The following is a 278,360-nucleotide window of genomic DNA, read 5'->3' as shown; positions in this document are numbered from 1 at the left end:
GCTTGTGCCAATGGTGGCTACTCCTAATGAGGTGGTCCACGCCTCGATGGCGAACATGTGATTTCCAATCCTCATTCTATTGTGTGCCTGCACCACAATGGGCAATTTGAGCGTAAACAGTGCCCATTTTCTAAATATTACTTATAATCTTTATGAGTACCTGAATTCTGGGGGCCCATGCATTATGTGTATTTCAGTTACTCTTTGCTTCTAGTTATTTCTCTATTGGTCCAGTTATTTCATTGTTGAATCTGTGCCACGTATTGTGCCATAGCTGGCTCAATCATCACTTGGTTCGCCTCTATTGTTGTTGGCATTTGAGATACTTGCTACGTCGGATTCATTTAGACATTTGGATTATACCAACGCACTTTTGTTGAATACAAATTCTACATGCCATCTTAGACACAACTTGCTCACTCCAAAACTTTTCAATTTCTCTTCCAGCAACTTTCCATCTTGTTGGTCATCTTTTTCATTTTCATTGTCTCCTTCTTGGATCTTTTTCACTTTTCTTAGTCAATTTACTTTTAATGCTTCCTCTTTCTGTTGGATTTACTGTCTTCATCATCCAAATCGCATCACTAATAGATTCCATATTTTTATTCGTGTCACTACTAGATTCCTCTGTATCCAAATTTAAACTGCTATTAGAATCATCTTTCTTGGTGAATGATCTGCATCATCTTTCTGCTCTTTTCGCAACATCTATCAAGTCATTGAAACCATTTTGACTAGGGATTTCCAATCCACTTGCAACACTCCGAATTTCTTTCCACAAGCCCTTACAAAAATACTTTGCAAACATCTTGGTCGTGGGTCTTTCATCCATGTCTAATCGAGCACTAAGATTATTAAACTTTTGCGTGTAATCTTCCAGCAGCTTTTTCTGGCACAACTCCTGTAACTTCTTGCAAATGTCATTATGAGTCCTTTGCTTCCAAAATCGGTGCAGGAATGTTGTCCTTAGTTCCACACAATCAATGAGCTGAGCCAGGCCATACGGGCTAAACAAGCTCATGGCCTTACCACTCAAGGTACCCACAAATTGCTACAGTTTTAAAGCATCCCCAAACTTGGCATCAAGCCACTCTCCTCCATCACATTTCAAACTGCACAACATGGCTATCTGAATCATCCTTCTTGCAACCCTTAAACTCATGGAGGATGATTCGGTCTTTGGCAGATGAATCATCCTTTCGACATGGAGCGAGTTCTAAGTTTACAAACAAGACAAATTTAGGCCTTTGGTAGAGAAGTGAGTTTCAGGTACTGGTAGAAGGATTCAAATTGGTCATGAAGGGAGAGTCGAGTCCAATGAGTCTGCCCATTGATCGAGCCATGAGCATGGACCCCCAAGTAGAAGACAACAATCTAGTAAAGAGATAGGAAATGTCTCAAACTGAGGACACCAAGGAAGATCTGCCCGTGGACAAGGAATTTCCAAAGGGCCTCCCACATGCGAGCAAACAATGCAAGTATGTGCCTCACTCCAATATAAGGGATGTCATGTTCATGCCATAACACATGCAAGTTCTAAAGTCTCTCAAGTCTCTATGAGTAAGAGTCTCAATCTTGTGACTTACTTGAACTTAGGATCCACCTACCCTAGATTAGTTTAGGCACGCTTCATCATTGTATATACACTTAGGATCGACCTACCCTAGATTAATTTAGGCACTCATTAGATCATGAGGTACTTATGTTTTCACAAGTGGTAACTAGACTTGTCTTTCTTATCCTAGTATAACTATGTTCTGGCAATGGTAGGATCCACTACAAGGTTGCCATATGGTCTAGGATTAGACCCATATTCATATGCCCATTTGTCTTGCAAAAAAAGTATGGCCTCCATTAGATCTTTTCTTTTATCATAGTTAGACTTTTCTATCTTATCAGATGCTACAAGATTGAGGTTGCTAGATGTAGACATGATGCACGTGCCTATAAAAATGTTACCTTTTTAAACAATAATCTACTGATAGTGGTGAAGATAGAAACTACAATCTAATCCAAACATATTATGAGGATTTATATGGAAAAAGATGCCAATAGTTGCAAAGCTAAAAATATTTACAATATGATAAAAAAATAGCCAATAAGGCTTTATAATGAAGGTTTGTGAGTGCAAGATGAACAAGGTACAATCTACTCGCTAATACAATGCCAAACCCTCTGTCTACCACCCTGAACTCTACTCATAGTTCCATAGGTGCTCAAGTTTCATAATATGTGCTGAGTGTGAAACTGCATGTGAGTAAGAGGAGTGACTTTGATAGGAACCTTTTAAGTGAATTTGGGGCAAGGGCTCAATTGGCCTAGTGGAGTTTGATCTCCTCTAGAGATAGACTAATTCATGCTAGATAATCCATTACAACAATGGAAAGAAATGAATAGCTTATTCTCTTGATTCTTGTTAAAGTGTTGGGGTTAGGATTCAATATGCAAATGAAGTGGATCTGATGCAGAAGCTCACATGAATGAGGTGCATGTATCAAAGCGTGTATGTGATGTGACGACCATGTAGAGCTCAAAGTATCTACCACTTTTTCTTTTTTGGATCATTTGAAAATTATTCCAAGTGCACATGCAAAGTGTTTGAGTTGTGCCTATGAAGCAAAGGTGTGTTATAGCAGTAGAGTGCATATACAAAATGAAAAAGTGAGCTTAACATGGGGCTATAATGTGATGATATGCAATGCAAAAATGGCAGTGTACAATGTGGACTATGAGGTAAATGTACCTCGTGGACTAAGTTGATGTGGTCGTGTTGATGAGGCACTACAATGTGTCAATGTTGAGGTGCCCTTATCCTACCACGTGTTAAATTTCTAGGCACCCCATTTTCTTTCCATGTATGAATATGTAGGGCACCCTATTTGGCATTTGCCAAGTGTCTAGATGCCACATGCTTATCTTCTCCTCCTGTGGATCTCTATAATTTATTTTTTCATCTAGAGGGCTATTAAGCTACCACATCATTCAAAGTCATATTGAGCTAACATGTCATACAAAAGTCAAATCGACATCCAAAAGGCTATTGAGAAGCCATATCATTTGGAGGCCCATCAATCTGCCATGTCATTCAAAGAGCTATTGAGCTCGAGATGAGGTAGGGAGACCTGATCATAGCCTCCTTTGACATTGACATATATTCTATGCCAAAGAGGAAAATGTAATAGCAGATGAGTTGAGATGAAAACCCCCATCTTTTGTCCATTCAACATTTGCCAAATGCAATGTTTCTACAGGATATAAGGCTAGATATGCTGAGTATAGTTAGCATAGTAGTTCTGACACAACCAATAGCTCATCAAGTGCATATGGAGGTCATAAATGGACTATTCTTGGTCAAGCAAAAAAGAGTGTATGTCCCCCACTATTGATGGATTGCATAGGCAAATCCTCTCTGAGCATCATGAATTTGCATGGGAAGGACCCGAGTCAAGATAAGTTAATCGACCCTACTCCCTTAGTACTTTTGTTGGTCCCTTGTTGAATATCTAAAAGGACAAGAAATATAATGGTTGCATATGTGCACGTTTGTTAGCTTTTCCTTCTAGACAAAGCTGACAAATTCTAGCAAGAATGTTGCATTTATTATAGATTCTTTGACTATTTGTAGGAGCATCTCATAGATTTCATCACCACCATGCTCTTGAGTAATGGAAACTTTGACTATTTGTAGGAGAATCTCATTATAGATTCTTTGACTAAATGTAGGAGCATCTCATGGATTCCATCATCACCTTGCTCTTGAGTAACAGAAACTTGGTTGTGTTTGTGGTAGTCAATCACCTCACAAGTATGCCCATTTCATTGACTATTCTTTGAAATTGTTTATCAAGCATCATGTCTTACCATGGGACATAGTTTCTAATTAGGTTGGATGGAGATATTTTCCAATTATCTTGACTATTCTTTAGCATTGTTATCAAGTATCATGGCTCACCTTGGAAGATAATTTCTAATTAGGATGGATGGTTCATGGAGACCTTTTGGTGGCGGAATATTTTCTCCATGGCTAGCACTCACCTAGCATTTAGTAGTAGCTACCATTTGAGTCCAAAAGATAGATTGGATGCCAATTGGTCATGACACTAGATGTCACAAAGTTTTTCTACAATGGTTCACAACACTTGTCTATAGGATTCACTCCCTTTGAGCTCTCATGCAATTTTCAGCCACTCACTCTAGATAACCTAGCATCCATGGCAATGAGTGCCACTATCAAACCTATAGTAGGTGCATTCTATAGATAGCATTCATGCGAGAGGAAAAGGTGCAAATGATGCATGAAGAAATATGTAGACTAGAAGAGGCATCTAGTAAAGTACAAGGCCTACATTATAGGAACTCCCAAATCAAAGGAACCTCCCATGTGGGGGCCTTTGCATTACATCATCACTTATGTCATGGTCTAGACACCTCATAGCACTAGGTGTGCTTCTACTACACACACACACACACACACATGTGAGTCCCCTAGATGCATACATCCACCTTAGAGAAAGCCCTTGATCACATTTATCCCAACATACCCCCCCTCAAGGGTTTGCCTCTTGCTATGTCAAGGATACATCTAGTCACATAGTTTCTCATGCCATCTCATGGTGGTCAAGGATAAATCTATGGCTAGGATCTCATGCTAGCAAAAGTGCCCAAGGGTCAAGGTTTACAAAAATGGAATAGATCAAACACATATCACATGGCCTACATTATATGGTGACCAAAGGTGATTTACAAAAGACAAATTACATAACATTCTTTTTGGATTACTACTCCAGGTAGAGAACCTCAAAATTGACCAAGTGATGATAAATAAAATTTCAAAAGACAAAGTGCTCAAAAGGCATAGTCTTTGTCTTTTACCACAAAGTTTGATTCTTCATTTGTTGATGGAGTTCTCTCTTCAACCAGATTTGTCATGTTTTTCTTCTTCTCATTGCAAAACTTCTCTGAATGATTGTTCTTGCCACAATAGGTGCAAGGGTTGATTTTATAACAATCCTTCTCAAGATGATTGTTTTTCCCACAATGCTTGCATGCCTTGTACTTGCTCTTTGATGAAAACTTTACTACAAGTGCTTCTGTGTGCACTTTACCCATTCTTGAAGTGTTCTTTCTCTACTCCTCTTGTAAAGCACTGATGATGCCCTCCAGTGTGGATTGGGGAAGATTCTTCAAGGTAGTCACAACATAATCATAGTCTTGAGGCATACTCTTCAAGAGCACAGCCATAGCATCATCTTCAGTAACAGGAGAGTTTATTGAGGCCAATTGTGTCATAAGACTCCTCAAAGTATTAACACGAGCTGCAACATTGTCTCCATCCATCTTAAGTTCAAGCCATCCCCCACCATGTGAAGCCTTCGGAGGCCATGCGGCAAGGCTTGCAAACAAAAGAATATTGGTTTTCGCAGACATACTCGAAAGCGTCTTGAGAAGAAGATTACTTTTCTCAGACATACTTGAATAGCTTATGCCATGCCTCAAAAGGGGATTCCAAATCTGAAATATGATGCACATAATCATCTCCCAAACCTAATGCAATTATTACGTAAGCTTTCTCTATCCTTTTAACATCTGCTGGTGTAGTTGAAGAAGAGTCACTTGTCTTCCCTTTACCTTTGGTTGTGGTTGATTCACCTTGAGATGATTGATTCCCTGACTTGACAAAGTCCCACAAATTCTCTTTCATAAGCACAAATTTGATTTTCATTTGCCAAGTGTGAAAATCTTGGCCATTGAACTTGTCAATCTTAAAGGTAGCCACCATGAGAGGGTCTTACCTTTATCAAGCAGTGTCTACTCTCTTACAAAATGACTAATCTTGCTTAATAAAGAAATCTCCATCACCATATAAATGTAGATTGCTAGAGAGAAACTCAGAAAAGCCTAGTTGTTTAGCATAAGTATACCCAATTGGCTTCTCCCAAAGCTTCTTAGTCGGGGTCTTCTTTACCTTGTACTTTGTCCTTCTTGTAGTCTTCTTCAAGTGCTTTTAACATTGGAAGAGCATTGAGAACTTGGCATTTTCGACAAGATATCAATGCCAACTGAACTTCAAAGTGAAAGAGCATTTTCTAAACTGTAGTTTAGCACCACTTCATACCTCAAGCATCAACTTTAGCATTTACTTTAGCATCAAACTTCAAGAACTATCAAAAATGCTTGCCAAAAATAGAGCAACCTTGGGGGCTTGATATCTCACTCCACAACTTCAAATTTGGGGCTTTGTGAGCTGGAATGAAGTCCCTATATCAGAGAATAAGCACAGTAGAGGAGGGGCACAAAATTGTGCCACGTTGCCCGTGAGAGTCACGCCAATGTAGACTGGTCTTTTGCTAAATTCTCAGCAACCACTGGACCAAATGGGCTTAGATTTCACCGAGAGCAAGCTCTTAGCATTGCCTAACTCGTGCTTGAAGGGCACGTTGTCATTTGTACTTTAGAGGTGGAAGTTTGCTAACAGTCTCACAGGGGACAGAGAGTGTTGGTACACGCAACAGAGATGATATGTCGAGGAATGCTTTGAGCCAGAGGTGCGCCCCAAGGGGAAGAAACTTTGGTTCAGAGGGTTTGGCAAAAGGCACAATGGATGAGGAGAATGGAGCTTAGCAAAATATGAAGAGAAAGGAAGAGGGAGCTTCAAAAATGGAGGTGGTGGAGAAGATGATAAGGTGGCACTTTCAAAGTGGATTCTCTAGAACCTATAAGCTCTGATACCAAATGAAGAGATGAGTGGGATAGAAGAGGTGCATAATGACACAAAGGAAGAGGAAAAATGAAGGCAAAATCAAGTGTATTGAAATGAAGGGAGAACCTCCCTTATATAGAATGGAGAGGAAGGTGTCCTAGATCATAGGCACCTCCCCTACACGAGTGGCAATCAGCCCCTACATCATAGGAACTCCCAAATCATAGGAACCTCCCATGTGGGGGCCTTTGCATTACATCATCACTTATGTCATGGTCTAGACACCTCATAGCACTAGGTGTGCTTCTACTACTACACACACACACACGTGACTCCCCTAGATGCACACATGCACCTTAGAGCAAGCCCTTGATCACATTTATCCCGACAGGTAGGAGATACAATTTATCTCAAAATTAAACCTAGGCATTTTGTCTTTGCATATGAGATCATAGATTAGTGGTGAGACATTATAATCGATGGACATTTTGGTGCTCGAGTACATCAGATCAGTAGCCTATATATTGACATTAAAATTGATGGACCATTTAGGTAGCCTATAGATTGGCTCTTATGAAACATATGCCTATACATCTAGTCTTTTGTGTTTTAGAGAGACACCAAATGGACCACATGCAGATTATTCCCAATGTGACATAGCCTTGGTGATTGATCAAGGTACTAATATTTGATCTTGAGGAGATTTTGAATCATCAAGACTCGTTGAACTAGTTTGACTCAAACCAAATGTACCTTTGGCAATGGATGTAACCTTCTAGCTACTAGTGAAATTTATTAGGAAAAAAAATTAGCAACTACGTGGAGGTTGAAGAGTAGGTGGTATCTTATAATTAATTAATTATGAGTTCCTAGTCTTTTTGAATCGCTCTTAATCGCTCCTAGCCATTTTTCAATTAATTAATTAACTACTCACGCTCCCCCACCCCCCCTTTAGCTTAGCCTAATGTTAATCTCCCTAGTTGATGCCCTTTCTCAAATTAATCTATGTCTCTCCTGCGCTCCCTCCTCCCTCTATCATAGATTCTCGGTCCAGCTTCATCCCCCTCTCTACATCCTCCCTTAGCCCCCTTCCCTCCCTCCTCCCTCCTCCCCCTCTCTTTCCCTCCATCCCCTTCTCTTTCGCTTGCCTTTGAGAGGCTTTCACAACCCCTTTCAATGCTTGGACTCTACCCTACTTTCCTGCATAACCCATTCATTGCTTTGGTACTTTCTTGCAGACAATCGAATCAAAAGAATTAGGGGTGCGATCAAGGAGGACCCCAAGCTGGAAGACTTGCATTATCATTTTGTGGATATTGGGGGCTGCAAACATGAAAACAAAGTGGAATCTTTGCAATACCATTTGCCTTGCTACCCCTTTATAGCTCACGAAAGGCGGTGACAAAAACAATCGGGAACAATTTGGAATCTGTAGACTTACATGTGGCACGATTCGCAAATTTCGCAAAACCTTATGTTAATCAACCCCTCTCCCCCCCTCGCCCCAAGAAAATTAATTAATTAATGTCCATCTATTAACTGGGGGTCCCTATTAGTACATCCCCATTCACCAACAATATTAAATTATGAGGGCGGTGTAATGAGACCTTCTCATTGTCAAGAGCTATCGAGCAATTCATCAAGTGACCCTATAGTTCACTCTCATGTCCCACTTGGTCTTCAATGCCTTGCCACTCATTTCCATAATACTCACAGAAAAGTTTTCCCTTGCTATTGTGGCTCTTTGTCTTCTCTTCATGTTTCACTATGGATGCTAGTTCTCCTCCAAGAATGATTGCGTTAGATCAACATTCTTATCTAAGGAGCATTCAAATGTCATTAAAGACCATGCTTTTTGCACTTATCTAAATTATTGTAATCAAGTCTTAATATCATGGGGCTAGACTAGAAATATGAATTGCCTTGGTGTCATAATCCTCTACTCTTGAACCAAGAGCATGTAGCTGCCTTAAGATGGTTAGCATTCGATTGAAATGTGTGCCCAAGATTTCCCCTTCAGCCAATGTAAACTCTATAATTCTTGCTTCAAAATGACTAGAAAGATTAATTGCCTTGGTGTCTTCATCCTCTATGATTGAATCGAGAGCATGTAACTGATTCAAGATGGCTTGCATTCAATTGAGATGTTTGCCCAAGATTGCCTCTTTTACCACATGTATATCGAATAATCCTTGCTTCAAAACTATCTTATAACTTTTCAAATTTTCTCTAAATAAAGTCTTGAGCATATTCCAAATTTGTGCTTCTATTTTTGTCACATCAACATGATGAAAATGTAGGTGGAGATGCACTCTTATCCATATAAGAGCATGCTGAAGCTGTGCGATAGCCTAAACAAAAAATTTAAAAAATAGTTTTTTTTTTCAAGCGTGGCAATTGGGTATTGCTGAGCATGGAGCGAGCATGCCGACACTCTTGTCATTATACTACTCTTAGTTTGATATATTTGATTATTACTCGGATTATTCTCTGTACAAAAGCCACACCTTAAGGACCTTTCTCAAAGGAGTCACATGGCCAACTTCTCCATCTCAAAAAAAAACCACACTCTAATACCAAGTTGTGGAAATTGAAACAAAATTTGAACAATCAGACTATGTCACTCCTCTCTCCAAATGTAGTTGAATTACAAGCATGCACAATAGATAATTATGAAGCAAATGACTCTATAACATTAAACCAAAGCTGATATCATCCCTACCAGGCTTGTTTCTTGTATACCTATCTTAATGACATTTGCTTTCAAAAAGCTAAACTAAATGCTAAGCAATTGACCACCTACCCAAACCATTGTGGCACATGACTCTCTAGCAACACGACTAACTTAGCTATAATGCGACTCTCATTGAAGGGTACATATAAACCCACAAACATTGTAGAGAAGAAGGATTTCCATGCTCAATACCGATTTCTCCTAAGAATACAAAACCATCTCCATTATATTGGCCTACCATGATATATGCATGCACACACATTGCCATGTTGCACATGCATGGCTAGTCCTAACCTTACTAAGGTCCCTATACAAGGTTTAGGCCCCAAAAAACTCCCATCAAAGATACACACCATTGAAGAAAAATAAAACTCAAGCTCTACTCAAGCCACTAGGACAACCACTTGCTAATGAGCTCACCCTCGTACCAAAAAAACCAAAACCTATGGGAGCTTTACTCAAATAGAGCCTCCTGGGCAGAAGTGAATATGATCAAAGCTGTATGCTTAAGAGAGTAAAGCAAAGTGAGAATTTAATACAAAGGGCTTATGTTTGATAGCCTCAATCTTCATGGGTGCAAGTAGCTATTTTGGAAAGAATGAGATGGCTCGCTCAATCCAATCTTCCTTGTTTGCTCATGGGGTCTTATAGAAGACATCACCCAAGCTCCCAAGGATTGGGAACTCAAAGACCAAAGCACTTGTGGATGTTTCCTTGAATAATGCATGATCATTGAGCTCTCACAACCACTAAAATGAAGGCTGATCTATTTAGAAATATTCAAGGAAGCACGCATGGGTGCTTCCTTGATTAGGGCATGACATTTACAATCTCAAATGGGATGCTTCTACAATCAAGGCTTGAGATATTACGAAGCCTTCAAGGATCCAAGGGAGCCATCTTGATATGCACGAAGAGGTTGCTATGAAGAGATCAGAGGAGAGGAGTGCATGAAGTTTTTCCACAAAGAAAGGGGGAATTGCAAGCATAGTGCACTTAGTGGAGATGAGTGAATACAAGTTACAAAGGGAGAGAGGAAGAAGCCAATGCTCTAGTTAGCCATTGAGAATTACATTGTTTCACTGGCTATCTCCTCTTTGAGTAAGATTGCTATAAAAGCAAGGGCCTTATGGCCTAAAAGCATATGATGTCACATGGTTTCCGTAGGCTAGGCAACACTTGTAGTCTATTTTTGCACTATATCCATCATTCATTACTATGATGCCCATGAATCTGGAGCACTTGTGGGGATATCACATGTCCATCATTCATTACTATGATGCCCATGAATTTACTAGGGTTGCCATGTCATCTGTGGGGATGGCACGTCACCTAATAGTCTAAGAATTCCACATCATCTAAAGGCCTATCAAGCTATTATATCATTCGAAATACGACTGGGCTACCATGTCATCTAGTGGGTTATCAATCTAGCACATTAGTCGGAGTGTTGTTAAGCTGTACCCTCCAGCTAGCACATGGTTATCAAGCTGGCACATTAGTCGAAGGGTTGTTAACCTCCTCTCCCTTAATTTGAAGGCTTGTTAAATTACCATGTCATTCGAAGTGCTATCAAGATACCACATCATCTTGGAGAGGGCTATCAAGATTTAGCTTAGGTACAGAGATCTCCAATCTATTGAGGCCTCATCTAGCCAAAGGTAACTATAAGGGAGGCCATCCTACAATCCATTAGGGCCCTGATCCAGGGCCTTGATCCAACCATACATAACCAAAGGGGGGGACCACACAATCTGTTAGGGCCTTAACCCAACTTTACCACCTACTAAGGGGTCCAAGTGCTCTCACACCAAACCTCAAGCCATGTCATGAGGTGGCCCTTGCAGGTGATGGATCAGAGAAAAATTGGGACCCAAGAGGGTTTGGAAGTGTAGGGTCGGCTAGTGAGTCATTCGCCAAATCATTAACAAAAATAGCTCATCAATGCCCTCCCTCTATTCCCTCCTCTAAGTGGGAAGCAAGAGGGTTTGGAAGTGCAAGGTCGGGGGTGGGTCACTCAATCACCCTTCCCAATGAGAAGGGCTTGTCTCCCCCCCGCTTTCCTTGAACTCTCTATTTCCTCCTCATTTCACTTCTCTCCCCCTACCCCCTCTCTTTCACTCCCCTCTCACCTACACCTTCTCCCCCTCCCCCACTCTCTCCCAAAACCCCTTGTCTACCCCCTCACTTTGACCCCCTTTCTGCCCTGCCCACCTTCGTTCTCCCTATCTCCCTTTCTACTCCTCCACCTATCTCCCAAATTTTATTTCTCCCTATCTTTCCTCCCCTTTGTCTCCCTCCCCTCCCCCCCCTTTGTCTCCCTTTAGCCTTCCTCCCCCCCCCTTCCTTCTCCTCTCTCTCTCTCTCCCCCCTCCCTGCCCCATATGTTTCTCTTCCATGCCCCCCATTCTCACTCTCCTTCTCTTTCCCCTCCCCATTAGGTGATTGTTTATTATATATTTATAAAAGAATAAATATAAATAATTAGAGTGGAGAGAGAGAGAGAGAGAGAGAGAGAGAGATTTGACGTTGGTAGGAGCCCTCATAGGGCTATAAGGCATAATACACATCAAAGGAGAAGCCCTTAGATCTCTAAGTGTCAAAGGGAGTCGAAGAGTACACGAGGCATCTCAGCCCAAATTATTTAGCACACTACTAAATCCTAATACTATTATGAAGCGGCCTTCATTACATCATTTTTAGACCGAGAATATTTGGCTCTAGATTTGAAGTCTCTAATTAGTGTTGTTCCATCTCGATAAACAACCCACTTTCCCTCCTTCTGAGTTTCTTTCACTTTGGCTAATTCTAAGTTCCTTACATTGAGCCGGGTAAGGGTGAGCTCCTTTGAAACCCATGCCTTAGTACCTCTGAACTTGTTGGTTTGTTTGAGAACTTTGCTCCTTGCTAGCTTATCCTGGAAGATTACCCTTACTTGTGTCCCCTTTTTGGAAGACATAATCTATATCTTTTGAGTCCCATTCAATCTAGGGAATTGCCTTATTGAGATTGTCGAGCCTTGTTTTTGTGTTGCCCTCACCTACACTCCATCCCTCTAGTAACCCTCCTATGTGCATAATCCAATCATTAGCACCCCTAGTTTCTTGCTCTTTTACCTCCTTGTAGACATTGCATTTATCAATCTTAAAACTCACTATGTTGTGAGTTGTTGCTTCATGGACTTGAGTTGGGTGGTAACTATTTCCTTATCTTAATCACAAGTTGTGGTGCAGGTGCTATTGTAGTGCATTGTTGCAAAACCTCTTGCTTTCCCTTGTTGTTCATGTCCAGGACTTGCTTCTCCAAGGAAGCAATTTAGATCTTTATGTCTCTAAGTTCCACCTGCAAGAGATAAATATGCTCATTGGGGTCGAGTCTACTCTGATATCGATGGGATGTTTGGGCATAGAGGGGCGCAGGGGTGTCGAGGCTGAAGCAATGGCTGAGTATGAGAGTTCCTTTGTTGCAACAGTCGAAAAAGTGGAGAGAAGGTGTAGGGACAAAGAGGTGCAAGAGATAAAGAAAAGAAAATGGGATCGGGTTAATAATTTTGTAGGAAGAGGGAATGGCCAAAACTCTCATGAATGATAAATTATTAATCATGGCTTGTACATCCTTCAGCGAAACCCCAAGGGTTTTTTGTTCATCATCATGGACAAAATGACAATCAAAATGTTTAGAATTGAGTTTGTATAACTTACACCAACCTAAGGGCTACATGTGGGGAATTGATCAATTGTCCATGCTGCCAATGTACAATGATTGAGCTTCTTTGTTCACTAATTAAAAAAAATTTGATGGCCAGTTTGCAAAGAGACTTTATTAGGATTCAAGGAAAGCTAGAATACCCTCTATAACTAGCATCACTTTGTGTCCTATGTTATTTAGAAGATCCCAAAGTAATTGCCAGCTTCATATGGATTGACATGGTCTGTGAAGTAGAATTGGATTATCATAAGAAATCCATTTTACTTCGAAAATGTGAAAACAAACGTAATAGCTCTAACTTGGAACCATCACTACACTAAAAGAGACAACATGAGGTATTGGTTCCTTTGTGTGCTTGATGTTCGTAAGGGGAATTGAATTAACAATTTCTTCCTTTGATATCTCCTTGATGCTATCCTTTGATTAACATCACATCTAGAGCACGATGACCTTGCCAAGTGCTAGCCATATTCTGTGCAAATTATTATAGCTGAATACCTATAAAAATTATGTAATGGTTCACGGCACAGAAGTGGCAGGACGTTTTTTTTTAATAATAGAAATAAGAAACCGTGTAAATCAAAATTCCAGTTAAGGTAACCACAATCACCCTCCCGAGATCTCTGGCCAAAATCAAAACATTCACAATATTTGAAACCATCAATCAACGACTCATGTTGCAAGAATAGGAAAACGATACAGACTACCAAACGGAGGTACCCCCTTTCAAACAAGATAGATCATAATTTCTACAAGGCACAGATGGGCAATACGATTATTGTTCAGTCCAACATTTAGCTAGCTCCGAAGATCGTATAGTAGTTAGTCTGAACATCTGTAACTGTCCCTGAAGTGGTTTGATTTGTAACGCATCCCTGTATCACTTGATAAAAAAAGTCTAGCATTGCGTCTCGAGGGTACTCTTGTGCATAACCACCGTAGAGCTTCGCTACCACACCACAGCTTCCAACGCTCTGGGTAATTGGAACGTAAGGACGAAGGACATATGAGTCGTCAGTAAAGAAATGAGCGGCGGCATAGCAATCTTGAGCATTTGGGCCGATTCCCCTTTCATCGCAGACAGGATCTGCAGATAAGACTGCCACTACGCAGCAGACGAGAATCAACACAAGGATCTGGAAGGTTGGAGCGGTAAAATTGGCCATCATAGAGAGAAACGCAGTTGAAGTGGGATTGAGAAATATAGGCAGTCTGCAAATTTATAGCGGGCTAGTTTCACACGACGTTAGAGTTTTCTTGTCGCCAAGCTTCTCGCCGTCCGATTCCTCCAAGGAGATTTTTATAAGTAGCGTAGAGTGTCAACGGGTGAGGGGCGGAGCAATCAACAGATGAGACGAGCATTATAACAAGGTGAGAGACGACAATCAACAGATGAGACTAGCTTTAAAACAAGGTGTCAATGACACATAGGCCCTCCATATGAGATGAGACGATTATTAAAAGAAGGTGAGATAGCAGCAATCATCACATGAGACGAGCATTTAAACAAGGTGTCAATTACACATAGGCCCTCCATATGGTGCTTTGTAATGGAGTGGTCTGTTTTCCACTAAGCACATGATGTTCCTAAGTTTGTTTTTGGTCCTACAAGGGTCCTAAGGGATGTCTTGGTTGGTCAATGTGTTTAGGATTTAAGGTTTTTGTTTGCTTTTGGAGATCCTAAATGTCCTTGTCTTTTGTTTGACCTCTTGTACCGATCCTAAATGCTTTTGTCTTTCATTCGATATTTCTCTCTAAAGATGGAGGCTCTCTTTGTCTCTTGGATGACACAGCCTTTATATTACTCTTGCCAAAATAGGCGCGTCCCTTAATGGCCCACCATCCACCACACACACACAAACCTCTTTTCTCTCCTCTCTTCCATCATAGACCTTTTGCCATGTTCCTTCACCTCACCTTCACTTGTTTTTTCTCTTTTCCTTTCCTTCCAATTTACACCTATCATTTCCCTTTTACAAATTATTGGAAATATCTATCAAGCTACTTTACACTTAGACTTATAATGAGACACTCCAAAAGGCAGGGCCTTAGTGGGATCCCCACCTTGTTTCAATGTATCTCATCTAAAGTACTGCCGTATATTGTAGTTGATACTTGAATATGCATTTTGAAATTGTATTTTTGCATAATGTTTGTAATCTTCTGGATGATGTTGTTGTCATGTTCATGTCGATATTAAAGTCACCCACTACTATTTTATATAGTATATTGTACATGTTACGCTCTAGTATATCTTCCAACATGTTAAGAAATGTGGTTATTATTGGGGTTGGTGGTTTGTAAATTGCTACAATCAAGTAGTCTTGGTTTGATTTGTTAATAAGAGCTTCTATGATTTCTATTCCCTTGTTTGGTGTTTGATTTGTTGTTTCAAATGAGTGGTGTTGTTTAATAGGATGCACAATCCGCATGATGAGAAGACATGTATTGATTTGAATGTGTTGAATATTAGTGTCTCAAATTAATGTGTTCTAGTTTCTTGTAAGCATAGGACGTCACATTGCATAAGTTATTGCGTGTTTTCGATGTCAAGTTTGTATTTTTGGAATGATCTTGTATTTAAAGATTGGATGTTTATAATTGTGGTTTGTTTTCTTCTTTTAGTGTGTGCCATCTTTTTGTTGTATTAAGTCTTTCCATCTCTTCTAGAACATCTTTGTCCACGTGAAAGTTTTCATGTTTAAGTGGTTTTAGCAAGTAAAGGTTTTCAAAAATTTTAACCCTTGAAATTGTAGTGTAAGCTAACCCGTGTCCTCTAACTTTCTGAGGGGAGAAAGCCACACGATCCATTGTAGGTTGTATTAGGAATTGCTCTCTTGTTAGAATGCTTATTTTTTATGGACCTATTTGCACTTCCTTTGCAATTTGATGTATTGGTGTGCAACAAGGATCTATGTCGATAGCACTTGTAAGCTTCTTTGTTGTTGATTCTTGCTTTCTTTCCCACATTGTCATTTTCAAACTTTATCCAGACTATGTCTTTTCTATTTATTGTGGTGACTCCCTGGAAGACTCCATTTGCTCTATTCACAAGGCCATCATGCTGGTCTAGGTTGCCTGAACATAGTTCTACAAGCATTCCTTTCTTGATGCGTATAATTGTTCTGCGACCATCAGTTGCCTTAGGATCATCCATAATTTTGTTGGTTTTGCAAACTGATTCACTGAAATGATCGATTGTTAATAGGGTGTATGTTGTGCCATTTACAATTTGGAGTCTACAACATCGTGGGCAGGATCCAGGTACTCACTTCTCTTTGTGCATGATTTCAGTAGAATGACCTGGGTATATTGTTTGGCTAAAAAGTCTCAGGCTTTCAAGAAGTTCAAAAACTGGAAGGCCAAAGTTGAAAAGGAGACAGGGGAGGATGTCAAGACATTCCACACAGACAGGGGGGGAAAATTCACCTCAACTGAGTTCAACACATTTTGTCGCAAGCATGGGATCAAGCAACAACTCACCACCACACATACTTCTCAGCAAAACGGGGTAGCCGAGAGGAAGCATAGAACCACCACAGAGACAGGGCTTGCTATGCTCCGAGGGAGAAGCCTTTCTAAAGCCTATTGGAGTGAAGCTATCAATACAGCCGTACACATTCTCAACCCGACCAAGACGAAGGCCGTCAAGGACAAGACTCCATATGAGGCATTTTATGGTAAGAAGCCCTCTATCACTCATCTTCGCACTTTTGGTTCTAATGCATGGGTGCATGTGCACAAGGAAGACAGGACCAAGCTTGATTCTCGGAGCAGAAAATGTATCTTTGTTGGGTATAGCGAAGAATCCAGAAGATAGGGCTTAGTTGGAGTCCTTCTGAGGCAAATCTTTACTTGTTCATTGAGAAGGGATTGCGACTGGTACTCATCCTCTATGTTGATGATCTTATCTTGACAGGTGATCATGTCAAGAAGATTTCATAGGTCAAGGAGCTACTCATGTCTGAGTTTGAGATGACTGACCTTGGGTTATTACATTACTTCCTTGGGATTGAAGTAAAGCAGGCCAAAGACAGGATCTTCATTTCACAGGAGAAATATTGCAAAGAACTTTTGAAGAGATTTCAGATGGAGGATTGCAGGACAGCATTAACTCCCATCGAGGTCGGGCTCAAGCTAAGTGTTCACGACACATCTCAGCCGGTTGATACTCCCTTGTACCGATGATTGATAGGAAGTTTGTTTTACCTTACTAATACTCGACCTGATATTTGTTATGCAATTGGGCTATTATCAATATAGCCGTACACATTCTCAACCCGACCAAGACAAAGGCAGTCAAGGACAAGACTCCATATGAGGCATTTTATGGTAAGAAGCCCTCTATCACTCATCTTCGCATTTTTGGTTCTAACGCATGGGTGCATGTGCACAAGGAAGACAGGACCAAGCTTGATTCCCGGAGTAGAAAATGTATCTTCTTTGGGTATAGCGAAGAATCCAAGGCCTACCGCCTCTTCGACCCAGTAAAGAAGCAAATCCTTATCAGTCGGGATGTTGTCTTCGAGGAAAAGGAACTTGAACCCCAGGAGGAGCCTCAGATTGAGGAGGAGGAGATTGTTCAACCCCCGAACCTACCCCATCCCAGGTTGACCATCCAAGAGGTGGCAAAATCAGAAGCTGATAATCCACAAGCTACTCAGGAAGAGCAGGATGTTTCAGAAGAAGTTCCCATTCCTCCTCCCACAGAGAAGCAGAAAAGGTTGCCCCAATGGTACCTACGGACATTGAAAGAGTCTCGGGTCACCGATTCGGCGGTCTCAACGTCTTCAAAAGACCCCATCCGTGAATTTTGCATTGGTAGCTCAGATTGATGAGCCAAGGACCTTCGAGGAGGTGAAGGACAATCCAGAATGGTAGGCTGCCATGAAGGCAGAGATGGATGCTATCCTGAAGAACAATACATGGGACTTAGTGGCCAAGCCCCTGCGACGGAAAGTCATCGGCACTAAGTGGGTATACAAACTTAAATACAAATCAGGCGACAGCTTATAAAGCAAGGTTAGTGGTGAAAGGTTTTGCTCAAACTGAAGGCATGGATTTTGATGAAACTTTTGCTCCCACAGCCCGCATGGTTACTATCCGGAAAGTGATTACCCTTGCTGCCCAATTCCAGTGGCCTATTTTTCAAATGGATGTGAAGTCCGCATTCCTTAATGGAACCCTAGAGGAGGAGGTATACCTGGAGCAGCCAATGGGCTTTCAAGATCCAGGGTCCCCATTAAAGGTCTGCAGGTTGAAGAAGGCATTATACGGGCTGAAACAGGCCCCCAGAGCTTGGTACCAAAGGATTGATATATTCTTTCAGAAGATAGGGCTTAGTCGGAGTCCTTCTGAGGCAAACCTTTACTTGTTCATTGAGAAGGGATTGCGACTGGTACTCATTCTCTATGTTGATGATCTTATCTTGACAGGTGATCATGTCAAGAAGATTTCATAGGTCAAGGAGCTACTCATGTCTGAGTTTGAGATGACTGACCTTGGGTTATTACATTACTTCCTTGGGATTGAAGTAAAGCAGGCCAAAGACAGGATCTTCATTTCACAGGAGAAATATTGCAGAGAACTTCTGAAGAGATTTCAGATGGAGGATTGCAGGACAGCATTAACTTCCATGGAGGTTGGGCTCAAGCTAAGTGTTCACGACACATCTCAGCCGGTTGATACTCCCTTGTACCGACGATTGGTAGGAAGTTTGTTTTACCTTACCAATACTTGACCTGATATTTGTTATGCAGTTGGGCTATTATGCCAGTTCTCTACTTCTCCCAGGAAGACTCATTGGGATGTAGGTTTACGGGTGCTGAGGTATCTGAAGGGTTCTTGCACCTATGGGATCACCTACACCAAAGGCATCGAATTAGGCGGGTTCTGTGACAGTGATTGGGTGGGTGATGCTGACACCAAAAGATCGACAACAGGGTATTGTTTCTTACTTGCATCTGGTGCCATCTCTTGGCTAAGTAAGAAGCAACCCACAGTGGCCCTTTCATCTACAGAGGCAGAGTACAGAGCCATGTGTACAACAGCTTGTGAGACACTGTGGTTAAGGTGGATTCTGGAAGGACATGGACGTGTGTCAGGAGGATGCAACAATGCTAATGTGCGACAATCAGAGTTGCATAGCTATTGCCAAGAATCCAGTGTACCATGTGCCGACAAAGCACATTGAAGTTCATTACCACTTCGTTTGAGAGCTCATCATCGACGACGTGATCGAGCTTATCTACTGCCCGACGGTCGACAACTTGTCCGACCTCTTCACGAAGGCACTCTCTCCAAACCAGATGGAGCACCTCATCAAACGCATGGGGATTGGCCCATAGTTGTGACATTGAGGGAGGGTGCTAGAGACTCACTATGCCCACCTGTGAGCCCCCGATTTGAGGGGACAAGGGGCAGTGAGAGGTAGGAGGGCTGGGAAAGAGAGACCCAGGCTGGCATCATGGGCAACCAGCACACGGGCTGGTTGCTACCTACAACAGCAGAGAAATAGGGGAGCCCTGTGCCTCCCTTAGAGGCTTCTACAGTGCCGGACTGGCTGAATAGGGCACCCTTTTATAGAGGCCTGTGGTAGGGCCAGTCGGCCCGACCAGGGCCAACCCTGGTCAAATTTCCAGGGCAGTCTGGTCGGCCACCAGACAGGGTACCAACCCTACTGATCGGCCAATCCAGAGGGCCTGGGCAGTGCCTATAAAAGGCCCACTCCTTCCTTCATTCAAGCATCCAATGCAGGACAGAAAGCCTCCTTCCTAGGCTGTGCTTTGCACTCAGAGCTGGTTCAGTTTGACAGAGAGAGTTGCATCAGCTCTCCTCAGCACTTGGCTAAGTTTTGTATTGCTCCCTTGGGGAAAGTTTCTGCCCACCATCTGGTGGATGAATACACTCTTTCTCTCTCTCCATTTAAGTTATCTCTAAGTGAGTGTTTATTGCATCTATGATCAGTTATCTAAGTTGAGTGTCTTGAAAGAGTGGGAGAGATCTTGGGTGGAGGTTTGAGTGATTCATTCCCTCCTATTTTCTAATAGAAGGAGCAGAGGAGCAGATTTTGAGCAGGATGGGGTAGATCTGGAGGAGAAGATGGAGCAACGAGGAGGCAGGAAGGAGAGGCAGAGAGAAGGTAGAGAGGAAGAGGAGAGGTAGATGGAGCAGGCGGGGCTGCAGCAAAGGATGGCGAAGATGAGGAGCAGCTACAGTTCTTATCTTGTCAGGAGGAGTGTGGGGGGCTTGTGCCTTTATAGGCCAGACCTAGCTGGTCGGCCACAACTCTGGTCGGCCAGACAAGCTGGTCTTTCTGGCCACTTGTTTGGTTGAGGTGGCTGGCCTTTTGGCTAGCCTGTAAGCTGTATTGGCTGGCCTGTAAGCTGGTAGATTGCCCCAGAAATTCGGGATTGTTAGTTGCTTAACAGATAGGATCCACTTGGCCATTCTGTTTTTAATCCTCAGAGCCAGAGCTTTAGCAAAGATTTTATAGCTACAATTAATGCCTTTGGATTTAGCCTATGGGTTAAGTGCACTTCTCTGATGGTGTTCTATGCTTCTCTTTTATACTCACTCCAAGAATTGCAAAGGTAAAGTACAAGCTAGAAGCTTTTAAAAAATTAGTTGCGATGACTTTAGCATGACATTGCTTCTTTTATGTTCATTTTAGTTGCAATCACTTTAGCATGGCATTGCTTCTTCATTGTTCATTTTCTTGACTTAGATGGTGCAAAGAAAGAGGGTTGCAGACTTGAATCCCTTTAGACAGAGACCCATTGAATTGTACTTTTTGCCAGCTTGTGCCTTATTCGAGCCACAATTTTCGAGGGCAAGGCTCTCCATAGTCAAGGCAGTCATATTGATAGCTGCTATTCATGACTTGCTGTTCTCACCTTTGAGATCTTCTGAAGAGCTAGAAACATACTTGGAAGCCATTGAGAGGTATGCCTCTCTACCTCCTTGAGCGAATACCTGAATATAAGTATGGATCAACTAACGACTCACCTAGATGCATGTGTCTTGTGCATGTAAAGGTAATTCCTTGGGCTGTTTGTAATATATACAGCTGGGATCCAAGCATCGTAAACTCTCTCTCACAAGAGGCAAGGATTGTGTTCAAGACGCTTAATGACACATACCTAAGATAATAATATAAAATATGAAACTTAGTATTTTCTCATTCTTTACTTGAACACGAAGATCATCTAGAAGGTTTCACTCAATTATCGGAAATATCTCCATAGGACAATCACATATACAAATGAATACTTCTAAAATTCACACTAACCATCACTCTAGTGAGTAACACTACATCTACATCATGATTAATCTTGATACTTCTGATTGACTCTGGCCACAAAACTGCAGCCCTTGTGTGACTCCTCTTTCTAAAAAGTTTCAACTAATATGTGTTTCAAAAGTTCAGTAGACAGCAACCAAACTTTAACTTACAAGTGTTTCTAAAGATGAAGCTCTGCAGTAGACAGTAGTCCCAGCGCGTTTGGTTGCCCGCTTGTGGTTAATGCTGACATTCTTTCCCCATCGAACTACATTCCTAGTACAATGAGCCACAAGTGTTTGAAGGGAAACAAGTCCTTGCAAAATTCTGTTGGCAGAAAATGAAAGCGCTTGCCATTAAGTGGAGAATCAAACCTTTCCTCTTCCGAAAGGAAATTGTCTTTTAATAATCTCTTAAGAAACGCATCCTGCATAGTAAGCCATGTTGATCAGTGAGCGCAAGCCTAAATATTATACTTGATTGAACATAAGATTTCCTTCATGTGAAATATGAATTTGATATAGTCGGGGACGAAACATAAGCCACAACTTCAATCACTTACCTGTGCTTCACAGCAAACTAGACCCATTACTAAGGTATTATACTTGTCAATACTCTGAGGTGGGTTTAGAAAATGGCACCGCATGTATAGCTGCATACCTTTATAGACGACATCAACAAAGATGAGAAGATGTTTACTCTAGTCAAACTTCAATAGACTCGAGGACATATTTTCCAATGCAACAGTACAATTTCGTGTAATTCTTTCTCCGTCGACTGGGGAGAAGACAAAGAAGCACCTCATAAATGCAATCCCCGAGATACACCAACGATGCTGCATTATACGATGCTCTTGGTCTAGGCACATGTGGAGTAAATGAGCTGAGCCAGGCCATACGGGCTAAACAAGCTCATGGCCTTACCACTCAAGGTACCCACAAATTGCTACAGTTTTAAAGCATCCCCAAACTTGGCATCAAGCCACTCTCCTCCATCACATTTCAAACTGCGTGACATTGCTATCTCAAGTTTCATAATATGTGCGCAGTGTGAAACTGCATGATGTGAGCAAGAGGAGTGACTTTGATAGGAACCTTTTAAGTGAATTTGGGGCAAGGGCTCAATTGGCCTAGTGGAGTTTGATCTCCTCTAGAGATAGACTAATTCATGCTAGATAATCCATTACAACAATGGAAAGAAACGAATAGCTTATTCTCTTGATTCTTGTTAAAGTGTTGGGGTCAAGATTCAATATGCAAATGAAGTGGATCTGATGTAGAAGCTCACATGAATGAGGCGCATGTATCAAAGCTTGTATGTGATGTGACGACCATGTAGAGCTCAAAGTATCTACCACTTTTTCTTTTTTGGATCATTTGAAAATTATTCCAAGTGCACATGCAAAGTGTGTGAGTTGTGCCTATGAAGCAAAGGTGTGTTATAGCAGCAGAGTGCATATACAAAATGAAAAAGTGAGCTTAACATGGGGCTATAATGTGATGATATGCAATGCAAAAATGGCAGTGTACAATGTGGACTATGAGGTGAATGTGCCTCGTGGACTAAGTTGATGTGGTGGTGTTGATGAGGCACTGTAATATGTCAATGTTGCGGTGCCCTTATCCTACCACGTGTTAAATTTCTAGGCACCCCATTTTCTTTCCATGTATGAATATGTAGGGCACCCTATTTGGCATTTGCCAAGTGTCTAGATGCCACATGCTTATCTTCTCCTCCTGTGGATCTCTATAATTTATTTTTTCATCTAGAGGGCTATTAAGCTGCCACATCATTCAAAGTGATATTGTGCTAACATGTCACACAAAAGTCAAATCGACATCCAAAAGGCTATTGAGAAGCCATATCATTTGGAGGCCCATCAATCTGCCATGTCATTCAAAGAGCTATTGAGCTCGAGATGAGGTAGGGAGACCTGATCATAGCCTCCTTTGACATTGACATATATTCTATGCCAAAGAGGAAAATGTAATAGCAGATGAGTTGAGATGGAAACCCCCACCTTTTGTCCATTCAACATTTGCCAAATGCAATGTTTCTACAGGATATAAGGCTAGATATGCTGAGTATAGTTAGCATAGTAGTTCTGACACAACCAATAGCTCATCAAGTGCATATGGAGGTCATAAATGGACTATTCTTGGTCAAGCAAAAAAGAGTGTATGTCCCCCACTATTGATGGATTGCATAGGCAAATCCTCTCTGAGCATCATGAATTTGCATGGGAAGGACCCGAGTCAAGATAAGTTAATCGACCCTACTCCCTTAGTACTTTTGTTGGTCCCTTGTTGAATATCTAAAAGGACAAGAAATATAATGGTTGCATATGTGCACGTTTGTTAGCTTTTCCTTCTGGACAAAGCTGACAAATTCTAGCAAGAATGTTGCATTTATTATAGATTCTTTGACTATTTGTAGGAGCATCTCATAGATTGCATCACCACCATGCTCTTGAGTAATGGAAACTTTGACTATTTGTAGGAGGATCTCATTATAGATTCTTTGACTAAATGTAGGAGCATCTCATGGATATTATCATCACCTTGCTCTTGAGTAACAGAAACTTGGTTGTGTTTGTGGTAGTCAATCACCTCACAAGTATGCCCATTTCGTTGACTATTCTTTGAAATTGTTTATCAAGCATCATGTCTTACCATGGGACATAGTTTCTAATTAGGTTGGATGGAGATATTTTCCAATTATCTTGACTATTCTTTAGCATTGTTATCAAGTATCATGGCTCACCTTGGAAGATAATTTCTAATTAGGATGGATGGTTCATGGAGACCTTTTGGTGGTGGAATATTTCCTCCATGGCTAGCACTCACCTAGCATTTAGTAGTAGCTACCATTTGAGTCCAAAAGATAGATTGGATGCCAATTGGTCATGAAACTAGATGTCACAAAGTTTTTCTACAATGGTTCACAACACTTGTCTATAGGATTCACTCCCTTTGAGCTCTCATGCAATTTTCAGCCACTCACTCTAGATAACCTAGCATCCATGGCAATGAGTGCCACTATCAAACCTATAGTAGGTGCATTCTATAGATAGCATTCATGCGAGAGGAAAAGGTGCAAATGATGCATGAAGAAATATGTAGACTAGAAGAGGCATCTAGTAAAGTACAAGGTAGTGAAGAGATGAGTGGGATAGAAGAGGTGCATAATGACACAAAGGAAGAGCACAAGTGAAGGCAAAATCAAGTGTATTGAAATGAAGGGAGAACCTCCCTTATATAGAATGGAGAGGAAGGTGTCCTAGGTCATAGGCACCTCCCCTACATCAGTGGCAATCCGCCCCTACATCATAGGAACTCCCAAATCAAAGGAACCTCCCATGTGGGGGCCTTTGCATTACATCATCACTTATGTCGTGGTCTAGACGCCTCATAGCACTAGGTGTGCTTCTACTACACACACACACACACATGTGAGTCCCCTAGGTGCACACATCCACCTTAGAGAAAGCCCTTGATGACATTTATCCCAACGTACCCCCCTTCAAGGGTTTGGCTCTTGCTATGTCAAGGATACATCTAGTCACATAGTTTCTCATGCCATCTCATGGTGGTCAAGGATAAATCTATGGCTAGGATCTCATGCTAGCAAAAGTGCCCAAGGGTCAAGGTTTACAAAAATGGAATAGATCAAACACATATCACATGCCCTACATTATATGGTGACCAAAGGTGATTTGCAAAAGACAAATTACATAACATTCTTTTTGGAGTACTACTCCAGGCAGAGAACCTCAAAATTGACCAAGTGATGATAAATAAAATTTCAAAAGACAAAGTGCTCAAAAGGCATAGTCTTTGTCTTTTACCACAAAGTTTGATTGTTCATTTGTTGATGGAGTTCTCTCTTCAACCAGATTTGTCATGTTTTTCTTCTTCTCATTGCAAAACTTCTTTGAATGATTGTTCTTGCCACAATAGGTGCAAGGGTTGATTTTATAACAATCCTTCTCAAGATGATTGTTTTTCCCACAATGCTTGCATGCCTTGTACTTGCTCTTTGATGAAAACTTTACTACAAGTGCTTATGTGTGCACTTTACCCATTCTTGAAGTGTTCTTTCTCTACTCCTCTTGTAAAGCACTGATGATGCCCTCCAGTGTGGGTCGGGGAAGATTCTTCAAGGTAGTCATAACATAATCATAGTCTTGAGGCATACTCTTCAAGAGCATAGCCATAGCATCATCTTTAGTAACAGGAGAGTTGATTGAGGCCAATTGTGTCATAAGACTCCTCAAAGTATTAGCACGAGCTACAACATTGTCTCCATCCATCTTAAGTTCAAGCCATCCCCCACCATGTGAAGCCTTCGGAGGCCGTGCGGTAAGGCTTGCAAACAAAAGAATATTGGTTTCCGCAGACATACTCGAAAGCGTCTTGAGAAGAAGATTACTTTTCTCAGACATACTTGAACAGCTTATGCCATGCCTCAAAAGGGGATTCCAAATCTGAAATATGATGCACATAATCATCTCCCAAACCTAATGCAATTATTGCATAAGCTTTCTCTATCCTTTTAACATCTGCTGGTGTAGTTGAAGAAGAGTCACTTGTCTTCCCTTTACCTTTGGTTGTGGTTGATTCACCTTGAGATGATTGATTCCCTGACTTGACCAAGTCCCACAAATTCTCTTTCATAAGCACAAATTTGATTTTCATTTGCCAAGTGTGAAAATCTTGGCCATTGAACTTGTCAATCTTAAAGGTAGCCACCATGAGAGGGTCTTACCTTTATCAAGCAATGTCTACTCTCTTACAAAATGACTAATCTTGCTTAATAAAGAAATCTCCGTCACCATATAAATGTAGATTGCTAGAGAGAAACTCAGAAAAGCCTAATTGTTTAGCATAAGTATACCCAATTGGCTTCTCCTAAAGCTTCTTAGTCGGGGTCTTCTTTACCTTTTGTACTTTGTCCTTCTTGTAGTCTTCTTCAAGTGCTTAACATTGGAAGAGCATTGAGAACTTGGCATTTTTGACAAGATATCAATGCCAACTAAACTTCAAAGTGAAAGAGCATTTTCTAAACTGTAGTTTAGCACCACTTCATACCTCAAGCATCAACTTTAGCATTTACTTTAGCATCAAACTTCAAGAACTATAAAAAATGCTTGCAAAAAATAGAGCAACCTTGGGGGCTTGATATCTCACTCCACAACTTCAAATTTGGGGCTTTGTGAGCTGGAATGAAGTCCCTATATCAAAGAATAAGCACAGTAGAGGAGGGGCATAAAATTGTGCCACGTTGCCCGTAAGAGTCACACCAATGCAGACTGGTCTTTTGCTAAATTCTCAGCAACCACTGGACCAAATGGGCTCAGATTTCACGGAGAGCAAGCTCTTAGCATTGCCTAACTCGTGCTTGAAGGGCAGGTTGTCATTTGTTCTATAGAGGTGGAAGTTTGCTAACAGTCTCACAGAGGACAGAGAGTGTTGGTACACGCAACAGAGACGATATGTTAGGGAATGCTTTGAGCCAGAGGTGCGCCCCAAGGGGAAGAAACTTTGGTTCACAGGGTTTGGCAAAAGGCGCAATGGATGAGGAGAATGGAGCTTAGCAAAATATGAAGAGAAAGGAAGAGGGAGCTTCAAAAATGGAGGTGATGGAGAAGATGATAAGGTGGCACTTTCAAAGTGGATTCTCTAGAACCTATAAGCTCTGATACCAAATGAAGAGATGAGTGGGATAGAAGAGGTGCATAATGACACAAAGGAAGAGCAAAAGTGAACGCAAAATCAAGTGTATTGAAATGAAGGGAGGACCTCCCTTATATAGAATGGAGAGGAAGGTGTCCTAGATCATAGGCACCTCCCCTACACGAGTGGCAATCAACACCTACATCATAGGAACTCCCAAATCATAGGAACCTCCCATGTGGGGGCCTTTGCTTTACATCATTACTTATGCCATGGTCTAGACACCTCATAGCACTAGGTGTGCTTCTACTACTATACACACACACATGTGACTCCCCTAGATGCACACATGCACCTTAGAGTAAGGCCTTGATCACATTTATCCCGACAGGTAGGAGATACAATTTATCTCAAAATTAAACCTAGGAATTTTGTCTTTGCATATGAGATCATAGATTAGTGGTGAGACATTATAATCGATGGACATTTTGGTGCTTGAGTACATCAGATCAGTAGCCTATATATTGACATTAAAATTGATGGACCATTTAGGTAGCCTATAGATTGGCTCTTATGAAACATATGCCTATACATCTAGTCTTCTGTGTTTTAGAGAGACACCAAATGAACCACATGCAGATTATTCCCAATGTGACATAGCCTTGGTGATTGATCAAGGTACTAATATTTGATCTTGAGGAGATTTTGAATCATCAAGACTCATTGAACTAGTTTGACTCAAACCAAATGTACCTTTGGCAATGGATGTAACCTTCTAGCTACTAGTGAAATTTCTTAGCAAAAAAAATTAGCAACTACGTGGAGGTTGAAGAGTAGGTGGCATCTTATAATTAATTAATTATGAGTTCTTAGTCTTTTTGAATCGCTCTTAATCACTCCTAGCCATTTTTCAATTAATTAATTAACTACTCACGCTCCCCCACCCTCCCTTTAGCTTAGCCTAATGTTAATCTCCCTAGTTGATGCCCTTTCTCAAATTAATCTATGTCTCTCCTGCGCTCCCTCCTCCCTCTATCATAGATTCTAGGTCTAGCTTCATTCCCCTCTCTACATCCTCCCTCAGCCCCCTTCCCTCCCTCCTCCCTCCTCCCCCTCTCACTCCCTCCTCCCTCCATCCCCTTCTCTTCTTGCTTGCCTTTGAGAGGCTTTCACAACCAGGCTGATATCATCCCTACCAGGCTTGTTTCTTGTATACCTATCTTAATGACATTTGCTTTCAACAAAGCTAAACTAAATGCTAAGCAATTGACCACCTACCCAAACCATTGTGGCACATGACTCTCTAGCAACACGACTAACTTAGCTATAATGCGACTCTCATTGAAGGGTACATATAAACCCACAAACATTGTAGAGAAGAAGGATTTCCATGCTCAATACCGATTTCTCCTAAGAATACAAAACCATCTCCATTATATTGGCCTACCATGATATATGCATGCACACACATTGCCATGTTGCACATGCATGGCTAGTCCTAACCTTACTAAGGTCCTTATACAAGGTTTAGGCCCCAAAAAACTCCCATCAAAGATACACACCATTGAAGAAAAATAAAACTCAAGCTCTACTCAAGCCACTAGGACAACCACTTGCTAATGAGCTCACCCTCGTACCAAAAAAACCAAAACCTATGGGAGCTTTACTCAAATAGAGCCTCTTGGGCAGAAGTGAATATGATCAAAGCTGTATGCTTAAGAGAGTAAAGCAAAGTGAGAATTTGATACAAAGGGCTTATGTTTGATAGCCTCAATCTTCATGGGTTCAAGTAGCTATTTTGGAAAGAATGAGATGGCTCGCTCAATCCAATCTTCCTTGTTTGCACATGGGGTCTTATAGAAGACATCACCCAAGCTCCCAAGGATTGGGAACTCAAAGACCGAAGCACTTGTGGATGTGTCCTTGAATAATGCATGATCATTGAGCTCTCACAACCACTAAAATGAAGGCTGATCTATTTCGAAATATTCAAAGAAGCACGCATGGGTGCTTCCTTGATTAAGGCATGACATTTACAATCTCAAATGGGATGCTTCTACAATCAAGGCTTGAGATATTACCAAGCCTTCAAGGATCCAAGGGAGCCATCTTTATATGCACGAAGTGGTTGCTATGAAGAGATCAGAGGAGAGGAGTGCATGAAGTTTTTCCACAAAGAAAGGGGGAATTGCAAGCATAGTGCACTTAGTGGAGGTGAGTGAATACAAGTTACAAAGGGAGAGAGGAAGGAGCCAATGCTCTAGTCAGCCATTGAGAATTACATTGTTTCACTGGCTATCTCCTCTTTGAGTAAGATTGCTATAAAAGCCAGGGCCTTATGGCCTAAAAGCATATGATGTCACATGGTTTCCGTAGGCTAGGCAACACTTGTAGTCTATTTTTTCACTATATCCATCATTCATTACTATGATGCCCATGAATCTGGAGCACCTGTGGGGATATCACATGTCCATCATTCATTACTATGATGCCCATGAATTTACTAGGGTTGCCATGTCATCTGTGGGGATGGCACCTCACCTAATAGTCTAAGAGTTTCCACATCATCTGAAGGCCTATCAAGCTATCATATGATTTGAAATACGACTAGGCTACCTTGTCATCTAGTGGGTTATCAATCTAGCACATTAGTCAGAGTGTTGTTAAGCTATACCCTCCAGCTAGCACATGGTTATCAAGCTGGCACATTAGTCAAAGGGTTGTTCACCTCCTCTCCCTTAATTTGAAGGCTTGTTAAATTACCATGTCATTCGAAGTGCTATCAAGATACCACATCATCTTGGAGAGGGCTATCAAGCTTTAGCTTAGGTACAGAGATCTCCAATCTATTAAGGCCTCATCTAGCCAAAGGTAACTATAAGGGAGGCCATCCTACAATCCATTAGGGCCTTGATCCAGGGCCTTGATCCAACCATACATAACCAAAGGGTGGGACCACACAATCTGTTAGGGCCTTAACCCAACTTTACCACCTACTAAGGGGTCCAAGTGCTCTCACACCAAACCTCAAGCCATGTCATGAGGTGGCCCTTGCGGGTGATGGATCAGAGAACAATTGGGACCCAAGAGGGTTTGGAAGTGTAGGGTCGGCTAGTAAGTCATTCGCCAAATCATTAACAAAAATAGCTCATCAATGCCCTCCCTCTATTACCTCCTCTAAGCGGGAAGCAAGAGGGTTTGGAAGTGCAAGGTCGGGGGTGGGTCACTCAATCACCCTTCCCAATGAGAAGGGCTTGTCTCCCCCCCCCCTTTCCTTGAACTCTCTATTTCCTCCTCATGTCACTTCTCTCCCGCTACCCCCTCTCTTTGACTCTCCTCTCACCTACACCTTCTCCCCCTCCCCCACTCTCTCCCAAAACCCCTTGTCTACCCCCTCACTTTGACCCCCTTGTCTGCCCTGCCCACCTTCCTTCTCCCTGTCTCCCTTTCTACTCCTCCACCTGTCTCCCAAATTTTATTTCTCCCCATCTTCCCTCCCCTTTGTCTCCCTCCCCCCCCCCCTTTGTCTCCCTTTAGCCTCCCCCCCCCCCTTCCTTCTCCTCTCTCTCTCTCTCCCCCCTCCCTGCCCCATATGTTTCTCTTCCATGCCCCCCATTCTCACTCTCCTTCTCTTTCCCCTCCCCATTAGGTGATTGTTTATTATATATTTATAAAAGAATAAATATAAATAATTAGAGTGGAGAGAGAGAGAGAGAGAGAGAGAGAGATTCGACGTCCGTAGGAGCCCTCATAGGGCTATAAGGCATAATACACATCAAAGGAGAAGCCCTTAGATCTCTAAGTGTCAAAGGGAGTCAAAGAGTACACGAGGCATCTCAGCCCAAATTATTTAGCACACTACTAAATCCTAATACTATTATGAAGCGGCCTTCATTACATCATTTTTAGACTGCAAATATTTGGCTATAGATTTGAAGTCTCTAATTAGTGTTGTTCCATCTCAATAAACAACCCACTTTCCCTCCTTCTGAGTTTCTTTCACTTTGGCTAATTCTAAGTTCCTTACATTGAGCCGGGTAAGGGTGAGCTCCTTTGAAACCCATGCCTTAGTACCTCTGAACTTGTTGGTTCGTTTGAGAACTTTGCTCCTTGCTAGCTTATCCTGGAAGATTACCCTTACTTGTGTCCCCTTTTTGGAAGACATAATCTATATCTTTTGAGTCCTATTCAATCTAGGGGATTGCCTTATTGAGATTGTCGAGCCTTGTTTTTGTGTTGCCCTCACCTACACTCCATCCCTCTGGTAACCCTCCTATGTGCACAATCCAATCATTAGCACCCCTAGTTTCTTACACTTTTACCTCCTTGTAGACATTGCATTTATCAATCTTAAAACTCACTATGTTGTGAGTTGTTGCTTCATGGACTTGAGTTGGGTGGTAACTATTTCCTGTATCTTAATCACAAGTTGTGGTGCAGGTGCTACTGTAGTGCATTGTTGCAAAACCTCTTGCTTTCCCTTGTTGTTCATGTCCAGGACTTGCTTCTCCAAGCAAGCAATTTAGATCTTTATGTCTCTAAGTTCCACCTGCAAGAGATAAATATGCTCATTGGGGTCGAGTCTACTCTGATATCGATGGAATGTTTGGGCATAGAGGGGTGTAGGGGTGTCGAGGCTAAAGCAATGGCTGAGTATGAGAGTTCCTTTGTTGCAACAGTCGAAGGAGTGGAGAGAAGGTGTAGGGACAAAGAGGTGCAAGAGATAAAGAAAAGAAAATGGGATCGGGTTAATAATTTTGTAGGAAGAGGGAATGGCCAAAACTCTCATGAATGATAAATTATTAATCATGGCTTGTACATCCTTCAGCGAAACCCCAAGGGTTTTTTGTTCATCATCATGGACAAAATGACAATCAAAATGTTTAGAATTGAGTTTGTATAACTTACGCCAACCTAAGGGCTACATGTGGGGAATTGATCAATTGTCCATGCTGCCAATGTATAATGATTGAGCTTCTTTGTTCACTAATTTAACACAAATTGGTGGCAAGTTTGCAAAGAGACTTTATTAGGATTCAAGGAAAGCTAGAATACCCTCTATAACTAGCATCACTTTGTGTCCTGTGTTATTTAGAAGATCCCAAAGTAATTGCCAGCTTCATATGGATTGACATGGTCTGTGAAGTAGAATTGGATTATCATAAGAAATCCATTTTACTTCGAAAATGTGAAAATAAACGTAATAGCTCTAACTTGGAACCATCACTACACTAAAAGAGACAACATGAGGTATTGGTTCCTTTGTGTGTTTGATGTTCATGAGGGGAATTGAATTAACAATTTCTTCCTTTGATATCTCCTTGATGCTATCCTTTGATTAACATCACATGTAGAGCACGATGACCTTGCCAAGTGCTAGCCATATTCTGTGCAAATTATTATAGCTGAATACCTATAAAAATTATGTAATGGTTCACGGCACAGAAGTGGCAGGACGTTTTTTTTTAATAATAGAAATAAAAAACCGTGTAAATCAAAATTCCAGTTAAGGTAACCACAATCACCCTCCCGAGATCTCTGCCCAAAATCAAAACATTCACAATATTTGAAACCATCAATCAACGACTCATGTTGCAAGAATAAGAAAATGATACAGACTACCAAATGGAGGTACCCCCTTTCAAACAAGATAGATCATAATTTCTACAAGGCACAGATGGGCAATACGATTATTGTTCAGTCCAACATTTAGCTAGCTCCGAAGATCGTATAGTAGTTAGTCTGAACATCTGTAACTGTCCAATGAGCGGCGGCATAGCAATCTTGAGCATTTGGGCCGATTCCCCTTTCATCGCAGACAGGATCTGCAGATAAGACTGCCACTACGCAGCAGACGAGAATCAACACAAGGATCTGGAAGGTTGGAGCGGTAAAATTGGCCATCATAGAGAGAAACGCAGTTGAAGTGGGATTGAGAAATATAGGCAGTCTGCAAATTTATAGCGGGCTAGTTTCACACGACGTTAGAGTTTTCTTGTCGCCAAGCTTCTCGCCGTCCGATTCCTCCAAGGAGATTTTTATAAGTAGCGTAGAGTGTCAATGGGTGAGGGGCGGAGCAATCAACAGATGAGACGAGCATTATAACAAGGTGAGAGACGAGCAATCAACAGATGAGACTAGCTTTAAAACAAGGTGTCAATGACACATAGGCCCTCCATATGAGATGAGACGATTATTAAAAGAAGGTGAGATAGCAGCAATCATCACATGAGATGAGCATTTAAACAAGGTGTCAATTACACATAGGCCCTCCATATGGTGCTTTGTAATGGAGTGGTCTCTTTTCCACTAAGCACATGATGTTCCTGAGTTTGTTTTTGGTCCTACAAGGGTCCTAAGGGATGTCTTGGTTGGTTAATGTGTTTAGGATTTACGGTTTTTGTTTGCTTGTGGAGATCCTAAATGTCCTTGTCTTTTGTTTGACCTCTTGTACCGATCCTAAATGCTTTTGTCTTTCATTCGATATTTCTCTCTAAAGATGGAGGCTCTCTTTGTCTCTTGGATGACACAGCCTTTATATTACTCTTGCCAAAATAGGCGCGTCCCTTAATGGCCCACCATCCACCACACACACACATACCTCTTTTCTCTCCTCTCTTCCACTCATAGACCTTTTGCCATGTTCCTTCACCTCACCTTCACTTGTTTTTTCTCTTTTCCTTTCCTTCCAATTTACACCTATCATTTCCCTTTTACAAATTATTGGAAATATCTATCAAGCTACTTTACACTTAGACTTATAATGAGACACTCCAAAAGGCAGGGCCTTAGTGGGATCCCCACCTTGTTTCAATTTATCTCATCTAAAGTACTGCCGTATATTGTAGTTGATACTTGAATATGCATTTTGAAATTGTATTTTTGCATAATGTTTTGTAATCTTGTGGATGATGTTGTTGTCATGTTCATGTCGATATTAAAGTCACCCACTACTATTTTATATAGTATATTGTACATGTTACGCTCTAGTATATCTTCCAACATGTTAAGAAATGTGGTTATTATTGGGGTTGGTGGTTTGTAAATTGCTACAATCAAGTAGTCTTGGTTGGATTTATTAATAAGAGCTTCTATGATTTCTATTCCCTTGTTTGGTGTTTGATTTGTTGTTTCAAATGAGTGGTGTTGTTTAATAGGATGCACAATCCGCATGATGAGAAGACATGTATTGATTTGAATGTGTTGAATGTTAGTGTCTCAAATTAATGTGTTCTAGTTTCTTGTAAGCATAGGACGTCACATTGCATAAGTTATTGCGTGTTTTCGATGTCAAGTTTGTATTTTTGGAGTGATCTTGTATTTAAAGATTGGATGTTTATGTTGAAATCAAATTGTGGTTTGTTTTCTTCTTTTAGTGTGTGCCATCTTTTTGTTGTATTAAGTCTTTCCATCTCTTCTAGAACATCTTTCTCCACGTGAAAGTTTTCATGTTTAAGTGGTTTTAGCAAGTAAAGGTTTTCAATTTTTTTAACCCTTGAAATTGCAGTGTAAGCTAACCCGTGTCCTCTAACTTTTCGAGGGGAGAAAGCCACACGATCCATTGTAGGTTGTATTAGGAATTGCTTTCTTGTTAGAATGCTTATTTTTTATGGACCTATTTGCACTTCCTTTGCAATTTGATGTATTGGTGTGCAACTAGGATCTATGTCTATAGCACTTGTAAGCTTCTTTGTTGTTGATTCTTGCTTTCTTTCCCACATTGTCATTTTCAAACTTTATCCAGATTATGTCTTTTGTATTTATTGTGGTGACTCCCTGGAAGACTCCATTTGCTCCATTCACAAGGCCGTCATGCTGGTCTAGGTTGCCTGAACATAGTTCTACAAGCATTCCTTTCTTGATGCGTATAATTGTTCTGAGACCATCAGTTGCCTTAGGATCATCCATAATTTTGTTGGTTTTGCAAAGTGATTCACTAAAATGATCAATTGTTAATAGGGTGTATGTTGTGCCATTTACAATTTGGAGTATCGAATCATTGTGTGCATTCACTTGTTAGTTTGTATAGAAAAGGTGTGGGAATGTGTGGTCTTGCGGTGGTTGTCGAAAACATTTTTCATTTATATAGTCTATCTGATGTTGAGTGTGGGTGCACTTTCTAAAAGAGTTTAAAGTTTGTATAAAATCATTGTCGCTTTGCCTTATTGTTTTTTTCAATTCATAACAATGTATTTTGGTTGTCCAGTGTGTGTGAGCCAAGCTCTCCAAGGTGTCTTTATTATCCTTGAAAACCCATGCGTCCTTCACAGGCTTAGCTTGGTAAAAGTCTCCACATGTAATGATGTCAAGATCTTCGAAATAGTCCTCGTAATTATGCTTCAATGCTCACATTCAAAGATCTGCAAAGTTCATTGTGCGTCTGCCCATGAGGGATATTTCATCAAAGACGAGAAGCTGTACTTGTTTGTAAAGGCTTGATAATAAGTCTAGTTTCTCTCTAGAGAGAGATATGAGTTCTTTGCTATGGACTAGAAGGTGTAAGGCTGAGTGTATCATTATACCATTGATGTGTTGGGCTGCCAAGTTGCCGGAGTTCGCAAGTAATAGTGCTTTGGGTAAATTGATGCCGTTTAATATAATGATTTGATTGTAGTGCCTAAGCAATCCTTGAACTAGAAGCAACAGAAGATATGTTTTCCCGATACTAGCTCCTCTTATAAGAAACAAGTTTATTTTTTCTTGAGGATGGACTCACTTTCGTAGAAGGATGTCATCAAATATATCTCTTTGCTCTTTGTTAAGGCTTCTAATACACATGTAGTATTCCTCATTTGGGAGAACAATGATTTGTTTTGTGGGTATTATGAAGTTATCTACACGTGGTTTTTTTTAAAGTGGTGGCATATCTAAGCCAATATCATAGGTGTTGTATACATTCTCTACTTCTTGATTGCTTGCACTTTTTTCTAAGATGTCCACCCTTCTTAGATCTTCAATGATGATTCCCTCTTCTAGGAGATTGTTGTAGTTGAAGTTGAACTTGTTGCAATTTATCACTATAGTGTCTTCGTTAGCTTTATATACAGCTTGCCATGAACCGTATGTGTGGAGAGGACTTAACTCATCATAAATGTAAATGGAGAATAAAGTAGTACATGCTCTTTGTAGTAGTTAATCGGATCTTTTACCTTGTTGAATTTGACAAACCTTATGATTTTAGGGTTTTTCCTCATCTTAGAATATGAGGTGGAGTGGTTGTATTTAGAAGCAAATGATGCCCATACCTTGGCACTTGGTGTACTTTTCTATGATTGACAAACAAGCAATCTTTTTTGAGCTTTCATCTAGCTTATCAAATTGATGCTTTCTCTTTAATATCAAAGCTCTATTGTTAGGTTCATTTGTGTAAATAAATTGAAATTCTTGTGAAGATTTGTGCAATGGTAAGGACAATGAAATGAAAGAAGCTAGTTGTGCACTCATCTGTTGTGCATGTAAAAAAGCATTTCCTAATTTTCTCAATCGACTTTGAGTGTCCGTGCCATCTTGCAAGCATTCCTTCATGGTATCTTGCAAGTTTTTTGTTATGGTGTTGTCAACTTTTGTGATGTAAGATGTGCAATAAGATGCTACTCCATACAGATCCATAATAAATTGTATATCGATATTTGATTACCACAAGTAAGAGATTTTTTTATTGAAAGCATTTGTGAAGATATCTTTGGGATGTCTTTTTAAAAACAATGTTGGCTTTGTCAATTGTGATCTAATTAATAATATGTATGTGTCTAAATCCATTCCTTGTTCTTGCATCCATTCTTTTATTGATGTTGTGATGGTGGAGGACATGATGTTAAAACTATTGTGCACCTTGCAATATGTGTTTCTATGTGTTGATGTAATAGGGCCTTCCAAGGGCAATAGTAACATGGTTTGTTATAAGGGTGGTTTTGGGTATTTAAAATAGCATTGTGTGTTGCTTTTTTTGGAGCAAGTTAATGTGTGTTTGTGTCTTTGAATGTCTTTCATGTTGTTGTTGATAAGGTCTTTATCACAAGATATGTACTTATCGATGAAAATGCAAGGAGTCTCAGCATTACTGTGTTTAAAAATTGGAGCATCATCAAGCCAAAGCAAACCGTGCTCATGCTGGCTTCCTCTGCTTTGAAACTCTGTTATGAAGAATTAATCTTTAACATTTCCTTATATTACTTTGTCTTTCTTGATTGTGTTGATCGTTTGTTGAAGCTTATGGTTATAGTACCTTGCACAAACTATTGCGTTCTCTCTGATTAAGCGACGCACATTTGCTTTGTCTGTTTGCTCGCAATGATGTTGTAAGTTTGTGTTGTAGTTGGTTTTCAAGCAACTCACAAGGGGTTCCCACAAGCGTTCAGCACAAGAGAAAATTATGAAAAATTTTGGTGGCCCTAATGGATGCATCATTGCAAATGCCTCCTTTCAAAGCTTCTCTTTGTAATCTGGGGATGTTCTTAGTGACTCAAAGTCTCGGTACCCTATGTTAGATTTAAGAATCCTTTCAATGTTAGCGTTCCCTCTAACATCCCTGGCTATGAGACTTTGGCTGTGTAGGGTTCCTTTGCACAAGCGAACCCAGATGGATTGGATCACTTGTTGAATAAGTACTTGGATTGACTTAAAGAAGAGATTGGGGGATGTTTTGGCTATACTTCAAGGACTTGTGTGTAAGTTCCCATTTGACAATGTCCATGTATGTCAATTTCTTATTTCCATTCTCCCTTGGAAAATCATAGTGTTGGGAAGTTAAGCTCTTCACTATGCTTACCTTGGAATAGTCTTAGTGGTCTCTGATTCTCACATGGCGTGACAGAGTGAATTGTGGTTTGATAATCCAATACTTGCTCAAAGGAGATAACATTGTGAATTAAAGAGTCTGTTTCTATGTCATTTTCCGTACCATTTTGTCTTTCTTCATACTCCCTTTGATCTTCATAAGCTTGTTGTTCTTTTAGCATGCTCAAGTGATTGTACCATTCACTATTCAATACAATGTTGTTGTTTTTGTATAATGAAGTGTCAATTAATTTGTACATTGCACTCATCAAAACATTTGGTCGGACATGTCCAATCATAGATGATGACTTGTATCCCATTTTCTTTTTAATTTCAATTAACATGTTTGCGTCCTCATCCATGAAGCACGGCAATATGTTTTGTATTTTTGTAGTGTCTACCATAACATTTACTATACTACCTTTTACTCCTAATTGACCATCAAAAGATAGTTCCCTTATTTGTGTGAATGCTATACGTGGGGATACCAACCTTTCTTCAATATCATTCAAAATAGACACTTCTAGTATTTGTTTATTAACTTGAATTTGTGTAGGTGTGTTATATTTTGGGCGTTTGTTGTTTGCAATAGAGTAGCGACACTCCTTGCAAACGTGGAAAATTTCTTTTAAAATAGCACCTCACCATCTTGCCGATTCTCTTCTATCCACTTGAAGATATCTTTCTTCAAAAAGATAGTTTGTTTTCTAAAAAGCATTTGTTTACATGAGAAGCACTGGAAGGATGGAATATCTTTTATTGCCTCTAAGAATGACTAGCAAGATTGAAAAGGTAATAAACAATCGAAGAATTTCAAATAATCAAAGGATAGAAAGTACATTCTTTCATAACTTGTACCCGGGTATCAACATAGTGGAAGATTACTTGCAACTACTTCAAGAAAATACAATCTTGGTTTCTCCTTTGGACCCAATGCTATACAAATCTATTGTGAAAATTTTCAACTTCAAAATTGAGATTTACCACAACAACAACAACAAGACAAATTATCAAAAGTACACGAGTAAATCTAATGCAAAGCTAAATGTACTTCAACTTGTCATTCACTATCCACAAATGTTTGTATTTCCATGCATATTCTGAAAGGAATTTAACAAAAAAAAAAAAGGAGAGCTGAATTGGAGTCTTCATTAACCAATACAATTATGGCCGATCCAAAACATAGTACAAGGAAAACAAGTGTGGATGTTTCACATACAAAGTTAAGGGTCTTTGTCTTCTTATCCACACTGCATGACTTATCAGGGGAGACCTCTTCACAGACTACCTATAGGTGGGAGGACCTCTCACCGAAGGACGAGGGGATGCAACCAAAAGAGATGTGACACCATGCAATACAGAGGAGCTAGTATTGTGACTTGTTGCAATAGGGGAGGAGTAATTGTTCAACAAAGGTGTTGCTTTCTCCTCAACTGAAATATGATGTGCTAGGAAAATAGTGTACAATTTTAGAAACTATTTCAATCAAAATATAAAATTTGTATATCCGTTTGACTAACACTTAATATTAAGTTTTTTCTTACAAGTAAAATTGCATGTTTCATTCTTTGCTAAGTACGTTGACATCAACAAATATTTCATAACACAATATGCACAAAGTAGCTTTAGAATACGAAATGGAAACTTTAAATAAAAATACATATCTATTATATAATTTTAGAAACTACTAGTATTGCAAGATTAATCTATCAACAAACTATTACAACAAAAAGAGATGCCAGTATTGCTAGTATAAATAGTCTACTCTCTTCTTACATTAACATGCCAATTATGCGAGTTTACACTGTCCTCAGTGGCTATAAAATCAGTGTCCTCTTCTTTTACTCTAAAATTCTAAAATGTTCACATTTCAGATTTTGAGCCCATTCGATATGCATTCTTTATGATCTCTAAAAGGACTATATTCTAATAACTTCATCAAACATAGCCACCTTAGTAAGTCATACAATTATTTTGGAAGTGCTTAAAATCATTGTTTCAACACTATAAAATAAACAGGAGTAGCCAATCTATTTTGATATGAAAGAGCACCTATCAAATGACCACCTATCAAAGCTGTATTAAAATGAGCTCATAAACATGTCAAGTGAAGCTTGATTTTCTACGTAAGCAAAAAATAAGCTGAAACCAAAAAGAGATCTTTCCACACAAAATTCACCACTTAATCAATTGGAGAAGAAGAACACAAATCACACCACGAAAGCAACAATAGACTGGGTACAATCTCCCCCCCTTCGATGAGTGGGCTCATGCTTCCTCATCTAGAGTATTTATTATATTTCATAAAAGCACCAGTAGCCAAAATTATCCCTCTCTTCCAAAATGAGGGATTTGCTTTAAATAGCCATCTTTGGGACCAAATTTGAATTATGTCCACTCCAAAATATATTGCTCAAACTTGCAATAATTAAGAAATACAAAATTGGCCCATGGCCATAAATGATGCACTGTGCGAGACCTCGATCGGTACCCTCACACTAACTCCAATCCTCGCTATGAGTTCCATCACCTATACTCAAGCTGCCAATTACATTAGTTATTAACAATTGATTAAACAAATCACCAAATCAACCGATCCCAACATAACCACGCTCAAAGCACAATAATCAAGCACAACACCAATAACACTAGTGACATCAGTATTAACATGGATTCACCCACAATACCGACCATCTAGCATGGCAAAACACAAGCTAGTCAGGTGTCCCCAACTAACCACACAAAGTATTTAGTAGGACCCCTGCTGTGTCTGATGCGCTCCTATGGAGTACTTTGTCATAGTCACACTTAACTAAAATAATAATGTCCAAAGCAAGATATACCATAAATATAATTGCCATAACATCCCTCTTTCTTGGATTGCAACTGACCTTAGTTGCGTGTTTGATTATAGGAACTGATAAGGTGTGGAAAAGTTCAAAGGTATCGCTCAAGCATCCACTAAGCATCATCTCTCGGATGATTCCTAAATTTGAGCAAGTATTTAGTGTAGGCATTTCCTTTTCGGGTTGAGGTCTGTTGATGATCAATAATGCATTCAAGTTCTAGTATTCCTTCTTCATAAATAGGATGTATAGGTAAAGGTCCTTTGAAGGGAGGCTAATATGAAAAGCATTATGTATTTTCCAATTATCAGGTAATTCAAGCCTATAAGCTAGATCATTGATTTTCTAAATCACCTTGAAAGGCCCATAAAAATGAGAGGACATCTTGATTACTGGCCATTTCTCAACACTCTTCAATCTTCTTTTCTCAATCTAAAGAAGTACATAATCACCTTCTTTAAAAAGCATGTGTTTCCATTTCTTATTAGCTTGTTTTGTTTACTTCTCTTGAGCGAGTGCAATGGCTTATAGAACCTCTTTGAGAATATTTTGATAGTCATGGGTAAATGCATCTGCTACCTCCACTCTATGGGTCAATCGTGTGATAGGAATAGGTAAAACTTTCCCATAGATGATCTCAAAGGGTGCTCTTCCAGTTGCAGAATGAGGAGTATTATTATAAGCAAACTGTAAGAGGTGTAGATATTTGTCCCAAGTCTTTGGTTGACTTCCCACATAAGCTCTTAACATGTCTAGAATAGTACTATTTGTGACTTTAGTTTGTCCATTCGATTCTAGATGAAAAGCTGATGAAAAATCTAACTTAGTGCCTAGATTATGAAATAATGCAGTCCAGAAATTACTACAAAACTTCGAATATCTCGATCAGACACTATAATCTTTGGCAAGCCATGATGAATAAAGATATGCTTGATGAATATGTGTGCAGCTTGCTGAGCTATTAAAGTCTTCTTGCATGGTATGAAATAAGCTTGCTTACTAAAGCGGTCTACTATCGTCTAAATCATATCATTTTGATTCGTTGTAGTAGGAAAACCTGTTATGAAATCCATGGATATTTGTTCCCAAGGTTGCATAGGAATAGATAAAGGCATTAACAACCCAGAGGCCTTTCCTTTGTAACTCTTGATCTTCGACAAAGTGATGCATTTAGCTACAAACTTAGCCACATCTTTTCTTATAGTAGACCAATGAAATTCTCTTGTTATCAAGTGTAAAGTGGCAATCACTCCCCTATGTCCCATATATAATGGTTGGTGCATTTCTTCCATTACAATTTGTCTAAAAGATCATCAATCCTAGGGATTGGTTATTTGTTCTTCATTGTGATTTTGTTTAGTGCACGGTAGTCTATACACATTCGATAGGTTCCATTCTTCTTTTTGACTAATAAGATAGGTGCTCCATAAGGAGAACTACTGGGTCTTATCAATCCTCTCTCTATTAGTTCCTCCACTTGCTTTTGAATTTCCTTTTGCTCTAGCTAGTTAATTCTATAAGGAGCTTTGCAAGGTAGAGTATTACTCGGTAGGATTTCTATCCTATGATTTTCAGGCCAAGAACAGGGTAATCCAGGTGGTAAATCCTCTAAGAAACAATCAAAAATTTGAGAAAGAAACTTTTGGTGTGTAGGCTTAGTGTTTGGCTGAGTAGCCGTTACCATATTTAATCAAAATCAGATATGTCTTCTCATGTTTCCTAGTTGCTCTCTTGGCTTGTGTATGGTTGAGTAAAGGACTGATCTCAAGTTTCATCAAACTTTTCGGACATATTTCTTGTTTGTTCTTCTCAATCCACATCTAATGTGAATCATAATCTATCTTAGGATTATATTGATGTCTCCATGGCATTCCTAAGATGATATCAACTCCCTATAGGGGTGCCACTAGAAAGTCTCATCTATCCTTGTAAGGTTTGATTAAAATTTGAAGATTCTTGACTTCTCTAGTGCAATTATACTTTATCTTGGTAAAAGCAACTTTGACTTTATAGTTAGATGGGAGTGACTCTAGGTTCAGCTTTGCTAAGGCTCTTTCCGAAATGAAATCATGTGTACTACCATCGTCATGTAGAATAACAACCTCTTTACCATTAATGAAACCTTTCATTTTTAGAAGAACATGACAATTATACTTACCTCCCTCTTGCTTGGCTGCTTTATTCTCGATCATGTGCACTTTTGCCGCTAGGGTCTTCTTTCTTTCAGGACATTCAGTTGCTATATGTCCCACCTTGTTGCATCTAAAACACCTGATTTCTTTCTTTGGGAAATTTCTACCTTTCACATTCAAAGAAGAATCTGTATTCTATGGAACAAAACCAGTCTTAGATTTAAAAAAGGGCTTTTTATCAAACTCCTTTTCTTATGGAAGGGTACAGGCCGTTTCAAATCTTTCCCTTCCTTTGGGATTCCATTCTTTCTCTCACAATTCATTGCAAGAGAAATTGTAGAGTTTAGTGAGCGAGGATGAAACATGTTAATCTTAGCTCTCAACTTAGATTTTAGACCTACCACATACTTTCTTCGTTGATCTCAGTCACTCACTTTCTCTAAGGACTGTAATTGGATCAACATTTGCCAAAACCTATCAGTGTATGTGGAGATTGTTTCTTTATCAAATTGCCTGAAAGTATCCCACTATTGTCTGGTTTTTGCTTTGAAGTGTGAAGGAAGGAAATCGCTCTTAATGAGCTTTTGAAAAGACTTCCAAGATTTTGGTCGCCTTTTACTGTGCTTATGATGTTCCACCAAAGTGCAGCACTCTCCACTAAATGATTTGCAGCACATTTAATCTTGTCTTTTTCAGAGAGTTTCTCCCTTGGAAAATAATCATCTAGCTAACTGATCCAAGACAAGACAGTGCATGCATCTTTCTTTCCATCGAGATGAGAAAGCTTTTCTACTTATCTTACTCCCCTTCCTCAAATTCTGTCCTCTCAGTGTGGCTTTGACTGTCCCAATAATAGTATCATCTTCGGAATAATCGTTGGATGACTCATTGTCAGATGAATGCCTCTTCCTTTTCTTACCATTGATTTTCTTTTCCAATCTCTCCCTATGCTCACGCTCATCGGCCAACTATGCCTGACGTGCATCTAACTGCTCTTGAAGCATGGGTGGTTGTGGTTGATTCGCCATGATAATGCAATAATTACAAATAAAGGGGAGTCGAGGAAAATAAGGATACTAAGTGTATGAGAAATTAAACGAAAGAAGTGTGATTTTGAGTGTATGGTAAGAAATGGATGGCGGATGATACTAAGTGTATGAAATATAAAGCAAGAGAAATCACGTATCTCACTCTTTGATCGAACATAGAAAAGACTAGAGTGGGAGATATGTGACCAATGATGTCGCTTGTAGTCACCTTTGTGCTCGACCACTCTCCAATTAATTGCACAGAGATTTTATGGTTCCAAATCTCCTTCTTGATTCGAGCGTTCAAATTCGATTGTGGTCTTCACCTTATTGGGCCTCGTAGCTTGCTGAATTTCCTTGGATTTTGTTTGTTTGTTTGTTTGTTTTTTAATTTTACATTTTTCTTTATAAGGCCCTTTTTTTTTTGGGGAACCTTGGGGTTCCTTTACCCTTGCTTTGTATTTAGTCAAAGGAACCTTTGACTTGGCTACGTACGATTTCGAGTCCCCCAATTCTGCTCAATGCTGATGTTTGATCATTCTGAGGGCAATGCGAACTGTGAGGACCTGCGGCCTGATGGTTGCTCCGGAGTCCATGAGTGCATGGCTACACTACGTGCAGGCCGAAATACTGCAAGAAGGCTGAGTGTGTTGACGATGAGACCTGCAGTAATGATTTGGGGATGCTTTGATGAGCAGGTGGATGTAGGTCTGCACTTTGTAGATGGGCGCATGGAGGTACAAGCCCCCAGATGATGTCAGAGGCTGATTCCACAAGGGCAGTGCTATGGAGTCTACTCAGTGATGCACGATAGTTGCTACAGATTGTGTGGACCCTGGAGCACACTGTCAAAAAAATAGGTACATACACGATTGAGGGGAATTGATTTTATTGCACACTGCGCTGCTTGGTGCAAACTTCGAAGCTGAAAACTAAAGAGAGATTTTAGCGTTTTTAGCATAAGGGATGTTTTATAGCTGCAGGGACTTTGAGAACAACGTGGCCTTGAATGAGGTTCCAAAACACATGCATGGGCACATCCCTCAATGCAAACTTTCTCTCCCCACAAGCTCTGATTCTGCACATGAGTTAGGTGGTACTCTCGACTCCAGTCTCCTTCACTAGACTTCTCTCTTCTTCCTCCACAAGAGCGTGAACCAAGCTCTGATACCACTGAAACCAAAAAAAGATATTTCCACACAAAATTCACCACTTAATCAATTGGAGAAGAAGAACACAAATCACACCATGAAAACAATAGTAGACTGGGTACAATCTCCCCCCCTTAGATGAGTGGTTCACGTTTCCTCATCTAGAGTATTTACTATATTTCATAAAAGCACTAGCAGCCAAAATTATCCCTCTCTTCCAAAATGAGGGATTTGCTTTACATAGCCATCTTTGGGCCCAAAATTGAATTATGTCCACTCCAAAATATATTGGTGAAACTTGCAATAATTAAGAAATACAAAATTGGCCCATGGCCATAAATGATGCATTGTGTGACACCTCGATCGGTACCCTCACACTAACTCCAATCCTCACTATGAGTTCCATCACTTGTACTCAAGCTGCCAATTACATTAGTTATTAACAATCAATTGAACAAATCATCGAATCAACTGATCCCAACATAACCTCGCTCAAAGCACAACATCAATAACACTAGCAACACCAGTATTAACATGGAATCACCCATAATACCGACCATCTAGCATGGCAAAACACAAGCTAGTCAGGCATCCCCAACTAACGACACAAAGTATCCACTAGGACCCCCGCCGTGTCTGGTGCGCTCCTATGGAGTACTTTGTCATAGTCACATGACTAAAATAATAATGTCCAAAGCAAGATATACAAGAAATATAATTTCTGTAACATAAGCAAGATAATATGTATAGGTGAAAGGGCGTATGAAAGAGACTCTATTGCATAGAATGAACTTGAAATAGCATGCAAGAAACCGAACCTTCACAATCATCCATTTCAACGTTGATATCCACACAAGAGAAGGACACAGAATCAAACATAAGCTGCAAGTGGAAAAAAATGGAGCATAGTATGAATTTATAGGTCCCTCAGAGGTTTGGACATTATAGCATGCATGTCCATGAGGAGAGAATGTGAGAACACATCGTTTCGAAAGAACAACCATAAGTGATTTAGTTTCCAGACCAAGCAACCCCACTACGGATGGCCAGATCTGGTTAGAGTCTATTAGGAAGAAGAGAAATTGAAATATTTAGCAAGTTGTTAAGGCCAGTCTATCAGATAACTCACGGCCAAAAAGTAGACAAAGATGGTGAAAGACCGAGTTCTCCATGGGAGTTACCTATGAACAGAATATGTGGGTAAGTATTTTGTTACTTTGACTTATTGGATAGAAAAACACAAACTAACATTAACCAAAATAACACACAAACTGAGGGAACATTTTTTCAAAGAATCCCACTGTTAAATCTTACCACAATCATTTTACGCATATAAATGTTCACAAGATGGCATCAAATTCCCCCTTTAGAGTCAGGAGAAATGTCAGCAAAGAAGTTGAAGCTATAAATGAGGTTAAATTTATGCAATGAGAGCTACAAACAAAAGGTAAGAAAATATGCTTCACAGACAAAAATCGAATAGGTGACAGGATTCCCGCGTTCACAACGCCACACATTTGAGTGTTGAAGGGATCTGATATCCTTTCCACTTGTTGGCACTGAGCATGATGCAGGCCCTAGAGACTCTTGTGCCTCCACTATATGCTCTATCCCTTCAAGCAGAGAGCAGAAGCCATCGCGCATGGATACGCCGATCACCACCCACTATTCCATGAACATAACCACGAGCATAATGAACTGATCACTGCAGCTTGATCCCATACAGTTTTAGCGATGGTAGAAGTAGACACACCACCGCAAACAACAAACTTGACTAGAGGGAGTGGAGAAAGTCAGATTGGAGAGGAGAGAAATAGGAAATAGAGAACGTGGGAAGGGAGAGGCCTCAAAGAGGCAGACCCAGCAAGGAAGGTCAGAGGAGAGAAGCCAAAAATGAGAGGAGGTAGAACCATGGATGGTTGATGCCAGTTTATTGGTATTGAAGCGCATAGGTTGAGCACCATCATCAATCGATAGGAGTATAGCTTGAAATTATACATAGACTTGAGGAACTACTCAACTTTTTGTGGCACCTATGAGGGTGTTGGTGTTCAATTGGGGTACCTATGGCCTAGAAGCAATGGTAGGTTCTTGTGGGACTACTTCACATTTAGAAATAGGTTCTTGTGTTATACCACATTCATTGCCAAAGTTGAGGTGAGAGTGGAGGCTGTCTTTAGTAATTGGTATTTGGGAATCTAGCGGTACTTGCATTTTTGTTTTAATACAGTGGGTTCTTGTGTTACTTCCCCATTTTTTGGGGTGGGTTCTTGTGTCATTGCTACGAGGCTACTTGTGAAGCTTTTCCTTGTAACATAAGAACTCAGAGGTAGAAAGGAGTTGCCTATAGTTTCATCCTAGCCATATTTTGCCCTGAGGTCCCAGCAATGGGTTCTTGAGGGGCTCCTCCATTTTTTGGAATAGGTTCTTGTGGTGCTACTGCTATGTTATCCATGAATAACATGAAAGGCTACATGTTGGCATTAGGAGGAGACTTAAAAGGGGGCCGAGTTGTTGTAGATAGGACTTAGGCACCCATATGTATTTGTTAACATCATCTTAGCCTTGTGCCTATAGCAACCACTTTGGTATCCACCTATAATGGTACTTCCATTTTCTACTTGTTGTCTTGCATCATGCAGCTTGTACTCTCGTTGGTGTAGGAGGTGAGTGGGGAAGCAAAGCTGCATGATGACTCTAACCTTCCATAGGCTCAAAGGCTAATGGTGAAGGTGTACCTTTTGGAACCCAGTGGGGTCCCTTTGTGTAAGAGCCATTAGAGGGGTCAGTGAAGCTGTTGTCGATTTGTTGATCCTTCCCTTTAGTGTTGCAAAGGAAGAGTTGTGCAGCAAGATGGCTATACTCTTGGATGATAATATGAAGGATAAGGCACAATCAAAAAATTCACATTCACCTCCATTCGAGGTGTCTCATATAGGCAAGAAATTAGCACAGGTGAGGCCAAGGATGCAACTCTACTAGGTAGAAGCACAAACATAGAGGAAGTAGCTATGGATCTATTGAACTGAGTGGCCCAACAACTCAAGGGTGGGTTGGGACAAGAAGGCCTCAGCAATCCTCACTTGTTTTTGAGACCAGACAATGAATGATGTGGGATATGCATGGGCAACCATCCTACAAATGTGTGCCCCTGCCTTCAAGCTAAGCTAGGGCTTTACTGTGCTCACTATGCAAGATGGGGAAATCATATAACTTCTCAATGTTGGTACCCCAAGTCTATGCCCTTGCACATGTATCAACAGAGGCAATTCTTGTCCTTGCCTACACTGCCAAATGAACTTAACCCAGAGTAGCTAGCTATACATGGAGCCCTCTCGGCCAACCAAGGGCCACCTAGGTCTCAAAACCTACCATTGCCACCACCTATCATGGGTCTGTAATCCCTAGCACCATGGATTACGCCTATAAATTAGGTTATCATTGATGAAGAGCCATCTAGTGAGAGGAAAATTCTCACTATGTCATTCTAGCACTTGATTCCTCACCTTATGAGAGTCCTATATATCATATTAGCAAGGTGAGCCACCACATTATGCAAGACAAAATAATATTTCGATGTATCAAACTATTCCTACTATGCAATGAGCTAGGGATATGAACACCGTGAGAATCGCAGGCCAGCTATCCAATGTTATACTTGTCAAGACCTGCACTGAGAAAGTGAGTGTCCTTACAAGGTAATAGCCACCAATCATCCCACAGCTTGTTATACTTGATAGAGACCTCACTTCCTTAAGGATTGTCCTTATAAGGATGACTGGCCCTTGCATAGAACATCCTCGTTACTAACCCGAATGCTACGTTATGTCCAGGTTGTGGGGTGGACCATCTATATAAGGACTGTCCCATGAGAAGGGTACCTAGAATGGCCCCTGATCCTAAAACTAGCATCAATTTGCTAAGTATTGAGAGAGGCCGAGTGTCCTTAATATCATTAAATGTGATTACAAGGGCCCAAGCTAGTGCTATGAATAAAGAATTGCATAAACAAGCCAAGAAAGAAAGAGCAGCCACATCTCAATCCAAAGGTAAAGGACGTGCGAGTGCGATCAAATTAGGAAAGGGATTGGATCGAGTCATCATTCAAAGTGGTTCAGATGAGGAGACTACTACGGTCTTCACCGCCACATCTTCAAGACCCCTGTGGTTGACCCTAGATCCTACCATACCATGGCTTGAGGAAAAGGGTATGGTCAGCCAAGCACAACCACGTAGATGGGAGTTAAGTCTAGTCAACCATAATGAATACCCTGACCCTACTACTGAGAAGCAATGCCTTGCAAAGGCACAACTTTAGTCCATGAGTGGGAAGAGATATTTGAGCAAAGGCTTGGGAATAACAAGGGCATGGATACCATCTATCTAGAACATCAAGCCCTAAAAAGAGCTCCCAGAACTTTGCCCACCCTAGAAAATGTGGATGAGATATTCTCAAATAGCACATTGGTGGGACGATTGCTCTTATGCCACAAGATGTTTGAAGAGGATCCAACCTAGCACCAGGCTGCAAATAAGGACCCTATGTCCTCTTATGGGTTTGAAGAACCATAGTCAAAAGGCCAAGAGCTGATCAGCCAACCTTGAGATGTGGCAAAGCTCGCCACATTCTTGTCCACAGAAGTAAAAATTCCTATAGCAACCCTACTAAGGGGGAACCCCATCCTTTAGAGAGATCTCTCTGGTTGGACAAAGGGACAAATGGTTGTCCTTGAGGAAGTGGAGACCGAGGAAGCCCCGTGGAAGAGCCACATCTGCTAAAGATACCGGTCAACAAGCTAGGCCAATACTTTGAGAGCGATGATATGAATGTCGTGCTCCCAATTGCCTAACAAGGCAAGAATGCTATGGCAATATTGGATGGAGGAGTGGGTGGCAGCACTGTCACCAAACAATGCTGGGCCAAATGGGGAAGAACTGAGATGGAAAGCATCAATCTAGTTGTTAAACTACCCGATGGTGACGACAACCCAACTGGTGGGAGTTCTAAATGATAGAAAGCCTACCATGTTTGGTTTGTCGTAATGGACTTCCACAGATAGCCAAATGACTATGATGTCATTCTAGGGAGACCCTCCATGCATGCTATGGTTCTAGTCCATGACTAGGACTTTAATAGAATCTATCTGTGCAAGGCCGAGCACATCATGACCGTCAATCTCCAAACATGGAAAGCCCACCCAATGACTGGCAGCTTATTTGTAGTAGTAGCTGATTTAGACACTACGCAAGGACCGCTTCCATCAATGTGTTCCAAGCATGTAACAATAAGGACATGGGAGAGGAACAGGATGAACACTGGTATGCTACACAACCAAAGACCGATTTGTCATAGAACTAGATGCATGTCCTAGCAACCATAGATGCAGTTGTGATAGGGACAAAAATGGTGGTGGCCAATGATCCCAAGGTGCCAAAGAATATAGTTCCCTTAAACTATCCCACCGGGTTCGTTCCTGAACTCTATCCCACCAGGTTGGTGCCTTAACTCTATCCCATCGAGTCAGTGCTTTAGCTCTATCCTACCAATCAGTGCTATAGCTCTATCCTACCAGATTGGTGCTTTAGCTCTATCCTGCCGGTCGTGCCTTAGCTCTATCCCGCCAAGTCAGTGCCTTAGCTCTATCCCGTCGGATCGTTGCTTTAGCCTATCCCTGCCAGATCAGTGCCTTAGCTCTGTCCTGCCAAGTCGTTGCTTTAGCCTATCTTACCAGATCTGTGCCTTACCTCTATCCTATCAGGTCAATGCTTTAGCTCTACCCTACTAGATTGGTGTTGTAGGCCTCTATCCCCTCGTCTGGAGGGATAGCTATGGGAACACAAAAACTAGAAAAAACTAGGGATATAAGTGTAAGCTAGCATCTGAAAGTTGGGACCTCGAGCATTGGGAAATGATGAAATTTGCATGCAGATTGCATTGAAATTAACCCCATTTTGTTAAAACATCGTTGGGGTGCTGCCCCCGCACCCTGTCGAGATGCTATCCCTGGACCCTGCCGTGCTATGGCATAGGGAAACTCAACCTAGAATTGGGGTCTCAATTGCGCCAATGAACACATGATCTTGAGATCAGAAAGAGTCCTATAAGCTCACCGTGAGCCTGAAGACAGTGCCTCACATACCATCTTGTCAACCTCCATACACATCTTGGCATCCTTGGGGTTGGCAGCAAGCTCAAAAGTCGGTTTTCACTCCTTGCAACAAGAACCACCGCCATGTGAATTATCTAGCTCAGAAGAGTCCATGAGTTAGGATAGTCTAATGTTAGAGCCTAAGTGACCCTAAACTCCATCCTTAATGATGTCTACTCTCCTACCCCATCTACAATAATAGCTAGATTAAGAGAAACCTTTTCCAATATCATAGAAAGGTTTGTACTGACAAACCGAGTAGAATTGCTAAACCCATTTGCTGGGTAGACTAGGGCAATGATAGAGCCTCAAATGCCGGCCCAACCACCGATATCACAAGAAATACTCATGGAACCGAGTCCCATGGTACCTACTGGCAAAATCAACCCTCATTGTACCAATTCTTTGATGATAGACAGTCTTATGGGGTGGATTTGGACCCAGATTCTCACAAGGGACCCAAATGCTAGAGCAAAGGAAGCAGAGGGATAACCTCAAAGGCCCACAATTAAGGCCATCCACCTTGAAAGCCCCTATGATTCCTCCTTGGCAACAAAACATGAGAGATATTCCCTACCCAACAACTACCCCTTATAGGCCTATGCATGCAAGGAACATACCACTCCCTAGAGGATCTCCAATCTAGCCTGCTAGGCCCAACCCGACCCAAGTCATGATACAAATGCCTAGTGGGCCTGGATCCTCCCATCCCAACCTTGTGCCATCAACCCTTCATTAGGACTATCAGTGTATGGAATAGGGCCCATCGTTCCACAACCTCCTCATGTATCGCCAACGGTCCTTGCAAATGAAGCTATGAGAATCCTAGTGAAAGCTCTAGGAAGGGAGGCCGCAACACCACCTCTAGTTGTTCTAGGAAGGGATACCAACTCCTCAAGGAGCAATCCTGTCACAATCTCCAAGCTAATCACCAAGTTTGTAGGAGAAGGAGACCCAGTCTCCCATGTTGAGAGATTTGAACAAATCTATGAGACGTTTGGTGATATAGGAGATATAGACAAGACCAATGCTTTTGGGCTTGAGTCTTGATGCGAAGGCTCGACAATGGTTCAGAGCCTTAAACCCTAAGGAGAAAATAAATTAGGACACATTGCGTAAATCTTTCATTGTGGGGTTAGCCCCCAGTGGTCCCAAGTGGAGCTTGATTAACCAGCTTTATGAGGTGAAGTAGAGTGAGACTGAATCCTTATATGGCAGGATTAAACATATGAACTTGCAATGTGAACCCCACAAGAGTATGAGTGATGCACAACTTCTGCCATGCTTCCTCATAGAGCTAGGGGATGCTAAGCTGCATGATCATCTATTTGCTATGAATCCCACATCGTTTGAGCTATGTAGCAAGATGGTGATATGCCTAGGGGATAACATGAGGGAGAAGCCCCAAAAGGATAAATCCTTAGCTTCCTCTAGGAGCCAAAATCAATCGAATTGGAGCCAACCATGGGGCCACAAGACATTGCTGGTGTAGCCTCTTTTTTATCCACAGAGGTGAAGATGACTATTGCAACATTCCTTCAAGGCGACCCAACCATTTGGAGAGACCTTTGTGATTGGATGAACGGGCAAATAGTGACACCCCAACCCACTGATCATGAGAATGTTGAATCTCCTGATCAAAAAGCTCAAGACGTTCCACGGGTGCCAGTCAACAAACTAGGCCAATTGTTTAGTGAAGACTCTTGGTGTGCTCCTATACCAGAGTTAGAAGACTCATTAAATTGGATTCATACATTGGCAATAATAGATCTGCCAATTATGAAGAAAACTCAATTTATGCACCTTGAAAATGATAAACCTATTACCATTACACCTTTTTACACCATAAGAGTGGTACTACCTAATCAAGTTGAACTTGTGATTGATAATGTTATTGATCCTTACAAGATATATATAACTCCATCTCAACTTTGGGTAGAGCTGACATTAGCAAGTGCAATGTGCCAAATACAAGCCATGGCAAATTGGTGAGCAACAAGCCACAACCTCATCTCTTGGGAGACATTAAAGCATCTTGTCCAGGTACAACTTGAAGTATGTGATTCTGAAATTCAATCCATAGGAGGTACCTCAATTAAGGTTATTGGTTCTTTAATGTTGAATGTTTCCTTAGACAATTATGTTGTGCCTTGCAACTTTTTTGTAACTTCTGCAGGTACCTTAATGGAAGCCGTGAAAATCTGGATGCAAGACACTTACAAACGGTTATTTGGTGGTGGTTCAACCCAACAAGAGGTGCAAAGAACTACCAACCAGCCCAACCTCATTCGAGAACCCACCTCAACATCCACTTCCACTTCTCAACCTCGGCAAGCTCCTCACCAACAAAGTAAACAAAGAAGAAGAGAAACCAGGCAAGTGTGGGTATGAAAGGATTACTAGAGGCCCAAGGGTACTTTGAAGGCGAATTATATATTTAGGTTCCAACAAAACCTCGACATCAAAAGCCACCCCAGTATGTAAAGAACAAACCCCAACATTGAAGAACCAAATGATGCCACGTAAAAAGGAAGGTACAATACCATTGGGTTACTAGAAGCGTACTAGAGGCTCAGAGATATTACCTTGGAAAGACTTATATTTCGGTACCCGAGGTACTTAGTGCAACAAGAGTAGCTCCATTGTCTTCAAGTAGCAATGACAATGTGCTAAATAAAGAGCAAAATAATGAACAGAGGCTAAAGCCTCAAAAATTGGCATCACCAACATATGAAAGGAAAAAATCAACTTCAAGCCTATGAATTATGAAAAATGAAGGCAAATATTGGAGAATTGAACCGCAAGAATCTACCTTGAAAAAGGTAGAACCACAAGAAACGGCTCACAAGGACAAAGGAAAAGCACCAATATAAGAGGATCACACACAAAGATCATCCTCTACCTCCTATTGGGTAGTTACACAAGAACCTGCCTCAAAAAAAGGGACATTAGTACTAGAAGCTACTCGATCACTAGTCCATCGAAAAGCCATCGAATTCACTACATCATTTTCAAGGCAAATGGTAGTTACACAAGAATGTGTCTCCAAAAAAGAGATAGTAACACAAGAACCTGCCATAAAATTAAGGGAATCTATTTGGGAGCTACACAAGAACCTTCCTTAGTACCAAATTTGGCATCAAGCTTTGTGACAGCTACATGTATCACACCAACTATGCCAAACACAATGAGAATGATGAATTATTTTCACTGGTAACTTTCTCAGAAGCAACATGGGCTCAATAGAAAGAGAGGATCCTTGAGACACTACGGTCATACTCGCATTTTCTCCAGATTACATACATCACTTTATTAGGGTGAGACAAAGGAAGTTGAATAGGCTAGCGGATGTAATTGACAAAGACACCAGAAAGATGGGATCAAGAAGGACTACTACAAGTGCAAAGATCATACGATGGCAATGTGGATCCCTAAGCATCATCGACATGGAAGCCCACCTTCTCGTGCTTGTATATGAAGCATTCACTAGTAGTAGCTACATAAGAATCTGCTCTTAAAAAGGGAGTAGTAACACAAGAATCTACTGCAAGGTCCACAAAGAGTAAGGCAATGCTAGTTCAAGGCCTCCATCAATTTTCACTTAAAGAAATACAAATCCACTCCTTCAGTATGACATTCGGTCAACACCATAGCAGTACACCCACAAGAACCTACTCATAAAAATGGGGTAGATCCACAAGAACCTACTGTGAGAAAAGATACTGGAGCCCTTCACAACACATTGCTACCATGGAAGAAGCTCCTCACCAACAAAGGTCTGGGGTTAGTCAGAGACACATAACCCCCCATATCCCAAGTCACTCCTCCATATACAAAACAACAAGTGATCCTATACACACATCTCTATAAGATGAGTTTGATTGCAGGGTGACTCTGATGACAAAAACAAGAAGTCTAGATGAGTTTCTTGTGATCCTCAAAGATTTGTTTTCACTTTCATTTACTAACCCCATCCTTTATTAGCGAACTCTAACTCTCCCACCTCTTTTTATTTGTCCCTATTCTTCTTCTTTTTTATGCTTAACCCTAGTACCCACTTAACCATTTGAGCCTTCCAATGTCATATCAGTTTTAACTTAGAGGACTTACCTAGAACCCAAAATACAATAAACCTCTTCAGCCATAGTCCTCATTTTAGGGGTTTGTATAGTGTTGTATTATCAGGGTCCTGTCAATTTGATGACTCAGACAAAGCCCTCAATGAAATATAATCCATAAAATGTATTTTGAAAGAACTTCAAAGCAGACAAGCAAGGAAAAATGGCATGCAAAACTTCAAACTTACAAGCATGGGAGGTTAAAGACATAGTCTGGTAAGAATCCAACAAAAGGTCCACTCAAATAAAATATGGACTTAAGGAGGAGAATGAGAATACAATGCACTTACTTTGCTAACCCTAACACCACTAGGATCTTACATCAATCCCTACTAACACCTTAGATTTTTCTCTTTCTTCCTCTTTCTTTGAAAGGAAGTACTCATCTATAATCTATCCACCCATCGTCTAACCATTGCAATCAATCAAGCCATGCCATGCCAATTACAATGGAATCCAATGCTACTAGATGCAATATTTATATTTCCAGCAACAATTTCGCCACAGAGGGTCCAATGAACACCTATGAAGCACTACAAATGGCAAAAATTCACATGGGTACTCACCAGGAATGATCTTCATTAACAACGAACCAACAACCATGACCGTTGCACGCGATCCAGAGGACTGGATCGAGATCATGAAGGGGGGCATGTTAACCGATTTGTTAACAATATGCCACCACTGGTTAGTGATGTCATTTGATGGATAGTGGGAAGTTCGTAGAGCAAGGATTGTGCCTTGGATCTAAATAGGCCCAAGATGGTTGTAAAAGAATAGTGGTATAAGGGGATAGGGTTGGCTCTCCCTTCAAAATGTGGCATGTATAAAAGGCCAAGTGGTTGACTTTGCTCTTCATTGTTGGATATACAAGTTTGAAATACAAGCTCCCTCTTCTCTTCCAAGAGTATTTTTGGGTGTTCTCTTGTTTCCTTTGCAGTGCCTTTGTGTTTGCCACTCCATACCCATTCATTCTCCTCTTCTCTCTCTCTTCTCCCCTCTCCCCTTTCCCTCCTCCTCTTGTGGAAACACATTGCAACAATCCGGGAGCCTCTTGAGTGACACTTGCAGATGGCTCATGCCATATGTGACAACATGAGGACCTAGAGATGCTCCACCTGAGCCCACCCTTAATCTGTAAGATCCGGCCCCCACAACTAGGGCTGCCATACATCCCAACAGGTTGGACTAAGGAGTCGAACAAGAGGGTATTGGTTCGCGGATCTTGAAAGTGTGCATGAAAGCACTGCCTCTCTAGTTTGGCCCAAATAATCTCCATGTTATAACCCAGATCATGCACTGTCTGATAAGGCGCTCCCTCGGTAACATGTCAAAGGCTTTGCGAAAATCCATAAAGCAAGAATAAACCTTCGACTTTCATGCCTTGGCCTCCTTGATGATACATCTAAGTGTGAGTATGTGGTCCATGGTCCTGTGGTTCTCTCAGAATCTAGCTTTCTGCCCCTCTGCTCTGAGCCCCTGCATCTCTACAATGCGACTGACCTCAGTATCAAGTACAGACACAACATGACATGTCCAATCATGATGGTCCTGTAATTCCCCGGGTCCATGGGATCTCCTGCCTTGTGAATATGTGAAATGGTGTCAAGGGTCTAGGTATGCGGAAGCCAAGGCAAACAACTTCATCACGACTGGGGATAGGATGTTAATCCCATATGTGAGGAATTCAGTGCATAAATCCTCAAGCTATTTCGCTCGTCCGTATGAAGCTTCATCATGGCATCCTTAACGCCACCCTTAGTGAAGAGGATGCAGGACGTGGGATGGGGTGTGTGTGAAAGGTCAGGGCTAGGTGATGTGGGATATCATATAAGGTGTGTGCATAAGCATATACCTAGAGGAATCCAGGAACATTCCCAAACTCATCCTCTAAAAACACAACATAGTGCAATTTCAATCTCACGAGAGTCACTCATAAGATTGAGAACCATAAACTCCATAGCAGGGACTAGCTACTATGACATCCCCACTGACGTCATTAGTGCCCAACAGTGGGTGTAGACCATAGTATAAAAGTATGCTCTCACACATACAAATCCACACATCCACACATACTTGAGCATCCATTTATACTTGTGCATAAGCGTGCCAAACTTGGGTATCTGTGAGAGGTGAAGGGGACCATCGCTCGAGGAATTCCTAAAAAAATCCCTAGAGTTGTTACCAAACAGTGTGTTCAGTATCTCCTCCTCATTCTGGCAGATAAAAGCCTGTTTCTTCCGACGAACAAGTCGGCGATACTAGTTCAGTCGGAAGGTTTTGTTTGGTCTCGAATTTGAGTTGACGGAGTAGAGCCTTACACTCATCATCATATCAACCATTATAGGGAACGGTCCCTAGAGGTCGTGGGTGTGTGGAGCAAGTAGTGTATTGGAATGCGTGAATTGTAGACTCATGAAGTGAGTGAGTGATCAAAGCTGTTCGATCCTCTAAAATGGGTATGAAATCAATGTATGTCAGCAGTGTATAGAGTTGGGCAGAGTAGGAAGGGAAAGATTGCGATCGAAGTGTATGTCATGATAAGCGGTATGAGTGATCGTTGGTGTGTGTGGCATAGCAAAACAGGGGGTGGAGATACTGAAGAAAAGGTATGTGTGGTCCACTCTCGGAGGAGGTGGTGCAACAATGAAATCAAAGATATGAGAGACGAATGCAGGAGATCCCATGATGTAGTCGACCATGTTTGAGCCTCCCCATGACCATTATAGATAATGAGATCATGCATCTTGGATGGAGAGAGAGAGAGAGAGAGAGAGAGAGAGAGAGAGAGAGAGGGGGGGGGGGGGGGGGGGACTTGAAATTGGCTTTTAAAAAAAGAAAAATGTATGTGGGAAATCACTCAAAGAGACTTCTAAGAAGTTGGTAGCACTACCCTCTACCAAGAGAGTGCTATTATATAAAGGAGGTAGATTACAGATGTTGAGGGTTGGGATGGCTGACATTGAGAACAGAGGGTAGCATGATTTTTTGAGTGCTTTGCGTTCAAAGGGAGAGAAACCCGCTCACTTTCTCAAGAGAAGTATGCGTGCTGCTCTAGACAAGCCTACATTGAAGAGAGATGAGGGTGGGTAAGGAGATCAGCAAGCTGCAAGCCTTGTGGGTGAGTTGGGGATTTTCACCCTGCTAAGGGGTCTAAGGGCTATGCCCAAGTTTTCATTTTACAAGAAAGTCAAGGCCCCAATTTGAGTGGATAACACTTAAGTACTACCCCGGCCTTTTTTCACTTACTCCCTAATTGGGGTGTTTATTGGACATCACTTACTGCCAAGAGCTTTTTAGACCCTCCACCGTGGCCAGTAGGAGTTCCCCCTACCCTCGCTTCTCAAAAGCCCTAGCTGGGGTCAAACCACCTTGTCTAAAAAACGAAAAGAAAGACCCAATTGGATACTTATCTTCTTGACAAATTGTGCACTAGTGGTTAATACTTAATTTATCATGCTCAATTTTGTCATTTTTAGATGAGCTAGTGGGTCTTTTTAAATTTCGACATGAGTCAAGCTCAGCTAGGGCAGCTTGGGCAGGGAGCAAAACTAGCAAGTTATTGGCCAAGAGAGGAGGGCGACCGATGGTTTTGGGCTATGGCGGAATCCGGGGTAACCTCTCTCTAGTCTCTCTCTAGAAAGGTCTCCTCAGAAGGAGGCAGAATGCATACATGTCATTCGATCGACAAGCTAGTAGTTTTTGGGGAGCTTTTCGATCTGTGACGCAGATTTTGTTGTTGCCACTCATCGCTCAGCTCATTTCCCTCAAGAGCATAATGCATACATGCCATTCGATCGACAAGCTTGTAGTTTTCGGCGAGCTCTTCCATCTTTGACGCAGAATTTGCTTTTGCCACTCATCGCTCAGCTCATTCCATCCTCCCCTCGTCCCTTTCGGAATCTCTGACCCCTTCACCTTTCCTTTTTCACCCCAAAATTCCCCTTTTTCGCTCGATTTGTCGTATATCCCCTGCTCCTGAATAACCCAAGCAGCACTTCCCGATCACAATCAGAGCTTTGCATTATGACCACATCCTTGGGCGGTGCGGGAGAAGACGCCAAAGTCCTCGCCGTGGACCTCTCCGACCTTGAACGAGAAGGATCCAAATCCAAACTCTCCATGGAAATCGATCCCCCTATGCTCACGGGCGGTGCGACAGCAGAAGATTGGAGAAATGCGATTAAAAAAGTCGTCCCAGCTGTTGTTGTAATCAGGACTACAGTTACGCGTGCTTTTGATACAGAAACGGCGGGGGCAGGCTCTGCAACAGGTTTCATTGTAGACAAAAGGCTCGGGATCATATTGACGAATCGGCACGTTGTCAAGCCTGGTAACTCTCATTGTCCGCCCACGTGTGATTCCTCCGAAATATGGATTTGCCTATTTAAAATTTTACTTTTGGGTTTTCAAAGTAACGACATAAAGTCCATTAGCAACGATTGGTTGAAGAAAACAAACCCCGAGCTCAAGGCGCCACTGTATCACCATTATGGTTGCTCTTTTACATTATCTTCAGCAGCAAATTGTTCTTAGCACAGCGGTGGAGAGGAGGAGCAAGCTGCCTCCCTCCATCTCCCTCACAGGAAGAACTGTCTTTACTCCATTTGAAGGAGCAGTCTGCCTTCACGGTCTCCTAAGCAATCTGCCTTTTTGTTCACGTCTCCCCCAAATTAGGGATAGGCATGTGGGGCTATTACTTCTGAAATAACAAGAACACAATTAAGACACACTGCAAAGCCCAAAGGAACATGTACACCTGTCTTTAGTCTCCTTGAGGGACACCTTGCAATCACTTAGTCACAAGAGTTAGACAGCTGGTTCTGATACCATGTTTGGAAACAGAAGCTATGGAATTTCTACCTCAACCACAGTGGACAGTCTAGAAAACTCTCTTAGACTCCTGCAGAAAAGATGCACAGACATTGATCCTCATGCACATTTACATGAAGAAGAGATGAAAGAATACGCATGATGTGGAGACTGTATTCGTTGTTTGATTGTGATGCTAAGTTGGGCTTGTCATCAATTTGATATCGGCTTTGATGTTTCAGGGCCAATTGTTGCTGAAGCCATGTTTCTAAATCGGGAAGAAATCCCTATTTATCCACTATATCGAGATCCTGTGAGTAAATTTTTTGACAAGGCTTATTGTCTTTCTTATTCTGCTGCACTCTGTTAGTATTCCATCTGTTTGGTCTACGCTAGTGTGATATGGCAACTTCTATATACCTTGGATGAAGACTGGGGCTGCTATTCCATGCATGCACACGAACTTACCATTTCTTATTAGAAGGGTGAACTTGCAAATTCGAAAGAGAATGGAGAGTGGAGGGAGAACAATTTGCAACACTTGCTGGGTAAACGAAACTGCATGAAAGTGAAATTGGCCATGCTTATGTTCTCAAAATGAAAGGCAATACCAATCAATTTGGACAATTGGATAAACCATGAAATATAGGTGCTAGCAAGCAAGCACATGATAGAAACGGAAAAGACGTTTAAATAGTAAATCAATCCAGATGTGGTATTGACATAGCTGCCTCGAACAAATGACTTTACCATGGCTTCAATGGAGGAAGGCTAATTCCGAAGCTGCAGGGCTGAACCCCCGAGGGATCAGCTACTCCCTGATTCTTCTCTTTGCCTGCTCTTGAGCTCTGCAAGCACAGGATAGAAATGGAAAAGACGTTTAAACAGTATATCAATCCAGATGTGGTATTGACATAGCTGCCCCGAACAAATGACTTTACCATGGCTTCAATGGAGGAAGGCTGATTCCGAAGCTGCAGGGCTGAACCCCCAAGTGCATCAGCTACTCCCTGATTCTTCTCTTTGCCTGCTCTTGAGCTCCTATATGTTGCTTCAAGTCTTTTGTGGTAGAATAATCTTGAGCCCCTGCTTATATAGCTGCATCCCCTTCTGGAATGGGCTGTAAGGGGCCCGGCCAGCTTGCTGCTCTCCTATTCGCTCTCGGGCTTTCTGATGGTGCCACATTAAGTCCACCTAATTAAGTCTAGAAATTTTGAAGTCCGTTATTCTTTCCTTGTTCATTAGTAGTTTATTAAAAAAAAAGCCTTTGGCTTCATGCTTACGAAGGCCTGCTCTTGTGTCGTTCCATTTAGAGTCTTAGGGCTCTCTGATTGAGGAGATATACATGGTTGAAGACGACTTTTCTTTAATTGTTCCTCAAGAGAGATTGAACTAGTTCTGAAACATAGCCACAACTTACCTAGAGGTACGATGCTATCATGCTACCTATAATGAACATCTGAGGTTAGAACACAAACATAGGGACACACATGGTGTAGGCTAGTGTGTCACTACCCAACTGTAGATCCTTGCAACATGATGTGGGCTAGCGTGTCCTTACCCAATTGTAGATCCTCGCAAGGATTATACCCTAGCTAGAGGTCAAGCAACCCTGGACTAGTGAACTCCTAAGTAATACTGCATCCCATACCACGCAGCCCCCAGACATGGGCCGACGGGCTCCTTCCTTGCTGGGTATCCACAGGAGGCCCCCAGTCTGTATAATGGCTAAATGAGCTGAGGCTCTGTCCTAACTGCCCCAAGGTTAGGTTACATAATCCTGGCGTTAGAAAAATTTAGCCTTTGGGGCTAGTTTCTCCGTGCACCGGAGTTCAAACCTTTTGACTATGTATCCACAAGATAGAACTCTCAAAATCAAGGGAGATGGACAATGGTAGAGTACTTCACAAATGCCTCAGAATATATTGCAGAAATCTGAGTCAACAAGCATCACCTAGATATCCCAAAACCCGCAGCAATCCGTGGGCCTGGATGCTCTGTGGTGAGCACAAAATTTGCTCCTACTTTTGTCCTTGCACTCTTTTGGTTGTCTGCTCCTCACCAAGCTTCAGTGACCTCGTGTTGGTGCTGGTTCCTTGGACAGCGCCCTCCCGGAGACTTGTGTTACCCTACTGGCCATACGTATGCACCATGAGCTGCTCCCAAAGGTAAGGACTGCTTCTAGTCTGTACTCGTGATCCTCCGGTGTCCATTCTTGCTGCAGCAGATTGCTGTGTATGTTGAACTCCTTGCTACTCTTCTGGACAGCCTGTTGTGAGGCTCAACTCCTGGAATGAATGGATGCAATAACCCCCAAGCCTGAGGGCTATTTCTAGAGGGTTTTAGACCCTCCAAACTGGCCGACACAATCTGTTACTGATCAGACTGCCCTAGGCCTATACAAGGCCCTGTCTTCTTCTTCCGACTTACTCCTCCAGGGACTGCCTTGGTCCTTTTTCTGTGCGCAGGCTGTTGACTCCTGCTCCAACCCTGCTGCAGCCCTTTTAGCCCTACGCAAGCATCTGCTGCTGCTCGACTCGCCTGTCCTGTCTGCAGTGCCTTGCAGTTGCTGACCGACCTGCTTGTGCAGACCTTACCTGCTTCAAAACAGGCGCCAATCAGCTGCATGGCAGTCTTGTTTTCCCCATCTGTCTGCTGCATGGTTGCAGCTTGTCCTGACTTGCAAAAGGCCTCAAAACAGTGGATGTTTTCTTCCACCTTGATCTGCCCATGTGGTGAGCATATGTAATGCACACACAACAGTCTCTCAAAACCCCCAATCTTATCTTGGTATCATGTCCCCATGCTCTTGTCATGTGGGGGCTTATAGGTGGGAAAATGGACCCTAATTTCCAACACCCCCTGTCATTGCTACAATCAATGTCCCAATGACATACATACTCCCTGAGAAATGTCTTAAATCAATTTGCGATACCAACATAGTGTTTACCTCAATGTACACCTCCTTGCCAGTCAAGAACTAAGCTGATACATAGGACCATAGCACGATCCTCCAATGGCACTATCATATGTGGTCACTGGTCATGATCATGCTTGGCACAACATCGAACTCAAGTACAATCTCTTGGTACACCTAGTTGTCCCCTTCTGAATTTGGGAACCAACCAGACCCTGAAAAGCACCAAGTCTCATGGGTCTGTTTCAACCTGTTATGAAACGTGCATCCCAAAATGACTCCAGGATGTCTCCAGACACGAGCTCTGATTGCTCTCATCTCAGTTGAGACCACCAAGATACTGCAATACTCGTCTGTAAATGCCTCTGGTCCTAAGTCTTCATTGTCAGTGTCACCTGTAAGTACCATCTCCGTAGAGCTACCAACTAGGTCCACCAAGCAATAGAAGGCTCCAAGTGCTTCTGTCTGAAAGGTTTTTACCCTCATACATAATAAAAACCCTAACTAGCCCAAGGGGGGGATTGGATAAAGTGCTCCTTGGGTGAGGTGCTCACACTAACTTACTACTAACATCTTCCAAATCCCCCTTGTAGTGATAGTGGGAACATGTGCAAGGTGATAGATAAATTGCGAAATGGACTTAGGAAAGCCTAAAGCTTTGCGGAAAGCTTCAAACTTTCGTTGGATAAAGCGTTGGTGAAAAGATCTACAACATTCTGATGTATAGGACAATAGATCAAGCTGATCTCTCTTGCATGCAATTTCTCTTTGACATAGTGATAATGTATCTCAGTTTCACATGATGAAGTAGCCACAATGGATTCTTTCTCGCTTAATCAAGAAATGCATGAACTGCCAATTAGAAACAATTGCCACTGTTGCAATGTCTGGTGTCATAATGGCAAGCCCAATCTGAATCACTAAAAGGATGTAACACAAAAGCGCGTCCCCCCCCCACGGCGCCGTCTAGAAGCCTATCAGAGTGCTATACCATCCGTTGGTTAGGAGTTTGCAGTAGTACCATGGTGGGAGAATTGGCCATAGCAGTTCGGCTTTCAGGCAGTCGGTCTCACTAACTTATTGAAGTGCCAGCATTTCGTCGGTGGGTCCTGAAAGTGTGCCAGGAAGCACTGTCTCTCCAATTGGGCTAGAACACCTTGCCCCTGTGTGAGTTTTGCATGGACTTCATGTGTCATAGTGAAGAGGGGTCCTGTGAAGACTGCTCCTAGATAGGTGTAGGACTGCACTATTTCCATTGGCTCGTCTCGGTAAGTGAAGTTGAGTCGACATAGCACTGCATGTGAGGTGTTGAAGACCATAACCTTGGTCTTCCCATGGTTGACTGTCAAGTCTCTCTCTCTGCAGAACACCTCTAGGGCCTCCAAATGTCTATGCAGTCCCTGAGGATGAGATAAGGACTATTTCATCTCCATATAGCAATGTTTGTATCATGAGATCGGTCAGTAATGATCCTTCGCCTCCCAGGCGGTCTATGAAGGAAGTGATCTCATCAATGTAAAGCCCAAAGAGGGTTGGTGAGAGGGGGCAGCCCTGCTTCACTCCGAGAGAGAGAGAGAGAGAGAGAGAGAGAGAGAGAGAGAGATTAATGTCCACGAGAGGCCTCATGGGCCTATGGGACAAAGTGCATAAAAAAAGTACTCATATAAGCCTCAGTGGGCTGGAGCAAAGGGCGCTAGGGCCCTTGCTGAGTACTAATCTATTCTAGCAAAATCATAACCAGTCAAGCACAAGCTGAATAAAGTCAATCTCGGAGTTGGGACTCAGAAACAGAAGCCCGGCATTGTGATGGCTCTCTGGTGAGCTGTAAAAATGTCTCGTATTTGTGTCTATCGAGCTGTCTCACGCTGTTGCGGGGGGTGCGATCTCCTCGATCTGATTGTATTAGAGTCCTCTTCAGGATCTTTGGGACTGGCGATCACTATCAAAAACTAGTAATGTTTTACATCCGTTGAAAGAAAATAAATACTATAGACTTGCTATGTGGTTAGTAGTTGTTGGGCTAGCTTGTGTGCTAGCCCCAGTACCTTGTTGCGGTGTTCCAAAACTTCCTTTAGATAACTTTCTAACTTTGTAGCTGACTTCAATAGATTCACTAGGTGGGGGGTAAAGGATGCCGATGAAACTTCATAATGGCCGAGCGAAGGATCATGAGGGACTATGCATTGAGTTCATTGCATATGGGATTAACCTCCTAGCCCCGACCTTAGCAAAGCCATTTAATGAAGCTGTTTGCTTGGGGTTTCCATGCACCTGGACCATTAACACTATCTCACCCATTCACAAGGCAGGGGATCCCATGAGCCCGGAGAACTACAGGACCATTATGATTGGACATGTCATGTCCAAGATTTATGCATCAGTACTTGATTCTGGTCAGCAGATTTGCGTAGTATCGAGGACTTAGCACAGCAAGACAGGCCGGTTTCAGGCGGGATCATGGGACCATGGACCACATTCTCGTGCTTAGATGTATCATCGAGGAGGCGAGGGCATGGAAGCAGAGGGTTTACTGTTGCTTTGTGGATTCCCGCAAGGCATTTGACACGGTTCAGAGAGCTTGCGTCATACGACGTCTACAGGATTTGGGTTACGACCAGGAGATCATTTGGGCTGTCATGGCACTTTATGAGCGAGTTTTAGGCAGAGTCCGGACAGGCGAGATCATGAGCACTATCGGGGTCAAACAAGGGTGTCTATTACCACCTACCTTGTTTGGCCTCTACAGTGACGAGCTCGAGACAGTGATGCAGACACAGGGGGGTAGGTTGCTCTCTTGCGGACACGCTGATCCGGATATTGCTTTACGTAGATGATGTGGCTCTCTTGTCTTCCTCAGTAGAGGGGCTTAAGAGACACCTTGACGCACTACAGTCCTTTTGTGAGTCTCATGACGCACTACAGTCCTTTTGTGAGTCTCATGATTTGAAGGTCAACTTGGGTAAAACCAAGGTTATGATCTTCAATACATCTCGAGCCGTCATACGCCAGGAGCAGTTCGCATTTGATGGGTCCCTTGTTGAGGTAGTTTCATCATACACTTATCTTGGGGTCGTCTTTTCTGGACCCATCTTCACTATGAGACCCGCGATGCATGCACGCGTGAGCAGAGGATATGCTTCATTGGCTAGACTAGAGAGACAGTGCTTCCGCTCTCACTTTCAGGATCCACGGACCAAAGGGTTTCTTTTTGACTCCTTGGTTCGCCTAGCAGGGATGTATGGCAGTTCATGCGGGGGGATAGACTTGTCGGATACAGAGTGGGCCAGGGTGGAGTGGCTACAGGTTCTCATGTTATCACGGATGATCCGTGGTAAGCCATCTGTTCCTCACCAGATCATTCGGGCGGAGTTTGGATCACCCCCATTACAACTAGATGCTGCATTTCAGGTCATTACATATTTGTACCGAGTTAGTGAGTATGGGGATTACACCTCCGGGCGTAGCAGGATACCATGGCTAGCACTATCCTCTTCTATGGCACTTGTAGTAGGGAGAGACTAGAGGTGCTGGTATGCACGCACAGAGAGGTGGTTTGCGGGACTAGGGCTGCACATGGATAGACTACCTCCATTCCAGTACAGCATGGATGCTCCGTTCTCTCCCCTCCTATCACACGAGGTCAACCAGGTTATCTGTGAGGATCTACTACAGCTACACACATTCCGGACTTGCCCGAGTGATCTTCCAGTGAAGCTGGGCTTCTACAGAGATCACTTCTTACATATCACAGTGGGGGGTTTCATTGATCCACTAGGATACACGCAGATTCACCTATCCCACCCGCTGAGGATCTCTCTTGGGCAGTTCCGGGTCTCTTCACACAAACTTTGTATCGAGAGCGGCAGAGCAGAGCGGTTACCCAGGGAGAGGCGCATATGCACACTGTGTGACATGCAGGAGGTTGAGACAGAGGAGCATTTCATCTTCAGGTGTCCTGTTTAATATGAGATCCAAGGGCGTTTCTACTGCCTCTTCAGAGATAGTTATGGGGTTTTGGCCTGTTTCCTCTCCTACCCAGACCATCGGTGTTTGGCTGGTTTCATTCATGAGATGCTTAGACACCGCGAGAGGATACTCCGAGCACGGAGACAGGAGCAGACTTCTTCCTCGACTGATACCTCTCAGAGCTCTATCACGGAGTTCTTTCAGCCAGATCACATAGACCCCCACTGTTGGGGTAAAGGCACATTGCCACCCCTTTATTAAAAATATGACACCTATGACTGTCTTAAGACAGTCATAAGGGGAAAAACCTAATCCTAATAAAACCTATGAGTTTGTGGTGTGGCTCATCACTTCACACCCGCATCTTGAGTGTCACTCTCTCTCTCTCTCTCTCACCTTCTCTCGGTTGTTCTTCTCCCTCTGACCTTCCCTTTCAACTGGTATCAGAGCCAGCCTCTCTTCCCCCACTACCCCTCTGCCTACCATACCCTCTACCTCCCTCGGGACTTGTGCCCCCCTTGACATAGAGCAAGCAGCTAGGGCTGCAGTGCGGGACAGCTACGCGGGGCGACAAGGCAGCAGCGCAGGGCAGCGCAGGCAGCAGCACGGGCAGCGTGCAGGCAGCGCACGCGTGGGCAGAATCTGGGCATCGCGCGGACTCGCGCCGTACAGTCGTACGGACGTCCGTACAGCCATACGGACACCGTACTATCGACTGTACCGTACGGACCGCCGTACGGACTGCGACAGGGAGGGGCGTTTTTTCGATTGGGAGTAGCTTCAGGAACTCCTTCGTCAGGGATCTGCGTCAAGAAAGTTTTTTTTTTTCGAAACCTTTCTTTTTTATCTGTACCCTGCAGAGGTACAGCAGGTACACAGGTACTCTGCACAAGTACACTGGTACAAAAGTACAGCAGGTACATCAGTTTTTTTTTTTGGGAGAAAAAGAGAAGGAGAAAGAGCACTCTGCTCTCTCATTCAGGATCATTTTTTCAGTTCTCAAAACTGTTTTTTTTGAAAGTACAGCAAGTACCTTCGTCTCCCTCGTGCTTGATGTCATGTGCACGGATTGGTATCTGACGTGTACTAGGTACACAGAACTAGCTCAGGTTAGCCTGGGGAGGCTTAGAGCTAGGCAGGCTTGATTCTCGGGTTGAGTGGCAAGGGTACGAACTATTTATAGGTCTTCGCTATTTTTGGCGCCGGGGCCCAAGTCTATAAAAGAGGCCCAGGGGGTTCAGTTCTCAGTGCGCAGTTGGGAGCAAGTCTCGTTCCCAGGTGCTAGGTCTGATCCTGGATTGTGTCGCGGACGCGCGCCTGCATCTTAGCGTAGCCCAAGGCCCAGTGACAGATCCAGGGCTTCACAGCGCCACCTGGTGGTATGGGACACCAGGCTGGTTTGGATTTGATTGGGAGTTCGTGCCAGTAGCTCAGCTCGTGGCTCGGAGGGGACATCTTCTGATTCGGGATCACATCCCGTAGATGTCACGGTTGGGTGGTGAGCAGCCTGCTCAGTTCTGATGTTGTGTGTGGTTATTTTGCAGATCAGGAGTTTCAGGAGTGCTGGGATGTGTCAGTTGGTATCAGAGCCAACTCCTGAGGTAGGAACTTCTGAGGCGAGAATTTTGACGGATTTCTCTTCCAGGTATGCCCTAAAATTCGAAAATTCTTGCTGCGTTTTTGCTGACTACCTGGGGTAGAAGGGGTGGAGAAAGATCTGGAAAAGAAAGAAGAATAGGAGTGAGAGAGAATCGAAATCTCTGAAGGCCACGGAGAGAAGTTTAGAGGGAGGAGAAAGAGAGCAGAAAAGAAGGAGCGATGTGCAGGAAAAAGACAGCAAGGGAGGAAGGGATGCGGAGCCTAGGAAGGGGCGCAGTAGACGAGGCAGTAGAGGCGGGACAGCCTGTGTAATAGGCTGTCCACAGCCAGCGCAATAGGCTGTCCACAGCCTGCGCAACAGGCTGCGAACAGCCTGCGCCTAGGGCTGCGTGCAGCCTGCGCAGGAGGAAGGTGCTTTTTTCGAAAAAGCACCCCTCCAAAGCTGGAGGGGCTCAGGTGCTTTTTTCGAAAAAGCACCCCTCCAAAGCTGGAGGGGCTCAGCCTTTTTTGGAAGCCTAGCTTCCAAATAAGGCAGCCCTGCACCCTATATAGGTGGGGGCTGGGTGCTAGGCTACCCACAAGCAGCCTTGAGTATCGAGATCTCACCTCGAGTTTCGTGCCCAGCCAGCCTCGTCCGTACAGCCTGCGCCCTGTTTCGATCAGCTCCCCTGCATCTGCCCTTGCTTGCGTCAGCCCTGCACAGCTCCCGAAGCTTCTGTAACAGTCCGTACAGCTTCAGCGACAGCCGTACAGCCTGTACGGACTGTTCCGCCTGCTCCTATACCTGCTGCTGCTCCGAACAGAGGCTGCGCCAGTACCTGCAGCCACCGTACGGCCTGCGTCAGCAGCCGTACAGGCCACGTCAGCAGTCCGTACAGTTTCTACTGCAGCCTGCGCATCCGGTTTGCGGGTTCGGGGAGGCTCCGTGACTCTGGGTCTTCCGATTCGCCAGATTTCAGCATCTCCTTCCGTCAGCTTCTTACGGGACGGTTTTCTTCTGCTCCATCTTCCTCTGTGCTTCGTTTCAGTCAGTTATTTCTCTCCGTTTGTAATCAAAACAGATTTCAGCCATGTCTGATGCTCAAAATCCCGAGCTCACCATGGGAGAGCAGGACTTGGATTATACTCCAGTGGGACAGGACGATCAGGGTCTCTATGACGACCTGATCACTAAGAAAGCCTTCAGTGAGTTCACGACTGCTCTAGATGGTAAATTTGAGCAGGTCAACGCTAATCAGTCGGGGTTGACACAGCAACTCCAAGGGATACAAGCTACCTTGACTCTTCTGGCTAGCACGGTTCAGGCACTCACGCATGTGGATGCCATGGCTTCCGTGCTAGGCCCGAATATCACTCCGGATCCCTTTCCAGGTGACCAAAAATCAAGAACAAAGGAGGTGGTTGACACTTGGTTGCACAAGTGGCAAGTACACTTCCAATTCCACCCCTATCCAGATGAGAAAAAAAATCAGCTTGCAGCAGGGTTTATGTCAGGTAAAGCCTTGCTTTGGTGGAAAGAACTCCAGCCTAAGCCTGATACTTGGACAGAATTTGAGGGTATCTTCAGGAAGGAGTTCCTGAAGAAGGAAGATGACTACGATATCGTTGGCAAGCTCAAGGCCCTCGATATGTCAAAATTGAATTTAACTTTTGAAGTTTATCTTCAAAGATTTAGGGATCTGCAAACCAGGGCCACTAAAATGGATCCTGTAACCTTGTTAGGTTTTTTCGTGGATGGTTTGCCAGACTCCTATAAGTTACAGTTTAAGAACAACAAGTGCACAACATTGCAGGAGGCCATGACATATGCGCGCATATATGATGATACCATGGCCGGTACCAAGGCAACCACAGTTACCGAGACGAGCGGAAAGAACAAACGCAAGTTCTTTCAGCATGCAACTGGTATTGGGGAGACGAAGTCTACGGACAACGCCTCCAGGAAAAGCTTAACTCCTGCGAAGAATGGTAAGGCCCGTTTCCTTCGCACTCTCAGGCTCAAGAAAGAAGGCCGGTGGGCCACACAAAGAATGAGTGTCCTAAGCGGAAGAACCAAAAGTTGGTGCTAGGACCGAAACTCCAGGCGGGTCCACGTATCGCAGCCAAGGGAGCCAACCAAGTCACGATGACAGGTATTTCAGTGAATGTCGTTACCTGCCCCCTTTCTTGTAATTGTACCTTTAATACTTCGTTGTTTGGTTCCCATGATCTTTTCCGAGTTTATAGAGAAGTTAGGGACCAACAGGTTTACATTCTCTTTGATCCGGGCAGCTCTCACAATTTTGTTAATTACAAATTTGTGCAGAAGATGGGGCTGTCCACAGTACCTAGCGACCACACCTACGAGGTGCAGCTTCCAGCTAGGAAGCAGTTTTGGGATCGCAAGGTTGAAGCGCTTCCCATCCGGATTCAAGCCTACACAGGAGCTCTCACATGTTATGTTATGCATCTAGAGCATGTAGACTTGCTGATCGGGATAGAGTGGTTTAAAACCCACAATATTCAGATCGGATGGACGGAGCATACGCTTTCTTTTGTAGATAAGGACACCCAATTTTGTATTCAGTGTGATAAGATTCCCCCTTCTCAGGGGCTTATTGTATCTGCGATGCAGCTTCGGAATATATTAAACAATTCTCATTATGATGTCTATCAGTGTGTTTTGATTCCACTTTCTTCATTTGTTGTTTCGGTAGTTAACAAGAATGAATTAAGTGTGTTTGAACACCGAGAATTGAGAATGTTGTTAGATAATTTTAAAGATGTATTCCCAGCTCAACTGCCGGAAGGTTTACCTCCAGAACGGGTAGTAGATCATCGCATAGACTTAGTCCCAGGGGCTCAACCTATCAGTGTGCCACCTTATAGGATGAGCCAGGTAGAGGAGGATGAGTTAGCTATCCAGCTTCAGGATTACCTGAATATGGGCTATATCCGCCCAAGTAAATCACCTTGGGGTGCACCTGTCCTCTTAAGAAAGAAGAAGGATTCTTCCTGGAGAATGTGTATAGATTATAAACGATTAAATAAAGTTACAATTAAGAACCGCTATCCTTTAGCTCGTTCTGATGATTTGATAGACTGTTTGGCCGGAGCGAAGTATTTCACTAAGATTGATTTGCGCACGGGTTATCATCAAATCCGTATCTATGCTAAACACATAGATAGGACCGCATTCCGGACTAGGTATGGTCATTACGAGTTCCTCGTATTACCTTTTGGTTTGACCAATGCTCCTGCTACTTTTCAGCAGATGATGAACGATTTGTTCAGAGATTATCTGGGCAAATTTGTTGTAGTGTTCTTAGATGATATCTTGGTATATAGTAAAACGCATGAGGATCATATAGGACACCTTCGGGTTGTCTTACTTGTTCTAAGACAGCATAAGCTTTATGCCAAGATGAGTAAATGTGACTTCTTTATGAAGGAGATCATTTACTTAGGACACAAGATTTCTTCTGAAGGTATTAGCATTGATCTGGATCGTATCCTGAAGGTTTTAGAATGGCCTATCCCTCAGACTGTGAAACAACTTCGTTCTTTCCTAGGATTTACGGTATTTCTTCGGAAATCAGTGCGTGATTATTCACATATCACGGCACCCTTGACCAACATATTGAAAGGTCGTGGACGCAAGTCTACCCAGCCGATCTCTTGGAATGATGCAATGAACAAGGCTTTTGAAACCTTGAAGTTATCTATCAAGGAAGCACCCGTTCTTGCATTACCCGATCCTACCCGGCCTTATGTTTTAGAGGCCGATGCGAGTGATTATGCGATTGGGGCAGCTCTATTCCAAGAGGGCAGACCTGTAGCTTTTGAGAGTAAGAAGCTAGACGACACTCACTATCGTTGGCCCACACTTGAGAAGGAACTTCATGCTGTAGTGTATGCTCTTAAAGTTTGGAGACACTACTTGTATGGTTCAAAGTTCCTTGTATTGATTGATCATCAGTCAATTAAGTATGTGTGTGATGGTTCAGAATTGAGAGGAAGGAAAGCTAGATGGGCAGAGCTAATGCAGGATTTTGATTTCGAAATACGTTATCGTAAGGGTTCGTTGAATAGTGTGGCGGATGCCTTAAGTCGAGTTAAGTTTGTAAATGCTTTGTCATTTACGGAAATATCCTCAGACCTATTTCAATCCTTGAGAGGGCTATACGCAACTGATAGTCATTTCAGTTCTTATTGGCAGAGAGTCCAGGATGGGAGCTCCATGGTTGACCAGGACTCAGGGATTGTGCCACCTAGGATACAGGCGGCGGTAGGTCAGTGGATGATTAGGAACGGCTTGCTGTTCCGGAATGAAAAGATTTGTGTGCCTGATGTTCTGGACCTTAAATCCAAGATTCTCTGAGAGTGTCATGATGCTCCTAGTGCGGGACATCCAGGTATACATAGGACTTTGTCTCTTGTGAAGCATACCTTTTATTGGCCTAAGATGCGTGCATTTATAGAGAACTATGTAGTAGGTTGCCGGGTTTGTTAGGTTACTAAGGCTGAACGCCTTAGAAGCACGGGCTTATTACAGCCTTTACAGATTCCAGGTAATAAATGGGAAAGTATTTCCATGTATTTTATTACTGGTTTGCCTCGAACGCGCAAGGGTCATGACTCTATTTGGGTCATAGTTGACCGTTTGACAAAAATGGCTAGATTCTTACCTACAAGAACAACTATTTCAGCTGTTCAGTTGGCTCACGAGTTTGTGGACCACTTGTTCAAGCTGTATGGTTTGCCATCTGACATAGTCAGTGACAGGGACTCAAAGTTTACAAGTAACTTTTGGACACTTGTGTTTGAGAAGTTAGAAACTACTCTAAGTATGAGTTCCTCGGATCATGCACAATCTGATGGCAGTACAGAAAAGGTCAACCAGTTGGTTGAAGACATGCTTCGGGCATATGTATCTAAGAGACAGTCTTCATGGGAAGATTATCTACCCATGATTGAATTTGCTTACAACAGTGCAAAGCATTCTAGTACAGGTTATAGTCCTTTTATGCTTATGTACGGGTTTCAACCTAAGTCACCAGTTATGGTTGGATTGAAAGGGATTCAAAATGATGCTGCTAAGAACTTCTTGCAAGACATGCAGGAAATGTTGCAGTTTGCCAAGGAGTCTATTAGAAGTGCCCAAGATCGGGACCGATTTTATGCTAATAGACATCGTTCACCCAGAGAGTTCTTTGAAGGAACGATGATATATTTGAGAATTCCTAAGGAATCCAAGAGCCTAAGTACTGGTTTGGTTCCGAAATTATCCCCCAGATACTGTGGCCCATTCAAGGTCATTAAAAGAATTGGACCAATTGTATATCGACTAGAATTGCCTCCTGATGTTAAAGTACATCCAGTCTTTCATGTCAGTAGACTGAAAGAAGTATTGGGTGCAGATGATCAACTTGTTTCTCCTCATGAGATTATAGAAGTTACAGATTTGACTTTTATTCCTCACGAACCTGAATCTATTCTTGAATTTCGTGAAAGACAGATTCGAAATCGTACTATCACGGAATACAAGATTAAGTGGAAGGATCGTGTTGAGGAGGATGCAACATGGGAGACATTACAAAACCTCCAAAGAACATTTCCGGATTTCTTAGCAAACTCAGGAGTGAGTTCTTAGAGGAGGGGGAGTATGTCATGTGCACGGATTGGTATCTGAGGGGGTTCAGTTCTCAGTGCGCAGTTGGGAGCAAGTCTCGTTCCCAGGTGCTAGGTCTGATCCTGGATTGTGTCGCGGACGCGCGCCTGCATCTTAGCGTAGCCCAAGGCCCAGTGACAGATCCAGGGCTTCACAGCGCCACCTGGTGGTATGGGACACCAGGCTGGTTTGGATTTGATTGGGAGTTCGTGCCAGTAGCTCAGCTCGTGGCTCGGAGGGGACATCTTCTGATTCGGGATCACATCCCGTAGATGTCACGGTTGGGTGGTGAGCAGCCTGCTCAGTTCTGATGTTGTGTGTGGTTATTTTGCAGATCAGGAGTTTCAGGAGTGCTGGGATGTGTCACTTGAGGTGACCAGTACCACAGTGTGTGGTTGATTGCACAGTTATCTTGTTTTGGGAAGGTAATGCCGTGATTTTGCAGAGGACTTTTATGCCTTTGCTGAGTGCAAATCTCAGCTTGTGGGTGACATTTTCAAAGGGCTTTTGCCTGGAAGCTTATGCAGTGTATGCCTTGAGGCAGTGTGGAGCCAGGGAGCCCACATTAGTCTTGTTTCCGCAGTGTACTCAGTGACATTTCTTGCAGGTCACATTTTGTGTACGACACCTTTTGAAAATCTCGGTTGAGCCACGCTTGGCCAGGGCGCATCGAGTTTACTCGGTCCCTAACTGTCCATCGTTGACAGTGCTCAAAAGATTTTCTCTTCAGTGTCTGTACGTTGGGATCTGTGTTGTTATTGTGTACATAGGGCTGTTTATGCATTGCATTGTCAGGTGAAAGTGCCAGGAGAGCGCTACATTTTGTATGCTACCTCAGTGTTGAGGTGTTCTTCACTTGGTTCAGGTGTCAAATCAAGGGGCTTTTGCCCATATTTTGCTTGAGAGCACTTGGGTTACTGTCAGAGACCTTCAGATGCCTTTTATCCCCTTGGCAGAAGGGTGATTGCTTGGGATTTGTCCCATTTTCTGTTGCAGGTTTGTGACAGGCTGAAGAGTCTGGAGCTTCTTTTTTCAGTGAACAAAACAGTGTATGACAAGTGGTTTATGCATATAAAATCAGTGCAATACCTCATCTGAGGTGGGAGAAGTGATCAGGACAGCAGTGTTTTGTGCTTTGTCAGTTGATGATGCACTGTTAAAGCACTTGTGGAACAGCTGCAGCATTCTGAAATTACTGTTTTATGCCTATTTGAGCATAGTACAGTGTGTCAGAAGGTACAGTAACTGGAGGGAAATTTACTGTTTTGCTGCAGATTCTTTTGACAGTAAAAAACAGCACTATTGTGAGTGCTTCTGGCTCTTGATAGAGCAGGTTTTTCTGAGAAAACAGAATTTTATTCAGTCTTTTTTGACTTACAGGGAGTCAGGTACTTTCCTTATCTGATATGGCATCAGGGGGAAGTGAATCATCAATTCTGAACATAAAGAAGTTGGAAGGGGCACACAATTATGCATTATGGGCAGAACAGTGTTTGAATGTACTTCTGCTTAAGAAGATTTCTAAGCCCATAAGGGTGAAGGGTGTCAAGCCATCTGGGATGTCAGATGATGAGTGGGAGGAGCTAGATCTGTCCGCGAGGGCTGCTATCATGCTTACTCTCAGTGATTCTCTTGTGTACAATGTTCAGGCTGAAAAGACCTCTTATGGTGTATGGCAGAGGCTAGCAGAGTTGTATGCCCAAAAGAGTTCAGCCAGTAAGGTGTATTGGTTGAAGAAGCTGGTTGATCTTCGCATGAAGGAAGGTACAGCTATGACCTCACACTTGAGTGAGTTCAATGCCATCTTTACACAGCTGATTGCACAGGGGTTGAACCTTGATGAGGAGTTCAAGGCTACTTTCTTGTTGTGTACTCTTCCTGAGAGTTGGGACACTTTCAAGACCACCTTGTCTAATTCGAATGTCACTCTTATATATGCTGATGTAGAAAGCTCTCTCCTCATGGAGGAGATGAGCAGGAAAAATAATGCGGACAGCAAGTCTTCAAATGCTTTGCAGGTACAGGAAAGAGGCAGGACTCAGCAGAAGGGGAGATCTGCTAGTAAGTCCAAATCCCGCAGTCAGTCCCGTGGTAAAAAGGATATTGAATGCTTTTATTGTGGCAAGAAGGGACATGTGAAGTCTAAGTGCTTCAAGTTTATACGGGATCAGAAAGCCAAGAAGGCTGAAGCAAAGGATGCAGGCAGTGGAAGCAAAGGCAAAGGCAAGGCCAAGGTAGATGACTTGGATGCAGTGAATGTTGCAGCAGAGGACAGTGACAGTGACAGACATGAGGTATTATGTTCTTCTGCTGTAATTGCACACACATTGGTTATTGATGGCCATGACATGCACACCTGGCTCTTGGATTCAGGTGCTTCTTTTCATGTTACTCCTCATAAGGAGTGGTTTACTTCTTACACAGGTACTCATGGAGTTGTTCACCTTGGGAACAACTATGCATGTCAGATTGCAGGGATTGGCAGTATACAGATAGTATTCCCTGATGGACGGTCATTTATGCTTGATGGTGTTCGCCATGTGCCGCAAATCAAGAAAAATCTGATTAGCACTGGCTTGTTGGATGACAGTGGTTACCACACCACATTTGGGGATTCCAAATGGGTGATTACTGATGGCCAGGTTGCAGTGGCTGAGGGTTATAAGAGTGATACCTTGTATCCTCTTTATGTTTCCAGTGTGGGTAATCATGTTGTTGCCATAACCAAGCTGCCAAAGGTTTCATTGTGGCATAGCCGGTTGGGACACATGTCTGTTAAAGGAATGCAAGAACTGTCACGTTTGGGTTATCTGCCGTCTCTTTCTTTTTCAGATTTGCCTACTTGGGGAGGTGTGGTCTGGCAAGCCACCCTCATATAAGCACTTACGTGTGTTTGGCTGCGAGTGCTTTGCTCATGTACGCAAAGAACTGCGCACCAAACTGGAGCCAAAGTCTTTCAGATGCATCTTCATGGGTTATGGTGACGAAGGTGAAATGGGGTACAGGTTATGGGATCCCGTTAAACGGAAGATTATACGCAGCAATGATGTCATCTTTAAAGAGGATAGTGTACACAAGGAACCCGTGCAACCTGTGGAATACAGGAGGGTTATTTATGATGATGTTGGACAGCAAAGAATGCCCTTTTATATGCAGCAGCAGGCTGCTGCAGATAACCCTGTTCAAGAGGGTATACAGGTACTGGACGACAAGCGACTTGAGCTTGTGAAGGTGCATACTGATGATAATCCTGCAGCTATACTCACTAAGAGCTTGCCTACAGAGCGGTTTGCACATTGCCGCCACATCATGGGATTAGGATGAGACCACTCTTATTTTATGGTCTTGTATACAGTAACTGTATATTGCTGTAATTTTTATTCTTTTCTCCCCTTAGGCATATTGGCCTTTAGGTGGGAGGTTGTTGGGGTAAAGGCACATTGCCACCCCTTTATTAAAAATATGACACCTATGACTGTCTTAAGACAGTCATAAGGGGAAAAACCTAATCCTAATAAAACCTATGAGTTTGTGGTGTGGCTCATCACTTCACACCCGCATCTTGAGTGTCACTCTCTCTCTCTCTCTCACCTTCTCTCGGTTGTTCTTCTCCCTCTGACCTTCCCTTTCACCCCACGAGACGAGACCTCGACATGACCGTGACCCGGAGCCTGTGACCCGACAGCTCAGACAAAGGGTTGACACACAGATCATACTTGGGGACATCCCCTCCGTGTTTAGGGTCGGAGCCCGACTGACGGGGGTCACAGTGGCCCTAGTTAGATGCAGAGCTACGACCAGGAGACGTACTAGGACTGCACCCTTGAGGGGCCGACAACGCTCTATTGCTGACCTCATGCCTTCATTGCCTGATCCATCCTGATGTCTTGCTGCTGCTGCTGATGATGATGATGTCGATGATGATGCTGAGATTGATATATAGTCGACTATCGACATGACTATGTTGTACTATGTTGTACTTAGGACTTAGTACTGCCATTTTGCATTTTTTGCATTCTGCATTGGTGTGGATGCTCGTTTAGTAGCTGCACTACCACAGCTCATTGTATCAGGTTTTTCACAGTCTCATAGACCCATCGGTCTTCTGAAGACTTTAATAAACTTTGTTTCTTTCTTTCTTTCTTTCTGATGTGCGTGTAGGCCCGACATTTAGGAGTACATGCTGCTCATTTTCCGCCTTCCCTGTGGGGCATATTTTACATATTCTTTCTGTGTGTGTGTGTGTGTGTGTGTGAGAGAGAGAGAGAGAGAGAGAGAGAGAGAGAGAGAGAGAGAGAGAGAATGATGGTCAGGATTTGCAGGTGCACGATTTTGGATTTTTCCATTTTGATCCTGAAGCCGTTCAGTTTATGGAGTATGAGGAAATCCCACTTGCACCAGAAGCTGCTGCAGTGGGCTTGGAAATCCGAGTTGTGGGCAATGATAGTGGGGAAAAGGTTTTCTCTTTCATAATTCATGTCAAATGTCGTGTTTGGTTGTATAAATTACGAATAACACATTGCTTTGCAGGATATAGGATGTGTTTGGGTATGGTCCTGGGATTATCTAGGCTTAAGTTTGACTGTAAACAGAACAGGCAAACTGACAACATGTTTGAGCAATCAAGATTTTGAATGCAAAATATGGTAGATGCTTAATTGAGGTCTGAGTTATCGTCATGAAGTTTTTGATTGTTTGTCTATTATCACTGTCTGGTCTTGCCTTGCAATACACCAAGTAGTTTAACATGGAGTAGTCTTTTCTTGTCAGTGGGTCTGCCCCAACATTTGTGATGCTATTCATAAAGGTTTGCCATTTCAAAGCATAATTGTGGTAGATGCTTAATTGAGGTCTGAGTTATGTTATCGTCATGAAGTTTTTGATTGTTTGTCTATGTATCACTGTCTGGGCTTGCCTTGGGATATACCAAGTAGTTTAACATGGAGCAGTCTTTTCTTGTCAGTGAGTCTGCCCCGACATTTGTGATGCTATTCATAAAGGTTTGCCTTTTCAAAGCACGATTGGATGAGTCAGAATGAAAGGACTGCATGTGATAAACCCTGATATTTAGTGCTAGGCCCAACCGCACATGAATAGTTTGCATGCTTGCCCCTGAATCAGGGAAAAGTATGAGCACTATGATGGGGGACCTCATGATATAAACCTTGAGTTGACTTTTTGAGATCCGAGAAGAAACATATTGTTTGAATTTGTAATTCTAAGCTTGAAACAATCTCAGTTCTTTTATTTTTACACGATGAAATAATATCCTTTAGGAGGCGGGAGTTTTTCCCTCTATGAAAACACACATATTTTTTATTCTAGAAAGCGCATGCTAAGGTTTCAACCTGAGAATGAGGAATCGTAAGATACAATTGAGGATTGTGGTGTTGAGCTAGTGAATTGCAGGACATATAGTATGGAAGGTGTTTTTTTAAAATTCGGTGCAGAATCGTGTTCTCAATCTTTTAAGGGCAGTCAAAGGTTGAAGGAGGGAGAGGCTCACATCCAAAAACTGTACATCCGTCTTTCTTTCCTTTCAAGAAGAAAAAAAGTCCGCCTGAATTCTCCTTTTAGTTCATTTGTCTGCATGTAAAGACTACCCAAAGCATAGCCCACAACCGAGGGCATAAATCTGCATCAAAAGCCCCTTCTTTGCTTTCACCCATTGCAACATCCAGCTTCCCAGAGAAGTGTGCAGGTGGTTAATGCATTGACTATGCAAGGATTTTTTATTTTTTATTTTGATGTGCAACTGTACAACAGCCTGTCTGTTTCAGACAATGCTTATGATGCACGTTTGGACATCGATGTGCATCGTCAAGGAAATGCCACATTGTCTCCGGTGTCGCTGAGCTGCCTCCAGGCTCCCACACCTTCATCCCCTCACTCCGTCCGTTTCCAACCACCACAAATAGAACTCTCCCCAACAATTTGCCACCAGTTGGAGCCCTAAGGCGCACACAGCAAAACCACATGTCGGACACATTTAAACGTTGGCGCGATTGGGATGAACAGGCTGGGTGAAAACAATGGCTAGGCACGATGAATAGGAGGAGAAGGAAGCCATGCTGTCTGTTGATGTGGTTCATCGCAGACGGGTTGAGCTCAAATCATTGAACTATCGATCCAGTAGATCTCAAGTACTGAGTTATCTCACCTCAAATACTCAGCTACCTCAGTTTGCACCAGTTTGCCTCTGTTCAACTCCCCGACCAACCTGGAAGCTACTGTAAACTCAAAGGAGGTTTTATCAATGAGCTCTACCCTCAATCCTCTCAAGGCCTGCCTCGCTTTAGAGATATCGGTGACAGAGTAATTCTATGATCTCACCGGACCCCTTCTAAAGTTGAATTGAGGCCTTCTCACTGGTGTGAACCTAGGGCCTTCTCACTGGTGTGAACCTAGGGTAACTCACAGAAAAAGCCTTCCATGGGTGTCTTCTAAGCAAAGTCTTGCTCATTCAAGTGTCTCTCTCTTTAACCCGCTGCCTCCATGCCCACCGTACCAAATATGTCGAATGTTTTTTTTCTTCAAAATTCAGAGCAGAATTGTGTTCTCAATCTGTTAAAAGCAGGCAGGGGCGGAGGAGGGAGAGGCTCACATCCAAAAACCGTACATCCATCTTCCTTTCCTTTTAAAAAAGTTCCCCTGAATTTTTTCAGTGTCCCTTCTTTTGGCTTTTTCCTCCCTCTCTCGTAGTGTTCCCCATCACCTATCCACTTCATCCTCCGTTTTTCCCTTATTTGCACACACCTTAGGTTTTTTAAACCTCCTAACCACTCTACCTCCTATGAGAGCATGACCACCCCAACACACATTTACTTACACAACTCCTTTTGAACACCTCCAGTGTTTCAGGATCTTGATTGCATTCCAAAGCTTATGAGGTTTCCCATCTTCCTTTTGGATACCATAGCGAAGAGGGGTTACAACTTCTGACTCTAGAACTACACCGTTTTGCATAAACTAAATTTACTGTAACGGTTGTTAGAATTATAGCAGTGACCAATGTAATATAATAAGCTAGTTAGGGGCACTTTTCCCTCTTTAAGAGGTTATACACAGTGATGTCTGTGGTCCCATGAGGACTCCATCGTTGGGTGGTCATCTCTACTTTGTTACATTTATTGATGACTACTCCAATTTTACTTGGGTTTATGGGCTGAAAAAGAAATCTGAAGTGTTCACGGTGTTTAAACACTTTTCAGCCATGGTTGAAAATGAAACCGGACTCAGGATACAGACATTGCGCACGGATAGAGGTGGGGAATACCTATCTGTAGAATTTGATGCTTTTCTCAAGGGCAAGGGTATTGTGCATCAGCTCACAATCAGGCTGACCCCTCAGCAAAATGGCAAAGCTGAGAGGAAAAATAGAACCCTCATGGAGATGGACAGATGTATGCTGAAAAGCAAACACATGCCTCATAAATTCTGGCTAGAGGGTTTGATGTGTGCCAATTACATTTTGAAGAGGGCTCCCACTAAGGCTTTAAAAACAAAAACTCCTTTTGAGGTCTGGAATGACAGGAAGCCTTCAGTGGATCACTTCCGAGTCTTTGGATGCCTTGCCTATGCACATGTGCCAGTTGAATTTAGGCACAAATTGTCAGATAAAGCCATCAAATGCATATTTGTTGGATATAGTGCATAAAGCAAGGGGTACCGTCTCTACAATCCTGCTACACGCAAAATCATAGTAAGTAGAGATGTGATATTTTCTGAAAATTCAGCTCACACTCAGGCTGAATTTCAAATGCCTTCGTCTTCAGAGGATGTCTTTGAGGGGTTGCTACCCATTGCTTTGGGTTCCCCTGCTGATCTTTCTGATCCAAATCAGAATTTATAGCAACCTCCAGATGCTTTAGTTCCGCCACAGGATGTCTTGCCCCCTCCACAGGCAGTGGAACAGGTGGTGCAGCAAGAAATTGCAGACATACATGCAGCAAAAACACAGTCCCAAACTGGCTGTTACAGACTCTCAGGGAGAGTAAACTTGATGCTCCGTTACCTGGCAGGACTCGCAGTGCAGCAAGGCACATGGAAGGTGCTAATTCAGTGGAATCAACATATGCAGGTACTCTCCTTGATGAGGAGGAGCCTGCCACATTTGAAGAGGCAAAGGATAATGTGCATTGGATGAATGCCATGCATGATGAGTTGCAGTCCATTGCAAAAAATCAGACTTGGGATGTTGTGGACTTGCCACAGGGTAAACATGCCATTGGCACACGATGGGTATTCAAAGTCAAACGGAAGCCAGATCGCTCCATTGACAGATATAAGGCGAGGGTGGTTGCTAAGGGCTATGCTCAGAAAAAGGGCATAGATTATGAGGAGACATTCGCTCCTACATCCCGGATGACCACCACCATCCGATCAGTAATTGCAATGGCTGCACATTTTGAGTGGAATGTTCATCAGTTGGACATAAAAATAGCCTTCTTAAATGGGGACTTGTTGGAAGAGGTGTATGTCAAACCACCTCCGGGCTTTGAAATTACAGCAAATGCACTTCAAGTATGCAAGCTCAATAAAGCTTTATATGGGCTGAAACAGGCCCCTCGTGCATGGTATGCCAAGATACATGCCTTTTTGACCAACAAGGGGCTGCACAATAGTCCTACTGAGAGCACCCTCTACATCAAGATGGATGGGGGGGAAATATTAGTCATCCTTCTTTATGTCGATGACTTACTGCTCACAGGGTCCAATGAAGAAAAAATTGCAGATTTCAAAGCTGATTTGCAGACCAACTTTGACATGTCAGATTTGGGGCTGCTTCACTTTTATTTGGGGATCCAGTTCTCTCATAAGAGACGTGGCACTGTTATGTCTCAGTCCAAGTATGTTCAGAAACTCTTGGACAGATTTAACATGCAAGAGTGTAAGCCCATAGCCACTTCTATGGAGCCGGGGCTGAAACTCACAATGCATGATGCAGGAGAATCAGTTGATGCCACACTTTACAGTCAGGCTGTTGGATGCCTCATATATCTCTGCAACACTAGATTTGATATTCAGTTTGCAGTATCTTAGGTGAGCAGGTACGTGCACAGCCCAAAAACTATGCTTTGGCAGGCATTTAAGTGCATCTTCCGTTATTTGCAGGGCACAAAGTCTTTTGGCTTACTATTTCCCAGGGGGGGTGACTTGCAGATGCATGCCTACAGTGATTCAGATTGGGCTGGTGATTATGACACTAGGCAGTCCACTAGTGGCAATTGTTTCTTTTTGGGCAAATCTTGCATTTCATGGCTGAGCAAGAAACAATCTACAGTGGCTACCTCATCATGTGAAGCTGAGTACAGGGCAGCTTTCACAGCAATAGTTGAATGTGTCTGGCTGCGACGTCTATTTGCTGATCTTCATCTGTCTTTGGAGGGTCCCTCTCCAATTCTCACTGATAGTCAGAGTGCCATTGCAGTGGCAAAGAATCCAGTGTTTCATGCTCGCACGAAACACATCGAGATTCACTATCACTACGTCAGAGAGAAGTTGCATGCATGAGAGATCAGTATGATCTTTGTGTCCACACATGACAACGTTGCAGATATTTTCACCAAAGCACTACCACGTGAAAAGTTTGAGGCATTTCGCAGTGCCCTGAACTTATATCCATTTGGTGATTGATCAGCCTTGTACATGACATTGGCACTGCAGGGGGGTGTTGGAATTATAGATATAATTCAAGAGTGACCAATGTAATATAATAAGCTAGTTAGGGGCACTTTTCCCTCTTTAAGAGGTTTTCCCCCCTAACCGCAGTTAGTTCACTAACTATGGTTAGTGACTACTAAGGTTTTGTCACTAGGACAAAACCTTATCTTTTCCTTCAGTGTGTTGTACTCTCACTCTCTTCTATTGCAACTAAGCTTTCAGCTTCCAAGCTTCCAGCTCTCACACTCTCTCTTGCTCTCTCTCACTCACTCTATACTCACAACGGTAAATTTTGTACAGCAAAGTTTTTTTGATGCTTATGAGATATTTGGATTTGTTCATAAGTTTTTTCTCATTTTTTATATTTCATGAAATTTGAACAGGAATGTCGCAAGCATGATATGTTTTTGAGTTATGCATTGGGTACTCTCACATCTTTGATACTTCTGCCCCCCCCCCCCCCCCCCCCGCCCCCCCCGCAAACGACTTCAGTTTAGTATGAAAGAAACTCAGAGAGCAAGGCTCATGGGATGTGTTATTTTAAACCTAGCTCCTTTTGAAGGGGGATCCTTTTATTTGACGTTCGTATTCAAATTGGTGAGATATAGAAAGCACAAGAATCTAAAGATAAACCCTTTGATGCATGTCTGCTTGGCCAGGGCCTCTTTAGCTGTTGGTTCTGACAAATCATATGAAATGATGCAACTGGGAGTTTCTGTGTCTTTTGTCAGATTAGCAGTTAGAGCTTGGTGTTTACCTTGATATATATCTATTTCTATCCAGGGACATGCCTAAACTATAGTGTAGAATCAAAACACAGTGCATTTTTTTCCGCTAGGTTTGGTCAGTGAACAGTTCCGATTTTAGGCCATGGAATACATTCAGCTGGTAAATAGCATGCGTTGGATAGTTAGGTAATTCATTGCAAGGCATAGGTGGCTCAGCTGACCTTTAGTATCTGCCAATTCATCTGGTCTTCAACTCAGGGTTTCCCAACCTTATCTAAGGTCCTAATTTACAAGTTGGTAAAGTGTTTGCTTATTGAGTTTCAGCCTTCCCTTTACGTGTATCCTCTGCCAGATTGATGTGTTTCTTCAAAAACATGCTAGAAGTTCAAATAGCTCAGTTCAAGGTTTGTCGAGCATTTGCAAGTTAAGGAGATTCGTTTTTTGATTCTCATGTCAAGTGTGCTTGTCTATGGTTATGCTCACTTCAGCACTTTATGATATTTGCAGTTCTTTGACTCCTTCCTAATGCTGTATCAGTTTAAACAAGGATGACAATTGGGTCTTGGAACTAAGAGCTGAGTTTTTTATTTTTTATGCATCTTGCTGTAGTTTGGAAGTGGAAAAAGATGCGTTTTTTGATTCTCATGTCAACTGTGCTTTTCTATGGTTATGTGCACTTCACCAATCTACAATATTTGCAGTTCTTTGGCTCCTTTCTAGTGCTGTATCAGTTTAAACAAGGATGACAATTGGGTCTTGGAACATAGAACTGAAATTTTTTATTTGTTATGCATCTTGCTGTAGTTTGGAAGTGGAAAACTGAACTATGTCACTTTCTGAATGTGCAGATCTCTATTTTGGCTGGAACCTTGGCACGGTTAGACCGTGATGCACCTCATTACAAGAAGTAAGAAGTCTTTTTTGTTTGTCAGCCACTTGACAAAGGCTTACTAGCTGCGGATGATTGTTTTTTGTTTGAAGGGTTTGGTCTAGAGAAAGGTTTCCACTTGTAGGGTGCTACCCCTACCAAGAATAATTTTGTTATTGAGCAGTTTTTTTTTTCCTATTTCCGTACTTTCTTGGGTAGCTTGATTTCTTTGTATGGTGCGCGCGCGTGCACGCACACACACACCCCTACACACACACTTTTTTTTGGGGTGAAAACTATGAGTGATTATATTATAGAGAAGCTAACCCGAAAAAGGGCAGCACAATTACATCATGAGAAAATCTCACTATATGATAAGTACACCTCATAGTCAATATAGCGCGATTGCAAGCAATCACACTATATAGTGTGTGGGTCACACACACACTTTTTTTAATATATAAATAGTGAAATCATATATTTCTGTGGGGGAAACCTCAAAAGAGGTGAAAACCCACTATTAAGTTCTTAAGTAAAAAGATTACAAGTGAAACTCCTTGGAGAAAAACTTCCCAGAGATCAGTAGAAAGTAAAAATACACACACACACACACACACATTTTTTAAAAAGTGAAAACTTTGAATGCTTTATATTACAAGATAGCTATTCCAGAAAACTGGTAAGTTGAAAGATTACATCAAGAGAAAATCTGAGTGTAGGACAAATATACATCATGATGTATGTAGTGACTTTGCAGACAATTGAAGAGCGATTGTTGCAAAGCACAACGGAAGAAAACAAAAGTGGAAAAAACTGGATCACCAAAGACTCTGTGGTTTCTATCTTTTCAGAGAGTCCAGAGTACCTAGTAGCGAACCCAGGTAAAGAACAATTCAAAATCCAGCGGCGATCCTCAGTACCTGTGAGACTTCTCTGTCCTTGAGATACTGGTGTCTGATGATGAATCCCTCCTCTGAGACTCTTAGGAAATGGTCACGGTGGAATTGGGTCTTGGTGGGGAGCTCCTGATCTCCCCCCCAAGTCCAAGATGTGTGGAGCTGGAGGAGGTCTAACCGTATGATATGGTTAATCTCATCTCGTGGGATCGACTCAAGGGGTGCGGCGACGATCCTCAGTACATGTGAGACTTCTCTGTCCTTGAGATACTGGTGTCTGATGATGAATCCCTCCTCTAAGACTCTCAGGAAATGGTCACGGTGGAATTGGGTCTTGGTGGGGAGCTCCTGATCTCCCCCCCAAGTCCAAGATGTGTGGAGCTGGAGGAGGTCTAACCGTATGATATGGTTAATCTCATCTCGTGGGATCGACTCAAGGGGTGCATCCATACTATACTGAAAGAGAGGGAGTCTGTCCATTTGAATCCCTTGTCTGGCAAACCATGCAGATATACGTGCATACCATGTGTACGTCCTGCTCTCATCTAGTCGTCTGGATGATTGTAGAGCCAGCCTAGGTAGTCTCCATTGGACTCTGTGAATGTATGTCACTGTCAGATGTGTGGAAGAGGGCGTCAATCTGTAGTCGTGTCATGGCGAACTCTGCCTGTACTATCTCATGTGGGACTGAGGGCTTGCTTTGAATCATCCTAGACTCCATAGTCACTTGTAGCCGCTCAAATCTCCTCCACTCTGCTATCGGTAGGTCACATCCCTAGAAGGATGCTGCATACATGGCAGTAGGTCGCACTAGCATTTCGAAGAGCCAACACTTTGTCATTGGATCCTGAAAGTGTGCCCGGAAGCACTGTCTCTCCAACTGGGCTAGAGCACCTTGCCCCCGCATGTGCAGAATACATCTAGGGCCTCCAAATGTCTTTGCAATCCCTTCGCTAAGGATGAGATAAGGACTATGTCATCAGTGTACAACAATATCTGTATCATGAGATCGGCTAGTAGATCCTTCGCCTCCTAGGTGGTATATGAAAGAAGTGATCTCATCAATGTAAAGCCCAAAGAGGGTCGGTGAGAGGGGGCAGCCTTGTTTCTCTCCGATCGTACTCTCGACCCAATCTGGTGGGTCACTTGGGGCACGCACTCTGCCTATGGCCAATCATGAGGGTACGGTAGTTCCTCATCTCCATAGGGTCTCTTGCTTTGTGTATCAAGAGAGAGCTGAAAGCTGAGACTCAGAAGCTGAAACCCGGCACTATGGTCGCTCGTCGATAGGCTGCGACAAATCCCGGTTTATTCAGCTATTGAGCTATCTCGTGCTTTCGTGGAGGGCTGAGATAGGCGAGACCTCGATTGTGTGTGCTCTGGCCACTCTAGGTGTCTTGTGTGGTCCTTGCGTACCTCGCTCGATAGCATCGTGTCTGCTCTCTCTGCTAATCCATGCAGCTCTCATATCGGCTAGCTCCTCCTCCACTCCTCAAATGCATAAAAATCTGTGACATGCCTCTGCGCTCGGGGTCTGCCTCAATGACCTGTGGTGTTGCCACCTCTTGTTGCTCTCTGATGTCTCGTAATAATGTCTCTCTGTGTAGTTGCATCTCAAATCAGGTAGAGTCCAATGGAGACCTGGTCGTGGAAGTGGATCAGCTATGAGAGTGGACCAAAGCCGTGCCTCTCCTGAAAGAGGTAGTCGTATCGTCCCCGGATCTCATAGTAGGCTGGGCAGATACATGGAAAGTGCTCCTCTGTCTCGACCTCCCCCAATGTGCATAACTTGCAGATCCGTTGCTCTTTGGGTATACCTACAGCTCTCCCTGCCTCAATCCTCAACTGATGGGACGAGGCCTGCATGTGTCCAATGGCAATCCTTAGTGCATGTGAGACTCTTGTGTCCTGGAGGTACTAGGGTTTGATGATGAGCCCATCCTCCGATACTCTCAAGAAGTGGTCGCGGTAGAATTGGATCTTGGTGGGGAACTTCTGGTCACCACTCCAGTCTGAGACGTATGGAGCTGGAGGAGATCTAACGATATGATATGGTTAATTTCGTCTCTAGAGAGAGAGAGAGAGAGAGAGAGAGAGAGAGAGACTAATGTCTTTAGGAGGCCTCCTGGTTCAAAATAATTGGCTCTTATGGGTATCTAGAATCAAAGGGGCCAGATGAAAAGAGGTTGGAGGTAATTTTGTAGTAAGCTGTCTTTGCGTCGTGTATAGCCCCAGTTTATCATGTTCGTAGCCATTGTGATCAATATTGTCATGGCATGGCTATGGTCTTACAGTTTTAACAGCCCTAGGCAGATTGAGCATGCCTTTTGGCCTTGATAAATCCTCTATCCCTAAAGATGCAAATGAATTTGTAGAGTTTGACTGTTGAGTATGACATTCGTGTATTTATATATCCAGCATGTCTTCTTTAACTCCTTGGCTCCATGCAGAAGTTCCTTTTTTTTCTTGAAATGGCCTTGACCATTTTTGACTTTTCTTTCTCCCTCTCTTTGAGCACTTTGAAATTTCTCCTGTTTAAGCCTTCATTTGGAAGGTGTGATTGATGCGCAAATCTGGTAGTTTGGTAGGTTTTCTTATTGAAATATTTTGTAGATTGAGAATCGACTATAATTTTTTCTCCACTTAATGAAAGCAAATCTTCTTATCCTTTCGAGTGGTACACCTTCCCATATACGATGAATTTAATCTGTTTGTTCTCCACAGGGATGGCTATAACGATTTCAACACATTCTACTTGCAGGTATGAAGTTTTGTGTCCGTATGCTTTTTGGCTTCAGCTGAAACTTGTGTTTTACGTTTCTAAAGGAATCTTCTGTCATTTGTTTTCTATGCTTGTGAAATTCAGGCTGCTTCTGGGACCAAAGGAGGCTCAAGTGGGTCTCCTGTCATTGATTGCCATGGTCGTGCTGTGGCATTAAATGCTGCGAGCAGAACTACTAGTGCCTCTGCGTTTTTCCTTCCGCTAGAGCGTGTAAGAATTTCCTTTACTTTAGGTATTTAGGCTATAGATTTTTGGGGCTTAAGGTAATAGCAGATGGCACTTCTGGCTTTTCGATGAAAGGTTCAAGTCATCGTCCCTTTCATAGCATTGGTTCTAGAATGTTGTTTTCAGGAACTAGTGTGGCTATGTTTTACAACAGCATAATTTGCTCATGCTTTTTCCTCAAGTAGTGTGCTGTTGCCTTAATTTTGTTGAAAGCTGGTAATTGTCTGTGTTCGAAAAAGACAGATGTTAAAGTAGCATTTGTTGGAGAGGAAGCTCAGATCACATCTTTTTCTATCCTGCCATGCAATTTTTGAGCAAAACTACCCTCTTTTGATGAGCTTCCTGTTTGCTACCTGTGGGTATAATCTGGTTGTAGGTGAAAAACATGTGTCTGGAGAAGTGATAGTGGTTAGTCCTAGTCACATTCTGGTCATAGGGTCTCTTGTTCAGTTGCATTGTTAGAATTGAAAGCCGTGGATCTTAGAATCAATAGGGCAGTTACTTCTTTTTTTCTAGTTGAGGACTTAGAGATCAAGATGTCAGATGTCCTCTCAGGGCCTCAAATATAGAGACTTTGCACAGTTTCATGATGCATGGTGTTTGCTGACTGAACATCCAGTTGGTAGAATTCTTCAAGGGTTGTGATATGTGAATGAAATATTTACAGGTTGTCAGAGCGCTGACATATCTACAAGAATGCAAGGATGAACCTAGCAAGAAATGGCAGCCTATCAAAATTCCTCGTGGTACTTTACAGGTAATAAATTCTTGATGGCTGTCTTCATTGGGATTTCAATCTGTAAACATTCAGATGCAGAGACATTTGGTTGGTATTTTATCTTGACTTTTACTGCTAGGATGTGGTTTTGTGAACCGAGCAGTGTTTAATTTTTAACAGTTACTTTTTCTTTGCTGCTTGCATAGACTACTGCTAAATAGATTGAATTCCCCGAATTTGGTTGAAGAAGTAAATTGTCTCAACTTATGCATCATATGCTGAAGTTCCTTGCGCTCATATTAGTGACACACATTGTAAGGCATAGTAATTTGGCTCTTATCTACATGATAGGAATCATAAGTCATTGGGACTTTTACATTTGTCACTGCATTTAAATTTGTGCTCATCTTGGTGATTGGCATTGTGAGGCAAATGCCACCACCTTAGAGCCCCTTAACAGCTTTCGCCTCAGTTCAGTTAGAACGCATGGTTTACCCCCCATGGGATCGACCCGTTAGTCTGCGCATATGCATGAACGAAACGATGGCGGGTTGAAACGATCCTCTCTGTTGCATGGATAGGAACAACGAATGCACTGGTGATGGCACCTAGGCCAGAGGTGCCTCATACCTTAACACGTATTATGGGCCATGCAGAGACCCTCACCACGAGCCCATGGGAGAGTGCACCTCACGGACTAGGAGCGCAAACTCTCCCCCATAGTGCAAGGCGCTACGATAACACAGCTCAGATGGCGAGAACACGATCTGACCCAAGCTTGACCCACTATCTTGTACATAAGGCTTCGAAGATTCATGTGCACTTGAAAAAACATGACATCCAAAGCCAGATCGTCCGGATGGGAATTGCAAGGCATTGGGGCTTTTAAGTTTGTCAATGGTTTGTGCTTCATTGTGTTTGTGAATCATCACATCTTTTGTGTGCTCAATTTTGCTGCCTCTTGTGTCCCATTGTTGTCTTTCCTCATAAGCCTCTCTTTCCTTGTTATGTTTCTGTTTGATCTGCCTTGCTGTTTTGTCTGAATGACTAGCCTGGATATGTTCTTGCTTTTCTGCTTTAAATGATTGTGCTTGTCTCGTGAAAACGTCTAATGAAGTCCCTATATTGTAACAGCTTCTCGACTTTCATATAATGCCTCTGAAAGTAGTGTGTATTGGTCAGTGGAAGGAGCTGTCTGCTGGCTTTGTGTCAATCTGAAAATATCTATTTGTGCCTTCTACAAACGATTGCATGGATAGAGTGGCCAAAGTTTACAGTGTACTAACTCGTCCTTCATCGCTCAAAACTTTTGAAGATGACGTTGGTGCACAAAGGATTTGACGAAACTCGGCGTCTTGGTCTGAAGCATGAAACTGAACAGGTGGATTTCCTGGTTTGGAGTTTAGATGCATTTAGTTTTGTGTAATAAAGCTGTCTAATTTTAGTGCTTGAAACTTGAAGTCTTTAAGTTCAAAAAGGAAACTAAATGATATCAATGTTCTGTGCCAAACTTGTAATTGCAGGTGGTTAGACAAGATTCTCCTGTGGGGGAGACGGGAATGCTTGTGGTAGAGTCCGTGGTAAGCTCTGAAAATGTACTCGTCTTCATAGTTGACTGGGTGAGCCATTGTAGTTTTTAAACAGCATGTCTTACGTAATCCATTTTTATGCTTTCCCATTTCATATAGGTACCAGGAGGACCCGTTCACAAACATCTAGAACCTGGAGACGTACTTGTGCAGGTTAATAACGAGGTACTGTCATAGTAAATGCCCTGGTGTCGTGATGGATAAATTCGGAGGATTAATTCAAGCTTTTTCACAACCATCCCTCTCTCATGAAATGACAATGAAGATGAAAAGATTCTGAGTAAAGTGCACGACACAGTAAAGACACAAAAGAAAATCTATTCAACTATGGCGCAGCCCGACCACTGACCAGGCTTGTTGCCATTACAAGATTGCCGTGAGCCCCTTCGAAGGCACTATAAAGCTATTGGTAAGCCACGTTTGATTGCATGGCCATGTAGTGTCTCATGCAGAGGATGAGCCACGTTGCGGTGCATGGCCATCTAACCTCAAACCTTAGAGCACTACACATTAACCCCTACAAGGATTAACCAACATACCCCCCTTAATCTGAGGAGGGGATCCAGTACACTCCCATAACATTGAAAAAATGAAATTTCCTAATGATTAGTTGTGGGGAAAAGAAGAGGGGTGAAAAGCAAGATTGCAAGGCCATGATTAAACTAGGGATAAAGGGGGGAGGGAAGGAGTTTCAATTAAAGAATAATGGAGTCAGGAGGCATTAAAGAAGGAGCCACGTGAGTTGAGATTGCGGAGGGGGGGAGGACCACTTATGAAAGAGGAAGGGACATGGAGGGGAATGAGGGACCATTTAAATATTATATTTATCTTTAGGGATGCTATACAACTCTATAGCTTAGTGGTAGAGTTCAAGTGTGTGAAATAAAAGATCATGGGTTTGAATCCCCTCTTGATATAATGTGCACCCCTCTTAGACATAAGCTTAAAGATTAACCAATGCATAAAATATATTAAACAAAGGACACACATAAGTTAATTAGCCTTCAATGCTTGGACCTTCATCTACTAATGCTAACCTTGCAAATTCTTCCGTTGGTGGAGAATCTTCGATCAAGCAATTCTTTTCTCCTTTACACTGAATGTTGTACTCACATACAAGTTTCTCTTTGCTGTGGTACCTGACCACCCACACAGGGAAATACCCAAAAACAAATTGTCTGTTGATTTCAGAATGTTCAGTCATCTTCAAGACTTGGACCTTCGTCTGCTACTGTTAACCCTGCAAATTCTTCTGTTAATGGAGAATCTTCGACCCAGCATGCCTTCTCTCCTCTATGCCGAATGTAATGGAAAGCCTTTCTGTTACAAACCTTTGTCACATGTTCCATTTTGCCACAATACTCACATACGAGTTTCTCTTTGCTGTTGGTTTTCCCCTTTTTTCCTTCTTGCTTGTTTTCCTTCTTTACAGTATATGCAACTTCTCTTTTGGTATTAATTCCTTTGTTCTACACTCTTCTCTTAATAACATTGAATCAGCTTCATGGAAATCTGTACTACCAAAATTGACTTTTAGTATTGTCATCAACTCAGCATACCTGGAGGGAGACTCGAAAGTAGAATGACTTTTGTGCTGTCGTTGTCAACTCTTGCTCCCAAGGCTTGCAGCTGCTTCATGATTGATTGCATGTTATTGAGGTGTGAATCTAGGTTATCTCCTTCTCCCATATGCAAGCCGAAAAGCTCCTGCTTCAAGACAGGTTTAGAGTTCTTCATTTTCTGCACCAAACAACGTTTCAATCATGCTCTAGCTATATGTTGCCATCTTGGATGCATCCACGTGGTGAAAATAGTCAGCACCGAATGTCCCAACACTTTCTTATTCTTCAACTCCCATGCTTGTATTTTTTATGAGCCTTGATTGTTGCTAGGCTTCTTCTCAAAACAGACACAACACCCCCAAGCCCTTCTCCATGAAGAAAATGAGAACTGACAAGTGCCAAGAAGGGAAGTCCTTCCCATTTATTTACGACATGGAAGGTTCTACTGCGATGGCTTGTCAAGTTTAGACGATGTATCGATTGCCCTCTCAACAGGACAACTCACCAAATTTGACCCTTTCAAAACTTTGACCTAGGCCTCAACTCTGATGAGAACTTGGCAACTCTGATACCACTGATGGATAAGTTGGAGGATTAATTCAAGCTTTTACACAATCATTCCCTCTCTCATGAAATCACAAGGAAGATGAAGAGATTCTGAGTAAAGTGCACGTCAAAGTAAATCTTTACTCAACTATGGTGCAACCTGACCATGCTTGTTGCCATTTACAAGACTCAAGACACACTACAGGACCGCTTTGACATTGGCTAGACACCTTAAGAGCTAGACCAGAAAGCCAGAAAAACGTCTTGCATGAGCTTGACTCTCATCGGATATGAACACTGAACATCTGCTCAGAGAAGCGGCATGAAAAAGGATATGGGCACTGCCATGAGTCCCTTAAATTTTGAAGTTGCTTCAAATCTTTTCATCAGCCACGTTTGATTGCATGGCCACGTAGTATTTCATGCAAAGGAAGAGCCACGTTGTGGTGCATGGCCACCCCCCCTCAAACCTTAGAGCACCATACATTAACCCCTACGAGGATTACCCAACAGTCTGCTTGCAGCTTGGCTGATGTTTTGCATGTGTGGTAATATCTCCAGTCATGGATGTTTGTGTGTTACACTTTATGTGCTAGGTACCCTTGAGGTACTGTGCCACATTGCATGCCCTGGTATCCGCTTGCGGCTTAGCTAACATTGAGGTACTGTGCCACATTGCATGCCCTGGTATCCACTTGCGGCTTAGCTAATATTTTACATATGTGATGATATCTCCAAGGCGTGGATGTTTATGTGTTATACTTATGTGTTAGGTAACTTTGCTTGCATGAATCTGCCTCATTATGTATGACATGGTGTCTCTTGCATGTTTCGGTGCTTGTGCATGTATGTTGGCCTTTGCTGATCCAACCAGCTTTAAAATTCTTTATTGTCTTTGGCATGCTCTGGTAAAAAATAGTGTGTGATGATTAAGTCAGCAGATTATATGAATTTTTTGGTCAAGTACTCAAAAGGGAGGACTCTTATCTGTCCTCAAACTTGTAGTAGCAGGCACAAACACAACACTTTGAGGTCTCACGAACATTTTGCACGGGTTTAGGGAAATTGTGATGGTCCTATGCCATAGGGAATTGCCATGGTCCTTTGTAATAGCCACAAGTCTAGGAAATTGCCATGGTCCTATGCATAAGAAAGTTGGGTTGTATGGACCCAAGTCCTTTGAAAGCACTCTGCTTCATAGGCACTAGCATATAACAATGGCTACTATCTCATAATGTATACCCTGGTTGTAGACCAAGAATCATTCCTGATATCTGTCATCATCCTCAATAACATGTACGTACAAGCCATCGAGGATCAGCTTACAGATCGTATCCTTTTATGAAGATGGTTTGATTTTGTTCATTTATCATTCGTAAAATGAATATTAATTATACTTTATTTTTCTCTTATGTTGTTTTCAGTGTCATATTGGTTCCTAAGTGCCCATAGCATTACTTAATAAATAGGGTAACACCATAAAACAAGGGGCCCCTAATTTAAAAAACGTTAGTTCAAGATAAGCGTGGAGGAGTAAATCCCCTTGAAAGGGATTGCTTGGATTCGACTCCCTCAAATCATGGTCTTCGTGTTGGAACATGTCAAACATTGCAAGAAACCCACAAATATGTGAAAGAAGGCCTATTCAATGAGATAATTATATTCTTTTAGGACAAAAAACGATGGGAATCTCCTTCGATTGTGTCATTTGTGAAACTATGGGGCATCTGGTCCCCTTCAATTGCATCTATTGGCTTTTGGGTTTAGGCCCAATATGAATCAGGCACAAGTTCACAAGTTGGAAGCCTAGGAACATTAAAGCTGGTACAAAGTGGCCAATGCGTCTGAAAGCTGGGGATAAATTAAGCATTAGAAAACAAAAGTTAGGTAAGAGCTTTTGTATGAGAAGCAACAGATTGGCCAAAAGGAATTAAGAGCTAAATAAAATTTGAAGAACTTTAAAGTGCATGTATGATGGAGTATTTGTCATCTTTGAGATTGTCTATTGGCGGTTTACTTTTCCATGGGGTTACGACCCTTGATGGTCACTTCGGCTTTATTAACTAAGCCCATGGCATCCCCTTTTGTAGTACATGTACTATTGTTATTGCCAAGTCTTGCTCTCAAGTTGGCACCACTTCTCTCACTCACTTTTGGCCATCTCTTCTCCTTTGGCCAAGTTAGTTCTTTGTGCCACCTGCATGTATCAATTACATAGATGGGGATGCCTTACGTAGATGGAGCATATGTCTATACTGTTAGAATTATTGCCATAAGTCTAGGCAGTGACCAATGTAATCCATAAGTGAGTTAGGGGCACTTTTCCCTCTCTAGAAGTTTTTTCCCCTAACCACAGTTAGTGGGTTAGTGTGGTTTTGTCACTTAGACAAAACCACCTCCACACTACTTTTGTATCAATCTTATCTATTGCAACTTTTATGTTTTGGCTCTCCAGCTCTTGCTCCCTTGCATCTTGCTTGCTCCTTTCTTACATTTGGTATCAGAGCAACAGCCCTTGGACTTGCCTCTGCTTCTACTCATCCATTGCCCCAGACCGGACTTCCCACAAGCAGCTCACCATACACTCTGCTCATCGTACATCTCGCCGTTCATCCGTACCGTCTGCTTGCCGTTCATCCGCACAGTCCGTTCGACTGTACGGAACTGTCGTATGTCTGTCCTTCCGTACAACCATCACCCGTCAGACCGTACATTCTTGCGCTACCCGTCCGTACAATAGTACAGTCAACCGTACTGTTTTCCACCGTTTTGTACATCTTTTGCGCCATTCGTCCATACAGTAGCAGGCCTTCCGAGTGGAGACGTCCATACACAGCTCGAGGTGTCTGTACTATAGTACGGACTGTCAGTCTATACTTTGGATCAGCCATCATTCCGTTGACTCTGCACTTTGCTGTACAACTGTGTCAGCGCCGTACCTGCGCGTGCTCAGCCGTACAGTCTGTACTATACGGACTGATTCGTCCATATTTGCTATAGCAGTGCTACTGGAAGCATATATTCTGTACAGGTGGTTTTTTGCAGGGTATCCTTGCAGGGTCCCTTTGTAGGTGGGGGGATTTGGTCACATTTTGTGAATCTGGCTTTTTTGTCAAATTTGGGGCTTTTCTTGGATTTGCCCCAATTTCAACTCAATTTCACCCCAAAATTTGGGGCTTTCGGTTTTGCGCTGTAATTTCTTGCATAATTGGGTCTTTCAGTTAATTTGCCATCGTTTGGATGCAATTTCCCTGAAGAAATTGGGGCTTTTGGCATTTGGATGCAATTTGGCAGTGTACAAATAGTTTAGGACTGTTGCAGGGCAGTTTTGGAGAGTTTCGACATAAGTTGTCAGAGAAGGCACTAAAGTGTATCTTTGTTGGGTATAGTACACAAGATTTTCGTGAGTAGAGATGTAAAATTTTCAGAGAATTCAGCTCACACACATGCTGAATTCACTATTGCTTTTGGTTCCAACTGATACTCATGCTGACGATCAACATTTACAGCAGCCTCCTCTTGATCCGCATGCCCCGATCCAACCACCTGCTGATTTTGTTCATCCACAGGCAGTGGATGATGTTGTCAAGCAAGAGATTCAAGAGATACATGCAGCAAAAACAGTTCCGAACTGGTTGTTGCTATAGACTCTCGGGGAGGAAGAAAGAAAGAAAGAAATTTTATTAGAGTTTTCGGAAGACCGATGGGTCTATGAGACTGAAAAAAACCCTGATACAAATCACAGTAAGGGTGGAGCTACTGAAACGAGCATCATCACCTGTCAAACACTATTGGCTAATCTCTACTTCATATCACGGGAGCAGCACCACGAATCACCTCCCAGCCAAATCTTGCTGAGGCTAACGAGGAGACAGAGATATTCAATTCGAAAATCAACGTGAATAATTTCCTTCTCTTCTCTCTCTAGCCTCAACAAGCCCCAATTCCCTAGATAGATCTAGATGCCACATGTCATCCATATAGGGCCTTCCTAATGCACCATTTCACCCCTCTTGGGATGCATTAAATCCTTTGCCCCTAGGCACAATCTTTGCACTAGGCCCTTGACCTTAGATCTACCTAGTTTGGTGCTATCAGCCCCCACCTAGGACCTTGACATTAATTCCCTCCCGATCATTTACTTGAAGCGCAAACAAATATATTACAAAGATAGATCCTTTAAGGGAAATATCGACTGATTCTTCCGAGGTCATGCTACCTCGGCTAGAGCGTAACATTCCTTCCCTCTTCAGACATCAGCGTCCTCGATGATAAAATCTGGGAACACTCCCTGCAACTGATATACGGATTCCCAGGTAGCTTCGGATAGAGGCTGACCATGCCATGCAACCAACACCGTGGGTATCTTCCGATTTCATATTTGCATTGTTCCTCGGTCCAGGATTCTTGTTGGTTTGCGCCTTGCAATATCCTCTATCTCCTGAAACAAAACCACACCTTCGATTAGTGAGTCACCTGTATGTAAAAATTTCTTTAAGCGCGAAATATGAAAAACCGGGTACACCTTACACCCCTGTGGCAATTCTAATTTATAGGCTACACTGCCTATTCTCTTTAGAATTAACCACGGCCCACAGTATCGAGGTAATAACTTAGCACACTCTCCTGAAGTCAACGACTTTGAGTGCGAAGGAACTCTGAGAAAAACTTTTTCTCCTTCCTTAAATACTCTTATAGACCGATTTTCATCCGCATACACCTTGGCTCTATCCATAGCCTGGCGGATATTAGCTCTCGCAAGTGCTAGCATCTCCCGCATCTGAACTACAAAGTTCGCGGCACTAGGCACTTTCTGAGGTACTCCAACTATAGTTGGATTGGCTGGTCTATAACCATTCAGCTCAAACGGACTGAATCCGGTAGAGGAATGTTTCCTATCATTGTAGGCAAACTCCAACAATGGCAACCACTTGTCCCACGTATGTTGCCTCAATGACACATATGCCCTCAACATATCCTCTAAAGTCTGGTTGACTCTCTCCGTTTGACCATCCGTCTCAGGATGATCCCCACTACTCATTCCCAACTGAGTCCTTAGTGTCTCAAATACCGCTGTCCAAAAATGACCGGTAAATCTGACATCTCTGTCTGACACTATGGATCTAGGTAATCTATGCAGACTAAATATATGTCTAATAAACAAATCCGCTACTTGCGGGGCACTAACAGACTGTCTAGTCGGAATGAAGTGAGCCATCTTGGTTAGACGATCGACCACCACAAGGATAGAATCATACCCTCCTTGTGTCGTAGGCAACCCTACAATAAATTCCATGGAAATGCTCTCCCACTTACTTAGTGGTATCTCCAAGGGCTGTAAAAGTCCGGGTGGCTTCACCCGCTCGGCCTTACTTACCTGACACGAGAAACACCGTGTCACATATTCATGAATATGCTTTTTCATCTTTGGCCAAAAGAAATCTCGCTTCACGAGATCATATGTCTTCTCGACCCCTGGATGTCCCGCACACGGGCTATCATGGCACTGTCGAATGACTCTCTGCCTGAGATCATTCTGACTAGGTACTACAACCTTGCCATTTCTAACTAGCATACCATCCCTTATGGTATATCTTGCATAAGTTTGGCCTTTCCTGGATGCCAGGTCATCCTTTTCATTTTCCCCGGGTTTTAAGTTTTAACACATGAGCCTTAGGCCATAAGCTCTGGATAAACTCGTCCACTTTTTGAGTTTCTCTGGTCTCGGTCATTAGAGCACTCTCTAATACCGTGAAACTCAGGTTGTGCATAATGCGAGACAACGCATTAACAACCTTATTGTCTTTTCCTCTTCGGTACCGAATCGTTAAATTAAACTCCTGCATGAGCTCTGCCCACCTAGCTTGGCGGCCCCTCAAGTCAGGCTGTTTACAAAAATGTTTCAGAGTATCATGATCCACATCCACATAAAACTCTGAGCCATACAAATAATGCCTCCATATTTTCAAAGCATGGATAACAGCATACAACTCCAATTCATGCGTTGGCCAATTCCTTTGAGAGGGAGAAAGCTTCTTGCTTTCAAAGGCTACTGGCCTTCCCTCTTGAAGGAGGACTGCTCCTACCGCAATGCCACTTGCATCGGTTTCTAGGAACAACGGTTTCGGGGATCAACTATTTTTAACACCGATCCTGAGACCACAGCTTGTTTTATGGTGTTAAAACTTTCTTGTTGATTCTGTCCCCAAGTAAAAGGTACTTTATCTGAGGTCAGATCAGTCAATGGCGATACTATTCCGGAATATCCTTTGATATGCCTTCTATAAAACTGTACAAATCCCAAGAATGATCGCAACGCGGTCAGACTCTGAGGGATTGGTTAAGTTAGTATCGCAGCCACTTTCTTTGGATCCATTTCTACCCCCTGTGGAGTAATTATGAACCCTAAATATTCAAGCCTAACCATACACAGTATAGTTTTCTTTTTATTTACATAAAGACTGGCTTTCCTCAAAGTACTGATCACTACTCTTAAGTGTTCACGATGCTCAGTAATACTTTTACTGAATATCAGGATATCGTCAATAAAATGTACTACAAACTTTCCGATATACGGACGTAATAAATCGTTCATAAGCATGACGAAGGTCGCTGGAGCATTGGTAAGTCCGAAGGGCATTACCAAAAACTCATAATGACCAAACCTGCTTCTGAAAGTGGTTTTATGCACATCCTCGGCTCTAATCCGGATTTGATGGTAGCCACACTTAAGATCTATTTTGCTGAAAATCACGGCTCCATGTAATGCATCTAGCAAATCATCAATCCGAGCCATCGGATACCTGTGCTTAACAATGATATTATTCAATGCTCTGTAATCTATACAGAGGCGAAACGTATCATCCTTTTTCTTCTTTAATATCACTGGCGAAGCAAAAGGTGAGAAACTTGGTTGAATCTGCCCCAACTTGAGGTATTCTTCCAGTTGTCTACGCACCTCCGCCTCTTCAGTAAAACTCATTCTATAGGGAGGTCTATTTACAGGTTCTGTCCCCGGGATCAGTTCAATCTTATGTTGAACTTTCCGCTCTGGAGGTAACCCATAAGGTAGTTCATCCCTAAAACATTCAGAGAACTCCTCTGTTATAAGATTAGCCAGCTTGGCCATCTCACCACTTTGCGTAACATCAGTGCTAGCCGAAGAATCATCAACCGGCTCTACCGATGCTGTGCAAAGGAATAAAAACTCTACTTGAGCTTTTCGGATTTCCATCACGGAAACCAACGGTCCCTGAGGTATATCTTTTTCACTTCGCAAGACATAAAGCACATCATTCATCCTGAATAGATATACGTGCTTTTTCCAATCAATGGCTGGATTCTTCTTAGAATGCCACGCCATACCCAGGGCTATATCTGCATGAGCAAGCTTGGTCATTTCAAAATCAAGCTTCTCAGCAGGCATTTAACACAGGCATATATCTCAGATGGCGCTTTTCCCTATACTAGGAAAATTCATGCAAACTGACTCTGACTGAAGCACACAGGCATATGCACAGGCATAATCTGTCCCTGCTACAACATTAAAGCCTCATGCAGGCTGATCATTCACGAGATCCTGTCTATGAAAGTAGAGCACCACCCGACTAAATCAAGAAGGAAAAAAAACAACAACACGAAACTAATGGAGGTCAAAGAAAGCTCCCTGGTCATGAACGGTTTCGTCACAGTCTTTCTGATTCCATGCAGACCCCGCCAACAGTCTGCAGTCACAGTTCCCACACTTGCTGGCCAATTTCGGACTATGTGGGACAGTTGTCCGTTGACTAGCGCTCCACGCTATCTGCGTTGCCTCTGCGCCCCAGGTCATAGCTTACATGCACCAATCCCGACTAGACCACTGCTATTTTGCATCACCTTCGCCGAATTATCGAAGGCCTCATCCTTTGTCTGTCGGGCTATTCGTGCCACATAATCTCCCTGCTCACGAGCTGCTGCTGTCCGTTCCAGCACCTCCCCTTGGGCTTTCCGTTAATCTGCATCAGCCACTAACATCAACATCGAAGGGCCTTACAGGATGATTATCAACAATCTCGTCGATCCCTTCCTTTCCTGCGCTCTGCGACAGCTTGCGTAGACCAGCGCCGATCGATGCATGGTGCTACGCGCTCAGGTCTATCGACGATCCAGCTCTATCCTTCCAGCTACGCCCCCCTTCCGTTGTAGTTACGGGAGCGCCATCGATCACGAGCCTCGTCAGCAGCTTCGTTGCAGTCAGGCCGTTGCCTCGCCCCTCTGCTCGAGGCCTATATTGTCCGTCGTCACGGCAGCTCCACTCTCTACGTCGAAGACCTTCTATCTCGCTATACTAACTTGTGTAGGCCCGTTCGTAGGCCATCGTCAGAGGATCACCGTGTTGTTCGTCAATCCCATCCTAATCGTAGCCTTGGGCTCTGATACCAATTGTCAAACACTATTGGCTAATTTCTACTTCATATCACGGGAGCAGCACCATGAATCACCTCCCAGCCAAATCTTGCTGAGGCTAACGAGCAGACAGAGATATTCCATTCGAAAATCAACGTGAATAATTTCCTTCTCTTCTCTCTCTAGCCTCAACAAGCCCCAATTCCCTAGATAGATCTAGATGCCACATGTCATCCATATAGGGCCTTCCTAATGCACCATTTCACCCCTCTCTTGGAATGCATTAAATCCTTTGCCCCTAGGCACAATCTTTGCACTAGGCCCTTGACCTTAGATCTACCTAGTCTGGTGCTATCAGCCCTCACCTAGGACCTTGACATTAATTTCCTCCCGATCATTTACATGAAGCGCAAACAAATATATTACAAAGATAGATCCTTTAAGGGAAACGTCGATTGATTCTTCCGAGGTCATGCTACCTCGGCTAGAGCGTAACATTCACCCGTGCTGAATCCTAAGTATGATCATACATAATCAAATGGGTCCTTTGCTTGGTAGGACTCGTAGTGCAGCAAGGCACGCAGGGGGGGCTCTTTCTGTTGAATCAGCTTATGCATGTACTCTTCTTGATGAAGAAGAACCTGATACTTTCGAAGAAGCCAAGGATAATGTGCACTGGATGAATGTGATGCACAATAAATTGCAGTCCATTTAGAAAAATCAGACTTGGGATGTTGTGGATTCACCACTAGGAAAACATGCCATTGGTACCAAATGGGTTTTCAAAGTGAAAAGGAAGCCAAATGGGTCCATTGATAGTTACAAGGCACGGTTGGTTGCCAAAGGATATGCTCAAAAAAAGGGCATAGATTATGAGGAGACTTTTGCTTCTACATCTCGAATGACAACTATCAGATTAGTTATTGCCATGGCTGCAACTTTTGTTTGGAATGTTCATCAGTTGGACATAAAAACAGCTTTCCTTAATGGGGACTTGCAGGAAGATGTTTATGTCAAACGACCTCCTAGCTTTGAACTTTTGGGCAATGCACTTCAAGTTTGCAAGCTGAATAAAGCTTTATATGGGCTGAAACAAGCCTCACGTGCATGGTATGCCAAGATTGATGCCTTCTTGGCAAGCAAGAGGCTACATAATAGTCCTACTGAAAGCACCCTCTACATCAAGAAGGATGGGGGGGGTATTTTGGTCATCATTCTTTCTGAAGATGACATGCTGCTCATAGCGTCAGATGAGGAAATAATTCCATATTTCAAGGCTGAATTGAAAGCTGAATTTGACATGACAGATTTGGGCATGTTAAATTTCTATTTGGGGATCCAGTTCATACAAGACAAGCGTGGCATTGTTATGTCTCAATCCAAGTATGTGCAAAAGCTCTTGGATGGATTTAACATGCAAGATTGTAAGCCTACAACCACTCCCATGGAGCCAGGGCTGAAGCTTACTATGTATGATGCAGGTGAATCAGTGGATGCCACACTTTACAGCCAGGTTGTTGGATGCCTCATTTATTTGTGCAATACACGGTCCGATATTCAGTATGCAGTATCTCAGGTGAGCAGGTATATGCACAGGTCAAAGACAACACATTGGCAGGCTGTAAAATGCATCTTTCGTTACTTGCAAGGCACAAAGTTTTATGGCTTGATGTTTCCCAGGGGGGTTACTTGCAGATGCATGGTTACAATGACTCAGATTGGGTTGGAGACTATGACACTAGGCAGTCCAAAAGTGGTAATTGTTTCTTTTTGGGCAAAGCTTGCATTTCTTGGGTGAGCAAGAAACAATCTATTGTGGCTACTTCCTCATGTGAAGCTGAGTACAGGGTAGCTTTCACAGCGACAATTGAATGTATTTGGCTGTGCCGTTTGTTTGCTGATCTTTATCCCTCTTTGGAGGGTCCTTCTCCGATTCTCATTGATAGTCAGAGTGCTATAGCAATGGCAAAGAATCCGGTGTTTCATGCTAGCACGAAGCACATTGAGGTTCATTATCATTATGTCAGAGAGAAGTTGCATGGAGGGGAGATGAGTATGATCTATGTGTCAACACATGACAATGTTGCAGACATCTTCACCAAAGCACTTCCACATGAGTAGTTTGAGGCATTTCGCAGTGCCTTGAACTCATCTCCTTTTGGTGATTGATCACTTCCTTGTACATCATCACATTGGCACTGCAGGGGGGTGTTAGAATTATTGCCATAACTCTAGGCAGTGACCAATGTAATCCATAAGTGAGTTAGGGGCACTTTTCCCTCTCTAGAGGTTTTGCGCCCTAACCACAGTTAGTGGGTTAGTGTGGTTTTGTCACTTAGACAAAACCACCTTTACACTACTTTCGTATCAATCTTATCTATTGCAGCTTTCACGTTTTGGCTCTCCAGCTCTTGCTCCCTTGCATCCTACTTGCTCCTTTCTTACATATACTATGGTCTACACCCACTGTTGGGCGCTGATGACGTCAGTGGGGATGTCATAGTAGCTAGTCCCTGCTATGCGTGATGGAGTTTATGGTTTTCAACCTTATGAGTGACTATCATGGGATTGAAACTGCACAATATATTGTGTTTTTAGAGGATGAGTTTTGGCATGTTCTTGGACTCATGTAGGTACATGCTTCAATTGTATTACCGGACATGCAAACTTTACCTTGTGAAGTTTTCTACCATGTTGCGACCTGCTGGTTTGCGACAATTTTTTCTATGCGTTGCCCTATCAACTAGATTTAGATGCTCGTTTAGGAGAGACTAAAATGAAATCATTTAGTCTTCACAAGCAGTTGTAGCTTGAATGAAGAGATTTTGAAATACCTTTTGAGTAGCTTTCTCCTTTAGTGCTAGCCTTCGTCATGGCTGAGTTTGCCTTTCACCTCTGGAGTGCTGACAGAAACTCAGTACGAAGTCTTTGTTTAAATGGATGCTCAAGTATGTGTGGGTGTGTGGATTTGTATGTGTGAGAGCATGTGTCTATACTATGGTCTACACCCTCTGTTGGGCACTGATGATGTGAGTGGGGTTGTGTTTTTAGAGGATGAGTTTGGGAATGTTCTTGGATTCATCTAGGTATATGTTATAGTAGCTAGTCCCTACTATGCATGATGGAGTTTATGGTTTTCAATCTTATGACTATCATGATATTGAAACTGCACTATATTATGTTTTTAGAGGATGAGTTTTGGCATGTTCCTGGACTCATCTAGGTATATGCCTTGCAAAGCAATTTGATATCTAGCAAGGTGTTCATTGTTGAGCTCAAGAGGATTATGCAAGTGGGACCTAATTATTGGATGTGCCGAAGTGAGTTTGATTGAATTATGTATCTTAGTTGTTACTTGGATTGCCAAAACTCTTCATTGTTATATAGTTTCATGTGAATGTGCTTAAAACAAGAAGTGTTTTTTTGCTTTCAATCATGTTTATCATGAAAATTGCCTAGTTCATAGAAACATATGCTTTTAATTAGTCAGTGCTAAGTGCTTTTTGTACATGGCATTGTTATGTTCTTAATTATATGTAACAGCGTTAACTAGGTTTGCTTTTTTCATGAAATTCTGTTGAGTTTGCAATCTGCTGCTGTGTATATGTTCGAAGGAGTAGGGGTTTATTGTATCACATGGGGCACATTAGTCACTCATATAGGACAATGCCAGCTTCTTATTTTTGCAATCCAATTTCTGCTTAATGGGTATAGTATTGATTGAAGTTTTTACAGTACATTGTTTTTCCACACACACTTGAGCATGGCTATTTAAATGTTTTGTAACATGACTTTTCACGTAGGGCACATTAGTCATGTAGGTCAATGCCAGCTGCTTCTTATCTGTGCACTAAAATCCAATTTATACTTCAAGGGTATTGTATTGATTTGGAGTTTTTATAGTATGTTGTTTTTCCACACACTTGAGCTGACAATTTTAATGTTGACATTTTGCAATATGATTTGCTTACAGGTTGTGACACAGTTCTTAAGGCTAGAGACATTGCTTGATGATAATGTGGGAAAGTTGATCACTTTGGAGGTAGAAAGAGGTGGCCTGACTGTGCATACCACTCTACTGGTATGTCTGGCATATATGTTGCATGTAATCATTTGTGCTGTTGAGTTTTGACATGTTAGCTTTGTTAAATTGTGATTTTATGTCCATGTGGAGCAACAGGTGCAAGATCTACATTCGATTACCCCAAGTTTCTTCCTTGAGATAAGTGGGGGAGTGATTCATCCCCTTTCGTATCAACAGGTAGTAGTCCTCTTCCCTCTTTTGTTCGCCCATGTGTTGATGCAGTATCAAGGTTCTATATACTCAAAAATTGTAAGAGGAGAATAGCAACTATGTCACAAAGGTTGTGGTGCTTTGCTTATAAAAGACACCAAAGAGTACGGTTGGTAGTGCTTTGGAACGTTGAACTTTGTGCTTGAATGCATGTGATCCTCACATCAATTCTAACCTTGAGTAAGGTTACTAGATTCATTTTCATAATCATTGTGGTTCGAGAATATATATTTGCATCATAGCGAGCATATGAAATCTATCATATCATCGCTCTTTTTCAATGTATTGAGTGCCTTGCTCTCCATTCTTGGGCATTTGGTTTCTTTATTCATTGTTTGAAGGCATCTCTGAAATTAAGTAAATGGTTGTTTGAATGCCAATGCAGGTACAATGGTATTCCCTGTCTGTTCATAGGTAACCTAGGTGACATTGTCAATGCCTATTCCTGACTTCTCTCTATCACAAGACATCTAGAATCACCATAACAAGAGATGTGAAGCAGCATCCTTAGATTGAGATGTCTGAGGATGAACTTGGTGATAGGACCTTGCCATAGGAAAAAGCTGAATGACAAAGCATCCAAATTTAACTCCTTAACAAACAATTTCGTTACCTTGGGCAGTAGATTTCTTTAAAGTAGTGCAAACATATCATGTGCAATAATGTAATCCCTCACGCTCTTTGAAAGACAGCAGAGACACTCTCATTTGCTCTCCCTCTCTCCCTCTCTCAACAGAGACACTAGGGCCCAGGACAACATGTCGGGCTGGACCCCCCCGAAGGTATTTTATTACTTGAAGAGAATCTGTTACAAAAGTTCAGCGTAGAGCTGTCTGATACTCCCTAATTCAAAACGTGAAAATCCCTTCATTACAAGAGCTTCAAGCTCATTTCAAATTGGCAACATGCCACTTGTCTAAAATCTAGACTAAGTCCTATTACATGCCACTAAGGGCCACTCTGGAGTCTTCAAAGCACTTGGTCCCACAAACCGTCTCCTAGATGCTTGTCAGGCTCCCGTAGCGCTTAGGAAAAATAACTCTTCCTAGTACCTGCAACAATTAATTAAAGCGCACCACCATGGCACCACTGTGGACTAATTCTAGTCATGGTGGGCGTCCCCACTGAACACATGTGCACATCTAAACAAATATAAATATATATATTTATTTTCTGGTTGACCGGAGTCAACACTCTTGATTATAATTAAGGAGCTTTGACCAAGGGTCGAGGCGCCTTAATTATAGCCAAGTCTCTCCAACCGAAGTTGGCACATCTTGGTTAACCGGGGTTAACCCTCTTGGCGCATGCCAAGTCTTGTTGACCAAAGTCAACACTCTCTGACCGTAGTCAGCTCTGTAGTTCTCTGGTTAACCGCAGTTAACCCTCTTGGTAATAAACCAAGTCTCCTTGACCGAAGTCAGGTTTACTTGACTAGAGTCAAGTATCTTTGACCATAGTCAATCCCTTGACCATTAAAAGAACTCTTTGACCATAATTAACACATATAAAACACTTTAATTATGATCAAATAAATGGTCAACTGTACTTTGACTTAGGATATTTACATTGTGGTGACATCCCCTCGGCTTCTATTGAGTTGACCTCAACTGAAAAGCTTCCTTGTAAACATCCAAAAGCTGTGGATGGTCGGATAACATGTCTTCGTCCATCCACTTGGCATCTAATGCCGTATAATTTTTGAATTTTACAAGATACCTGTAAAACTCCTTACCCTGAGGGCCTTTGCGCACAGCATGGTACACAATTTGCTTTGGTTGAAGGACCTCCTCCAGCTCATCCACTTCTGGTGGATCCTCTGATACTGGTTCTGTAGGCTCTGGTCCCTGGAATTTCTTTAGAAGACTCACATGGAATGCATTGTGAATCCTCCAATGCTCTGGCAATGCTAATCTGTATGCAACCTCATTTATTCTTTCTGTAACCCTGAAAGGGCCATAGTATCTGGGAGATAACTTTGCATACACTTTCTGTTTGCCTTTAAACTTGCGGAGCCTAGCTTTTTCAAACTTCAAAAGTACCCAATCCCCTTCCTTGAGATCTAACTGTCTCCTACGCTTATCTGCAGCTCTTTTATGTTTCTCTTGAGACCTTTCAATTGCTGTCCGGACTTGGCTGTAAGCTGTCTGGAGGTCTCTCACAAACTGATCAGCTGCAAATATTTCTTCTTTGGTCCTCAATATAGGTGGCAAAATCACTTTCCCATATATGACCTCAAAAGGGGCTTTCCCTGTAGAGCTATATACTGTATTATTGTAAGCAAACTCTACCAACGGTAGGTACTTTTCCGAGTCTGAACTTTGGTCACCCACGTAGCATTTCAGCATATCCAAAACTGTAGAATTTGCTACTTCACTTTGACCATCTGTCTGGGGATGGAAAGAAGAAGAAAAATTCAAATTCGTCCCCATGTTATCAAATAAAGCTCTCCAGAATAGACTGGTCATTCTGGGATCTCGATCACTAACAATGGACTTAGGCATACCATGATGTTTAAAAATCTGTACCATGAAAAGCTTAGCCATATGATCTGCCTTTATGGTTTTGTGAACCGGAATGAAATGAGCTTGCTTGCTGAATCTATCAATGATAGTCCAAATCCCATCATTCCTTGACTTTGATCTTGGCAAATACTTCACTTTCTGACACGTAAGGCATTCAGTAACAAACTGATGTATATCTTTCCGCATCCCTGGCCAAAAGAAATACCTCTCTAGTGCTAGAGTTGTTGCTGTAATTCCTCTGTGTCCAGCATAGGGAGGTGCATGGCATTCCTCCAAAATCTTTTTCCTCATCTCCTGGGTGATGCATAGGCAATCATCTTTCATTAAATACCCATCTTTCAGGGAATAGTGACTGGTGGATTGCCCCTCTTGCATTTGCTGTAAAATTTCACCAAAATCTGAATCACGAGCATATTGCTCCCTCATGCCTTCTAGGTCCTGATGATAAGCAATAGTCACATTATTGACCTGGGGTCTTCGGGACAAGGCATCTGCCACTCTGTTCGGAATTCTTGGGGTATGGACAATCTGGAAATGATACATTAACAGCATGTTTGCCCATTTCATATGCTTCTCGGAAAGCTTGGTCTGAGTCAAAAAATATCTCAGACTTTGGTGATCTGTCTTAACAGTAAAATCTGCACCCAAAAGGTAGTGCTTCCATGTATGGATGGCATGAATTACAGCCAATAACTCTTTCTCATAGATTCCTAGATATCTTTCTGCATCCCGAAGTCTCCTGGTTTCATAGGCTACTACATGACCATTCTGATGCAATGCAGCCCCAACACATTCTCCACAAGCATCGCAATCAACATCAAAAGATTGATAAAGATCCGGGACTACAAGAATAGGCTCTGTAGTCAACTTCTCCTTGAGTGTATTGAATGCTTTCTTTTGTGATATTCCCCATGTGAAGGCTGCATTTTTCTTAGTAAGGTCATGTAATGGAGCTGCGATATCAGCAAAATGTCTGATAAACCTTCTGTAGTAAGAACACAGGCCTAGGAAACTTCGAACTTCATGCACAGTTTTCAGCTCTGGCCATTCCTGAATGGCACAGATCTTTGCTGGATCCATTTTTATCCCATTCTTGGATATTATATGCCCCAGATAATGGATTTCTTCCAAGAAGAATTCACTTTTCTTGCTGTTTGCGTAGAGCTGATGATTTCTCAGCTCTTGAAACACTATAGCAAGATGTTCCCTGTGCTCTTCTTTTGTCTTAGAGAAGACTAAGATATCATCAAAGAAAGTACCCGTGAAATGCCTGTACTTTCGGAAGATGCGATCCATCATTCTATTGAATGTGGCTGGAGCATTTGTCAACCCAAAAGCCATCACTAAGTATTCATACAACCCAAATGTAGTGCGGAATGCTGTATTGTGCACATCCTGAGGCTGTATCCTCACTTGGTGATAGCCACTCTTTAAGTCTATCCTGCTGAAAACTGAAGCTCCATTTAACTGATCCAGCACATCATCAATGCGCGGAATAGGGAATCTATTCTTGATGGTCATTTTGTTCAGTGCGCGATAATCGACGCACATACGGAATGAACCATCTTTCTTTTGTACTAGCAGTACAGGGGAACAAAAAGGAGACGAGCTGGGCTGAATCAATCCTTTGGACAGCAAGTCCTGTACCTGAGCCATAATCTCCTCTCTCTGAGTCGCACTGACTCTATAAGGTGGTCTGTTTGGGGGCTCACTACCAGGCATTAACTCTATCTGATGATCTTCTGGTCTCTCTGGGGGTAACTCCCCTGGCAAAGCATCGGAAAAGCAATTTTTAAAGTTTACAAGAAACTGAAACTTATCTTTGTCTGCATCATTCATTTGAACATGCATATCATTCTCTTTTTCTTTTACAAAAGCCATGTACGCAGAAATTGCAGACTTTATTGCTTTACCACATGCAACATCAGATACAATGGGGATAGTCTCCCCTTTATTCCTGGCAATTAAACGCTGATTTTTCCCCCTATGCACAAACTCTAGCACTCTTTCAGGAAGAGTCAACTTCACTGTCTTGCGATGAAACCAAGGCATTCCCAAGACTACATCATGATGTTTCAGTGGAGAAATGAAGAAGTCTTCCTGATCCACATAACTCTGAACATGAAGACGGAGCTTCCCTATCAAGGGAGTGACTGGCACAGGATTCCCACAGAACATCTGATCGGCATCCAAAGCCCTGCCCAACTCCTCCGTCTTTATTCCCAGCCTCAGGGCTAGATCCTCTGATATGAAATTATCAGTGGCCCCTGGATCAAATAAAATTAGCGCTTGCTGGTCCCTGACTTTGCCCCATGATAGCAGCAATTCTCGTTCTTCTGGGTTTGAAACATGACCCAGTATGTCAGGAATCCCTCCTGCCATTGGCATTTGCGGTCCTCGTGGCTTCTCTGCCTCTTTTCCCTTCGAAGTTGAAGGCTTTTCTGGGCACTGGGCAGCCACATGCCCCTCTTTGCCGCACTTGAAGCATTTCCCATCTCTACGGAATTCAGCTATCTGTTCAGGGGTGAATAGAGATTTGCCTTTATAAGCCTTTGAAAACTGAGTACCCCTCGGCTTCTGAGGCTGAAACCCTTTCTTTTCAACCTTGGGGCACTTCTTTCTTTTCTGATTTTGAAAAATCAGTTTTCTTTCTATCAGCACGTCCTGCATGCAAGGATAGCACTGTAGATGGATCTTCTAACGGCACAAGACTAGCTACTGAAGCTGAATGCAGAAGGTCTTGAATGTTCTTTGCCCCCAAAGCATTCACTACTGCCTGAATTCTTGGAGTGAGACCTGCTCTGTACTTTCTCATTTGGGTCCCTTTGGAGATCTTTTTGAAAGGTGCAACCTGCAAATAAGCATCCCAAAACTTTTGGTTGTACACATCCACTGTATCTCCTGCATCCATATGCAAACTGTCCCAATCTTGAAGAACATGGTCTCTAAACTGTTTAGGCATAAACTGCTGGTAGAAGGCTTTCTTGAAGTCCTTCCACTTCCTTGGGGCTGACCCATCTGTGGTCTGTGCACTCCACCATGCACTAGCTGTTGCTGTCAAGTGCAAACTGACCATTCTTAACTTGGAGGATTCTGAAAACTTTTCTGTGCCGAATGTAGCATCAAACTGCCTGATGAACTGCAATGCTTTGTCTGTATGACCATACTTTCCATTGTAGGTCATAAACTTGACAGATTTACCTCCCTCTTTAAATTCCTTGGTCTCTCTGGAAGACTTTCTCTTCCTAGACTTCTTGTGTTTCCTTCTTTTTCTGGATGGTTTATCTGATAAGGAAGAAGAAGATACAGAAGTCGAACTCGAGGTAGACGGTGATGGACTAGGAGATCGGTGATGATGCCTCGATCTCTTCCTGCTATGAGACCGTCCCCTATGAGATCTCTCTTTTTCGGGCTGTACACGAGAGTGTGCCTCTGGCATTGGCACGTCATATACTGCATTAGGCATAGCTTCTGCTTGAAACAAATGCCGAGCCCTTGGTTCCTTTCTGAGATTTTCCATCTCTTGTATACGAGCACGTACCATCTGTTCAAATTCTTGTTGAGTTTGCTGCACACTTCTCTCTTTTGGATGTACATCCCTATCTTGTGAATCCCACTGGATAGGTGATTGATCCATATTCTGAGATCTGCAAATTTCTCACACACCGTGTAGGTAACTGATGCACAACTACCTTTGCTTTTCCGACAGAAAAATTACCTCAACAAGAGCTGTCTTGCATTCACAACTTGTGCCAGTAATCGGGCTATCAATTCAAAGCATAAACCCACAAAATTGCTAAAGCATCAACAATTGTATTGCCCCTTTTCTGGCTACTGCAAATGACTTCAAAATGCATCTGTTTTTCTCTCTTTTCTCTGCTCAAAGGCATGCATATTCTTTTTCTGCAAATCTCTGATTTCTCTGCTTTTCTCTGCTTTTTTTGCTGCTTTTCTGATAGTAAAAGTTTGCTTTCTCTTTTTTTCTCTGCTTTTCTGCTACTTTTCTTACAGTAAAAGTCTGACAGGCAGGTGAAATCTGCTAGCAGAAACAGTCTCTGCAACTGTCTTTTTTTTTTTTGAAAGAACAGTAACCAGATGGAGTAACTGGCTACTCTAACAAGACTGACTGGTTCTGGTCTGGTTAGTCTGCAACTAGACTAACTGGACTGGTCACAATCTAGTTACAGTGACCAGACTGGTCTGGTTGAGTCAACTAACTGGACCTCTAACCAGTCCACTAACCAAGGTTAGGCTAGATAAACCCAGGGTCTGCCACATCAGCTACCTGATCTGGATGCCACATGTACTGCCACGTCAGCTGGTGCCTTGCCTGCCATGTCACCTTGGTTGCCACGTTGGCTTCCACATCAGCCTAAGGTTGAACCTTGGTAGAGAAAATACGCGCAGATGACGGAATTCTCCATAGTTTCACACATCGCGCCTTCACGTCCGACGGGAAAAGAAAGATCAAAGCTTCCGTCAGCACTCAACGTAACCAGCGCAATTAATCTCCATTATGAAACTTATGTCAAGCCACGGGCCTGCTCCATATATGCCTTCATGGAAGCCTCGCCAATCGTTGCGCAATATATAACGGGATCACCCACGCAATGAAACCATCTGCTCAACAATTCGCCATAGCATAGCCTCCTCGAGCGCTATCGCCTTCACCAGGGTATGCAAAATGACACAGGAAGCCAAAAATCACTTATAGCGTTCACGCGATACCCAGCAGCTACTTCGCTCGTTGGCAATTTGATCGCTTCATCCGCTTTGACTCTCCGTTAGAGGCGTCCTTACGCCGTCATAGGCATGAGGCCCCAGGCCTACTAGCCAGCACCCCTTGTGCCCACGCCATCACCAGCGTATCTTGCCTCGGGTCACCGTACGCTTTGCCTTCATTCACACTTGCGTATAGTCTAGCTTCAGCATACAATCCCGAACTGAACACCTTGCGCTATCTCTGCCCGTTAGCCACTATTGCCTTCTCACTAGATCGTCACAGCCTAGGAAGGCCATGAGCCTTGGCTCTGATACCAATGCAATAATGTAATCCCTCACGCTCTTTGAAAGACAGCAGAGACACTCTCATTTGCTCTCCCTCTCTCCCTCTCTCAACAGAGACACTAGGGCCCAGGACAACATGTCGGGCTGGACCCCCCCGAAGGTATTTTATTACTTGAAGAGAATCTGTTACAAAAGTTTAGCGTAGAGCTGTCTGATACTCCCTAATTCAAAACGTGAAAATCCCTTCATTACAAGAGCTTCAAGCTCATTTCAAATTGGCAACATGCCACTTGTCTAAAATCTAGACTAAGTCCTATTACATACCACTAAGGGCCACTCTGGAGTCTTCAAAGCACTTGGTCACACGAATCGCCTCCTAGATGCTTGTCAGGCTCCCGTAGCGCTTAGGAAAAATAACTCTTCCTAGTACCTGCAACAATTAATTAAAGTGCACCACCATGGCACCCATTAATTGTTAGCGCTTTGCTGCAAAATAACACACTGTGGACTAATTCTAGTCACGGTGGGCGTCCCCACTGAACACATGTGCACATCTAAACAAATATAAATATATATATTTATTCTCTGGTTGACCGGAGTCAACACTCTTGATTATAATTAAGGAGCTTTGACCAAGGGTCGAGGCGCCTTAATTATAGCCAAGTCTCTCCAACCGAAGTTGGCACATCTTGGTTAACCGGGGTTAACCCTCTTGGCGCATGCCAAGTCTTGTTGATCAAAGTCAACACTCTCTGACCGTAGTCAGCTCTGTAGTTCCCTGGTTAACCGCAGTTAACCCTCTTGGTAATAAACCAAGTCTCCTTGACCGAAATCAGGTTTACTTGACTAGAGTCAAGTATCTTTGACCATAGTCAATCCCTTGACCATTAAAAGAACTCTTTGACCATAATTAACACATATAAAACACTTTAATTATGATCAAATAAATGGTCATCTGTACTTTGACTTAGGATATTTACATTGTGGTGACATCATGGCAAGGTTAGAAATTTCTATAATCTGTGAGACAACTTCCATTCTAGTCTGAAATGTAATTGAAAGCTTTTCCTTTCATTTCTTTAAGGGATAGAGGGAAAAAGCTAAGCCAAATAAATCCATTCCAACAGTAAATTTAATAAAAGCATTGCATCGCTCCTATGTTGCAAATGGTGGATTCTTATAAACTTGTGGCAAATGCCACAGATTGTGCTTTTCAAGCACACTCACTTCAGGATAAAAGGCTGCCTAGAGTGCTGAAAGGCAAAGGTTGGTGGATGACGAGTGGAGAAGTGGTCATATCAACAGTGTGTCCTCAAGGCCTTTGTACACACTTTGTGGTCACCTGCATGAGTGTTATACTCACGCAAGGGGCCCTTGTACTAGGATCTAAGGGGAAGGGATGGGCTGAGGGAGCAGCATGCACACATAAACAAGAGACGGAAGGAAAGAAAGAAATCTCTATTAATGTTTGTAGCAGGCCAGAACATCATATGAGACCAAAAAGTTGAGTTGAGAGTACACCCCTTGTAGGGGGAACCAGAGGTGTCTATCACACATCTAATGAACTACTAATGAATCTAGGAGGACTGGAAAGGAAACTCCATGTTTGAAGAGCTGTTCCTGCCATATCATGTGACATGTGTGAGTCATGAGTAGCCTATGCTTCTTGTGGGTGCGATGGGGGTCCCATTGGAAGTCTTGATGTCTTCGAAGCATATCCAAGCTCTGTTGCTGGTTTCCTTGATTCCTTGTTGAGCTTGGTAGCCCTAGCGTGAGGCAACGTGGTGTCGAAATGTGGCAATGATGATACCTCGAATGGGACGGGCGTTTGCAGGTCCTATGTCTAGTCTGTTGCTGACCTTGCATGTCTGGAACTCCAGGTCATGACTCCGGTGCTGCACAATCACTTCTTTTCTTGTGAAGTCAATGATCTCCTGTTGTCAGCTACCACGACTTATGGTGGGGCTCGCACTTTGCATGTGACTTGCTCTTACAAAACCATGACAGCCTAGATACATCATGTGGAAATACCTAGGGATGAGTCGTGTGATGAGGCGAGCCCATGATACTGAATCAAAGCTCTTTCGAAAATCCACAATGGAGCCAATATACTCTCTGTTTCTGGTGTCTGGCTTCCTCTAGGAGGACTTGAGAGTGAATATGTGGTGCAGTGTAGACCGATCTCTTGTAAAATCTGCTTATGCAGTTGCTTGCATGCCTGTGCTCTTGGTACACTCACTGATGTATCTCAAGATCTGATCTTTAAACCTTGGCCATCAAGTGGCCCACCATGATAGTCCGATGGTTATCTTCATCCATGGAATCCCATGCGTCATGCTAGGGCTGCCTACTCACCCCCTTCCTCTTTCTCTTTGCGCTGAGCTATTTCCTTTGGTCGCATGTAGTCCTCTCGATGGATTAGAGCTGGAACTAGCAGATGACACAAACCTATTTGTGGAGGGTGCCATTGAGAGCATTGGGAGGGTGTGCCTTCCACTGGAGGTGTACTGTTTGGCATAAACACCTATGGTCAACTAGAATAAATCATGGACTTTCTCATAGGGACTGAGAAGATCTAGGATTGGGGTGGACTTAGGTTTCTATTAGGTTCCCCATGGATAGACCACGAGATTCTTGGGATTTTAAGTGTATCTAGACATCTCAACAAAGCAATAAATATCCTAAGTTGCAAGAGAGTTTTTGCTGTAAGCTTCTATACTAGAGCTTTGCTAAACTATCCTTGGTAGGAAGAGCTCTCTTGGTGAACCAAATCTTTTTGGCTAGGGCTGTGTACTTCTCCTCTTGTTGGTGCTTTTGTTGGGGTTGCGGTACACAACTTCCCTTGAGCATAGCCCTTTTGTGTAAGCTCTTGCCCTAGGTTATGAGCCTTGGAAACTCTTGTTTGGCGGCGGGCGCTTCTAAGAAAAACACCTTACACACGGGGGGCAAGTTGTAGCTAAGTCTCACTTATGAATATATTCAGAGGTCCCTCTCACAAGGAAGGGTCGCTAGTCAAGAGAAGTTTGGTGAGAGTGTGGTGGCACTCTTTAGGCCAACCTTTTAGTGCAAAGAGGATTTGTAGTGGCAGCCCTTGATCTGGGACTCGAAGGTATGTGATCAGGAGGGTCATATGTTTGAGTAGTGCCACACACATCAGTTTGGCATTGTGGGATAGCGGTCCTGCTAGATCCTTGGTTATGGATCGAGTTCCCTTACTAGTCCCAGGAGCAGGTGCATGCATCAGCACATTTGAGAGGGGGAGTGCCCCTCTAACCCTTGTTCATGCAATATTTCCGAGAGGCAGACGGTGGTTGGTGCAAGTATATGCTTCGTCTCGAGTAGAGATCACTGGTTGTGGCATGGAGAAGGTCATGGGTTGGAATTCCTAGAGTCGTAGAGGATCAGATTAGTGGGATGGTTGGGGAGGAGATGGGGTATTGATCCCCACTTGTGCATGTATGAGCTCCTTTAGTGGAGGTTGTGGCTCTGGGAGGACCGCCGTTTGAGGGAGTTGCAGGGGATCATAGAGATTGGTGCTGGCCATCCAAGGTGGGGTTGATGAAGAGGATTGAGTTATCCATGAGGATCTATTACAGCTACACACATTTCGGACCTGGTTGGGACCGAGTGAACTCCCGATGAAGCTTAGCTTCTACAAAGATCACTTCTTACATATCACAGAGGAGGGTTTCATTGACCCACCAGGATACACGCAGATTCACCTACCCCACTTGTTGAGGATCTCTCTTGGGTAGTTCCGGGTCTTTTCACACAGACTTCGCATCGAGAGCGGCAAAGCAGAGTGACTACCTAGGGAGAGGTGCATATGTACACTGTGTGACATGCAAGAGGTTGAGACAGAGGAGCATTTCATCTTCAGGTGTCCTGTTTACTATGAGATCCGAGGGTATTTCTACTACCTCTTCAGAGATAGCTATGGGATTTTGGCCCGTTTCCTCTCCTACTCAGACCAGCCACCTTGGTAGGTTTCATTCTGTAGGCCATCTTCTCCCGGTCGTATTGATGCCCTCTGGGCCCTGGTATGTGCCATGTAGCTTTAGTTATTGGCACTTAGGTCACCTAGTACTTTTAGTGTCTTATGACACCTAGTACTAGTGGTATCACTAGGACACTAGGTCCTAGGGTTCTCTTTTATAGTACTTAGTACTTTCATTTTCATTACACTACTTCTTGCTCCACTCTTGTGCATCCTTTTGCTTCCGTGAGCCTACAGTGGTATCAGAGTAGTTCCTTCCCGGACCTGCTCCCTACTCCTAGCTTCTTGCTTCCAGCTGTAGCTCCGGCACAGCTCCGACGCGACCCCCCGACCTACTGTCTGTACGATTTCTGTACGTCACGTCAATTGTCGAATATTTTTCTCTATCCATACGATTGCATATGGCCGTCTGTACAGTTGTATGGATTTTCGTACCGTCCGTACAGTTGTACAGATTTTCGTATAGTTTTTGATTTTCGTACTTCAGCGTCCGCACAGTTCCGTATCGGCCGTCCTATTCTGTACATTCCATACCGTCTAGAGCAAACATTGCAGCATATCTGTAATTTTTTGCTGACATTTGGGGCTTTTGCATTCAGGCTTCGATTTTGTAGTTTTGGGGCTTTTGCAAGACATTGGAGCTTTGGGGTTTGGATTGCAATTTCTTGTTCAGATTGCAGGACATTGGGTCACATTTGCAAGACATTGGGTCAGATTGCAAGACATTGGGTCACATTTGCAAAATCTCAACAAAATTTGGGGCTTTTCTGTATTTGCCCTCTTTTTGGCTTTTTTGCCCTCATTACATTTGGGCCTTTTGCCCGATTTGCTGACTTTTGCAGTGGTCATTGCCTGACACAGTCACATTTGGGTTAAATTTGCATTTGCCCTTTGATTTGGGCTGGAAATTTGCAGGACATTCACTTGTAGACATTTGCTGTCATTTTTGGACAGCTAGCTCTTTGCAGTGATAGCCTTGAGGCTTTTGTGTTTTCCGGTCTTTTGTTTTCGGGATATCCCATTTGCAATGGCTGGCAACAATCATGATTTATTTGGCATTCTTCGTGAAGATGATAAGTTGGAGGGCACCAACTATCCGATGTGGTCTTATCTCATGAAACATATTCTTGTTGCAAGGCATTTTTGAAACATTGTTTCTGGAGTTGATCTGAGGCCAGCCAATGCTACAGTGGCTGCTCCTACTACTGGTCCCTCTGCAGAGGGTACTCCTCCTGATGCTTTATCCTCTAGCACCCCTGCTGCTGCTCCTCCAACTCATGAACAAACTCGATGGGATGCAAGAGATGCAAATGCACATTCCTGTATTGCTTTATCACGCAAGAGAATCATTATTCCACACATCCGGTCATGCAGGACAACAAAGGATGCTTGGGACAAATTGGCTTCTCTTTATCAGATTCGCAATGAGGCATGTGTTGCATATTTAAGAAGGCAATTGCAGGAAGTCAGCATGAATGAAGGTGACTCTATGGATGCTTACTTGACAAAGGTCAAGGACCTCATGGAACAACTTGCCAATATTGATGAGGTGGTGCCAAATTCTCAACTTGTCAGTATCACATTGAATGGGCTGCCAGATACATATCAAGGGTTTGCTATAACCCTTCGACTAGTGGCCATGGGTAATCCAAACCACTACTCCTTTGATCAGTTAGTCACTTTGCTTTTGCAGGAAGAGCAAAGTCGTGCTAATAGGCAAGCTACTATTCCTGATCATGCATTTGCTTCACAGCAGACAGGAAAAGGCAAGGCTTCCAAGCCTATGGGCAAGCCTAAATATGTGCCTAACGGTGGCAATTTCTCCAATGCATCTCAAAATACAGCAGATAAGTCAAAGAAGAAAAGATGCAACTACTATCGCAAGCCAGGGCATGAAATTCCAGAATGCAGAAGTGCATTGCTTCGGAGAAAAAGAAAGTAGGATTGACAGTCAATGCCTCACATGCAATTGAATCCCACGAGCCAGCAGATGCTTCACATGCACATGCTGTCCAGGATGATTGGGCATGGGCTGTCCATTGCTCCTTTGATCCCTCCAAAGTTGATGCATTCTTTACAGCTAATGATGCTCAGTCTTGGTATTTTGATAGTGGTGCTTCCAAGCACGTCACATCTTGCAGACAGTTGTTTCATTCCTTGGCTAATGCACCTCGAGGAGGGACTATCACATGTGCTAATAATGCTTCCTATGCTGTAAAAGGAATTGGAGATGTGCAGCTCACATCCATTTCAAGCCATCCTGTCACTTTGACAAATGTTCTTTTTGTGCCTGGAATTGAAGTCAACTTGATTTCAATTTCAGCAATTGCCACTTCAGGTTTCAGAGTGATTTTCGATGGATATAGATGCCTAATATTAATTTTTGTGATTTTTGTGCCAGAGTGATTTTCGATGGGAAGATTATTGTCAGCAGAGATGTAATCTTTGCTGAACATTCGGCTTCTCTTGTGGACTACAAAGCTAAGCCAGAAGTTGACATGTTTGATGCCTTTGACTCGTGGTTACCTTTGCTTCCCTCAGAGGGGGACTTTGACCAGCAACATGAGCCTCCTGCAAGCCCTCCAACAAGCAATGATCAGCCAGCACCCCATGCTGATTTGCAGGTTCCTCTTCCAGCACAAAATGATCCCACTATTCATGATGCAGTGATTGAAGAAAGAGCTGTCAATAGACAGCAAAGGCAAGTTCCCAGATGGCTTCTTGACACATTGAGGGACAGCAAACAAGATCAACCTCTTGCTGCCCGGACAAGATCAGGGAATAGACATATGCATGGTCACTTTCTTGGGTTTGCACTCCTTGCTATAGCTTGCAATGAAGAGCCTTTGTGCCATAAGGATGCTTTTGACAGCAAAGAGTGGATGGAGGCAATTAGAGCTGAACTACAATCCATTGCCAAAAATGACACATGGGAATTAGTAGATCTCCCTCCCGGCAAGCATGCCATTGGTACCCGGTGGGTCTACAAATTAAAAAGGAAATCTGATGGCAGCGTAGATCGACACAAAGCTCGTCTTGTTGCAAGGGTATGCCCAACAACAAGGCATTGACTTTGAGGAGAGCTTTGCTCCCATTTCCAGGATTACCACTATTAGATGTGTCATTGCCATTGCAGCCCATCACCATTGGCAAGTGCACCAGCTTGACATCAAGACTGCCTTTCTTCATGGGGATCTGTAGGAAGAAGTTTATGTGACACAAACTCCTGGCTTTGAGTTTGTTGGCTTTGAAAACAAGGTATGCCGGCTGAGAACAGCCCTTTATGGTTTGAAGCAGGCACCTAGGGCATGGTATGCTAAAATTCATGCACACTTATTGTCCCTTGGTTTTCAAAATAGCCCCACAGAGCCTACTCTTTATGTCCGTGGGAGTGGATCTGATTTTTTAGTGCTGATTTTATATGTGGATGACATGCTGATCACGGGCCCTGATACTCAGCATATTGCAGCTTTCAAGGCTGATTTGCAGCTAGCTTTTGAAATGTCAGACATGGGACAGCTGCACTATTATTTGGGCTGGGCATTCAGTTTGCTCATGTTGAGGGGGGTATCATGATGTCACAGTCCAAGTATATTGGACAGCTCCACGCTCACGCTCACGCTCACGCTCACGCTCAGCCCCTCGCTCACGCTCACGCTCCCTCGCTCAGACCCTCGCTCACGCTCACGCTCAGCCCCCTCGCTCACGCTCCCTCGCTGCCTCTCTGCTCAGGCTCTCTCGCTCAGGCTCTCTCGCTCACGCCCCGTTGCCCTCTCCCTCGCAGCTCTCAGCCCCTCGCTCCCCGCTAACCGCTCACTCCCCTCAACCACCCCTCCCTCCGCGCTAGCTCGCTCCCTCCCTCCTTGCTCAGCTCCCTCGCTCTCCCGCTCCCCGCTCCCTCGCTCCTTGCTCCCGCGCTCCCCTGCTCCCCCGCTCCCCGCTCAGCCACCCTTGCTCCCCGCTCAGCCCTGCCCCCCGCTCAGCCCCTCGCTCCCCTCAGCCACCCCTCGCTCCCCGCTACTCCCTCACTCAGCCACCTCCCTCCCTCCTTTTCCGCTCATCCACCGCCCCCCCCTTCTCTGCTCCCCTCGCCACCTTCACTCCCTTTTTTTTCTTTTTTTGGGAACTTCCAAAAAAAGAAAGAAAGAAAGAAAGAAACCACAACCACCTTTAAAAAATAAAAAATAAAAAAAATCCTCGCCATCTTGCCATCTTAGCCTCTCCTCCTTCTCCATCTCTTGGCTGCCTCTCCACTTCAGGCTTCCGCCCTACCTCTCCACCACCTCGCACTGGACGTGCCTCCCATTATGGGGGGGCGACCGGTGCTCCCGCTCCCGGCTGAACACTAAATCTAAGATCTGCACCCGCACCCCAAGAGAAATGGGGGACAAAGCCAAGAAAAACGACAATAACAACAACAACAAAAAAAAGCAAACGACACAACTGAATTTGGAGGATGTGAACACACGTTACAACCGAAGTGGACTCGGGGTAGACAACAAGGCAAAGGTAGGACCCGCCTCAGCTTCTTCAGCCTCTATCTGTACCTCAACCTGAACCTGAACCTCAACCTCAACTCCCGCTACAGTGTCAGTTTCGTTTTCAGCTACAAGCTCAGCTCCCTCTATCTTTATCTCTACTTCGACTTTAGTCCCCGCTTCAGGCCCAGCTCTAGTTCCAGTCTCAGCTCCATCTACGTCTACGATCAGTGACATACTCATGCCCATGGCGCTGGTTGTTGTTCCCTTTCCCTCTTCTCTTGTTATAGCTCTCGCACAGCTTATGACCCCTACTTCGGAGGTGTCATACTCTGTGCCGCATTACGCTTCACTCTCCCCTCTCCCTCTCAGTCAGCCCACCCTCCCACACCCTGTTGGGACCGCCTCATCCATTCCACTGTCATCTCTGTTCCTCACTCAATCACCGTCCAGTTTTCGGACTCAGTCCCACTCTTTTATGCCACAGTCACCACAGTTTCAGCATGGACATGGGTGGACTGATACACTAGAGGCCCGTGAGACCCTGCTCACGGAGATACATAGTTTCCATGAGCGTGAGATAGAGTTGGCTCGCTTCGCACAGGAGCAGGTCCGCTGGAACCAGGAGCATAGCCGCATCATACAGCAGCAAGCTAGGGCCATTCGGGAGTAGGCGGGTCTTATTCAGGGACTCAGACAGGATATCATGCAGCTTCGACAGGAGGTCACATCCATACACATTGCCCCAGGGAGTACCCCGGTGGTCGAGGCACAGATTGCGAGCATGCAATCTGCTATTTAGGAGACTTCCAGATGGGTTGACGTGGCCAAACGGGAACCTGCAAGGGTCACCGTTTCGGCTACCCTCATGGAGGAGCAGCAGAGAGCTAGTAAGGCTCTCAACATCAGAGTACGCGGGATCCCACGCACTGAGCCTACACCGATGGTAGATGCGACTGCGTTCGTGACCGCTACCCTAGGTGTGGCTGAGCACAGGATAGAGAGGGCATGGTGGGTGGGGAGAGATCCCAACCGAGAGCAACCCCTGATCATACGATTTCATGACACTGAGGCACGACTTTCAGCTCTACGACGCAGGTCAGTCCTTCGAGATCAGCCAGCGATCTCTATGGATGAGGACCTCACACCTCTACAGGTTGAGGAGAGGCGCTCTTTGCTGCAGCAGCGGGATCATGCCCGGAAGGAGGGGAAGTGGGCAGTGGTACGGGAGGGACGACTTCTTACAGGCCCCCGTAGGACACCTATCCCCTGCCCTACATAGGGAAGCGGGGTCTATGAGACTCAGATATCCGAGACCCTGTCCTGCACCATTTGGAACTGTAATGGTACCTTATGGTCAGAACCAGGGAACTTCTCAAAATCCTATACAGGCCACGACATAGTCTTCTATACAGAGACACATGAGAGTCCATAGCGCCCTCTTCCAATAGTCAGCGGATATATATGGGAGTCTACCTACAGAGATGAGACGAGGGGTACGGGAGGAGTTCGAGGTATAGGTGGAGTTGCGTGCTCAGTTGCAGGGAAGGTCTCCCAGATGCAACTTATAATCATTTCACTGTGAAATATAAAGAAATACCGAAAGGGGCGCCACGGTGTTTGGGGCCAATCGGGTGCACTTGTCTATGTTTGTTGAGCAGGGGCATTATAGCCTCCATCCCTTTTTCAGTGGTTTTGTTTGTGAACAAATGGGTAAATGCCAAATGGTGATCATGCAATGGTAAATGGTTGTGATATATGCTTTGTGAGCTGTAAATAAGTGCTGAAGTGATTAAAGGTTTAGTTCCACTACCCTCTGAGTGATTAGAGGCCGGTTTCATTGGTTCCATTGCCGGGATACCACACACTCTTTCTCAAGAGGTGGGCCTCGGTAGTTTGGTGGAAGGATATCTTTGCTGCACTTTTTGACAGCTGAATATTACAACCATAAACATGGTGAGTACCCATGAGCAAGAGAGCTCCACAACTCCCCAAAGGAGAAGGTAGGAAAGCCTTAATGATCTAGCTAGTGTACAGCTGCAGGGAGCACAACAAATGTCTTTTGAGTAGGCCACACATGAAGCTAAACTGAGCTCAACGGTGATACTAGTTCTAGCAGTGAGTCAGATGATGCTACTATGTTGAATGCGCAGCTTGCAAGTGCAGTGACTGCTTTGACTCAGCTGGCTCAATTTTTGGCTGAGATTGTGCAAACAAATGCCAAGAAGAAGAAGAAATCAAGAAAGCACAAGCACGGAAAGAGTGAGTACACACATGCATCAGCTTCTCATGGCGGACCGCACACTCATGCATCAATTTCCCATGAGGGACAGCCATAAAAAATGACTCAGAAAGTGACTTCCAAGAGAGAGGAATCACCCAAAAGAGCACTTGAGAAAGAGGTACAAAAAGTACAGCCAGTGCAATAGTATGAGCAGCCAGCACAAGGCATTGGTTTGGGCATTTCTACTCCTCAAAATAATAATGTGCAGTCCATAAATGTGGCTCAACCACCTCAGCCATATTTGAGGCAGCAACCTGAATATTTTGGTACAGATTCTATCTTTGGTGCTATGTTGATTTCACCGCCAATTGGGCATAGAAAGCAAGCCATGTATGACAATGTGGGAATGCAGCCAGGCATGCAAGCCACAGCATATGCTCCCATGTCTAATGTTCAGCCAAGCATGGCTCTCCCTAGTGAAGGGAATGCTGCAAATATACAGCCATCTTTGGGACAGCCAATATCAAAGGTATATAAAGAATTTAAGGATGGTGGTTCTCGTGTCAAGTTTGAGACATATAATGGAGTACAGGACAGGTACAAAGCCCTCACATTCCTTCAACAGTTTGATGCTGCATTTCTTGGGGGTTTGTTTACAGAAGCATCCGAGATGAGGAAGGTTGCCACATTTTTGAAAGGCAATGCACTTAAGTGGTACACCAACCTTATGCTTCATGGAGATGCACCTGCTACTTGGATGGAATTTAAGCAAGTGTTCTCTTCTACTTGGCTTACTCCAACTTTTGAAGTTGAAGTACTTTCACACTGGCATGACTTGTCATACAAACTTTGCAAGAATCTTGATGATTACACCAAGAGGTTTTGGGATGTTTTGCTGCCATTGAGCTCTTACAGGCATGTTTCTTTGAAATAGCAAATAGAGAGGTATTGTTGTGGATTGCCTAGTGAGCTATGTGATTATTGCATCAAAACCAAGGTGGGTTCTATGACTCAATTAATTGAGAATCCAAGGACAGCATATGCATGGATGCAGGAGAAGAATTTGGGCTTTATCGACAGCAAGAAAGAAGACAACAAATGCGCTGTCAAACACCAGGATAAGGACATCAAATCTGAAAATAAAAATTATGGCAAACGACCGTTCCAAAAGGGAGGAAAAGCCCAATTCAAAGCTGGTCAAAGGTGTGGACAGCCTAATAAACAGCCCCGTACCAAGTTATCTGATGAAGAGAAAAGTCACTCATGGAGCAAAACAAATGTTTTATATGCAAAGGAGAGGGACACTGCTCTTATGATTGCCCATTCAAGAAAAGAGACAGGTTAGATGATGATAAGAATGGTGATAAATAGGCTGATCGGAAGGGCAAAAGGCCTAAACCTTCCGCAGGACTTCTTCGAAATGTGATTGGGAGTTTGCCACATGCACATGATGAAAAAGACTGAGATGCGCAGAGCATGGGGAAAAATCAGAAATCAGAATTGTTTGTTTTTCTTTGATTCTGGGGCAAAGGCGAATTTCATAACTCTTGATATGGCAGGAAGGCTTGGCATCAAGCCTGAGGAAATGGGGCCATCCGGCATGTGTGATATGGCCAACCCTGAACTCAACACACCTGTCACTCCTATCATTGGCAAGTTGAGGATGCATATCCAGGGATATCAGGATGCAGAGGACTTCTACATTATGCCTTTGCCAGAGTGTGATGCTTTGCTTGGGATGCCTTGGATGTACAGGGTGGGGGCTGATGTGCAGATGAGAAACAAGAAGAATTCTTTAACTCATAGAGGCAAAAATCATGTACTTGATGTAAAGTTGAAAGGGGAGTCCATCCCTGTAGTTTCAGCTTCTTGTATTTCCAATGTAATAAAGCGTCATATTTTAGCGTACTTGATTTTTGTCAAAGAGGACAACCAACCAGTTCAGGAAGGCTCTACTCTTTCTGCTTTAGATAGAGAAAGGGCTGCTTTTATTTCAGATTTTCAGGATTGTTTCTCAGATGCACTTCCTCAAGAATTACCTCCCAAGAGGCCCGAGGATCATCAAATTGATATAATTCCAGGAAGCTCACCGCCTAATATACCTCCCTATCGTGTCAGTAAGGCACAACAGGAAGAGATAATGTCACAAGCGAAGGAGCTCTTGGAAAAGGAATTAATACAGCGACGTAATTCTCCTTACTGTTCCCTTGTGTTGCTTGTGCAAAAGAAGGATAGTAGTTGGAGAATGTGTATTGATTATAGGGCTTTGAATAAAGTCACAATTAAGAACCGTTTTCCAATTCCACACATTGATGATATATTGGATCGGTTGGAAGGTTCCTCAATGTTCAGTCGTATTGACCTTAAAAGTGGATACCATCAGATAAGGATACGGCCTGAAAATGTCTACAAGACTGCCTTCCGCACTTCATTTGGCTTATATGAGTTCCTTTTGATGCCTTTTGGTTTGACTAATGTACGTGCCACTTTCAATAGAATGATGGACAGAATTTTTAGAGCACACAGAAAGTTTATGGGCACTTTCTTCGATGACATCATTGTGTTCTCTAAAAATGAGCAGGAGCACAGGAAACACCTCACTATTGTGTTTTAAGAGTTGAAAAGACACAAGCTATTAATAAACACCAAGAAAAGTGAGTTCTTTATGCATAAGATTCATTTTCTCGGTCATATAGTGTCAAAGAATGGAGTCAAGATGGATCCTGCAAAAGTTGAGGCCATAAGGAGTTGGCCAATTTTGAAAAATCTGCATGAAGTCAGAAGCTTCCTTGGGTTGTGTTCATACTATCGGTTTATAAAGTACTTTGCAGAAATTGCTTCTCCCTTGCATGCTTTACAAAAGAAAGCTGTACCGTTTCGGTGGGGACCAAAGGAAAATGCAGCTTTTGAAGAGCTGAAGCAAAAGTTGTGTTCTAAACCCGTTATTATCTTGCTAGATCTTGCAAAACCCTTTGCTGTAACTTGTGATGCATGTGGGAACAGCATAGGAGGCACTTTGATGCAGGATGGCAGAGTGGTTGCATATGAGAGTAGAGTTCTCAAAGATGCTGAATTGTACTTGCAGACATACGAGAAGGAAATGTTAGCAGTGATACATGCTTTAACCACATGGAAACATTACCTTCTTGGAGCTGATTTTTATGTGCAGACAGATCATCAGTCACTTAAATATTTTCTCACGCAGAGAAAATTATCTGAAAAGCACATGAGATGGGCTAACTTCCTCTCAATGTTTCATTTTTAAATTGTACATGTGCCGGGTAATAATGGAAAGTCATAATAAAGTCATGCTCCTCCATATGCAGGACATAGGGGAATTACAACAACAATTACAGCAGTGGAGCAATACTTTTATTGGCCATCTTTGAGGAAAGATGTGGAAGAATATGTGAGAACATGCATGGTTTGTCAGAAAGTAAAGTTTGACAGGCAGAAGGCACCTGGGTTGTTACACCCTTTGCCAATTCCGGACAGACATGGCAAAAGCATAGCTATGGATTTTGTGTTTGATCTTCCACGTACTCGGACATGATGGATTGTGGACAATAATTTGCAGGTTTAGCAAACAAGCCCACTTTGTGCCAGTAAGAAAGAAAATTACAGCAAATCAAATGGCCAAATTGTTTCTGCAGCATGTCTTCAAGTATCATGGGATGCCTGAATCCATAATCAGTGATAGAGATCCGAGGATGACCAGCCTCTTTTTCGTCATCTTTTCACCCTCAGTCTGATGGACAATCGGAGCAGGAAAACTCTACCATCTTGGATATGTTTAAATGCTATGTCTCAGACCACAAAAGCAAATGGGAGCATTATTTGCCTTTGCTGGAATATGCTTACAATAATACGGTGCACACATCCACAGGTAAAGCACCTTTTGAAATAGTGGAAGGTGCCAGGAAGATACCTCCCATTTTGCATACAAAAGAGAAAATCTTCGAAGCTGATCGTTTTGTGGAAAGCCTTGAAGAGGCTTACAAGAAGATCAAATATGCCTTGCAAAGAAGTCAGGACAAGCAGAAAAGAGCAGCAGATAAGCACCGCAGGGAATTGGTATTCACAGAAGGTGATTGGGTTTTGCTGTGTTTTCAGAAGGCAAGGCTGAAAAATAAGAAAGGCAAGGAAAGGTTGTACACAAAGCTGAACATGCGTTACTATGGTCCTTTTCAGGTTTCTGAAAAGATAAACGAGGTAGCTTACAGGCTGAAGTTGCCTCCGCATTGGAAGATACATAATGTCTTTTATGTGAGCTTGTTAAAGCAATATCATGGAGATATTCCGGAGGATTTACCTGATGAGGTGCAGCCTGAAGTGGAAGAACAGGATGAACTTCTGGTCCCAGAGCAGATTCTGGCACACAGAGATAGAAAGCTACAGAGATCCTGGGCCTCTCCTCTTGCAAAGCTACAGCGTTCTGTTGAATTTCGAGTGGTCCCACGCGCTGGTTGACTGTTTTTTCTCAGTTTTGGAGGACTTTCCGGCGATGAAACTTCTCCAAAACCTTCTCAATGCATTCCTCTCTGAAGCACGCTTCTTTTGAGCCCAAGAACTCCCATTTCTTTGCGACAGAAGTGCTTCTTTTTGCATTTTTCAGTGGAATTCTTGCTGGTCGGCTCTTGTAAATGCTCTTTCTTCATGCCTTTGCACTCCTCTTTGGCTGAGAATGCAATTGGGCATTGGCTACTATGTCCTCTTGGCGATTGAGGACTTGCCTCGTGTGTCACCTCTTTCTTGGCTCACAGGTGCCCAGGCAGTGCTACATGAGTCATTCTTTGGTTGGGTACTTTGCTGATTTTATTTTGGAGCTTTGAAAAGCTTTGTGAATGCCATCTGGAAACCACTCAAAGAGAGTGCAGCGGGGGTGCAGTGTGATTGCATCTGGACAGCCAATGGAATTGCACTTGGAAAAGAGAATGCCTTTGGATTGAGCCTATGGGTTAAGTGCACTTATGTGATGTTCTATGCTTGAAAGCCCTGTGAAGGCTTTGTGAATTGGGGTTGCGTGCTCAGTTGTAGGGAAGGGCCAGATGCAACTTGTAATCATTTCACTGTGAAATATAAAGAAATACCGAAAGGGGCGCCACGGTGTTTGGGGCCAATCGGGTGCACTTGTCTATGTTTGTTAAGCAGGGGCATTCTAGCCTCCATCCCTTTTTCAGTGGTTTTGTTTGTGAACAAATGGGTAAATGCCAAATGGTGATCATGCAATGGTTAATGGTTGTGATATATGCTTTGTGAGCTGTAAATAAGTGCTGAAGTGATTAAAGGTTTAGTTCTACTTTCCTCTGAGTGATTAGAGGCCGGTTTCAATATCATCAAACGTGGTAGTGGCAAGATGAAAGATCTCAAGAGTGTGCTCGAAGCGAGAAATTCCATGCATACTCTTAATAAGGACGGCCATCTTATCTTCATCATCAGAGACACTTTTCAAACTTAAGAGTTGTTGAACAAGAGATTGAAACCGGGCTAGATGATCACTCAACCCATCACTCTCTTCCATTTTCAGATCATAAAATTTGAGCTTCAAAAAAACTTTAGAGTTGGTGATTTTATTACCAAAAAAAGTCCAGAGGTGACTCCAAATCTGCTTAGCTGTTGACTTGAAATCCACATGATGGGTGAGAGAGTCAGCTAAGCAAAGACCAATGAGGGCAGTGGCCTTAGCATTCTGCTGCTTCCAATCCTTTGGTGTTGTTGATCAAGTAACTCAACTTGGTCATCATCAACATCCTAAACTCCTTCACGCATAAGGAGAAGCTGCATTTTGGTTTTCCATGTGGGAAAACCTTCCCCTTTAAACTTCTTCACAAGGATAGAATTTGAAGACAGGGAGGTCATGATTTAAAATAGCTTCGTGAGAGTGGACGGCAGCCTGAAATGGATAACCAGCAAATGAGTTGGCTGGTCTAGGTCTTTGTAGATGTTTGCAGCAAGCAATCAATGGCCTGGGGTGCTCCGAAATGTACACAGCAGAACCAAGACAGCAAAGTCGATGCTGTAAATGACTTCAAAGGGCAGCAGCAACCTCGAGATGTGGAACTGAGTGCTGCAACAGGTCCAGACCCCTCAAAACGGCTCACAAGAGCACTTCGAAATGGAAAAAGAAGTTGCCTATGTGAAAGACGGCTAATGTAGATATGCTGGAAGCCAAAAGACTGCTCCAAAATGCCTTCAAAGGCCTCAAAGTACTGCAGATAATGCTGTCAGTGTGGCTTTTTCAATCTTAAGGAAAATCCATTGGCCTTCCTTGATCTCAAAGGCCCTCTGCTTTCTCTAAAAGTTCTTTAACTTGCTTGAACATCTCATCTTGTCGGGTTTGACAGGTGGAAAACATCCAGTGACTAAGTCAATCTTAGGGTCTTCAGGCCTTTTTTGGTGGAAGCTGGGTAGGGAACTCTTGTGAGAAACTATTTGGGAAGTCTTTAAGAAAGTTTAACCTCTTGCCTTCTGGAACGTCTTTCAGCAACATAAATGAGGAAAGAACATATCCCTTTTCTAACATTTTCTGAAGATAGTTAATGGCTTATAATAGGAATATTTTCTTGAAACTCCGGCTGAAATGCTCAAATCTTGACCCTTGTATTAAATGGTCAGGATGTTCTCTGTGTAATCAAATTGAGGATTAACTAGGCATTCCTAAGTATGACATCAGCACTTGGGATCATGGCAATATCTAAAGACAAGTGATCAAGACTTGTGCTTCACCTTTGTCTTCAGTAGCTATGACTTTGTGCTAGCCATATGATATAAATTTGTGTATCATCAAGCAAGAAAAGTGTTGAAAGATCCTCAATCCCAAGTTTTGAGCAAACTATGGGTTGATAGATCCTCATCTATTTGTGGAGGAATCTCCATGTTGTCGAATGCAGGTGCCTTCTTCAAAGTGCACCACCTCTTAGACAAAAAATGGTCCTTGCCCCTCCTATTTGACAATCTAGCGTCAGCATCAAAAGTTCATCCCTCTTCTTAGTTACCATTAGTTTTGACAAGTAAAAAACCACGAGCCTCCTAAACTCTAGCGTTAGCTTAAAAAGTTCACTCCTCTTCTTAGATCCCATTAATTTAACAATTAGTCAAAACCCCTACCACCCCACTCCATGAGCCCCTATCACCCCTTATCCTTAAAGTGGCAAGACAATCCCACGCAAAAAAATAGGCCTCAAAGATGTTCCATTGACGAACTCTAAAGGAATTTCATTGATGTAACCGGAGAGAAATTGACAGAATTCAATTTCCGTCAAGATTTGCATCCTAATCTTTTCCCCATTAAACAAAAAACCAAAAATGTAGCATTCCATCTGTCTTGCTCTTTTATATTTTGGGGAAGCACGATCGGAAGGAGGTAGATGGGGGGGATACATCAAAGCTTTGGAAGAGGCCTTCAAGAAGATGCCTCAAGCTCAACCAGGACACCATCTCCCACATCAGTAAGGGATTGCATTACCAAGAGAAAGAATGCATTATCTTGTGCATTGGGAAGATGGCCACCTTCACGAAAATGCGAGGGTATAGAAAAAGAGAAATGAGACTCTTAAAATGTCTGTAGAAGCCTCTATTCTCAATGTACTTGAGCTAAAAGTGCAAGAGCTTGAAAAGGGAGCTTTGAAAAAAACCCTTGAGGAGGGAAGAATACCCAAGGTAGGTGATAGAAGAATCTAAGAAAATGGAGGCACTTGCCAAGGAATCCTAGACATGATCTCGGGGTAGACACACATAAACCTCAGTAAGTCATTAGGAGACATTCAAGGAAGGAGGAATAAAAAATTCTTAATCTCAAAACGAGATTAAAGATGATGCAACCAGCCCTTTGGAGACAGGCATGGATTTCATGTGAATTTTTTTGACAGAAATCAAGATTGCACGGAGAGTGGGAGAGGATGACACCCGAGAGAACCCCTAAATATCAAGTTCAAGGATGCCAAAATAAGACAGGATATATTAGCGAAAAGGGAAAATTCAAGGGAAGTCCTGGCCTTAGGAAGGTCTGAGGAGATGGTCAGATGCACGTCTGGAATCTCCTTTTGGCTCACGTCTAAGGAGATGGTCAGATGCACAGTTGAGGACACATGTCCAGACCCATGTCACACATTATGACCAATTTTTTCTTGACAGGTGTGCAGTCCATGAGATGGTAGTATACCATGGCTTACAGGGATGGCCAGGAACAGAGTGCTGTACCTGCAGTCCCCATGCAGGTGGCCATAATATCATCAACCTGTCCCATTGAGGATCCTACTCGTTGGAAGGCCTATGAAACCATGTTATATGATGTCCCCAAGCCAGCATGCAGTTGCTATGAAGAGCATTCTCGCTTGGCTACCTCCAACCTCTTCACCACTGTATCGTGAAGGAAGCCGTAAAGAAACTAGTATGACAGAGCCAAGGCTCACGAGGGCTTCAAGCAGAGCTCCTGACCTTAACATCAGTACTCTGATAATGTATTGAGGCAGAACGTACATCAGTAGACCATTCTATCTACAACATAACTCAATGGGGCTCCTCTCTGTTTCTTGCTTTCTAAAGGCTGTTCAATCGTGAGGGAAGATGCCTGAACAATCTTCAATGTTTCCAATCATCAGTGTAATAAAACTTAAATCTCTATTCATGAACATTCTTGTAATAAAATTTCAGAGAATACAGCCCAGCCACAGACTGTATGCAATGAAAGAGCAGCTCTCTGATCTATGTATGTATTTAGAGGCTGAATGGAGAGCTCAGAGAAGGCTTCAGGTAGTGTGTCCTTGTCCTCTTGACTGTCTTATGCTGTATAGCTGGCTGTAAAAGAGAGCATACGACTGTCACAAACTGCACATAGAGGCTTGTCACAGTGGAGCATAAAGAGAGCTGTAACTGAGCAGAGAAGTTTAATAACCACGCATAGGACTGGCTTTACCTGAGCATAGAGGTGTGCATAAAATGGCTTGAACTGAGCATAGAATTGGCTGTAACTAGAGCACAGAACTGGCTATAACTGATGCGAGAACTGCTAGCTGAATTAAGTAGAGCTGCTGGCTGTAGCTGATGAGAGAACTGGCTGTAACTGAGGACATCTGCTGGTTGTAATAGACGAGAGTTGCTGCTAGAAAGACAGAGCGGTTCCTTCTCCAAGAGGGGAAGAGAGAGGTACGCCATGTTTTACTTATATCACATTACTTGTGCCACATTTGAGCTGTTGTACATTTCAAATGACAGGTCCCTTGCTGATTATTCATGTGTTATTTCAATAAACTATGGTTTTCAGCCCTCTAATCTGTCAAAGAATTTAAAATAGTATTTGAGTGATCAATACTATGAAGGTTTGATTTTTGATTTCACCATTGGTTTTCTGATAAGTTAATCTTTCCAATGGTGCTAGTCTAGGACTAGTTCTAGACTAGAAGTTTGGTCGGACTTCTCTCATATCATAGGCCTATTGAGTCTGTCATCTTGTCCTGTATGGTTTTATCTCTTTCATGTCATGGGCCCACTCCCCAAGGATGGCTCGCACGTGGTATGTGCCATCTGGCTTTACCATGCCGTGCGCCACTTTGCATGTGTCACCTACGTTACGTTCAACCTATGCCAATGTCTTTTTCGTGCCAGGTGTCAAATGATACGCCACCTGTTGATTTATGGTACATGTTACTTTAATGCATTATGGCATTCAGCCCTCTAATCTGTCCAAAATATTCATGACTCTAAAACAGTGTTTGAGTGATCAATACAACCCTGATTTGATTTCTGTTTTCACCACTGGTTCTATCCAACGGTGCTACTCTAGGATTAGTCCTAGACTGGAAGTTTGGTTGACCTTCTCTCATGTCCTATAGGCCTCTTGAGTTTGTTGTCTTGTCTTGCCTCTGATCTCTTTCATCACACAAGCCCACACCCCAAGCACTGTAAACATTCTCTATCAAATAGCCGCTGAGTCGATGTACATTCTATGCATTTGATCAGTTCCTGATTCGTGTATTCAGTAGGTGGGGTGTGGTCTTTTGCCCTTGTAGGGGTACTTTCGAACTTGTGGGACACTAATTCCTGTACCCCCTATGCCAAGGGTCAACTCTCAAATGCTAGATCCTAGCAAAACTACTACCGGTCTGAAAAGTTAGAAAAAAATGTGCACATATTTTCCCAACTATGCCAAATCAATGATTAAAATTACAAAATTCAAAGTACGCAATAAGTAATTACCAATTAAGAGGAGTCATTTTACACAGTATGATGCATGACACGGGTTAAGAAATATTGACGTGGGCTGTTCAATGATGCAATAGCTCTCTTTGCAGTAGAAATACTTGCAATGCTTCAGAGCCTTTCTACTTCAATGGCAGTCAGATTTTTGTGACTATGATTTTGAAAATCCACCTAAGCAAGAAATTCATGTCAAAGGCATGCCACTGTTCAACTATTCAACAGCTCTCTTTGCAGTAGAAATACTTGCAATGTGTCAGAACCTTTCTACTTCAATGGCAGTTATTTTTTTGTGACCATGATTTTGAAAAACGACCGGAACAAGGAATTCTTGTCAAAGGCACGCTGTACAGTTTCTTCAGTCATTTGCAACTGAGCATAAACTCTAGTGTAAAAATTGAGTGCCAGAATGCCAGGAAAGCTTGCTGAAGGATGGAGGTATAGAAGTCTTTTAGATTATTTTGAGACACAAAGAACGATGGAGACACATGCCTCATAATATGCTATCTTCTTTGAGGTAGCAACAATCAAATGGACATCTCTTTGAGTATTTGATTGAAACCAGGCTTATTGCCACTGGTAACATAAAACTGCATAAGTATTGTGCCTTTGATTTGCATGATTACCTTGCGACCACCCAAGCCAGCACATGGATTATGGAACTTCTTGCTAATGGCGATCTTTGGGTTTCAGGACACAGGTTGTTATCGTCTTTCTCTGGAAGTCAAATAGTAGCACTTATTCGTAACTTTTGGTTTTGCTTTATTGCTTCTTTACAGGCACGAAATTTTCGATTCACATGTGGTCTGGTGTACGTTGCTGAACCAGGGTATGTTTTCAAATGAAGCTTTTCCCCCTTCTGTTTTGTATGGGAAAAAGGGTCCATCCTCTTTTTTGTCACTTCTAGGAAATTGTAGTAGGTTGTCTAAAGCTTTTTTTTGCTGTTTGGTCATAGAAACCAATTTCAAAAACATTGTTCTAAACACATCATAGTCATTATGATGCTTCGCTTCCACTTCAGTGAGCTGTCTGAAATTGTTCTTTGTAGCGCTGCTTTTGCCATTGTGGAACTAAATCTCGTCATTTCTTGGGAATCTTTGTGTCACAGATAAGCTTTGGATATGTTTCTATGTTGTCTGTTCTGGCCCTGAAACCAGCTTTCTGGGAAAACCCTTTTCTATTTATGTCAAGAAGCTGGTTATTGTGTTTTCAGTGGGCTATCTGATTTTGTTCATTTAAAGGTCTCTTTTCCATCCAAATCAAAGCTAAACGTTGTGGGATTGGATCCAGTTCGTTTATCAATGGTCATGCTTATTTAATTATTGCCATTCCCATTCCAAGTCTAACTTGATTTCATAAATGCATGCATCTGCTCACAAATTTACAATAAGACATGTTAATAAAGGCAAGGCGTGTATACATGAGCTCCCATTTCAGTACTAAGAGGGGCAAATCATGCTTCTGGTTGCAGATCAACTCACAATGCATCAGGTTGCATTGGATTTCGATAAACAAGGTTGAGTTAATATCTCATCGCACTTTTAGTCACAGATTATCAAATTTGGTCATTATGTGTTTACAGTAGTTGGAAATAGGGCAATTTCAGGAACAATTGAACCAAGGGATATTAGCTATTTTAAAGGCCCTTAACTCTCAACAAATTATTTCATACATGTAACTTGACTTAAGGAGAAATGTAATTGAAAACACCTTTATTTTCAACGGATATATTCAATTGATTCTAGGTGAAAATGTGTTGAGCTAGGTTCTAGGGGTTAGCTTCAAAATTTTGTGAATACGGGGGCCTGAACTCAAGGCATCCTCTACCCACCATAGGGTCTTTCCAGGGCGGACCTGTTTGATTGTTATAGGGTTAAGTTTAAGAAATAGCATGTGAACTGAAATTCCAAGCAAATAGGTGAAGCAACATTATGACAAATGACATTACAATTGTCAATACCTCGCCGCCCAGCAACCGCGTGACAAAGTTCATTATTGAGCGTTCAAGAAACTTTCCTATGTATGTATGTATGTGCATACGTATTGGTGTTGAATTTTAATTTATGCAAAAGGTGTCCACATGTGGAAAGATATAACACCATTCGCCATGGAATCCAGAGGAAGATGGGGAATGCTGTAAGCTTCAGGATGCGACAACTTACAAGAATCCTGAGGGTCTGAGATGTCTATTGGGAGATATGGTAATACTTTTTTTGTATTGGGATGTGTTCCCATAGTGGTAGAATGGTGAGTTTCGAAAAGGATAAGGTATGGTTTAAATGAAATAGAGGAGATTCGAGGATAATGAAAGTGGAGAATTCTAAAAAGAGGGTAAGCATGAAGGGGATCTCATCGACTGGATGCGGGAAGGCACATCAGATTATGTGAGACGAGGTGAATTTCATAGTGGGAAGGCTATTTCTCTTGGGAAAAGTGGCTCTCCCCCCTTCATTGTGCTTGTATCACATGTGGGAATGGAATGGCTGGTGTTTTTGGAAAATTCTTACCCTGCTTGTATCCTGTAAAGAAGAACAAAGGTCTGTGCTTAATTGAAATTTAGCTGTCATTTGTGGTGGAGTCGCTGGGTAGGCTTGGGTTACGGATGACATGGTGTGCCTACAAGAGAGGGCTTCAGTATGCCCTGCGGTGCAGCTTGATTGGCTGTGTGCATGAGCAAACTATGGAATTGGGGAGTGGTGATTGGAGCTGCCTGGCTGGGTGGAGGTTCATGGTTCGTGGACTGAATTGCTAATTAAGGAGGTGCCGTTAAGCAAGTTCTCTTGGGTCTAGGTGCGGTTGTGTGTAACTGAGTGTAACCATTGGAAGAAGGTTTTGTGAAGTGGGAGACACATGGGTCAGCTGGCGCCGATGGAGGTGCGTGGAGTTGTCTTGTTTAACACTCGTCATGCTTTGCATTGAGTAGCTTACTTTGGCACTAAGGAAAATGGCATGAATGCTGATGCGAAATTAATGAGTGCATTTCCAGGTTCCTCCTAGGGCACCTCATACCGTCCAAAAGCTGTTAAATATTTTTACAGTAGGCCAGGTTTTAAATTTGTTTTTATCTAGGCCATAGTTGTTTTTTGATCTTGGGGGGTTAATATATCAAAATCACAGTTATGGAAGTTCATTTGGTAGTTTCTATTCTTTGGAAATTATTATTTTTGGTCTAGATCTCAAAAGGCATTCTTCATGGGCTTTTTTTTTTGTTTCAATATATCAACAGGTATATGCTTTCTAGGGCTGGAGTTCCTAGGCATGCAATAATAAAAAAGCTTGCTGGGGAGGAGATCTCTAGTGTGGATGGCTTTCTAAGTGTTTTCTCCAAGCTCTCTCGAGGGGCACGCGTGCCTTTAGAATTCATCAGCTACTCTGACCGACATCGGAGTAAGGTATGGAAATGGTTGCTTAAGTGATTTTAAACAGAGGATGCAAGATTCTCTTATTACATTTGTATTGCATTTTACCAATCCATGCGATTGAGAAAAATGTCATAGACTATAACTGCTGTTAGGCTTTTCAAGAATTTAATAATTGCTAGAAGGAAGGATTTTGCAACATTATATATGCACCACCAAGAAGATCATGCAGTTTAGGTTCTGGATTATGCTTGGTTTTCTAACCACCTATTGCCTATACTAATAGCCCATATCAAGAATAAAACTTTACGGTAAAACTTTGCGTTCTCTGTTAAGTTCTAAGTTTGGAGACTTAAGATGCATTGGCCGATTTAAAAGTTGTTACATTCCTTGAATTCTCATGCACGTACGGAAATGTGGCTCCTAGTTGAAGCATGTCAACCTGATGTTGGGTACATTCACGATGCCAAGAGGTTTCCTTCTAAGATGCATATATTGGATGTGAACTTTGTCCCTGCATATATGGCTTTATATGTTTTTTGTAGTAATTCCTTATTGGAATTCCGAGAAATGTTTTCCTCGAGACTCTTTATTTGCGACATCATAGAACCAAAATACATCAATGGTCATGTAGGATTACTTTCCAATCAACTCTCTATTTTGAACTCTTTGATTTGATTGATTTATCTCCTCCGTTTTCTTCAACAAGTTGTGTGCTGCTTCATGTTGAAAGCTGCTACATAATGGCGGTATACTAATAGTTACTACCAAGTATGTTAAATGGATGAATTGCACACGCTCATTGACGAAGTTAAGTTGCATTCCCACCTTAGAAGGTGTGCGTGGAGATAAATTTCTATGCTAGATGTGGATGCTTGTCTTGCCTGGTAGTAGTACTGGTAGTTCTTCATTCTTATATTCTCCTTGAGCCACATTTTGATCTCCTCCTGTCACGAGGACAACTGACAATGTGAAGTTTAGGTGTGAGTACCTTTATCCTGCATGTGGGCAAGACCTTGGGTTGTTAGAACTTAGGTGAGCAAAGGTCCCCTAGGAATTAAATGTGCCTTGGGGTGAATTAAATGCACATGAAGGCTTTGGACTGGTCCAAAGAGGGGCAAGCGTAAGCTAGATCGTGCATTGCCACATGGCACCTTCTATTCCCAAAGGCCTTACTTCCATGCAAATAACAAGGCAAGGGGTTCTGGAATCGTCTAAGATCACTTCGTGTGGGCACAGCAATGGAAACGAAGGGACTCCTAATGGGCTAACAACGGTGGATGGTGGTTGCAATTCAATCCGTACAGGGCTCACGGCCTCGTTTGGATCGGCATACTAGAGCACAAGTTGACCACCAAGGTAGGGAATGGAGGTCGCAACTCCTACATTAGAGAAAGAAAGAAAGAAATAAAGTTTATTAAAGTCTTCGGAAGACCGATGGGTATATGAGACTGTGAAAGAAAGAAATAAAGTTTATTAAAGTCTTCGGAAGACCGATGGGTATATGAGACTGTGAAAATCGTGATACAACGAGCTGTGGTAGTGGAGCTACTAAATGAGCATCCATACCAATGCAAAATGCAAAATGCAAAAAATGCAAAAATGCAGAATGGCAGTACTAAGTCCTAAGTACAACATAGTCATGTCGATGGTCGACTATATATCAATCTTAGCATCATCATCAATATCATCATCATCCCCAGCAACAGCAAGATATCAGGATGGATGAGGCAGTGGAGGCATGAAGTCGGCAATAGAGTGCTGTCGGCCACTCAGAGGTGCGGTCCTAGCACGTCTCCTAGTCGTAGCTCTGCGTCTAACTAGGGCTACTGTGACCCCCGTCGGTCGGGCTCTGACTCTAAACAAGGAGGGGATGTCTCCAAGTGTGATCTGTGTGTCGACCCTCTGTCTGAGCTGTCGGGTCACGGGCTCCGGGTCACGGTCATGTTGAGGCCTCGTCTCATTGGGGTCTATGTGATCTAGCTGAAAGAACTCCGTGATACAGCTCTGAGAGGGATCAACTGAGGAAGAAGCCTGCGCCTGTCTCCGTGCTCGGAGTATCCTCTCGCGGTGTCTAAGTGCCTCATGAATGAAACCTGCCAAGCACCGCTGGTCTGGGTAGGAGAGGAAACAGGCTAAAATCCCATAACTATCCCTAAAGAGGCAGTGGAAACGTCCTTGGATCTCATAGTACACAGGACACCTGAAGATGAAATGCTCCTCTGTCTCAACCTCTTGTATGTCACATAGTGTGCATATGCGCCGCTCCCTGGGTAGTCGCCCTGCTCTGCCGCTCTGGATGCGAAGTCTGTGTGAAGAGACTCGGAACTGCCCAAGAGAGATCCTCATCGAGTGGGGTAGGTGAATCTGTGTGTATCCTGGTGGGGTCAACGAAACCCTCCGCTGTGATATGTAAGAAGTGATCTCTGTAGAAGCTAAGCTTCACTGGGAGTTCACTCGGTTCCAACCAGGTCCGAAAAGTGTGTAGCTGTAGTAGATCCTCACGGATAACGTGGTTGACCTCGTGTGATAAGAGGGGAGAGAATGGAGCATCCATGCTATACTGGAAGGGATGTAGTCTATCCATGTGGAGCCCCAGTCGCTCAAGCCATCTCTCTGTACGTGCATACTAGCACCTCTGATCTCCTCCTGCTGCAAGTGCCATAGAAGAGGATAGAGCTATCCATAGTAGCCTGCTACGCCCCGAGGTATAATCCCCATATTCCCTAACTCGGTACAGATATGTGATGACTTGAAATGCAGCATCTAGCTGTAAAGGGGGTGAGGAACAGATGACTTACCACGAATCATCCGTGATAGCATGAGAACCTGTAGCCGCTCCACACGGTCCCACTCTGTATCCGACAAGTCTGGCCCCCAACAAGGGCTGCCGTACATCCCCGCTGGGTGAGCCAAGGAGTCAAAAAGCAACCCCTTGGTGCGTGGATCCTGAAAGTGTGAGCGGAAGCACTGCCTCTCTAGCCTGGCCAATGAGGCATACCCTCTACTCAAGCGTGCCTGCATCGCGGGTCTCATAGTGAAGCTCGGTCCGGAGAAGATAACCCCAAGATAAGTGTATGATGAAACTATCTCAACAGATGACCTCGCAAATGTGAACTGCTCCTGACGCATGATGGCTCGAGATGTATTGAAGATCATGACCTTGGTTTTACCTAGGTTGACCTTCAAATCATGAGACTCACAAAAGGACTGTAGTGCGTCTAGGTGTCTCTGAAGCCCCTCTGCTGAGGAAGACAAGAGAGCCACGTCATCTGCATAGAGCAAAATCTGGATTAGCGTGCCTGCAAGAGAGCAACCTACACCCCCCTGTGTCTGCATCATTGTCTCAAGCTCGTCAATGTAGAGGCCAAACAAGGTAGGCGACAAAGGACACCCTTGTTTGACCCCGATGATACTCATGATCTCGTCTGTCCACTCGGATCCTGCCTGAACTCTGCCAGAAACTCTCTCGTAAAGTGCCATGACAGCCCAAATGATCTCCTGGTCATAACCCAAGTCCTGTAGGCGTCGTATGACACGGTCTCTCAGGACCGTGTCAAATGCCTTGTGGAAATCCACAAAGCAACAATAAACCCTCTGCTTCCGTGACCTCGCCTTCTCGATGATACATCTGAGCGTGAGAACGTGGTCCATGGTTCCATGATCACGCCGGAATCCGGCCTGTCCTGTTGCTCTAAGTCGTCGACACTCTGCAAGTCATAAATCCTGGACATGACATGTCCAATCATAGTAGCTCCTCCTCGTTTCGACGAACGAAGTCTAGTTTCTTCCTCCCTACCAGTCTACGGTATTCACGTAGCGTATCTGGTGCCCTCGGAAGACTGTTTTTGGTTTCGAATCTGAGTTGACGGCGTAAGGCCTTACACTCATCATCGTACCAACTATTACAGGGTATGGTTCCACGGGGTGGTGGGCGGGTGGTGTGGGAAAAAGCGTGAATGGCAGCCTCGTGTAGTGAGCGGGTGACAAGGGCAGCACGATCCTCTAAAAGGGGTTTGAAGTCAATATAAGCGAGAAGTATGTACAGGCGGCCAGAGTAAGAAGGTGAGTGATCCTGATCAAAGCGTATATCATGGTAGGTGGAGTAAGCACTGAGTGGGGTGGAAGGTGCTGTGCGAAGGGAGGTGGAGATGCGAAAGAAAAGGTATGTATGATCAGCCCCTGGGGGGAGAGGTGCTACAGTGAAGTCAGTAATGTGAGATGTGAAGATAGGGAATCCCATGATGTAATCAACAACACTGGAGCCCCCCCCATGTGGAAAGCATGTGAAACCACCTAAAGCGGGCCATCTGTCAATACTTGCCTCCTCAAGGTCAACATCTGCCAGTAGAGTGGAATCATCTTTTAAATCAAGAAGTGGTACCTGACGGGCCCTTGTCCTCGCGTTGAAGTCCCCCACTAGAAGGACTTCTCCGCGGCTAGAAAAGTCAACAATGGACTGATAAAGGGCAGCAAATGGGGATGTCTCATCATCACCTCGAATATCTGTGGCAAAGTGGGAGGTCTCCAGGGGGAAGTAGCAAACTGTGACAAACAGATCCTGGCTGTCCATGTGTTGTATCCGGATCCAAAGAAATCTGGAATGTATATCTCTCTGCTCTACTGAAATGATCCCCCGAAGTGTGGATCTGAAAAGGACTGCAACTCCACCTCTGGCTAATCTCGAAGGACTGACCTGCGTCGTAGAGTTGAAAGTCCTGCCTGAGTGTAATGAAATCGTATGATTAGGGGTTGCTCTCGGTTGGGATCTCTCACCACCCGCCATGCCCTCTTTATCCTGTGCTCAGCCACACCTAGGGTAGCGGTCACGAACGCAGTCACATCTACCATCGGTGTAGCCTCAATGCGTGGGATCCCGCGTACTCTGATGTTGAGAGCCTTACTGGCTCTCTGTTGCTGCTCCGTGAGGGTAGCCGAAACGGTGACCCTTGTGGCCATGTCAACCCATCTGGAAGTCTCCTCAATAGCAGATTGCATGCTCGCAATCTGTGCCTCGACCATCGGGGTACTCCCTGGGGCAGTGTGTATGGCTGTGACCTCCTGTCGGAGCTGCATGATATCCTGTTTGTGTCCTTGAATAAGACCCGCTTGCTCCCGAATTGCCCTAGCCTGCTACTGTATGATGCGGCTCCAGTCCACCCATGTCCATGCTGAAACTGTGGTGACTGTGGCATGAAAGAGTGGGACTGAGTCCGAAAATTGGACGGTGACTGAGTGAGGAACGAAGATGACAGTGGAATGGATGAGGCAGTCCCAACGGGGTGTGGGAGGGTGGGCTGACTGAGAGGGAGAGGGGAGAGTGAAGCGTAATGTGGCCCAGTGTATGACACCTCCGAAGTAGGGGTCATAAGCTGTGCGAGAGCTATAACAGGAGAAGAGGGAATGGGAACAACAATTGGCGCCATGGGCATGAGTATGTCACTGATCGTAGATGTAGATGGAGCTGAGACTGGAACTAGAGCTGGGCCTGAAGCAGGGACTGAAGTCGAAATAGAGATAGAGATAGAGGGAGCTGAGGTTGGAGCTGAAAACGAAACTGACTCTGTAGCAGGAGTTGAGGTTGAGGTTGAGGTAGAGATAGAGGCTGAAGAAGCTGAGGCGGGTCCTACCTTTGCCTTGCTGTCTACCCCGAGTCCACTTCGGTTGTAACGTGTGTTCACATCCTCCAAATTGAGTTGTGTCGTTTGGTTTTTTTTATTGTTGTTGTTATTGTCATTTTTCTTGTTCAGCCGGGAGCGGGAGCACCGGTTCCCCCCCCCATAATGGGAGGCACGTCCAGTGCAAGGTGGTGGAGAGGCAGCCAAGAAGTGGAGAAGGAGGAGAGGCTAAGATGGCGAGGATTTAGGGGGGGGGGGGGAAAGGTGGTTGTGGTTTCTTTTTTTTTTTTTTTTTTTTGGTGGGGAAGTTCCCAAAAAAAAAAGAAAAGGGGAGCGAAGGTGGCGAGGGGAGGAGAGAAGGGGGGGGGGCGGTGGATGAGCGGAAAAGGAGGGAGGGAGGTGGCTGAGTGAGGGGGTAGCGGGGAGCGAGGTGTGGCTGAGGAGCGAGGGGCTGAGCGAGGGGCAGGGCTGAGCGGGGAGCAGGGGTGGCTGAGCGGGGAGAAAGGGAGCGCGGGAGCAAGGAGCGAGGGAGCGGGAGAGCGAGGGAGCTGAGCAAGGAGCGAGGGAGCGAGGGGTGGTTGAGGGGAGTGAGGGGTTAGCGGGGAGCGAGGGGCTGAGAGCTGCGAGGGAGAGGGCAGCGGGATGTGAGCGGGAGAGCGTGAGCGTAGAGGCAGCGAGGGAGCGTGAGCGTGAGCGAGGGGCTGAGTGTGAGCGTGAGCGAGAAGAAGAAGGTGGGGGGAGGCGGAATGGCGAGGGTACCGCGTTGGCGGGAGGGCAGAAGAGCTCACGGAGCTGGTAGGGATCGCTTCTTTGGAGCGTGGGCTGAACACATAGGTTTGGAGGCTGCTTGCGTTTTGGATGTGAGAGCCAGGAGGGCTCATGAGTTGGTGACAAATCAGGCGTGGAAGCCAAGTGCATCGCAAAGCCTTGCCCTCTGCCCGCGAATTGATTCGTGAGGGGCTAGTTGGAGGTTGCGAATCGTTTGGATAGCCTGGCGTCATTTGACGTTGATAGGACGATTTCGAGGACCCTAATTTGGAATTGCTAGTGATATGAACTAGGTGAAACTGTGATATTGTTTTTCTTAGGTCATGTTTTGCTTGCTAGAACTAGCAGTTTATTTGCATGAAGATAGGAACTAGTTGTAGATAGGCCAGTGGAGCCATGGAGGAAAAACATGCAATATCAAAAGCTCATAAACTCAAATACACCAAACTAGTGCGAGGAAAACATATCTAGGTGCTATGGTGGCTCTTCTATGGGACACAAAGATGTCTTGTAGCTGAGTCTGTTGAGCTGTCTCTCGCTTTTTGGGGGGGGGGTTCTCCCTGATCTCTATATCAGGTGGGCCATATCAAGAGTAACACCTCGGTTTTGGCGGTCCCCTCTGATAGAGCTGTAAGGGGTTGGACCTCCATCATGCATGCCTGGTCAACCTATGCATCTATGTAGGCCAAGTGTTCAAGGATCACAAATTCATCTCCCCCCATGTCTGAGTACATCGTAATTGTCTTGTAAAGGCCCTACGTTAGTTGACTTCACCTATTCTCCTAACTGTGTTATATGATCACCAAGATTTTACTCATTTGTGGCTTTTGTCTGTTAGGGTGGATTTTTCCAAACTTATCATACTATTTTTCATGTCGTTAACAAGTCATTATTACGATGTTTAGTATTTTTTCAACATTTGCACAATGATCCTGGCAGCCTTGGAGACTAACAATACATTTATGTATATGTTTGTATGTATGTATGCATGAGAGAGAGAAAGCAAGAAAGAAAGAAATTTTATTAAAGTCTTCGGGAGACCGTGAAGGTCTATGAGACTAAAGATAAAAGTTATGAAGGATGGCGTGTCTAGTCCTGGTGCAAAAAATGTGTATCTATCTTCAGATGATACAAAAAATGGCACAAAAAAATGGAGCAGAAGGGGGGAGATACAAATATATATACATGCCTGTGGTGATCGTCAAAGGCCAATCATAGAGAGAGAGAGAGAGAGAGAGAGAGAGAGATTAATGTCCATGGGAGACCTCACGGGCCTATGGGACAAAGTGCACATAAAAGCGAACTCATACAAGCCTCAGTGGGCTGAAGCAAAGGGTACGCTAGGACCCTTGCTGAGTACTAGTCTATGCTAACAGAATCACAATCATAATCATAGACAAAAAAAAGTCAACTACGAGAGAGAGATGTATTAACGTCTGTAGGCGGCCTCGCAGGCCTATGAGACAGTACAAAACCAAAAGTAACTCATACAATCCGCTATGGGCTGAAGCAAAGGGCTCACTTGGCCTTTGCTGGAAGCTAAACGCCAAAGAAGCCTATGAGACCAGAAGGTAGAAACATCATGTGATATATATATATATATATGTACATATATATATATATATATGTACATATACATATGTAGATATATATATATGTATATATGTACATATATATGTGTGTGTGTGTGTGTGTGTGTGTACACACACGCACACACATACATACATACAAAGAGAGAGAGAGAGAGAGAGAGAGAGAGAGAGAGAGTAGTTGATGGCATTTGTTTGGCTTTATTTTTTCCTGCTAGTTCTATGCTTGTCATAAGATTTGTATTCTCACTTCTTTGATACATATATATATATATGTACATATACATATGTAGATATATATATATATGTATATATGTACATATATATGTGTGTGTGTGTGTACACACACACACACACACACACACACATACATACATACAAAGAGAGAGAGAGAGAGAGAGAGTAGTTGATGGCATTTGTTTGGCTTTATTTTTTCCTGCTAGTTCTATGCTTGTCATAAGATTTGTGTTCTCATTTCTTTGATACTTTACTATTCACACTGGCAACATCATTTACCGGATTTGGTGGCATGTGCAGTCTGTTCTAGTGACGGTTGATAGACATGAATGGTACGCTCCTCGTCAGCTGTATGAACGTGATGATACTACTGGGATTTGGCAAACCAGGCTGGCAATGCCATGTCCTACACAGGCTTGTACCATTACTGCTGTTCACTTTGGTACAACCGAGCCAACCACTCAGCCAGCCCTTGCTGTTGTGGGTGAATATGCAGCTATGGATGGACGTGTTGTTTCAAATCCAATTGGAAAAGAAAGAGATTCCGCGGTAGCTTGCATTCTTGATTCAGGGGTAGCATCTGCAATTTCTACATTTGACTGTGAGCAAATGAGTTCTGACACTCTTGGAAGAGTAGAATCCAAAAGGAGACGTGTGCAAGAGCAATTCGTGGAGGATGGGGTCGTCACATCTGATTGTAAGGTAGAACAAAGAGAAGGAGCCACCCATGAAAGTCTTCCTGAGAATCCTGGGGAAGGTATTCAGGGCATTGCAGGTGTAACTAGAATCAATGCTTCAGTTGCTGAAAATGTGCTTGAACCAACGCTTGTCATGTTTGAGGTAAAGGCCTGATGACACTGACTTAGTATGCTTTGCTAATTTATTTTATAGTCTATGTTTGCCCATGTTTTAATAACCACTTAAAAGGAGATACACAGGAATGAGTGCATTCACTCCTTATAACCACCTGGCAGTGCCCCTGTATTGGCAGGTTCATATTCCACTCTCTGCAATGCTGGATGGTGTTTACAGCCAACATTTCTGCGGGACTGGTGTTGTTGTTCACCATTCTGAAAAGTTGGGGCTTGTTGCTGTAGACAAAAACACAGTGGCTATAGCAGTATCTGATGTTATGTTGTCATTTGCTGCCTATCCTATGGAGATCCCTGCTGAGGTGAGATTTCCTGTTGTTGAAACCTAAATTTTTTCTCTAGAGTAGATATGTGAGCTTTCTTTCTAAGAGGAATTATACAGAGCTATAATTTCACAACAAAGCAGCGGTACATCCAGATATACAGTAAATCCTGAAGAGTGTTTTAGCCAAGCCAGCTTGAATATTCTGTGTATAAACTTGTTGACTCTCTCTGCCCTGCCCTGCCCTCCGCTCCTGCTGCCCTGCAGCTCCGCCCTCCACCGTGCTGCCCTGCCCTCCATCCGCGCTGCTCCTGCCCTCCGCTCCTGCTCCCCGCCTGCGCCTCAGCCTGCAGCTCCTGCTGCTGCTCCGCCGCCCCTCCACCCGCGCTGCTCCTCCTCCCTCCTGCGCTGCTCCTTCTCCCTCCCACGCTACTCCCTTCCTCCCACGCTGCGTTGCAGCTGCAGCAGCCCCGTCTGCTGCCGCAGCTCCGCCCTCCACTGCAGCTCCCTCCTCAGCCCGCAGCTCCCCTCTCCGCCCCTTTGCTCCTGCTCCCCCCGCTGCCCCTCCCGCTGCCTGGCTGCTCTGCCCTGCCTCGCAGCTCCACCCGCTAACCTCCCCTCCTGCTCCACAGCTCCACCCTGCTCCGCACCTCAGCTCCCCCTCAGCCCGCAGCTCCTCTCTCCGCCCCTCCGCTCCTGCTCCTCCTGCTGCAGCTCCCTATTCTGCGCCCCCTCCTCCTCTTCCACCCCGCCTCCCCTCTCGACCCCTCAGCTACTCCCTCTACCACTCAGCTACCCCCCCCCTCCCCTTCTAGCCCCCCCGCCTGCTCTCAGTCTCTCAGCCTACCTACAGCCCCCCCACCACCTCCCATCATGCTCCCGCTCCTGCAATAAGACTTGCACTGAACACGGATCAATGAAAACAAAATGGGAAAAGGTGGCAAGGATACAGATAAAGCCGCCAAGAAAAAACAGACACAGCTGAAACTCGAAGATGTGAACACACGATACAACCGCAGTGGACTTGGAGTGGACAACAAAGCAAAGGTGGGGCCCACTTCCGCCTCAGTTTCAGCCACAGCCTCAGCTTCAGCACCAGCTCCAGTCTCAGCTTCGATTTCAGCTACATCATCTACATCCTCATACTCAGCCTCAGCTTCAGCTCCAATTCCAGTTCCAGTTCTAGCTCCACTTTCAGCTCCACTACTGCCCATAGCCTCTATTGTTACAGCTACTGGCTCTGATATACCCCTACCCATGACATCGATTGCCCCATCCTCCCCTAGGATAGAGGGGTTGTCACTGACACCATCTAGGATACAGGACCATCATGATTAGTGTTAGATGGCGTGGTCAGTGCTCGCGCAGAGGTACAGGGGCTCAGGGCATCCGGACAGGCCGGCTTCAGGGCGGATCACTCGACTTACGATCACATTTTTACACTTAGAGGGATCATTGAGGAGGCCAGACACAGGAGACAGAGAGTATATTGTTGCTTTGTGGATTTCCGCAAGGCATTCGACACCGTTCCCCGCGTCCGACTCATCAGACGCCTGCAGGAGTTAGGTTACGACTCGGTGATTATCTGGGCAGTAGTAGCTCTCTATGAGCGGGTGACGGGGCAGGTCAGGATTGGTACCAGCTGGACCCCAGAGATCATGAGCACTATCGGAGTTAAACAAGGATGTCCCCTGTCACCGACTCTATTTGGCCTCTACATCGATGAGCTCGAGACCACCATCAGGACACTCGGAAGTGCAGGCTGCTCTCTTGCGGAGGCTGTCATCCAGATTCTCCTATACGCAGACGATGTAGTACTACTATCCTCTTCCGCTACTGGTCTTCAGCGACACCTGGATGGACTTCAAGTCTTCTGTGATACACATGACTTGAAGGTCAACCTTGGGAAAACCAAGGTGATGATCTTCAACACTTCCAGACCCGCTATGCACCGAGAGCAGTTCCTCTTCGCCGGCGACGCTGTTGAGATAGTTGACTCTTACACATACTTGGGCGTTGTCTTCTCAGTTTTACGATGCGCCCGGCCATGCAGGCCAGAATTAGCTGGGGATACGCTGCTCTTGCCAGGCTTGAGCGACAGTTCTACCACTCCCACTTCCAGGACCCGCGGACCAAGTCTCTCCTTTTTTATTCTTTGGTCCGCCCAGCAGGCATGTACGGTAGCCCGTGGTGGGGAGTCGACCTTTCAGACACAGAATGGGCTTGAGTCGAGCGCCTACAGATACTGATGTTTGCTCGGATGATCCGCAGCAAACCATCGGTACCACACCAGATCATTCTAGGAGAGTTCGGCGCCTCACCCCTACAGCTTGATGCGGCTTTTCAGGCTATCACCTATCTCCACAGAGTCAGGGATTTCAGCTCCTCCGCCGACGGTCGCCTCCGCCTACCTTGGCTAGCCCTATCCTCCTCTATGGCCTTATCCGCTGATGGGGACCAGCGATGCTGGTATAGTCGTCTTTCCAGTTGGTTCACCCGACTGGGCCTCGACTTAGACCGGTTGCCTCCTTTTCAGTACAGCCTCGACGCTCCACCATCTCCCCTCTCTCCCACTGACCAGGAGGTCAACCGGCTCATTCGAGTGGATCTGCCCCAGCTCCACACCTGGCGGACATGGTTTCTTCACTTCGAGCTTCCTGTGAAGCTCGACTTCTACCGCTGACACTGCCTCCAGATCTCACAGGAGGGCTTCATCACACCTCCGGGTTACACACAGCTTCATCTACCACATGCGCTCCGGATTTCCCTCGGTCAGTTTAGGGTCTCGTCACACCGATTACGGATCGAGAGCGGACGTGCAGAGGGTATCCCATGAGAGGACCGCCTTTGCCCACTTTGCGACTTGCAGGAGATCGGGTTGGAGGAGCACTTTGCTTTTAGATGTCCTATCTATTATGCCATTCGAGGCTGGTACCACTGCCTCTTCCGCGACGGATTCGGCTCCCTCCCACACATGCTGTAGTTCCCGGATCAGCGATGCCTAGCCGCCTTCTTACATGAGATGACTCGCCACCGAGATACCTCTCTCCAAGCACGGCGACACGAGCAGCACACACAGTGTGAGGACACCCAGCGGCCTATCACTGATTTCTTCCAGTCATAGGATACCTCTCCTCAGTCTAGCCGACGACGCGGACGTGAGCGAGAGCCAGAGCCACGACAGCTGCGCCAGCGGACAGACTCACACATCCGGGTCCATGACATCTCGTCTCTGCTCTCTGCCCGCCTCACTGGGGTTACCGTTGCCCTCATCCACAGGGCCACCCACCGCCCCCGACGACCGAGCTCGACTAGGTCGCGTGCCGTCAGAGGCCAATCATCTATCGCAGGGTTTTTTCCGGCCTCCCATTTGATGGCCCCTCTATGATTGGTCTCTGACGATCACCACCTGCACATTTTTTTGTAGAAACGGTTGGCTGGCCCGTTTTGAGACCGCCACCGTTATGCTCATTGTATCAGTTATCTTTAGTCTCATAGACCTTCACGGTCTCCCGAAGACTTTAATAAACTTTCTTTCTTTCTTTCTTTCTTCCATCTCTCCCTTCTTCTCCCACTCCAGTTCTCTCCCCGATTATGACACCTACTTTGGAGGGGTCGTACACTGCTCTGCAGTATTCGACCTTTCTCTCCCCTCTGCCTCTTAGTCAGCCCACACTCCCTCACCCTGCTAGGATCGCCTCATCATCCCCATGCTGCAAAATCCTTGTTAAATTGCTCCAAAGAATTCTTGAAGGAAAGAGGAATTATGCATCCGTGTACAGCCCCTTATTTACCTCAGCAAAATGGTGTTGTTGAGAGGTCTCTAATGGAAATAGACAAATGCATGATCAAAGGGAAGAGATTGCCAAACAGATTTTGGTAGGAGGCAATACTGTGTGCAGCACATGTTTTGAACAAATGCCCTATGAAGTCCTTGAAAACTGTTGTACTGTTTGAGGCTTGGTCCAATAGAACACCCCAAGTGGACTACCTCAAGGTGTTTTGTTGTGTAGCCCATGCAAATATACCTAGTCAGTTTAGAAGCAAGCTGGATAATAAGGTAGTTAAATATATTTTTGTTGGCTACAACAATGAGAACAAGGATTACCCTCTCTACAATCTTCAAACAAGAAGGATTTTATCAGTAGAGATTGATTTCCGCAAAAAACCCAAATCAATCCATAACTGATTCAATAGAAGTAGGTTGAAAGGGCGGGGGAGACCGTAGGAAGAGGGGAAGGGGGAATGAAGAGAGCTAAGTGGAGGCGGGCTGATTGGCGGGGGAGGAGGGAGGGAGAGGAAGAAAGGCGGGAGGAGGTGGGCTGAGGGTGCGGGATGAGGTGGCTGGAGGGCGGGGGAGGGGGGCAGGTAGGCGGGCTGAGGGAGGGAGGGGGTAGGCGGAGAGGGAGGAGAAGGGAAGGACTGAGGGAGAGGGAGAGGAGAGGGCTGCGCTGAAGCATAGAGAGGAGGAGGGAGCAGCGTGGAGTGGGGGGAGGAGCAGCAGCAATCGGATTTTTTTGTGTCTTCTATATTCAAATAATGGAAGGCTTCAAATTAATATAGCACTTCAGATGCTCGGACATAACTCATGGGAACCTAGAAGATGTATCAAGATTACAATGATCACTCTCGATGAGGAATCAAGATATATGTTTCAAAATAACAAAAAGTAGCCACCAGCAGTCCCTGGAGGTGTCCAAGTGTCAAAGAGGCTTACAATACTCCAAATGGAACCCAATCTCAGCAAAACACCAAGGCTAATATCAATATGATCATGGTAAGGATACGAATCTGTCTATAAGGCTCTTGAGGCGAGGAGACAAGAAATGCTGCCAACACCATTGATTCAGAGCCCTGTGGCTTTCCCTTCTAAGAAGACTTTAATACTTTGCCAACACGAGGTCTGAAACCTTTCGTCCCCAATCCAAACCATCTTCTCCCATCTCTTTCATCCACGGGTGAATATTCATCCCTCCAACAGCACTCAGCTCGCAGATTTCGGGGAGGACAAATTTGAAATTGCGCTTGATTGGATTTTGGTTAGTGGTATTTGAAGATAATGGCAGAGATGACTTGCTCAATGGTGGCTTAGCTGCAGCCAATATGGCATGCGTATGCAAGACTATGGGTTGGCACATTCACTTTAGGTTGCAGATGGCTGATAGCTTTTGAGGAATGTGCATGTTCCTGCTGTCTTCTTAATACAACAGTAACATGGACAGCTAACCCTTTCCAGCCTAAAGCACATGGAGGTCAAACAGGATCTGACATTTTCCTGTTTCATCGAATGCCCCCTCCTTGTTCTACCAAAACAGGTTCAAACAATGTGTTTGATTATTTTGTTGTCAGGGGGTTAGACTTTGGTGTATCCAGTGACAAGGAAAGATTGTGGGGCCATGCTTACAGGACTTCTAGCAGGCCTGATTTGTCACTCTCAAATTATTTGGCTGTTCTGAGGCTAGGTGCACCATGTTTCAGCAAAGATATTATCTTTGGAAGACATCCGAAAGACGTATGTTACTATCTTGGACCCCTATGTTGTCCCGTATGTGAGAACTCTAGATCCATGGAATGTTGGGGGATTAGAGAAACTTATGGAGCTGTTTGAGTCCAAATACAGCAGCTATAATGAAGATGATTTTCAGTTCTTGACATTCGGCAAGGACAGCATAACAGAGATGCAATGCAAAGACAGCTCATTGAAGCGCTCATGGGAGCTACCATGTGGGGTGTATGGCAAAGCAATCAATGCTTCCTATGTGGAGAAAGTGGGTAGCAAAGTGCAATGGGGTGTGCAGAACCAAAACCATCGGGACATCTGGAAATTATGTGATTATGGAGCTTCGTGACGGTGAGCGTGTGAGGATGGATTTCCACCCACATGACCCTGGAGGTGCCATAACACTAAAGGAAAAGGAATATATTACATTTCCTTGACCCTGGCGGCATGCATGATGGAATATGTCCTTTTTACAGTAGGGGGCCTTGGTGCCTAACCATTACCCACAATTTTGAGGAGGGATGGATTGTAATGAAGGCCAAGTTAGTGAGGGGTAGGGCTAATTTGGCTAGGGGATGTTGTGTGTGTGTGATTTCACCAATAAAATGTTTGTGTGTGTGGACTATATAAGTCCACCTTCTTGTCCTTTGTACATACATTTGATGTGACATCTAATCCTATATTCTATCCTTCTTCCTTCTCATACTTGCTACCTACTCTCTCTCTCTCTCTATATATATATATAGATATATATACATACATACATACATACATACATACATACATACATATATATACAACCGTAGAGCCCAAGACCATGAGGGACTACGGATTGAGAACTTCACACATGGACAAGAAGTCTTGGCCCCGATTCTAGCACAGATGTTCAACCACGCAGTATGTCATGGCTTCCCTCCTGCTTGGAGTACCACACCATTGTGCCAATATGCACAATGTAGGAGATCCCATGGATACTGGGAACTACAATACTCTCATGATTGGTTATACGCTGGCCAAGATCTGTGGGTCGGTACTAGAGACAGAGATCATCTTCCCCCGCCCCCTTCCCCCCTTTCAGTACAGCTTGGATGCTCTTGATCCCCTGGTCCCACGAGATGAGATCAACCGTATTATATGGTTGGACCTACTTCAGATTTTTATGTCACGGACTTGGGGAGGGAACCAGGAGGTCCCCACCAAAAGATCCGGTTCCACAGTGTCCATTTCTTGAGAGTGTTAGAGGATGGAGTGGTCATCAGACCCCGTACTTGGAGAACATACGAGTCTACAATGCCCTCAGGATTGGACAGATGTGGGTCTCATTCCATCAGTTGAGGATTGCGACAAGGAGAACCACAGGTACACCCAGAGAGCAGCGGATTTGCAGATTGTGCAATTTGGGGGAGCTAGAAATGGAGGAGCATTTCCTATGTACCTTTCCGGTCTACTATGAGATCCGAGCACGCTATCTTTGCCTCTTCCAGGAGGGACATGGCTTTGGACCTCTCTTGACTAATTCAATTGCAGGACCAGGTCTGCATTGGGCTCTATTTGATGAAGATGAGACGACATAGAGAGACCCTTTTGTGTCAGATCACAGAGCAAGAGAGAGTAGTGCCGTAGGAGATAGGGGTAGACCACGCCCAGTGACATGTGATAGATGTCTACACATTTCAGTCTGCTCCTAGGCATACCGGGGTAGAGGACGAGGAGATCAACGACATGAGAGCAGCATGGATCAGCGAGAGGAGATGAGGAGGAGGGATGCAGCCAGAGACATAGGAGCCACACATGACACAGTGACGGACCGGAGCATCGACGATAGAGGTTCAGCCCATCACTGCTCTACTCGGTGGAGACCGTCTGACCATAGGTCTCTGAGATCTCTGTATCCTATTGGCCATAGGCAACATGAAATTTCAGAAGGTCAATCTTGAAATCAATTGCTATAAAAAGAAATTATTGTGCACTTACCAGAGACGTTCCTTGCATCAATGGCGATTTGCCTTGCACAGCTAGCTTTTGCAAAGTACAGGCCCCATGCTGGTAGGCAGCTATTCCACTAGTGTAGGCTTCCTTGAAGTTGTGGACTCCTACATATGCAAACACATATCGCAAGTTAGCTAAATTAGCATTTTCAAATTACTGTGGCTACTCTAGAATTTTGGACTATAGAACAATAACAATCTGAATTTGTACGATTGGACATATTCTAGTCTTACAAAGGTATATATTGCGGCTACTCTAGTTTAATCATTTCATTTTTCAGGCTGTGGTCACTTTATGTTTGAGATGATCCACCTTAGCATATCTTTGAGCTAAGGCTCCAAAAGATGGCACATGTGGCATAACTTGAGTTGGAATTATCTACACCCTGAACCATCTGAAGAGACACACGACTTACGCATAATGCTTTAATTTCACCCTATTAAAAGCATTTACAAAACCATATATGTGATTTGCAGATATTAGTGGACAAGAATTTGAAGGAGCAATTCACTATCTTAGTAACTGTGCATTGATGACACAGTTTAACTGAAAATTATGCATTTTGCATGTTATCCTTTCCCTAGACATTCCAGGACTAATGAGTTACTGAATTTGAATTTTGATTTGAGTTTATATAATTTAGCATGTTTTAAAGCATTAAAACAATTGACATTAAGTGTTCTTTATTTCATGAAATGAACAGGTGGTATTTCTTCATCCTGTACACAATTATGCTCTTGTTGCTTATGATCCTGCTGCTTTGGGCTCAGCTGGGATGGCTGCAGTGTGTGCTGCCGTTCTTCTTCCTGGTGAGTTCTCTTATAAAAATTGAGCATCATGTCAGGCTGGTGCGCACCACCTTTGTGGTTTTTAGCTTCTAATTTGTTTGGAGGATGTGGGATGTCCATTACCATCTAATTATTTTGAATAAGAATGACTTGTTTACTGGTGCAATAAGCTCAAGGACTGAAACAAAAATGATTTACATTGTGTCTCAAAAAACTTCATCTATTTCCTGACACCATGAAAAATAGGAAGATCACTTTTCATTACACCCTTAAAGCTTTTGTTTCGCCGTTTGCTTTCTTGTAAGCTTGTTTTATTGTCCCTGGGAGGAAATCACTAGATGCTTTCTTGGTTGCACTTTATAAAACATAGTTGGGAACATAAGGGTTACTTTTAGCTTTGATTTAGTCTATTTTTTCTGATTCGTGTCTCACTTCATAAAATGATGGCCGTTTCTTACGATTCTTGAACAGCTCTGTCAATGAGTAGGAAGATCTTATATTGAAGATTCCTTCTAAACAGTTGGCTCAAATCCAAGTCAGTTTACATGCATTAATGGGATAGGAAGTGTCAATAAACCAGTGACTCAACTTAAAAATTTTGTGGCTGCTTTCAACATTATTGAGCAGGTGTATGACCCTTTAAAAAACTTGAGTTTGTCTTAGAGAGGATGTCCACTTGTGAACAAGATAAAGACATGGGAGCGGGGTAATCAAATGCCAGTGTAGCATAAGTAAAGCTGTTACTGTCTTCTTTATAACCAATGGCAGGGGGTAGTGATTTTAGATACAAATTTAAGCCAAATAAAAATTTGCATGCTGAATGGACAAATTGATATTTTTGCTGTTTTGTGCTTTTCTTGTTTTGTTTAGGTTGCAATGTGTGTTCCAGCAATTCTGTTGTTGTATTGAGTTGTATATCAATCATTGAACTCTTGCCCGATACTCTTCAACTTTTTGTTTGCAGAGCCCCCACTACAACGGGGTGATTCAGTGCACTTGGTTGGGCTGAGTCGAAGTTTACAAGTCACATCAAGAAAATCTATAGTCACAAACCCAGGAGCTGCTCTTAACATTGGCGCTGCTGATTGTCCAAGATACCGGGCAATGAATATGGAGGTCATAGAACTTGACACAGGTTTCTTTTCCCTTAAGTCAAGCATATCTGGGTTAACTGCCAGGTTTTGTGCAAGTATTTGATGTATGTGTGCGTGTTGTCCTGTCTTACAAGGTTCCATGAGATACTATGTTGCAATCTTTGTGCTCTCTTTTTGTTTAAAATGCTAGATATGTAAAATTGGAGTACAGGAGATTTTTTAGACTGTCCAGTGCTATACATTTTTTTAATAGACTTCTACTGAATAGATGAAATCTCTTCACAGATTTTGGTCATGCGTTTTCGGGAGTTCTTGCTGATGAACAGGGTAGAATCCAAGCACTATGGGCAAGCTTTTCAACTCAGGTGAAGGTTGTCTTCCATTTAGCCCTTATCACTTAGTCTTTCCGATGGCTGCATTCCCCTTGTAGTTTAGCATTGTCATTTTGTGCCTCAGGTCAAGTATGGTGACAGCCCTTCTGAAGATCATCAGTTTGTTCGTGGCATTCCCATTTATGCAATATGTGAGGTCCTTGATGGAATAATCAATGGCAATACAGGTCCTCCATTGCTAATAAATGATGTTAAGAGGAATATGCCGGTTGTACGCATTCTTGAGGCAGAATTGTATCCTACTCTCCTTTCAAAGGCTCGCAGTTTTGGTCTAAACGACAATTGGGTTCTTGTATGACTCTTTCCTTCTTCTTTATTTTTGGTGAACTAGCCTGACACGTGTAAATGTTGTCTAATTTATTCCCTTATGTTAATTGTTTTAATTGACTTAGATTGTAAGAAAAGTTTGTCAAGTCGGATATTATTAAGAGTGCGACATTATCCTTTTTTGTGATCAGTTTGCATCGTTTGTGTACTAATAATGCTCGTTTCAAGTAAAAAAGATACCAAGAGCCAGGATCTCAAGAACTATGGTACTGCTAATTAAAAATGGATCAAGCTTTGTTTCAAGAAGACGTATGTTTCCCCCCTGCATGGTCAATACAACAGTGCACTCAGCCATGCAAATCGGTCTTCTTGTTGGGTAGAAAGTTTAATCTGCTTTTATTTAAAAATACAAACCAAATGTTTGTCAGTTAAAATCATCCTGAAGCAATGACCCTCTTCGATGTATTGTTCAAAAAGGGAGGGTCACCTGCTTTGCTTTGTTTGGCTTAAAGGTTTTACTGGATTGTATTCAGGTCTATTTTTATTTACAGAGGATTGGAAGATAAGTCTATGAAACTCTAGTCGTTAGCATTCAAATGCATGAAGAGTGGATTATTAGTGTAAGTGTATATAGCTTGTGCCTCTAGGAGGCACCACATTTGGAGGTTTATCCAAGCGAAGTTGGATGCTTTGTGGCCTGACATAATAAACCTCAAACTATGAATTCAGGATCAAAGGCAACACATACTCACAAGCTCTATGCGCAAGCTTCAGACCTGTAGAAACAAAGCCTCATATTTAGAAACACATTGGTGGAGATAGAATGTTTCCAATAGAATTGAAGTGTCTTAGAGAAGCTTCAGTTCTACAGAGAGTGATCTCATTGCCTCATCCCAGACGGCCATATCATAAGACCAGGATAACGTAGTATTTACACCCTTATGGTTTACCTATGGCCATCGGGAAATTGAGGGTCTCTCCCCACCACCGTCTCAATGAAGTTGGGAGATAACAAGGACCACATGGAGGATGTATACCCAAGGATCAGTGAAGATATGCCTGTTATGCCACGTGAATGAGTTGAATCAGAGACATAATTGATATTCAAATGCACATTATACTACATGATAAGAGGGCATTACTATTGCTTTTCTAGAGAGGCTTAGGACTCCTCAACATGTCTTGTCTGTCACCCTGTAAGTGTGTGCTAGCCGAATTGGGATATCTACCTTTTATAAACATCACTTTATCAGAGTCTAGGGTTGGTGAAGATATTAGAGCCATTCCCATGTTCTTTTGCTTCACACAAGATATGGATTCTTGGTTTTAGATTTTGCACTTGGTGGAAGAAGCTCTTAGGGTCTTCCTTGATTCTTTGACAACCTTATGTACTGCTGCCTGTACACGTAAAAATTCAGTTTTCACTAGACACTCCCTTCTTACTGATATGGCATGAGCGTTGATACCGCCATATGAGGGAGATTGTTCCAAGCAGTGATGTTGGCTAAATGACATCCTGCATTGAAAATCCGGGGAAAGCTGAGACTTCTACAGCGTTGAGATGGCATTTTCAGCCTCAGCCTTGGTTTCTTTCTACCTCATTCCTCTGAGGTGTTTTTTATTATATGCTTAGCATGGTGTATTTCTGCATAGAGCTTGCTCTAGCGGGTTTCTTTCTTACTTAATAGAAGTCTCTTTTTTGGGGGAAAAAAAAAATCCGGGGAAACGTCGGGAAGGAGGTGCCCAAACCAATCTTGGATCTCCTAGCTCGTGATGGTATTCTGCCATCCTTCAAGTAGGCATGGGAGATCATCTCAATGGAAAAGGCATGCTGCCCCATTGTCAGCAAAGTAGACATACCTCAAGTGAAAACCATTACACCGGTCACATCCTCGTAAGGCCAAGTGTGGACATAAATAGACTGGGTGGGACTGCCCTGCAGCCTTTGCGCAAACAGGGGAACAGCACGGGGGGCAGGTGGGAGGAGTTTTAGAGCTAGCCTACAGCTAGCAAGGCGGAGGATGGGATGATGGGAAGGGCAAAGTGAGCAGGGAACTGGAGTAGATGCAAAAAGATTAAGAATACAGAATGTTAGTGAGAGGAGGAAGAGGGACCGGATACAGATGGAGGCGGAAGGAGGGGGTGACAGGGAGAGCTATCCGTCGATGGGGCTCCAGGTTCGGAGTCGGGAATACTTACGTGGATCTTTTGATGGTGTAAATATAATCTGTGCAAGTCTTGGTTTGAGATGAATACATTTTTGATTTCATGTCTTTATCTCTCATCGTCATCGCTCCCCTCCCATTTAGCATGTTTTGCATGACTGGTGATTCATGAAACAATGATGGTTGGATTGTTGGCTTTCTGTGCATTCTTTGCCTCCTTGATTGACCTTAGGGGAGTGAGTTTTTAATCAGTGTTCCAATTATGCAGATTGTTTACATATACTTTTCTGGTTGATGGTCTGTATGAGTGTTCTATATGGTTTGGAGCACATTGCTCCTGTGCCACCCTTTACCCCGCTGTTCTCCCAGTTCTTCTTCCCTACTACACCCTGTCTGGACTTTATTGTAGTGTAGCTTATCTATAAGTGCACATACAAGTTTACTATCCTGTAATTTGAGTAAATTATTAAGCTGAAAGCAATTTGTATGTCCAGTTTGAAATCTTATGCTATATTCTCAAATGTTTTTGTATCTTACTTGAATTGTTTAGAATCTGAGATGACATTTTGCACATTGCCTTATAACTTTTTCAAATTGTCCTTGACAATATGCTTCTTTTGTTGTGCAGGCTTTGGCAAAGAAGGACCCAGTCAGGAGACAGGTTCTAAGGGTGAAAGGTTGTTTAGCAGGATCTAAAGCGGAAAGTGCTTTGGAACAAGGCGATATGCTTTTGGCAATCGATGGGAAGCCAATCACCTGCTTTCGGGATGTGGAAAATGCATGTAATCGTATAAATGACCATGCTGATGTGGAAGGAACACTCAACATCACAGTTTTCCGTCAGGTAACACAATAGTGTGATGTTCCAATGGGAAGAGTGTGCTGTTGTGATTGGACTCTTTTGCATGTAAGACCAAGTGCAGGCTACAAGAGAAGAAATAAATGTACTAGTTGCAGATGTATAGGGATTGTCCTATTATTAGGGAGGGCATGTAGCTAAGGCGATGGCCTTGAAAGTGTCAGTGGTAGTTTAAAAATGCCTTTTGTTTGAGCGCATTCAGATACAAGCCATCCTAGCGATGCTGAAATGAAGTGCTACATGAGACGTTACAGCTGAGAAAACTCTCAACTATAGCTCAGAAGCCCTATTTTTACAGAATGTTTCTGTCTATTATGGAATGTGTGCGCATGTGTAGGCACGCGCACAAAAAGATTCGAATGATCTAAACTTCATTTCGTGAAAGGTCATAGACTTGAAAGTCAATAAGCACCTACAATTGACACGCATTAATTGACACGCATTTTTGTCAGCACGTGTGCATACATTCATGCGCACACATTTTATTAATGTTTATGCAATGTCATCAGAAAGGTTTCTAGTGAAAGGAATGCTTGAAATACAATTATATAGATACATACATACATACAAATATACAAATGTGCGCACGCATGCGTACATATATGTGTTATAAGTTATTTTCTATAGATTAGATTAACATATGTTGTGCATATGTATAAGATATATTCAATAAATAATAGGCTATAGGTTACAGCCTGGGCTCTTTTACCCGAAATATCCTCAAGCCTCTGTCTCTGTCTCTCTCTCTCTCTCACACACACACACACTCTTTTTTTTTAATAGTGAAAATTTTGAAGGCTTTATATTACAAGACGGCTATCCCAGAAAAGCTGGTAACCCAAAAGATAGAACGCATATACATCATGATTTATGTAATGAGGTTGCAGACAATCGAAGAGCGGTTGCTGCAAAGAACGACGGAAGAAAACAAAAGTAGAAAGAACTAGATCACCAAAGACTCTATGATTTCTATCTTTCGAGAGAGTCTAGAGTGCTCAGTAGTGAACCCAGGTAAAGAACAACTCAAAATCCGGCCGTCGAGGATAGATCCCAAACAACCAAAAAAGCTTGCCAAAAGAGGCCTGAGGAAATATCAGTCTCAATCTCAAGCTCCATGTCTCGGGGCAGTGCCAAAAAATATAAGATACAGATTCTCTTGGAGCTAAACACCTACGACAAATAGCCGGAGCAATATGTCTGCGTGATAAAAGCTGTCCAGACGGAACAACCCCCAACAAGACACGCCATTGTTGTCATAGAGGGACCTTGGAGTGCCAAATCTGTTTCAATCATTTTCTCCACCATTTGACCGGACGATGCAAACACCAAAATTTATTAGCTCAGTCCGATGCCCATGGTATTATATGAGATAGCTTCAAAGAACGAATGGACGAGTGTACAGGAAGAAGAGTCCAATCCTGAAGCCTGTTGTCTTGAAGTTCCAAAGGGGGTATTGGCTGAAATGGCGGAAGCATCCGAGTAATGATTTGCCATACAAGACGATAATGCATTCCCAAACCATATTTTCCAGTAGCCAAAGGGAAAGATAAAAGAGTGCCATCATCATGAATGATATCTGCCACAAAGGAAATTCCTTTTGAATCAAGAAAATACAAGCGGTTGGGCTCCTGTAAAGCCAACGGCTGAGAAAAAATCCGGGACCAGTGGATGTTCTCCGCTCGCAAAGAATAACACTGGAAGGAATCCCGACCATGCCAAGCGAGATGTGAGAGAATATGTTTCCAATCCAAAAACATTTGAGTAACTATAGGGCAACCTTTGACCTTGCCTTCAATATTGCCCAACAGAAAATCTCACTGAGAGGGTTGCCAATAGCCAAATGTAGGAGTAGTGAGTTAAAGAAGTAAATAGCGCATCATTGCAGCCCAAGGATGATCTCCTTGTAGAAATTGTAGCATCATTTTCCCTTTATGAGCTAGAATGTGCACATGAATGTTGAGAATATTCAGCCCCCAATGCAATTTTGGCGAACATAATCGCTCTACTAGAAGCAAGCGCAAACTTTTCTTGCCATGCTTCGAACGCCAAAAAATTTCCATGATGGCGGACATAAAGGATGTAATATCTCCTTTATTAAAAAAGATCAATGGCAGATAAAATTGCATCACTAGAACCACCAGGAGATGGCCTACAAACCCCCTCCATGGGATGGGCTGAAGTACTCTGGAAACGTCTTAGAATACCCAGTATTTTCTGGTCATGGTGGCACATGTTCATCCAAAAGGATATAGCCCCTATGAATGTACAAGGGATGTCAGATCATGTAACAAAGGGAACCAAGTGTAAAGCCTATCGGAAGACTTCGAACTTGGGACGAGGAAGTGCCTTTGTAAACATATCTGCTATGTTGTCCTCTGTGGGAAGATAGGACAACTCTATGTCTCCTGCTAACAACCGCTTCCGAACATAATGATAGTGAACTTCAATATGCTTGGTACGCGCATGAAACATTGGGTTACGCGCAATGGCCAAAGCACTCTGGCTGTCAGTGTAGACAATAGTGGAGGATGTCTGGCGAATACCAAGATCTGTAAGTAGCTGTCGAAGCCAAACACACTCTACTGTAGCGGTGAAAGCTGCCCTGTATCCAGCCTCACAGCTAGATGTGGCAACTGTTGGTTGCTTCTTGCTGAGCCAAGAGATACATGAATTGCCAAGCAAAAAACAATTGCCAGTATGTGACACTCTGGTGTCGGAACATCCTGCCTAGTCACTATCCGTGTAAGCATGCATGGTAAGTGAATCCTGATCACCTTAGAAGAGGGCTAAATCCTGAGTGCCTCTGAGATATCTAAAGACTCTCTTCACTGCCTGCCAATGCTGTGAACTGGGCATGTGCATGAATCTACTGAGCTGAGATACTGCATACTGTAATTCAGGTCTGCTGTGACATAAATAAATAAGGCATCCAACAGCTTGGTGATAAAGAGTGATATCACATGGTGGGCTCCCATCATGAGCTGAGAATTTGAAGCCAGGGTCCACTGGAGTAGAGATTGGCTTGCAATCCTCAAACTGAAAACGATCAAGGACCTGTCCAATATACTTGGACTAAGACATCATGATACCCCCCTCAACATGAGCAAACTGAATGCCCAAATAATAATGGAGCTGTCCCATGTCTGACATGTCAAAAATCTGCTGCAAATCAGCCTTGAAAGCTGCAATTTGCTGAGTATTTGGGCCATATCATCCACATATAAAATCAGCACTAAAAAATCAGCCTTGAAAGCTGCAATTTGCTGAGCATATCATCCACATATAAAATCAGCACTAAAAAATCAGATCCACTCCTGCGGACATAAAGAGTGGGTTTTGTGGGGCTATTCTGAAAACCAAGGGATAGTAAGTGTGCATGAATTTTGGCATATCATGCCCTGGGTGCCTGCTTCAAACCATAAAGGGCTTTGCTAAGCCGGCATACCTTATTTTCAGAATTAACAACCTCAAAGCTAGGAGGTTGTGTGACATATACTTCTTCCTACAGATCCCCATGAAGAAAAGCAGTCTTGATGTCAAGTTGGTGCACTTGCCAATGATGATGGGCTGCAATGGCAATGACACATCTAATGGTAGTAATCCTGGATGTGGGAGCAAATCTCCTCAAAGTCAATGCCTTGTTGTTGGGCAGGCATACCCTTTTGCAACAAGACGGGCTTTGTATCGATCTATGCTGCCATCAGATTTCCTTTTTAATTTGTAGACCCACCGGGTTCCAATGGCATGCTTGCCGGGAGGGAGATCTACTAATTCCCATGTGTCATTTTTAGCAATGGAATGTAACTCAGCCCTCATTGCATCCATCCACTCTTTGCTATCAAAAGCATCTTTATGGCACAGAGGCTCTTCATTGCAAGCTGTAGCAAGGAGTGCAAACTCAAGAAAGTGACCATGCTGTCTATTCCTTGATCTTGTCCGGGGAGCAAAAGGCTGTTCTTGTTCGTTGTCCCTCAATGTATCAAGAAGCCATATGGGAACTTGCCCTTGCTGTCTATTGACAGCTCTTTCTTCAATGACTGCATCATGAATAGTGGGATCATTTTGTGCTAGAAGAGAAACCTGCAAATGAGAATGGGGTAGTGGCTGATTATTGCTTGGTGGAGGGCCTGCAGGAGGCTCATGTTGCTGGTCAAAGTCCTCTTCTGAGGAAGGCAGAGGTAACCAAGATTCAAAGGCATCAAACATGTCAACATATGGCTTAGCTTTACAGTCCACAAGAGGAGAAGCGAATGTTCAGCAAAGATTACATCTCTACTGACAATAATCTTCCCAGTATTTGGTTGGTATAACCGATACCCTCTACTCTCCTGGCTGTAACCAATAAATATGCATTTGATTGCCTTGTCATCAAGTTTGTCTCAGCTGAGATGGTACATGAACATATGCAAGAGACCCAAAAACTCTCATTTGTGAAAGTGAAGGCTTCTTGCCTTTCCATGCTTCATAAGGTGTAACAGTCTTCAATGCCCGTGTAGGTGATCTATTCAGCACATAGTTGGCACACATCACTGCATCAAGCCAAAATTTATTGGGCAAAGACTTGGCCTTAAGCATGCATCTGGCCATCTCCATTGTGGACCTGTTTTTCCTTTCAGAAACAGGATTCTGCTGAGGAGTGTAAGGAGTAGTACATGAGTGAATAATGCCCCGTGAAGACAGAAATGCATCAAACTCCTTTGACATATACTCTCCCCCCCTATCTGTGTTGAGGGTGACAAGCTTGCATCCTGATTCATTCTCAACCATATTCAGCCATCTCTGAAAGCATAAGAAAACTTCAGATTTGGCTTTTAAAGGATATATCCAGCAATATCTTGTGAAATCATCAATGAGAGTCATGAAATACTTGTACCCCCCAATGGCATTTGTCCTCATTGGGCCACAGACATCACTGTGCACTAGCTGCAATTTCCTTTGTGAGAGTTTTGGATAATTCTTTTGAAAGGGAAATCGATGCATCTTACCCAAAAGACAACCCTCACACACATGTTTGGAAACTGTGTGAGTTTGAGGTACATCATTTGCCATCTGCTGTGAATGTAGCTTTGCAAGAGCTCTATAATTGAGATGGCCCATTCTCTCATGCCAAAGATGAGTTTCAGCAAGCTGTGAATCTGAAATAGCCAATGCTTCAATAGAAAGTGCAGCTGAGTGATGATCAAGGTGATAAAGCCCTTTTTGCAAAGTGCCAGTGAGAACTATGGCATTGTCATCACGAAGATCATAAACTAGGCATCTGTAGCCATCAAAAATCACTCTGAAACCTGAAGTAGCAATTGCTGAAATTGAGATCAAGTTGACTTCAATTCCAGGCACAAAGAGAACATTTGTCAAAGTGACAGGATGACTTGAAATAGATGTGAGCTGCACATCTCCAATTCCTTTTACAGCATATGAAGCATTATTAGCACATGTGATAGTCCCCCCTCGAGGTGCATCAGCTAAAGAGTGAAACAACTCTCTGCAAGATGTGACATGCTTTGAAGCACCACTATCATGTGAAGCATTATTAGCACATGTGATAGTCCCCCCTCGAGGTGCATCAGCTAAAGAGTGAAACAACTGTCTGCAAGATGTGACATGCTTTGAAGCACCACTATCAAAGTACCAGGACTGAGCATCATTAGCAGTAAAGAGTGCATCAGCTTTGGAGGGATCAAATGAGCAATGGACAGCCCATGCCCAATCATCCTGAAGAGCATGTGCATGTGAAGCATCTTCTGGCTCATGGGATTCAATAGCATGAGAGGCATTAAGTGTCAATCCTACTGCAATGCGCTTTCTGCATTCTGAAATGTCATGTCCAGGCTTGCGACAATAGTTGCATCTTTTCTTCTTTGACTTATCTGCTGTATTTCTAGATGCATGGGAGGAATTGCAGCTACTATGCGCAGATTTTGGCTTGCCCATAGGCTTGGAAGCCTTGCCTCTTCCTATTTGCTGTGAAGCAAATGTATGATCAGGAATAATGGCTTGTCTATTAGCTCTACTTTGCTCTTCCTGCAAAAGCAAAGTAACTAGCTGATCAAAAGAATAGTGGTCTGGATTACCCATGGTCACTAATCGAAGGGTTGTAGCAAACCCTTGATATGTATCTGGCAGTCCATTCAATGTGGTACTGACAAGCTGTAAATTTGGCACCACCTCACTAATGTTGGCAAGTTGTTCCATGAGGTCCTTGACCTTGTCAGGTATGCATCCATAGAGTCACCTTCATTCATGCTGACTTCCTATAATTGCCTTCTCAAATATGCAACACGTGCCTCATTGCAAATCTGATAGAGAGAAGCCAATTTATCCCAAGCATCCTTTGCTGTCCTGCAAGACCGGATGTGTGGAATAATGATTCTCTTGCATGATAAAGCAATACATGAATGTGCATTTGCATCTCTTGCATCCCATCTTGATTGTTCCTGAGTTGGAAGAGTAGCAGTATTCCACAAATGCTTTGCAACAAGAATATGTTTCATGAGATAAGACCACATTGGATAGTTGGTGCCATCCAACCTATCATCTTCGTGAAGAACACCAAATAGATCTTGATTGTTCCCAGCCATAGCAAATGTGATACCCTGAAAGAGACCTGAAAACCCAAAAGCCTCAAGGCTATCACTGCAAAAGCTGGCTGTTCAAAAATGACAGCAAATATCTGCAAATTTCCAACCCAAATCAAAGGGCCCAAATGTGACTGTGGCAGGCAATGTTCACTGCAAAAACAGCAAATCTGGCAAAAGCCTTAAATTTAATGATGGCAAATGGGCCAAAAAGAGGGCAAATGCAGAAAAGCCCCAAATTTTCCTGAGATTTTTGCAAATGTGACCCAATGTATGAAAATCTGACTCAATGTCCTACAGAAAAGACTCAATGTCTGAAAATTTGACTCAATGTCCTGCAAATGTGACTCAATGTTCTCCAATCTGACCCAATGTATTGCAATCAAACAAGAAATTGCAGACCAAATCCCAAAAAAAAAAAAGCCTCAAGGCTTGTAATTGCAAAATTAGGACTTGCTCTCCACAAAGTGACTGCAAAAATGCAACTGTCCCAAATTATAAACCTCAAGAAATAGGCTTTCCAAACTGTTGAAATAGTTTGATAAGACTTCAAACAGTAAAAGGAAGTGAAGGACAACTAAAGTCCTCAAAAGCCCCAAGTTTTGAGAAAGTCCACACGAGCTGTACGGACAACTGTTCTGTACGGAACATGTACGGTGCAATTGTACGAATGTACGGAGCATGTCTAGTGTACGGTGAATATACAATCGTACGGATATGGTACAATATACGGATGCAACGTACGGCTGTACGGTGACATGTACTACGTTGTACGGTGTACGGATCGTAGTACGGAGCAAGTACGAAGAGCAGTACGGAGCCCAGTATGGATTGCAGTACCGGACGGGTACGGAGCCTATTGTACGACGATGTAGATATTGATCTGTATGACTCTACGGTAGCGTAGGTATAACGTAAGTACGGCGATGCAAGTACAACGCAAGTACGATTGTACGGTGATTGTACGAAACGCAAGACGAAGGTACAGAGACGTACGTAGTGCAGTACGAAAATAGGTACGGAGCAGTACGACGTAAGTACAGAGCAAGCACGGATGAAGGAGCAGTGAAGCTCAAGGGAGCTGATGCGAGTCTGGGTGCAGGAGACGAATCTAAACGCAGCTCTGATACCACTGTAGGATCGATGAATAGAAAGAGAGAGAGAGCAAGGTACAAAGAGTCGATAGATAGTGCCGTCACGTCAACTAAGACGGCACTGTCACATAGGACTAAGTGTCCTATGTGGCCTAAAAGGCACTAACACTACAAGTGCCTATATTTATGCCTACAAGGCACATACCATGGCCTATAGGGCATCACTAGAACCACCAGGAGATGGCCTACATAACCAAGATGGCGTACCAACTGTGGGATAATTTCCCCCAGCCATACCAGACTATGCCAATCTTTAGAATGCTAAGGCAACAAGCAACATTTCTGAAAATTGACTTGAACGCCAGCAGCCAGGCCATATAGTGAAAGAGCTTGCATAAGGGAAGAAAAGTCTCTTTCAGAATTATGTGGCACACAAAAGGAATCATCTGCATAGGCCTAAGCAACTAAAGGATGACTTACAAGAATATGCAATCCATGTAACATGTCAGCCGCCACCAAATGGTCAATATATTGAAGCATATGATGCGTGGCTATAGCATATAAAATAACACTAAGAAGAAAGCCCTGGCAAACTAAGCAACGGAGTGTCCAAGCTTCAGAGGTATCCCCCGACAAGATGCATGCAACTTTGCTGTCACTGTAGAGCCAAAAGATGATATGCTGTAATTTTTAACTAAAGCCCAAAGCTCGCATGGTCTGAGCTATAAAATCCCATTGGATGGTGTAAAAAGGCTTTGCAATATCTACTTGCAACAAGAGAACGTCATGTTCAGTATATTTGGCATACTCAATCCCAATGTAGGCATTTGCAATATTGTCAGTTATGTGCTTGCAAGGAATAAAACCATACTGCGCCAAATGAAGGTCCTCATGCAAGTATTCTTTGATACTATCAACCACCGTTTTGGTGATGATCTTATAAATAACAGGCATCAAAGTGAGAGGCCTCCAATCAGCCAATGATTCACAGATTGGCTTCTTGGGCAGAAATTTTACAAGCCCTTTCTTCCAAGAATCCGGCATGTATGATTGTGCCAAGCCCTATTTATCATTTGCAGCAAAGGAGATTTGAGGAGATCCCAATATGCCAAGAAGAATTCAACAGTGAGACCATCCTAGCCAGAAGATTTCCATCTACCACATGATTTAACATCATCACTTAACTCTCTTTTAGTGAAAGGAGCTTCCAAATCCAAGGCCTGTATGGGTGAGACAATGGGAGTGACATGCTGTAATAATTGCTGCCTTGCTAAAATAACCTCCTGTGAAGGAGGATCTACTTTACCAAAAAGAGCAGCAAAATGCTAAACATAAGCTATGGCAAGCTGTGCTTGAGAAGAAGTCTAAATACCATCAGAGAGAAGAACCCTACAAATACTTTGAGATTGTCTTTTATAGTGTAAGCCTTTAAAGAAGGCTTTGGATGAACCTCACACATGCTTTTTTTTTAAAAAAAAGTGAAAGCCATGATTGTTTATATTACAAGAAAAGCCACCTTAAAGCGAGGAGCTATAAATTACATCAACCGAAAATCTCTGTTAAAGCTAAGTATACATCATGATCTATGTAGCGAGTCTGCAAACAATCAAAAAAGGATTGCTGCAGAGAACGCTTGAAGAAAGCGAACAAAGAAAATGTTGGATCACCAAAGACTTTACAATTCCTGTGTATCCTAGCCCCGATCCTAGCAAAGCTGTTCGGTGAAGCAGTGTGCCGCGGTTTCCCACGCACAGCATTTCATGTCCAAGATATATGCCTCAATACATGATATGGAGGTCAGGTGGTATGCAGAGATGCAAGGATCAGGGTAGAGGGGCAGACAGGGTTCCGACGTGACCATGGGACCATGGACCACATACTTACACTCACGAGTTTCATAGAGGAGGCCAGGGCACGGAAGCAAAGACTCTATTGCTGCTTTGTGGAATTTTGCAAAGCCTTTAATACAATACCACGAGCACTCCTCATCAGGCGGTTACAGGAGTTGGGTTATGGCCAAGAGATTGCATGAGCTGTTATGGCATTATACGAGAGGGTTTTCGGTAGAGTTCGACATGCGGTGGATGGATAGATGAGATCATGAGCACCATTGATGTCAAACAAGGTCTATTGTTGCTTTGTGGATCTCTGCAAAGCCTTTAATAGAGTAGGCAGCTATAGGAGGTGGGTTATGGTTGGGAAATTGTATGGGCTGTTATGGCATTATACGAGAGGGTTTTCGGCAGAGTTTGGACGGGCGGTGGGTGGATAGATGAGATCATGAGCACCATTGGGGTGCTTTATGCACTCTATAGGAGACGGCGTGCGTCGGGAGTGGACGGGTGGAGGGCATACTTAAGCAGAGGGTCACATCTACACTTTATCTTATCATTAAGAGATGGAGTTGGAGGAGTATTTTTCTTCTAGATGTCCTGTATACTATGAGATCAGAGGTCACTATCACCATCTCTTGAGGGATTCAGACCCATATCTAGTTTCTTGTCCTATCCAGATCAAAGATGCCTGGCAACTGTCATCCATGAGGTCCTCCGACACGGGGAGAAATTGCTCATATCACATATGCGAGTTTAGGATGTATAGCTAGACTCCACTCCGAGCATGTTCACCAAGTTTTTCTTGCCAGACAGCACTCATGAGTAGAGCTCAGGATAGCGGGAGGATCAGAGCGAGATATGGTAGACTCACTAGCGGGTTGAGGCACAGATCAGACTAGGGGGTCACTGCTTACCAGATCGGGGACACAACCGTCGGAAGTGACATGGGCACCTATTCGTCACAAGGCCATAGCTAGGAGACCAAAGCAAACCACACATACTGACAGCCTCTACGCTCCATCATAGGCTTTATAACACCACAACGTCATACATCACCAACTCCCTGTTAGGATTGACGTCTCAAAATGACCATCACATTGCTGCCAAGCCCCAATCTTCTCCATGAGCTTAGAGATCTATCGATATCGTTATGATTATGGCTCTTTTTGTATTCGTCATGGGTGTTGATGCCCACTTAGAGAATCGAAGCCTTTAGCTCATTGTATCATGTTCTTTCTGTCTCTTAGACCCTTTGGTCTTTCGAAGACTTTGAATAAACTTTCTTTCTTTCTTTCTCTCTCTTTGATACTCAGAGATGTAGTAGCTACTCTTTTTTGTGTGTACTTTGTCTCATAGGCCCATGAGGCCTCTGTATTGTATTGGATCAGGTTGTGTCTCCACATGAGGATGATGATGCCAGGATGCCTGCTTAGGTTTATGGTGGACATGTACTATGATATCACTGACTATGTCTTCACATAGTTTTTTAGCATGGGTTAGGATGCTCACTTAATAGCTCCACCCTTCTGCTCATTGTATCAGGTTTTTCTTCAGTCTCATAGACCCATCGGTCTTTAGCATACTTAAATAAACTCTCTCTCTCTCTCTCTCTCTCTCTCTCTCTCAGCATGATCACCGAGTTTTTCCAACCAGACAGCATCAACTAGTAAGGCTTAAGGAGACAGTAGATCCGAGGACCAGAGCTAAAGAGACATATGAGACTTGCCAGTGCACAGATCAGACTAGGTGACCTTTCCTCCATGCTTACTAGATTGGAGACACAGCTGACAGGCTATGAAGCTACTTGAAAGAACATTGCAACAAAGTACTGGGTCGAGCACACAAGCTAGCGCAACAAGTACTCAGTACATGATGAGTTTGTAATATTTTCTCTCAGCAGATGTAAGGGATTCACTATTAGTTGATAGTGATCGCCAAACCCATAGATCCAAAAGGGTCTCATGTGGAGTTATAATATAATCATATCATATCATCTCTCTCTCTCTCTCTCTCTCTCTCTCTCTCTCTCTCTCTCTCTCTCTAGCCTAGATACACTTAAATTTTTTTTTGGGAATTGCCAAGGATACCCATTGCAAAAAGGAGCGGACCTTGAATCAGGGGGTTAGAGATACATACATTATTTTCCCTTGCAGAGACTTGGGAACATGGTGCATGCAAGCTGCCTTGTTCTGAAGTGTGTGAAGTCTATATGGATGCCTAAGAAAGCTTCCAGCCGGAGAGGAAATGGTGGGGCTGCATGCCTCTTTTGCAAAGCCATTGGCACCCATATGTGTTTCATAAGGTGGATAAGAACAAAAGATACGTATGGCTGCATATTACATTACATAGACATGCCTCTGTCTTTGTGGCTGGATGCTACATACCACACTATGGCTCTGTTTTCTACATGCATGAAGCTCCCACAAAAGATGACCGTTTTAGAGATCTTGAGATAGAAGCTGCAACTTTCATGCAAGAAGTTTATGCTAGGCTTTGGGGGACATGAATGCAAGGCTTGTATCACCAATTGTAAATATTCCAAGTAAAATACATAGTTGACCTCTTATTTGATCATAATTAAAGAGTTTCTCATTCAAATTTTAATTATGGTCCGAGAGTTCTTTTAATTGGTCCAAGCATTGACTTCGGTCAAAGAGGCTTGGCTTTGGTCAAGAAGGCTTGACTTTGGTCAGGAAGACTTAGTTTAGGCCAAGAAGGTTGACCTTAGTCCACCAAGATATTACAACCTCGGTTGGAGAGATTTGGTTATAATTAAGGCACCTTGACTATTTGTCAAAGCCTCTTAACTATGGTCAAAGAGAGTTGGTCTCGGTCAACCAGAGAATCAGGTTTGGTGCACGCTTTGGTTTGCTTGGTAGGGACGCCCACAAAGACTAGTATTAGTCTAGAGATATTTTTGCTTGCAAAAGCTAATAGTTAATGGGTGCCATGGTGGTGTGCCTCTTTAAATGTTGCAGGTACCAAGAGGGGTTAAAATGCCCTACTTCTATGTCACCAAAGGGATTTACCATGGATGTTGGAAGACCCTAGAGAGACCAAGCCCAGGGCATGAATTTGGTTAGTAACTAGGAAGTTGACATGTGGCGAAATTCTGAAGTAATAAAGACCTTTCGGGGGGTCCAGCCTGTTGGTTCTGGGTCCTAGTGTGTGAGAGAGTGAGAGAGATATATTGGATGAAGGAATTCGTCGTGTGATTTCATGGAAGATCATGGTCGAAGGAATTTGTCATTTGGTTTCATGGAAGATTATGTTCGAGGAGTTGCATCTGTGGGATTTTTCTTGAAGACGAGAATGTTCCATGGAACCAGCCTTGTCCCAAGTAAACCTAGAGCCACTAAGAGCAAGCACCTAACCAGATTGTAAGCAGCCCTTTAAATTTTTATTTTTTTATAAAAAGGCTTGAGTGGTCTACTGCCTAATAACAAAGACCCACAAATGACAGGTCTGAGAAGAGGAATGCCAATTAAAAATTTGAGGCTAATGCCTTGAGTAGACAGAAAGTTATTGGCACAAGGGTGGGGAAAACTGTCAAAGCAAGCTCTAGATGCAATATACCTCTTGCTGAGGGATTTTCAAGCTGAACAAGAAAGACTTATCACCATGTGGATTATTCAATCCTGTCACCTCCTTTGTGTGAGGCTTACAAATCTCAAGGTACGAACTGATGGCCTCACAGGAACGTGCTAACTCACCCAATGAGGGGATTGCAGAGCTTGCTGATGCGTACAGAGTGTTGTTAGCACAACTAGCAGAAGCAAGGAAGGACCTGCTGTTTTGCAGGTTGAGAACCTTGGTGGTGAGAAAGAGCATGAAAAGACTCATGTTGAAGAAGGCAGGAAAGAGAGAAGCAGGAAAAGATCTCTAAGTTCAACCCCTTCTACTTCCTCAGATGATGCATCCAGGAAGAATAGAAGCCTCGCCACGAGGGCAAGAAAAAGAGTTGAAGAGATGATGATGAAGAGTGATCTCATTCCAGGAAGAGGAGGACGAGGCACTATCATAGATCCTCAAGTCCTTCCACTTCCACCTCTTCATCTTCATCTTCATCTACTTCTTCTAGGTCATTGGCACCTAAGTCCAGAAAGAAGAGGACATCCAAGCGGAGACATGCAGCAAGTAAGGCAGCAAAGCCTCGGGAATTCAATGAAGGTGGGAAGTCTGTAAACTTCAATGGCCAATATGGTCATACTGAGGAGGCTATGTAGTTTATCAGGCAGTTTGATGCCACATTTGGCACAAAAAACTTTTCTGGGTCTTCCAATTGCGCATGGTCAGCTTGCATTGAGAGGGACAGCTAATGCATGGTGGAGTGCCCAAACTACAGATGGCTCAGCGCCAAAGAAATGGAAGGGCTTCAAGAAATCTTTCTATAAACATTTCATGCCTAAGCAATTCAGAGACCATGTCCTCCTTGGTTGGGAGAGTTTGCGGTCTCGTGTGGAAGGGATATCACTCATCAGATCAAAGGTACGCCGGGGATAACAGGCCGGAATAGATGCCCAAGAAGTGGTCAATGAGGTGATGTCTCACAACAGACCTTTGAGTTCTCTTCAAATTGGAATTCACATGGATGCAAGGATACAGTAGAGGTCTACAATGACAAGTTTTGGGATGCCTATTTGCAGGTTGCTCCTTCTAAAAAGATCTCTAAGGAATCCCAACTCAGGAAGCACAGGCCTGGTTTAATCCAAAGATACAGGCTATGGTTAATACACAGCGTGTAAAAGGCATACATGATATAATGCACTAAGCCTCTGTAGCCAGTCTTATGCACATGCAGGACCCTGCCGATGTGCCATCTTTGCAGGCAGGGACCTACTGAAAGAAAGAAATCTGATTTTTCCAGGTCTGAAAAGAAAGAGTTGCCTAAGGCTGAGAAAAAAGGATTTCAACCTTAGAAGCCGAGGGGCACTCAAATGCCAAAAGCCTATAAGGGCATGTCCGAGATTACTTAAATTGTCTTCTTTTGTTTCCCCTTACATTTCCTTGCTTTAGGGTATCTATCTGTAAAGTCCTGAGATGCTTGGGCCAGGCTGTAGGCCCATCTGTTCTGGGTTCACTGGTTCGGGTTCCCGGCTCACTTGTTTCGGCGGGCTCCAGGTCTATCTGCTCCGGGCTTGTGCCCTTGGTTCATTTGCTCTGTGTTTCTGATCCATTTGTTCTGGGTTCACGGGTTCTGGGTTTTGGGTTCCTGATCCTCGTTTGATTTATGTACTTTGATCTGTTGACATGACATAATATAGAAATCATTATCCTCAGCAAAAAGAGACCCTGAGAAGCTTGGATGAAGCAGGCAAAATGTGGGTTGTGCAACCCAGAGTAAGGAAATGAAAGCAATTTTCCCTTCCTTGCCATAGGAACCTGATGGCAACGATCATGTCTTTTTTGATCTCATATCCCAGCACCTCCCCTTTGTACCCAGCCAAAAAGTTCTTAATCATCACATAGAGAGTGTGACTGGGAATATTTCACGGTGGACCAGAATGATTCTGTTACACATCATGACTATGATTTCAAACTTCAAAACCTGCGTGTAACCTTGTTGAATTACCCTTGTATTTTTTGACTTTCCCTTGTATTTTTTACTCTCGACACTGGTCAAATTGTGTGAATGGATGGGCACATGTAGGTAGGAAAGGCCTGATCAAGCTATACTTGTTGAGGTTTAATGATCTCTCTTTTTCAGGAGGAGCCCTCTGAAATTACAAATGTTTACTTGGTCTTGATGTATCTTTCAGTTAATCTTTTACTCTTATCATGCTCGTAGGGGATGGAGATGGAGGTGGTTGTGGGAACAGACGTGAGACATGGATTTGGGACAACAAGAATGGTTAGCTGGGCTGGAAGCGTTGTTCAAGATCCACATCCAGCTGTGCGTGCTTTGGGTTTTCTACCCGAAGAAGGGCATGGAGTTTATGTTGCCAGGTATGTGCTCAAAATCTCTCTTTCAAATGCCAGAAATGTTATCCTCAAGGTTCAAGTTACAGTCAAGCTTTATGGGATATGTTTCACACTTAATTAGGATGGTGAGCTACCATCTGTAGCTCTTTCATTTTTACTAACACAAAGACAATATGAATCTCTTGCTTGCTTCTGCATGCAGATGGTGTCATGGAAGCCCAGTTCATAGATATGGTCTATATGCATTGCAATGGATTGTGGAAGTCAATGGGAAACCAACACCTAATTTAGAGACATTTGTGCAAGTAACAAAGGTCTCATTTTCTGCAACTTTATAAAGAAAGCCTCTCTCTCTCTCTCTCTCTCTCTCTCTCTCTCTCTCTCTCTCACACACACACACACACACACACACTCACTCACTCACTCACACTTCTGAAGCTTACTAGGGTTTATGTCATGTTGAATCAGGAGCTAGAGCATGGAGCGTTTGTTCGCGTTAAAACGGTCCATTTGAATGGCAAACCTCGTGTACTAACTTTGAAGCAGGACTTGCAATACTGGCCGACTTGGGAATTGTCCTTTGATGCTGCAACAGCAACATGGCGACGGAGAGTAATTAAATCATATGAGCAGTGACATAATAGCATTTAATAATTATCACATGTCATGTATCCTGATTGTTCTCTCTCCAAGAATGATCAGCCGCTCAAAATATTGGGTTATCACAATTGTGTAACCCATTGAAAGCTCGCTTATTGTCAAGATTGTCTGCTCGTATGTAAGCTATTGGTAAAAGAAGCATGTTCACTTCTCCAGTGCCAATGAATTTGTATTTAAGGAATGCCTATTGGCTCTTGATCCTTCAACATTAAGTTTTATATTCTTATAGTCAAAGTTTTATGTACGACTTTTATAAGATTGAAGGTAGACATATATGATGTCAGTTTAGTTCTTAGTTATTTATATGTATAAAGAAGATCTATTTTATGTTGCATGCCTTTGTGTTCATACATTCAGAAATGCCTAGTGGATCTGAACGAAGGTCACGTTTTGGATGCTTTTGTTGAACAAGAGTGTACAGCTTTCAAGTAAAAGTTGAAAGTCAAATTAGATGGTCTGGTTTTGGTGGCCGAAATGGTCATTATTTAGCATCTCAGAAGGCAAGAGAAGTGAAAATAAGGTACCTTAACGCTTAATAGATCTGAAGCGCAACAGTCCAGCCTATCACCTATGTGGAGACAAGGACACCTCTTGAGCTCTTAGGGCAGCACCACCTTACATGTTATTAGATATGAAGCACAATACTCAAGCCCATCATCTATGCGGAGAACAAGGACACCTCTTGAACTCTAAGGGCAGTACAACCTTATGGTGTGCTTCTATAAAAACCAAATTAACTAAAAAATGAGGTACATTACACACTTGAATTGCAACACTAAAACCCATCATCTATGTGGAGACAAGGATACCTCTTGAGCTCTTGGGGGGCAGCACAACCTTTTGGTGTGCTTTTGTAAAACCAAATTAGCTCTTGGTGTGTTTTTGTGATTTCCAAATTTAACATGGAAGAATATGTATTTTCAAGATGGAAAGGAGTATAACATTGTTTGTTTATTGCAAACATGTAGAAATGGCTTGGTAAGCCTAATGAAGGAGAAGATACTGATTCATCTAGAGTGGATGCCAAAACTTTAGTGGGTTACTGGTTCTAGAAGCTGTTTGAGAGGTGAAAAGTGGACTCATGAAGGAACTCCATCTATTATAACTAGGATATAAGCCTGAGATATAATGAAGTTTTTTTTTTGTGTGGGTAAGATTGGATGGTCTTATTAGGTACGTATTTAATCAATATTTCTACATACATTGTATCACAACATGCCCTTCTAAATGCAAAAGGAGGGTAGTCAACTTAACAAGCATCAATGAGTTTTGAGCATTCTTGATGGTGTTGCCACATGTTCTTTAAGCCATATCTAGTGATAATATATTATGTGGTCTTTTATAAATTGGTCTCCAATCTTGATTGTCATCTTTGTTCTTGATCCTTGGCATTGTCATATCCATATAATGTTTCGTCACAAGTTTGTTTTCCTACCGTCTTATTTCTCATGATTCAAAGTTTAAGTTTATAATTTATATTTCTCTTCTTTGAAATATATTTGAAATCTACATGCAAAATGTGCTCCCTCCTTGTTGTAAGCCATTGCACTAAAAGCACAAGCAACAATGTAAATACCTTCACCACCATGCGTGATCCCTTTGAATCATCATTAATAACGTATGACAGGAAGGAGGCAGGGGGATTCTTTCATATGTATACTATATATGGAGATTCTAGGACTCCATATTTACGATAACATTCAAGTCAATATTGATATATAATTTTATGGAACCTTAAAGGTTTTTGCAAAGATAATAGTTTGGGGTAGATATCTAATGCCTACAAAGCATTCCAAACACTAAATAGATTTCACATGCTCTTATAAGATCTCAAAGCTCATGTACATTGCACATGAAGATTTCAAAAAATTCATTGGGTAGCAATCTACATTCTAGAAAATTGTTCTTTCGATTCTTTTATTCTCTTACGTATTGTCCAAAGCTGTAGATTGCCTATCATTATAAAGACAAACTGCTCTATGGAGTGGTCAAAAAGATCAATAAGCCACTCTAGATTCTTGCATTCAATGACACACTTTGGTTTCTATTACATGCAACTTCTTATGCAAAATGATTGTTTGTTATATTTAGATGGCATTACTTCTTTGTCCTATGAACAATTACAAAAAAAACACATTCATGCACATGAATAGAATGCCATTTTTGCATAGAGATTCCAAAAATGCTTCTTGTAGTAGAAATAAATACATCTTCATAGATATAAGGACTTTTAAATGTGACATATATCATAACAATGGCCATGAATACATTCCAATCTTCTTAAATCCTTTCTAGATGTCGAATCGAATGCTGCAACCATCTCACATCATTTGGACAAACTTAATACAAAATGAATAGCTTAAGAGGATCTTCTTGTGATACATCATTGCATTGGGTTCTATGTGGACCCTTTCACAGCTATTGGATCTAGCAATTGATGTGGAAGTGAGTTCTTATGTTAGAAGACTATAGGGAGGAGAAGTTATTGGCTAAGTTAAAAGTTGTGTCAGTGGAGGATTTTTAAACTTGATAAGCACATTTTCACATTCCCTTGCAAATATTTCAATCTAAGAGGGAATAAGATTCAAAAGTAAGGATTTAATTAATGTTAAAGGTAAAGAGGGGTTTTCTCAAATAACAAGAGTTTTGTTCCACCTAACCCACATGGCAAATATTTCAATCTAAGAGGGAACAAGATTCAAAAGTAAGGATTTAATTAGTGTTAAAGGTAAAGAGAGGTTTTCTCAAATAACAAGAGTTTTGTTCCACCTAACCCACATGGCATGTTTATGTCATATACCATATGGTATTTGGGGATGGAAATTGGCCACATGTGGCCTCTTCACACATGGAGCTTGAGTAATTGAGGAGAGGTGGATTTGATTTGTGAATTGCCTTAAACCTAACAACAAATAACCACTCGTATAAGAAAAAATGCTTTATATTATAAAGGATTGTCTTAGTATTAGTTCTGTGGCTACAACCGTTTGTAATTAAATAGACTTTAATACAAGTATGTTTACATTGTTGAGTTGTTGCTGCTTGTATTTTTGTGCATTACTTATATTCTTGATTGAGTGCTTAATCAACCATCTTCAAATAGTTTCCTCCACACAGCACAAACCTCGATTGTTGGTGTTTTTTGTTGATATCTAATTCTACATCCTGAGCGTCGAAAAAAAGCCCAGTAGAGCAACCTCAAGGCTGCAAGTGCCAATGCATTGTATACCATAGGAATACTTTTTAGGAGAATTGAAAGTGCATCCTTTTGTCCTATCTTTGCATCTAAGCCTTTCAATCAGGTCATTATACTCTTTATCTTGTTTACAAATTGTGCCAAGGATTTGTTGAAATTCATTTGGAGTCCATAGTGAGTTGAATTTCTTGATTCTTTTCTTTATCTAAACACAATGTTTGATTCATCCCATGCATCTTTGATATGAATCATGGTTTGCTACAACGATGCAAGCAAAGCACACAAATTGTATGATCATGTCAATCAAAATGTCATTATCTCCAAAAAGGTAGTGTCTGATGAAGAATAACAATGAAAGTCATCAAATACACAAGAGATACTCACATCGACAACTAAATCATATTCAAAGAAGGTTCGTATAGACGAGCCAACGTTGCCAGAAGATTCGCCTAGAGGAAAACACCAATTATGTCCTCATAACTACCATTATTGCTACAAAAGATGTGATTGACAAGCCAAAATGGCAAACTTGCATGGACAAAGAAATGGATGCCTTGCACAAGAAAGAAATGGGATTAATGCGCCTTACTACTAGGAAAGAAGGCGATTGCAAATGTAAGGGGATTTACAAAGTCAAGTACAATCCAAATGGAAGCATTGAGAGATACAAAGCAAGACTTGGTGGACAAGGTTTTGCACAGGAGTACGAACAAGGTTATGATAAGACTGACGCACCACTAGAGCCAAGATGGACTCCATCATATTTTGATAGATGTCCAAAATGATTTCGGCCATAGGGTATGTTGAACATGGAAACAAGAATCAAGTTTATTGACTTAAGAAAGTGTTTATATCTAAAAGTTGGTATAGTAGAATTGACAAGTATTTTGATGATCTAATTTTAATGCAAATCATGGTCTCTTCTACAAAGTTCACGAAAAGACATCACCATTACATTTTTGTATATAGATGATTTGATTGTGATAGGAAGCAATGAATTAAGCTGAAATATAAAATATTTTTTGACATGAAATCTATTAGACTTATGCATCATTGACTTTTGGAGAGACTGAAGCAACCCTTTATGAGGCAATATAAATATGTGGATAGCCTTTTAAATAAGTTTCATATGGGAAGCTACAAGATTCTAGCCACTCCGATGAAGAAAATTTTGAAGCTTACAAAAGATTCAATAAGGCTTACAGTAAATGAGAAGTTCTATCCAAAGCTCATTGGATGTATTATATACTTGATTGTCAAAAGAGAAGGCAGCTTATGGAGGCATGATAGGCATTATCGTATCCAAAAATAGATTTTTAGTTGCAATCCGAGGTGGGTAAGTGGCAATGGTACTATAAACAATTGGTTGAAGTGGTCCAAGCATTCTGTTTCTAGCTCAAAGGTATCCATTGTCCAAGTCCCATCCAATTTTTTAACCTGAGCCATGGATTGTTTTTGTCTAGAAGTATGTAGACTTTTGAAGAAATTGAAGCTTACATTGGTCATTTTGTCTTAAACATGTCCTTGCCTCTAGATACTCAAGCATCTCGGCATCATGTAATGCTCTTACCTGACACATTTCTGAGTAGTCTTGTATTTTTTTTTCCCAATGTGACACGGAGCCTTTGCTCCCCTAAATATTGGTGGCCATACTAAATAACATATTGTATCATTGTGGCAAAAAAGATCCAAGCCATATCCAAATCCTCACGGGCTTGCACTAGCAAAGGCCGATGAGCCTATTGTACCATTTTTGTAAACTGTCTATGTGCCAGATAACTTTTTGCATGGGTAGCCTCAAAGAATGAGTATGCATTCCAAAATAGAGACTCATCCAAAGTGGTGAATGAAAAGAAAGAAAAAGCGAGTGGTCCACCCACATGTCATATGTGAAACCATTGTTCAATTCATTCAATTCACCTTGAATTAAGTACCACCTATCCACTCATGTATAGGTGGTCTATAGGGCAAGGTGTTCATGTCCGTGGACTTTTTGAGGCGGGGGATATTTGATAGACCAAGATATATTGTTCATCCTACAAAATACAATGACTTATGTAGCTGCATTGGTATGGAGGACTCCCAAATTGTGAGGAGTCACTTCCTGAGAGAGCGTGCTTTGGTTCCTCCCACGCACTAGGCAGCTCCTGAATTATCACTTGATTCATATGGGTTATCCAAGGTGATGGGAGTTGAGGACCTGGGATTGGTAGAGGCAACAAAAGGTTTTGAGTCTGATATTGCCCTTGGTTGGTAGGAGGGGCTCCTTCAATGGTCAATTGTCCCTGATTGGATAGGTTTGGTGGTTTGGGCAAAATCATGGGCAGCCTTTGTTGGTACATTGGCTAGGGGATAACCTTTAGGTAGCCACATTGGGAGTTCTCATGGTTCCCAGTCGAGTACAATGGCCATAATAGGGTGTTGGCCTAGCCCGAAGGTGGGGGACACTTTTTGGTGGGATGATTACTCATGTAGATGCCACACCCTCAAAAATAGGTGAGGATTTCTTGGACCGACCTTCGAGTGAGGTCATCTTTGAGTTTTGTAAGAGCTAGCTCGAGCTCCTCGGCTTTCGCATGGTACTCCTCTACTCTTTGTACTGCTACTTGGTTCGTGGCTTGGTGGGCTGCAACCATTACGGATTGGCTGTCATGCACAGAGAGTTGTGCCTGAAGGAGACTAGCTGAGAGTTGTGAGGCTTGTTCATTCCTCCTCTGCAAAATTTTGCGTGCGACCTATGGGAGTTGTGCCATGGCTTCAAAGAGGTGCTGTTCCATCAGGTCCGCACTCGATAATTGCTCGACTGACATGTGGCTATAGCCACGTGGTGCCCTGTATTATGGCGTGCTATAGAACTGTAAGGACTCTGCTAGGCCTGCCCATGGAGAGGAAGAGGTGTCGGTTGCGAAGGATGTGGTCTCCTGGGGGATTGTAGAGACTAAGACGTAGGGCGCAGCGAGAGTGGTCAGCGTGGCTCTGGCTTTTGGATGGATGCCAATGGTGATTGTTTTGTCACCCTGGAAGTCTTTGATGAGGATGGGGTCCTCCTAAACCCATTTGCTTGTTTTGAGAATCTACCTGATGGAGTTGCAGTTGTTGGCACATGAATTCTTGCATATGGCGGTCCTCATATTGTGCGAGTAGATGACTTGGGTCTAGTTGCACATGATTGGCCGGAGTGGCACTAGGCATTGTCCTTGCTCGCTTGGGCTTGACCTCTGTCTCTTCAGGCTCTGTCTGCAATGGCCCTGTGGTGGATTTTTTGGCCAACCCGAAGCCGACTGGTGGATGCTGCTACAACAAGTAGTAGAGAACCATCATGTATAGCATGGGATTGTTGATTACTTCCCCATGTATCTTGAGGTCATCCCTCATTTGATTGCAGAAGTAGTTTGCCCAATTAGTATCCTGGGGCTCCACCAAGCACAGTAGGATATTTGGCACGACGGATTGATGGTGGTCTGTGTGCTTGACTTGCATGAGCCATTGCAAGGCTCTTGTTGGTCTTTCCACCCCGGGCTTGTGAATGGCGGTGAATTGTAGTCGGCCCTTGCTCTTCTGGCGGTCTAGTGGCAGACCACCTTGCTGAGGGTGTCTAGCCTCTTCTTTGTGGAGTACTTCTCGCTGATGACTGACAGGTTGAAGGCTACCTGTACCACATCGTGATTGATTTGGTAGTGGTGGGGATTGCCTACTGCTGCATCTTGCAGGATGCCCGCGTTTGTGTTGTTGTATGCTTGGAGGAATTCTACGAGCAGCTTGATGTCCAAGTGACATGGGAGATGGGCTACTACTCTACTCACTCCAGCAACTCTTCCACCTCTGGCTGCTTCAGTGCTGCATAGGCGGCTGCTGTATGGTAGTGAAGGGTATAGTCATGACCCTCGTATGTAAAGCGCGAGTGCCCGACGCACGCGTCCAATTCTTGGAGCCATGCTTCTCCAAGTGGTGAGTGCGATTGGGAGCGCACGACCTTGTACTCGTCTGCTAATGGCACCAGGGTGCGCTTTCTTGATCTCGAGGGGGGTGTAACAATTGTTGTTGTACCCTCTTGGGTGGCATGCCTGTTGGACACTTCTTCTTCCCCTTGCAAATCTTCTATGGGGATCTCGAAAGGCATGCGAATCATGGCAAACAGAGTGCTTTGGAAATCTGAAGGGCTAGTGGCTTGTGGGATAGGGCAGGGGTGGAGTCCCAAGTCCGTTTCAAACTCAAAGAACTCGTATTCGAGATCCATCAAAAAGAGGGATGGCAGTTGAGTGATGAGGGAGTCGGTGGACGAGGAAGAGCGGGAGGACATAAACAGGCTGTTCTGGATGGCAGTGGAAGAGGGCAGGACGCTATGAGAATTCTGGATAAAATTTGCAAGAGTTTGGGGAAAACTGCTATGGCGATGACCCGATGGGACTCATGCCTGTTTATATAGATTTTGCATCCCCATGGTCGGCGAGATCTTCCGATGGCGACGGTCAGTGGGATACTTCTATAGAAATGACCGACGAGATATTTGATGGCACTGCCCGACGGGATCCAGGATGGTGACAGTCGGCGGGATACTTCTGTGGCCATGACCGACGGGATACTGACTTTGTAGAGAAGTAAAAGAGGGGGGGTCTGAATGTGAGTGGGGGAGGGAGTGCATTAGTGCGGTGTGGGATTGATTGTGAGGCCAGCGTGCAAGATGGTGAACAAATGCAACAATGTACGTACCGACGCTAATTCACTTAGTGCTAACCGTGGATGTGTGTGTGTGTGTGTGTGTTTGGCAGTGACTTGTAAGCTGCGGGTGCATCGGGTGAGATGCCTACCGTACTGACTCACCTAGACTTAGACCTGATGATTATGAGGAATGTGGTGTGGGCAGACGCTGTGCTACCACATAGCGTGTTAAAAGCCACGTAGAGTAAGTGACCAACTTATGTTTTGCCTTAGATGCCAGAGGCACATTAGCATTGGGATTAGTCATTGTGGCATGGTCTGTTTTCTTGGGGGAAGCGGGTTCTTATGAGACCCCCTTTGGTGCAGACCCTTGCTTTTATGAGTAGGTCGGTGCCGTCAGAGGGGTAACATTAGCAATTACTTTCGAGGGTTTGCCTTTAGAGGAAGGTTCTTATGTAACACCTCGTAGGGGAGGGGTCGGCCCTTGCACTGCTCCCTGGCTGACCTTGGTGAGATTTGTGTTGATTCGAACTATGGTAATAGTGCATACTCGGTAATTTGGAGCTAGCCTACTGCGTTCAGTTCATTGCTAGGTTCTTGTGGTGCTGCATCTTGGGGCGACACAAGTTCTTGTGTTTTTGCCTTTCGAACCTTCGCAATTGGTACCCTCGACTTTGGGACCCAAGCGACGACCTTGCTTTGGACGCCTAAGTGTTTGGTGTTGACTGAGTTGTTGGGGGGATGTGGTAGTGGATGAGGTGGATGAGATGGATTGGAGCTTGAGGTTCGAAGCGCAACCTGGTAGTTTGGTCCTGTTCTTGGAATGGATGGTTTCGGAAGAGACGTCCCTGAGGCGACTGGGGTCTTCTGCGTTGCGTGGACTTCCTCTGGGCATTTGGTCCGATTGAAGTGACGTTGGGCACAGAGGATAACCTCTTGTACTTGCCTGTTCACAAATTTCTTGAGTGGAGGACGATAGTGGTGGTGGAGCGGGCAATGGCACCGATTTACCACTACGGCTGGCTTTCTTCTCCAGTTGAGGTGGGACTTTTTTTGGGGTGTTGGAGGTCGCGGGGGCTTCCGGTCCGCCTTCTTGTGTAGCTTCGTTGTCGTGGACTGGCAAGGGTGGCTGGCAAGGGTGGAACTAAAGGAGCAGGACTTGGTCCACATAGCGGGACTACCACCATTCTTCCACCATTTGTGAGTGAAGCAGTCCAGGCACGCCAGTCAATTTGACAGTTCACGGTGTAGCACCAGGTTCTTCCCAATATAATATGTTCTTCAGTTGCTTCTGTGGGGAGAACATAAAATTGTATATCCCCACTGCCTGACGAACAACCGTTAGACTTAAATTCACAAAACCCAAAGTTTGTAGGAGTTGGCCGTTTATAGCTCTTAGTGAAGCGACCGTGAGGGGTGTTAGGGGTACCTGTATCTTTTCCCATACCTTGCGGGAGATGAAGTTGTGGATCACTCCTGGATCCATGAGTGGTTTGATGCACATGCACAGAACCTGCAGTTGAACAAGCAACCTAGCTGGCTCCACTGTTTACTCATCTATTAGTTGCATCTATTCAGTCGTTGCCTTAAGTAGTGTGATTTGCTTACATTGTCAGAGCCTAGCGTTACGGATCTGGCTTCCTCAGCCTTGAGTTCTTTTTCTCTATGCACGACTTGAAGGGTGGAAAGAGTAAGTGAACCATAGTATCTTTTTAATTTGCTCCATTAACATAGCCATCCATTTCTGTCCCATCAAGGGTGGCTATTTAGCATGACCCTTGGGGAGTCATCTCAACCACATGGTAGGGACCCATACCTCGGTACTTTAGCTTGCGTTTAGTATTATGGACGTTGTATAGAAGTGCCAAATCTCCTTCTGCCAGGTCCTTGTTCTTGAGGTTGCAGTCGAACCACTTCTTACATCGGGTCTTTTCTACCCAGAGAGAGTAGGTTGCATGCAACCTTATCTCTTCTAACCTTTCGAGGTAAACTAGCCATTCTGCTAACGCATTCTTTGCAAGTATTTCCTTAATGGTAAGATGAAGGCTAGGCACTACATACTCCATTGGCATCACTGCCTCCACCCCGAAGGCTAGGTTGAAGGGGTAACAGTGCGTGACCACTTTGTAGAAGGTCCTGTAGGCCCATAAAATTGCTATGAGCTTATGCTCCCAATCGGTATGATTGGCTTCTACTGTACATGTAATGATCTTATAGCACATTTTATTGGAGCTCTCGACCAAGCCATTTTCTCTAGGGTAGTATGGCATTGACTTCCTATGTATGATCATAAACTCACTAGTCAGGATTGCTATCATTTCATTGAGGAAGTGAGTTCCTCAGTCATCACTGACTAACTCCAATGGACATCCAAACCATGTGATGACTTGTTCATATAAGAATTTGGCTCTCGCCTCGGTTCCCTTAGCTGTTGGGCTTATGGGTCCAATAAAATCAAACTTGTTAGCCAACAAGGAGTGCCTGAACTTCTTGACTGCATAAACCATGGTGAGACCTTCCCTCTCGGTTGTGGTGTAGTTAACAAAGAAGACAAACTTGTTAGCCAACAAGGAGTGCCTGAACTTCTTGACTGCATAAACCATGGTGAGACCTTCCCTCTCGGTTGTGGTGTAGTTAACTTTGGCCTTGTTTAGTTGGCGGCTCGCAAAGTATACTGGGTAATCTAGATTATGCTCCCCGGGTTGGGCTAATACACACCCGATGGCAAAGTTGGAGGCATCAATATGGACGTGGAATATTAAATTCCAGTCGGGTGACCTCAATACTAGAGCAGTGGCTAGAGCTAGATTGAGGGTTTCGAAGGATGTCTGGCATTCCTCAGTCCACTCAAAGGATACTAGTAGTTTGTACAATGGGTGGGCTATGTTCGCATAGAAAAAGATGAATCTTTTGTAATAGCCCATGTGGCCAGTAAATCGTTGGACTCCCTTGGCATTGGTGGGGGGTGGTAACTCCAAGATGAGCTTGATTTTATACTAGCAGTTTGTACAATGGGTGGGCTATGTTCGCATAGAACAAGATGAATCTTCTATAATAGCCTGTGTGGCCAATAAATCGTTGGACTCCCTTGGCGTTGGTGGGGGGTGGTAACTCCAAGATGAGCTGGATTTTATTATGGTTCGCAGAGATTCCATTCCGTGACACTATGTGGCCCAGAATGACACCATGTTTGACCCAAAATTGATGCTTAAGACGATTGAGGGATATGCGGTATCATTCTGGATGGAAAGTCTATTACGCTGGAGGTGGAGCACGTGGGCTTGAGTCTAGAGATACCAGCAGATAGGAGGCGTACCTTGTGGTAAGATCAGAGGACCACACCATTGATGGGACTCTAGATATATCTCTTTTGTATTGTGTCCATAGCTTTGGATGGAAATAAATTATTTTGGTGGTTTCTCTATCTGGTTGGTTCATTATCTATTGATGAGTCTACACAACTATTTGATGCACATAAGTTGAGAAGTTTGTGATTCCACACCCCACACCACACTATGTGAGCTCTTGGGCAATTCTATCAGTCTTCTGCTGTGCGTACCCTCTGTTGGTTGATTTCTAACAACATAGTGCAGTTTCAATCTCATGATAGTCACTCATAAACTTTATCATGCATAGCAGGGACTAGCTACTACCATCTAGTCTACACGTCAGCTTCTTTTGCAGCATATTCATCCAATTCTATCTGATGCTCAGGCTTTGGAACTTGAACATCCCTTCACTGAAAGGGAATTGTCTAATGCATTGAGATCCTGTGGCGGATGGAAATCTCTAGGATGGGATGGTCTCACTGTTGAATTTTTTCTTGCATTCTGGAATCTTCTTAAATTCACCTTGCTGCAAATGGTAAATACAACATGGCAAAATCAGCAGATGCCTGTGTCAGTGATTGGACGCCAATCACACTCATGCCAGTCATTTACAAGATCATTGCCAAAATGGTGGTTGATCGGATTAAAGATTATTTGCATGATGGGTTGCATCCCTCCAATATGTCTTTGTTCCACGTCGCCATATCATAGATAACATTTCCAATGCTTATATTGGGATTGAATATGCCAAATACACGCAGCAGGATGTTCTACTCTTGCAGGTAGATATTGCAAAAGCCTTTGACACAGTTCAGTGGGATTTCATCTCGCAAACTATGCAAGCTTTGGGGTTTGGCCCAAAAACATAGTGGAGGCAATTATGCCGATGGAGTATGTAGTGTCCAACCTTCACATCATAGTCAAGGAAAGGCTCACCAAAAATGATTTTCCTGAGTGCTTAATCGATCTTGAATGACTAGCTGAGACAAGATTGCATGCATCATATTGCCTTTGAGTGGAGAAGGCAAGGTATACAAAATGGTTCGACCGCAACCTTAAGAACAAGGACCTCGAGAAGGGGGATCTGGCACTCCTCTATAGCATCCACAACACCAAGCACAAACTAAAATATAGGGGCATGGGTCCCTATAACGCAATGGAGATTACTTTGCAAGGTGCATGCCGAATAGCCACCCTAGACGAAGATGGACGACTACCTTAATGGTAGCAAATTGAAAAGATATTATAGTCCACTCACTCTACAGACCCTCTTGGCCATACATAGAGAAAAGAAGCTCAAGGTCGAGGTAGCTTGGATGAAACGCCAGGCCATCGAAGAAGCCAAGATACATAATGCCAAAATCAGACAACAAAAACAAATGGCTTTGTTTAAGGAAATAGTAGAACACCTAGGCCTAACTGATGAACTAACAGTAGATCTAGCTAGGTTGAGTGCCCAATTGCAGGGCCTATGTACAAGAGTCAAAGCACTTGTGGATTTGGGAGCAAGCCATAACTTCATCTCCCACGAGGTATGGGAAGCGCTAAAGGTACCCCTAAACCTTCATGTTGCTTCAGTTCGGGTTATCAACAGTCAAATCTTAAGTACATTGGGGTATACAGACTTGAAACTAATTGTTGTCCATTTTTATGTTCCTCCCACAGAGATGACCAATGAGCTGATTATCCTAGGAAGGACCTGGTGCTATGCCATAAATTGCCAAATTGACTGGAGAGCACGAACCACCACTCTCGCATATAGTTGAAGAACCTCAATAATTTCGCTTTGTAAAGACCATTCCACTCCCCCTACAGTACAACCACCTTCAAGAGGCAAGGAAATTTTTAAGGAAGGAAATCCCAAAGCTCCACCTGGTTCGATCCCCAGAAGGAAATACATCCCAATGCCATTTAAAGTCCTAGCCCTAATCGCAAATTAAGACCATGAGGGACCATCTAGACAAGGCAGAATCAAGCCTTCAAACCACGGAAGAGCGACGGATTGAGGAAATATACACAAGGCACAGGGAGGGATTTGACCAACGAATCCACACGCTTCAGGACCTCCTCACATAGGATTGAACCCTCACCGTCACCTTGCAGACAAAAAATGAGGAGCTTCGCACCTGTGCATGCCTAGAGGAGTCCATGTTAGAGGACAGCGAGCAACAAGAATTTGCCATGTATAGGGAGGTCTCCACACATCTCGCCACCTACACACTATCCCCACGCACAATCCCCCAAACACTTCAGATGCACTTTGATGCACTTCGTGCACAAAATCTTATCTTCCACATTGATCTCAATGCCCCTCTCCCACCCAATACACTCCTGACCATCCTTCATCGAAATCTCACTATCGCTTCGTTCTAGCTGTCCTACTTCTCACTAGATCTTTAGCCCACCAGCCTCTGTCCCTCTTATCTTTAGACCTTAGCCGCCCATTCCATTCTCTTAAAAGTCCAGGCGTGTGTCGAATAATCATAGAGTCCACCAATTATCCATAGGACAATGACGTGATGCAGCTAGCCAAGCCTAAAGAGCTGAGCCCTTGGGCTTGTACTCCTGAAAGTATACAAGCCGACATCGATTGGATGCAGACCTATGGCTGGGCTTTGGGAGTTCAAACTCAAGGACATTTAGGTGCCTCTATCACTCCACGACCTACCACCCCCTCAGCATCATCGTTTTGTTCAATAGGGTGCTACAAGATCTCCACGACTGACACGAGTCCTTCGTGAGCAATTTTGAAACGATTCATGTAGCGTATCTCGAAGTTGTCATCGAGGAGGATGGCTAGGAAGCCATCTCCATCTTCAACGCTACCGCCCCACCCGCAGATATTCCCACACACCCCACAAATCCCGCCCACCCCCCTCAGTAACCCCACAAATCCCCCCCACCCCCCTCAGCAACCCGCCTCCCCTTCCCACACAAACTAGCTCGGGTAATCCTACAATGCCTCCAACACTAGCACCACACAACACGGGACCTCTCAGTCCATATCCTCCAATGCTCCTGTCGACCTACCAAACAAAGCTAGCAATATATTCTTGCGGCGGTCGGCAATTCTAGTCCACCAGCCGATTGACCTTTCAACTGTCATGAATGCAGAGGAGGACCCCATGCCAAATGTGGAAGATGATGTTGCTCCAGCACCCCCCTCCTCACTACTAGAAGATGTACAATGGCGGCTCGACCTCCAATCCTCCCAGAACTTACCCGAGAGCGCTCTCATCATCACTGGAAGGCACAACTCAAAGGCCTTCACCTATATGAAATAATGGAAGTTCGCACTCTCATTATGTTTATCACTAAGTCCTTCAATGGCTAGAGGTGTGATCCAACTCGAAGCGCACACATGGCAGCTACAACTTAGCTCCAAACACAGCCTATTCCCCTCGTCGACATAGATGCATGCCTTCAATCCCCTTGGCGTAGCCCCTTTTTGAAGAAGGAGCAATTTTGGTGCTACTATCGCAGCGCACCCCTCAGCGCACCCCTCAAGCGACGAATCCATCCCCTCTATATGCCCATGGAATGACAATGGTCCTAGGCCCAGTCCTAGGCCCACTTCTGGGAGCTCCAAAATAAAGGTCCCAACATCATATACAACTTCCCTAAGTACAGCTTCCCCAGGAAATGACTCAGGAATGATTTTTCTTTCGCCTTTAGTCAATGATACGTACGGCTCAGTATCGGATCCTGCAGTGGTAGTAGCAGTGCACTTCAATCGCCTTATCCTCATGCTGCTCCAAGATCTCTCCGCCAACAGTCGTCTAATCAACGAAAAACTTCACAATCTCAACAACCAAATTGTCTTCGTTCTCGACATCGGACCCTCCTAATTCCAAGACTTGCGCTTGTACCTTCAGGTCTGAAATCTACATGGCCATCACATTTGCACATTCCAGGACATGCATGCCACCCACTTCTGGAAGTACCGACCTTATTTCACATGGATCACCCCACAACAATTGGACTGCTACGCAATGCAATAGGAAGAGTGACATGTTAATAGACATTGAGCATGCTAACAGATTTGGCCCATCCAAACCCTACGGGTTTTGAGCCACAAATGGCTCAGTTTTGAAGTAGTTGTCGGGATCGCCGAAATTGGCAAAGATAACACAAGAGCCATTTGGATCCGATAACACGAGCCATTTGAAGACAGAGAGAAGGTTGAGAGAATCAGCATATGCCTTGGCACCATAAGGGCCCAAGTAGTTGTAACAAAAGAGAGAGTGTGTGGTACAAGGAATAGGGTTGGCCCTCCCTTCAAACGGTGACATGTATAAAAGGCCAAGTGGTTGAGTTTGGTCTTCATTGTTGTATGCAACCTTTGAGAAATACAAGCTCTCTTCTTGCTCATGTGTTGACATTGAGGTTTGCTTGCTCTCCTTGCTTGCCTTTGCCTTTGGTGTTTGCCACGATCCCCCTTCACCTTCTTCTCCTTTTCCATCCCCTTCCCTTCTTTCCTCCCCCTCCGCTCTCTCTTTCTCACCCCCTTCTTCTTAGTGAAAACCCCATTGCAATGATCCGACAGGCACTCGAGTGACACGTGTGAAGGCTTTACTATGCAATGCTCCCACAAGGAGTAGCACAGGAGTGAGGAGCTCTGTCCGTACACCTCCAGCATCCCCACGACACGTTTATCTCTACCACACAACACGCCAACTATAGTAAGTCACTCTTTTGTTGTTTGCACTTTGTCTCATAAACGCGTGAGGTCTTCTATAGACATTAGTAGACCTTTATTTCTTTCTTCTCCCATTGGGACCCTTGCATGTAACCAGGAGCACCAAGAGGTCTACCATGACCATCAAGTATGAAGTCATTCCACATGATAGGTTGCCTATCAATTTCTTCCTGTGAAGAGGAAGGGTTTCTCTGAAGATTAATCCTAAAGCTTCCCCAAGCTTTCAAGATGGTAGCCCTAAGAGAGCAGGAAGAAAAAATTAAGAGATGCATTGAGGTAAAGATCCACCTGGTACTATCCATCCAAGAGTGTATGCAACAAACGAATAAATATTTCCAAGGAATCTATCCCAGCAAAAGCCCTAAACACGACCTTGCAAAGCAAGGCTCTACACCACAAATCTAGATCAATGATATTGAGGCCCTTTTCTTGTGTGGAGAGAATCAAGGTCTCTCAAGAAGAAACTCCAAACATCTCATCATATAGTAGACACAATCCATGTGAAGGTCCCTTCATGATCTAGTTTAATGCTAGGCTCTACTATAACCACCCCATTTCTTTCTTTCAATCTCCTAATAGTAATCAAGCAATATCTCAAGCCTCATTGCCCGCTTCTTAATAACATCACATTTTAAAAGACCTTGTCTATAGTAATCAAATTTATTCTTCTTCCATGCACAAGCTGTAGTAATACCAGTACTAATTAAGCATGTATGAAACCAATCATTTTTTGTCGAGAAAGTATAGAACACATTGATTAACAATTGTCACTTTTCACACAAATTCACCAACTCACAATGCATATCATTAGATTGATTTGCTAATTGTTTAAGATTTGAGGTTATAATAATAGGGCTTGTCAACTCATACTTCTCATATATAAGAATATATTGTGATGATTTATTTAAAACTATAAAGTATGGATCGTTATTGACATACAAATAGTATTGAAATGCAACTTTAAAACTTGGATATTTGAAAGACTCAAAATCCAGGGATTCTTTTCCACATAGTAGTTATCAATAATTGTCTGATTAGAAAAAAAATGATTGCTTTATTGGAACTTTGTTCTAGAAGAATCTAAAGTGTAGTGCCATTTGCAATGGCTTGCAAGAAATTGATACATGAAAGACAAAAGGGTAACTGCAATGCTTTGCTACTTTTGGAAAAACTTCATGTACCCTCAGTACGCATATAAGAATCCATAATGGCAAATTTTATGGATAGAATAAAGGATTTTTTGGTTTTGATGAATAATGAGACTATTGAATTATGGACAAGTGTAGCATCTTTAAAGCTATCATTTAGAATTAAAATAGTTTAAATGCATTTGTCGATTTCATATATTTCTTAGAACTTTTTCAAGTTTTTTGAATTAAAACGATTTTTTGGTTAAACCTCTGCTTCATGCCTTCATGCAATTTTGACCACAAGGATTCTCTATGGCTAATTTGACATTATCACTTGGCTTCAACTTCAAAATTTTGGTTTCCATGACAACACAAAATGTTGACAAAATATCGAAAAAACAAAGCTATCTCAAGATACTAATTCAAAGGAGCAGCAACGGCTTCCCCCATTATCTCTTAAAGATAGTGCTTCAACCATAGTATGCAAAAAAATTGGTTGCATTGTACTAGCCTAGAGAAAAGGTGCAAAAAATTAGTTTCATTTTATTAGCCTAGAGAAAAGGTGCAAGTGTGTCCTACGTTAAACGAGCTCTTTTTATAAAAAATGGAATGTGTGTTGCAAGAGCAAATATAAACAATTTACGCATGTACAAGACCCAAATTGTACACAACATTTGGTTGGTACATGGTTCCATAGTTTCAATGGACAAGAAATGACGATATCAATGGAAGATTCTATAGTATGACATGTCAATAGAGGAAGATTTTAAGGGATGCAAATGTATGGAATGTAAACTATTGTGTATCTTGGTCTACAAGCAACACGAACCTTGTCTACGAGTCTGGCATATGTTCCCGGCCATAAGTGTCCATTAATCCATACAACTCAAGATGCTCATAGCTTTGGTGCTATAACTAGAGGAATCTTTCAACATGGATTCGTAAAATATGGATCTTGATCTATAAGCAACACTAACCTTACCTACAACAAATGTGGTATATTTGCTTGTCCATCAACGTCCATTACTCCATACGCCTCAAGATGCTCACAGCTTTGGTGCTATAACTAGAGGAATCTTTCAACAAGGATTCATAAAATATGGTGTATCTTGATATACAAGCAACACTAACCTTTCCTACAACAAATGTGGTAAAAATGCTTGTCCATCAATGTCCAATAATCCATAGGTTCAAGATGCACACCTTCGACGCTGTATAAATAAACGAGTGCTACAACATTCTCCTATGGACATGCTTGCACTTGGAAATTTTTCTTCAAGGTCCATTACCCTTAATAAATGGAACCTTCCCACTAAAGGCACCAAGACACCTTCAAGGTACTTTACATCATATTGGGAGTATGAACCTTTATTTGTACTGCCCTGCTAGGGGGACTATAGCGCTGAGAACGATTCCCATCTAAAGCAAGATGACCAACTTTTTAAAAGAAACTTGTAATTTTGGGGGGATAAGGTCGTTATCTTCTTCATTCTTCATTTCTATTTCTGCATTTCATTTGTGAAGTCTCTGCTCGATCTAAGTCTCTTTTCTCAAGAACATCACGTTCATGTTTTGGTTCACGAGATTGTCTTTCTTCGTTTGTTGTTGGACTCTGGCGGTGGATTTCAAGGAGAAATAACACGAATCGAGTCAGAATTGCGACCCAACTTGGTAGCTTCAATCTTTCGTAGCGCCTAGATTTTATGTTCTATGTGAACAGACAGATTCGTTAGCTTTTTTGGAGCATCTCTGTCACTTTTTGCTTCGTTGCTTTATTTCTCTGTCGGGAGAACTCCGTATAACTTCGACGTTCTTGTTATTATTTCGATACCGACTATTGGAAGGTCCTTGCAAAAACTCGACTCACCAAGGGTAAGTTGACCGATTTCACCAAAAGTTCAAAAAAAATGTTACTGAGGATACGTTTGTCTTCACGCCAATTCTGAGGACATGCTTGTCTTCATATCCGAGCGATCGAGAGGTATATGAGCCATGAAATCGTTTGACATGTGCAAGTCTTGGTAGAGTCGTATCATGCTCTCTTTTCCTTGCTTGAAGAAGGTGTAATTAACTTCGCCAGGAAATTCGCAGCGCAATTCAGGCCTTTACCCCGGCATGGATCATTTTCCGCCTTCTCGAATTGTAGGCTAAAGTTTGCTCAATCCTTTTCCTCATGTAAGTTTGTCTCTGCTCAAGAGAATTCACAAGGCTACGTCTGGAAATATTAGGCTTACGCCGAAGGGAATGGTATATTTTGAGTGTCTCCTGCCTTCTTGGAGCTCTTTCTTCCTCTGCAGTTCTAAGGCTTCCTGTTGCTGCTGACAGGATGTGGGCGTTTCAGGATTTTTCTCCAGAAGAGATTCTACGCTAGAGGCCTAGCGGGAAAGAGGGGCTGACACACTTTCAAGTTGAGTCATTCCGATAGAGAAACATGGTGACGCCCCCACTTAAGTTCTGGGAAAATCGCAGATCGTTCGGAAAACATTGCGCATGTTATAGAAAGCGGGGAAGAAGATGCGCAGGTGGACAGGCAGCATATCGAAGTCAACATTTTTTCTGAGAAGCCAAAAACAAGAGAGACTCGGTTAGGGAGGGAAGGCGTGTAAGGTGCGTGCGAGAACTGTGAAGCTTTGTTCAATATCTCCGACTCAAAGAGACGCCTGTGAAGAGACCAATGCTTCATGCGACATTGCTCGCTGCTCTAAGGGCAGTGCTCTCGGCACCCTGTGCCTTTTGTTTATATTGTAGGATACAAAGAATGAAGTTTATGAAATTGGGACTTTTTTGTTATGTAAGTGAGCAAACTCATCTGCAAATTGCATTGTTCATTAAAGTATTTGCTCATTGTTTACTCAAATACCCGCATATTTCGTTGAGCAGTCCCGCATGGAAATTTACAACATGTGTAAACAGAGTCCAACACACCAAAGAATTTGTTTGGCACAAACAATGACTCACAAACATATGTGCACATATCACAAACATATTTACACACATCACAAACATATGTGCACAAACGCATATGCACCTGCACCCACGCAAAAGACACACTTGCGAACTCAAATTTCCCTCTGTCGGAACCATAACATAAATATAATCTTTACTCAAGATGGAAAGAATGGGTTTTAAAAATTCACACTTGATTGATTCATAGTGCTGACAATTAATGGCCCTGACTCGTTCATCTCAATCCCAGAAGTTAACTTTTCATCATCATCAAATTGGTCAATGCTCTCTGCCATTTCTGGCAAAATGTATGTCTCTGTCCTATCTGTCCTTAATGCCAAGTAGACTGTAAAACTAGCATAAGCAAGTAAACTACAAGACCCTGAAATTCCAACAATCCAAACAACTGATGTATGCAATGTGCTGGTGTGAATCCAATGAATGAACTCACTGGAAAGATAGTACATGTTGATAAGGATTATACAGGAACCTATGAACCAGGTTAAACCAGCAACCTGCATAATTTTACCAACAGGAGTAAAGAGTTACACAATATTAAAGTTAGTTTTCGTTAGTAAGACATCTACACTTTGACAGCTATGCACACATTTTATAAGTGGATCCTGGTATTATCTAGCATTGCTCAAATGATTGATTAAACTTTTCCTTGAAGGACATTGAAAGGCCACACTCATCCACATATCACACAAAAGTGCATGAGAAGACCAAGGAACCTCCAATGATTAATTATTAAACAATTCAGTGATCATCTAAGAAGCTCTAAACACCACAGTGAGCATCAAACTGTTTCATATGCCAACGACATTATGGATAAACCTAGCTTCCTGGTTTCTTATTCCTCACATCTTTACTTGACCCTCTGTAAATATAAAAGCCACACAACTAGTAAGAAACATGAACTGAACTAGCTTGACCATACAAAATCTAGAATCTCTTGACATGGAAACTAAGACCTTGGCTCCAACCACGATTCTTCAGATAGCGGTTCATTGCATAATCATCCCAGCTTGTTTTAATTTCCTAACTTGAAGTCAATCCCAGCATCCTATATGATTCAACTCACCCCCACTCTTTTGCTCTCTTACTGGAATTTGCATTCTATAATTACATTATTCACCCATTTAAGCTTTCATCAAACAGGAGAACAACATGACAACAATCTCAAATCAAAGGTCAACCTTCCAGGATGTCAAATATTTTCCCCACAGAGAAAGACTGAGGGACAGTGGAAAGGCATGACGCTCTATTTAAGAACACCATATCATTTGGACTCCCTGAAATCTCAAATACATGGAATGCATTATCTTTCTGTAGAACAAGAGAAGGCATAACCTTCTGATCCCACGCCCCAGCTGTCTTTCAGATAGATACTTTGTTTAGCAATCAGTTTGTGCATAGGACTAGAAGTATCATGAATCCTATGAAACAAATTTAGAATGTTAGCTCGAAACATGCTCACCTGTTTTGAGTTGACATAGCGACCCATCTTCACAGTGTTGCTGGTAAACTTCAAAAGCGGCAAGAGCGCAAATGGGAGTTCAAAAGAAAGTATCATCTGCTCGCAAAAAGTACTATATCAAGTCTTCCCACCACAGAGTGCAAGGGCTTAGCAAAAAACTTGAACTACAAACAGATTAAAACCAGAGATTTATTCCACATGCACTTCATGACGGTCATCCACAAGGTTGAAAACCATAATATCAGGACTAGCTTCTATGACGTTCCCACTCAGCATATCAGCACTTAGCCATGGTTGTAGACCATAGTATAGACACATGCTCTCACACATCCCCGGAGGTGAACGGCAGACTCAGCCAAAACAAGAGCTAGCTAGAAAGGAGAACGCTAATACAAAAGTAGTCCGCATTTTCTTCTCACACTGCAGTTGCTTGTGAAACCCAAAGTATCTCATTTAGTCTCTGCCAAACTTCGTATACGTCTTTTCACATACCCTACCTAGGTCATCGTACTCCACGAAACATGCCACATTCATATAGATTCCCCACTTTGGGATTCATACAATTGCACACAGTAACTGAGTCCACTTGCTTGATAATTATTTAGTACTATTTTGAATTTTGTAATTTCAAGTTTTTAAATCTAGGATGATTGTGCACATGTGTTTCCAGTGCTCCAATAGGTATTAGTTTGCGACGGTATAGCACTTGAGGGAGGACCCTCAGCACAAGAGTTACGGGATTTAGAGCAGAACCTCTATGAGAGAAAAAGACCACACCCCACCCAAGTACTGAATGCAGCACCAATAAAATGAACATAATGTATACGGACCCAGCAACTATAAATGTTCATTTGGATGTAGAGCAATGAAAATGAAAGAGAGAAGAAAAGACAAGACAAGACAAACTCAACAAACCTATAGGATAAGTGAGAGGCCAACCAAACACAAAGTCTACCTTGGGCGTGGATCAATGAACATGAAAGAGTGAAGAAAATATAACACAATATAAACTCAACAAGCGTATAGGATAAGGCCAACCAAACACAAAGTCTAGAACTAGTCCTAGAATAGCATCATCGGATAGAGTTAATAACCAAGAATCTCATGGCGAAAGAAGAGTCATATTGTAGTATTGACCACTGAAATAGAGTTTTATGTTTGGGCAAATGAGGGTGCTGAAAAACCCAATCCTTTAACTTAGTACGTCATCAATTTAGTTCATGACTCCTTGCTCAAATGCAACATGGCATCATGGACAGCCACATGTTAAGGACGACACACAGCATGACATGTGGCAGATATTGACATGACACATTGGACAAGTGGCAAGGCCATCCCCTCATGAGAGGCTATGAAACCAGGCAGCCCTCACAAACGAGACATGAGGCCCTGCATTCCTTTGCAGCTCTACTCCTCATTTCATGGAGCTTCCTTCCTCCCTGGAGCGCCGTTTTGCTGTGAGCAGTCTCCCTCTCCCATGGAGTTTTTGCTGCCCTCTCTGACCTGACTGCAAAGTGCAGCTACTTTTCTCAGCAGTGAGACAGCCAACTGCAGCAAGCCAAAAGACAGCCTCCAAGCTCAGCTGACAGCCAGTTTCAGCGAAGGAACTAGTTTCATGTTCAGCCAACAGCCACTTGCAGCAAGCTAGCAGCCAGCTTATAGCCAGTTGCAGCCACCAAATAGCCATCCTTAATACTCAGCTAAACAGCTCGAAAATAGCCAGTTGCAGCCAGCACATAGCCATCCTTCATGCTTAGCTAAACAGCCTAGAGCCATTTGCTTGCAAATGGCCAGCCTTCTTGCTCAGCTAAGCAGACAGCCTACAACCAGTCATGCCAGCTAAGCAACCAGTCATGCCCTCAAAGCCTTGTTGTAACCTTATTGCCCCATAAAAGTTCAGTCACACAGTGCACAGTCCTTCTTGCTTCACTCAACTCCTAGCTGCATGAGAGAGTTAAGTCAATAACTATATTGAAAATGCTGAATTGAAGCTCACTTTAAGTACAAAATGATGTTGTGAAGAGTATGGCTTCCTTGAAATTTGTTAGTGATGTTTGAAACAATGACTATGTGCAGGCACCTTCCCTCAGAATCAGAGGGCCCTTACAGGCGCCAGCAACAACAGAATAGCCCTCACCTAAAGAGTACCCAAATTATAGTCTGAGTTTTGCACTATTCACAGCCTTATTCTACAGTCCGTCAAGAAGTCAAGTTGACCACGGCTTGGTCTGTATGTTTAAAAAGTATTCAGGGGTGTTTTTTGCTCAGTACTTTGGTTTTGTATGTCCTTCACTTAGTCTCTACCTTTCTACTAATGGTAGCTTGGTAACAAGAATAAAAATGTCCTAGGACATTTTTATGTCCTGTTAATTGCGCATATTCATAGAATTGTTGGGTATTTTCGGAGCTTCTAGTGTGAACAGGATTATACCTTTGTGTCAGTATGAAAGGGGTCGTAGCTTCGTAGGTGTGCCAGTGTTGACAAATTTGGTGTATGTGGTTTGATAGGTGTGTGTATCATTGTTCAGCCTCACCTGTCTGCCATGCTGTGCTCCCTTCCGTTTTCTGGCCAAGCCTGCGATTCCCTTCTTTCTGCCATACCCACTTTTAGGCCACTGCTTGCATGCCCAGGAAAGCAAGACAGGAGGAGCAGCAGGAAGGAGACAAGGGCACACAAGTGACGACATTCTGGCATGGTTGCATTACATTGATCAGACCGTAACCTCACGCACATTTCTCGTAGAGCATTATCTTGCCAGCTACCTTGCCAACTATTCTGACTTTGGGTGCTTGCCTGATTATCTGCAAATACGAGAGCAGCCACCTCTATTCAGCAATGGTGGGTTCCCTTCTTCTCTTTGGACGAATGTTGAGGCATAAGTACTTGTGATGGCTTCTTCCTTTCCTTGACTGAAGCATTAATCCAAATTTAGAATGTCCTCTTTTGCGATAATACTTGTGATGGCTTCTCCCTTTCCTTGACTGAAGCATTGATCCAACTTTAGAGCTACTCTGTAGTATGATTTTCTTCTTAGCATGCCAGTACTTTCCCGCTATGTCTTGGTCATGTATATTGATCATGGTCAAGGAAATTACAAAATGACTTTCTTGAGAAGGATATTTCTCCCATGTCCCGTAATTTCAGTCCTCACTATACCAGCCTCTAGTCATCATGGTGTATTGCCAATAATTTCCCAATACTGTTAGGATAGTGTAGATTAAGCATGGGTTAAGGAAATTATTAGACAATCTTTTGTGAGAGGAATGATTTTTTCCCCAAACCTATGAAAGGACACTTTTATATCCTGTAGTGTTGCAACTTTGAAATTGAAGCAAACAAGATTCCACATTACAAATTAGTATCCCTTTTAAGATAGCACTGAGGTTACAGTAAACATTCCCTTTAAATTGCTTCTCAAAGGCCGAGGCAGCCACCATGAAGGCTAGTACCGAGTCGCAATTGATCATGTGCAATGTCAATCAACCACAACCCTTGTGGGCAGAACTAATTTTTTAACACCATTGTTGTATGCTCACTAACCACAACACCAACAAAGACACGTAGCAAAGGGAGATCCCTGGGAAATGGCACTATCATTGATGCAAACAACACAGATTCCAACCACAATGCTCATAACAATAGATTTGAAAAACACTCAAATAACTTTTGACATGCACAACTCGCAGAATTACGCCTTGCATGTTATGGCGTCCTTACATCTACAGGCCCAGAATTATGCCTTGGTCACTTCTATGCCAACTGTATTATTCTTGCACTCCTACATAAACAGTCTTCATCATTCTACAAAAATTGCTTTACTCAGCCTCCCTTCTCTATGCCACACTACACGTGAAACCCCTAAAGCCCCCATCTCATCCCATCCCATCCCATAAAAGACCAATTGGAAAAAATACGTGTTTGCACTTACCGAAGATGCAATTATGAGCTTGCCAGCACCTCTAGAACCTCCAATCAGTGATACCACCAAGCTTGGCACGATCGCAACACATCTTGTCAACATATTCCTAATCCATGGAGCAAATTTGAGCTCTAAGAAACCCTGTATGAAAACATGCCATACATTACTCATGGTAAAAAATGATTCAACATGATTCCAAAACTTTGAATTGTTGAAATCGTACCTGCATGACATACTGGCCAGCATAGGTCCCAGTTATAGTAGAGCTTTGTCCTGAGGCTAGCAAAGCAAGAGCAAATAGTGTTGAGCTCCACTTTCCCAATGAATTCTGCCCATCTCCAACAAGTAACAAAAGGAATTCACCAGCTTCAGGAAAAATAACAGCCACTTCATAAATACTATGCAATTCCTTTACAAACCATTAATTTCAACCACATCAAGCTCGGTGGAATTAGTTCGCAAAACGCACTATCCTCTTTTTTTACATGAAAGAAGTTAGGATTTTGATGGTAAATTTTAATGTGTTCTTATTCAAACCAACACTAAAAGAGGTCAGTAAATTTTAACATGTTCTTATTCAGACCAACGCTAAAAGAGGTCAATTGTAAGAAAGCATCTCCCCAGTAACTATATGAAAGATGCACACCATACATGGATCGAAGATTTGCTAACTAGAAGGGCATTTGCTGGGGTTCTAGTATCCAAGAGACCACAACTTAAAAATACAAAGTTCAAACAACCCACAATCCCAAGAGCATTGTCTGTGTTTGTGCACGTGTACACTTGGATACAGAGAGGGATGTGGCTTTCCATGTTGGAAGCCTGCCCTCCCACCAAAAGATAAAACAAGAAAAGTGTGTTTCATACCCAGAAGTCCAGGCAGCTTGCCCAGGTATCAAGACATGCACAGGCCTAGTAAAGATGCTCACTATGCAAGGATCAAAGATTTGCTAACTAGAAGGGCATTTACTAGGATTCTAAAGAACAAGTGACCAACTGTTCAAACACCCAGAGTGTAAATGGGGCAGTCTGTGATTGTTCTCATAAATCTGTTCTGGACTACCTCATCCCATCTGCCAAAACACAAAGATATTCTCCAAAACATATTTGCCAGAAGCAGCCGCCGCTGCCTCATATCCACACACACACACACAACTCCAAAGAAGAACAGACTCAAACATGGCAAACGCTAGATCTCAAACCAAAAGGCTAATCCACACGAATTCATAATCTCAAAAAACTGTAGATTTCATCCATTGTGGATTGCGCCGCACCCATTACTCCCTCCCCCAAAAAAAAAACAAAATTTTGTTTCATTGGGTTTTCAAAAAAACATTTGGCACGCATATCTCAATGCATCTACTTTGAACTAGCAAGATGATGAGGCACCCATGATGGGTAGCATTGTGAAAGCCATGGAGGATGCATTTGAAGAAACTATCCACACCCAAAACCCATGTACCATTGAGGGATCTCTCATACGAATGAACAATTGGCGCATGCCATGCACTCTTATCATATTTGTTGATGTTGAACAATCAATCCATCATAGATATCACAACTATTTATGTATTCATGCTTATATGAAACACATTGAAATTCATTATCATTATGTCAAGGAGCGGCCACATAGCATGGGCCGTCACAACAGATGTGGCAGATCTCTTCACCAAAGCATTATCTCGTCCAAAGTTTGAGGCTTTTCACAAAGCTTTAAACTTATATCCGTTTGGTGATTGATGTTTACCTTGTACATTGTAACATTTCACTGCACGGGGGTGTTAGAAATATTTATAATTCCTAGGGCAGTGGCCAATGTTTGTAATTCCCTTTCCATTTCTTTCTTGACCCCCTCTATTGCGGCTCTAAAAGCGATCAGATGGTCTACTGTCAAGTGTTTGGGCCAGAACCCTAGTTGGTTTAGTGCCCTTATTCCTTGTTCCTCTACCCGATTGCTCATTTTCTGCTCAAGGATGGTGCCATACAATTTAGCCAACAAACTTCTTACCATGATTGTTTTGTAGTCTTTTGTAAGTTATTGTCTCCTCTTTTGTGGATCCGCAGTATCCCCAGTTTGTGGGGAATCCCTCTTCCAAAGCTTTATTTATTATCGTGGTCAGCATTTCTTTTGAAGCAGGTAAGGGGGAGGAGGAGGGGGAGGCCAAGGTGAGTGTGGTGAGGTGAGGGTGTATGGTTTCTTTATCTTCTTCTTTAACTCTCATCCTCACACTCTCACCTTGCTTTAACGTTTCCTCTCGCTCTCCTGTTTCAACCCGCCTCATTTCCCCCCAACTAATCACCTGGAATGCAAGGAGGGAATTTCAATTTCTTATTGACATAGGGGACCTATGGCCTTAATATAATGTATTACAGGTAAGTCATAAATCAAAATCCTGGATGATAGATCTCATATAATCCAAACTTGGCAGAGGTATATGAGTTTGACCAAGAAAAAAATTATGTTATCTGGTGCAGACATCTTTGTGGTAGACAGGTGCAAAAAGCCATAATGTTCTTGACATTGAATACTCACTCTCAAAAGAAACGAAGCACGGTTGAGATCTAGGTCATTGCAACTGAGTTTATCCTCAGTAGAAAGTCCTTCCCCATTGCAGACAGCTCCACTTACAGCTACCACTGCCACATTTATGGCAAATGATACCACTAGAGCAAAACTGCATTCAAGGAGATTGTATCTGCAGCCATCCTGCAGGAAAAAGGATCTAAAGTCAAAAATCAGAGTAAAAGAAAGCACCTGTAACAACAGATTCCAATCAGCAAGGAAAGTCAGAACCTTGATTCCTTGAATGGTTCGAGGTGTTTTCCTTGTTAAAACCAAAGCTGAGTGCAAATAGAGATTGTGCCTGCATCACATCCACTTCTTAGAAAAGCTATTCAGGACTTGTTCGATTTCAAATTTCAGTCCGTAGTCGAGATCAAAGCACAATCGCTAACAATAACATGTATGCACATGTCTGCCTGCATCGACCCCACTCAACCATCCCATAACACCTTATTCTCTCAACTGTCTGCTATGTGAGTCCAACCTTCAAAATGAACATTACTACAACCACTAGAATGGTAATCTCCCTTCCTCGCAAGCATCTTTCTTAATTCACTTATTAGCATTGTCATTGTCAATGTTTCAAAACAAGTGTAAAAAACAGTTTTGTAGACAATCCTTTTTTGAAAGTGAAGTTAGACAAGTGAAAACCTGCACTAGGCGAGCATGTGAACACAATAAAGCCTTTATTTCTCAACTCTCTTGTAATTGTGTTTGTTATCCTTAAAGAACGTTCACTATGACCTACCCTTCAATGCTAGTCTCCCTTTCTTGGAGCATGCTTTTAATCCACTTGTTCAATGCAATTGTTAAGTGTTTCAAAACAAGTTAAAACATTCTGTGAACAATCCTTTGAAAAATAGTAAATTTTAAAAAAGTAAAAAAACATATATATGGTGCGTGCACACTGCAGACATCCTTTATGATTTCAAATTTACCTTCATAGCTATTAAAATTGAACCTTGACTTTAAATTTTTAGACAATGAGCCATCGAGGTCCACACGCCATAAAAGCAACTTGCAAGCGACTTTAGGTCAAAACCACTGAGTACTTGTGTCCTGCAGCTAAAGTAATGGAGCAGATTTAAGCAATGCACGTTCAACTTAATCAACGGATGCAGAGACATTTCCAGCTTCATCAGCAAATTCTCCAGATGTCAGATCAGCTTGCTGAGGAGGGGGTTAGGATGCCATGATGGATTCTCTTCTTTCAGTTCACGGATTTATTTTGGAGAGAGAAAGTCTCATTGCTATAACCTTTTTCCCATTGGAGGCAATGGTACCAGAGTGGAAGTTTCCCAGGCTGGATGGACACATGGTCCTTGACATAGCATGCGGTTCTAGGAGGCTTGTCCAAGAGAGGGTGCCACATGTCACAAGGGGAGATGATATTATGAGATCCGTGGGAGATACCACTCTCTTTATGATAGGATTTCACAACATGAGCAGGGTCATTTGACCACCAGGATGACAGTGTGCTGTCCTTTTTGCATCAAAGGTCACAAGCATTAGATATGCGCTCCTGCCACCATAACCTTGCCAAGACAAAGTCAAGAATGGATCACAAAAGAAGAGCCACTAAGTGTGGACGCCATGCAACGCATGATCTCGAGCCTGATGTCACCAAGCTGTAAATATTCCAAAGTCAAAGCATAAGTTGACCATTTATTGATCATAATTAACGAGTTCTTCATTTATTTAATTATATTCAAAGAGCTACTTATTTGGTCAAAGTCTTGACTCCGGTCAAAGATACTTAACCTCGGTTAAGTAAGCCTAACCCGGTTAGGAAGATCTGGCTTCAGCCAAGATGGTTAACCGTGCCAAGCAATTAAAGTGCTGACTTCGGTCAAAGAGTGTTGACTTGGGTCAATGAGACTTGGCTCACGCCAAGAGGGTTAACCTAGTTAACCAAGATGTGCCAACTTCGATTAAAGAGACTTGGCCATAATTAAGGCGCTTTGACTGATGGTCGCACCCCTTAATTACGACCAAAAGGTTTGGCCTTGGTCGACCAGAGAAATTGTTCTATGTTTATGTGTTATGTTTGTTTGGTGGGGACGCCCATAGTGACTAGGATTAGTCCAGAGATTATTATTTCGCATGCGAAGCACTAATAATTAATGAGTGCCATGGTTATGCGCTTTATTTAATTGTTGCAGGTATAAGAAAGCTTCTAGAGTTGGGCATTATGGAGCCTCGCGAGCGATTAGGAGTTATTCACGTGACCAAGTGCTAAGAAGACCCCAGAAGACCTTACCCATGGACATGGGATTAGAATTAGGCTAGGAATTAGACAAGTGGCAACTTGCCAAAAGAATGAGCCTTGAGCTCTTCTGTATTTTGATTCATGTTGGAATTCAGCTTCCACGCTGAAGTCTCTGTACTCAAATCTTTAAAGTAATAAAATATCTTTGGGGGATCCAGCCCGACGAGTTGTCCTGCGCCCTAGTGTGCTGTGAGAGAGAGAGACAGAGAAAGAGAAAGAGAGTGGTTTGCTGTTATGCCATAGTTTGCAAAAGAGAGAGATTGAGAGAATTGACGTAATGGCACAGCAAGCTGATTACATTATAAGAAAGAGAAAGAGAGTGGTTTGCTGTTATGCCATAGTTTGCAGAAGAGAGATTGAGAGAATTGACGTAATGGCACAGCAAGCTGATTACACCCGATCTCCACATAGCCAGACAAATCTGAGGAGAGCGACAGGGCTAGCAAGCAGACACCCCAATTAAGAGACTCTCATTGTAGCATCACATCATCAAACCGCTTCACGGTGCCCGAATTGAGGCCCAGGAGTGAGCCAGAGGACACAATATGAAATCTCCAACATGCTTCAGAGACACTACTTATAGCTACATTTCCAATGGATGCAAGATATGAGTAGCTTTATAAGTTGGCTTCCAAAACTAATCCCAAATGAACTTGAGCTCTTTCTCTTTTTATAAATCCATGCATCTTGTAGGATTTCCACCTACCCTTTGATATGGCAATCCCTCAACCCATACATGTACACACAGGCCCACCCTTCCACATATCACCAATATAATTTCGATCACCCTTAGACCTCATCTTTAACAATCATCTCGCTACTCTCTTAGAGCAAATGGATGATAAAATATCGACGCCAAAGCCATCCTCCTCACCAATTCTTTTCATGTAGCAGCCCAGTAGTCCTTACCCTACCTACATAGTCAAAAACACGAAAGCCCACTCTAAGGGTTTGTTCCCACAGCTCCTCACCTCACACAGGACCCAGGATCCCAACGGCTTAGTGGCAGGTTTGAGAGCGCGCGCCTTGAGCTTCAAGACACGCAGATTCCGCGGGCTGAGTTCTCCTATCACTCCTCCCGAGCCCGCTGGGTACAGCAGGGGGCAGGATGACGAAGCAGTTCTTTCAGACCACTGGGCCCCGATCGGCAAGCACGCAGTTGCAGCCTCTATGGGATCCGCGACGCATCATGCACATTGATCTCCATGAGATTTTAGACTTGACCACAAGTTTTTACAGCCAGCTCTTTCAAACGGAGAGGATGACTCTAGCTTGTCTTGTGGCCCGTGAGGTAGTTTGGGATCACATTCCGATAATAGTCTCGCAGGATTTGTGTAGTAGTCTGGAGGAGCCTTTCACGGATGAGGAGCTTTGGGAAGCCCTCAAGGCTCTCTCGACCCAAAAGTGCCCTGGCAAGGATGGCTTGACTCCGTCCTTCTTCCGAAACTTCTAGGAGATCATCTCCACCCCTTTCCTAGCTTGCCAGCAGATCTTCGACACGCGCTCCCTTCCTCAGTCCCTGAGCAAGGGGTGGATTTGTTTGATCCCGAAAGCGAGAGATAGGTCAAACATCCGACAGTGGAGACCGATCACTTTGCTTGATACTGCATACAAGATCCTCGCCAAGGTCTTGAGTTTGCATTTACGGCCCCATCTTACTCACATCATCCCCGACACACAGACCGGGTTTGTTGAGGAGCGCAGCATCCTGGACAACATCTTCACGTTCTGGGAGGCAGTGGATTGGTCCAGGGAGGAGTCACAGCCGTTGGCCGTTCTCCTCTTGCATTTTGAGAAGACTTGCGACAAGGTGGAGTGGTCTTTCCTGGAGGGTACCATGCGGAGATTCGGTTTCTCAGACAGATTGATCAAAGGGGTTTCTGCCCTTTTATGTGGGGAGCTCTAGTCAGATGCCTATCAGGACACATGGGCGAGGCCTTTCCTCTCTCGCTCGGTCTGCTAGGGCTGCCCCCTCGCTCCCTTCCTCTTCTTCTTTTGGGCTACTACTTAAGATCACAGCTGGCGGGCCTCACAGGGTTGAGGCTCCCAATCAGACAGGAGGAGCAATTGTTAGACTCTGTTTTCACAGATGACACAGCCTTGTACGTAGAGGGCACCACAATGAGTTTGGAGAGAGTCAGGGGAGCCCTGGCTATCTACTGTGAGGCCTCGGGTACGCGGATCAACCGGACAAAATCCATAGGTTTCTTCACACGCTCTGAGGAGACACAGGAGATTCAAGAGTGGGGGAGCGACTTTGGCTTCCGATGGATACCACGGGGCCAGACAGCAAGATACCTCGGATGCCAGATGGGTATTGATATTACAGCAAAGCAGCAGATTGCCCCGGTCCTCAACACTGTTGGACGCAAGCTAGCTCAATCAAATTCTCCCTAGCGGGCTGTGCCTAAGTGGCAAACTAGGTCCTTGCCACGGCCTGGTACATCGCCTCCTGTTGGTGTTTTCACAAAGGGTGCATTCGGCAGCTTTGACGGTTGGTTCGGAACTTCCTTTGGGTAGGATAGGACGGCACGAGGAATACTAGATCCCAGGTCGCTTGGCATACTGCGATCATGCCGCAGGCATTGGGAGGCTTGGGTATCATTGATCCGAAGAGGTAGAGCACAGCCCTCTTGGGCAAGTTGGTTGTTCGCGGCCTCACCCCTAGTGCAGAGCCTTGGACGCTCCTCTTACAACGAGGGCCTCTCAAAAACACCCTGCGCTTGGGGGATAGTGGCAGCACTCACACAAATGGATCTTCTCAAAGGCCCCCCTTACGGGGAAGGGTTCCCCCTTCATGAGGAGCCTCCATAGGGTCTGGCAAAGATTAGCAGGGGGCCTCATTCGTGCTCAGTCTAGATGCAAAGAGAAGTTCGAGCGTCAGCCCCTTGTTTGGCACCCAGAGATCAAAGATCAGGAGGGGCATAAGCTATGGCAACGAACTCACATTGGTTGGGCACAGTGGGACAGTGGACTGGCCGGCTCCTTTGGTAGATGGAGTAGATTACCCATGGAGGTAGAGGCGAGGCTTGGCGCTCTAGTGCATTTGCCAGGGGCAGGGCAGCGGATGATAGAGATCGACCTAGCCATCCCTGAGTTCTAGTAGGAGGGACTTCGCGTATGGATGGTTGGGCCAGTTTTCTCAGGCTGGTGTCCCCTTGAGGATGATGATGCAGCACGTAGCCTGTTTTTTTCGTGTAGGACCTGGAGGCCCACTCCAGGCACTCACTGAGAGAGACCCAGAGATGGACGGGAGTCTAGATGGGATTCATTGGCAGATGATCAGAGTGGTGGGACGTTTGGGGAAGGCATGGCACATTGATCCTCCCAGTATCCCAAAGCAAGATACCCCCAGATGGTGCCTCTAGCTTTGGGAGGATAGGCCCTTGAGGGAGGTCCAGTGGAATCCGGGAGAGTGGTTATGGCCCTCCAGGAGCGGTCTTGTTGAGCAAGTGGACAAGGTGCCCTTCTTTTCCTACAGCACACAGATTGGTAGGAGGCTTCAAATGGACTCTTCGATGTGAAACCCTTCAAGGGAGAGGCATTGGGTGGCCCAGAGAGTGCCCCAGGAGGTCCGTTTCAGGTTTTGGACACGGTTATGGTCCTGTTTGCGGCCGAGGAAAATCTCCTACTTCTTCTGGCTGGTCGCCCACGGAGGCTTGCCCATCGGCCCGTGGTTGGAGCATATGCGGGTGGAGGGGCAGCGTCATTGTTGCTCTGCTGATTTTATGGAAACGATCCCTCACTACCTCTAGAGCTGCTGTAGCGCAGCCATGATTTGGATGGGAGCCCTCAGAATTATGGCCCGTATGCGGAGCCTTCAGAGGGACTACACATGGGGGATGGTAGCCTGGTTGACTCAAGAAGGACACGCGTTCCACATTGATGAGATCTCCCCAGCTTACCGGATACAGGGTTAGAGCATCCAGAGGATAGAGCTCCATGAGACAGTCCCTCCAGATAGCCTCGTTCCTCCTCCTCCTTAGGAGGACAGCGTATGGGAAGTAGTAGCCAGTATTACTGCGTGGAACATTTGGGTTACTCGCTGCAGTCTGGTGATAGGTGAGCATCCGGTTCCACCCTCGGCTACCTTGGTCGCCATCTGGCAGGATATCATCTACACCCTCCGCTCGAGGCGCGCTCGATTCTGCAAGGCTTGGCCTGCAGGAGTTCTCTACATCTTCACTCTGCGAGGGATTCGCTGGTTGTATAGTCCCCCCACCTACCCAGTACTAGAGATCCCCTAGGCAGTGAGTTGGGTTTCTCTGGAACAGGCTTTCAGCCTTTTCCGATTTTTACCATACTCAACACCTTCGGGGCTGCTATTTTGTATGAAGTCTTTCAAGCATTAATAGAAGGTTCTTTTCTTTTTTTTTAAAGAACTCCTAGCCCATGGTTGGGAGGTGCTTGCTCCAATCCTAGTCAAGCTATTCAATGAAACGTTCTCTCTTGCTTTGTGAATGGCTATGATGGTGTTCGTGGTCTAGAAAGTGGGAAAGCCTGCAAATGGCCAAGCCGGGTATACTCTTGAGACATACATCAATGAGTATGTTGACAGAGTAGACATGCGAGTAACTGGGCACGCAGGCTTCAGACAGGACCGATCCACACTACATGTTGGAGAAGTCACCTACGAGGAGTGTGTGGGGGAGGCGCGGACTAAGGGCTAGGGTTGGTTGCCATATGGGCAGCAAACCTAGAGGGAAAAGGATGGAGAGGGGCTGCCAAATGGGTAGCACCTCACAGAAAGAAAACATATAAATATGGGGCTGCCACATGGGCAGCAAACAGGTTGTCATGTGGGCAGCGCAAGGGCAGGAATACCTGGCAGATTGGAGGCACATTGAAGGTGGATCTGTACGGAACAGTGGCAGATGATATCAGCACAGGTACGGATTGCCTGCATTGGCTGTACGGATCTGTGGCATGGAATCTAGAGGCTAGAAAGGCCCGAAACAATCACGGGCATCCTCAGCCCGTGGCATGCTGTACTGCCATGTGGGCTGTCCAGGAAGCACGCAGCAGCCACATGGACTGCCACGCAGGCAGTCACGTCAGCTGGTTGCCACATGGACTGCCACGCAAGCAGCAGCCAGCTCAGCAGACCGTACAGGTGCCACGTCGTGCGCCAGGTGCCATGTCAGCAATGACATCAGCGGCTGCCACGTCAACAGTAGCAGCAAGTCACTGCTCGGTCAGTTTGAGGCCCAAGGGGGCCTATAAAAGCAGCCCCCTTGGTCTTCATTTCTCATCCACTCCTCAGGCCTTCAAGCCTTCAGAGCAGCAGTAGCCAGGCTTCCCTGTAGCAGACCAGCAGGGTGCCTCAGCCGCTACAAGGATCTAGTGAGGATTCACCTCCTCTAGTTAGCTTAGTCTTTTCTAGCTTTGCACTTGAGGGTTTTAGCCCTCCATATAGTTGTATTTCAATTATCTCTCCTCTTGGGAGGCCCACTATATTCTATCCCTTTAATTCTCTCACTCACATCCACAACATCACTTTGTGTATTGAGTGCATCATATTGCAGTTTGCAGTTAGTGTGAGCAGGAGAGAGAGTTAGGATAGTCTATCTGCCGCTACAAGAACAGTGTATGGCCCATGTACGGATCTGTACAGGGTGTTGGCAGAACATGTATGGGGTTGGTGCAGGCCTCAAGGAGCCGGAACACTGCCTGGCAGATGGCAGGGGCGTTGGAGCAGGTGGGCACCTGCTTGGAGATCATCCTGGGCCCAAGACAAGGGCTGGAACATCCTGGGCCAGTGGCTGGTGACCAGGCGGGCCAGCAAGGGGTCAGCAAAGCCCTGCATGCACCAAGAAGTAGCATTGCATTATAGACCCGAGTTAATCAGGTAAGTGGCTTGTATTCTTTAATCTACCACGCTTCAAAAATTCAACTTCTCTTATCTTCTTGCTTCCTTTATCACATAAATTGATCCTATGGTTTCGCCAGTCGAACCCCTGACTTCCAACAACTCTATCAGCTTTTTGTACCATCTTGCACTTCACACACCACACATTCAAGAACTATCCATGAAGAAATCATTATGTTGTACTTGAATCCATCACTTTCAGAATTCTCAAACTGTGTGCACATCATGGAGTACATCAATTAGCAGAAAAACTTACGGCATAACCATGGCACCAAGAAGAGAAATGGCTATCCCAAATGCACCATCCCCTTGCAAGCTTGGAACAACAAGTCCATACATAATCTCTTTGTATGAAGGCTTTGCATACTGTAATTCTACAAAGAAGCAGCTTGCAATTGCTACAACCAAGAAGAAAATGAACACTTCAAGCTTTCTCACCTGCAAAAAGACCATGGAAGAAGTACACTAGAATGAATCATGTTTTTCCTAAAGAAATGCAAACCCATCACTCAGTTACAACTACAACCATTTAATTTAAAAAATGGCAAAGTCGCTAAATATTTGAAAACTCACTCCATACTGCTGGAGTGCCAGGAAGACGAGGGTACTCAAGCCTGTCAGGATGACTCCTAACCAAAGCTCAAGGTGAAACAACATATTGAGAGCATAAGCTGTCCCAATAACTGCAATTAAGAGGGCCCATCAATGCTTTGCTAAAGATGACATCAAATGAATCTTATGGAAGATTAGGCAAGCATTAAAGAGAGACATGTGCCACTGTGCAGATGTCACCTTCTGGTATGTCACTTGCAACTATAGCTAATTCTGCCAAGATCCACAACACAAAGTTTGCTTTTGCTGGATACTCGGCTCTACAGTGCTCTGCCAGATGCTTGCCTGCATGCAAATCAAAGAACCCATGATTTCTTCCCAATCAAGCTTTCACTAATAGCTTATTCCCGAAGTTTAATGCTAGACTACCTAATGCTCTCTTACGTGTTATCCTAATGTTCCCACAAACTGTGTGCGCTGTGAGAAGGATACTGCATTTCCCCAACACATTGTTTACCAAGGTAATTTCCTCTATTATGCCTGCCTCACAAACACAAAGCAGTGCAAGAAAATCTAGACACATTGAAGATATAGACGGAAGTTGGTGAAAGAAATGAAGCTGTTTTAAAAGATTGTCATAAGAAGGAACAACAGCTTGATGTAGTAGTAGCAAGAGGCTATAGTGTTGAAACAGAGTGATTCCAGAAACCAAGCTTCTGTGAGAAAAAGAGATTATTTGCAAATACAAATTTAAATAATAAGTGGATGTCTGACCATGTCTTTTGAACTTACAAAACAAAAGAAAACAATTTAAAAATAACCAGCTTGTATATCATTTTCCATAAATAAAGAAAATATTAAACCAAGAGAGAACAGAATTGAAATCGAGATAATTTGCAAATATAACCTGAATAGATGTCTAACCATGTAAGTTTTAAATGACATACAGTCTCCATAAGCTTACAAATGAAAAGCAAACAGTAACAGTTGTAATTATACTAAATTTCAAATTAAAAGCAGCTTTATAAGTTTCCATGAATTGAGAAACTTTTAAGCCAAAAAGGATACAGGATTGAACATGTGAATAAAGTTCCAATTTCAAAGAAGGCAATCTATGACAAATTTATGAACCTGACCTTTTCATAACAAGCTTAGAGATAGCACATCAACAGAACATCTAACCTCTGAATTGCAATGTTCAAATGATGACAACTTATCTTATACAGAACTGGCCTTTGTGATGCAAGATTTGACTTTAACATGTTAGCGGAACCCACTGATAAAGAATTGTGGAAATAGGGAGAGAGCAAAGTGAGAGAGCAGGAACAGGAGAGAGAGAGAGAGTTGAAAACGATAGTTGCAAATAGATGAGTGTAGTACAACTGAATAGAGTGATAGGTTTTGTCACTTAGACAAAACCTTATCCTTCACTAACCGTAGTTAGTGAACTAACTGTGGTTAGGGGAAAAAACCTCTAAGTGATGGAAAAGTGCCCCTAACCTACTTATTACATTACGCTGGTCACTGCTAAATTATAACAATAATTCTAACACCCCCCTGCAGTGCCAATGTCATGTACAAGGAAATGATCAATCACCAAAAGGAGATAAGTTCAGGGCACTGGGAAATGCCTCAAACTTTTCACGTGGAAGTGCTTTGGTGAAAATGTCTGCAACATTGTCATGTGTTGACACATAGATCATACTGATCTCTCCTGCATGCAACTTCTCTCTGACGTAGTGATAGTGAACCTCAATCTGCTTCGTGCGAGCATGAAACACAGGATTCTTTGCCACTGCAATAGCACTCTGACTATCAGTGAGAATTGGAGAAGGACCCTCCAATGAAAGATGAAGATCAACAAATAAACGACGCAGCCAAACACATTCAATTGTCGCTGTGAAAGCTGCTCTGTACTCAGCTTCACATGAAGAGGTAGCCACTGTAGATTGTTTCTTGCTCAACCAAGAAATACAAGCTTTGCCCAAAAAGAAACAATTGCCACTTGTGTACTGCCTAGTGTCATAGTCTCCAGCCCAATCTGATACTGTGGAATAGACACAAAGCTCATGAACAAAAAATCTCTGTGTAAAAATGAAGAGATTGAAGAATCACTCCCGGTGGGACTCGAACCCACAATCGCCTGATTAGAAGTCAGACGCCTTATCCATTAGGCCACGAGAGCTGTAGGCATGCATCTGCAAGTCACCCCCCCTCGGAAACATCAAGCCAAAAGACTTGGTGCCTTGCAAATAACGGAAGATGCGTTTTACAGCCTGCCAATGCATAGTATTTGGGCTGTGCATATATCTGCTCACCTGAGAAACTGCAAACTGAATATCAGGTCGTGTATTGCAGAGATAAATGAGGCATCCAACAGCTTGACTGTAGAGTGTGACATTAAATGATTCACCTGCTTCATGCATTGTAAGCTTCAGCCCCGGCTCCATGGGAGTAGCTATGGGCTTACAATCCTGCATGTTGAATCTGTCCAAGAGTTTTTGCACATACTTGGATTGAGACATACCGATGCCACTTTTCTCTTGAGTGAACTGGATCCCCAAATAAAAGTGTAGCAGCCCCAAATCTGACATGTCAAAAGTGGTCTGCAATTCAGCTTTAAAATCTGCAATATTATCTTCATTTGACCCTGTGAGCAGTAAGTCATCTACATAAAGAATGATGACTAAAATATCCCTCCCATCCTTCTTGATGTAGAGGGTGCTCTCAGTTGGACTGTTGTGCAGCCCCTTGCTGGTCAGAAAGGCATGAATTTTCGCATACCATGCACGTGGGGCGTGTTTCAGCCCATACAAAGCTTTATTCAGCTTGCATACCTGAAGTGCATTTCCTGAAATTTCAAAGCCTGGAGGTTGTTTGACATAAACCTCTTCCAACAAGTCTCCATTAAGGAAGGCTGTTTTTATGTCCAACTGATGAACATTCCATTGAAAATTTGCAGCCATGGCGATAACTGACCGGATGGTTGTCATTCTGGATGTAGGAGCAAAAGTCTCCTCATAGTCTATGCCCTTTTTCTGAGCATACCCTTTTGCGACCAGCCTTGCCTTGTACCTATCAATGGTGCCATCTGGCTTTCTTTTAACTTTGAAAACCCACCGTGCACCTATGGCATGTTTACTTCGTGGCAAATCGACAACTTCCCATGTCTGATTTTTCTGAATGGACTACAACTCATCGTGCATGGCATTCATCCAATGCACATTATCCTGTGCCTCTTCAAATGTCTCAGGTTCCTCCTCATCAAGAAGAGTACCTGCATAAGCTGATTCAACTGAAAGAGCACCTCCCCCATGCCTTACTGCACTCCGAGTTCTGCCAGGTAATGGAGCATCAATTTTACTCTCCCTGAGAGTTTGTAACAGCCAATTGGGACTGTTTTTGCTGCATGTATATCTGCAATTTCTTGCTGAACAACCTCTTCCACGGCTTGTGGATGTGGTGAGACACCCTGTGGCTGAATCGGAGCATGTGGAGGTATCTGAAAATTCTGATTTGCATCAGATATATCAGCAGGGGAACCCAAGGCAATGGGTAGTAACCCCTCAAAGACATATCATCGGAAGAAGAAGGAAAATCAAATTCAGCTTGAGTGTGAGCTGAATTTTCTGAAAATATAACATCTCTACTGACAATAATCTTGCGTGTGACAGGATTGTAGAGATGGTAGCCCTTGCTCTCTGCACTGTACCCAACAAAAATGCATTTGATTACCTTATCAGATAACTTATGCTGAAACTCAACGGGCACATGAGCATATGCAAGGCATCCAAAGACACGGAAATGATCCACAGAAGGCTTTCTCCCTTGCCAAACTTCATAGGGAGTCTTGGTCTTCAAAGCTTTTGTGGGTGCCCGATTCAAAACATAATTGGCACACATAAGACCTTTTAGCCAAAATTTGTGAGGCAATTTTTTGCTTTTTAGCATACATCTATCCATCTCCATAAGAGTACGATTTTTCCTCTCAGCTTTGCCATTTTGCTGAGGAGTTAGCCTCACTGTAAGCTGATGTACAATGCCCTTGCCTTTCAAAAAAGCATCAAAATCTGCATACAAATACTCCCCTCCTCTATCTGTGCGTAATGTCTGTATCTTGAGTCCGGATTCATTCTCAACCATGGCTGCAAAGTGTTTGAAAACCATAAACACTTCTGATTTGCGTTTCAGCCCATAAACCCAAGTGTAGTTGGAGTAGTCATCTATAAAAGTGACAAAGTAAAGATGACCACCCAATGATGGAGTCCTCATGGGACCACAGACATCACTATGGATAAGCTGTAATTTTCGAACAGCTTTTACTGATCCATCCTTCTTAAAAGGAGATCTGTGCATTTTACCAAAAATGCACCCTTCACAAGCATGTGGAGGAGGTGTTTCAAGAGGAGGCAATGCATCAACCATGGCATGTTTTTGAAGCGTCATTAAGCTGCCATAATGCATGTGTCCATATCTGGCATGCCATAACTCCGCATTCTGCATAGCAGCAGTAGGAGTGGACACTGCAAGAGCATGTGCTGGTCTTTTCTCATACATGTCAAGCTGAAAAAGACCACGTAACAAAGTGCCAGACAATCTCAAGGCATAGTCATGCTCTCTGTCATGGACTGCACACTTGTCATCTTCAAAAATGACCTGAAATCCAGCTCTGTTAAGAGTGGACACTGAAAGTAGATTTTTTGTGATACCAGGCACATACAAGACATCAGAAATTTTGAATGTTGAGCCATCAATGGCTGTAAGTTCAACTTCTCCTGTACCACGAACTGAATAGGAGGAGTTGTTGGCACATGTGACCTTTTTACCAACGGGTGGTGGATGCAAAGATGTGAAAAGACACTTCCTTGAAGTGATATGCTGAGGCACCGCTATCAAAATACCATGTATTTTGTGTCTCATTGACACTGAAAGCTGATGCATCCTTGGAAGAATCATAACTGCATGTCAGAAAAGCATAAGAGTCATCATTACAAGTGGCTGTACTATCCGGAGCAGCCAACTGAGAGTCTGAAATGCAAGACAAGAAGGCATAGTCGTGCTCCACAAAGTTGGCTGTAGCTTGCTCATTGTCAGATGCATGAGGAGCTGAATCTGAAACAGCCATACCAGAGCTATTTTTCTTTTCTTTTGCAAGCCTTTTCTTGCATTCTCCAATGTACTGACCTGGCTTTTTGCAGTAATGACATAGTCCCTTCTTCTTGGGTTTCCTACATCACCCTTAGCCTTTTGAGAGGGCTGTCCTCAACCACTCGAAGGCTGATTTGCTGAAGTCTTTGCCTGTCCCTTTACTTTAGGCTTGAATTTTGAAAGCATGGCTTGTTCACCTGCTCGTGAAGCCATGTTTTTCCTGGTCTGCTCTTCGTGCAGCAGAAGTCCTATCAACTTGTGAAAATTGAGAGGATTTGCACCCCCCCTCAACGACAAATTCAGCGAGGTATGAAAGCTGAGATAAGACTCAGGAAGAGAATTCAGAGTAGTGGTAATCATCTCTAAATCAGGAATGATCTCATCAATATTCAGCAACTGCTCTCGTAAATCCTGTAGCTTTGTGAGGTGCACTGACATGAAGTCACCCTCTTCCATATGCGTATGAGACAATTCTCTTTTCAAAAAAGACACCCTGGCATCATTCCGAGCTGCATACATGCTCTCCAAAATATCCCATGCTGCCTTTGAGGTCTTACACGACCGGATATGCGGAATGATGAATCTTTTCACTGAAAGAACGACAAAGCTAAAGCATCGTGTGAATCACATCTCTTCTGCTCTGGAGTGGTAGGTATAACTGCACCAATAACTTGTGCTGCAGCTATGCCTTGTGCACGACCTCTGCCTCCTCCTTGTTGGGGAGGGGTATTAGGTGCCACATTTGCTGGCCGGAACTCATCCCCATTTACATAGTCCCATAAATTACGGGAAATCAGAATATTCCGTACCATAAAACCCCAGTGGGAGTAGTTGGTACCATCCAGCTTATTCTCTTGTGAGAGACCACTGAAACCGAAATCATTTTGATTTTGTTGGGCCATGTCTGAGAAAGAAAATACAGCAAATGCAAATCTGAATTCCCTTGCTAGGAATGGAGTGCACAAATCCCAAAAAACACAGCCAAACACTGGCTAAAAATGCAACTCAAATCTCTGTAATGTCTCTGTCAGAAATCAACCAGAGCATCCAATCTCTCCCAAAACCTGCCAAAAGTGCTTCAAAACACTCACAGAAAGGCAGTGTGAACTGAAACCTGCAAAATTGCTCTCCCAACACAAAAGCCCCAATTTGTGGCTTGAAATTGCAACCAGAAAGGGACAAATGGTCTAAAAGCCCCAAATGTTGCACAAATTGCTCTGTGTCTGCAAATGCCCCAAATTTCTTCAAGGAAATTGCATCCAAAAGAGGGCAAATTAACTGAAAGCCCCAAATTTGCAATTTGTCTGCCAAAGCTCCAAATGTTGCACAAATTGCTCTGTGTCTGCAAATGCTCCAAATTTCTTCAAGGAAATTGCATCCAAAAGAGAGCAAATTAACAAAAGCCCCAATTTGTGAGCAAATTAACAAAAGCCCCAATTTGTGGCTTGAAATTGCAACCAGAAAGGGACAAATGGTCTGAAAGCCCCAAATGTTGCACAAATTGCTCTGTGTCTGCAAATGCCCCAAATTTCTTCAAGGAAATCGCATCCAAAAGAGGGCAAATTAACTGAAAGCCCCAAATTTGCAATTTGTCTGCCAAAGCTCCAAATGTGCTCCCAAAAATACAGCCAAACAATGGTTGTATGCACAAGAGCCTGACAAAACTCTTTCCAATATCCTCCTGCAAAGAAAATCCTGCAAAAATGCAACTTTCCAAGCCCACCTACAAAGTGACCAAATGTGAATTCAGTTTCACCTTCAAACTGTACGGACTAACAGTACGGAACTGTCAGTCCAGTTGAATGCAGTTGTACGGAACTGTACAGCTCATCTTGTACGGTCGAAATCTGTACACCTGTACGGATGTGCGGATATGTACGACGACCTGACTCCCAGTTTGTACAGACGGTAAGGGAGCTGTACTGCAGTTTGTACGGACGGTACGGAAGCTGTATGGCTGGGGACGAGCTGTACGGCTGTACTGCGACTGTGTATGGAATGTACGGAACAGGCGTTGCATTTGTACGGGCAAATGTACGGACGGCGATGCAGATGGCGTAGGGCAGTTGGGCCTGGTATGTACGTACGGAACAGCCAATTATGGCTGTACGAGATGGTACGAAAAGGTACGGAAGCAGTACGGGCTGGGGCTGTACGGCGACGACGCAGGAGGAGCTTGGGCAAGGAGCTGGGAGCACGTTTAGGAAGGAACACTGCTCTGATACCAAATGTGGGAATAGGGAGAGAGCAAAGTGAGAGAGCAGGAACAGGAGAGAGAGAGAGAGCTGAAAACGATAGTTGCAAATAGATGAGTGTAGTACAACTGAATAGAGTGATAGGTTTTGTCTAAGTGACAAAACCTTATCCTTCACTAACCGTAGTTAGTGAACTAACTAAGGTTAGGGGGGAAAACCTCTAAGTGAGGGAAAAGTGCCCCTAACCTACTTATTACATTACATTGGTCACTGCTAAATTATAACAATAATTCTAACAAGAATATCTTAACTGTCTTGAAGATTCTTTTTGGAAGATCTCAACAATCCCACTGACAAAGGGGAGGTATGGGTTTAGAATCTCAAGCATTCTAAAGCAGTTTTCTTTCTTGTGCACTGACGCATCTGAGCATACATTAATACACACAATAATCAATCTTTTTCACTGTTAGGAGAGCTCATCCCCTCGGTCATTTTGAGTTTACCATTAAGAGAATGGCATTTGATGAATTTACTGGAAGCAATCAAGAATATCCTTCGGCAATCATATCCTGGAAAAATTAAGCATACCTTGCTCCAATCACATATGATGCTATATTCCTACATAGCTCAACCATTCAAGCCCCACCTGTCTTGGACCTCTTCTCTAGAAAGAAGCACACACTTTAGCTGATGCAGTTGCTGGCAAGCAAAATAAAGGAAGGAACGAGCAGTTTACCTGTAACAACACCCAAGTTTGAAGCCAAAGACTGAATGATTCCTCCCGCTATGGTTGCTATAACAAGCACCCAAAGAAGCTGCCAATTCAAATTCAACTCTAGAAACTCAAAATCAAAAAACATCAAATGTAGCTTTCCAGTGGTATCTACAGCCTCTCTCTCTCTCTCTCTCTCTCTCTCTCTCTCTCACACACACACACACGCAGAAAAATGGAATCTGATCATTTTGAAGTTATGATTGTGTGTTCAAGGACATATCTAATACAAAGTATTTCAATGGGATACACAGCTATCAACGTTCTCAATTGTCAACAATGTAATCCACATGAAGCTGTTTTTTAATGTCTCACAAGTCCCATAAGCCTCAATTGGACATAAATCAAACTTTTCATGTCATATCTGTAAGAGATGCTAGTAATCTAGTATCATGAGTGAGCAAAGCAGCAAAAAGATACTGTAATGATATAAACAAAAATCTGTATTTGAGTCAAAATGTCTGAAAATGAGTGATCCATACAACGAGGGCCCCTCTCATACAGAGAGTGGAGAGCACACTTGAAAGGCTGTGCATGGAGAGCAAGAGATCACACTTCTTTTCTCTTTTCTGGAACCATGCAGATTGACAGAGAGAAGCCTACATCCTGACTGAAGGTTCCCAACGAAGACAGCTATGGCATGCCTGCTTGAAACCGGCCTTCAATAATTTAAAGGGCAGTAGAACTAACAAATTACCAGCCAAAGAGGCCCTAAATTTCAGGCTACATAAAGGATACATTCTTTCTTGCATCTGGGGCATTCCACATACCCTGCATAGCCTCTACTATTCACTGTTCTCACCAATCCTGGCAGTAGGTCTCCATCCCTAATCCAAGAAGCTTGCACACAGCCTGGAACTGTCACTAGTAGCCACGCTTGGCCACACAGTTCCCCATCACTGCCACTAGTGCCCAAATAACCACCTATCTGCTCAAAGCAAAAAAGGAAAGAATACAAGAGCTTTCTCCATCATTCCAGGATTTCTCCATCATTCCAGGACTGCCACGACCTATAGTCTCTCACCCTATTGGCAGCATACATCCTGAGGCATCAACCTGTTTCTTCTAGAAGAGAATTTACATCACAACACAGCAAGCACTATGGCAGTCACACCTGTACAATCCCTCTCTGGGTTCCAAGGATACTTTCCATCTCAAGCAAGGATTCCCAACCCTTGCCTATCTAGCAACAAGGCTGCACTAAACATATGCCATGCCTGAAGCCACTGCTTGTATGTGAACTATCTCTTAGGGAAACTAAAAGCATGTTCCCACACGAAACATGATACCTGCCAAAAGGGGTCCACTTGCCTCAAAGTCACTTTCGGTCTTGCTTTAATATTCCACGGGAGTGCTTATCAAGCCTTATCCCCTGCATAATCACTTTGATAGGAACCTTCTTCCAGCTTCCGCTAGAAGGTCCCCCTTTTGTGAGTTCTCCTGCAAACCACAACAGCACCAGCCCGCTCTTCCAAAGCCCAAAAATGCAACGTGAAGCTCGAGGCTTGTGCCCAGCCACCCCTCCAAAGCTCAATCTCTGAGGTCAAGGTGGCCCTAAGTGAGCAGCCAAGCCCTCTCCACCAATTCATGACATCAAAGCAGCTCTTGGTGACCAGCTAAGGGCTCCAAAAACCAAATCGCTACTTGCAGCTAGAACCTTACGACCAGCCAGGCGCTCCCAAATGAAAATGAGAAGTCTGAGCCAAAAATCACCGTCTAGGAACCTCCGTTCACCCTAGACCAATGGTATTGCAACGTCCTGACCCATCTCTGCAATCAGCTCTGTCCAGCTCCTCCCTAGACTGTTAGGAGATCCTCCATGATCAGCCAACGCCATTGCCAGCCCAACTTGAGAAAAGAATCCCCTTTTGCCAGGAGCCCTGCTCAGCTTGAAGTCCTTCCAGCCTCAGCCCATGAGCCATGCCAAGGCACAAGGTTGGAACCCTAATCCTAACTCTGAAGGGGTTTGTGTATATTCATTTTTTCAACAGCTCCAACTGGCCCGCCCGATGTGAGAGAGCCCCCTTCCCATTCTGATATCCTCCGTCCTTTCTCACACAGCTCCTGCGACGTGGCAAAAAATTCCAAATCCTACATTCCATTCTAGAGATCTCTCTCCCTGTCATTTGTTTACCAACCCACGTCCTTTCTTTTTCTTGCTTGCTATTTTGCCCAACATGCACCGGGGGGGGGGGGGGGGGGGGGGGGGGCGGGGGGGGGCGGGGGGGCGGGCATTTGGAAGGTTCCACATGGCACCCTCTTCCATTTGCCCCTAGCTCCCTCTAGTGGGGCTCTTTTTAGAAGCATACCAATGGCCTACCTTCAAAACTAAGGGTACTGTGCCCCCTTCTTGGTCCAAATCACAATTTTTACCCCCAAGGCATTAATTGCTAGGGGTTCTAGCACACCAAGCAACCCATGACCTTGTTTTCCCAGGGTCCTGCCCACATGCAAGCCTATATAGAAATCACACCCTCGTGACATTGCTCCACCTACTCCAAGCTAGCAACCCCCCTCTCCCCTTCCAGCCCTCTTTCTTGCCCTCACCCTTTCTTCCCGCCCGTCCCCTCTTCACTTTTGTTCTCCCATCTATCGTGAACCTGTTAGCAGTCCGTTTCTTGGGCTGACGACCCCTTGTTTGGGGCAATCTATGCTCATGGGCTTCCTACCCTTCCCTGGCAGCCTTAGACTATTGTTTGCACATGTGTGGGGGCAATTCCCCCATGCCTCTGCACTAGCTTTCCAAGCCCTTGCACTGCTCCTAAGAGCTGTTCTAGCCTCAGTGGCTGTTTGCATCCCCCCCCCCCCCCCCCCCCGTGTGGCCTGCAAAGGGCTTATCCTTGCTCAGTGTTTGAGCAGCCATCTTGGCATTGACACTTGCAAACATTTGCTGTCATTTTTGGTATGACATCTGCAAACAACAGTCAGATACTTGGGCAGCCAGCTCTTTGCATTGCAGCCTTGAGGCTGTGACATTTGCAGGGCACTTTTATTTTTATTTTTTTTTGGGATTTTTATTTGCAATGGCAAACCATGAATCTTTTGGGATAATGGCTGTTGAGGACAAGCTTGATGGCACCAATTATCCCATGTGATCGTACTTGGTGTGCACGTCCAAGGAACTTTTGGGGAATTGTATCTAGATTAGAGACTAGACCTATCTCTTCATCACCGGCACATCTTGCCCCTCCCGCAACAACTTCTGCCAAATCTACTACTCCTCAGTGCTTGCCGCCGACCCTCCAACATAAGAACAGATTCATTGGGATCAGCGAGATATACAAGCACAAGCAGTGATTGCCATGAATAACAAGAGAGTTGTTATACCTCGCATTCGGTCTTGCAAAACCATCAAGGCTGTAAGGGACACTCTGGTCAGTCTTTATCAAATACGCAATGAGACCAGAGTTACTTATTTGCCCAGGCAGCTTGACAATGTTAAGATGAGTAAAGGGGGCAGCATGGAAGCCTATTTGACACTGGTCAAGGACTTCCAGAGAGCAGCTCATCAATGTTGATGAGAGTGTACCAGACTCACAGGTTGTGTCCACCACACTCGATGGACTCCCTGACTAGAAATTTGCAACAACACTTACACTATTGGCCATGGGTAACCCCAATCACTATTCTTTTGATCAACTTGTTTCCCTACTCCTGCAGGAAGAGCAGATTCGTCAAAACAAGGCGCTTCTACTCATGCAGATCAAGCCTTTGCTACTAATCATAGGGACAAAGGAAAAGAACAGGAAATTACAGCAAGCCCAAACCTTATCCGGTATGTCATCCTCTTCTTCTCCTGCTGATGGGAAGAAGAAGAACACTGCAATTATTGCAAGAAACCACGTCATGATATCTCTGAGTGCCGGAACCAAGAAGAAGCAGCAGCTAGCCAGCACAGCAAGGTCTTGTTGTCACAAATACTCCAACTGCTAATGTCACAAATACAGAGGCAGCCAATCTTGCTCATGATGAGTGGGCATTTCTTGTGGAGTGTCATTGTAATCCTACTCTGCATGATTCAGCTTTTGCAGCCTCAGATTCCACCTCACACTAGTACTTTGATTGGTGCTTCTAAGCACATCAATTCTTGCAAAAATCTCTTTCACACATTGAGTGGTGTTCCAAAGGGGGGCACTGTCACTTGTGCAAATAATGCAGCATATCCCATGAAAGGGATTGGTCAAGTGCTTGTCACTACAGTGTCAAGTGATACCATTCCACTTGTGGAAGTTTTATATGTTCCAAGTATCAAAAAGAATCTGATTTCTATCTCAACCATCTCCACACATGGCTTCAAAGTTCTTTTTTATGGTTATTGTACTGCCGTTTATTATATCGGTATGATAACTATTGTACTTACTGGAACACTTGATAGAGGGCTATATCATCTTGACATATATGCACAACAGGCTGCTATAAAGCTAATGGCTGAATCTGTAATTTCTGATACATCTCTATGGCATGAGAGATTGGGGCATCTCAACTTCAATAGTTTAGTGAAGATGCCTTCAAATGACATGGTCGTAGATCTTCCACCCATGCATGCACTTTAAAAACATGTATGCGAGGCTGTTTGTTGGGCAAAATGCATAGGTTTCCATTTCCCAAGGACGAGACCCTTGGTGCTGAAGCGAAAGCGAGTGGAGGAGAGTGAGACCAAGACCACAAGTGTGGTGGGTGTGAATCGAGAAGCAAGGGCACACCACAACCCTCAAGAACAAGGGCACACCACAACCCTCAAGAATATATTAGGATAGACACTTGGGTGGAACCAGTTCGGAGTGAACCGTGTTCACATTGTAACCTGTAACAGAAAAGGTGTACATGAGGTGGCACAGGGCCTTAACCCCAACAACCTCCCACTTGAAGGCAATGTGCCTCAAAAAAATCAGAAATTACAGCAAGTACATATAGAATGTACAAGGCCAAAACGTGATATATGGCCTATCCAACACCCATCAGTGCCCTGCAATGTGCAAACCGCTCTGCTGGCAAGATCTTGGTGAAAAGATCCGCAGGGTTATCATCAGTATGGATTTTGACAAGTTCTAACAACTTGTCATGCAATACCTCACGAATAAAGTGGTACTTAACATCAATGTGCTTGGTCTTCTGATGAAAGACCGGATTCTTTGCCAACATAATAGCACTCTGGCTATCACAATGCAAAGAAGGAATATCCCCTGAAAAACCCAAGTCTCCCACCAGACGTGAAAGCCATATGGCCTCCTTGCAAGCCTCAGTGGCTGCGATATACTCTGCCTCCGTGGTAGACAATGCTGTGCATCTCTGTAACCTGGATATCCATGAAATAGCACCACCTGTGAAAGTAAACACGTAGCCCATGGTGGACTTACGATTGTCTGCATGCCCTGCATAATCTGAATCTGTGTATCCATGCAATTCTGCATCTTGCTTGCCAAAACATATGCACACATCTTGAGACCCCTTAAGGTATCTCAATATACCCTTAATTGCCTCCCAATGCCTCTTACCGGGGTTAGCCATATATCTACTGACTACTCCCACTGCAAAAGCAATATCTGGTCTAGTAGCAACCATGGCATACATCAGACTGCCACATGCACAAGCATAAGGAACCTTGGCCATATGAGCCCTTTCATCATTTGACTAAGGGCTGTCCTTTTGGCTGAGTTTCAAATATGGTGGCAAGGGTGTGCTCAAAGCCTTCCCCTTATCCATATTGAACCTCTCCGCATACCAAGAATGTGATTTGCATCACCAAGATCCTTCATGTCGAAGGTTTTGTGCAGTTTTGCTTTCAAAGCATTCATATCAATAGATGACTTCCTAGCAATAAGCACATCATCCACATAAAGAATGAGTATAAGAAGACTACCATCTCTTGTCTTCTTAGTGTAGAGACAATGATCATGATCAGACCGTCTAAATCCTTGTGCTTTCATGAAAGCATCAAACTTGTGATACCACTCTCTGAGTGCCTGCTTGAGCCCATAGAGACTCTTCTACAATTTGCATACAAGCCGTTCTTTTCCCTTGACTTGATATCCCTCTGGTTGCTGCATATAAATATCCTCGTGAAGGTCTCCATGAAGGAAGGCCGTCTTCACGTCCATTTGGACAAGATCCATGTCCTGACAAGCAACCAAAGCTAAAACAGTCCTCAATGTAGTCATCTTGACTACAGGAGAAAAGATTTCATCAAAATCAACTCCCTTTTCCTGCTTGAACCCCTTAGCAACTAATCTTGCTTTGTACTTGGGCTTAGCATCCCCTGGAGTGATCTTCAACCTATAAACCCACTTGCATGGTAGGACTTTCTGGCCTGCAGGCAACTGCACTAGATTCCATGTCTGATTCTTCTCAAGAGATTGCATCTCTGAAACCATGGCTTTCTGCCAATTCTTTGCGTCCTCCCTCTTCATGGCTTCTTTAAAGCACAAGGGCTCACCACAATCTGTCACCATGATGTAATCATCAAGTGCATTCACCCCTGGAACAAACCTATCAGGCATCCGGGACACCCTGGTGCTCCACCTAACCGAACCATCTTGATTAGGTGGCTGATTTGCTTGCTGTTCCTGCATATTTTGGGGCTGTACAGCCTGCTCTGGAAGCACATCTTGCTGAATCTCAGGCTGCATTTGTGGCTCTTCCTGTGGAGGATAATATGGAGCATTAAAAGCCGGAGGTGGCTGCTGATTTTGACCATTTTGGACAGCATTTTGATTGGCATTTTGTGGTTGTGCTGGAGGTCCTTCCTCCTAAAAAATGATTCTTCTCACTCCAATGGTATTGATAGGCTGTTTTTGCATCCTATCTTCTCAAACAATCACATCATTGCTCCTCACAATCTTGTGAGATTCGGGGTCCCACAACCTGTAACCCATCTCTCCATTGTCACCATACCCAAGAAAGATACACTTGCGTGACTTTGGGTCTAATTTGCTGCGTATTTCCCTTCTGATATGCATAAAGGCCTGGCAGCCAAACACCCTGAGATGTTTGTAAGAGGGTGGCTTTCCGGACCACACCTCCTCACGTACCTTCAAATCCAAGGCCCTGTTGGGTGACCTATTGATGAGATGTACTGCTGTCTTAACAGCTTCTGCCCAAAAACCATGGGTCAATCCTGCTTGTGAGAGCATGCTAAGAGTCCTCTCTTGAATGGTCCTATTTGCCCTTTCAGCCACGCCATTTTGTGGAGGATTGTAGGGAGCGGGCGACTCCCTCTTTATCCCCTTCTCATCACAAAATGTAGTAAATTCCCTTGAGAGGTGTTCCCCTCCATTATCAGACCTGAGGCATTTAAGCTTCTTTCCTGTCTGATTCTCAACAAGTGCCAACTAAAGTCTTGAAGACTTTGAACACATCACTCTTATGCTTAATGGAATAGACCCATATCTTCCTGGATGCATCATCAATAAAAGTGACAAAATACTTGGCACCGCCCAAAGAAAGGTTGGGCATTTCACATACATCTGTATGTACCAAAGTTAGGACTTCTTGCTTAACATTTCTAGCCTTTTCATGGGCTGATTGCTTATGTTTGCCATAAATACAATGATCACATGCTGAAAAATCAGAAAAATTAAGTCTCGGCAAGTCACCCAAAGAAGACAATACTTTCATTCCTTTCTGGCTTATATGGCCCAACCGGCTATGCCACAATGAAGTGTGTGGCTGCTCGGTTACATGGATTACATTAGCATCAACACCCTCAACATACAATGGATACAAGGTGCCTGATTTGCAGCCCTTGGCCACAACCATATTTCCCTTAAGCACCTTCCACATAGAATGACCAAATTGGGTGAGATACCCTGCATCATCAAGCTGCCCAGTGGATATCAAGCTCTTCCTGAGCTGTGGCACATGTCTCACATTGTGCAATACAAATTCAGAACCATTTGGGAATTTTAGATGCACATCCCCAATGCCAACAACGTCACAGGCATAATCATTCCCAAGTTTCACGCATCCTTTCTTCCCTGCATCATACGAAGCAAACCACTGCTCATGAGGAGTAACATGATAGGATGCACCTGAGTCTAATAGCCATCATTGGCCACAAGAAAAGAACTATCACCAGAGGAGGCAACAAGTATGACATCGTCATTATCTTCATCACTGCTAATCACTGCATTGAGCTCCTCAAGTTTAGCCTTGCCCTTGGTGTCTTTGGCATCTCTTTTCGCATCTTTGTCCTCTTCTTTTCTTTCCTTATCCTTGCCTTTGTTTTTCAGCTGAAAACAGTCCCTTTTAATATGCCCCTTCTTATGGCAGTAGTGGCATTCAAGGTCCTTCCTAGGATGGGACTGACTGCGAGATTTCCCTTTATTTTGGTTTTCCCCTCTATTTTGCTGCCTACCTCTGCCCACAGCCAATGCACTTGCATTCTTATTTTCACTACTATTCTTACGCCTCACCTCTTCCTGCAGAAGAGCGCTTTCCACATCTTGGCATGACAATCCTGTAAAAGCAGGGGCTGAATTGCTTATGGCTGTAGCAAAAGTATCCCAACTGTCAAGGAGAAAAATGGCCTTCACCTCATCATCAAAGTTCATTTTCTGATTTGTGAGTTGGCTGAATATAGAGTGAAACTCATTGAGGTGAAGTGAGAGGGCTGTCCCCTCTTTCATGCTTAGTTTCATAAGCCTCTTCAACCAAAACACTTTACTGAAAAGGGACTCAAGTTTTTTCCATATGCTGTAAGCGGTGGCTTCATTCTCTACATTGAAGTAGATCTTCTTAGAGATGGTCAAAAGAATGGTACTCTTGGCCTTCTCATTCATGGTTTCCCACTGAAGGTCACTAACTTCATCGGGCTTGATCCCTTTATACTTGATAGGCATATTTTGATCTTTCTGGACCAACACATTATATATTTGCTTCTTCCAATAAGAGAAATTTGCATTCCCCTCCAACTTCTCGATGTTAATGGCCCTGAGAAATGGCCGACCCAGTAAGGGGATGAACCAACCCCCTCTGGCCGACTTGGTTGGCTGGCCCAACCCTAACCAGCCGACCTGCCGGTCGCCTGGTTGGCTGGCTCAACCAGCCCTATATAAGGGCCCTAGCCAGGCCCTTTTGGGCTGCTGCTAGGCTGCCCTTTGCTGCTGCTAGAGACCCTATTGCAGGCCGTACACCTGCCCACAGACCCCCGCCATGCTGCAGCCCTCTGCCGGCATCATGTCCTACCCGTACACGTGCTGTGTGTACCCTTACAAGTCCGTACCATTGCTGACCTCATCGCGCCTTTGTTCCAGGCTGGAGATGCTGCGCAGATCTGCTCTGCTCTGTCCTTGACAGTCCCCATCCTAAGCTAAGGGACACCATCATCTACCACTACTGAAGCCATGGACTCTACGAAAAGTAAGAATGTGTCTATACTCCCATGGGAGCCCCGGGAATCAAAGTATCACTAGAAGTGAGGGACGTGATGTGTTCAATCCATGTCCTCCACAATGAATCCATGGCAACAAGGAAATAGGGATACCAACTGGCAACCAAGGAGAATAGGTCTCTACTCCACAAGTGACAAGGTGGTGGCAGGGGAGCTTAGGTGGAGGAGGAAGGCTCTTCTCCCATAGATAGTGGCCTCCTAAATGTGGTCCCCATCCAGTAGTGCCACCTCTACCCTGTTGGAGTCTCTAAGAAAAAGGGGAAACCCCTCCATTCCCTGAGGAATATAACCCTCATGGCTGAGGCTGCCCGGGAAGAACCTTGCATGCTCGCCCAACTGGCCATCGCCATTCTCTACCAGATCTGCCCTCGAGGCAAGCTTCCTTCTGCCAGGTACTCTCCTCTCTTTGTGTGAGGTGCTGCCCATGTGGCAGCCCCCTCCCTCTCTCTTTTCTTATGCCCACATGGCAGCCATGCTGCTGCTCATGTGTTAGTCTCTCTAGCCCTAGGCTCAACCCCCCCATGCTCTCCTCATATGGGGGCTTACAGATGGGGAGGTGACCATTCCAACATTCCCAACTGCTCCTCTCTGCTGCTAGCATCTCTGAGAAGGAGGCTCCTCCCTGCTTGTCCTCCCCGGACTCCAGACTGTTGAAGTCTCCTCCAATAATCCAAGAGTCAATATCCGGGAGGCACTCTGCCAGATGTCTCCAAAAAGTATGTCCCTGGTATCACTGCGCCGGTGAATACACATTCAGGATCCCGATCCTTGATTCTTTCACGCAGACCCCCATCCAAACTACCCGACCTATGATCAGCTCATCCTGATCGTAGAACTCTGGGGCCACCGCCTGGAGGCTGAAATGCAAACCCCTCCACTCTGACACACTGCAAGAGACCAGACCTATGGGCCCAGTCCTAAGAGGAGGTGGTGACAGCAGCCAATGTCCGCTTCAGAAAACATATGCTCCTGAACCAAAGAAAATCCATTGTTCGTCCTACCATGGCCCTCTGCAACTCCTGACAAAGTATCAGAACTGTGGCTGGCCGCATGCCCGGTCATGGAGCCCGTGCATATTCCAACTCACAAAGGTCCAACTCATGAGTTTAAAGCGTCAGTGAACAGGGCTCTCTTATACGTAGGAGCCTGTATTACAATCTCGGACTTCCGTGCCTTCAGAGGGGGTTTTGAGGGGGAGTAGTCCGTATCTATACGACGGCGTACAAGGGGCGTGACCGCCTCTACTCCCACCATCAAAGCCCACTTCATCAAGAGGGAAACCTCCACATCAAGCTTGGCTGCACAGTGATGGAATGACCAATGTGTGACCCACGCGGATCACTGCCATGCTCAAGCCTACACCAGGTCTCTCCAGAGAGAAGCTAAGCTGGAAAAAGGCTGAGTCACCATGCGAGCCAAATATCTAGCCCCTGGGGGCCCATCCACTTGCCATCATGCGAAAAAAATCATCATGCATTTGACAAGAGTGGAGGTCCATGTCTCCTCGCCTGTAGCAGAGAAGTTGAAGCCCCAGAATGTACGGTTAGCCCACCACACCAATGGAACCCCCTTTGCGGGGCTGCAAGATCATCACTGTCATCTCCAGCGCAAGAGGGTGATCATGGGTTGTTGGCATGCAAGAGAGAGCAAAGAATACTACAGAATGAGCATCAAAATAAACCCAGGAGCTAGAGAATTTACAGTACAATCAAATGTACAAAGACAAGGAGCTTAAGTATACAATCTTCAGGCTGCCTGAAATTATTTACCTGGCTTATGACTCATCATCCGTCCCATAGAACAGTAACTCAGATCACAACTACCCTATTTATAAAATCAAGGTCTTGAAGGCTGTTTAAATAATTTGCATGCCATAAGAAATTTTTAATGTTGTACTAGTGGATGCAGGTTTCCAAGCCACCAGTCTTTTCTTTCGCTTAAATATAATTATTACACCATTATTTCAGAGAGAGAAAAAAGAGAGACACAGAAAACTTCCTTTACCTCAAACTTGAATTGTGCTCCTGCTTGGAGGTCACTTTCGACTGCAGAACCCCAAGATCCGGTCAGTGAAATCATGTTCCTTACTTATCCTCATTACAATTGTCAACCAAGTGGAGACTGTTAATGCAGAGATCCTCACGTATGCACATTGTTTATATGGAATAAAAGTGAAATCAGCTCATTACTCACAGTTCCCAGGATCCATGTACGCAATAGAAACAAGGAATCCTGGCCCAACATATGCAAAGAGCTTCCTCAAACCTCGCTTCTGCATAATTCAAGAAAGAAAGATAGCTGAAAAAGGCCCTATTTGTATATGTTATTATGCCACAATCTCTGGCACAGTCATCACAACCAAACAATCCTAGAATCCAGAACATTTGGCATCAGCCATCCAAAGGATAAAGGCAGCGTGAATATCTCTGTATATGTTTTTCCATATAGAAAAAGAGTTCCACCTATATCTGAAAGGTAAATGCATATGCTCGATCCTTTCTCAAATGAGGAAGGAATTCTCAAGGGCAAGAGTAAATAAACAATGATACTTTTCACCAATGCAAAGCAACCCTTTAAAACATGGAAACATTAAGCCTAGCAGATAAATAGTGAATCATTTAGCAACTCTTATCAATTAGGATTTCTTAACTGAAAAATTGCAAGGGAATTTTGCAGAAAACAGGATACAAAGGCCTTGTACAGAGAGCTTCCTCCCTTTGAGTGAGGATGGACCAAAAAACCTATAGATCCACCTCTCCAATGCAGTACGGAATGCCATGGGTCAACTTAGCACCTTGATTCACAATTGCCAAACTGAAACAAGATGTGAGACTGCAGCCACACGACAGCGCAAAGATCTAAGGCTTTGCACACTCTGAGACAAGCATGAGTTGGAAATAGAGAAGCATGTACCAATGAGGTGACTTAATAACAATAAGATTTGAAGCCAATACCATTGCTTGCTGGCTCATGTTTACATGGATATGAGCTGGGTAATTAACTACCCAGACCAATGCGTCTCACTTTTTGAGCACAAGGTCACCATATTATGATCAGGCTCATGAAGCCAAATACTAGACATGGTCCCGGGCAACCGCAAATCACATACATCTTAATAAGACAAAACCCCATATTGACTAGAGGCCGTCTGTCAAACCTTGACCCACCCTCCAAAGACGCCAGATCAGCGAGTGACTAAACATACACTTGACGAGCTCTCATCCTGTCACGGGGGCGTGAAATTCTAAGTACTTTAATGTACTACAAGACCGTGACAACTTTGGTTTTAAAAGTCCAAGCATGGGCTTAATAATGTGTAATTAAACGCGGCATGGTGCCTAGCACATAAGCGTAATTAATCCCTAGGCCCAAAGGCATTCCAAGGAATTAAGAGAGTGGTTGTTGGAAAATGATGATGTGGCATTTTTAATGGGCCCCCTAGAGGGCCATGTACCTTCAGTGGCCCCCCCTAGAGTTCCAGGTGGCTCTAGTACCTTCTACATGCTCCTTTGCCATTCCTGGACCTTCCTCGGCCTTCTAAACTTCACATGTGTGGTTTTCTCTCTCATCTTCTCCCTTAGTTGAGATTTTGGACTGGTTTTTCAGTCTCCTTCAGCTGAATTCCGTTTTTCTTCATAACTCCTCAGCCGTTTGGATTCCTCGACTTCCGTTTGGCCCAATGGCTTCCCCTCTCCCTCCCCTTCGAAAGCTGGTCAAAGGCGTGGACAGCCTAATAAACAGCCCCGTACCAAGTTATCTGATGAAGAGAAAAAGTCACTCATGGAGCAAAACAAATGTTTTATATGCAAAGGAGAGGGACACTGCTCTTATGATTGCCCATTCAAGAAAAGAGACAAGTCAGATGATGATAAGAATGGCAATAAACAGGCTGATCGGAAGGGCAAAAGGCCTAAACCTACCGCAGGACTTCTACCAGACGTGATTGGGAGTTTGCCACATGCACATGATGAAGAAGAAACGAAAAAGACTAAGATGTGCAGAGCATGGGGAAAAATCAGAAATCAGCATTGTTTGTTTTTCTTTGATTCTGGGGCAAAGGCGAATTTAATAACTCCTGATATGGCAGGAAGGCTTGGCATCAAGCCTGAGGAAATGGGGCCATCCGGCATGTGTGATATGGCCAACCCTTAACTCAACACACCTGTCACTCCTATCATTGGCAAGTTGAGGATGCATATCCAGGGATATCAGGATGCAGAGGACTGCTACATTATGCCTTTGCCAAAGTGTGATGCTTTGCTTGGGATGCCTTGGATGTACAGGGTGGGGGCTGACGTGCAGATGAGAAACAAGAAGATTTCTTTAACTCATAGAGGCAAAAATCATGTACTTGATGTAAAGTTGAAAAGGGAGTCCATCCCTATAGTTTCCGCTTCTTGTATTTCCAATGTAATAAAGTGTCATATTTCAGCGTACTTGATTTTTGTCAAAGAGGACAGCCAACCAATTCAGAAAGGCTCTACTCTTTCTGCTTTAGATAGAGAAAGGGCTTCTTTTATTTCACATTTTCAGAATTGTTTCTCAGATGCACTTCCTCAAAAACAAGAAAGGTTGCAATGCATGCTTTCCAATGCAAGTCTTTCTTGTGGTTTTTGAGCTGAGGCAATGAAGACTGCAGTGCATGTGATCAATAGATAACCTAGTAAGAGTTTGGATGGTGGTATTCCTGAAAAGGCATGGAGTGGCAAGAAGCCCTCTTACTCTCATTTGCGTATATTTGGGTGTGAGGCATATGCACATGTGGCAAAAGAGCTTCGAAAGAATCTAGATCCTAAGTCTAGGAAATGCATCTTTCTGGGTTATGGTGAAAGTGGAGAGATGGGCTATCGTCTCTCGGATCCAAAAGCAAAGAAGATCATATGCAGCCATGATGTAGTCTTCAATAAGAAGAAGATGCATAAGGCACCCATGAGGGATGTGGAAATGAGGAGAATCACTTTCCAGGACGTGAATCCACCTGCATGTGTTGATAGACAGCAAGCTGTCCATGCACCAAATGTGCAAGAAATGGTACCACCAAGTACTCCCACAGGTATACAATCAAGGGTAGATGATGGATCATCTATTGGTGGAAATGATGAGCCAAATGTGGCTGATATGCAGATGGGACAGCAAGCTGAAATGCCCTTGAGAAGATCATCTAGAGTGTCTAGACCGACTGATAGGTTTGTTCCAGGGCTAGACTATGTGATGCTTACTGATTGCGAGGAGCCTTCTTGCTACAGAGAGGCTATGATGCGCCAAGATCAACGCAAGTGGGAGTATGCTATGCAATCAAAGATGAGTTCACTTAGGAAGAATAAGACTTGGGACTTCATTTCTTTGCCACATGGAAAGAAAGCATTGCCATGTAAATGGGTCTACAAGATGAAGGTCACAGGTGATGATGTGCCTAGGTACAACGCCCGTTTGGTCGCTAAAGGGTTCAAGCAAGAGAAGGGTGTGGACTTTGATGAGATATTCTCTCCGATTGTGAAGATGACCACACTTAGATGCATGCTTGGCCTAGTGGCAGCAAAGGATATGGAGCTTATGCAGATGGATGTCAAGACATCTTTCTTGCATGGGGATCTGCATGAGGAAATTTACATGGTGCAACCAGAAGGCTTTGAAGAAAAGGACAAAGAGCATTTAGTTTGCAAGCTGAAGAAGAGTCTCTATGGTCTTAAGCAAGCACCTAGAGAATGGAATCAGAAGTTTGATGCTTTCATTCGGTCCCAGGGTTTTAGAAGGAGTGAAATTGATCACTGCCTCTACACTAAAAGGACTAAGGATAATAGCCTGATACTCCTGGCACTATATGTGGATGATATGCTATTGGCTAGCAAGAATACTTATGAGCTAGATGCTAAAGTCCAAGTTGCATGAGGCCTTCGATATGAAGGATTTGGGACTTGCACGTCATATTCTTGGTATGCGCATCACGCGTGAAAACTCCTTTGGCTTTCACACAAGGAGTATGTTACAAAAGTATTGCAGTGTTTCAATATGGAGGGGAGGAAAGCAGTGAGTACTCCATTGCCTCCATATGTGAAACTGAGTCATACAGATAGTCCCAAATCAGATGAGGAGAGGGCCATGATGGCCAAGGTTCCTTATGCATCAGCGGTTGGAAGTCTTATGTATGCTATGATAGCTACTAGACCAGACATTGCATTTGCAGTGGGAGTTGTTAGCCGGTATATGGCTAATCTAGGAAAGAGGCATTGGAAGGCAGTTAGGTGCATCATGAGATACATGAAGGGTATCAAGGAGATGTGCACCTGCTTTGGTAGAGGAGACATGCGTGTACTTGGGTACACAGATTCAGACTATGCGGGCATGTGGATAGTAGGAGATCCACTTCTGGTTATGTGTTCACCTTTGCAGGTGGTACAGTGTCGTGGATGTCTCGCGCACAGAAGTGCATTGCTTTGTCTACCACAGAGGCTAAGTATGTTATAGCCACAGAGGGTTGCAAGAAAGCTATATGGCTTGATCGGCTAGTGGGAGATTTGGGGATTCATACAGGTGTACCGACATTGCATAGTGATTCCATGAGTGCTATTCAGCTAGCACGGAATCCGGTCTTTCATACAAAGACCAAACACATTGAGGTCAAGTACCATTTCATTAGGAAGGTACTTGAGGACAAGCGCATAGAGCTTGTCAAGGTTCATACAGATGATAATCCTACAGATATGCTGACGAAGAGTCTACCTAGTCAACGGTTTGAGTATTGTCGTGTATTGATGGGCATTGGATAGTATGCTCACTAGTTGTTCTCCCTTAAAGGCACATTGTCCTTTAAGTGGGAGGTTGTGGGGGTTAAAGGTCACTGTGCCTTTACCCGGTTATGTACAATACTCAAACACATATATAAATGAATTAAAAAGAAGATTAGGGTGTTCTGCACCCACCAAAAACTTGTGTGGCTCTCTGTTTCTCTCTCTCCCTCTTCCGTTCCGCTTCCGTTGAGAGCACTCTCACGAATCGCAATCCCTGTAGCAGCCCGGAAATACTTGGAAACAGTACCAAAAAAGGACGCAGTCACCTGGCACAGCCCGGAGGACCTGGAAACTGGATCGCAATCTGTAGCAAACACCCCTGGCAAAAATCGCAATCTGCAACAGGCCTTGGATCTGGTGCGTTTTCCCTCGCAGGTCCTGGATGTGCTGGTATAGACCCTAACTTGGCAAGCTCCTGAAAATCTGCGATTTTTGCTCTACCAACTCCTAGCAGGTCACAACTGATGATCTGACTGCTTCTGAAACTGATTTGGCCAACTGAACTCAAAATAAGAGCCATGGGCCCCTTTTGTAGTCCTGTGCTAAAAATAGCAATTTTTTATTGCACCACTCTTTTGGTCCCCCTGTTGCACACTTTGGCCCCAGGAATTAATTGCCTAGTAACTGGGCGCACATTAACTATTTCCAAGGGTCCACTAGGAATCTTAATTCCCCAAGTCCCACCCCATGGCCGGACCCTTGCGCCCCAGAGGCTCAAGGCAGTCACGTGCAAATTATGGGAGTCGCAAATCAAAAGTCCCATAATTTCACGTCCTCGTGACAACCTTGAAGGTCTACACATGCAGGCGAGTCTTGAAGACTGTGCCGACCTAATACCATGTTAGAAATCGACCAACAGAGGGTACACACAGCGGAAGACTGATAGAATAGCCCAGGAGCTCATATAGTGTGTGTGGGCAGTGGAATCACAAACTTGAACTTGTGTGCATCAAATAGATGTGCAGACTAGTAAATAGACAATGATCCAGCCAGATATAGAAACCACCAAAAGAATATATTTCCGTCCAAAGCTATGGACACAATACAAAAGCGATAGATCCAAAGTCCCACCAAAGCATGGTCCTTTGATCTTACCAAAAGGTAATTCTACTGTCTGCCGGATATCTCTAGAACACCGAGCCCGCATGCTCCACCTTGAGCGTATGTAGACTCCTCGTCCCAATCACAACACCTTGCTGCCCTAGAAGACAGCCAAGGTCCAGCACAGTCTGCAGCACACCTTATACTCTCCTCTACCTCCAGGATGAGGCCCAAGGGAGTGCCTTCAGGCTGCTCCTGTCTTCTCCTTTGTTTGCTGAACTGTTGGATCATTTGTGAGGCCCAGGGCCTCTCCTTTTATAGGCCCAAGGCCTGGTCAAAATAGCCGACTGGCAGCCCCTCAATGGCCGACCAATCTGCTGCACAAAAACCAACCTGGTTGGCTGCCCCTACCAGCCCAACCAGGTCCCTATATAAGGGTCTTTACTTGCCCTTTCCATGCCTTTGATCCAGGGCATAAAGCCCTCCATTTTACTGCAGGGTCCAGCCCCTCCTGTCCTGCCTTGGTTCAGTCCTGGTAGGCTGGCTCTGACCAGCCCTACCAGCCCTTTCTGAAACCGACCAGGCTTGCTGGCTCCCCCTCCACCAGCCATACGCAGGCGCCTGTGCTGCCCTGCTGGTTCTGCCTCTTGCGAGGCTCCTTCCAGCCCCGTGCAGCCACGTGGCATCCCCCGTACTGTTGCTGACATCATCGCCACATCAGTGGCTCCTTTCTTTCTCTGATCTCTGCCCATGGCAGCCATAGTGCTGCCCATGTGGCCTTCAATCAGTTCCCAGGTCCAACCCCCCCATGCTCTCCTCATATGGGGGCTTACAGATGGGGAGGTGACCTTTCCAACACGGAGGTTGCCTAGCCTCTAGCTTGGGGGTGATCCTGAGGGATATACGGATGGGTGATGACACACTAGGCTGTAGCCTTTACCCAAGGTGCCCCTGTGCTTGTATACCGGCGCTTGTTGATCTTGCAAGTTAGCATAGAGATAGAGGAGATCCTAGAACCCCTAGGTTAGTGGCGACTAACTTACTAGGAGCTGTTTCACTTTGCTCTCTATGCTGCCCACATGGCAGCTTGCATGCTGCCTATGTGGCAGCCCTGCACATTCCCTCATATCTGCCCCCATAGCAGCAGCCCATTCCTCTGCCTATGTGGCGTTTCCCTTGTGTTGCTGGTCTACCTCCCCCATGTCCTCATTTGGGGGATCACAGGTGGGCAGGAGACCCTGATAATCCCAATTTCCAACACGCAGCCTGTAAACAACATCCCTGTGTGGAAATCACAGCCAACAAAGCATGCAACAACTTCCACTAGCAAATCCCCCTACCTGAGCATTAAGCCTACTTCGCAAATGCTTGTGTAATCCCACAATGCTAGCATTCACTTCCAAAGGTCATTTCCTACAATTTGTCACCACCTGAGGCAGCTTCGCAGCAAACTGCAATACACTATCACCCTCCTAATGACAATTGACAATCACCAAAGCATCCCAGATTACAAATCGTAGCTTACGCACCTTCAAATCGCAATTGCAGGATGAGCCGTCCTGCAAATTGCAATTGCTAGGCAGCCCAACCTGCTTGCAAATGTGATTTTTTTGCAAGCCTCAACCCCACAATCACTCGGCACTAAGTGATCCTCATGTTTTTAGATTGCTTTCCCAAGGTTGGCTCTAATACCAATGTTAAGTTCCCATCCGCCAAACCAATTCTCATAAAGCATCAAGCTAGAAAAACACAAGATTAGAAAAACAGATGAAAGCTTGCTAGCCAAGCATTAAGCTCACCTCCGAAGCCATAGATCCAGAAATAGACTGGATCAGCCCCGAGCTGAAAGTTTAGAGTTCACTCTCAAGCCCTAGATAGTGATACAAAACCACAACATACCATACCACACTATGATCCACCTCAAGGATAACGTGTCACTACTCGAACCTGCAGGCTATCGATGAGGAGTCTAATCAATCAACAATAATGAGAGCTAAGCCACTTCGCTCTAGACTTCCGCTATGGCACTAGCTAATAGTCCTTCGCCATGAGTATACCTAGATGAATCCAGGAACATTCATCCTCTAAAAACACAACATAGTGCAGTTTCAATCTCATGATAGTCACTCATAAGATTGAAAACCATAAACTCCATCACGCATAGCAAGGACTAGCTACTATGACATCCCCACTGACATCATCAGCGCCCAACAGTGGGTGTAGACCATAGTATAAAAATATGTTGTCACACGTACGCCTACGTAAGTGTAACGAGCAAGGGAGCTCTCTCACTAGCCTCAACAGATCCAGGAGGACTAGCCCCCTAGGGGCTTGATCATCCAACGGGAAAAATGAGAAGAGGCGCAGCCCACCTCTCTCTATGTCCATGCTACAAGAAGGGATAGCCCTTTTTTTCTACAGCCTTTACTTCAGCCTTTTGGCAATAGTTGTATCTCAACCTATTGGGAAAAAGTAATAAACAATAGAAACCCTCTACGGAGGGGGGAAGTTGCAACCCAATCCCGCATTCCCTCACATACTCAAGCACATGAGTTGGTGTACCTTTCAATCCACTCATGGCTGATTTGGTCTCTGTGCCGCTTTCAACATATTGGCCAATGAATGCTCCATTCAAGGCAATTGTATCTGTGGGTGAAAGAAGAAGCGAGTGTGCTTGGCTGCTTTGCTAGAGAAGATGTTCTCTTAACTCTCAGAATCTCCCAAGATGAGGAACTTTTGACCACAATCTAGCCACAGAACTAGAACATGTTGGGAAGCACATGAGGCTCCCCCTTCTTTTGATCATCGATCTCCTCGATGACAACCAAAATTGTCTTTACTGGAGAAGAGATCACTAGGCCAGCTTGTTGGGATAAGTGTGATCAAGGGCTAGCTCTATGGTGCATGTGTGCATCTAGGGGAGTCACATGTGTGTTTGTGTGTGTTGTAAAGGCACATCAAGTGCTATGATGTGTCTAGTGTGTGACCTAAGTGATGATGTAAGCCAAAGGCCCCCACATGGGAGGTTCCTTTGATTTAGGCCAATCCCACTGATGTAGGGACTGATTCCCACTGATGTAGGGGCTGATTGCCACTTATGTAGGGAATGTTGGAAAGGTCACCTCCCCATCTGTAAGCCCCCATATGAGGAGAGCATGGGGGAGGGAGACCTAGGGCAGTACCCAACAGGAAATGAGAGAAAGGGGCTGCCACATAGACAGCATCATGGCTGGCATGTGGGCAGCACATCTAGGACTGTTAAGGGCAGGACACAGGGCCAGGAAAGTACGGAGCAGAAGCAAGATAGTCTGGGACAGATTGCGCAGGATCTAGGACATGGAGGCGCACTGTTTGCAGAGGCGCAGACATGGCAGGGAGTGCAGGCTCAGATCTGCAGCAAGGAATGTGACTGGCAGTGGGGAGGTGGCAGGCCTTTTATAGGCTGCATATTTGCCTTGAATGGAGGGCCAAAAGCCCTGGAAGTTTGGGCCATAAAAGGCCTGAATTGTGAGCCCTTTAAGGGCAGTTTTTCCCAAGCAGTCTGGTCGGTTTTCATACAGACTGGGTCGGTTTTTTTGGCCAGGCCCTTGAGGGCTATATAAGGGGGCCATTCAGGCCTCATTTCATCATCATCTGGAGCAGCAATTCCACCAGCAGAAGGAGCAGCAGCAGGGCTATCTTTGGGCCTACAGTCAGAAGGAGAAAGCAGTACCTTGTGCTGCAGACTTAGCTTGCAGGAAGCTGCCCACCTAGACTGGTTTCCAGACAGCAAGGTGGAGAAGATCATTCTAGACAGAAAGTCTACTCACGCTCGAGGTGGAGCACGCGGACTCTAGTCTAGAGATAGCCAGCAGATAGGAGAAGGACTTTTGTGGTAAGATCAGAGGACCACACCATTGGTGGGACTCTGGATCTGTCTCTTTTGTATTGTGTCCATAGTTGTGGACGGAAATATATTATTTGGTGGTTTCTCTATCTGATTGGTTCATTGTCTATTAATGAGTCTGCACACCTATTGAATGCACATAAGTAAAGAAGTCTGTGATTCTACACCCACACCACACACTGTGTGAGCTCCTGGGCATAACTATAAGTCTTCCGCTACGTGTACCCTCTGTTGGGTATTTTCTAACATGGTATCAGAGCCCAAGTAGGAGGCTCACTGGTGTGGGAGCCTGAAGGCAGGGACCTTGCTGAAGGACGACCCTAATTCAGAAGCTCTAGGGAATCGACTTCCACGACTGGAGGATTGTGCCCTTGCGAGAAGGAGGGTGACTCAGGTTCAGTCAGGTGCGTTCAGAGTTCTGGTTTACTGCATTTGAGTTTGGTTGACTTTGCTGTGCGGTATATACAGCAGAGATGTCGAGAGCCTCTTCAGCCCCTGCTATCCCTTCCTCCTCCTCCAGTTTTCTCTCTTTCACTATCCCTAACTTTGGAGAGTCAACCTGGACGGGACTAATTACCCGATCTGGAAAGTGAAGATCCGGAGTCATTTAGTGGCTCGGAAGTTGTGGAAGCTGACCACGGGAGAGGAGTCGAAGCCGGAAGACATGGTGGACACTAAAGGGAAGGTACTCATGGCAGTAGACAGAGAGGAGCTTGAAGCTTGGGAAGAAAGAGATGCCCATGCCCTGGCAATAATCATAGGGACTACAGCGGACTCTGTTCTTCCGCATATCCAGCTGGCCGAGACGTCAGTAGAGGCGTGGGCCACCCTGAAGGATCTGTACGAGACAGATAATACCTCCCGGATCGTGCTTCTTCAGCATCAACTCTACAATCTTGATATGGAAGAAGGCGATACGGTGCATGATCATCTGACGAAGGTCAAGGTGGCGCGGGATCAGTTAGCAGCGATTGGTCAGAAGACAGACTCATGCCATCTGGCCTTGATGGTACTGAGGAGATTGCCTCGGAGTTTCAAGAGCTTTGTTACAGCTGTGACAGCAGGACAAAGGACCAAACCTCTGACATTTGAGGAGTTGTGTCCCTTACTGCTACAGGAGGAAGCTCGGGAGAAGCTCTACAACGGGAACAAAGACGACAAGGCGATGCTGGTGAAGGATTCCGCAGGTAAGGGAAAGGGCAAGCCTAACACTGGCAAGTCCAATAAAGATGACTCTGATGACGAGGGGACTTCGAAGAGGAAGCACAAGAAGAAATGTTTCTATTGTGATACGCCCAGACATTTTGCAAAGGACTGCAGAAAGAAAAAGGCAGATCTGAAAAACAAACAGGAGTCTGACCCAGATTCAGAGGGAAAGGCCAAAGCTAATGTGGTAATCGAAGAATTGTTCCTGGTGACATCACCGAGTGTTACCGAGGTCAGGTATGTTGATCCCGAAATCACAGTAAGGATGTCTGACATAGAGAGTTGGGTCGACGAGGAGTCAGATGCCTTTGTGAAGGTGAAGGACAGTATGGAGCGCTTGATACCTTCCAGGTGTGTAGCTGTTGACACTGACACGAGAGTGGATTCCATGGAAAGCCCTGGGGTCCCATGGTCAGATGGATGCTGGACTTCAGAAGGGGACAGTACAAGATTACACAGGATTTTGACAGGTGCCTTATTGAAGTACAGGGTTTGCTTTCATAGCGAACATTCAGGCAGTACAATAGTCTGGTATGTATTTGATATTCTGCATTTGAGTCTTTATAGCATGCTGTGGGGAGATTCTGCTCTTCATTTGTCTCAGGTGATAAGAGATTGGAAGGAATTGGCCTTCTTCGAAGGCAGAAGGGGAAGTTTTGGTGCTTCTTCAAATCTCGGACGCAGATTGCTAGAAGGTGGTGGACAAAGAGTACTGAAGCCAAAAGAGTACCTGCTTGAGAACTCAGCGAGAGTTCGTGGTCCAGGTTATCTGGAAATATTCATTGGTTGCAGACCTTGCCAAAGGAAGGACGGGTTGAAATAAACCCTCAGAGCATGGTGCCTGGAAGACTCCAGGTTGTTCACTCATTATGAGGGGGACGACTGGAAGATCGTGACGGCTGGGTTGCTCAAGTTCAGAGGCGGGAATGCGACTGAAGGAGGTGGTACCAAGAGGTGCTACCAGAGATGGACCTGTGTACCAGGATGGTGTGCGGAAGCAGAACCGGACCTAATGGAGCAGGAGCCACTGGATGAAAACCCAGGAAAAGATTACGACACCGAAAGGTTCCAGAGGACTACGACCAGGGAGTTACTGGAGCATCTTCATCGACGTATTGGCATTGGGCTGAGATGTGTCGGTGAGAGGGGGTGTGCCCCCATATGAGGAGAGCATGGGGGAGGGAGCCCTAGGGCAGTACCCAACAGGAAATGAGAGAAAGGGGCTGCCACATAGACAGCATCATGGCTGGCATGTGGGCAGCACATCTAGGACTGTTAAGGGCAGGACACAGGGCCAGGAAAGTACGGAGCAGAAGCAAGACAGTCTGGGACAGATTGCGCAGGATCTAGGACATGGAGGCGCACTGTTTGCAGAGGCGCAGACATGGCAGGGAGTGCAGGCTCAGATCTGCAGCAAGGAATGTGACTGGCAGTGGGGAGGTGGCAGGCCTTTTATAGGCTGCATATTTGCCTTGAATGGAGGGCCAAAAGCCCTGGAAGTTTGGGCCATAAAAGGCCTGAATTGTGAGCCCTTTAAGGGCAGTTTTTCCCAAGCAGTCTGGTCGGTTTTCATACAGACTGGGTCGGTTTTTTTGGCCAGGCCCTTGAGGGCTATATAAGGGGGCCATTCAGGCCTCATTTCATCATCATCTGGAGCAGCAATTCCACCAGCAGAAGGAGCAGCAGCAGGGCTATCTTTGGGCCTACAGTCAGAAGGAGAAAGCAGTACCTTGTGCTGCAGACTTAGCTTGCAGGAAGCTGCCCACCTAGACTGGTTTCTAGACAGCAAGGTGGAGAAGATCATTCTAGACGGAAAGTCTACTCACGCTCGAGGTGGAGCACGCGGACTCTAGTCTAGAGATAGCCAGCAGATAGGAGAAGGACTTTTGTGGTAAGATCAGAGGACCACACCATTGGTGGGACTCTGGATCTGTCTCTTTTGTATTGTGTCCATAGTTGTGGACGGAAATATATTATTTGGTGGTTTCTCTATCTGATTGGTTCATTGTCTATTAATGAGTCTGCACACCTATTGAATGCACATAAGTAAAGAAGTCTGTGATTCTACACCCACACCACACACTGTGTGAGCTCCTGGGCATAACTATAACTCTTCCGCTACGTGTACCCTCTGTTGGGTATTTTCTAACAGGGAAGGTGCTACCTTCTCCCCCTTTCTATAAGAAAGAGTCCTCTCTCTCACAATGCATAATAGAGAACTATATTTTGGTTTCATTGTGCTCTCACACCTCTTTCAAGATGCATCTATTCTATCCTACGGGATTCTAAACTTGGTATCAAAGCACTATGATCCTCCTTGAGCCCATTTATGCCATGTCATCTTCTTCTTCTTCTTCTTCTTCTTATGCCATTTTCCTCTTTCCTTCCAAAATTTTGTGTGAGCTTGTTCTCTACCTACAAGCAACCATTCCCAGAGTCCTTCTGGCTGGAGAGACCCTTCGTATGGGAGTTTGACACCATAGGGTGGTTTGGACTAGGGTGCAGCCACATCGCACATCTCCATTGCATGACCCGCCACACTTCCACGTCAGAGCAATTAGGGAATGGTGCCCACAGACCCGCGCAACAGCCGCCTTCTTCGTGACGCCATTTCGTGCAATACGACTTGCTGGAGCAACCATTTCGAAATTCCTCTGAGCCACGCTTGCACAACATCATGAGCTAGCCCCTGTCCAGATTTGAAGTGAAATGGTCCACCAGGGAGGGAGAAAATGCGAAAAAACCAGTGGACAATCAAGCTCCTGGCTATGGCGACGTGACGTGGCATTTCGCCTTTCCTCTTCAATGGCTCTTCTCTGGTATACCAGCTTTATTTCTACCTAGAAAGCCCTCTTTTCTTTGCCTTGAAGAGTGAGATACAAGCCCTCCAAGACAAGGCCTCTGTTTTGGACAATTTTGACAATGTTGTGAATTTGGTGCTACATTAGATGCTACTTTGGCATTTCTCATACTTTAAAGTGTTGAATAGCATCAGTACAATTGTGGCTACAACTTTCCTTTAGGTTGCTATACCTGGATTTGCTTGGAATACTTTCATTTAGCCACCTCTATGAAGCATGCAAGTTAAAGCATTATTTCCATTATTATTTTTACTATGGAATTTGGTTACAAGTCTTTGCTACACCAAATGCTTGTACTTTGAAGCTTTTCAGCTTTTTCTAGCCTTGTAAGAGAGTAGACACAGCCCATTTTGGGTTAGACCCTCTCATGGCTACCCTCTTGAATATTGATAAGTTCAATGGTAAAGGCTTTCACACATGGCAAATGAAAGTCAAGTTTGCATTGATGAGGGAAAACCTCTGGGGGCTTATCAAACCTGCTTCAACAGCCTCTAATGCTAGAGAATCCTCAGCTCCTACACGCCCGACACGAGATCCCGCTAGAGAGGAGAAAGCCTATGGCATTATTACTCTTGGCTTAGGAAATGACTCTATTCATCACATTTCTGATTTGGAGTCTCCTTCTGAAGCTTGGCAAAAGCTTGATATTCTTTTTGGTGCTAGCTCTCACATCTCAAAATTGTCACTTAAGATTGCTTTCTTTGAATTGAAGATGGCTAGTGGCACTCCCTTGGCTGCCCATATCAATCACATGCGGAGTCTCATGACTCGACTTGCTTCTATCAACTCTCCAATCACTACGGATGATGCAATGGCAGTATTGCTCAAAAGTATGCCTGAAGATTATGATCATGTTGTCACCACATTGAAAAATCTTCCTAATCCTACTCTTGAAAGTCTTATTACTGCCCTTCAAGAAGAAGAAAGGCACAAGGAACTACGGAGAGGTAATGACACAGCCTATGCCATAAAAACTCAAATGGGCAAGTTTCCACCTTGCAAACATTGTGGGAAGACTAATCACCTCTCAAAAGATTGCTTCAAGATCAATCCTTGCAAATATTGTGGCAAAAACAATCACCATGAAAAATTTTGTAAGGCCAAAAAGGAAGCAACTACAAAATCAGAAACTGCCAATTTACTTTCAGTTGATGAGGCCTCCTATGATGATTATGCTTTTTGAACCAACTCCACATATGCTCCAGATCTCTCTTTTATGTTAAGTCAAGGTACTCTGCCTGGATAGTCCTCCAAAATGAATGGAATAAACTATTGTGTTCTTTGTAAACACCTCTGGTCACCATATGATGTAGGCCATGTGTATGTGTTTTGCTCCATGGTACCTCCTACAGACATTGTGTGCATGTACATGCAGGGGAGATAACCATTGGAGGGTCTTATGTATCCCTTTGTTTGACTTCACACCCTTGGGAACCCTTGCTAGCATGAGATCCTAGCCATAGATTTATCCTTGACCACCATGAGATGGCATGAGAAACTATGAGACTAGATGTATCCTTGACACTGCAAGAGACAAACCCTTGAGGGAGGGTATGTTGGGATAAGTGTGATCAAGGGCTTGCTCTATGGTGCATGTCTGCATCTAGGGGAGTCACATGTGTGTTTGTGTGTGTTGTAAAGGCACATCAAGTGCTATGATGTGTCTAGTGTGTGACCTAAATGATGATGTAAGCCAAAGGCCCCCACATGGAAGGTTCCTTTGATTTAGGCCAGTCCCACTGATGTAGGGACTGATTCCCACTGATGTAGGGTCTGATTGCCACTTATGTAGGGAAGGTGCTACCTTCTCCCCCTTTCTATAAGAGAGAGTCCTCTCTCTCATAATCCATAATAGAGAACTACATTTTGGTTTCATTGTGCTCTCACACCTCTTTCAAGATGCATCTATTCTATCCTACGCGATTCTACACAGCTGGTATAGCCATCTACTCACAAAGCTTCTTGAAATGTGGGCTATCCTACTGCTTGTGGCCCTACATATGACAATAATAGCAACGGTCTTCTTTTTGTATTGGCATGTGTCTCAGCATCCAAGAAAGCTCCATAGCCATTGTTGTCTATTATCCAATTCTTCTTATTGCTTTGCTTCCCATTACCAACCTTGTTTCCGTTGTTGGAGCTACAGTCTCCAAAAAAGGTAAAGTCCTGGTACTTCTTGTTGAGGGCCACCTTGCATGCTTGACCCTTGCTCAATTCTAAGACAACTCATAAGCATGTTGCGGTCTTTGGGTCAAAAGCTATGAACGTACCATTGGACGTCTGACCGAGAAACTTTATGGTCTTGTCCTGCTCCTCTTTCTATAAGTATGAATCAGTTGGCGAGACGGTTGACCGATTCATTGGGGCCCTAGGACAGCTCCAAGAACTAGGTCTCCAAGTATTGTGGTGAAAGAAAGTGTCCTAATGTCGTAAAGGAAATTCATTCCACAGTATCTAGCTATTTCTGGCTCAACATCGCAATAATGTGCGTGCCACCGTACCACTAGTGACAGTGTCGCCTGAAGGACTCATTAAAGCCGGTAAGCAGTCATTGTCCATTGTGGGTACCTCTGAGAAATAGCTCTCAAACTGATTAAGACAAGAGATCAAATGCAAAGGATTGGTCTCTTGCCATCATACCTTTGGAGATTGAGCTTGGCGGACTGTCAGTTCACCTACACTATCTCTGGTTTAATTAGGAGCAGCAGGAATTCACAATCCTATTCTTCTTTTGGCCTCTCTGTCTCCCCTTACTTCATGTACCATTCTTTCAATGCTCAGTCCCGCCCTTCTCTCATCTCGTGGATTGTACCATCTGAGTGGAATTTTCTGATTGTTGTTGCTGCATCTGCGCTTATCATTGCTAACATGCTGGCCTTTTTTGGTACTGAGGGCGGAGGTTGACCTAGTGAGGATGTCAACTGATCCTCCATGCCAGCGTTGATAGGTGTCTCTATGCTCATGGTTGATTTGACACAGCGTGTCTCTATCATAAACTAGTGCACGCTCCCTTGCAAAGGATTGGTCTCTTGCCATCATACCTTTGGAGATTGAGCTTGGCGGACTATCAGTTCACCTACACTATCTCTGGTCTAATTAGGAGCAGCAGGAATTCACAATCCTATTCTTCTTTTGGCCTCTCTGTCTTCCCTTACTTCATGTACCACTCTTTCAATGCTCGGTCCCGCCCTTCTCTCATCTCGTGGATTGTACCATCTGAGTGGAATTTTCTGATTGTTGTTGCTGCATCTGCGCTTATCATTGCTAACATGCTGGCCTTTTTTGGTACTGAGGGCAGAGGTCGACCTAGTGCGGATGTCAACTGATCCTCCATGCCAGCGTTGATAGGTGTCTCTATGCTCATGGTTGATTTGACACAGCGTGTCTCTATCATAAACTAGTGCACGCTCCCTAAACTGTCCCTCATAAGTTCAGGAAATAAAAACTGAATCTCTGATGCCGATGGAACAGGCAAGGGAGCTAACTCCTTCTCTCTCTAACCTGTTATGCAAAACCCTTCTTCCATGCGAGCATACTGTGCGAGACAATTAGCCAACTACAAGGAGCACATGACTCTGTGCGTGTGGAAGCGTGTAGTTGCAAGGCAAACCTGTAGAGAGTATTACTGTTTATTTTACTTCTGAACAATTGGCCTAATCCGAAGGTTAATTTTGCTCGAGAATCTCCACATTGATAATAATAGATAGATGGATCAGTGCGAAAGTTTGGTCCGCGTCTCAGTCTGCCTGCTTGCTTTGATGTTAGCTTCTCTCTCGATCGATCGATTGATCGCTCGCTCGACAATTACCATATTTAGCTCTAAAACAAACACCCCTTTCCTAACGAAGTTTCCAATCAGACAGCATCTCGCAAGCGACGAAGTACATCCAATTAGCGATTGAGGTCCGCAGCAAAAAAAATTAGAATTTTGAGGCGTAATCGTGAAGGAAAGCAGCTAAGGGGATAGGTACCTGAGGTACGTCAATCTGGAGGTTCTTGAGTTCATCAAGGGTCTCTAGAACGAGGTTAGTTTTGCGAACATGGCTAGAGTCGTGGGGGACGGGGTTGTAAGCGGATCTGTCGAGGGGGGGGGGAGGAGGAGGAGGAGGAGGAGGAGGAGGAGGATTGTGAAGAGGCTCCATAGGGGATGATGAAGCAAATTGTTTAGGGATCCGAAGGAGCTGGGAGCATAGCCAAGCAGATGGAGTTATGTCTGCATCTGCAGGCGAAACAGAAATTGGTAACACAACAAAAATGAAGACGGCTCGCTTAAAAGTTATTCACACTTGATCTCAACTTCTAATCTGGCGTTAATCCCCACTAACCTCCTCCTCATTAGCACCTTAATCCTTTCTTTCGCCTTCTATTCTGCCGTAATCCCCTTCCTGAGAAAGCCCCAGCATCTTAATCCTCTCTTTCCACACTAATCTCACTCGTCCTTAGCTTATGCACCAACCCCCCTCTTCTCCTCCACACACGCCCCCTTCAAGCCACACCTTTTTCCCTCAATACTTGGCCCACTCCTTAAAATTATCTCATCATGTGTCCCCACCTTCTCCTTTGTCATTTCTCTTGAAAAGAAATCTATCAAGAAAAAAATTCGTCTTACCTCTGAAAAGTAGTCCTCATGTTATTCTAAGCAATCAGTTGCATCTTGCATGGCAAAGTTGTAAGACATTTATTGAGTTGCCCACTTTCAACCGTAAAAGTCATTAGATATTTCCATGAGCTGAGTCTGGCTAGCTTATTGCAAGGCTAGGAGTAGGATATGCGGCAGAGTCTCTTGATACCTTAAACTTTTGCTCTCATTCAATTCTTAGTGTATGGTATGACTCCATTACAAATATTAACAACAGAATTTCCACAGTCCTATATTCCCATTCAAAACATTGGGCACGATTATGAGAACAAGATCCTTATGCAGCCATGTCTCCTCCAATGTCTATAGATTTATTAATAGAAATATGCTTAATGTGGAGCAAGAATGCCCACTTAAATATCTTTCCCACATATTAATATAAATATGCTTAAAGTTGAACAACTTATATCTCTCTCCCATGGATAGGTATATTGACAACTTTTAATTTAGAAACAACAAGATTAAAGTGGTTTCACAACTAACATGGACAACCATCATCGCAAGGTCACTACCCCATAATGATTAATGAATAAAGGCTTTTCATTTGCTAAGTTTGAACTAATGGCATGTAAAAGTGTTGAATCCAGTGGTGCATCTCAATGCCTCATACATCATCATGTCAAGATTTTGAAAAGACGTTGTTATAAGCTAACAAATAATTGAGCTCCAAACAATTGCCATATGTCTCAACTCGAGGCCCATAGTCTCCTTTCAGCAATGTATGCCATAATGGTATTGTAAATTTCTATTTTTAGTGACTCTTTTAATGAATCCAAAATGTGTCACTAGTAGATTAGTCAATGATGTAATTATTATTTTTTACTTCCTCCTACTTTATAAAGCGCAAACTTCCAAAGGCCATATCTGTCAATACAAGAAGAACTTTGTTACATTGTGAAAAGGGACGATGTTTATCTAGATAGCCTCTATAAGCTTGAGGAGACTAAAGTAGCAAGCAACTTTGAGCTCGTGTAGGTTCCATTCAAAAGCCGTCTTTAACAAACTTTCAATGAAATGACATCAACCTTTAAGGTATCATAACTTTTTATAGAAGTTTTAAACAAGGACCCTGTAACAAAGGCAAATAATGAGATCTATTGGAGTGATTCAAAGATTTCCATCCTTTAAGAAGTTTTATTGTTGCTTGACATCACCAAGCTAATTCTCAATATTTGCATGACATTTGGCAAGGAAATTTCCGACTTCCTCCATCAATCTGGCATAGCTTTCATATTGACTTGGTGAGAATTGTTCTATGTATTGAGATGTAGTTAGTCATTACTGACCATCTTTGGCTACTTAATAGTAGATGGGGCAGGTCATACACAAAGCAATCTTAGAAAATGACAAATTTCTATTCTCTTTGATGTATCCAAAAGTGCCCTCGTGGAATTTTTTTTGCTTCATGAATATAAGAGGAAGTATGCTTCATTGATGGTTGGGTCTTTCTAGGTGCTTGAGCCTCTATCATGCTTAATCCCCCAAAATAGCTAGTGCTCAAACAATAGTATCAATGGTGTCATGGATTAGCAAATTGGTATAATGAAGCTTGATTGAAATCCACTTTATCTTTTGTTCCCCATCATAGATTGAACATTATCATATTGTTTTTTAATTTTAAATCATATTGATGGTAGGCCGCGGGTTCATGCCCATTGGAGTTGTCCTTTTTTGTATCAGGGTCTTTTTTAGGAGTGGCATACCTTTTTTTTCTAATACAAGGTAACAGTTGATTTTTTTTTAATTATCATATTAAATTTAAATTTCATAAAAGGATTATTAGTACATTCAATGCTAATTGCCTTTTAATTTGAAATCCTTGAATGCATTGAGAGCATTTAATTTCTATTTCAATAAATATATCCAAATCTTTATGGAATAATCATTAGAGAAGGTGATGAAGTATGATTCTCTACCCATTAAGAAAGTAGAAGAAAAACCACATACGTAAGAGTAAATGATATGGAGAGCATCTAAGATCCTAGACCATGATGTTGTAAATGGTCTCTTGTGCTATTTACCCATGCATGTTTGCCAACGTAGCATAATTCCTTGACATCTTTATGAATAGAAAGTTGTGGAAGACCTTGTACCAAGGCATCTTGATCTTGTTGGTGAGTAAACCAAGTGCTCTCTAACTTGGAACAATTGATGAAATTTTGAATATTCTACCAATCTTTGCACCTTTCACAATGATAGAGTTAGTATTTTCAAGTTTCCTAACTGTCCATCCATATTTGTTGAAAACAATTTCCATATCATTCTTAGTCATTTGACCAACAAGAGGAACATAGAAACAATCGCCATTACTTTCTGTAATAAATGCATCACTATGTAGTACTATATTACCAGTTCCTTCAATTTTATAAGGTGGTTATCACCCATAATCACATTCTCTTTGGCATTTATATTTGGATGTAGTATGGAAAGCCAACCCTTTTCACGAGTCATATGGTTGCTTGGATGTGAATCAAACCACCAAGTTTTTGCAGCTTGATGATTCTAATCAAGTTTATTTCTTGTAACGACATATTAAGAAACGGGGGTGGCCCTTTTCTGAGAAAAAACCTGCGAGTGTCCGAGTGAAGGAAAAAATTTTCACATTCCTACTTCAAAAAAAGGCATATTAGGTCTGCTCCAAAAACCATGTTTCTCATAGAAACTATATGTGTTTATCCATAGATCTTGGCACAAAGATGGAGAACTTCATCTAACAATGACAATGATGTTAGAGACATGGTGGATACTAGGATGAAAAGGATAAAAAAACCCACATGTAGAGTGGGTTTCTCATAGAAAATCCCCTTATAATTCGTATCTGATAGGGGAGTATACTTGAAGAAAACCTCTCATGATCCCTCTTCATGGGGTGTTTCTCCAAAGAAACTCATTTGAATGAAGCAGTTTCATCATGAAACTACCTTAGAGTTTGAAGAAACGCTCTGATTACCCCTTGTCATGAGGGGTTTCTCCAAAGAAAGCCATTTGTAGGAAGCCTTCCAGGGTAGTTCCACCGGCAAAGCTATATTGGACAACATCTTAAAAATGTCATAACTTTTACATCTAATGGCTAAATATAGTCATTTAGCCACTCAAATCGAATGAAGAAGGCCATTTGAACACATCTACAAGGTTATAAATTATAAATTATATCATTTAGAGTCTTAAATTCTGAATTTAATTTTTTATAGATAAAAATGGTTATAATATATATTTAGTCTTAGTAGATTTTCATTTCTTAGTGAAATAATAATTGATTCTTATTGATGAAGCCTCTGATGAGAGCCACAAAAAGTGATAAGAAAACTCTATGGAGAATAATAAGCTATGGTTTGATGGAAGCGCGGTATTTAATTATTGGGTCATTGTTTTTGCCTTGGCTTTTCATGCTTTCTAATTGTGGTTACTTTTAATAGAATAGACAATCTATAAAATTTGTTCTACTAAACACTCCGATGAAAATGAAGAGATAGAAGAAATAGAATGAATTTCCAAGGTGGTTTCTCTACTAAACACTACTTGAGTGTATTGCTAATCTTGAACCGCTCATAAAACCTTGCTCATATAATTTTACTCAAAAATGTGCAACTCCCAAAGAAATGAGAGCTAATGAGGACTTTGTGTTTGAATTGTTCCTCAAAATTGCCTTGATATTGTTCATAAGCATAATTGTAGACTATCTATATTGATTGACTTGATTTTGATATTGATCGCCAACTCTATTGTACTACCACCCCTATCTATATCCCATTGTTTTTTATTGCATTAAGATTCCCAATGGACTAGATTCCACAGTAATGACAAATTCTTGTATCTAGGAGTATTGTTTTGATTACTTCCTCTTCTATAGCTTATGAAGATTGATACTTATTAAAATGTCTATTAGGATTGTTTGAATACTTTCCTCTGCCTCTATTAGGATTTATAGGTTTCACTCTATGAAATCCTCTTCCTTTGTGACAAAAGGCTTGATCACGGCTTTTAATATTAGTGCTTCCATCTCTTCTTAACTATTCTTACATAAGCATGCCTTACATAATCTCAATTGATGGTGAAGCATCTTTGGTGACCATTGCTATCACAAACTAATCATAGTTTTTGCCAAGGTCAATGAGCACAATCTAAACCAATCTTTCAATCTTGGCCTCTTCACCAATTGAAGTCAATTGATTTGATATATAGTTTGCCTAACCAAGTATTCGAGACATGTATTTATTTGCAATTTGGTTGCACTATTGAAGTGATTTTCAAGCATGATGATTTGGACATGTTATTTGCATTGAACCAATTCTATAGATCTTTCCAAAACAAAAGTAACAAAGTCAAGACATCTCAATTAGTTTATAGCATTGGCTTTTGCAGAGCTTGATCTCTGAATCAACGTAGAGGATTTCATAGCTAAACCAGCCACACTGGTCCAATCATGAAGTTAATCTAAAAAATGATCAATTTTAATGCAAAATGCAAATTGTATGAAAATGATGATGTGGATTTTTTGTGCACATAAAAGTATCTACTAGTGGAGGGGTGTTCTTAGCATGCACTATGTGATATGCCAATATAAGGGTTTGGAGGGGTGTTCCTAGCATGTATGTTATATGCCAATGTAAGTGTGTGCATATGCTACAATACTAGTGTGCTTATGTAGCACACTATAATTACGTAGCATAGATGTGCTTGTGTAGCACAATATAATTATGAAGCACGAATGTGATTCGGTGGCACAATGTAATTATGAAGCGTGGATGCGCTTGTGTGGCACAATGTAATTATGAAGCACACACATGACTTGGTGGCACTTTGCCATGTGTTAAGTATGGTGAGGTATTTGTCTACATGGTAGTGCCATGTATTTTATGGATATGGTAGTGCCACGTGCGTTATTGATAAACGATGACACGGTAGCTGATGCCCACATGCCAATCTCCAGTGAATTCCTTATTTGAACATATCAGCCATGTATCAAACATATGGATGTGTTTTAATGAATGCAATATTCACATGTTAGCAAGCCTACTACATGGCTCAAGATTCAAGGACTGTGTTGAGTGGTTAGTTTTTCAACCTCTTGACGCAGTCGCACAACTTCTTGGTGCTCTTATTGGTGCCATGGTACTAGAATCTCATTGCAAACTCTCTAGTTGCACTTGCTAGCACACAAGTTAGGAAATTCCCAACACCTCAGAGCATGGGCTTCAATGGCCATGATCTATAAAGAGGCCAAGAATTAATTCTAAATACTTAGTCTACTTGCTTTTGCTCACTTCCATCAAATCATTATACATGAATTCAGCCCCTTGGGGAGAGAGAAGGATTACCTTGGCATGTGTAGAGTCCTTGGTTCACTTGTAGGCACGATAGATTTTACGGTGCACTTATAAGCACAATCGTGGACATCACACCAAAACAAAGATACAAGAAGAATTGAAGGATATGGATATGTTCAATGCTTGTAGACCGCTTGGGATAAAACAAAATTTCACATGTAAATACACTCCAAAGTAGAATCAAGTTATGCCTCACATAGAAAAAGCTGGCTCTAAACAAAACAAAAATTGAGTAGTAGAAATGAAAAACAAAGTCATTATACAATTAGCATGGATTATGCTTGATGAAAAGAAAATTCTAAGGATGTATTGGGCAAAAGCTTTTGAAACATTGTATATTTAATGAGTAGAAGTCATGCTCCCATTTTGCAAAACATGATACTAAAAGAGACATTCATAGGAATTAAGCCTTGGTTGGTCATTTGATAGGCCCTCTAGCTTATGCACATGTTCCATATGAAGTTGGGAAAAAACTCCATCAAAATGTGTCCATAGGATATTCAAAAGAATCCAATGCTATCGTGGTCATTACTAACGTGCTAGGGAGTTCTAGTGAGAATATCAAAAGATCTTCACGTGAGAGGAAAGGTAAAATAGGTGGTCTTATAGAAATAATTTTGCTTTTTCACCAAAAAGTGAAATAATTTTCCTTGTATGAGAAAATTTTATGGAAATCTATAAATCTGCATATTCGAAAGAAGTAGTGCAAGTATTTGAATATTATAGCACATTTTGCCAGACAACTTTGGCTTGCTTGATCTAAAGGTTTTGGCTGGTGTGGTGCCCTTGGCTATGTGTGATGCTTAGGTCCTGACCCCTTTCTTCTAGTTTGTGGGTAGGTTATTTGCTTGTGGTGTCCACACTTTCATCTCTCCTTTATATGGTATTCCAATCGACCTCTTGAAGCTCTCCTGATGGTTCGCTTGCTTCGTCTTCTGAAGCTCCTCCTACTTCCTTGGGCTTAAGCATTTTGGCTTGGATTGCTCACATTCTCGACAAGGCTGTTTGATATTACACTACCTTCTTAAGTTGCTTCGGGCCTTGTCATACCTCCTTGTATGCATAGATTTGCAATGTTGACTGTTGCATCTTATTGAAGTCGTTGCTCATTCTCAAACTTACAATTGCTCTGTATCCCATAGAGCGATCACCAAATGTTGATGGTGCATCCTCAACTTCATACTTCTCACCCTCTTAATGGGTATTAGGCATTCGATAACCTTGGTCAGCTATCCTATGAAGAGTGAATTATTGTGTTACATTCGATGGTACTCCTCATAAATGCACTATGTTGGTTACAAGTCCTTAGAAGTACTTATGATGCCATATTGGAATACACTTCAAGACTAGGCTTCCCATGCACGTGCTATGAGTGGAAGTTACTTTCTATAGCCACCAACACTCTCACAGTGGACAATGGAGACCGTTAATAAACCATGCACATGAGAGTACAAACAATGAATATGTACTGCTCCAAAAAACGTTATATCAAGGTGTGCCACCATCTACTAGTTAAGCTACTGCCTATGCGGCACCACAAAGGTGTTCTCCTACCACCTCTTGGTACCTTCAAATCTCTGTTAGCTTCTGTTCTCTCCAAGACCATCAGTGGGCTACGTAAATGCTCTCCACATAGACCTCCTTGTTGCTTTCATTTGCAACCATTGGTGAGGTCTTGTTGATGTATTGAACCTTGACCTCCTTGCTCCTCCTGTTTGTTGCAGCCAATGGTGAGGCACAAGACTCCTTGATTCATGGCCCCTTGATTCTGGAACTTTAGCTAAATAGTGAGGCACAAATTGAATGAGAACTGCAGGTAAGTGGTGAGGTAATAATTGAATTAGCATTGAGAAATACCCCTCTAGGGGCCTTTTTATAGGGCTTGAATGACTTAGAAACTAGCCATCTAGTCCATAAACTAGCTGACCAATCCCTTTGTAGTCCCAAACTAGGTCGACCTTCATTGTCCCTCCTTATAAAACATACCTATTGTGAAGCCTATTTAAGGCCCTGGCGCTAGTCGCTTTTTGCTCGATTCTACCCCAACTAGTCTGTAGATTGTTGGACTTGCACTTGACCCCTAAAATCATCTGTACCCACACCAACACACGTGGACCTATAATATTCTACTATACTTCTAGCAAGTATGATCCCAAATTGATCTTGTAGACTGCATGTTGCCCATGTGGTAGCCTTGCTACTCTTTGATCCTGTTATGAAAATTAAAAGTAGACATGATTATAAATTCATGATTTACCAAAACCATAAAAACCAAGAACAAGGAAAAAAAGCAGGGAGAGAAGAGACAGAGAGAGCGACACTGCAAGGGTCCAATCTGCCCCCCTAGATGGTGGGTCTTGCTTCCCATCTAGAGTATTCATGATTGTTATTCCAAAAAGGAAAGGGCCAATAATAGTACATTCAAAAGCATCCCTTGTCCACAATTAGAGGGATTGCTCAACATAGCTCCACGAGCTCAGAATATCACAAAGCTTAATATGCCCTCATCCACAATTAATAAAATAAATTAGCCCACGGCTTAATATTCATTGATTTACTATATAGCACATGGCCTTTGGCAGCATACGACACTTTGATCAATCCAAATCACCTTCACCATATTTGTTTCTCATTGTTATCCAACTCATCATCTGTACTCGAGCTGCCAATTGTGTTAGTTGTTACAATCAATCGATGAATCATCACACCAACTAATCCCAACACAATTGTATGCTTGATATACAAACATCAAAATACACACCTTGTGACCAATTGCAATAACACCAGTAACACTAACGACATTAGTATTAACATGGAATCACCCGCTATACTAACCATCTACCTTGGCAAAACACATGTAGTTAGGTGTCCCCAACTAAACCCCATAAAGCATCCACTAGGACTCTCGTCGCATGCGGTGCACTCCTATGGAATACATTGCCATAGTCACAATTGACTAAAATTAAATAATTCCATAACAAGAAATATTGGAAATACAATTCCGTAACATCCCTCTTGCTTGGATTGCAATTGCTCTCAGTTGTGTATTTGACTTTTCGAGTCAACGAGTAGAGATGTGCAAGTATCATCATGTTAAAAAACAAATTCTTCAAGAGATCTTAAGCTCTCATTAACAAAGAGGTAATGAATTTAGCCAATTCAAAACTTATGAAATATTATTTTTATTCTTATCCTGTACTAAGAGAAAGTACTATACCACATCCATTCATTGCTTATGTTATTTTAGTACAAGTCCAAGCATTATATTTGTCATATTCCTCAATATCTATACCATCCCATACTAGTATGATAATGGAAATAATAACAAATACAAAGCATAATTCTTTTTCCTTATGATGTGAGTAGCAATAAGTGACATATACTATTCTATGATCAGCAGAAGGGTATGTGTACATCATTGTCTAATCACATGTCAAAGTTTCTCATTTAACTTGGTAGCTAGTAATGATCCAATATGTATTTTCTTCAATTGCTAGAAAATACATAAAAAATAATATCTGACATACCAAATATTTTTCATTATCTATAAAAGCACTTTCGTAAAGAAATTGCCAGAGCAAAAAGCCTGCGAAGCGAACAATCATGCTTTCCCTCATGCTTAGCAAAAATGTAATATGCTTTTTCTTCTCTTTAATTTTCTCCAATTTAGTTCACTTTAGCATAACACTTTATCAAAAAATACCATATGTATCACATAATAATAATTTTGTTGCTCTACAATTAAGCTAGGATTGGCATCTACTCAAGCAAGCTATGAGGATGCAATCCCTCTAATTAATTATACTTCTTATTTCATACATACAACATGATATACATCTTCTCATCCTTATCAATGCACATAGCCATGCTTATTTAATCATTAAAAACTCTTAGCTCACCTAGATTATCCTAGATCCTATAAAGGCTATCATATTTTATTCTCCTTTTCATGACATTTTAATATGATCTATCACTCTTCTTCAAATTCAATTATTCCCTTCCGTCATCATACCATTCTTTCTTATCTCTATATAAGTGTCTATGAGAGTAAGAAAATTGAAAATATGGAAAAACAAAAGTATGGGAATAGATACGTATCTCCTTTGTCCTTCCAAATCTTTGCTTGCTCGGTTGAGCCCCAATGAAGTTTCTTTTCCTTCCCATCCAATCATCGGTCTGATAACTTTGTGGTTCAAAAGAGATTCCTTGCAGAGTCTCTGTTTCATAGTGACCTCATCATATGCAACTTAAGAAAAGCGATTAAGTAAAAAAGAAAGATGAAGGATAAAAGATGTATCTAGAGATGCCTTGGTTGTCTCGTCACAACGCTTGTATGCTTGATTGTATTTACTAAGCTGACAAAAGAAAATTTTGATAATTGTTGAAGCAATAACATGCATATAGTGCATCTATTTGTCCTTGTTTCATTTGCAGCTCTTTGTTCTTGATTTAGTCCTATTGCTTTCATCCAAATTAAATAGTTGTGGTCTTTCGCTTAGGAGAGCAACATCCCTATTGCGATTTTCATATGACTTCCATTCTTGAATCACATGATGCTACTATTACATCAAATATCATTAATTATATAAGAATATGAATCTTTTTTGTCCTCATGCCCTAAGATTAAGTCATATTTGGTCGTCGTTGTTCATCTCCTATCCAAGGACTGCTTCTACCAATTCGTTGATAGTAGGTAGTGAAAAGAAACAACCATAAGTTTCTTTCCTCAAGGCAAAATGTAGTAATCCAACCACTCAAAAGAATCGGCGCATACCATTTGAACAAGCCATTTTCGTCAATTGCGATTGTAGCGTCAATTTTTGAAGCATTTTTGATAACCTTTGCATACAAACTCAAAACCTAGTGATCAACTAGTTGAAACAATATGAAAGAACATTCTAAGAATGCATCAGATGTTGCTTTCCTCCCACAGTCAGGCTAGAGCATAGCCAAGCTTTGATACTACTGTTACAAAAATTAAAATTAGACGTGATTACAAATTCATGATTTACCAAAACCATAGAAACCAAGAATAAGGAAAAAAGGCAGGGAGAGAAGAGACAGAGAGAGCAACATTGCAAGGGTCCAATCTGCCCCCCCTACATGGTGGCTCTTGCTTCCCATCTATAGTATTTATAATTGTAATTCAAAAAAGCAAAGAGCCAATAATAGTACATCTAAAAGCATCCCTTGTCCATAATTACAGGGATTGCTCAACATAGCTCCACGAGCTTAGAATATCACAAGGCTTAATATGCCCTCATCCACAATCAATAAAATAAATTAGCCCACGACTTAATATTCATCTCTTTACAATATGGCCCATGGCCTTTGGCAGCCATTCGATACTTCGATTAATCCAAATCACCTTCACCATCTCTGTTCCTCGTTATCCAACTCATCCTCTGTACTCAAGCCACTATTGATTGTGTTAGTTGTTACAATCAATTGATGAATCATCACACCAACTAATCCCAACACAATTGTAAGCTTGATATACAAAACATCAAAATACACACCTTGAGACCAATTGCAATAACACTAGTAACATTAACAACATTACTATTAACATGGAATCACGCACAATACTAACCATCTAGCCTGTCAAAACACAGGTAGTTAGGTGTCCCCAACTAAACCCCATAAAGCATCCACTAGGACCCTTGCCATGTGTCGGTGCACTCCTATTGAATACATTGCCATAGTCACACGACTGAAATACAATAATTTACAGAGCAAGAAATATGGGAAAAACAATTCCGTAACAGATTTGGTTCCTGTGGAGTCTCTCTTTCCCAAAAGATGCTATTGGTACACCTCCCCTATGTCCTCCTCATTTGGGGGTTGATGAGTGGGGACATGACCACAGTAATCCGAACAAGAGAAATGCAATTGTTCCAACCATTTAGCTAGAATCTTTAGGGGCAACATGCAAAAGCCCAAGCATTGTCCATTTGTGTTTTAAGTGGATCATGAAGTTGTTCGTTACCTAATTAATAAAATAGTGATCCTTGAGGTGGATTGGTTAAATGGATGTGTCTGCTTCCACTGTTTAACATACATGAACCAAGGAAAGCATAAGCTCTTGAGGAGGATGTTTTTCCTTTGGGGGGGTGAGAACAAAAAAATTGTATTAAGGAGAAATATGTAGAAACAAAAGATCCAATTTCTTTATAGCAAAAGCAAAGCTTTACACCCACATTTGGCTTAAAGCCTTAAGAGACTCTCTTTGTGACCAAAAAACTTAATTGTTCTTCTACTCTCTTCGATGGCTACTTGAGTTAAGTACCTCCTGTTCCGAGGTCTCATTCCTAAAATTCTACAGCAACATAAGGGCTGTTGCTCTGATTATCTGCAAGGCTTCATAGAAGATATCATTCAGCCTTCTTTTGTCTTCCAACAATGCTATCTTCTATTTAACTTTGATGTGAACTTGGTTATTAGCCAAGTTTTTGATCAATTCTCTCCAGATTTGATGCATAGACGGGCATTCCCAAAAAAGATGCATGTGGATTTCCTTGAATCCATATGGGCAGGTAGGGTTTACTTTGGAATTCCACTTGGCAATTTGAGCCCTCACCAACATTTTGCCCACTGTTACTCTCCAAAGGAAAATATGCATTTTAAAGGATGGAGTTGCCGTTTATATTCTTTTCACCCTAGCTGCCCACACCTCCATCCTATCCAGAGGAGCATGAAAATTACAATGTTTCTTAGCTAAAGCCAAGATTGATGATTCCGAGCCTTGCTCCTTTAAATCCTTTAGACTGACCTGAAAATTGGAAAACCTTTGTCTTGAGAAGGATGTTACTATTGAAGGGGATCAAGACAAGTTGTTTTAGGCATACAATTCTAATCATTTGCAAGCATATCCCATTAGCCAATTATTATTAAGGAAAGGTGAATAAGGATATCCCATTAGCCATTATTAAGGAAAGGTGAATAACCATTCTTTCAATTCAATATCAATATACAAGTTTTAAGAGGAGTCTCAGTGATGCTACAGGGTGTAGGTGAAGGAACAAAAAGATGTAAACTTAGGGGACACCCATGTACTCTTGAAGGACACCAATGTAAACATTATTGACTTAGATAATATCCATCCATGTACTACTTAGAGGACACTCATGTGCTATTGAAGGACGACCATTGTAAGAAATTATAAACTTAGAGGACTCCCATGTGGATGATGGGTAAAAAGAGCATACCAAAAGGGCTATTTATGGTCAACATTGTAGAGATTGCTAGTGAAGTTGCAAAATAGATCCAGGTAGGCAACTATATTGAGAAAGAAGATTACATTATGTTATTTGGTTGTAAGATTTGTACAATGTTATATTCATCATATAGCATTTCACATTCAGCATATAGCACTTTGTGAAATTGAGCTTGAAATTGGATATTGAAAATGAGAGTAGATGTTTGTTAGATTGAGAAAGAAGATAACATTATGTTATTTGGTTGTAAGAATTGTACAATGTTATACTCAGCACATAGCATTTCACATTCAGCATATAGCACTTTGTGAAATTGAGCTTGAAATTGGATATTGAAAATGAGAGTAGATGTTTGTTAGATAATTGGAAAGTACTTTATACTCCTCATTAGCACATAACCACACATTTTGTGGGGGGAGAGATGCTTCCTCTCCAAAAATTATAAGACCAAGGAATGTGCCCTTCGTTGGGTTTATAGCAACTTGCAATTCAACACATAATAATTCACATTCATAGTATATGTATAGCACATCAAAATTCACATTTTGTACATAGCAATTTGCATGTAGCATATAACCCTTGTAGAGATACATGAAACTATGTCATTTTGGGCAAGATGAAAGTCAACAAAATAGATACAATATGGCTTGTCGATATGTTCTACACAAAATCCTGAAAAGCAAGAAACCATATATAAGAAGAGAGACTCAAACCAACATGTTATGAATTTTGACTTAAGGGACGTGATTTGCTGGCACAATGGGGCCTTCTACTAAGCATTTAGAATTATGTAAACCCATGATTTGGAAGGTGGAAAGAAGCTTTCTCGCTAAAAGGAATTTAATAGTGCATCTTCTTTCTCATTGAAAAGAATGAGGCAACAAACCTACATAGATATTGAAGGGATGAGTCTCACAAGGAGAAGTCCTCTCCTACCAAATCGACATATGCCATATCAAATTCCGTCGTCTTTGATTGTTCCTCTTTCAGTTAATCAACCCTCCTCTTCTTGCAATCCTTAGCAAAATGTCACATCAAATTCTGTCGTTTTTTATTGGTCCTCTTTCAATTAATCAACCCTCTTCTTCTTGCAATCCTTAGCAAAATGTCCAAGCTTGTTGTAGTAAAAGCATTTTTTTCCTTTTCGTTTTTTATTTTCCTGTGTAAACAGTCTCATCATATTTTCATGAATCCTTAGCATCCTTTTTTTTCAAAGACTAACCTTTGCCAAGCTCTCTCTTGACCATATAGGCCTTCTCATTACCATCATTCTTGTCATACAACATCATCGAGTGTCTTCCTGAAGCAATGGTAGGCTCAAATCGTTGAACGATATTAGTTCCGATTGTTCACTAAAGGTAAGAGTTGTCAATCTCAATAGCGCATAGGAGGCTTACTGCTTGTAAGCATAGCTAGCTCATTGTTGTCCATCTTGTGTCTGAATGTTGCCAGCCTATCCCTGAGAATCTTTACCTTCACAAATTCCATGTTACCATATCTCGCTTTGGCAATCAACCAAATACCTTTTGTGCATCTTCACGAGATTTGCATTTCGTATACAAAACTGTAAGGGTGCTTCCAACAAACACACCTGAATTAGATCCTCATTCAATCATGTCCTCATGAAGTAGCCTTCCTTGAGGTAGGGCTGCTAGGGTGCTATGCTAGCACAAGATTTGAGACATATTCATTTGGTTTAACCCTTGACTATTTCAGCTTTAGTAATACATCTGGTTTGACTATGCTGGCACAAGATTTGAGACATATTCATTTGGTTTAACCCTTGACTATTTCAGCTTTAGTAATACATTCGAATAGCTATCTCCCCTTGTCCAAGCATTGAATGTGCTGAAATAATTGCACTCCATGCAAAGACACTACAATTAGTTAGTTTGCTGTACACATCCTGTGCTTCCAAAGTAATGCCATCTAATGCATTCCCAAAAGCCCAGTGATCAAAACACCACTAGGAAAAATGTGGATACAGCAATTGAGTAGCATAGACCCATCTTCCTTTCTACTGGCACATTCATAGATGCCTAGTTCAGAACACATAACAACAACAAATAGATATACATTAGTAACTTTCCTTAGTGAATTATTTGCCTCTTGTGTTATTCTCAAACCTTCAAACACAAGCATTGAAACAATTTCTTCACGCTTCTTCTTTTAGACTAATATGGGATCACAGGGGCGTCAATAAACCATAAAAGACAAGAGGAAGAGGTCACTAGTACTTCATCAGAAACACCGTTACCATCATCGTGAGAAAAATCAATCTGATGGTCAAGAAAAGCACATTGTTATTATAACAAACTTAAAAAACATGCTCTTGTACCAATGTTGGATCTCTGTAAACTCGTTCTCAACATCATGGAGTAGAAGAAGATCCTTGAGGCCACAAGTGCAAAGAAGATGCAGAGGACAACCGAAGGGCATAGAGAAGAGGGTGGATTATGAATGAGAGAGAATGCGTATGTGTGTTTGTGTGTGTGTGTGTGTGTGAGAGAGAGAGAGAGAGAGAGAGAGAGAGAGAGAGAGAGAGAGAGAGAGAGAGCGAGGGAGGGAGGGAGGGAGGGAGGTCAAACAATGCTCACTATAGTATGGCTTCAAAGATGGTCATGTACGATGGGGAATGTCCTTGTAAGCCATAGAGTCGAGTAGCTAAACATGGAAGTGTAGCCTTGATTAAGGGCTCTTTAGTTATTTATAGAGCATGACACGTGGCTCAAGGAGAGGCCATATTTTCATTCGCACTATGTTGCCTAGCTAAAGAAGTTGCCATGTAGCTAACTTCTAGTGAGAAGAAACAACCATAGAAGGCACTCCTAAAGAGGAATTTGTGGAAGCCTCACAAGCTACATGTGTCACATTGTAATCAAGCAAAGGTGAATGGAGATATAGTGATGCCAACGACATGGCATAGACAGAGTCGAGAACGTCGCCAAGGAGTTGTAGTATGAGCTCCACAACAAACTATTGTAGGGCCAAGAAGCAAAAAGAGAGAAATAGAGTGAAAAAAATTATGCATTTGTCGAGGAATGGGCCATTTAGCCATGGAAGGTATCATATTGCCAGTAACTCACCCACACAATCGCAACTGTTGCCTCACTTTGCTGGTCTTGTAAGGGACTAAGGGTCTTGTATGGGCCTTACATGATCCCTCGTCCATAGCACACCCATCCACCAAATACAATAGACATGTGGGGCCATCCACACTTGTTTGCCAATAGTGTTTTTTGTATCTACATACCCTGTCCACTCTGTGTGTAACAACTCATAGTCCATCACTTCTCTCCCATGGGCGGTACCGAGTGGTGTGTAACTACCCTAAGAGAGAGAACCATAGGGACTAGGGGTGCCTGAGCATAGCGAGTAACTACCCTAAGAGAGGCAACCATTCGGAGTAGGGGTGCCTGAGCATAGCAAGTAGGGGTGCCTCTGAGGGTGGGTTTAGTACCGAGTGGTGTGTAACTACCCTAAGAGAGAGAACCATAGGGAGTAGGGGTGCTTGAGCATAGCGAGTAACTACCCTAAGAGAGGCAACCATTCGGAGTAGGGGTGCCTGAGCATAGCAAGTAGGGGTGCCTCTGAGGGTGGGTTCAGACCAGTGTTCACATGAGGGCTAGCAGGAGTTGTTGCTAAAGCTTGCCAGAGGATGCGGGACGACCTTTTGTGCTGCCAGACTACACGCGGATGGTCCTTATGGTATCAAGAGCAGGTTCCCGCTTGTTGCTCTACCACGCTCAAGCTACAGTGTTGGGTGTTTGTAGGTGATGGTGAAGGATAGTTCCCACAAACGTTTCCTAGCTCGTCTCTGACAGAAATCTGACAATAAACTTCCCACATAAAACCAAAAAGCTTACAAATTGATTGGAAGCATTGTAGCTAGCTCCGTTAGGAGAGTGAGAGATTCACTCTCCATCTGGGCGGTGGGGTACTGAACTCTGGCCCGGTGTGCAGGTTAGGAACAATCTCAGTAGGGCAAAGGTTTGCCAAAAGATGGCATTTTTGCTCGGCTAGCGCCGTGGGGGAACGTCCTCTAAGGACCAATGACATGAGGTGCTGAAGTAGTTAACCAAGAGCTTAAAATGCTAAGTAGTTAATCTGGAAAAGGGAAGTAATCTAGGGCTGGCCTGCATCACACGCAATAGCTTTTTGCTAAACCCATCGCCAGCGCACCATTTTTGGGGTGACGGAGGTTTCTGTTTCCGGCACAAATTCCATCTGTCCGGTGCTGTTTCCGGCTCACAAATTCCATCCAGGAAGGCAAAGGATCGCACGATTGAAGGATTGAAGCGCACTAAGCTGCATTTTGCTGGCAACGAGTAAGAAAGGAAGGAGCGCGAGCGCCAGAATCATCGAGGTTGCTGTGTGATAGCGAGAGAGAGAGAGAGAGAGAGAGAGAGGGAGGGAGGGAGGGAGGGAGACGTTGGTGGAGCTTCTGCTCAATCGACCTGGAGGGAGGAGATTAGCGCGAAGCGTAGACGGATTTTTTGTGCTAGCTTCCCTGTTCTTTGTGTGCGGCACAAATTGCGGAAGGATAATGGCGCTTAGCCTCTGAAGTTCGGGAGAAAGAGATTGGGAGATTGACATTCTTGCAGCGTCTGCTGACCCAGCCGACCTGCCGACGGTAAACTTTCATCCATATTGCAGACATTTCAATCTAGAAACGAGCGATTGAAAAGGAGTGAGAAGGAGGGAGCAACAGAAAAGGAACGAGAGAGAGAGAGGAGGGCAAGGAGGTGGAGAGCTTGAACGGAGAGGAGGAGGAGGAGCTAAGAACGCTTTGGAGGGGAAGGGGAGGGGGAGCCATGGCGGGTGCACCCGCTGCTGCTGCCTCCCTTTACGTTGGAGATCTCGACGGAGATGTTACAGAGGCCCAGCTTTACGACCTGTTCTCCCAGATTGGTGCAGTGGCTTCCATTCGCGTTTGCCGTGACTCCGTTTCGCGTCGCTCCCTCGGCTACGCTTACGTGAATTACAACGCTTCGGTGGATGGTACGATTCTTGTCTCGCTTCTGTTCCATTTCATGTTTCTTCCGTCGGAGAGCTTGCGCAATGAAGCGTTGATTCACGTTTTCCCGTTTCTGGTCTGTGGATTTTCGGAAGATACAATGCGACCAATTCTGATATTCGAATCGTGTGTCTTGTCTGGTGCATGTCTGGGTGTGTCGCTGATTCTCCAACTCTTCAGAAACTGCTGGTATGCTTCTCGCACCGCCGTTTTTCTGCCTCCATTTTTGTTGACCTTTCTGGCTTCAATTAATGGTCTGCCTTTGTCTTTCAGCTGTCCGTGCTCTCGACGCTCTTAATTACACTTCTCTGAATGGCAAACCTATACGTATTATGTGGTCCCATCGGGATCCAAGCGCTCGCAAAAGTGGCGTAGGGAATATTTTCATCAAGGTCCGAGAAAGGCCTTGCACAATCTTTGCGATTTTCTTCGTGGTATCGGTAACGAATGATGGTGTATTCTGAATGGTCTTCTGTTGTACGCAGAATCTTCCCGAGTCTCTTGATCACAAAGGATTGCACGATCTCTTTACTTCCTATGGGAAAATTCTTTCATGCAAAGTGGCTATGCAAGACGGTAAGAGCCGAGGCCATGGATTCGTCCATTTCGAAACGGATGAGGCAGCAAGTCTCGCTATCGAGAAGGTTAATGGGATGTTGCTCGAGAAAAAGAAAGTGTAAGTTCGAAACTTCTCTTCTAGCTGTTATTCATCTTTTGTGAAAGTGGATCGCAAATATCTGCCAGGTGTTGATTGGTCTTCCGAGATCTTTCCAGTTGTTTGCCTTGAGGACATCGTCACAGACGGAAGTCTGTATATCTGCCCTTAGCTTGTTTAATCGAGGCAATCTTTTGGCTGAGCTCTTTAGCTTGTTGAACATGAGATAAACTCGTTCAGCATTGACACATTTACCTACGTGTTTTTTTGGTTGGGTTTTGTTATCTTCTTGTTATAATTGTTAATTTCTGCTGCAGCGGGCTTCAGGCTTGTTTTTCTGTACATTCATATTTCTTGGATCGTTCTGTTATTGTTAGCAACAGAAAGCGGTCTGTATTGGTATCTTGCGTTTGTCTGCGGGTGGTCCTATAGAGGATAACTTTGCTGTTTCTCGAGATAGCTTTTAAATATGCTGCTTCTAATGTTTTCTTTCCAGGGTGTTACTCCGCTGATTATGATAGTTATTTTGCAGGTACGTGGGAAAATTTGTTAGGAAAAGCGATAGAACATCAACTGGAGCAGAGCTGAAGTTCACCAATTTATATGTCAAGAATATAGACTATGATGTTACCGAAGACATGTTGCAAGAGAAGTTTTCAGAATTTGGAAAAATCACCAATCTTATCATCATGAAGGACGAGAATAATAAGCCACGGGGTTTTGGTTTTATTAACTTTTTAAGTCCTGACGATGCAAAGAGAGCAGTTGAGGCAATGAATGGTGCACAATTAGGTAAGCGCTGGATTGGGAGGATGTTTACACAATACTCGTGTGTTTCTTTGTAATGTTAGACATGGATTTTTGTGAGCTTAGATATACAAGCTGTCTCCACTTTTCAGGTTTGAAAGCCCTTTTTGTTGGACGAGCGCAAAAGAAGACGGAAAGGGAACAGTTATTGAGGCAACAATTTGAGGAGAAACGATTGGAACGGATACAAAAGTATCAGGTTCAGATCTCTTTGGTTCTACCTTGGCAATAAAATTTCAGTGGATTATAGTGATCACCGTATAGTTTGTCTGATAACAAGCTGAGTCTTTGCAGGGATTGAACTTATATGTGAAGAATCTGGATGACATAGTTGATGATGACTATTTACGGAAACACTTCTCATCATATGGAGCAATTGTGTCTGCGAAAGTGATGAGGGATGAGAAAGGTGTCAGCAAAGGGTTTGGTTTTGTCTGCTTCTCGTCTCCAGATGAGGCTATGAAAGCAGTAGCTGAATCACACGGTAAGCAGCTGTAGCTACAACACAGCAGCCCTCTCATTTTCTGTTCAAATCTTCTAGTCAATACAGTTGGAATGACATTAATAAAAGACCTTGCTCAAACGTTTGTGATTGTATATATATCCAGGGTTCATGATTTTTGGCAAGCCTTTATATGTAGCCTTGGCTCAGCGTAAGGAGGTTCGTCGTGCACAGTTGGAGCAGCATTATGCTCAACGGATGGTTGGGCTGGCTGGACCTCCTGCTGCCATTGTTCCTGCTGCCTACCCACCTATGTACTTTGCTCCACCTGGTGTAGTGCCACCTCTGCCTCAAAGGCAAGGTATCATGTATCCGGTTGGCATAAGGCCTGGATGGAGGCCAGCAGCAGTTCCAACCCCTGGCAGGCCAGGTTTTCAGCCAATGCCCACTTTACCTGTGGTGGGTAGTCACCCTATGGTTGCATCTCTTTTCTGCTAAAATGCTATCATCTTAATATCTGCAGGGTTGAATTTTATCTGAGATCCTAGAGGTTAATAGCTTACCTTGAGAGGTGCAAGATGATGAATGAATTTGAACTGTTGCCAGGTTCCTGCTGGGCCAAGGCAACAAAGGCAGATGAGGAATCGGGCAAATGGACAGATGCATCCACAGGCTGGACGCATGCCCATGATGCTACCTCTGCAGCAGCAACTACAGCCCCAACAGCAAGTGAGCTACAAAGATGCTACCAGGAACCAGCAGGTGAGAACAATCGTGGATATATTTTTTGGGGGGCTGGGATGGGGGTCTAGCATGTCAATAATAGCTGGTTACTATTGGTGTCCAGCATCGCCCACGCCAGCCTGGAAAGTATGTCTCCAATGGTCAAGGACGAGAACCAACAGTGAACACATCTCAGCAGACGATGGCTCCAAGTACTATGGTTTCTCCATCTGCAATGGCTGTCAGTGGGCAATCAAATAACCTTACTGAATGGAGCAGTGTGCTTGCAAATGCATCACCACAGCAACAGAAGCAGATGCTAGGAGAGCGCCTATTCCCTCTTGTGCAGCAGCTTCAGGTAAACATGCTTGTGGTGCCTTTCTAAAGCATTTTGCTTTAGGAGGGTCGGAAGGTGGAAGTCAAGAATTAGTATTTGCATGAATGGATTATACTATATTGGAGTCTCAATATAGACTACATTAGATTCATCAGATATAGAGTACATTGGAGTGTAGCCTTTTGTGGGTCAAAGGGTTGCTGGAGGGATGATTGTGCAAAGACTGCCTGCTGGTGACAGGCACTAGGTAAGGACTCAAACATGAATGATACTGACCAATTAGAATGGAATATTGTGCAGTTTGATCTTGCAGGTAAAATCACTGGAATGCTGTTGGAGATGGATAATTCTGAGCTCCTTCTGTTACTGGAGTCCCCTGAAGCACTGGCCTCAAAAGTTGAGGAAGCAGTCCAAGTGCTGCAGCAGCATTTAAAAGTCTCTCAAGATCCTCTTGCAGTAGCTGGCGAAGAAGTGACTGTAGCCTGATTATTGTGTTCCAGTGGTATCTGTTTTGGTATACATTCCGGCTTTTTGCTCCTGTAAGTATTGAGTAGAGGAGAGGACTATGAAGACGTAGGCTCACCCCCATTTCTATTTTTCTTTAATGTAGGAGTTCAGATTCATCAACTGTTCGAGCTGACCATTCTCACGAATTCTTGCTTATATATGAGCTATGGTGAGAAGTTCATGGGACGTTCTGGGTTAATTGTGTGAAAGCCACTGAAGTTAAAAGGATTTAGCTGCTAGTCTGTCCAACTGGACACTTTCAATCTCAATCCAAAGACCCTTGCATTTCTAGACGCATTCCTTCTTTTATCTAGTATTTGCTTGTCGAATCATTAACTGGGTGTTATAGCTCTTTTTGCAGTTTGATGATGGGTGTCCAATCATAGGGCCATTATATTGGGTGGTTTTATGTCTCTTAGTTTAGGTCTCTGTTTAATCTATTTTACTTGGCAAAATTGCACTGGCCTAAGGCTATAACGATAATCAGTCGGGGTTAAGTGGAGTGTATAGCTTGTGCAACAGTTTTTGAGCGACTGGACTGTTCATTATAATCATGAGTAAACAAAGTGCATCCAGTGCAGTTTACAAGTGATAAGTTTGTTCAAGACTTGCCGAAAGAACAGTCAGTTGTAGTCCTTATGTAACAGTTACTGGTTTGTCATCTGTAACATTCCAAGTTGTAACTTTTACCGATAAGCTGTCCGGATTGATGCTCACTAAATTTTAACTTTGACCGATGTATAAAAGTGAAATGTTCAGGGTTTAAAACCTGTCTTAATACAATTTCATAACAAGGAAGAGCACTTCTCTTGCTTATATCGTGAAGTCATTGCCTTTTCTGTCCGCCAATATTAGACGACATGTGAAAATGGCCTAGTGCTGAAAATTGTATTTCTTTGGTTTTTAGGGCTAAATACCTATTACGAGTAAGGAAAATTAGTAGTTGGATGGTTGTTCTAGTGGAGTATTGATGCAAATAGCCAGAAATGTAGTGATGCAATGTGGAATGAATTTCCTCAATACAGGGCAGGTCCAGTTTCTCAAATTATAGAAGTTTTCCATACAGGCTTTTTGCTAATGGTGACCTTCCGTAAGTGCATCCGGTGCAGTTTACAAGTGATAAGTTTGTTCAAGGCGTGCCGAAAGAAGAGCTGGTTGTAGTCCTTATGTAACAGTTACTGTTTTGTCATCTGTAACATTCCAAGTTATAACTTTTACCGATAAACTGTCCGGATTGATTCTCACAAAGTTTTAACTTCGACTGATGTATAAAAGTGAAATGTTCAGGGTTTAAAACCTGTTTTAATACAATTTTATAACAAGGAAGAGCACTTCTCTTATTTATATTGTTAAGTCATTGCCTTTTCCGTCCGGCAATATTAGACGACGTGTGAAAAAGGCCTAGTGCTGAAAATTGTATTTCTTTGGTTTTTAGGGCTAAGTACCTATTACGAGTCTGGAAGCCACTTCTATAATTAGTATTTGGATGGTTATTCAAGTGGAGTATTTATGCAAATAGCCAGAAATGTAGTGATGCAATGTGGAATGAATTTCCTCAATACAGGGTACTCCCGTTTCTCAAATCAAAGAAGTTTTCCATAGAGGCTTTTGGCTATTGGTGACCTGCTGCAAGTGTGAATGATGGTTTATCCTTCCGAGTTAAGTCCATCATTATTAGCAGTGTAATGCAACTCCTCTTTCGCTAGGACAAAAACCCGTGCATCTGGATTGCAAGCAGATAGGTGGAAAATCAGCCCTCCCTCCAAAGGGCGCAAAGGTTTATGGCAATTAAGTAGAAGCAGTTGAGGAAGCCAAACCGTTACCTCCATTTAACAAAAAACTCAATGCCAGGGAATTGTCTGGCATCAGTAGCTTTAGGTCGCTTGAGGGAATTTTGCGACATGATAGTAAATTATAAAGGACTTATGGTTTATATCTGAAGCCGAAGAGAAGTCTGGATTAGTTTACAGTGTTTATCCTGTATAGTCTTTGTACATCTTTTCATTCTTATGTTTCTATGTTTCCATATTTATGTTTTTTTGTACGTCTCTCCATTCTTATGTTTCTATATTATTAGTGTGGTATTGAAAAGTTGAATGCTCTGCCTCGAAGGAGTTGTCTACCTAGTGACCGATTCTTCATGCAGAGTCTAAAAATTATTATTATTTAGTAATAAATGGATCTCTGTTGGGTAAGGATTGAGATAAGAATGTCAGCTAACATGTCATCTGCCAATATTCTGCTAGTTGTGATGTTATGGATAATTTGGACTTTGAACTAGGACACGGACTCTCGAAAATCAGCTTAGAATCACAAAAGCGTCATGGCTGTGGCTCTGGGAGCAAATTGAAATGTGCGTCATGGCTGTGGCACTGGGAGCGAATTGAAAATAAAATACATACGCGTGTGAGGCTGCTGGAGGAGCCGCTTGCATGCAAGATTGCGATGCTGTTGCGATCCAATCTGTTGCATTGCTTGGTCGGCTGGCTGGTTGTATGGCTGTTGGTATGCCGCTTCTATTTTGTAGTCCCCCTCCCTATTCTCTCCCCCATTTTTTGGGCCCATTCACCAAAACATTCACCCAAACAAAAAAACCTTATTTCCCTCCTGTTTCATGTGTTTACCCTCTCCATCCCATTTCCCTCCATTCTATTCACTAACCCCTCCTCGCTCCCATTCAGCTCCACACTTGGGTTTTGTGGCCCCTTGTCCATTCCCATTTTTGCTACCCTCTATCCTATTCCCTCAATACCCCATTCCTGCCACCCTCAACCTCTCTACCTTTGTTTCCCCCTCCCCTCCGACATTCAATGAGTCCCCTGCTCCCATTCATCCCCTCCCTCAATTCCTATTTTGCTCCATGGTTCTTGTTTCCCTTCCTTCTAGCCCCTCCCATACTTCTATTTCATTTGCCCCCTTCTGCTCACTTCCCCTCCTTGCCGCATGGTTTTAACCCCCTCTACTCATTGTTCAAATCCCTTTGGCTAACCTTATTTTGCTCCCCTACCCCCTATTCATGCCTCACCTAGACAGGGTTTGACCCATCCCCCTCTTTGTTTCATCCCTCCCTAGCCCTTTCATTTCTTTCTTCCCGCCTTCTTGAATTGAAACCCCCCATTCATCACTGCCAATGATTGCCCTCCCTCACCACCACTCATTAATAGCCCTAAAAACCTAAACCTAGCTAGCATGAAAACTAAACCTACAAACTAACTCAAACCTTAGTTAGTTTTTTAACTAACATCTTTTAGTTGAACTAGATCACAATCAAGTTAAATTAGATCACAATCAAGTTAAACTAGATCACAATCAAGTTAAAAGTGGTTAGGTTAGTCTTATCTAGGGTTAACCTAACCTTACTCTTTTTTAATACATTTAACCTAATTTTGGACATAATCTCCAAGACAAATCATTGCACAAATTTCAAGCAAATTATGAATAAAAAAAGTTCATACCTATAATAAAGCACATCTAAATTGTTTGTAGTCTTCACCAACAATTTATGCATTATAATTTTGAAGAGCACTGGGTACTAAAATATATACTCAAAGGACAACACTTTATCAACAATTGGCATTGTTCAACAAGGCATCATCCATTAGAGAATTTCAACATAAAGACAAAACAAGATCAAGGAAACTTCACAACATACACCATAAGCTCATTTCAAGTGCAATTCAACTATCGTGGTGGCACTAATCAATAGTTCAAGAAGATTATGTAGATCAATCAACCAATAAATTAAAACTTTAGCTTGGCTGTCACAATTAGGTTGAGGAAACAAAATTCAGCCAGTATTAAATTAGAGTCCTTGTACTTCATAACTCTCCCATAAGACACATGCCTAATTCATGTAAAAGCTCAAAATGGAAACCATATGGGATCAAATTCTAGAAACTAAGCCCAATACATAGACATGTATAACATCAATACAATAGACCACTTGGAGCCCACAAGAACTTGGCATGGAACATGGTCTAGCTGCATACATGCCGATGGTCTCAAAGTAGAGGTAATCCTAAAGAATTCATTGCGTTATTTGATTAGAGATGGTTAGGAAGAATATTCAAACCTATTTCCACAAGCTATTCTAGGGGATTTATTGGTGCCTCAGAATGGATGTTGAGGCACAAATTGGCCCATGCCACAAAATGCTTTCTACTACAATTTTAGGTAATGATAGACTAATGCCATCCACAATTCGAGCAATCATGAAAGATTAGAGAAAGGGAATTAGAACTAACATTACCACAGTTTGTTCAAAAGAATTGGGATATTGTGATAGACTATTTCATCTAGCTAAAGTACTATCCTTGAAGGAAAGCTTTGTATTAATTAAAAGTTTTGTCAAATGATTGCATGAAGAAATTCAAGAGCACATTATAATTGAAAAGTATAACACAAATATGTGATGTTGGGCAATGATGATTGAAGAATCAATTGTGAATGATTGAGACAAATCGGAAAGGTAAGTTTCCAAACCTAAAGGTGGTACAAATGGAGCCAAATCTGTATAGCACACCTGTTTCAATATGGCAAAACAAGGATGTGGTATTCAAGGCCATCTTTGTCACCCATACTCTTTAATAACAATGCTTCTACATAAAAATGATGTAGAAAGTATACTATTTGATAAGTCTCAATATGCATGCTAGCCATGGAAGAAGAATCACACCTTACCTATAAACTAGAGGATTTGGTAAGGAAAGATTTAAACATAGAACAATCAAGATCCCCCTCTTATCAAAATAGTTTAAGGTCAATCCTTAATACATTCAAGAAAGGAGAAAAAAAAAGAATAGGCCCACCACAAAATTGGGGACGTTTTCCAAGAGAAAATACAAATATTTGAATGAATTCTAAGATGCTTGGCAACAATATCCAGCATAGCTCAGACATTAATTGCAATAGGAGCAAGATCAGAAGAACAAACTTACTTCATACCATGCAATAAAAAAACAATGAGAAACAAGGCTTAAGAGGTGAACTCTAGCAAACTCAAACATATGAGATCAATCATCATCGGCACCTGTCAAATATCTACACCATTTTTCAAAATAAAAAATGAAGTGCTAACAATTTAAAGATGACAAAAGGACCCTCAAGCCAAGATTTACCTGACAATAAAAGTCAACACAAAGAAAATCTCTTGGTCAATAACGACTCCAAGGAAAATCCCTTCGTCAATGGTGACTCCAAGAGAAATCTCTTAGTCAAATTGTAACTCAACAAAATGCCAACAAATGCCACTTTTATATGTTCTCAATTGATTTAAGTATCAAAAGGACATATAGTCTAAGTTTAATATTTGCAACTCCTTAGCCTTATGCATGACCAATCCATAGGAAAACATTTTTTTGACCAATAAACATACAAGAAAATTAAAAAATTTATGAATCTTGCTTGAGGAGCATCATGATCTATATATAGGAAGTTATGTTTTAAGAGCTCTACATGCAAAATTGGGGATGTGTTGTTGAACATACTTGATTATCTACTACCACTTAGCCTCCGCTTAGACAGGAGGTTACATTGTGGAAAATGGATCTCAAGTGCAACCAACTTTGCATTCTCGAGTAGGATTATCAAATCTGAACATGAAATGGATTTCCTACCATTGTAATCTTACCTTATTGTTTAAAAACATTTCCCATGCTTGTGTATCTTTGAAATCAAGCCATCTACTTGGCTCGGGATTTGGTGTCCTTATGGATGCTTCTCTTCGTTTAGAGCTTAGTTGGAAGCTTGACTACAAGAGCCTTGCCCTTCAAGCCTTTAGCCACTTTTGGAGGCTACTCCCCCCCCCCCCCCCCCCAAAAAAAAGAAAAAAGACTACCCTTAAGTATAAATCAGATGCACAAGAGCAAGCTCAAGGCAAAAGTACATCATGCAATGCATGAGAAAACACGCCTCAAAAAGAGGTAGGAAATAACCAAGGTTGAGGCTGAAAATGCAACCTCAATCCTATGGAAGAAATCACACCTTTTGTTCGCCTACCTTGAGCACTAGGGGAGGTACAAT

The 278,360-nt window shown here is 43.2% G+C and overlaps 3 protein-coding genes and 1 non-coding gene across 9 annotated transcripts; 2 read left to right on the top strand and 2 right to left on the bottom strand.

Annotated features, from left to right (window-relative positions):
- Positions 1-58,886: 58,886 nt before the first annotated feature.
- On the top strand, positions 58,887-177,049 carry DEG7 (DegP protease 7). 3 transcript variants are annotated; one of them, XM_087373224.1, is made up of 24 exons: positions 58,888-59,631; positions 60,353-60,423; positions 78,565-78,699; positions 85,482-85,540; positions 89,122-89,158; positions 89,264-89,389; positions 90,072-90,161; positions 91,438-91,503; positions 91,646-91,702; positions 91,811-91,876; positions 106,181-106,288; positions 106,388-106,468; positions 135,706-135,755; positions 138,153-138,318; positions 146,798-147,337; positions 147,489-147,671; positions 155,824-155,929; positions 156,873-157,043; positions 157,288-157,367; positions 157,459-157,686; positions 160,455-160,670; positions 175,978-176,135; positions 176,314-176,425; positions 176,580-177,047. In XM_087373224.1, exons 1-24 carry the CDS (start codon positions 59,325-59,327, stop codon positions 176,745-176,747), a joined length of 3,381 nt encoding a protein of 1,126 aa, XP_087229350.1. In that variant the 5' UTR covers positions 58,888-59,324; the 3' UTR covers positions 176,748-177,047. The 3 variants fall into 3 exon arrangements, with proteins under 3 accessions (XP_087229357.1, XP_087229350.1, XP_087229346.1); XM_087373220.1 differs by having other exon boundaries at positions 157,288-157,373; XM_087373231.1 differs by lacking the exon at positions 157,459-157,686 and having other exon boundaries at positions 58,887-59,631; positions 157,288-157,373; positions 176,580-177,049.
- Positions 177,050-196,867: 19,818 nt separating this feature from the next.
- LOC147905539 (metal transporter Nramp6-like) lies at positions 196,868-251,109 on the bottom strand. 2 transcript variants are annotated; one of them, XM_087373208.1, is made up of 14 exons: positions 250,994-251,109; positions 250,640-250,887; positions 233,080-233,158; positions 232,891-232,931; positions 221,463-221,541; positions 213,624-213,728; positions 213,405-213,514; positions 213,088-213,269; positions 204,925-204,994; positions 204,664-204,837; positions 202,354-202,458; positions 202,140-202,271; positions 198,211-198,306; positions 196,868-197,245 (listed from the first exon to the last, which is right to left on the bottom strand). In XM_087373208.1, exons 2-14 carry the CDS (start codon positions 250,808-250,810, stop codon positions 196,910-196,912), a joined length of 1,680 nt encoding a protein of 559 aa, XP_087229334.1. In that variant the 5' UTR covers positions 250,811-250,887; positions 250,994-251,109; the 3' UTR covers positions 196,868-196,909. The 2 variants fall into 2 exon arrangements, with proteins under 2 accessions (XP_087229334.1, XP_087229339.1); XM_087373213.1 differs by lacking the exons at positions 196,868-197,245; positions 250,994-251,109 and having other exon boundaries at positions 198,248-198,374; positions 250,640-250,917.
- On the bottom strand, positions 215,496-215,568 carry TRNAR-UCU (transfer RNA arginine (anticodon UCU)). Its single transcript has one exon. It is a non-coding gene; the product is annotated as a tRNA-Arg (tRNA).
- A 16,916-nt stretch (positions 251,110-268,025) lies between the features above and the next one.
- On the top strand, positions 268,026-273,040 carry LOC147905538 (uncharacterized). 3 transcript variants are annotated; one of them, XM_087373190.1, is made up of 11 exons: positions 268,992-269,057; positions 269,142-269,260; positions 269,354-269,544; positions 270,056-270,315; positions 270,423-270,529; positions 270,625-270,814; positions 270,939-271,231; positions 271,379-271,534; positions 271,620-271,853; positions 272,133-272,346; positions 272,443-273,038. In XM_087373190.1, exons 2-10 carry the CDS (start codon positions 269,201-269,203, stop codon positions 272,316-272,318), a joined length of 1,677 nt encoding a protein of 558 aa, XP_087229316.1. In that variant the 5' UTR covers positions 268,992-269,057; positions 269,142-269,200; the 3' UTR covers positions 272,319-272,346; positions 272,443-273,038. The 3 variants fall into 3 exon arrangements, with proteins under 3 accessions (XP_087229322.1, XP_087229316.1, XP_087229312.1); XM_087373196.1 differs by lacking the exon at positions 268,992-269,057 and adding an exon at positions 268,026-268,852 and having other exon boundaries at positions 272,133-273,040; XM_087373186.1 differs by having other exon boundaries at positions 272,133-273,038.
- Positions 273,041-278,360: the final 5,320 nt, after the last annotated feature.

This window comes from Dipteris shenzhenensis, chromosome 1 (genome assembly GCF_047967505.1).
Source record: "Dipteris shenzhenensis isolate YYH24624 ecotype China chromosome 1, Dip_SZ_1.0, whole genome shotgun sequence".
Classification (NCBI taxonomy): Eukaryota; Viridiplantae; Streptophyta; class Polypodiopsida; order Gleicheniales; family Dipteridaceae; genus Dipteris; species Dipteris shenzhenensis.
The sequence above is the reverse complement of the archived record's forward strand: the minus strand, read 5'-3'. Positions and strand labels throughout refer to the sequence as shown.

Coding starts and splice junctions, on each gene's coding strand:
- DEG7 (XM_087373220.1), top strand. CDS start 59,325: ATGACCACATCCTTGGGCGGTGCGGGAGAAGACGCCAAAGTCCTCGCC. Junction 85,541..89,121: donor GATGCACCTCATTACAAGAA/GTAAGAAGTCTT, acceptor TGTTCTCCACAG/GGATGGCTATAACGATTTCA. Junction 106,289..106,387: donor CTGTGCATACCACTCTACTG/GTATGTCTGGCA, acceptor GTGGAGCAACAG/GTGCAAGATCTACATTCGAT.
- LOC147905538 (XM_087373196.1), top strand. CDS start 268,666: ATGGCGGGTGCACCCGCTGCTGCTGCCTCCCTTTACGTTGGAGATCTC. Junction 269,261..269,353: donor TAGGGAATATTTTCATCAAG/GTCCGAGAAAGG, acceptor TGTTGTACGCAG/AATCTTCCCGAGTCTCTTGA. Junction 270,316..270,422: donor AATGAATGGTGCACAATTAG/GTAAGCGCTGGA, acceptor TCCACTTTTCAG/GTTTGAAAGCCCTTTTTGTT.
- LOC147905539 (XM_087373208.1), bottom strand. CDS start 250,810: ATGGAGCCTCTTCACAATCCTCCTCCTCCTCCTCCTCCTCCTCCTCCT. Junction 202,459..204,663: donor GTGCTTCGTTTCTTTTGAGA/GTGAGTATTCAA, acceptor GGAGATGGGCAG/AATTCATTGGGAAAGTGGAG. Junction 198,307..202,139: donor AGCTCATAATTGCATCTTCG/GTAAGTGCAAAC, acceptor TTTTGCGAGCAG/ATGATACTTTCTTTTGAACT.